Genomic DNA, 286639 nt, shown 5'->3' on the forward strand with positions numbered 1-286639 from the left:
GACCTGTAAGGCATAGTCTGGAACTGCTGCAGTCCAGCAGCAGCAGGAACTTTCTTCTTCAGCTCAGTAGAAAAGCCTTTCAGAGCATTTTATGATGAGCCCTTGTGGTTAACAATGTCTCTGTTCCTGAATGCTTACATTTTATGTGGAAGAAAGAACAAGGGAAGAATCATTTCAGGTTAATAGGGCTTTCCTAACTTCCTCTTCTTGGTCATCTCTTTTGCTCAAGACAGTTCTATTCTATTCTATTCTATTCTATTCTATCCTATCCTATCCTATCCTATCCTATCCTATCCTATCCTATCCTATCCTATCCTATCCTATCCTATTCTATCCTATTCTAATTAGGTCTCCTTAAAGCCATGTCTTCTGCAGACTGAATAGCCCCAACTCCCTTAGTCTGTCCTTGTATTATCTGGAGTATTCCCAGTCTTTGAGGTCTCCAGGGACCTTCACGTTCTGTCAGCTTTTTAGTAGCTGTCTGTGGCAATTTGGAGCCTTGATGGGGTGCTTGGTGCCATGGTTTAGTTGATTAGATGATGTTGGATGATGGGTTGGATGTGATGATCTTGAAGGTCTCTTCCAACCTGGTCTGGTCTATTCTATTCTATTCTATTCTATTCTATTCTATTCTATTCTATTCTATTCTATTCTATTCTATTCTATTCTTTTCCATTTCTATTTCCATACTATTCTATTCTATTCTATTCTATTCCATTTGCATTTCCATTTGCATTTCCATTTCCATTTCTATTTCCATTTCTATTCTATTCTATTCTATTCTATTCTATTCTATTCTATTCCATTTGCATTTCCATTTCTATTCTATTCTATTCTATTCTATTCTATTCTATTCTATTCTATTCTATTCTATTCTATTCTATTTGCATTTCCATTTGCATTTCCATTTCAATTTCCATTTCTATTCTATTCTATTCTATTCCATTTCCATTCCATTTCCATTCCATTTCCATTCCATTTCCATTCCCATTCCCATTTCCATTCTATTCTATTCTATTCTATTCTATTCTATTCTATTCTATTCTATTCTATTCCATTCCATTCCAATTTCCATTTCCATTCCATTCTATTCTATTCTTTCAAAGACAGACCCTGGAATGTCTAACTAGAGCTTCCAGCCTATGTTGCCTGAATTAAAAATGCCTTTTGAGAAACCATTGGAGTATCTTGTGCATCTGCAACCAAGCCATTCTGGGTTAGGTGATAAGCATCTACTGCTTTCATTTTCCATTCTGTGAACTTGTGAGTTTCCTGTGTGAGTGGAATGTGTGAACTTTGTGGTTGCTGTCTTTCATTACGTGTCCACACCACCTTCTTGGTGTTACAGGCTAAGAATGATTTATACACCACAAGCTAAGTTACTGTATCCTAGGGGATTTGCCAACCCCCACCATTTGGTCTGAAGTCCGTGAAGAGGAGAAGTGATCTTAATGCATGACCTAGAATGATTGCAATGTTGTACAGGTGTGTAGACGTGGGCAACATCATTCCCCACCGTTATGTGTTGCTAATAAAGTGTGCAACATACAACATGACTGAAGCCAAGATTACCATTTCCAACAGCTGCTGACACAGATGGCAGCCTAAAAACTGTTCTTTTTCCCCCTTAGAAGCTGCCATTTAATGTAGGAAAGTTTTGCATATGAGGGGGGGTAACCTCATTAATGTTAATAGATATGTGAAGGGTGAGTATTGGGAGGACAGAGCCAGGCTCTTATCAGTGACGTCCACAGATAGGACAAGGGGCAGTGGGTGCAAGTTGGAGCACAGGAGGTTCCACATGAACATAAAGAAAAACTTTTTCACTGTGAGGGTGACAGAACACAGAAATAGGCTGCCCAGACTAGTTGTGGACTCTCCTTCTCTGGAGACATTCAAAACCCAGCTGGATGCATTCCTGTGTAACCTATTCCTGGTGATCCTGCTCTGTCAGAGTAAGGGCAGCAAAGTTGGTGAGGAGTTTGTAGCACAAGCCCTATGAGGAGAGGCTGAGGGAACTGGGGTTGCTTGGGCTGGAGAAGAGGAGACTCAGGGGAAACCTTGCTGTCTACAACTACCTGAAGGGAGATTGTATCCAGGAGGGGGTTGGTCTCTTCTCCCAGGCAAGCAGCACCAGAACAAGAGGACACAGTCTCAAGCTGCACCAGGGGAGGTTTAGACTGGAGGTGAGGAAGAAATTCTTCATAGAGAAGTGATTGGCCATTGGAATGTGCTGCCTGGAGAGGTGGTGGAGTCACCATCATTGGAGGTGTTTAGAAGGAGACTTGATAGGGTGCTTGGTGCCATGGTTTAGTTGATTAGATGGTGTTGGATGATGGGTTGGACACGATGATCTTGAAGGTCTCTTCCAACCTGGTCTATTCTATTCTATTCTATTCTATTCCATTCTATTCTACTCTACTCTATTCTATTCTATTCAAGTAGATGACCTTTCGAGGTCCATTCCAACCCATAACATTCTGTTGTATACTGTGTCATTAACGAACATACATGCCTGTGTGTACCCAATGCATGTATGCAGAGTATATCAATGTATTCTACACAGGAAGCCTGACTTACAGAGAAAATTTCTCAGGGTGTGGAATTAAAGTATTAGCATCAGTGATTGAGTTGCACTGCTCTAGCACAGTGATTTCTCTTCTGTTGCTTTGGAAAGATACGTGAGGAAAAGAAAGTGCAGTAAATTGCTGAAGCAGAGCAGTCCAAAGGCAGCTCTTGAAGAATAGAATATAGGATAGGATAGGATAGGATAGGATAGGATAGGATAGGATAGGATAGGATAGGATAGGATAGGATAGGATAGGATAGGATAGGATAGGATAGGATAGACCAGGTTGGAAAAGACCTTCAAGATCATCAAGTCCAACCTCTCACCCAACACCATCTAATCAACTAAACCATGGCACCAGGTGTCTCATATAGTCTCTGAAAACACCTCCAGTAATGGTGACTCCACCACCTCCCCAGGCAGCACATTCCAATGGCAAATTACTCTTTCTGGGAAGAACTTCCTCCTCACCACCAGCCTAAACTTCCCCTGGCACAGCTTGAGACTGTGTCCTCTTGTTCTGGTGTTGCTTCCCTGGAAGAAGAGACCAACCCCGACCTGGCTACAACCTCCCTTCAGGGAGTTGTAGACAGCAAGAAGGTCTCCCCTGAGTCTCCTCTTCTCCAGGCTGAACAACCCCAGCTTCCTCAGCCTCTCCTCACAGGGCTGTGCTCAAGACCTCTCCCCAGCCTTGCTGCCCTTCTCTAAACACGTTCAAGGGTCTCAATATCCTTCTTAATTTGAGGGGCCCAGAGCTGGACACAGGACTCAGGTTGTGGCCTAACCAGTGCCGAGTACAGGGCAGAAGGACTTTGCTGCTCCTGCTGGCCACACTATTCCTGATTCAGGCCAGGATGCCACTGGCCTTCTTGGCCCCCGGGCACACTGCTGGCTCATGTTCAGCCTACTATCAACCAGTACCCCAGGTCCCCTTCTGCCTGGCTGCTCTCCAGTCACCCTGACCCCAGCCTGTAAATCAAACTGAAGTGATTGTAATATGTAGAGAAGAGGAAGGGCTATTTCACTGTCAGCAAAGGCTCAGGCCAAGTAGGACATGCTGACCTGAAGTGAGGGTAGAAGGAGAAAACTTGCAAATCAGTTTTGGGAAAAGTCTGATTTATAGGTTTTTCCTGCCACTGTGCTTTTTTATTTGCTTGTTTTCAATAATGAAAATCTTGGCCATTGGATTAGGCTGAGATCAGCTGGAACCCGGTTAAACAACCCTATCTAAAACAAACACTGCAATAATTTGTTGCAGTAGAATTAGTAAGCCTGGAGAAGAGCAGGCTCAGGGGAGACCTTATTGCTCCCTACAACTACCTGAAGGGAGGTTGTAGACAGGAGGGGGTTGGTCTCTTCTCCCAGGCAACCAGCAGCAGAACAAGAGGACACAGTCTCAAGCTGTGCCAGGGGAAGTTCAGGCTGGAGGTGAGGAGAAAGTTCATCACAGAAAGAGTAATTTGCCATTGGAATGTGCTGCCCAGGGAGGTGGTGGAGTCATCATCCCTGGAGGTGTTCAAAAAAGGATTGGACATGGTACTTGAAGCCATGGTTTAGTTAGTCATGAGGTGTTGGGTGATAGGTTGGACTCAGCATAGAATCATAGAATCAGTAAGGTCTGAGATCTGAGGTCTTTTCCAACCTTATTGATTCTATGATTCTAATGAATGCAAGAGGTGCTGGACTTGCTCAAGCAGAACCCAAAAGATATTGCTGACGTTCTTCATTCCTAAAGGCAAAGCAGCTGGCTGTTGTCCCCGCTAGACCATTGCAAAGCAAATAGCGTGTTAAGGATTCCCACAAAGGGCTGTCTTGGGGAAAGCTCCAAGGAAGCACATCCTCAAGCCTTTCTTTTATACCTTGCCTTTTTTTTTCTTTTTAATCTGCTTTACATATTTATTTTCCCCGTGCTCACGCTGCTGAATACATAACATTGTTGTTCTTGGTGGTTGAGCAAATCTCTCCTGCAGATTCGCATCAAGAGCCATTGCCGTATTACCAGGGCTGCATTCTTATCACAGTTTAACCTTGCATTCAATTACTAAACAAATCCCATCGCAGCACAATTTCCAGTCTAGGAAGAAGCCCCAAAGAAACAAGTTTTATTGTCTTTTTCACCAATCAAACGAGGTCCCTGTGGCCTTTTCAGGAAATTTTGCAGGGCTAATGTTTGCATGGCAATAATGCCATTCACTTATGACAGGCAACTTTCTCAGCCTGTGGTTTCCTGTTTCCCTTCTGCAAAGCTGAAGCACCTTTGTAAGATTAACCATTTCAGACTGCTGTGGCTTTTCAGAAAAGGCCATTAAGGTCACTGACCCAGCTACAAGAGAAGAGTGTACCCAAGCAGGGGACACTTGTAAGGTATTCAGGTTTCATGGAATCATAGAATCAATAAGGTTGGAAGAGACCTCAAAGATGAATAGAATAGAATAGAATAGAATAGAATAGAATAGAATAGAATAGAATAGAATAGAATAGAATAGAATAGAATAGAATAGAATAGAATAGAATAGAATAGAAACAGAATAGAATAGAATAGTAAAGGAATAGAATAGAATAGAATAGAATAGAATAGAATAGAATAGAATAGAAAGGAATAGAAAGGAATAGAATAGAATAGAAAGGAATAGAATAGAATAGAATAGAATAGAATAGAATAGAATAGAATAGAATAGAATAGAATAGAATAGAAATAGACCAGACTAGGTTGGAAGAGACCTTCAAGATCATCATGTCCAACCTATCATCCAACACCATCTAATCAACTAAACCATGGCACCTAGCACCCCATCCAGTCTCCTCCTAAACACCTCCAATGATGGTGACTCCACCACCTCCCTGGGCAGCACATTCCAACGGGCAATCACTCTCTCTGTGTAGAATTTCTTCCTAACCTCCAGCCTAAACCTCCCCTGGTGCAGCTTGAGACTGTGTCCTCTTGTTCTGGTCAACAAGTCCAACCTGTCACCCAAGACCTCATGACTACTAAACCATGTCACCAAGGGCCACATCCAATCCTCTCTTGAACACCTCCAGGGATGGGGACTCCACCACCTCCCTGGACAGCACATTCCAGCGGCTAACAACTCTCTGAAGAACTTTCTCCTCACCTCGAGCCTCAGGATATCTTCAGACGTTTGCAGACTGCTGTGAGGCAGAGGTAGTGGACATATTTCCTGCTCCACCAGCAACCAACCTGCCTTTCATGAGCAGTGCTGGTACAGAGACCTTCAGTCAGTGTGCACCACTTAGTGTCCACCTTTTGCTGGCCTGGATAACAGCACAGGTCCATATTTGTCATGCTACAACTGATTTGCATCTCTTTGGTGGAAAGAAAGAAGAAAATATAAACTGTCAAGCTTTTGCTCAGGTGCTATAAGACCTTTCCTTGGGTAATGCTTTCCAGCCCACTTTGGATAGCTTTGCTGAAGAGCAAATCACAGCTCCTCCCCTGGGGGGCTCTGAAACGATGTGAGTGGTGTCTCCTGTCCCTGATGTGTGGGCTACTGGGCCAGCTCCCTGCTGCCTGCCTGCAAGGACACCAAGGCATCTGGGAGCAGATTTTTGGTACAGCTGGACTGAGACTAGGGAAACCACCACACACCCAAGGCTGGAGGGATTAGGAGGCCAGGCCACAGAGGCAGGGCTGTCCAGGCAGGGTAGAGGCAATCTTTTGCTGCAGTGCTGCTGCCAATCTTGTGACCCCTCTGAGCTTGGTGCCTCACTAGTATGCCCTGGAAACACCAAGTGTAATTCCCATTCGTGGTGAGATGTATTTTAACATGGATCTGTTGACAGCTGAGTTGGAGCATGGCCTTACTAAGATTATAGAATCACAGAATCCTAGAATCAACAAGGTTGGAAAAGACCTCAAAGATCATCAAGTCCAACCTGTCACCACAGACCTCATGACTACTAAACCATAGCACCAAGTGCCCCATCCAATCCCTTCTTGAACACCTCCAGGGATGGTGACTCCACCACCTCCCTGGGCAGCACATTCCAACGGCTAACAACTCTCTTTGTAAAGAACCTTCTCCTCACCTCCAGCCTAAACTTGCCCTGGTGCAGATCTTACAAAAGGCTGGAGTCATGCTGGCAGAGAACCTACAAAGCAGCAAAACCACTGGCCCAAAGCAGCAGAGCAGGAATACAGACAGTACATGAGACCTCACAGGCACTCATCACACTAGTGGTCTATATTGCAGCAAAGGCAGCAGGTCCTTCCCCCTCCTGACCACAGCTCCCTGCCCTGAGGCTGGGTCAGGCTGGAGCTGCTTGCCAGTAAAGCCCTCTCTTGCTCACTCCTAGTACCTGTATCGAGCCAGCAAGAAGCCCTGCTTGGAAACAATGGGTGACAGAGGAAGCCTTTTTCCAAATAAATCCATAAATTGTCTCTGTGCATGTGGAATACCACAGGGCAGTTGGGGTTTGCTATGTGGCAGGGCTGAGTGCCTCACTGTGTGCAAGAAGGTGAAGGCTGGGAAAAGGGCTAGTGGGACTCCTTATAGAATAGAATAAACCAGGTTGGAGGAGACCTTCAAGATCATCACGTCCAACCTATCATCCAGCACCACCTAATCAACTAACCCATGGCACCAAGCACCCTATCAAGTCTCCTCCTAAACACCTCCAGTGATGGTGACTCCAGCACCTCCTCGGGCAGCCCATTCCAATGGGCAATCACTCTCTCTGTGTAGAACTTTCTCCTAATCTCCAGCCTAAACCTCCCCTGGCACAACTTGAGACTGTGTCCTCTTGTTCTGGCGCTGCTTGACTGGGAGAAGAGACCAACCCCCGCCTGTCTACAACCTCCCTTAAGACAGTTGTAGAGAGTAATAAGGTCACCCCTGAGTCTCCTCCAGGCTAAGCAACCCCAGCTCCCTCAGCCTCTCCTCACAGGGCTGTGTTCCAAGCCCCTCCCCAGCTTTGTTGCCCCTCTCTGGACATCTTCCAGCAACTCAACATCCTTCCTAAACTGAGGGGCCCAGAACTGGACACAGGACTCAAGGTGTGGCCTAACCAGTGCAGTGACTCCTTGCAGGGGGAACAGAGGTGACACTTTTGGAGAAGAAATCTTGGAAGAAGTGATGATGCTGATATCACCTTGCTGCCATGGTACAATTAAGAGCTAGTAATTTTCCTGCAGTTGGTTGTGTAATTGCACTGCAGGGCCTTTCAAATGCTGCATTTAAATTAGTCTGCAATTGGAAATAATGAAGGTTAAAACCCTCTTACATGATTTTATGATCAAATTAGCTCCTTTGACCCAGAAAGCAGCTGTGGTAGCAACAAACTCCACATTAGGAACAAGACTGTAGGTTCAAGGTGTTATTCAGAGCTGGCTTTAGGAAGGTACCTCTGTGCAAAGCTGCTGGATTGCAAAATCAAAACAGGTCTGGAGCAGAGGCTAGGCATCAGCCTGGGTGTGAGGGGAGGGGTAACACTGAGAGTGCAGAAGAAGAGCTGTGACTAAAGCAAAGAACAAGGCTCTACTGAAAGTGACAACAGCAAAATGAGGTGGTCCCACAAGGTGGAAGTCATTGGATACTGGGGGGATTAAGGGGGACATGCTGCATATCCCACTCTGCTCTTACTGGGGAGGACTTTGGCTAAACCAAGGCAGCATTCTTCTATTGTGACTCTTCATTTGTAGCTGGGAAGAGGGTTTTGCCTTAGCTGTAGGGACTTGAGGACTCTGTTTTTATTCCCTTATGCCATTGTTTCAAAGTTGCTGTGAGCTTCAGGAACTCAGATAAGTTTTCCATTGCCTGCCCATCCTAGAGCTGGCCTTGCATGTACCATTTGGCCTCTGGGAGTTCAGTTTTTCCCTTTTCAGCCAAAGTATCAAGGAGGAGGTTGTAATTTTTTTTTCTCTTTTGGTCCTGATCAGAAGAGGTTTGGATGCTGCAGAGGGCTGTTACAGACAGGGCTGTGGTGTCCCAACCTCATCATGCCTCTTAATTGTCTTGCCAGGGACAGTCCTTCCCTCTGGCATGGAGCATGTGCTGGCATGGTGGATGCAGAAGGCTTTGATCTGCAAGGCATGTGGCAACACTCTGGTCTTCACAATTCCAGGGTAGCTAGCTAAGAAGTGGGTGGGTGCAGGAAAGTGTGATCTGAGGGTTCCTAACTGCTCTAGTCAGCGGAGCAGTGAGTGAGTGAGACTGTGGCAGCCTCACCATGGTCGTGTGTTCCAACAGTGAACAAGGACACATTTGACTGCCAGCATCCTTGATTTTCTGCTGCACAATCCCAGTGCTCCAGCCTCTGTCACATGCAGCCTGCCTCTGGGCTGCTCACACATGGCTGTTACCACTTGCACAGTCCCGTTAGTCCTAAAATCCAGGCTTGAATGATTTTCAGGTTTTCTCTTGGGTCTGCTCCAGCAAACTTGCCGACTTTCTCAGCTTCTTTCTTCATGCTGCCTTGCCTGTGGCTCCCTTTGCTCCTCAAGAGCCATCACCTCCATCAGCTCTCATCTGGAGCTCTTTGCTCCCACATCTTGCTGATGCGCAGCCTTGTTTGCGCTCCAGGAGAGGAGGACTGCACTGCCCCTGAGATCTTGTTGCAAAAGTCAGCTAGGGGGTGCAGATCGCCTCTGGTAGAAATGGAACACATTTGCCCCCCCACTTGCAGTGTTTGCCTGATCATTAGGGAAATTCAGGACAGAACAGAGAGGGTGAAGACTTCTGAGCAGATTTAAACCCACTCTGATTTTTTCCTCCTCTCAGATTGCTTTGCCGTTTCCACACTGAGTCCCACATTCAGGCACAGGGGAGTTCCCTAGACCAAAATCTCCTGGGCTGCAAGCTGACACTGGGCGAGCTGTGCAAGCCAAAGCCCTTGGTGTGCTTTTGCTGATGAAAGAGCCTTTCTTTGGCCCCCCTTAAGCTCAGTCTCCTGACGGGCATACCATGCGGCTAGGATGCACCAGGGAACCGGCCCTCACGCAGGCTGTATGGTAGCAAAACACTCAAGAGAAAGGCTGCACTGTGACTAACCTCCCTCCCACTCCGGACGTGGGCACTCAGTGCTCTGACTACTACAGCAGGAAATACTCCGCTGGAGGACAAGCACCACCCTATGAGCCGTTCCTGGCAAAGGGAGGATGCAAAGAGACCGCAGCTGCTCATCTCAGGGTGGGACAGCCCCACGATTGAGGCGCTCTTCAGCCCACCGGACAGAAGACACAGAAGAGCCCTGCAGCCTTTCTTGGCAGCCCGCGCCTTCAAGCTGGGATCTCGCTGCCATCACAGTAACACTCAGTGATTAACAATCAGTTTTTCAGCTCCATTAGGAAGAATGGAACAGCCCAGCTGTCCTCCGTGAGGAGTGTGATCTTCAGGCGCCTCTCACGCAGCGCGGACCGAGACGCACAGCACGGCGGGCAGCTCCGGGGTAAAGGACTCTGCCTGCACCGCCTGGCTCCCGTGATCCGAGCCGCCCGGCAGGTGGCGCCTCCCGTCAAGTGTCTCCACCAGTCACGGCTCGTCCCGCCCCCCGAGCCCCGCCCTTCTTTGTTGCGGCCGCCAATAGGAAGACACCGAGGGCTGGCGGGCGGCCGGTAGCGTGGTAAGGCGGCGGCATGGAGCGCGGTGTGGGGCGCGCCCCCAGCACGGCTGGGGCCGGGTTGGGGTGCCGGAATCGAGCTAGCTGCAGTGTCGCCGGGCTGGCGGGCGTCCGCCGCTAGGAAGGGGTCGGTTCCGCACGCACGGAATACGTACACACACACACACACATATATATTGCATATCTATAGATGTATATATAGGGGGCCTGGGCGACGACGACGCTGCAGAGCACCTCCGGACAGCGGTCCCCGCGGAGCGCCCAGGTTCGGGCATGGCCGCGGGACCATGACGGGCGCGGCAGCGGGCGGCGGCGGCCCCGGGAGCACCCGCCGTGCGGCGGCCGGCAAGGCGGGAGGCCGGTCGCGGAGCGCCCGGCGGCGGGCGGCGGCGGCGGGAGCGGCGGCGGCTCGGAGGAGGAGGAGCAGCGGGATGGCGGGTCGCTGTTCCTGGTGAACAAGAGCGGCTTCCCCATGGACGGGCAGACCTGGGAGCGGATGTGGGGGCACGTGGAGCGGGTGCATCCCGACGGCGGTGCCGTGGCGGCGGCCATCCGGAGTGCAGCGCGCCTGGCCCGGGTAAGGCGAAGCCCTCGTCCCTTCTGTTTTTAAAAAAAGAGGGTGCTGCAAATCCTTAACTCGGGCACCCCGCTCCTGCCGAGCTGTGTGGGCGGCGAGGGCACGGGGAGGCACAAGGCTGGGCGGCGGGGGGGAGGGGGGGAGTGGGAATGTCACACCTCGCCCCGGAGGATGCTCCCGGCCCCTGCGAGGGGAATGCTGGAGCGTCTGGTGTTTGGAAATGGTTAAAACGGGGGCGTGTGCCGCGGGATGCTCAGGTGATGAAGTTGGTGTCTCGGGAAACAAATAGAAAGAAAATGATTGTGTTATTTTGGGGAGGAAAACACGGAAAACAAGAATTGAAAGAAGTCTTGAGGGACTGAAGTGCTTTGTGCAGTTTAAGGCGTATTTTGCTCAGCTCGCTGGAACACAAGCATTTCCTAAAACAGCCTTGCTCCTGAAATGTAATAAAGGATTTTAAACTCAGACATTTAATTTCTGGCACATGCAAAGATTCCAAATGCTTTTGTCTCGCTTATTTCTTCAGTACAAGGTCCAAACAGTTTTGCCTGACCCGAGTCCTTTTTCTTCCAGGCAGCAAATAAAATGTTATCTGCTGATTTCAAAGACTTCTCACCACTGTGCTGCATTACTGATCACAACATCTTTAATGCTGTTGGCTTTGGCAGATTTTGAGCTTCATTTGCTCCTCCCACCAAGCAGCATTAATCTGATCTGACCCCTGGATCCGGTGTTGCTTTGTACCCTCTGCTTGCTGGTGTGAGGTGGTTTGGCCGGCATTGTCACAGCCCAGGTTCAGTGATACGTATGCTTGTTCTTTATGTGGAGTAGAAAGGAAAAAATCTGTGTATGGGGAAGTTGGAAGTGTATTGAGTAGGGCTGGCTTTTGAAAGTGCTTGTCAAATAAGATGCAAGCTGAAAAGGCCTTTCATCTCTCTTGTGCAATGTTTAGTTCAGCATAAGTGCAAAAGGGGAACTCTATTTCTGTTCCCTTGTGCTGGCACCAGCCTTTGCTTTGGTAGGGGAGCAGATCCATATAAAGAGTAATCTGGTTGTGCAGGGTTTGTTTGTGGTTCGTCTCATACTTGCACAAGTGCTTGAGGTAGAGATGCAGGGGCTAAACTTCTTGTTTCAGCAGCATGAGCAGCTTACACTAAAGAGCCTGGGAATCTGCTCAGTGTTAAGAGATGGCAAATCACATGTTGCACTTGATTTCCTCCCGTTAATTCCTTTCTGCAAAGCACATAACTTTGACTAGTGATATCTGTAGTGACTGACAAAGCATCTGGTGAGAGACATGCCGCTGGCTCCAATGTTCTGGGTGTGCTGCTGTCCGCGGCTGCTTCCTCAGTGCAGTGCTTAGCGTGGCATGTGCTGAAGCTGGCTAGGAGGGAAAATACTTTGAAGTCTGCTTGGCTGTATCATTTAATACTAGTTGCTGGTCACTGGAGCATGCTGTAAGAGTTGTACTGTGTTCCTCTAGCTCTGTCCAGCTGCAAACTTCCTGTCAAAGTGATTAACTTCAAGGGCAGAAGGGTCTGGTGTTACCAGTGACTAATTAGCTCTTGCTGGCTAGGCCTGGGACTTCTGGGGTCAGAGGGTGGTTTGAGGATCACCTAGTCTTTATTGAGGCCAGTGCAGCTCAGGTGAGCAAATGAAAAGTCGGGAGCAAGTTTGTTTGATAAATTTGTGATGGTAGTTTCTGAGCCAGAGTAGAACTGTGGGTGGAGGGTTGCTTGTTAAATGATGGTATAGCTTTTTTAATCAGCTTGTGCTGCTGCACCCTGCAAAACACAAGGTAGTGCTGATCAGGAGTGATGAGAGAAACTCATGCCTGTAAGAAGATGGTTTATAATCGGCTTCCATTGGTAGCTGGTGGAGGCTGGGTGAGTGGTGTGTGCAACTGCTCCATTTTTGCATCTGATCTGTTCTTAATCCCTAATGACGGGTGGGAGCTCTCATCCCTTCCCCAAGAAGCTCCACTTGATTGCTCTAATCATCTTGGTATTAGTCTCAGTGATCATAAATTGCAGGGTGGTAAGTAGCTTCTGTGTTGGCAAAGTTGTCTTCACTGGAATGGAAGCAAACTACAGGGCTGCAGGGCTGCATCTCTCCCAGGAGGAAGAGTCCCCATGAAAATCCACCTTGTCTGCAAGGGGGGTAATTTCATAACCTAAGGGGTCCTTTGGTTGCAGCCCCTACCTCTGACTTTTGGGTTGAGCTCTGGTAGGGGTGCAGGCTCCAGGTTTGGAAAGTCTGTGCAATCCTTATGTGAAGATGCTTGGGAATTAAACCTCTCACCAGCTTTGAAGGCCCTAGTCTGCCAGCTTCATCTGTCTGAAGTAGCAGCATATTTACAGGGCGAGCTAGCAGAAAATTACTTTCTGGTCATCAGATGAGACACAGAGGCATTAGACAAGATGAATTTCACACATGTTGTCTGTGGTGACCTGAGACTATAGTGTTGCCAGCCACAGAATAACTATGTCCAGGTCTTCCCCAGGGTTTTGCACTGTGGGGGCTCTGCCATCTCTGAAGCTATCACTGCTTGGAGATACTAATACACAATCAAGGCCCACTTTAGGAATTCATGGTCTGTAGTGCTGTGCTTGCATTTCCTCTTGGCAGCTCTGGCATCTCACTACAACTGCTCACCGTCTTCTGGCTGCTGCCCTGGGCTATGCACCAATTGCTGGAGGGCTGCAGCCTCAACAGCAACTTCACACTTTCCTTCGTTTGTGACATGGTGCAGCCCTGATTTCTGCTCTCTGCTGGCTGGGTGCCCAGAATCGATGCCCCTGCAGTGAAGGCAGGATTTGGGGGGGGCGGGGGGGAGAAGGGTTGTATTTGGAGGGAGTGGGAGTAGTGGGTGTCTGTTTGCTGGCTGGTGGCATGGTGCCATGTACTGTTCCCCTGGCACTGTAAGGAGCAGAGTAGTATGCTGTGCTGTGTGGGGGAAGATGATGGCTGCTTCTCCCTCATTGCCTGACATTTGGAGGGGCTTGGGAGGCCTGCCAAGGTAACTTACAGACAAGTGCTGGGATATGTCAGCCATTGGGAAAACTCTGGTTCTCTTTACCTGAGCATGCCCTGGTGGCTGATGGAGATGGGGATGCACGTTGTCTGGAGGTCCAAACTCAGCCCCCATGGCTGCTGTGATTGCAAGGGCTGTGTCCTTCCACACTGATGCAGTCCCTATGGGATGCTGTCGTGTCCCACAGCTGGGTGTCAGCAGGGGCCTCCGTTTTGTAGAGGGCTGCAAAAAAGAGTGCTATCCCCTAACCACTGTACAGCAGCCAGACCTCTTGCTGGCTGGGACTCTCATTGCCTTGCTGTGTTGTGTAAGCACAGTGCATGCATCCAGAGCTTCTTTATCCTTGAAGAAAAGGAGTGTTTGTACTGGAACAGAAAAGATCACCCCTGGAGGGTTTTGACAGGCCTGCCTTGATTCCCTCTTTCAGCTGCTTGTTGCTCCTAAGACTCAAGCCCTGGCTGGTGCCTGCCTTAGCGCCAGGAGGGACAGGTGGATAATTTGCCCAGACCGAAGGGGCTAAGGGTGGAAGGAACTTGGGAAGCCAAAAAAATTGCCTCTAATTAAGAGCTTAGGTGTGGAAATTGTGATTAAGAAGTACTAATGAGTCTAGCTTGTAACTCCCACTTGTGAGGAGAGCAAGCCTGTGTGTGTGTGCGCAGGCGTGCCGGTTGTGGTGCGGGGGCCGGCGGCAGCGAGCTGGAGGCCTGGCCATCTGTTTGCTTGTCACTGAAAATACATTTCTGTGTGCCAGTCATGTAGGAGTCTCTGTTTTGGCTTTTTTTCCTTTTCTGAGGCATATTTACTATTTGGCTGTAGTAACTAGCTACATGCAGCAAACGCTGGGGCTTGGCTGTCTTACAGCAAACGCACAATCGCTGCGTTTAAGTGGAAGTGAGAACTGGGAAGGAAAGTCTTGTGTGGGTAGAGACGTCCCCATACTGCCTGAACTTGCTGGTCTTATCTGTAAATGCTGACATGAGGTCTATATAAACCAGGGATATCTCACTCTAAGATCTTCAAGCTATTGTGGCAGCCTTGTGGGCCTGCAGACGCCACGTGCTTTGCTTTGCTTGCTGTACCACGGCTGCCCAAGTTGCTGGCTCCTGAACTGCAGTCTGCATTTGTATTGAAATAAATTGTTCCCTCCACTAAAATTGTGGGAATTGGACTAGCTTTTTTTTTTTTTTTTTAGCCACATTGCCCCCTTTGACATCTTCTAACCACATGTTTTGTACTCTTGTACTTGAAATAAGGGGACCTGGGAGAAGGTTATGCCCTTTCCCTGTGTGATTACAGGCTCAAGAGCCACAGAGCTGTGAGGATTAAACATGGATTGAGGGCCCTGTTTCTTAAAGTGCTTAGGCACAAGCAGATGTCTTACGAGATTTTGGCAAAATCCCTTTACGTTGCTAGTCTATATCTTTAAGTGTCTTAAAAATCACTAAGTATTTGGGTCCCAGGTGGCCTTCAAGGTACTGTGCACTTCCTGCCCAGCAGCCAAGAAGGCCAATGGCATCCTGGCCTGCATCAGGAAGAGTGTGGCCAGCAGGCACAGGGAAGTCATTGTGCCCTGTGCTCAGCACTGGTTAGGCCACACCTTGAGTCCTGTGTCCAGTTCTGGGCCCCTCAGGTTAGGAAGGACATTGAGACACTTGAATGTGGCCAGGGAAGAGCAGCGAGGCTGGGGGGAGGCCTTGAGCACAGCCCTGTGAGGAGAGGCTGAGGGAGCTGGGGTTGCTTAGCCTGGAGAAGAGGAGGCTCAGGGGAGACCTTCTTGCTCTCTCCAACTTCCTGAAGGGAGGTTGTAGCCAGGTGGGGGTTGGTCTCTTCTCCCAGGCAACCAGCACCAGAACAAGAAGACACATTCTCAAGCTGTGCCAGGGGAGGTTTAGGCTGGAGGTGAGGAGAAAGTTCTTCACTGAGTGAGTCGTTCCTTGGAATGTGCTGCCCAGGGAGGTGGTGGAGTCCCCATCCCAGGAGGTGTTCAAGAGGGGATTGGTCTTGGCACTTGAAGCCATGGTTTAGTCATGAGGTCTGTGGTGACAGGTTAGACTCAATGATCTTTGAGGTCTTTTCCAACCTTGGTGATTCTGTGTGCATGTTTTACACAGCCTGGGATCCTTGCCTCCTTTTACCTTTCTTTTGTGATAGAGGCAAAAAACAAAACAAAAAGACTTGAAATGACTTCTCAGGGAGGAAGGACAGCAGAGGCAGTGCTGGGACTCCTCTTAGCCAATCTGCCCTGTGCTAGAGGGGGAAAATGGGAAGAGCTGACTTTCTGTGCTGAACTGCCTGCTCCCATAGGGTGGTGTTTGAACGCTGACTGCAGCAGCGACGAGCAGTCTGCCGCGATGGGGGACTGCCCTGGCCTCTCCACTCCAGCAGGGATGGCTCTGGCTCTGCTGCGTGGACAGCCGCTGTTGGCAGCGAGATGGCTTCCCCTGATGCTTAAGTTCACGCGGAGTTTAAGCCATCTGTGCTGCCACGTTGTGTTGCACTAAGCACATACTGCTGCCAAAGTAAATCACTTACCTGCTCAGCAGGGAGTTGGACCTGTCTAACCTCTCTTTCTTTTTCTTTGTGTCCAGCCCTCAGTGCCTCCAGTGCCGAACTACAAGCTCTCCATGTCAATCCCAGAATGGCTCCAAGCAATACAGAACTACATGAAGATGCTGCAGTATCCTTCTCCAGCACATGGTCACCAGAAAGAAGGCTGGCTTGTGGCTGGTGTGAATTAACAGGGACTTTGCTGAAACTAGTTGTGAGAGCTTGGGATCACTTGAGAGTGAAAGGATGCCTTTAACGATTTGTGATGGCACCTTCAGCACTGGGCTTGTCTCAGGAGTCTTCTGGGAGACATAATTAAATGATACTGAAGAATTTGACTGCGTTGGTGGGAGCAGAAATGCTTATTTTGAAGTTGGTTTATGAGGATATTGTGATAGATTGTGATGCCAGGAGAAATAATATGGTATCTTGTTAAGTGACTGAGGGGGTAGATGATGTTGTGGAAAAACCTTTTCTCCCTTTGCTTTAGCAAGGCCCTGTGGCCTCCCTGAGGACTGCCTACATGCTCAGCTTGCAGAGTGTGCTTCTCATTGGGGTGGGGGTTCACAAGCAGCAGTCCTGGCATTGCAGTGAGCAGGCTTGCCTGTGACAAGGGAACTGAGCAGAAGAATCCTCTCTTCTGGATGTCCCACCTTGCTTGGAGGGTCATCAGGGGTGTACACATCTATTCAGCCTTCCTAGGATTGCATCATGCCTAACACCTGACCATTTCCAGTGCTGACAGATGATGCTGGAGGAGACAATTGCTGACTCAGATACTGCTCTTCTTTCTATTTTCCTGTTTTCTAAGCTCTTCCTTTTTAGGTGTGTACTTGTATGTGTGTGTCTGTGTAGGGAGCAGTTGTGATGAGGAATGAATGTGAAGTTCTGGTAGGGATTAAGAAAGTATATGTGTGGCAGCTGGAAGAACATCCAAAAATAGCAGGTGTGGTTAGCCTGGTGGGGAGTTGTGGTTGGGATCAAAGTGGCAGCAGGGCTTGGAGCCACAGCAGCTGCTGTAGGGAGGGAGGCTGGGGCCAGCCAGCTCTGCAGGGGAATGGTGCATTTCTTCCTGTTGGCCCAAGGTGCTTACTGCTCACTGGGAGGAGGCCATGTCACACAGAGCTCCAAAAATTGTATTTCCCCTCCACCCCAGTGATTGTGAAATCCTGCACTCTGCTACATAGCAGGAGCAGGCTTTAGGCATGAGATTTGGACCTGTGTTCAGAAAAGCTTAAAAGTGGGATGGGCAACAGGATCTGGGTTTCCTCTGAGGGCTAGAATAGGCTGTATGCTTTGTTCAGAGCCTCATGAATTCGGTTTTGAAGGCAGGAGGGAAGCAAAGCCTTGTTTCTGGAGAGCTCTGAACTCTTTCTGAAGTTAGTTCAGAGCATCCTGATGTCAGCTGGAGTTTTTATTTAGATGGTGGTTATACACCCAGAAGCTGTGCTGTTTGTCTTGCAGGGTACTCTTTGCCTCCAAGGGGTCACTTGTTTCTGCCCTGGTGTTGCCATCTCAGTTTTGCTGGTGTGAGTGTTCTTCTGAACGTTGTGAAGTAGGCTGGGGAAACAGGTTCAACTGCAAAAAGAGTGTAGCCAAAGCAAGTGGATGGTGTGATTCTACAAGTTTAGGGGTTTGGTTTGGTTTTGTGGTGTGTTGTTTGTGGCATTTTGTTCTGTTTTTACTGGACAGGTTGGTTTCCTGATCTGATTTGCTGCATTATCACTTGAGCATCTAAGCTCAAGGGGCATGGAAGAGGCTGCTTTTGGTGCTGCTGCTGCTGCACGGTCGCTTGCACTTCTAGGCAAGTGGTGCTGAGGTTTGGTTGATGTGTGACTGCTGGCATCCTTTGTGATAAACTTTGCAGCTATGCTCATAGTGTTAGTTAAAGTTCTTTAAGTGTGCTTACCATTTCAGGTGCACTGTGATTTTGTTCTGTGGTTTGGTTTTAGTTAGTTTGTTTTGGTTTTCAGACAGTTGTTTGTATCTCCTAGGTGCAGATGGATGCACTTGCTGTGCTTTTGGTTTGCAGGTCATGTGTGAGCTCTGTGGCTGACTGGGGTAGAAACTTATAAAGGAGATAAGTTCTTTCAAGCCCTGAATGTTTATGGATGGGTTTTGGTAGACTGCAAAAGCTTTCTCTTGCCCACATGGGAGTTGTTGTTTTCAGAATTGTAATATAATAGAGAGTGAGCCTTGGAAGAGAATTCATAACCCTCCAGTGCCAAATACAAATGTTGGTTTAGACAATCTTTTCTTCTTAGCACTGTACCTACTGCCAGTTAATGTCATATGAAAAGAGAAGGGAAAAGATTGCTTTATTTCACGTGCCAGGTTTTCAGCTGTATGGAGAGTCAGTGGGTTTTACATCTTGGTTTATGTCCAACAGGAAATCAAAACTGAGACTCACTGTGTGAACACTGCTGTTTTATTGTTTGACTGTTCAAGTTACTTTCCTTTAATAGACAAAATTCAGATACAATCATACAGGAACACAGTTCTTTGAGATTAGAAAATCCAGGCCTCTAAGTGGGTAAGTGTCTCAGGAAGTGCTCTGGTGGACCTGCACCACGCTAGCTGATCACCTGGGGTGCTTAAGCATGGCTGCACCGTGGCATGGGTGGGTGGTCCTCTCTGTGTCATGGTACTTCTGGCAGGGGCAAAACTCTCTATCTTCTTGCCTTTGTGGGGAGGGTCCCAGCTTGCTGGCAGGTGGCAAATGGACCCATCAAGAACCAATGACTGAAAGGGCTGGTTTTGCTCAGCAGCTGCATGGGAGCTGCATGTCTGAAGGCCAAAGATGAATGAAGAGAGCTGGCAAAACTCCCAGTTCTTGCTTGTTGGTGCTGGGAGGGCTGCACTGTTTTTATGGCAGCTCTGTAGGTCCTGATATTCTGGCTGTGCTGTAATGCCCTTTGCTGATGGTAGGAGGAGATCACCTGTGCAAAACTCTTAAGGGAATTTTGACATCTCAGGCACAGTCCTCTCCCCTGGAGGATCACAACAGACAATTTAAGTTGTGGCCATGCTTCTGTTGCCATTCATTGGGGTTTTCCTTTCACAGGATGGATTCACATGCTGGTTTGTGATAAGCTGTGCAACACAAGTCTGAACATGTGCACAGGGAGCCTGGCAGCCAGGGTCCCTTGCATGTAAGAACTGCATCATACTTGGGACAGCTCTTTTGCAGGACTTGGTAAAGGAGCAGGTCAGGGTGGAAAGTGATGTTGACAACATGCTTTTATTTTAGGGTGAAATTTAGGTAAGGAGAATATAATTACTCCTGTAGACTGGCTGTCTACAGGAGTAATTAGTCCTCAGCTGCCTGTCATTAATCTAATGGTCTGTCACTCTGAATTCCAGTTTCCATCTCTGCTTCAGGTTTTCATCTTGTTGAGAGCAATCTTTCCCACTGCCTTTCCCTAGGTAGTGTTGTGCCTTGAATGATAGATGGGTTTGTAGAAGCTTAAACCAGTTTTCAGGCTGCTCACTCGTTTTGAAATTTGTCTCATTACTTTTTACCAAGGAAGTGGAGGATGAAAACGAGTTGTGCTCAGCCCTCACCACTTGAAAGGTCATCGACCTGCTGGGTTAGATGAAAGCCTGGCTTATAAGGACAGTACTCTGTCCTGGAAGGGAGCCAATACAGTGCTCACAGCTGGAGATGGCTTTGGATCCTCTCCTAAGTGGTGCCATTTCCTCTGTTTACCTTCCTTAGTGTTTGCTTGGGGATTTGTGTCTGACTTCTCTCCTTGTCCTGTTGCTGTTAGAACTTCTGTGAGTGACTTGACATTTAAGGAATTGAGGAACGTGCCTTGGGGCAGCTGCTGCCAGCTTGCTGGGGACAGTTGCCTGTGCCTGGTGTGTACTGGGCTTGCACAGTGTTAAGTCCTAAGACCTGTGCTGCTTTCCTCCTTGACCTGGTGGACAGGAGTGCTTGGAGTGTAGTGGAGCTGTTAGGAGTACAGTTGGCTACCCAGATCCTGTTGTACTGGAACAGGGCTTGAGAACCTGCTCTGTCTTGGATTCTTCAGCCTGGAGAAGGTGAATAACGTGCTGACTGTAACGTTGTGGTGTCCCTGAAGGCTTTCCTTTCCTCCATCTGGGGTGTGTGGCTATTTGTAACAGCTGAGGATATCTTCTCTTGCAGTTGTCCGTGGTGATTTGTTCTGCTGCTGCCAGGACAGTTTTCATCAGAACTCAAAAACCTGCCCAAACCTGCAAGTTTTTTCCTGGGAGATGTGTTCCACTTTGCAAGAAATCTGCCTCCAGCATGACAACAGCAGGCATCTTGCTCTGAGGTGACAAGTGCTGCTCTGAGCAAGGTTCTGTGGTGTGAAAGGTGTCGCTTGCTGCAAGACAAAGTGTGTATTTGTGGTGTTTGGGCAGGATGCTGAGCACCTCCAGTTGTCACTGGCTCTTGAAAGTTGAGGCTGTTCCCAGAGTTGTGATTCACTGCTATTAAGCATACTGCTTATTCCATAATTTGAGGGCTCAAAGCTAATGAAAGTATTGAGAGATCTTTGTCAGCCTCTCTAAGACAGCAGTGGCTGGACACAAAGAAGCTGAGCACTAGATGGAAATTGAATATTCATACATTCATGTGAAAGTGTCCTAAAGCAGCCTGGGCATATTAATGAGCCCTTCTATTAAGGGGGAAGGACTTGATCTAGAGATTTGCTGTCAGCATCAGTGTGATGCATGAGAAGATAAGAACATGTGGCTGAGCTTTGGAACAAGAGTGTAAATTATCTGTGGGAATTCATAACGTTAAGGGTTGCAGGCTTGCTGTAGTTCAGTATTTACAACATCTCCTGAGCAAAAGGCACTGCTAGTTACCAACTTAACTTCTAGACTGCCAGACACCCTGTGGATCTGTCTAGACTACAGATAACACTTTTGCAAATGTTAAGATTTCTGTTGGCACAATTGTGTGAGTCAGGGTGGCAGAGATGTGATCCTGCAAACTGTGTGTGGTGTTCCTGTTGTACTGGCAGACTGTCTGAAAATGTGTCTCTAACCTTGCCTGGCCTTGACATTGCTGTATTGGCATGAAATCTGTATTTACAGGTGTATCTGCACCCACTGTAGGAGTGCTTTGCTATTAGAGTATACAGGTATCCTGAGCCAGGGTGGTGTCCTTTGTGTAGCTTTGTGCTGTACCCTTTTCTACTGGGTAGGTGAAGGACACACTGTGGAGTTCTCCTCTACTGATCCATGATGGGTGTGTGAGTGTGATGGGAGTGTTTCAGACACTGATAGGGCAGGGTTTCCTTTTCCTGTACAGGATTATGCTGCAAAGCCTGCATTGTGGCTCTTCTTAATACAATTGTTCTGATAAAAACTGGCACCTTTACCTGAAATAGCTATTTCTGCCAAACTCCCAAGCTTTGATCGTGGAAGAGCTTTAGAAGAAAAGTGTATTAATGGATATAGAATCATAGAAACCATAAGGTTGGAAGAGATGTCAAAGATCATCAAGTCCAACCTGTCACCCAACACCTCATGACTAAACCATGGCACCAAGTGCCACATCCAATCCCCTCTTGAACAACTCCAGGGATGGTGACTCCACAACCTCCCTGGGCAGCACATTCCAATAGCTAACAACTCTCTCTGTGAAGAACTTTCTCCTCACCTCCAGCCTAAACTTCCCCTGGCACAGCTTGAGACTGTGTCCTCTTGTTCTGGTGCTGGTTGCCTGGGAGAAGAGACCAACTCCCTCCTGGCTACAACCTCCCTTCAGGTAGTTGTAGAGAGCAATGAGGTCTCCCCTGAGCTTCCTCTTCTCCAGGCTAAGCAACCCCAGCTCCCTCAGCCTCTCCTCACAGGGCTGTGCTCAAGGCCTCTCCCCAGCCTCATTGCCCTTCTCTGGACACGTTCAAGTGTCTCAATGTCCTTCTTAAATTGAGTGTCCCAGAACTGGACACAGGACTCAAGGTGTGGCCTAACCAGTGCTGAGCACAGGGCACAATGACTTCCCTGCTCCTGCTGGCCACACTATTCCTAATGCATGCCAGGATGCCACTGGCCTTCTTGGCCACCTGGGCACACTGCTGGCTCATGTTTAGGCAGCTGTCCACCAGTACCCCCAGGTCCCTTTCTGTTTGGCTTCTCTCCAGCCAGTCTGACCCCAGCCTGTAGCTCTGCATGGGGTTGTTGTGGCCAATGTGTAGAACCCAGCACTTAGATGTGTTCAATCTCCTGCCCTTGGACTCTGCCCATCTGTGCAGCCTGTCAAGGTCCCTCTGCAGAGCTCTCCTGCCCTCTAACAGATCAACTCCTGCCCCCAGCTTGGTGTCATCTGCAGACTTACTGATGATGGACTCAATGCCCTCATCCAAATCATCAGTAAAGATACTGAACAGGCTGGGGCCCAGCACTGATCCCTGGGGGACACCACTGGTGCCTGGCTGCCAGCTGGCTGTGGCACCATTCACCACCACTCTCTGGGCTCAGCCTCCAGCCAGTTCCTGACCCAGCTCAGAGTGCTGCTGTCCAAGCAGGGGCTGACAGCTTGGCCAGGTATCTGGTGATGCCTGTAACTGTGAGTTCAATATAATAAGCTTTTATGACTGACTTTGCCAGGAGAAATGAGCCCTTTGCAAGCTTCTGTTCTAGGATGTGGGCATGAGCTGCAATGAGGAACAAATACCTTTATCCTCCACAGATTATCTGGGAAGCCCCCAGGCAGATGTGGCAGATGGGTGTGGTGTTGTGCTGTTCCTTCCAGTTAAGTGCTCCCCATCAGTGGGACCTATGACTGAAGTAAGCACTGTTTGGGGAGGATCTGGAGTCTTTGACAAATTACAGCTCAGAGGCTGCTGTGTGAAGATGGAGAGAGACTCTGTGACTACAGATGTAATGGGCAAACAATTGCAATGAGAGAGGGTGATAGAAGCAGTCATGTGGGAGTGATGCAACGAAATAACAGTGAAGAGGTGGGGGGGAGACATGGAAAATAATACTGCTTCAACACACCATGTTATTAAGGAGCCCTGATGGGGCTGTAAAGAAAAATAGGCTCATACCATTTCCAGACAATAGACTGCAGAAGGCATGTGAACATCTGCTTCTTTCCTGCACAAAGGGAGAACACTAGAGATGTGGTGCTATGTTCAGCATATGATGGGCCATTGGAGCAAACTGTAGCTGCTCTGCTGTTTTACCTCCTCCTGCTCCTGTTGGTGCCTTTTGCTTCTCTCTTGGCTTTGTTGGGCAGAGTAAAGTTGCCAGGAGCCATAGAAAAACTCGGGAGAGGGAGGTTGTTATGTACCTCATGCAAGCACAGGGGAAGGAGGATTTTGTGGAGAATGTTCTGGAGGATCTCACTTTTTATTGAAGTCTGGAGGGGTCTTTCTGGGGAAGGTAATGGGCAACCTCTCCTCCTAAGTGTTTGCTCATCTCTGAAGTGATTTCAGCATTGGGGTGAGATGGTGAATGGCCACTTACTCTTTCTGGGAAGAACTTTCTCCTCACCTCAAGCCTAAACTTTGCCTGGTGCAGCTTGAGACTCTGTCCTCTTGTTCTGGTGCTGATTGCCTGGGAGAGGAGACCAACCCCCTGAGGTCTGTACTGTAAATGCAGAAAGACCCCAGACTATTTGCAGAGTATTCCCCAGGACTCTGGGCTGGATGTGCATGGGGTTGTGATCTGCCCTGGGAGTGCAAATGGATGCCCTTTCACTGAGCATTGGTGATACCTCCTGACTGATGTGCCTCTTGCACAGAACCTCAGCAATGTCACAACCTGGAGACTGTGGCCATGTCTGAGCTGCCAGGTCTGGGATGGCTGCTGAGCACCTGCTGCAGCTCCTGGACCCAGGTGCTTTGAGCAGGAGGTGGGACTGGAGGGCTTCTTAGGGTCCCTTCTGAGCCCATCTATCTGATAATAGATGTAAAGGGAAGAGAAGGCTGCTGCTAGCCTCAAGGGACAGTGGCAGTACCCCTGAACTAGTGGGCAGAGTGTTTTTAAGGAAGCAAAATGCCTTTCTGGATGGATTTAAATGTCTTGGTAACCATACAGTGTCCTGGAGAGCAGTGCTTCAGAACCAGTGTCTATGTGCCTTGTAAACTGAGTGCACATTAACTACAACTTAGTATTTAAGGAGTGTGAGTGCTGTGACAGGGAAGTTGGTAGCAATTTGACTGCTCATTTAGAGTAATTACTTTGAAGACTCCCCCCCTGACTGTGGAGCCATTCATGTTATCTCCATACTTACAACACTTTGAAGTCATGACAGCAGTGAGCCTGTAATAAAAGCATGTTAGGAGACCTGACTGCTGCACATGGTGACACAGGAGCTCCAGTGTGGTTACTGTGTTTGCCCACCAGCAGCAGGGTCAGGGTAGGTGTTGACCTGAGGAATTGATGCTGGCACTGTTCCTTGGATCATGTTAACCAGGCATACACCACATAGAATAGAATGAACCAGGTTGGAAAAGACCTTCGAGATTGAGTCCAACCTATCATCCAATCAACTAAACCATGGCACCAAGTGCCTCATCCAGTCTTTTTTTAAACACCTCCAGTGATGGTGACTCCACCACCTCCCTGGGCAGCACATTCCAATGGCCAATCTCTCTTTCTGTGAAGACTTTCTTCCTAACATCCAGCCTAAACCTCGCCTGGCACAGCTTGAGATTGTGTCCTCTTGTTCTGGTGCTGCTTGCCTGGGAGAAGAGACCAACCCCCACCTGGCTACAACCTCCCTCCAGGGAGTTGTAGACAGCAAGAAGGTCTCCCCTGAGCCTCCTCCTCTCCAGGCTAAGCAACCCCAGCTCCCTCAGCCTCTCCTCACAGGACTGTGTTCCAAACCCCTCCCCAGCTTTGTTGCCCTTCTCTGGACACCTTCCAGCAACTCAACATCTTTCCTAAACTGAGGGGCCCAGGACTGGACACAGGACTCAAGGTGTGGCCTAACCAGTGCTGAGTACAGGGCACAATGACTTAGAATACATAGAATACATAGAATAAACCAGGTTGGAAGAGACCTTCAAGATCATCGCGTCCAACCCATCACCAATCCAACTCCGCCCAAGCAACTAACCCACAGCACCAAGCACCCTGTCAAGTCTTCTCCTAAAAACCTCCAGTGATGGCGACTCCACCACCTCCCCAGGCAGCCCATTCCAATGGGCAATCACTCTTTCTGTATAGAACTTTTTTCTAACATCCAGCCTGAACCTCCCCTGGCGCAGCCTGAGACTGTGTCCTCTTGTTCTGGTACTGCTTGCCTGGGAGAAGAGACCAACATCCGTCTGTCTACAACCTCCCTTCAGATAGTTGTAGAGAGTAATAAGGTCACCCCTGAGTCTCCTCTTCTCCAGGCTAAGCAACCCCAGCTCCCTCAGCCTCTCCTCATAGGGCTTATGTTCCAAACCCCTCACCAACTTTGTTGCTCTTCTCTGGACTCGTTCCAGCAAGTCAACCTCCTTCCTAAACTGAGGGGCCCAGAACTGGACACAGTACTCGAGGTGCGGCCTAACCAGTGCAGTGTACAGGGGCAGAATGACCTCCCTGCTCCTGCTGGCCACACTGTTCCTGATGCAGGCCAGGATGCCATTGGCCCTCTTAGCTGCCTGGGCACACTGCAGGCTCATGTTCAGTCTACCGTCGACCAGCACCCCCAGGTCCCTCTCAGCCTGACTGCTCTCCAGCCACTCTGACCCCAGCCTGTAGCTCTGCATGGGGTTGTTGTGGCCAATGTGCAGAACCCGGCACTTGGATGTGTTCAATCTCATGCCGTTGGACTCTGCCCATCTGCCCAGCCTGTTGAGGTCCCTCTGCAGAGCCTCTCTACCCTCCAGCAGATCAACTCCTGCGCCCAGCTTGGTGTCGTCAGCAAATTTACTGATGATGGACTCGATGCCCTCGTCCAGATCATCAATAAAGATGTTAAAGAGCAAGGGGCCCAGCACTGATCCCTGGGGCACACCACTGGTGACTGGCTGCCAGCTGGATGTGGCACCATTCACCACCACTCTCTGGGCTCGGCCCTCCAGCCAGTTCCTAACCCATCGCAGTGTGCTCCCATCCAAGCCATGGGCTGACAGCTTGGCCAGGAGCTTGCTATGGGGAACGGTGTCAAAGGCCTTGCTGAGGTCCAGGTAGACTACATCCACAGGCCTCCCCACATCCACCAGGCAGTCACCTGGGCATAGAAGGAGATCAGGTTGGTCAGGCAGGACCTGCCCTTCCTAAACCCATGCTGGCTGGGCCTGATCCCTTGGCCATCCTCTAAGTGTTGTGTGATTGCACTCAGGATGACCTGCTCCATAATCTTTCCTGGTACTGAGGTACAGGGGCAGAATGACCTCCCTGCTCCTGCTGGCCATACTATTCCTGATGCAGGCCAGGATGCCATTGGCCTTCTTGGCCACCTGGGCACACTGCTGGCTCATGTTCAGCCTACTGTCAACCAGCACCCCCAGCTCCCTTTCTGCCTGGCTGCTCTCCAGCCACTCTGACCCCAGCCTGTAGCACTGCATGGGGTTGTAGAACCCAGCACTTGGATGTGTTTAATCTCCTGCCCTTGGACTCTGCCCATCTGTCCAGCCTGTCAAGGTCCCTCTGCAGAGCTGTCCTATCCTCTAACAGATCAACTCCTGCCCTGAGCTTCATGTCATCTGAAAATTTACTGATGATGGACTCAACCCCCTCGTCCAGATCATCAATAAAGACATTGAACAGGATGGTGCCCAGCACTGATCCCTGGCGGACACCACTAATGCCTGGCTGCCAGCTGGCTGTGGCACCATTCACCACCACTCTCTGGGCTCAGCCTCGAGCCAGTTCCTGACCCAGCTCAGAGAGCTGCTGTCCAGGCCAGGGGCTGACAGCTTGGCCAGGAGTGGGGGATGGTGTCAAAGGCCTTGCTGAAGTCCAGGCAGACTACATCCACAGCCTGCCCCACATCCACCAGGCAGTCACCTGGGCATAGAAGGAGATCAGGTTGGTCAGGCAGGACCTGCCCTTCCTGAATCCATGCTGGCTGGGCCTGATCCCTTGGCCATGCTGTAAGTGCTGTGTGATTGCACTCAAGATGCCCTGTTCCATAATCTTGCCTGGCACTGAGGTCAGGCTGACAGGCCTGGAATTCCCTGGTTCCTCCTTCCACATGAAATGGCTTGAAGCTAAACACCTTTAGATCTGATTTTTTTTCCTGCTTGTGATGCATGTTCCCCATCAGCTCTGCCTTTTTGGTTTTGGACTCCTGGAGTTAGGGGGTGGGAAGTTCAATCCATCACCTTGTACATGGGGATCTCCTGTGCATTGTCTTCATGTAATGCCTCTGAGGATGGAGACAGGGCCTTGCAGCAGCTCCTGCTGCCACCAGCACTGAGGAGCCTCTGTGGGGGGATAAAGGAGCCCCATTGTCCACCCTCATCAGTGCTGCTCCATGCTTCCAGCAGTGGGGTTTCTGTGGCTGATTGTGAGCGGGCAGGAGGCAGGCAGACTAATTTGTCTTCTGTACTGCAGGCAGAGTGTAAAGGGCAGTTGTTTACAAATGAAAAGATAATTTCTGACTTGGATAAATGGGACATGGAAGAGCTGTGACAGGCTGTAATAGCAGTGAAAGCTGGATGGCCATTTGCACTCAGTACAAGGTCTCAAATGCATGAGGAGGCTGAATTTGTGGGAAACCCAGATCCTTATGCTTTCAGATAGTGTTTTGTGGGTGTTTTTTTTCCCCTTCCCCATCATTTTCTCTAACAAAGAATCATAGAATCAATAAGGTTGGAAAAGACCTCAAAGATCATCAAGTCCAACCTGTCACCCAACACCTCATGACTACTAAACCATGGCACCAAGTGCTACGTCCAATCCCCTCTTGAATACCTCCAGGGATGGTGACTCCACCACCTCCCTGGGCAGCACATTCCAATGGCCAACAACTCTCTCTATGAAGAACTTTCTCCTCACCTCCAGCCTAAACCTCCCTTGGTGCAGCTTGAGACTGTGTCCTCTTGTTCTGGTGCTGCTTGCCTGGAAGAAGAGACCAACCCCCACCTGGCTACAACCTCCCTTCAGGGTGTTGGAGACAGTAAGAAGGTCTCCCCTGAGCCTCCTCTTCTCCAGGCTAAGCAACCCCAGCTCCCTCAGCCTCTCCTCACAGGGCTGTGCTCCAGACCCCTCCCCAGCTTTGTTGCCCTTCTCTGGACACCTTCCAGCATCTCAACATCTTTTCCTAAACTGAGGGGCCCAGAACTGGATACAGGACTCATGGTGTGGCCTTATCAGTCTGAGTTCTCATCGCAGTGTTATCCAAACTTTGTACTCCAAAGATGGGAGTCCAGTTTGTAACTAGACTTTAGGAGCTTTCAAGATCTTGGGTATGCAATTTCCTGCACTTCCCAGACCAATTAGGGAGCAGCAGAAAGAAGACAGCTCAGCTTGCACTGATGTGTCTGTGCAGGCAGAGCTTTCTGCAGAGCAGGCTTTGATTAAAAAAGGCATTGCATTATTTGTTTTCCCCCTATAGCTATAGGCTGATGGAGTCATTTGTAGCTTGCAGGGAGCTGTCATGTAACCATCCTCTCTCCTCTGGTTTTTGGTTGTGTTGTGTTGTTTTGGTTGTGGTTTTTTTTTTCCAGAGAAGAGCTGGGATTATTTTAAGAATAAGCTAAACTTGATCCTGCTGTGGGACTTGGCTTGACTGCCAGCTTTTGCATCTCAGCAGGACTTGGTGTTACAGTCTGAAGTGATGCTTCAGGGGCTGGAAGGCATAAGGATGCCAAACACCCTTGATTTATTTATTTACTAAGTTATTGTTCATTTATTTACCAATCCTCCTGCAGAAGTCAACAGAGCTGTGGCAAGTTCCTGAAGAGGAGAAGCAAGTTCACCAGTGCTTGCTGAAATAAGAACCTGAAATGCCTGGCTATCTGTGTACAAGAGACCACTTTGGTTCCTGTCAACTGCTCTAACTGAAAGGGCTGAAAACTTATTTTGTTTCTCTTCCAGGTTAATGGAGACAGCAAAAGAAATGACCAGAGAGTCCTTACCTATCAAATGCCTTGAAGCAGTTATCCTGGGGATGTATCCTTTCACATGCCTGTGACTCTTTCCACTTCAGTTCTGTTCAATATGTTGCCCTTCCTGGCTGCCATTTGAGATGGTCACAGCTCCTGGTGAGTGCCAGCAGATAGGGGAACTGCCATGGTGTTGAACACCAAGTTGCTGAGTTGCCTGGGCTCGTCAGTAGGAGCTTGGGTGCCTTGTGGCCAGTTCACAAGTGTCATGCTCTGGCTGTGCTGACTTTGCCTCCTGCCCTGATAATCTGCATAATATCAGGATCTGGCCAAAATTGCCCAGGTAAGTATCTGTCTACACAGTCCTTGTTTTCTGCATTAGTATTTCTCTAGCAGCTATTGTTACAGCTTGGTAACCTCTAAGGCATGCAGCTTCTGTCCTATATTTGTCTAATCTAATGTTTACATGGCAAGGTCATGTTGTTTTTTATCTCTGAGCTCACAGCTGTGCTTTGTGCAGAAACATGCATTTATAGTTCAATATTTAAGCTTTACCTTAACACAATGCTTTCTTCCCACTCAGTCTCAGAAAAAAACCCTCTAAGAATATATTTGTTTAGAGGCTGACTTGCTTCTTCACCCACTGATAAATCAACCTGCATCATCCTAAAACACTAGAACACGGCATGTCTGGCTTAGAGAAGTAATTGTATGTGGGCTATGCCTTGCCACAACTGATGAAGTTTGATTTAAACCAAACCCCAACCAAAAATAAATCCTGAAGCAAACCCTCTCATGGCATGTCTGTGCAGCAGTTTGCTTGCTGCTGCTGCCCCCTCTCGTGAGAGAAGGAGCTGGCAGAGCCTGGCAGGTAGTGCCTGGTGTAGCCTCCTGAGAGGAGTTGGCTATTGTGGGGTTAGATGGGGAGGTGGGCTGAGCCAAGCAGGTGGTGTGTGAGACTCCTTGCTGGATGAGGTCCCAGTCTGGGTGCTGCTGGTGGCTGCAATTGGCTCTCCATGCACCAGGGATGGGCTTCAGGTCCAAGTTTGAGAGGTGGCTCTGTATGTGATGAGTCTTCCTCAGCGTGTGCTGGCAGGGTCTACATGCAGCTAGAGGGGAGGATAGGGGTCTGGGGGTCTTGATGTCAGCAAAAGACTCAGACCAATGCCCTTCCAGAAACAAATTCTTTCAGTAGATCTGTTGTGCTTGCTCTAGTTTCAGGGTTGTGTCCCAAACTGTTTGAGGGTGAAAGGGGTGTGGAGAATAATCTTCAGGTGGAGTTGATGCTGCTCTGCAGTGTCAGTGTGGCTCCTAGTGCTGTATTTGTAGCACTGAACTGATGATTCTGTATACCACACGAGCAGAGGGGAAACACATTAGTAGTGAACAGATGACAATGATCACCTAAAAGTGTTCTTGTTGATGTGAAAGTTATGACTGCTTTATTTTCATTTGAAGAGAGGGTTTTTTTCTGCCTTTTTTGTTTGTTTGAGCAGGCAGAAGCAAAACAGTTGAAAGCAATGGTTTACAATATTTGGTGTCACCTGAAGTTTCTTTGGACTGTTAAGATTTGGATGGATCTTCCTGTCATTAGATGATACTTTAGGAATAAAAAAGTTAAGGGTTTTTTTCCCCTCCCTGGTTGAGATTACCTTGTGAGAAGGCTTAGGCAGGGGTGGCACCAGCCTGTCTTCTATGACTTCAGAGTATCACAGTATCACTAAGGTTGGAAGAGACCTCAAAGATCATTGAGTCCAACCTGTCACCACAGACCTCATGACTAAACCATGGCACCAAGTGCCACATCCAATCCCCTCTTAAACACCTCCAGGGATGGTGACTTCACCACCTCCCTGGGCAGCACATTCCAATGGCTAACAACTCTGTGAAGAACTTTCTCCTCACCTCAAGCCTAAACTTCCCCTGGCACAGCTTGAGACTGTGTCCTCTTGTTCTGGTACTGGTTGCTAGAGAGACCAACCCCTTCCTGGCTACAACCACCTTTCAGGTAGTTGTAGAGAGCAATGAGGTCTCCCCTGAGCCTCCTCTTCTTCAGGCTAAGCAACCCCAGCTCCCTCAGCCTCTCCTCACAGGGCTGTGCTCAAGGCCTCTCCCCAGCCTCGTTGCCCTTCTCTGGACATGTTCAAGAGTCTCAATGCCCTTCTGAAACTGAGTGTCCCAGAACTGGACACAGGACTCAAAGTGTGGCCTAACCAATGCAGAGTACAGGGGCGCAATGACTTCCTTGCTCCTGCTTCTTGCTGTCTTGGAAGTCTCCTGTGTGAGAACAGGGGCTGGCTGCTGGAGTGGTGGTCTGGTAGCAGATGTGTTAAAGTTTAAAAGATCCATGCAATATAAAACCTAAATATTTTGCTTGAGGTGTGGGTACAGAAAGAGTGTAGCAGTGGGGAATGTATGGGCCACCTGCAGGTTTGTGCTTTGGAAGTGGCTGTGACGAAGGCTGTGCCTGTGCAGAACCTCGTGATGCTCCTCCTGTGTGTGCACCGTGTGAGTCTCTGGGGAAAATCTCTTAACAGCATGTGTGGATGTTGCTGATTTATTTTCTCAACCATGAGATTTTGATCTTCAGCATTGCCCTCTGGATGCAGGCATGGTGAGGCCAGCAGCTGTGACTTGATTTCTAAGGTCAGGCAGTTACCAGATAAGAGATGCCCTTACCCTCTCTGGAGTGTCAAACCAATGTCTCCCAGTATCTTCACAAATGCCTAGGATGAGCGTCCCTCCATGTGTGTTAATCTCTGGTTCCCTTCTCTGTCTCTGGAAATAAAGTACTGGTTGTAATCTCTGTGCTGGCAGGCTTTGCTGTGTTGCTTGGATACCAAATAGAGCACAGCCCTCTACAGAGGACCCTTGGTGTGAGCCTTCATTCAAAGGCTGACTCGCACAGAGCAGCTTAGCGAGATGTCCTTTTAATTGAGCTGCTTGCTGACTCTGCCTTTTGCTGGATGACTTCTTACAAAATGCTTCTGTAAACCCTTTTGGTGCAGAATTCAGTTTTGTGTAATTGCCTTCAAACTGGAGCGTTTTTATAGGGCAGTGAGCTAGAATCCTGCGCTCTCTCGCCTGCATGCACTGAGGGAACTGCTGCTTGTGAGATGACTGAAAGCTCATACAGATCTTCTGAGAGTATTTTGCATTAATCTGCACAGCTCTTCTTCTCACAGCTCTTCTTCTTGTAGCTGTCTGAGATGAATTCACACCTCTCTGCTCACACAGTCTCCTCATCAGTGCCTTGCCAGAAGCGTTCTTCCTGCTGTCTTCCCCAGGGCATTTTCTCAGTTCAGTTGTAGATCAGCTGAGTAATGATGCACTCAGCCCATTTTTTTTTCTCAGCAAGGATCCAAAGGGCTTGTGCTCAGTGAAAGGAATGGGAAACCACAAAGTGCCAAGAAAATTTTATCCATGCTGTATTCCCTTTATTGAAATGGAGAGAGCAAAATATCAGATGGGGGAGAGGGATGCAGCACAGTGCATCCATCCTCAGGGTGTGTCACAGCCTGTCTGTGCTGGGTGAACATAACTCACTCCCATTGCCTTCAGCATGGCTCTCTCAGTTCATGCAAGGTAATGGTCAAACCCATGCAGTGTATTAGACCTCTCCCTGTCCAATGATATTAAATGAGGAAGAGTAGAGCAGAAGGTGCCTCAGGAGGTAGAATTTATTTAATAGCTTCTGCACTACACCTTCTGTGCATTCAATCAGTGACTGATGTTTATCACTGCTGCATACCCCAGCCTATCCTGCTCCTCCTGCCTAGTAGGCACATCCCTAGGCTGGAAGTGTTTTCAGTGAGGGACTGTCTTGCAGTCATTACAGGATATTGATGTCCCTGCAGTGCCCTTCTTTGTGTCCTACATGCTTGTCCACAGCTTGACCCACTTGCTAATGGAACTATTGGGCAAGGAGGGTCTTGCTGGTAGCTGGGAAGAAATGGGAGAGCACTTTTAATTGCTTCCATTGTCATAGTCTAGTCTAAAGATAGTCATCTGAGACTGCTGGCCTCTTTGGGAGGCTGAGCCAGCTGCTCAAGCCATTTCTTCATGGCTACTGGAGCTGTTGGGGACAATCTGGGCTCTCTCTGCAAATGACATCCAGATGTGAGCTCAGTAGCACTTTGCCTCACAGTAAACAATCCCAAACCTGGCATGTCAACTTGCCTGGAGCCTGTGGGAGATACTGTCTGACTCCAGGCTGTGGTTGGAAAGTTCTCCAAGTGTTTACTGCTGGCAGTCAGAGGCCCTCTGATGTTGTGAGCAGTTGCTTGGGTGCTGGGAAAAAGAGCTCTTCTGTTTCCACTGAAGCCTTATCTGATGGTTTTGAAGCATGCTGGCTCTTTTGTCTGAAACCTGGGTGTGCATTGGTTTGTTTTGAGCTGTTGTGGGCTCTGCAGGGCTTTTCACCTTTGGGCTTTGAGGAAGAGGGTCTCTCCACATCCCCTGCCCCTATGGGTCTCTGCAGGTCTGGGTCCCTATTGGTGCTGCAGTGTGGGGGCACAGTGCAGGGATGGCTCTTGCCTCCTCACCTGCAGCTGGCATACCCCTTGCAGAGTTGCTGTCAGCTTGGAAAAGGCAGCCTTTCCCCCCTTCCACCCAAGTTCCTGTTGAAGCTTGCTTATGTGCAAGTGGGTGAGGTCCTTGTAGTGTGTCCCCTCACCTCCTGTGCTGTGCTTCCCAGGGTGGTGGCAAGTTACCCAAGCTCACCTAGCCATAGGGAGCCTGCTGCTGTCCAGTGAGTGCTGTCAGCAGCTAAGACCTTCTTTCAGAGCTGTTTGAAGCCTAGAGTCACAGTGCTGACATCTGTAAATATCCTGCTCTGATATTGTATTAATAAGAAAGAAAGTAAAAAGGCAAGATAACATTTTTCTTCTACAAGCTGCTGCTGGCAAGGTGAAAGGGTTTCAAGTCTCTTTTTGTGGCTGGGAGCAGCTGTTCTGTGCTCTGCAGTGGGGATGCCTGTGTAGGGAAGGGTCTTTACTGAGGGGGAAGATGCCTGGGCTTCTGTGGGACATTTTTCTTATTAGAGTTCACCCAGGGGGTGGAGAGAAAACACCAATAACCAAAACCCAAGCCACAGAAGGGTGTTGGCTGAATGATTGATTGGATGAGTGTGTAGATTTAAAGGAAACCCATTCAGATGCTTCCTGCCCCAGAGTTTGAAAACTAAGGGTTTGACTGAGCTAACTAATTCTCCCTTTTTCTTTTGAACTGACTCCTTGTTTGCCCCATTGCACAGGAAAATCTGGGTAGTGGCCAGGGTGTAGGTTTTGTGTCCCAAATCTGCTTGCTTTGGGAATCTGGATGTCTCCTCAGCATCCATGTGTACCTGGGTGGTTGTCATGGGTTGAGCTGAGTCTGCTGCTGTTGTTCATACCATACTGCAGTCAAACCAGCTTCAAAAGAATGAAGGTACTGGCTGGAGCAAAGTAGTGTGGGGCTTGAAGTTGAGATTGTAACATGGGAGGCTTCCTGTTTCTGCTTCTGGGTTCCAGGCTGTTGGGGGTGGTGTTCTTTTCTGCTAGGATGGTGGCAGGACAAGGAGGGATGGGGGGAGTAGTTTTCTGGCTTAGGCTTTTGGCTTGCTTGCTGCTGCTTTGCACTGTGCTTTTCCTGCAAATAGGCTGAGGTAATTGTGCCTTTTGTACTATGCTTATCTGATTTTTCTCAGTAAACTCTGCTCTTATCTCACCTTTTGTGTGTGTCCAAATCCTGAGGTTTTTGTGTGTTACTCTCCCCTTCCTTCTGTGTTGGGAAAATAGACAGGTTAAGCTGCTGGTTCAGTCTGACCTCTTATGTTCTGACTTACACCATCACAGTGGTGAAGGCAATGGGACTATGGGAAGCACAACAATGAGCACTGCTCAGAGGGCAGTGGTGTTCGTGTTGATTTGCAGATCTGTAGGAGCTGTATGCTGACTTTGGAAATCTGGCCCTTTCTGCAGGCTGCTAGCAGTATCGGTGTGCTCAAGAGCCCCTACTTGCTAATAAAGCCATGCCCCAATGGCCTGTCACTCCTAAAATGTGTTGTGTGCTTTGGGCCCAGTGCTTCTCATGCTCCTTTGACCCAACCTTGTTTCTTTCAAAATCAGCCTTCTGTGGTAAGGGAGCAGAATTCATCCCTTGCCTGATACACACAGTGTGTGCTGCTGCTTTGCACTGTGCTTTTCCTGCAAATAGGCTGAGGTAATTGTGCCTTTTGTACTATGCTTATCTGATTTTTCTCAGTAAACTCAGTCGTGGACGGCTGGCATTGGTGTGTATGCTGGGTGGAAGAAACTGAGGTTGAGGGCCTTGAGGTTGAGGGTACGAGTCTGCAGAAGAGCTGAGTCATCATGGGCAGGGTTTGGGTATCTCTGAGGGACTGGGACAAGCGACCCTGGTGGAGATGCAAATATTGTGCATTTCCTGGGTGCTGGGGAAGAGGAGGGCTGTTTGTGCAAGAGGTGGCCTGCCAAGAGTTTGAGGTCCCTCTTGTGTGATCTCCGGGGAGATCACTGCCCTTCAGTGCTGGTTTTCTGCTGCTTTGATTTACGTGAGGACCCAGGATCGAGAGGCCACTGAGCTTTAGTTACAGCTGCTTTTGCCCTCTCCTTCTCTTTCCTGCTTCTCTATTGTGGCACATAATTTACTCCCTGACTCTTCATCCTGCAGTTACACTCCCAGCTCAAAAGTGTGATTACAGCTGCGGCATCGCTGTGTCGTTGCCTTTTGTTTGCCACAATACAGCTCTCCTCGGGTAGAGCAGAGTGGAAAGGAAATAATAATGATGCATGGATGGAGGGGAAGATCTGAGCTGCCTTTCCAGCCCCTTTGCTGTGTATTTCATCTCGGGTGGGGACTCTCATTAACTAGTCACTCAGCAGAAGCAACTTGTAGCTAAAAGGTTAATTTCCCCAGCGGTTGTTGCTGGGTTATTTGATGGTGGGTAATTTACGTCCTGAAAAGATTCTTTTACTCCTACCTAGTATTTAATGAGATTAAATTGCAACTTCTCTGAGACCTTGTGGTAGAAGTGTGTATGTGTGGCAGGTGGCCACCAAAGCTTTGTGTGAACTTAATAGAAAGGCACTCGGGGAGCAGAGAGGAAATCCTTTCATAATGAGGGGGAAAAATAGTGGTGATGTTTGAAAGCTTCCTATGTGTTAATAAAAGATACTGCTTTTTCACTTACCCTGAATGATAAATACAATGGGCTTCTGCCAGAATCCGTCTGTGGGACACAAATTATTGTAACATGGCTTTGATGTACACAGGAGCTTCCTTTTAAGGCCTAGAGCAAGGTGACCTTTTCAATGAGGTGACCCTGGGCTGCATTTTTCCCGTGGCTATAATGGTACTGGGCCCCATTCTGACCTTGCAGTGTGTTTGTAATCTGTGATTCTACCAGTGGTGTGGGCTTTTTCCTTGGAGATGCTAGTCCTAGTGCAACAGTAATCCAGCAAGACCATGGAAGGACGTAGAGCTATTTCTGTTCCATGTCAATGTAGCTGATTTGTCTTTGATGCTGGTGAGACCGCAAATGGATGGAGGTCCTCGACCGACTGGACAGATGGGCAGAGTCCAACAGGATGGCATTCAACAAGTCCAAGTGCCGGGTGCTGCACTTTGGCCACAACAACCCCATGCAGAACTACAGGCTGGGGTCAGAGTGGCTGGAGAGCTGCCAAACAGAGAGGGACCTGGGGGTGCTGATTGACAGCCACCTAAACATGAGCCAGCAGTGTGCCCAGGTGGCCAAGAAGGCCAATGGCATCCTGGCCTGTATCAAGAATAGTGTGGCCAGCAGGAGCAGGGAAGTCATTGTGCCCCTGTACTCTGCATTGGTTAGGCCACACTTTGAGTCCTGTGTCCAGTTCTGGGCCCCTCAGTTTAAGAAGGACATTGAGACACTTGAACGTGTCCAGAGAAGAGCAGTGAGGCTGGGGAGGGGTCTGGAGCACAGCCCTGTGAGGAAAGGCTGAGGGAGCTGGGATTGTTTAGCCTGGAGAAGAGGAGGCTCAGGGGAGACCTTGCTGTCTACAACTCCCTGAAGGGAGGTTGTAGCCAGGTGGGAGTTGTTCTCTTCTCCCAGGCAAGCAGCACCAGAACAAGAGGACACAGTCTCAAGCTGTGCCAGGGGAAGTTTAGGCTGGAGGTGAGGAGAAAGTTCTTCGCTGAGAGTCATTCGTCATTGGAATGTGCTGCCCAGGGAGGTGGTGGAGTCCCCATCCCTGGAGGTGTTCAAGAGGGTTTTGGATGTGGCACTTGGTGCCATGGTCTAATCATGAGGTCTGTGGTGACAGGTTGGACTTGATGATCTTTGAGGTCTCTTCCAACCTGGGTGATACTGTGATGCTGTGAGGTGAGTGCACAAGGCCTTGGCTGGTTGTGTTTGGGGTAAGGGAGGCTTGAACTTTGCTCGCTTGTCCAGACTTGCTGTCCTACAGACACTGAAGTGCACCAGGAGCTGGGCCCACGGTGTTGTCCGTTCCTATACCCTCTGGTATGTTTTTCTCCAGACTGCTAAAGCTGATGGCATTGAGCATTGAACACAAATGTGCTTTGACACTGAAGCAAAAGGCCTCCCTGTGGCTGTTTTGAAAGATTTTGCCAGCATGTTTTCATTGCCTTTTTTTAGAATGAAGTTTCCTTTTCATACAGAGGTCTAACTCCTTGCTTTTGACCTCAGATTCTGGGCAGTTGTCTTACTAGTTGGTTTCTGTGTTCACTTGAAGGGCAAAAGTGTGAATATGTGAAATTCAGCAAGTGTCAGGTGGGTGAAATGTGCTCTTGAGAAGATGCTTTAGAGACAATCTTGAGAGTTGCTGGATGCTTCTCCTGCTTCCCTATAGAGAGAGGAGGTGAAATGCAGGGTGTGGGCAGGGGTCAGCATCCTGAAGAGTTGTGCTGATGGTGAGGTGGGGTGTCAGGCTGGGCAGGACCAGAACTGAGTTGGAATCGTGGTTCACAGTAATTGGTACAAAGGCTTTTTGTGTTTTCAGTTTCCCAGTAGCTGCTGAACACCTGTGCTGTGCAGCCAGGGAAGGAGGCTGGCCACAGTAACATCCCAGGGCATCTCAGCTGTGCAGTGGCTCTGGTTTCACTGCTGTTGAAGACCTCCTTTTTGGGCATTGGGCAGAGGGAAGAGGGGATGCTGGAAATCCTTAGAGCAGGATTCCTGCAGCTGAAATGGTAGCTGACCCTGCTCCTCAGTTCTTCAGGCCGCCCTGATGCTATCCTGCCTCTCGGGCCAGTGTTTTTGTAGTGGCACCACGCTGACTGACTGCCTTGACCATGTCTGTCTCTGGGAGTGGCTCTGGGGTTACAGCAGGTGTCTCTGGCTGGAGCAACCCCAGGCTGCAGTGTGTGGCTGTGGCCATTTCTGGTCATCCTTCCTCCATTCCTGAGCTGTAGGTGGGGATCTCAGCTGTAGAGGGGAAGGACACCTGCTGTCCCAGGGGCCAGGTGTCAGCATGTGGAGCCAGGGTGGGTTTCAGCTGTTCGGGGATCAGCAGCAGGGATCAGCAGCAGGGAGCCATGTGCCACGTAGGCACTGACGCAAACCTGCCCGTGTGAGAGGATCTCAGTCTCTCCTCCCCCCGGCACAGGCCAGCAGCCTTCCGAGGAGATGACCCAGGCCCCATGCATAGTTCCCCTGTGAAATCATCTGCTGCGCTCTCGGGGGAGCTTGGCCCTGTCGCCTCTGCACGTGGTGCATTTGACATTGCCAGCCAGTGATTCAGGGAACATGTTTTGCTTTTCAAAATCGTTTGTCCCTGACTGTCTGTGTGCTTAGCTAATTAATTACCCGCCTGGGAGCTTGCCTTTGTTTGTCTCTGCAATGCATGACAAAGGTGACATGCACACACACTCTTGCAGGATGAACGGCCATGCTGAGGGCCGGTTTACAGATGGGAAGGCAGCTTGTCATCCTGAAGAGGTGACATTCAGATGTTGGGGTTTTTTTTCCTACTATTGGAAGATGTGGGAAAATGAGGATCAATAACCTGAGTCATACCAAGCTCCATCATGAAGTGGAGGAAAACACTGCTCCCTTTTAGACGCATGGGAGTTTGTTGTTGGGATTGAACGGGGGAGTTGCCACAGATCTGCTGAGGGTGGTTTCTCTTCTGGCATGCTGACACAAACACTGTTGTGCCTTTTTTCCCTTCACCCTGAAATGTGGTTAAGAGTCAGGCCCTTCCTTGTCTGAACTACTGCATTGTGTCCAGTTCTGGGCCCCTCAATTTAAGAAGGGTATTGAGGCACTTGAACGCATCCAGAGAAGGGCAGTGAGGCTGGGGAGGGGTCTGGAGCACAGCCCTGTGAGGAGAGGCTGAGGGAGCTGGGGTTGCTTAGCCTGCAGAAGAGGAGGCTCAGGGGAGACCTTCTTGCTCTCCACAATTCCCTGAAGGGAGGTTGTAGCCAGGTGGGGGTTGGTCTCTTCTCCCAGGCACCCAGCACCAGAACAAGAGGACACAGTCTCAAGCTGTGCCAGGGGAGGTTTAGGCTGGAGGTGAGGAGAAAGTTCTTCCCAGAAAGAGTAATTGGCCATTGGGAAGTGCTGCCCAGGGAGGTGGCGGAGTCCCCATCCCTGGAGGTGTTCAAAAGGGCGGATTGGATGTGGCACTTGAAGCCATGGTTTAGTTAGTCAGGAGGTGTTGGGTGACAGGTTGGACTTGATGATCCTTGAGGTCTTTTCCAACCTTATTGATTCTACGATTCTATCTTACTCCCCAAGCAGTGAAAAGGGCTTTGGCAGCCCATTTGTTTCTGGGGCACAGTGAGAACAAATGTCTGTTTGCCAAGGCAGCACTTGGCAGTTCAGAATCAAAAGAAACCCACCTGCTAAGGGATGTGCTGCAGGTGTGGCGGTGCCTGCTCCCTTCCCAGCCCCGTGCTGCCTTGACACAGTGCACGCCAGCTACTTGACGAACGGGCAGCCCTCCGTGGAGCGATTCCCCATCAGCTTTAAAACCCACTTCTCAGGGAACTACTTCCATCACGTGGTGCTCGGGATTTACTGCAACGGCCGCTATGGCTCGCTGGGCATGAGCAGGAGGTCGGACCTGATGGACAAGCCTCTGACTTACCGCACGCTGAGCGACCTCATCTTTGACTTTGAAGACTCCTATAAGAAGTACCTGCATTCGGTCAAGAAGGTGAAAATCGGCTTGTACGTCCCGCACGAGCCGCACAGCTTCCAGCCCATCGAGTGGAAGCAGCTGGTCCTCAATGTGTCCAAAATGATGCGCACGGAGGTCAGGAAGGAGCTGGAGAAGTTTGCCAGGGATATGAGGATGAAGGTAGGTCACAGGGTGTTGTGTAGGTGTCTGAGCAGAGCTTCCAGGACGAGAAGTGCGGCAGGCAAAGGCGTTTATCACGTTGTACAGCAGAGTTGCGCAGCCCGTCAGAAGGCACGTGTGGTGGTTTAGGCTGGGTGCTGCCGCACAAGCCACACCTGTGAGGTCCCAAAAAAGGGCCCAGCCCAGTGGGTGGTCACAGGAAGCCAGGTATTTCATCCCATAATGCCCTGCTCCCCTATAAAACTTCAGCAGGGGGTCCTCTCTTCCCTCACCGCTGCCTAGGTAATAGGGTGAGCAGCCTCTCTTGGGCCTGGCTAGGCCCAAGGCTGGGTTGCGGGGGGGTAGAAAGAGCCCTTGGGGGTTTGGGTGTACCCCCAGGTGGGGGTGGGATGTTCTTGGGTATGTTTTGGGATCTCTCTCTCTTTTGTCATGGTGCTTGTGGTTCCCTGTAAAACTTCCATTGTTTCTGCATTCAAGCTTTCCACCATGTTTGCAATCCGTTTGTCTGGGTCGTTTCTTTTGCCTGTGCTGGGAGAATTGCAGAGGCGACCTCATTGCCCTCTACAACTACCTGAAAAGTGGTTGTAGACAGGAGGGGGTTGGTCTCTTCTCCCAGGCAGCCAGCACCAGAACAAGGGGACACAGTCTCAAGTTGTGCCAGGGGAGGTTTAGACTCGAGGTGAGGAGAAAGTTCTTCACTGAGCGAGTCGTTCGTCATTGGAATGTGCTGCCCAGGGAGGTGGTGGAGTCACCGTCCCTGGAGGTGTTCAAGGGGAGATTGGACGTGGCACTTGCTGACATGATCTAGTTGTGAGGTCTGTTGGAACAGGTTGGACTTGATGATCCTTGGGGTCTCTTCCAACCTTAGTTACTGTGATACTGTGATACTGTAATTGGTCTCTCAACCTACCACAGCACGTGTGTCACATCTTCATTGGTTATTTTCTGTTGGCATGCATGTAAGTAAGGCATACAATAGGCTACAATAGCAAAACTCTTTTAACACATTCCACCAAATTCTGCCCAGTTTCTCTCCTTCAGTTAGAAGATGTTTATATTCTTTCCTGAGTCAAAGACTGAACGTAGCCTTCTCTAATTTGAGCAGAGGCAATGTGCTGCCCAGGCAGGTGGTGGAGACACCATCCCTGGAGGTGTTCAAAAAGGGACTGGATATGGCACTTGGTGTCATGGTTTAGTAGTCATGAGGTGTTGGGTGACAGGTTGGACTCGATCTTTGAGGTCTTTTCCAACCTTATTGATTCTATGATTCTATGAAATCTTCCCTATAGCCTTCCAAAGCTATCCAAAACCAGCCCTTCTCAGATGTTAGAATAGAATAGAATAGAATTAACCAGGTTGGAAGAGACCTTCAAGATCATCATGTCCAACCTATCATCCGACACCACCTAATCAGCTAAACCATACAACCAAGCATCCTGTCAAGCCTCGCCCTGAACACCCCCAGCGACGGCGACCCCACCACCTCCTCAGGCAGCCCATTCCAATGGGCAATCACTCTCTCTGGGTAAAACTTCCTCCTAACCTCCAGTCTAAACCTCCCCTGACGCAGCCTGAGACTGTGTCCTCTTGTTCTGGTACTGGTTGCCTGGGAGAAGAGACCAACCTCCGCCTCACTACAACCCCCCTTCAGGTAGTTGTAGAGAGCAATAAGGTCACCCCTGAGTCTCACAGGTGCATGTCCTTGGGCAGTGCCCCCAGAGGTAGGTGTGCCTACTCCTGTCCTGCAGAGGTTGGTCTTGCTCCATGTCAGCAGGTTGAACCTGGCCTGACATTAAGGTATCAAATGGGCTGGGAGTATGCATACGCCTGTCTCTGTGGTTCTCTTACAGGGCTTGGTGTGTTTTCAAGTCCTTAGTTTCCTTCAGCCTGGGAAACACTTGAACTCACCCCTGGCCATCAAGAACCTATTGCTTGGTTTTTTCTCACTGACTACAGAAGAAGGTCTCGTTCATGGTTGGGGCTGTTGCTGGTGGGGTAGGTGATATGGGTGCAGGTTGGGATCTCTGCTCTTTGCATGTGAGTTGCAAGAGGTGCCATGAGACAGCCATGTTGGTGGTTGCTTGAAGGACATGCCAGGGAGCTTGCCCTCTGTTACCTGCTGCTTACCACCTCAGGCTAAATCACAGAGTGGGTTATATGGGGTGAGTGAGGCAAGCAAGTCCCTGTCAGGCTGGTGTTTCCCAGCTGGCTGCTTGGACTGAAGAACCTGGAAGGAAACAGCAGTGAGACAGGGCAGCCTGCTAGGGGGCTGGAGGGTTTGGCTGCCACTGGGGCTGGGGGATGTCCCTGACCGTATTTCTGGGGCTGGCATGTGTGAGAAGCTTTTTGTGGTCATGGTGGCAAAGGATTTGGTGCTTTTCCAGCCTGCCACTGGCAGTGAGAGCAGAGCAGGTGTGTTGCTAAGTATGGGGCTAGCTCTTGTGGAGAGGCACGTGGCACTGTGTCCAAGTTATTCTGGGTTCCTGTCCCCTGCCCTGCTGAGGAATGGCTCCTACGTAGCAGCTGCATGCCCTTCTGGCTCAGGCACCTGCCTCCTCCCTCTGACCTTGGAATGAGTGTTGCCAGTGGCATCATAGTGCCTACATTCTGGTGCCACCTTTCCTGCCCTGTCATGGAGTTTTGAGGGCAAATTTGTATCACGTTGTCATAGGGAATAGTGTGGCCAGCAGGAGCAGGGAGGTCATTCTGCCCCTGTACTCAGCACTGGTTAGGCCACACCTTGAGTCCTGTGTCCAGTTCTGAGCCCCTCAGGTTAGGAAGGATGTTGGGTTGCTGGAAGGTGTCCAGAGAAGGGCAACAAAGCTGGGGAGGGGTCTGGAGCACAGCCCTGTGAGGAGAGGCTGAGGGAGCTGGGGTTGCTTAGCCTGCAGAAGAGGAGGCTCAGGGGAGACCTTATTGCTCTGAAGGGAGCTCCCTGAAGGGAGGTTGTAGCCAGGTGGGGGTTGGTCTCTTCTCCCAGGCAAGCAGCACCAGAACAAGAGAACACAGTCTCAAGCTGTGCCAGGGGAGGTTTAGGCTGGATGTTAGGAAGAAATTCTTCCCAGAAAGAGAGATTGGCCATGGGGATGTGCTGCCCAGGGAGGTGGTGGAGTCACCATCACTGGAGGTGTTTTAAGAAGAGCCTGGCACTTGGTGCCATGGTTTAGTTGATTAGATGGTGTTGGGTGATAGGTTGGACTTGATGATCTCCAAGGTCTTTTCCAACCTGGTTTGGTCTGGTCTATGCTATCCTATGCTATGCTATCCTATCCTATGCTATGCTATGCTATCCTATCCTATCCTATGCTGTCCTGTCCTATGCTGTCCTGTCCTGTCCTGTCCTGTCCTGTCCTGTCCTATCCTGTCCTATCCTATCCTATCCAGCAATTGCATTTGATTACAGATGTAATGAAACTTTCCCCCTTCTTTAATATCATTTTTAGTACCATCTAGAGAACAAACAATTGAAGCAGGCTCTAGTTGAAGTCCATATGAGTCGATGACTTTCTGAACTTGGGAGACCAACTCAATATGTGTGCCGAACTGTAGCATTGGGTCAGTGCTTGTAAGTGCTTCAAGGTTGGGACCCACAGCCCTGACCCCTTGAAGGCTGAAGGCCTTGTATCTGACTCCTCCCTTGAGTGAATTCAGAACTTGAGCCCCTTGGTGCAAAGAGCTTCCATTGTGAGTGGGCTACCTTTGGAGGGAGGTGGTCTTAAAAACAGACTGGATGTGAGTGTTGTGCTGATGGTCTTCTGAGGTTGGAGGGCCTTGGGGGATGCAGGCAAGCTGTAGACTTGTGAATCATTGCCTTTACTGAAGGCTTTTTCCTTCCCTCCCCCATCTCTTGCAGATTCTGAAACCCTCAAGTGCCCATTCTCCAATGAAAGAGAGGTCCCGGGGTAAGTCGCTGTCCCCTCGCCGCCGGCAAGCCAGCCCCCAGCGACGAGCGGGCAGGAGAGACAAGTCGTGAGTATTTCTGCTGCCACTGCTGATGGGTCAGAAGCTGGGGGAGATGATGTAGCATTTTGCTGCATGAAACTTACATGTGGGTGCTGGCATACATAGGAGAACGGCCCTGAGTGTCTTGGTTGCTCAAGAGCCTCCAGAAGCTGCTTCTGCTGGTGTCATAGATTCACAGATTGCATCGAGTTGGAAGGGACCCTCAAAGGCCATCTTGTCCAACTCCCCTGCAGTGAGCAGGGACACCTCCCAACTAGATCAGGCTGTCCAGGGCCACACTGAGTCTGCTCTTGAACATCTCCAGGGATGGGGCCTCAACCAGATCCCTTGCCAACCTGTTCCAGTATTTTATCACTTTCATTGTAAAGAACTTCTTGCTTATGTCCAACCTAAATCTACCTTGCTCCAGTTGAAAACCATTGTCCCTTCTCCTGTCACTGTAACCCCTTCTAAACAGTTCCTCCCCAGCCCTCTGGCATGTCCCCTTCAGATATTGAAAGCTCTCCCCAGATCCTTCTCTTCTCCAGGCTGAACAGTCTTAGTTCTTTCAGTCTGATAATGTCCAAGCATTACTGTGCTTACTGCTGCCTGATGGCCTCTGTGTGGTGCCCTTGGAAGCCCCAATGGCCTGCGCTTGGTTCAGCCCTGTGGGGTGTTGGATGGTAGTGGAAGGGTGGATTTCACCTTTTATGCCTTTATACAATCTGCTTTCTGGAGAAATTAACCTAGCCTGGCACACAGGGGACTTGTGCAGGAGGGAAAGCAGCTTGCTCACATTTAAGTGTGTTCAGACATAGGTATTAAAACCAGGATGTCACCTGCTGTTGGTGGGGGGACTGCCCTGCCGTCATGGTCACTGAGACAAAAGTGGGATTCTTTGTGATGAGCTCCACAGAGCTTTCTGATGGAGTCATTTTCACTGAGGACTGTCCCAACTTACAGGGATGGTGAAAAGTAAACCTTTTCTCTTCTTGCCAGAGTGGAAACATCATTTACATTGTGCTCTTCGAATTTAATCAGCTTGACAAAGCCCAGACCACATCCCTTGTGCATTGTACCTATTGGTTTTGCTGTAATTGCCCAGGGGAGGATGGTCTAACTCTATGCCATACCTCTAAATGGATACAACTGAGCTTCCCATTCACAGGCCTTTTACAGCCACTGGCCATTCAGACTCCTATTCCTTAGATGTGGAAGAGTTGAGGTTTAGCTCTGCTGCTTCGTGCCAGGAAGCTGACAACTGTGAAAGCCTATACGTGACCCAGATTAGTCACATATTAATGGTCATTGCTTTTAAATAGGCTCCCAGGCTGGCTCAGCACTTACTTAATTATTTTAACACAGCTAACAAAGACCTTACACTAACCTCCTAAAGATAACTTCAGAATACTTTAGCAGCAGAGGGTTTCACAGCAGGCCTTTATTTTGACGTGGAAGTTCGCACTCAGTCCGTGATGCTGGACTTGGGCCTTCATCACTGAGTGCTCCTTGCTTAGTGCATGGATAATTATAGCTGTAATGGCCTCAGCTGCTCCAGGCTGACTTCCTCCATGGCAGTTTTGGTTTTCTAGGACAGAAAGACAAGGAAAGTACTGGCTGCCTTGCAGTGGCTTCAGCACCTGTGACCTGCTTGGTGGTTCTGCTGTGGTGTTCTGTATCTAGAGAAGAGGAGGCTCAGGGGAGACCTCATTGCTCTCTACAACTACCTGAAGGGAGGTTGTAGCCAGGCAGGGGCTGGTCTCTTCTCCTAGGCAACCAGCACCAGAACAAGAGGACACAGTCTCAGGCTGCACCAGAGGAGGTTCAGAATGGATGCTAGGAAGAAGTTCTACACAGAGAGAGTGATTGCCCATTGGAATGGGCTGCCTGGGGAGGTGGTGGAGTCACCATCACTGGAGGTGTTCAGGAGGAGACTTGATGGGGTGCTTGGTGCCATGGTTTAGTTAATTAGGTGGTGTTGGATGATGGGTTGGATGCAATGATTCTTGAAGGTCTCTTCCAACCTGTTCTGTTCTGTTCTGTTCTGTTCTATTCTATTCTATTCTGTTCTGTTCTGTTCTGTTCTGTTCTGTTCTGTTCTACATTATATGTTATTCTAAAATAAACCCTGGGTCACATTGATACAACATACAGGACCAAGCTATAGCATGATGTGGAGAGTGGGAGACAGCAGACTTGACACCTTTACCACTGCTCTGGGGGAGGGCATTAAAGCATCTTGGAGCAGGTTGAAGCTCTTGCAGCATATGCTTTGTGTCTGCGTGACAGCCTTGTGGGTCCTGCACAGCCCCCTCTGAAGTCTGGTCAGTATGCTTGGAAGGAAAAGGGAAGACAAGGAGCTTTTGGCAGGCCCAGAGCCCTTGAGCAGACCCATGAGGCTGCTGTCTGTTAGAAAAGGAATGCTAGGGAGAAGAAATGAGCATACTGATTTGTGTTGTTAAAATAATGCTTCTGAGCAGTGGCACTGGTGGCTTGAAGGCTGACTGTGCTTTGTGCCCCAGTGGGAGTACTGCCACAGAGGAGAGTGCTGCCATAGGGAGTTCCCTTCTGGTGATAGAACCCTTTCACTTCCAAAATTGAGACCTGCAACAGGAGGCCTCCAAGTATCTGAAGGGGGAATAGCATTCCTTCATCAGGGATGAGCTGAATGAACCCTACCAGCAGGGTAGGGTTCATGAGCCTGCAGTGTGCCCAGGCCAAGAGGAGGGTCAGTGGCATCCTGGCCTGCATCAGGAAGTGTGGCCAGCAGGAGCAGGGAGGTCATTCTGCCCCTGTACACTCCACTGGTTAGGCCACACCTCGAGTCCTGTGTCCAGTTCTGGGCCCCTCAGTTTAGGAAGGAGGTTGACTTGCTGGAGCGTGTCCAGAGAAGGGCATCAAAGTTGGTGAGGGGCTTGGAGCACAGCCCTGTGAGGAGAGGCTGAGGGAGCTGGGGTTGCTTAGCCTGGAGAAGAGGAGACTCAGGGATGACCTTATTGCTGTCTATAACTACCTGAAGGGGGGTTGTAGTCAGGCAGGGGTTGGTCTCTTCTCCCAGGCAAGCAGCACCAGAACAAGAGGACACAGTCTCAGGCTGCACCAGGGGAGGTTTAGGCTGGAGGTTAGGAGGAAGTTTTACACAGAGAGAGTGATTGCCCACTGGAATGTGCTGCCTGGGGAGGTGGTGGGGTTGCCATCGCTGGGGGTGTTCAGGAGGAGACTTGATAGGGTGCTTGGTGCCATGGTTTAGTTAATTAGGTGGTGTAGGATGATAGGTTGGACACAATCTTGAAGGTCTCTTCCAACCTGGTTTATTCTCTTCTATTCTGCAGTGCAAGGCAAGAAATACAAGGGGGAAAACTGAGTTATTTTCTTCAGCACCTTGATGAATCTCTGAGATCCTCGTTGCAGTGGAGAGGCCTTTGCTTTAGGCACAGAAGAGGAAAGGCTTTCAGGCTTGCTAGCCTTTAGGCTGAAATCCCAGCTACAGAATGACTGTGCTTACCAACATTGTCTTTCCTTTCTTTGTGGATCTCTTACTCAGTGCTGTAACTACAGCTTTGAGAGTTTGCACAGGAGGGGGTGAGAAGTGTTTTGCTTTAGCATGAGCTGGCAGGGGCTGAAGGACACTTCCATTTGAGAGGTTCTACCTGCTGATGACAAGCTGTTATTACAGCCTGGTCTCTGTCATCAATAAAATTATACAGGCCCTCTGTGAGAAACCTCCCAGTGACAAATGTGTGACCTGGCATGGTGAACAGGAATGTCTCTGGACTGTTTCTGGAGGACTGTCCTGGTTTAACAGTACAGGGACAAAGTCTGAAGTGGTACTTAAAGACAAGTAGATTTTACAACCTCAACTTTCTAACTCATCCTGGTTCCTTGCTAGTCAGGTGAATGCTGGTGGTGGCCACTAGCAAGCCCACATAACATTTTAGCCTGGAAATAAGAGATTCAAGGCAAATAAGGTACGTGGCAGGAGGGTGGTGTGTAGTCAAATTGCCATTCATTAAACTGGGCAATTGCCAACAGAACAGAACACAGAACTAACCAGGTTGGAAAAGACCTTTGAGATCGAGTCCAACCTATCACCTAACACCATCTAATCAACTAAACCATGGCACCAAGTGCCTCATCCAGGCTCTTCTTAAACACAACGGTCTGTGTGCTCTTAGCCCACAGCTGGGGGCATCCTGCTAAGGGTGCCCAACAGACAGAATGAATAAAAAGGATATAGGTGGTGTGAATCAGTAAGTCTGAAGCTTCATTGTGTCCGCTTGTCTGTCCTCTGAAGTCCGGAAGCAGGAGGATGCAGTAAATGGCAAGCCTCCTTGCTGGGACAGGCAATGCATGTTTCACCCTCTACAGAAGTGCTTGACAGGCTTTGGGAGAGTTGATGACAGTTTGCAAGGGAGTGTCATGTGTCATCCTGAAGCAATCCATGCTCCTATATGTCATATTTATTTCCTTTTCATTTCACACTGAGGCTTAACACATGCATGCTCTGAGTGTCACTGCAACACTGGCCTTGTGTGCTTCTGGTCTCATTTAGCTACTGAAGGGAAAATTCTGTTCCTCCATTATATCAGGACATACCTAGGACCTTGGACCTTGGCAGGCTGGAGAGGTGGGCACAAGCCAACCTCATGAGGTTCAACAAGCCCAAGGGCAGGGTCCTGCAGCTGGGTCGAGGCAATCCCAGGCACAAATCCAGGCTGGGCAGGGACTGGCTGGAAGGCAGCCCAGAGGAGAGACACTTGGGGGTGCTGGTGGATGAGAAGCTCAACAGGAGCTCTCAGTGTGCACTTGCAGCCCAGAAAGCCAATCAGATCCTGGGCTGCAGCAAGAGAAGTGTGGCCAGCGGGGCAAGGGAGGTGATTCTCCCCCTCTCCTCAGCTCTGCTGAGACCCCACCTGCAGTACTGCCTCCAGGTCTGGAGCCCCTATTACAAGAGGGATCTGGAGGTGCTGGAAGGTGTCCAGAGAAGGGCCAGGAGGATGAGCAGAGGGCTGGAGCACCTCTCCTGTGAGGACAGACTGAAAGAGTTGGGGCTGTTCAGTCTGGAGAAGAGAAGGCTCTGAGGTGACCTAATTGTGGCCTTCCAGTATCTGAAGGGGGCCTACAAGAAGGCTGGGGAGAGACTTCTCAGGCTCTCAGGTAGTGATAGGACTAGGGGGAATGCAATGAAGCTGGAGGTGGGGAGGAAGTTCTTCCCCATGAGAGTGGTGAAGCCCTGGACTGGGTTGTCCAGGGAGGTGGTTGAGGCCCCATCCCTGGAGGTGTTTAAGCCCAGGCTGGATGAGGCTCTGGCCAGGCTGATCTAGTGTGAGGTGTCCCTGCTTATGGCAGGGGGGTTGGAACTAGATGATCCTTGTGGTCCCTTCCAACCCTGACTGATACTATGATACAAGCAGGACTGTATTGGTGCTGTATATTATAATATGATGTACAAAATTGGGCAGATCCAATGCAGACAACTCCTAAATACTGTGTTCCCAGGAGCCATGCAGAGTTTATTCACCTGCTCATTATCGTGGCACGTTGTGCAGGAGCTGCGATCTGCTGGGCCGGTACAGCACAGGTCCCTTGCTTCAGAGGGAGTGTTTGATGTCAGGATCTGTGCCAGCCAAGGAGAACAGGAGCTGCCATAGCTCTGCTCCAGCAAATCTTTGTCTTTCCCTAAAACCTTAGGAAGGACAGTCAGTTGGTTGCTACAAGCTGGAGAAGTAGAAATAGGTGTTGTGTCGCCATGGGTGTGCAGTGACTCCCCACCTCTCTTGGATAATCAGAGATGGTAGATCTATCCAGGCATGCTTTAATTAAAGCTCCATTCTGGCCTTAATTAAAGGGAGGGAGAAAAGGGTGAGAAGGAAAGAGGATTCCTAAATCTGAGGGAGGGAGGACACTGGGAATTTCATGCAATGATGATTCCCCAACACCTATGCAAGCTCTGAGGGATGCAGCTTGTAGCTTGTCTTCTGGCAAGTCAAATCCAATCTGCTTTGAAGGAATCAAATGTTAAAATCCAAGTTCTCTCACAAAGATTTCTTCAGGTGTGATCACTTCCTGCAAGTAACAAGAGATGAGTGAAGATGCCTTCACTTCTGTGAAGTACTGACAAACTGAGACAAGCAGGAGGCACAGTGCAGGGCACTAATAAGGAGAGGGTGACGGGTTTGTTAATAGCAGTGCTTGGATAAATGGCCAAAAATGTGTTGTATTCAGTGTGTGACTAGGCAGAAGTGTTAGCCATAGCAGTGTCTCCAGCTCTCAAATGCTGTGCAAATTCAGAGATCCAGTGCTAGCAGCTCTGTAACTCTTAAAGAATAACAAAGAAACACACAGGTTGAATCAAACAGTTCAAAAATGCTTCTGAGGCTCTGCCCCCTGTGTGTGGCTGGATGCAAGTCATCTATCCCCACCTCTCATGACTGCAGCAGCATGGCTCGTGGGTTGGTGCATGCACCCAGCAGCTTGCCACAGGCAGGGCAGGGCTGTCTCTGGCCTGCTGCACGCTGCCTCTCCCATGGCTGTGCTAGAGCACAAGGAGGAGGCAAGTGCCATCAGCCTTCTGTGTGGAAACTCACTGGTCACATCTGGTGCATGAGTGAAGAGTAGCAAAAGAGCTGCAAAACGGGTGTCAGGAGTGGTAGGAAAGCAGTGGAGCTGCTTCACCTTGTACTCTGAGGGCTTTAGCTGTGTTTTTGCAGTGAAGCAGAGATGCTGGAGAGATTCCCAGGAAGAAAGGTGTATGTTAAATGTCTTTCTTTAGCAAAGCAAACATACTGCTTAGCATGAAAACAGCTAAGAGCTTGGAACAAACTCTTAGACTGGACACTTCCATAGACTGTAAAGCACCAGAACTGCTTTCAGTTTGACAGCTTTGTTGCAGGAGCTCTTCTGCTGCATGCTGACTAGGGAGAGACTGACTGCTCAGCCTCAGGGTTTCATTTGGTTCAGGTTGTGGATATTCTTAAACGACCTAGTAGCAAGTCTGGGTGTGGTGACTGAAGTGAATGGCACCTGGGTGGCAGGATCGGAATATAAGGTGCCTAGAGACTGAAGACTTCTATTTTCTATTTGGCATGCTCTAAACCTTTGCACAGACCTAGCTAGGAGGAGAGACCAGGTTTGGAGAAACAATGAGCTGTGCCATGTTAAATGCCATGCCTGTTTGCTCTCAGCTGTTTCCACTTTGGTCTAAAAGCTGGAGTCCTGCTCTGGAGTAGAGCAGGGGGGCATAGAGACCTCAAAGATCATCAAGTCCAACCTGTCACCACAGACCAAGTGCCACGTCCAATCCCCTCTTGAACACCTCCAGGGATGGCGATTCCACCACCTCCCTGGGCAGCACATTCCAATGGCCAACAACTCTCCCTGGGAAGAACTGTCTCCTCACCTCCAGCCTAAACTTACCCTGGCACAGCTTGAGACTGTGTCCTCTTGTTCTGGTGCTGGTGCTTGAGAGAAGAGACCAACCCCCACCTGGCTACAACCTCGCTTCAGGTAGTTGTAGATGGCAATAAGGTCTCCCCTGAGCCTCCTCTTCTCCAGTCTCAGCTACTCATTTAGGCCCTCTCTTAAGCTGAAGGCAGAGAGGTGCTCCCAGGTTCAGGTCACAGACTCTAGGATGGATGACTTCTTTTTCACTGGTGTTTGGCTTGAGAGGCAACCCACACAAGTAGCTCAGTCATGGAAGCTTGTGACAAATGCAGCAGGATTGTGCATTCAAAGAGGAAATTAGATCTAGGCAGTAACCCATTCCCAGTTTGACAATTGCACTCTCCACTCCTGCACGGCAGTGTGGGATTGCTGGTGAGCAGTGCCCTCTTCCCTCCTTTCCTTGCAGGCCTGCTGTGGTGGACAAGAAAGGAGACCTGGCTACGCTGAATGAGGTCGGATACCAGCTCCGCATCTAGCAAAGCCATAAGCCGGACAGAGGGCTTCCCTGGTGCTTCCCACTGCACTTTACCTGCACTCCCTTGGAAGGAAGAAAAGGAATGGGGCTATTTATTAACTTGTGGACTCTCAGAATGAAAGTTTTACATAGAAAATACAACAGGGGGGGAGGGCTTTGGGCTTTGGTGGCAGTATTTTTTCCCCCCAATGTATAGAAAAGGCATCAGGAAAGAGAAGTGGAAATTGTTTGCCAGGATACGAGATTTTCGTTTCTTTTCTTTCCCCCACCCCCCTCCACCAGGTAGCAGGTGACTTCAGTGGTGTGAGACTTGTCTTCAAAGATAGTTTCTCTGTACAGATGTTGAGTTTGGGCATTGTGCTGGGTGGTAGCATTGGGAAAGCTAAGAGCTCCTATTCTTCGTGCTAAGATGTGCTGGGCTGCGGCACAGTTACAACAGAAAACAAAACCACGTTCAAGTGTTAAGATTCAATTCAGCAATAAAACCAAGCAGTGCAGCAGTGGCACGACTCCTGAAGGACCCACATTACCTCACTGAACTTTCTAGATATGCAAACCTGTCAATACTGTTGTTTTGTAACTCATTTGTACTCTTCCCCAGCACTTCTGGTGGTGTTTAAACCAGCACCGGATGTTGTCCTGCCACCTGTATTACTTGTGCACGTTGCTGAAAGACGTTAACCAACGGCGACATGCAAAGGTGTTCCTAACCACTGGCATCTCATGAGGCTAAAGATGAGGTCTTCTCTCCTGAAAACCAATGAATAATGCATTTTTAACTTTCATAATTTTGTGTTTTTAGGACTTTGTTGCAAGCTTTTAGCCTTTCCAGACTACACTGTTGAAGCACAAAATGTGGAGATTGCTGTTTGGTAAGGGCCAAGCGTTCACCCTCCTTAGCCAGCTTTTCTTCTGTGTGTTCCTGGACTCATGGAGAGAGGGGCAAAAAAAGAAGTCAGTTTCTTTCAGTATTTGTGTGTGACTTTGAGCCTTGTCTTTGAAAGGCTGGGCAGTCTCAGATGGTGATGCCTTGACATCTTATATTAAGAGCAGACATCACAGATGGTGAGCCTTCCACCGTGCTTTGTGGGGAGTTGTCCTCCGTGCGTCGTAGCAACAACGGCTTGGTCAGACCCGAATGAGGAAGCTTGTATTGGGAAAAACCTCAGCAATAAGTTGAATTGTATGTCTGAAATAGCTGAAAAATTAAGCTTCTTTGCTTCCTCCCTACTCAGTCCTTTTGGTCCAAGACTTAGCTAAGGAGCTGTGGTGGACAGCAGCATTTTCAAGCGATGGGGTAAGACTTCCTTTGGGGTCCACCATTTGCATTAAGCATTCGAGTGCTGCATTCCTGAAAGGATTTCATTAGGTGCCTAAAGAACTGGATTCTTGTACAAGTCCAGCCTCTACCCTTTGCTCTGTGCTTATAGATGATACTGCCATGGGCCTTGTGTACCTCCCCTCCTGGGCAATTGCTTTTTTTGGGATCTTGATGAAGATAGGACATTGTCACACATGGATGATAATGCTTACTCAGACTGAATGACTTAAGTTCCTAGAACACTTGTACCAGCCAGCAACTGAATGGATACAGAAGGAGATGATTACTTGTACACAGACCTCAGTGCTCAAAAAAAGTCAGTGAATCTCAGCTACCTAGGACAGGAAGACACAACTGAGACCAAGCAAACTTCTACAGTGAAAGGCTTTCTACCAACTGACACTTCAGAAGACGACTTCTAGGAAGAAGATGACACTAGGAAGACGACTTCAAATGTATTATGATGCTCCATACAAGATTGCCTTATCAGTTAGAGGGAGGCCTTTCCCATTCCTGTTTCTGCAAACTCTTCCACTCTTGTGTTTGCAGTAGGGTTGGTTTGGTTAAGGAGTGAAACTGAAGAGAGGGAAATACTCTTTTGGTAGAAATTCTTGTCGGATGTGACATCAGCTGCAGAGTTTGTCTGAAACGTTATGCTGCTCGGTGTCCTGTGACCTAAACAGGTTTTTGATGTGTATCATGTAGCTTTCTGATGGGTAAAACGATGTCAAAACCTCGACCTGGACCAGCTGTATCCTGTAGCACAAGGCTATCATGTCTCACAAGTTTTTTCTTCTATGAAACCATGGTTTACTTCAGCTCAATCATGGTGGATGGTGGTACCTAGTTTTGACTATTGTCCAGCACAACTTGAGTTGTTTTAACCTCTAACTTATACTGGAACCTTTCAATGCTGTAGAGGTATGTGATGAACTGCTTTTGGTTCTTGTTCTGAAATTCAGCTGAATGAATTGAGCTGAAACCTTGCTTATGATGGCATTTGTCTTAAGTGTGGTTCTAGTGACTGGTCTAACTTACTGCAAAGTGGTCAAATAGTGTAGGAATTCTGCATGACTTCCTGGTTTGGTTTTTGGTTTTGAATCACCTGTATGTTTACACACAGCATGGAACTTCAATAAAGTATCATGGTAGTCTTTTTTTATTATTATTAATTGCCTTAGGGTTGGGTTTATTTCTTTTGGTACTGTCTAGGTTTCTATTCCAGAAGGAGATGCAAGTAATTTCCAAAGTCAAGACAGGACAAATGGGAATGAACTTAAGGTAGATATTCATTTCTTTTATGATTCAATACCTATTTCCCCACTGAACATAAAGCCCCTTGGAGACAGCAGTGTGCCCAAGTGGCCAAGAAGGCCAGTGGCATCCTGGCCTGTATCAAGAATAGTGTGGCCAGCAGGAGCAGGGAAGTCATTGTGCCCCTGTACTCTGCATTGGTTAGGCCACACCTTGAGTCCTGTGTCCAGTTCTGGGCCGCTCAGTTTAAGAAGGACATTGAGACACTTGAACGTGTCCAGAGAAAGGCAACAAGGCTGGGGAGAGGCCTTGAGCACAGCCCTGTGAGGAGAGGCTGAGGGAGCTGGGGTTGCTTAGCCTGGAGGAGAGGAGGCTCAGGGGTGACCTCATTGCTATAACTACCTGAAGGGAGGTTGTAGCCAGGTGCGGGTTGGTCTCTTCTCTCAAGCAACCAGCACCAGAACAAGAGGACACAGTCTCAAGCTGTGCCAGGGGAGGTTTAGGCTGGAGGTGAGGAGAAAGTTCTTCACCGAGAGAGTTGTTAGCCATTGGAATGTGCTGCCCAGGGAGGTGGTGGAGTCCCCATCCCTGGAGGTGCTCAAGAGGGGATTGGATGTGGCACTTGGTGCCATGGTTTAGTCATGAGGTCTGTGGTGACAGGTTGGACTTGATGATCTTTGAGGTCTCTTCCAACCTTGGTGATACTGTGTTAAACCTCCTCTCTAGCTAGCAATGGCTTACACAAGGAAAACCTTAAGTCTCTAAGCTCTGAAAGTTCACTGTTATGGAACAACCCACACTGAAACCCTGAAAACTGATGCTCAAGCTAAGGCTAATTCTAAGTAGCCAAAGCTCTCTATTGCACACCTTCCCTTGTTCAGCAGCCAGGAATGCTGTAGTTAGGATCTGCAATGTAGACAACACAATGGAGTCCTCCAGCAAACCTCCCTGCTCTTAGCACTGCTACAGCTAAATACTGGTTTTAGCTGCAACTGCCATCTACCAGAAATGTGTTGTGACCAGTGAAGTCTGTGTGTAGGCAGCAGCTCCAGTTTTGAGTATGTCTGACGTAAGAGTATCTGAATAGGACCCAGTATTGAACACCTGAAGGGAGGCTGTAGCCAGGTGGGGCTTGGTCTCTTCTTGTTCTGTTGGTGACCACCAACAGAACAAGAGGACACAGTCTCAAGCTGTGCCTGGGGAGGTTTAGGCTGGATGTTAGGAAGAAATTCTTCCCAGAAAGAGAGATTGGCCATTGGAATGTGCTGCCCAGGGAGGTGGTGGAGTCACCATCACTTAGTGCCATGGTTTAGTTGATTAGATGGTGTTGGGTGATAGGCTGAAGATGTCGAAGGTCTTTTCCAACCTGTTAATTCTATTCTATCCTTTCTCTCACCTGAGCTCATCTATAGCATTAACTTGGCTGTTAACAAGTAGAGGAAAGCTCCTCAGTCACAATTACTTGTAAGAAAACCAGCTCTCATCCAAGCAATTTAAGCTGTGACTCCTTGGGCAGGTAATCTTATTTTGTAATGTAATACTGAAGTACTTCAGTCAACTGCTTTTGTCCTTGCCACCACTGTACTCCCTGCATTATTCTCAAAGTAACTGTGCAGTTGGGAAAAGGAAACCCAGATGAAGATACCAAATGTGAGGCTGGAGAAGAGCAAACAGGTGTTTCTGGGGGACAAAATGCATCTGAATGTGATTTTGAGAACAGGGGTGCAGGTTTTCCAGCACTGCACTGAAAGCCAATTCTCTTAAGAGTTGCTTTTGAGGCAGTTTTACATACATATTCATGTGGAGTTTGACCAAGTCACAAGACTTGTTCCCAGCCCCCCTCTCTCCCTGGAAGTTTCCTAATCAGGCAGTGTTGTTTATTTATTTATTTAGTAAATCATGTTTTGCATAGAATGGTTATAGGTGCATTACAGTATCACCAAGGTTGGAAGAGACCTCAAAGATAGGCCAACCTGTCACCACAGACCTCATGACTAAACCATGGCACCAAGTGCCACATTCACTCCCCTCTTGAACACCTCCAGGGATGGTGACTCCACCACCTCCCTGGGCAGCACATTCCAATGGCTAACAGCTCTCTCTGGGAAGAACTTTCTCTGCACCTCCAGCCTAAACTTCCCCTGGCACAGCTTGAGACTGTGTCCCCTTGTTCTGGTGCTGGTTGCCTGGGAGAAGAGACCAACCCTTTCCTGGCTACAACCACCTTTCAGGTAGTTGTAGAGGGCAATGAGGTCTCCCCTGAGCCTTCTCTTCTCCAGGCTAAACAACCCCAGCTCCCTCAGCCTCTCCTCACAGGGCTGTGCTCCAGACCCCTCCCCAGCTTTGTTGCCCTTCTCTGGACACCTTCCAGCTACTCAACATCTTTCCTAAAGTGAGGGACCCAGAACTGGACCCAATAACCCAGCACAATACTATACACCAATAAATACTACCTATACTTAAGCTTTTAGAAGTTAATGAAGTAATGTTCATAATTTAACTATTTGCCTTGCTGTAAAACTGTCTTCTATTGGAAGTCCAATCTTGCAGCCTCTGCCCTGACCACGCTTCAGGTAACTGAGGAAATTCCTTTGCAGAAGTGTTTAGTTTGAAGTGTCTACAGAGCAACTTTGCAGAAAAACACAGAAGCAGCATGGCAAGCAAGCAAACCCATTCCCCTTTACTTAAAAGAAGCACACAGCTCTCAGAGAATAATCATTTTACTGTGATTTACAATAAAAACCATTTCCAGCATCACTGTGAAAAATAATGCCAGCTTGAGCCTGGCACGGATGTTTCCCATTATCAAAGAGAAAGCTAAGGTAAAATCTTTCAACACAAAAGACTCCATACAGTAATTTCAGTGTGGTTTCTCTTTTGTTTTCATTCTAAAAAGTCTCTGTAAAAAGTCTGCTTCCCATGACACTATGAAATGATCCTGCATGCAAACTTACTGAAACCGGACCTGCAGTGCTTGAATAAACCTTTAACAATAAAAATTACAGAGAGGGAAGGTGAAAGTAACTTTACCTACACAAAAAAGTCCTTTGGCTATTACCTTTCAATAAGCCTGAACTCTGCTAGCAAGGGCAAGTGGTCAGAAGAGTTGTTTTCGTTGGGAAGACCGTTAACAGTCCAAAGCTCTTTCTCTGTTAGAAGAGCCAACCTGCCAAGAAGTTGCAGACCTCCAGGAAAAGAATCCTCTGCTCCTGAGGATTAAAAAAACAAAGGGAGGGGGGGAAAGAAAATGATCCATCAGTATGAGCTAAAAATCACATATTAGAATGGAATGGAATGGAATGGAATAGAATAGAATAGAATAGAAATGAATGGAATTAGAATAGAATTAGAATATAATAGAATTAGAAATAGAATAGAATAGAAATAGAATAGAACAGAATAAAATAGAATAGAAATAGAATAGAATTAGAAATAGAATAGAATAGAATAGAATGGAATTAGAATAGAATTAGAATAGAAATAGAATAGAATAAGAATAGAATAGAATAGAGAATAGAATAGACCAGGTTAGAAGAGACCTTCAAGATCATTGTATCCAACCCATCATCCAACACCACCTAATCAACTAAACCATGCAACCAAGCACCCTATCAAGTCTCCTCCTAAACACCTCCAGTGATGGTGACTCCACCACCTCCCCAGGCTTTAGTACTTATGAAGGAGGAAAAGAGTGACAGAAGTAATAATCTGAAGTCATTATTGCTCCATGCAAAACCACCAGTAAGGTAGTTCAGAACTTCCTCTTGTTTACAGTTACTCTCACTGTAGAACTTAATCCACAAAGCAGCAATTTGTTGCTGCAGAGAGCTTGGCCTGCATGCAGTGATTAGTGTCAGCCCAGAGCACTCCAGCAAAACTGAGCCTCCAGGAACAGAACAGAACAGAACAGAACAGAATAGAATAGAATAGAATAGAATAGAATAGAATAGAATACATTGGAAAAGACCACACCAGGTTGGGAAAAAACTTTGAGATCATCAAGTCCAACCTATCACCCAACACCATCTAATCAACTAAACCATGGCACCAAGCACCCCATCCAGTCTCTTCTTAAACACCTCCAGTGATGGTGACTCCACCACCTCCCTGGGCAGCACATTCCAATGGCCAAGCTCTGTGAAGAATTTCTTCCTAACATCCAGCCTAAACCTCCCCTGGCACAGCTTGAGAGTGAAAATAATACTGAATACCAAGCCAAATATGTGGCTAAGCATGACATGGGCTAAAGCATGAAAACCTTCCAAAACCTCTCTTTAAATAGGTAAAAGATTGTAAGCTTAGACTACATTTTATACTTATTTGTTCAGAGTTTGATAACTCTCAATGCAGAGGCTCAGGCCACCAGAAAACTGAAAATCCAGACTATGACTTAGTTTCTAAGGACTAAGGAGCAAAAGTGACACCAGTTTAAGCTACTTGGAGAACTGAAGTTTGGATCCGTTCTGTACTGACTATAGGGTGAAGAATCTATTTGAGAAACAAGGGCAGAAAAAAACCCCATGCTCTAGCTCTGCTGGGGTAACCATGGTGCAACAAGATATAAACAGGTGAGTTGAGATTAAAGTTTGCACAGGGATGCATTCTGAAATCAGAACTCATTTAAATACTTCTCACAGCCTATGTTTGCAGCCAAAGCTTTTTATTTCTGTGGTGTGAGGCTTTGTAAGGGCAGGTCCTGCCTCACCAGCCTGATCTCCTTCTATGCTCAGGTGACTGCCTGGTGGATGTGGGGAGGCCTGTGGATGTGGTCTGCATGGACTTCAGCAAGGCCTTTGACACCGTCCCCCACAGCAAACTCCTGGGCAAACTGTCAGCCCCTGGCTTGGCCAGCAGCACTCTGAGCTGGGTTAGGAACGGGCTGGAGGCTGAGCCCAGAGAGTGGTGGTGAATGGTGCCACAGCCAGCTGGCAGCCAGGCACCAGTGGTGTCCCCCAGGGATCAGTGCTGGGCCCCATGCTCTTAAACATCTTTATTGATGACCTGGATGAGGGCATTGAGTCCATCATCAGTAAATTTGCAGATGACACCAAGCTGGGGGCAGGAGTTGATCTGCTGGAGGGTAGAGAGGCTCTGCAGAGGGACCTCGACAGGCTGGACAGATGGGCAGAGTCCAAGGGCATGAGATTGAACACATCCAAGTGCCAGGTTCTGCACATTGGCCACAACAACCCCATGCAGAGCTACAGGCTGGGGTCAGAGTGGCTGGAGAGCAGTCAGGCAGAGAGGGACCTGGGGGTGCTGGTTGATAGTAGGCTGAACATGAGCCTGCAGTGTGCCCAGGCAGCCAGAAGGGCCAATGGCATCCTGGCCTGCATCAGGAACAGTGTGGCCAGCAGGAGCAGGGAGGTCATTCTGCCCTGTACTCAGCACTGGTTAGGCCACACCTTGAGTCCTGTGTCCAGTTCTAGGCCCCTCAGTTTAGAAAAGATGTTGAGTTGCTGGAAGGTGTCCAGAGAAGGGCAACAAAGCTGGGGAGGGGTCTGGAGCACAGCCCTGTGAGGAGAGGCCGAGGGAGCTGGGGTTGCTTAGCCTGGAGAAGAGGAGGCTCAGGGGAGACCTTCTTGCTGTCTCCAACTCCCCAGAGGGAGGTTGTAGCCAGGTGGGGGTTGGTCTCTTCTCCCAGGCAACCAGCACCAGAACAAGAGGACAGAGTCTCAAGCTATGCCAGGGGAGGTTTAGGCTGGAGGTTAGGAAGAAGTTCTACACAGAGAGAGTGATTGCCCATTGGAGTGTGCCCTGGGAGGTGGTGGAGTCCCCATCCCTGGAGTTGTTCAGGAGGAGACTTGATAGGGTGCTTGGTGCCATGGTTTAGTTGATTAGGTGGTGTTGGATGATAGGTTGGACACGATGGTCTTGAAGGTCTCTTCCAACCTGTTCTATTCTATTCTACTCTATTCTATTCTACTCTATTCTAGTTTTGGTAGCTTACAGTAAGAGCATTTACTGTGTGTATTATGACAACTGAGACTCTTAAGCATTGACTCCAGGACTCTGAACATTCTGGTCTCAGAGCATGAGGGATGGAGATTTTTTCCCCCCCTTTCAAATTCTGGAAACAATGTTCATATATGAAAATCAGTTGACATCTACAACAAGGAGCACTCACTCCTTGTTGTGAGTGCTGCAGAGCCGTTTATCTGAGAGCACTGCACTGCACAGTGACCGCTGGGGATGGCATAAACCCGAACGCCACACAAAGCGTGCTGCTCAGAGCACAAGCGCAGGAAGGGCAGCACTCTGTCACCCAGCAAGAAATGTGCCCTCGGAAGGACCGTGTCTTTCTTGCACCATCTAGTGAGCGTTAGCGGCAACTGCAGGCAAGACAGTGACAACTGGGCATGTGCGAGGGCCTGCGCTTAGCCGTCATAGAATAGCTCAGGTTGGAAGGCACCTTAGACATCACCTACTCCAACCTCCCTGCCATGGGCAGGGATGCCTCTCCAATAGGCTTGGCTGCTCAAGGCCTCATCCAGCCTGGCCTTCAACACCCCCAGGGAGAAGGCATCCCTGAGCAACTTACATCAGTTTCATCACCCTTGTACTGAAGAACCTCCTAACATCCAGTCTAAACCTACTCTCCCTCAGCTTAAAACCATTCCCTGTGCTAGACACCCTTAAGAAAAGTCCCCCTCCAGCCTTCCTGTAGGATTCCTTCAGGTATTGGAAGGCAGCACTAAGGTCCCACTGGAGACTTCTCTTCTCTAGACTGAAAAACCACAGCTCCCTCAACCCATCCTCGTATCAGAGGTGTTCCAGCCCTTGGATCATGTTTGTGGCCCTGCTCTGGACTTGCTCCAGCAGCTCTGTGTCCTTCCCATGATGGAGACTCCAGAACTGGATGCAGTACTGAAGGGCCACAGAGATCATTTACTTGATAGACATTGCATCAAGACAATATGAAAAGTAACCTCCTTCTGTTCCTCCTAAGGAACAGTTAATTTAGCAGTTAAAATGTGCATTGTAAATGGCTGCTGACCATTTTGTTGGTTAGATGATTGGAAATACTTCCTTGGGTATGTCCAGCCCCTAAGGTCCTGCCTGCGTCACTGGTGGCAGCGCTTCTCAGGTGCTGCTGACACTGCTGCTTTCCTACAGCCTCAGCTCTTCTCCATGCTGAGATGGCAACTACAGGAATGCTCACTTAGGTGAGATAGTTTGCCCTGAGTGACACTACAGATCCAGCTGTGGTAAGTTCAGGAGCAGGGAAGTCATTCTGCCCCAGTACTCAGCACTGGTTAGGCCACACCGTGAGTCCTGTGTCCAGTTCTGGGCCCCTCAGTTTAAGAAGGACATTGAGACACTTGAATGTGTCCAGAGAAAGGCAACAAGGCTGGGGAGAGGCCTTGAGCACAGCCCTGTGAGGAGAGGCTGAGGGAACTGGGGTTGCTTAGTCTGGAGGAGGCTCAGGGCAGACCTTATTGCTCTCTCCAACTCCCTGAAGGGAGGCTGTAGCCAGGTGGGGGTTGGTCTCTTCTCCCAGGCAAGCAGCACCAGAACAAGAGGACACAGTCTCAAGCTGTGCCAGGGGAAGTTTAGGCTGGAGGTGAGGAGAAAGTTCTTCCCAGCAAGAGAGATTGGCCATTGGAATGTGCTGCCCAGGGAGGTGGTGGAGTCACCATCCCTGGAGGTGTTCAAGAGGGGACTGGACGTGGCACTTGAAGCCATGGTTTAGTTAGTCAGGAGGTGTTGGGTGACAGGTTGGACTTGATGATCTCTGAGGTCTTTTCCAGCCTTATTGATTCTATGATTCTACGCCGCCAAGGCCCACCAGATTTCTCAGGTAAGAGCTGACATTCAAAGCACTGGCGCAGACTTCTGAGGTACTTCACATGGATTAAATTATCACTACCTTTCCTTTAGAACAGCATCTGAATGTTCCCCTTTGGCATCTGTAAAAAAATGATGAAAGAGTTGGTTTCTTTACCTGGCTGGGCATCAGTGCCATCACTTGCTGCAGAATAGAAAATATAATCCACGGTGACAGCGCTTCGGGAATGACAAGTTGTGACTTCTGGTACCCCACTCTCAGGAAAATAATGGGAATAGACTGAAGACAGTTTAAAATGGTGCTGCAGCTTTGAAGGTGACCTAAACATCAATCAAAGAAACAAATTTTATTTTCTTTCCTAGGGAAAAAATAAATATAAAAGCAATGCAGGATTCTGTGGTTCTGGTCACAAACAAAACACACTGTCTGGACACACAAAGTAGTGTGGCCAGCAGGAGCAGGGAAGTCATTCTGCCCTGTGCTCAGCACTGGTTAGGCCACACCTTGAGTCCTGTGTCCAGTTCTGGGGCCCTCAGTTTAGAAAAGATGTTGAGTTGCTGGAAGGTGTCCTCCCTTCAGGTACTTGGGGAGAGCAAGAAGGTCTCCCCTGGGCCTTCTCTTCTCCAGGCTAAGCAACCCCAGCTCCCTCAGCCTCTCCTCACAGGGCTGTGCTCCAGACCCCTCCCCAGCTTTGTTGCCCTTCTCTGGACACCTTCCAGAAACTCAACATCTTTTCTAAACTGAGGGGCCCAGAACTGGACACAGGACTCAAGGTGTGGCCTAACCAGTGCTGAGTACAGGGCAGAATGACCTCCCTGCTCCTGCTGGCCACACTCTTCCTGATGCAGGCCAGGATGCCATTGGCATTCTTGGCCACCTGGGCACACTGCAGGCTCATGTTCAGCCTACTATCAACCAGTACCCCCAGCTCCCTTTCTACCTGGCTGCTCTCCAGCCACTCTGACCCCAGCCTGTAGCACTGCATGGGGTTGCTGTGGCCATTGTGTAGAACCTGGCACTTGGATGTGTTAACTCTCATGCCCTTGGCCTCTGCCCATCTGCCCAGCCTGGCAAGGTCCCTCTGCAGAGCTCTCCTACCCTCTAACAGATCAACTCCTGCCCCCAGCTTGGTGTCATCTGCAAATTTACTGATGATGGACTCAATCCCCTCATCCAGATCAGCAGTAAAGATATTGAACAGGATGGGGCCCAGCACTGAGCCCTGCAAGTTCCTGCAAGAGCACACACTCACTCACCATTCTCAGGTCTAGTCTTTAGCTGTCCTATCAGCCTTTTCATGTTTAAATGGACAATGATGTTTCTTGCCAGATGGGCAGATTGTGTTGGGTGAGCATCTGGACACAAGTCCAGAATCAGATACAAGTTTGGCCTAAAAACAAAACAAATCCCCAAAACTAGGAACCAGCCAAGGGCTTCCATTTTTGCTCCCCAAAACCTACTTCTCAGATGCTGTTACAATCTCCTGAGTGCTGTCCTGTTTTGCTGCTTCCAATTTTTCTCCTGCAAAATAAAAGCACATTCAATTTACATTTAAGAGTAGGATGTACTGAAGAACCACAGAAAATAAAAACTACCAGAGAATTATCTTTAAACACACTTGTTTCTTGCAAACAGGGTGGTAGTTTTAGGCTATGCCTTTAAAATTTAGCTGCAGATTTGGAGCAGAAAAGTAGAAAGATATCAATAAATCACTGTTTGGGTGTAAAAAGGAAAACAAAAGATTATTCTAAACCAACTCATTGGATAAATGTCTGGGGTAAGAGAAGCTGTATCATAACAATTCACATTTCACTTCCATTCCCATTCCTTTTTTCTTCTTCTCTGATCTTGGCTGTTTTGCTTTGCTGGGAAGAAGATAACTGGGGAGAAGATGCTGCTTCTGGCTGGCTTTGAGATAAGACTAACACTGCTTTCTCTCAGCTTCTCTCTCTCTCTTGGTACAGGGGTGGTCTGGGAGGTTTAGGGGAGGGGTTAGTGGAGCAGCTTCCCTGGTCTCTTTTTGACCAGGAGGCTTTCTGTGTTGTTTGCTAATTGTAAATATCTATATAACATTGTAAATATTCTCCACTTTGCACACTTCCATTGCATTCCATTGTAGGGTGTAGTCTCTGCTTGTAAATACAGCTTCATTTGCTTCTAACTGAGTTAGCCTGGCTGTAAAGCTAACGCTGGGGGGAAGCTTCAAACCCACTGCAAACTGGCAACACACAATTCACAAAGCTGGGCTAAATTCTTCTGAATCTAGGTCCCATTCATTTAAATTGGGTAGGCTTTTTTTCCCCCCTGTCCCTGACAAAAAAGGTAGATGAAAGAAATCACTTGCTTTTCCCACTTGTTCCATAAAGTGCCTGCACTGTAACACACACACCGAAGCAGAATGCAGCCTCATGCTATAGACACACATTGCTTGCCTCCATCTCTCTTCTCCCAGTCACAGTTCAACTGGCTCCCATGATGTAAACACAGCAGCTGAAGTGTTGCACATCAGCTCTTGAAATGGCAGTTCCTAACTGTTACCTTCTAAAGATTCCAACTTGCAAATGCTTATATGAACAAATCCCTGAGCCTGACAAGAAGTTTTGTAGGCTCAAGACTCACTGTTTAGCCCCTCCCCAGAACAGGACATCTGTTCTTCAGTGATATCTGAATGATACTTTCAAAGGATCCCAAAAATCACCCACCCAGAAACTGACCTGCATCTTCTTGTTGCTGCTGTTTTATTTCATACACACAGTTTTGTGAAATACCCAGTTTTTTGGGCCAAATTGGAATAGATAAGATTCTTTGTCCTCTCGGGAACTGTTCTTGTCCAGAGACCTAAGAAAGAACACATGAGCTTCTTTTAGAATCATAGAATCAATTAGCTTGGAGAAGACCTCACAGAATCACAGAATCACAGAATTAACCAGGTTGGAAAAGACCCTCAAGATCATCAAGTCCAACCTATCACCCTACACCATCTAATCAACTAAACCATGGCACCAAGTGCCTCATCCAGTCTTCTTTTAAATACTTCCAGTGACTCCACCTCCCTAGGCAGCACGTTCCAAACAAACCACTCTCTCTGTGAAGAATTTCATCCCAACATCCAGCCTAAACTGAAAAATTGTTTTAGAATCATAGAATTGTTGGGGTTGGAGGGAACCTCAAGGATCATCCAGTTCCAACCATCCTGCCATGGGCAGGGACACCTCACACTACATCTGGCTGCCCAGAGCCACATTCAGCCTGGCCTTAAGAACTCCTGGGGATGAGGCTTCTACCACCTCCCTGGGCAAACCCTTCCAGTGTCTCACCACCCTCATGGGGAGGAATTTCTTCCTAACATCCAACCTGAATCTACCCATTTCTATTTTTTTCCATTCCCCCTAGTCCTATCATTCCCTGACACCCTAAAGTCCCTCACCTGCCACATTTCTGCCCTTTTCCCCTCAAATCCCAGAGCACCTGGGCTGTGTTTGAGTCTCCTCCCACCCCAGGTGTGGCCACTTGGCCCTCCCCACCCACTCCCCTTTTTAATCCCCCCCAGGAAGAGCTGCAGCCCCAAGCTGAGCCCATCTGGGCTGAGGATCCTCCTCTCACACTGGTGAGTGCCCATGGTGCACACTGGGTGTTGGTGGTGGTGACAACAAAGGCTGGGGGGCCTGGTGGCCCCCCGGTTGTTAGGGCCATGATTGATGACTCCTCCAGTATCACCCATGGGGGCTGGCTGGGCTTCCTCACTGGGGCTGAGCTCCTTTGGGTGGTATCTTGGCTGGTGAGGGTTCTGCCCCTGGTTCTGGGATGGGTGCAGGAATGGTGGTGGTGGAGCAGCAGCTGTTTAACCATAAGATATTATGCTAACTACAGAATACAGAAATAACCAGTTTGGAAAAGACCTTTGAGATCACCAAGTCCAACCTACCACCCAACACCCAAACTATCACCCAATCAGCAAAACCATGGCACCAAGTATCACAGTATATCACAGAGTATCACCTCACAGTATATCACCTCAGAGATCATCAAGTCCAACCTGTCACCCAACACCACATGACTAACTAAACCATGGCTTCAAGTGCCAGATCCAATCCCATCTTGAATACCTCCAGGGATGGTGACTCCACCATCTCCCTGGGCAGCACATTCCAATGGCCAACTACTCTTTCTCAGAAGAACTCTCTCCTCCTTGAGCCTAAACCTCCCCTGGTGCAGCTTGAGACTGTGTCCTCTTGTTCTGGTGCTGGTTGCCTGGGAGAAGAGACCAAACCCCACCTGGCTACAACCTCCTTTCAGGTAGTTGTAGACAGCAATGAGGTCTCCCCTGAGCCTCCTCTTCTCCAGGCTAATCAACCCCAGCTCCCTCAGCCTCTCCTCACAGGGCTGTGCTCAAGGCCTCTCCCCAGCCTCATTGCCCTTCTCTGGCCATGTTCAAGTATCTCAATGAATTTCTTGAGTTGAGGGGCAGATTTCAGACAGAAGTCTGATTTACAAAAAGAACTCAAAACCTCAAACAACCAAAAGCTGAAATGAGTGGACATTTTTGGGTCAAGGTTTAAGTCTCAACCCCTTCAATATTTTATAAGGTTGATGTCAATCCTCTGTAAAAATAATGGCACCCCTATGTACACCTCCTTACCAAGTTTTTTGTGGCTACCCAATCCTTTAAGATAGTTCTTGGGACACTAAGGTGAGAGACTACTCAGACCATTTGTAGCTACATAACAGGGCTGAGTACATACAGCTCCCTAGCAGACATCTGATCTCCATGATGCTTGCTTGCTCTTCTGGGACTACATCAGGCCATTCTGGGGCTTGAAACAACTAACCACAAGCAGCAAACACCAGTGGGGTTATTTTTTTATGTTTTCTCCTTCTATACACTCCAGTTGCATTCTATTAAATAGCATCTGACACATCCAAAGGCTACATACAAGAGTTTGCAACAAAAATCATCTCACCTGCATCTAACTCAATTTTCACTTTTCCAGTTATTCTGGCCACTGTAATTCAAAGAGTATCTAAAATAAGAGTCATCCTTTCATGGAGCACACAGTAGGTATTTGATTAGTTATTTTATCCTACTTAAAGACCAGGACACTTAAACATAGTGACACAATCATCCTGTGGATAATGACATTGATGGGGGGGACAGAGAGTCTGCTCAGCAAGTTTGCTGAGGATACCAAACTGGGAGGCTTGGCTGATAGGCCTGAAGGCTGTGCAGCCATTCAGCAAGACCTGGACAGACTGAGAGCTGGGCAAGAGGAACCTAATGAGGTTCAACAAGGGTAAGTGCATCTGAGAAGGAATAATAAACTGCACCAGTACTAGAGAGCAGCCTCATGGAGAAGGACCTGGTGGATAACAAGTTATTCATGGGACAGCAATGTGTCCTTGTGGTCAAGGAGGCCAGTGGGATCCTGGGGTGCATTAGGAGTGTGTCCAGCAGATTGAGGAAAGTTCTCCTTCCCCTCCACTCTGCCCTGGTGAGACCTCACCTGGAATACTGTGTCCAGTTTTGGGCTCCCCAGTTCAGGAGGGACAAGGATCTGCTAGAGAGTGTCCAACAGAGGGCTATGAGAATGATTAAGGGACTGGAGCATGTGCCCTATGAGGAGAGGCTGAGAGCCCTGGGGCTATTTAGTCTGGAGAAGAGAAGACTGAGAGGGGATTTAATAAATGTTTATCAATATCTGAGGGCTGGGGGTCAGGAGAGAAGGGACAAGCTCTTCTTAATTGCATCCTGTGATAGGACAAGGGGTAATGGATATGAACTACAGTGCAGGAGGCTCCACCTCAACATGAGGAGGAACTTCTTTACTGTGAGGGTCACAGAGCACTGGAACAGGCTCCCCAGAGAGGTTGTGGAGTCTCCTTCTCTGGAGACTTTCAAGACCCAACTGGATGCATTGCTGTGTGACCTGCACTAGATTCTATGGTCCTGCTCTGGCAGGGGGGGTGGCCTCGATGATCTCCAGAGGTCCCTTCCAACCCCTGTGAATACTGTGAACTGCATGTCAAGAACAATGAATGTGTTGGCAAGTTTTTAATTTCAGAATGCTAGAAGCAGATACAATATCCTGTAAGGCACAGCCAATATACCCAAGCTTATTTCAGTAACTCCACAGTAACTTCTCTGCAGACTGCTTAAAAGGCACTAACACTGGTACTGCAAGGCAAAGACTCACAGGCTACGGCAGGCTAGCAGCACTCAACTATTATCTCAAATCAGCATTAACATTTTTGTTAAGACACCAAAAGCAGAGCCTACCTTTCCTATAGCCAGTCCTTCATAATTTAACTTTCCTTCCTTTATAAATCTGTACAATGGAGAGCCAGGAACAGAATTGAAGTCGCCACAGATGATAATTGGACAGAAGGTGCCATCCTCCTGAGGGGCAACACTAGCAATCTCTGCCAGGAGCATTGCAAGCTGGGTCAGTTTGATGTCCCCTCGCCTTGGGTTGTACAGGAGATGTGTATTTGCTACACAGATTGCAGCATTAGCCTTACAGTGAAGTCTAGGCTGGAGAAGCAGCACCAGTCCAACGTTGTCCCTGTCCAAGAGCGGAATATCGTGGCGAAAAAACTCCACAGGGTTTGCTGAAATCAGGCTGAACTTGGCAGTTTTGAAGCAAATAGCACAGCCATCAGGTTTCCTCCCTGTCCTCATTTTATACTCACAGTGGTACCCTGCAAGAGAGGCAATTCAAAACATGAAATAACATTGTACAAACAGAGATCACTGAAAAAATTACAATCAAAACAAAGGAAGTTAGAAGCCCCTCACACTCCTTTTCTGAAGGAGACTTCACATGGAGATGGGAAACTTCTGCCTTCAGTTCAGTCTACACATTGGCCACAACAACCCCATGCAGTGCTACAGGCTGGGGTCAGACTGGCTGGAGAGCAGCCAGGCAGAGAGGGACCTGGGGGTGCTGGTTGATAGTAGGCTGAACATGAGCCTGCAGTGTGCCCAGGTGGCCAAGAAGGCCAATGGCATCCTGGCCTGGAGCAGGAACAATGTGGCCAGCAGGAGCAGGGAGGTGATTTTGCCCTGTACTCAGCACTGGTTAGGCCACACCTTGAGTCCCGTGTCCAGTTCTAGGCTCCCCAGTTTAGGAAAGATGTTGAGTTGCTGGAAGGTGTCCAGAGAAGGGCAACAAAGCTGGGGAGGGGTCTGGAGCACAGCCCTGTGAGGAGAGGTTGAGGGAGCTGGGGTTGCTTAGCCTGGAGAAGAGGAGGCTCAGAGGAGACCTTCTTGCTCTCTCCAGCTCCCTGAAGGGAGGTTGTAGCCAGGTGGGGGTTGGTCTCTTCTCCCAGGCAAGCAGCACCAGAACAAGAGGACACAGTCTCAAGCTGCACCAGGGGAGGTTTAGGCTGGAGGTTAGGAGGAAGTTCTTCATAGAAAGGGTGATTGTCCATTGGGGGGTGCTGCCCAGGGAAGTGGTGGAGTCACCATCACTGGAGGTGTTTAGAAAGAGACTGGATGAGGCACTTGGTGCCATGGTTCAGTTGATTAGATGGTGTTGGGTGATGGGTTGGACTTGATGATCTCAAAGGTCTCTTCCAACCTGGTTAATTCTATTCTATTCCATTCTACTACAGAAAACCTGGTATAATACCTTTTGTGATGTGTAAACAGCTACATACTTTAAGATTCCAATCATGGTCTTCTCCTACAATGTGGAAAAAAACCCAAAACAAATCAAAATACTACAAAACCCCTCACAAGTCACCTAAAAGTGGACTTGCATATTGAAGTTTATTCTGGATGTTACCCCAGTGCTTTAGGAATAATACCTGTGAAACACTCCAGTCAAAAGCAAGAGTGGCTCTAAGTCACAGTACCAATGTCTAAACTGATCTCTAGAATAAAGATTTCAAACATATTTACACAATTATGTAGTTCTCCAAGCTTTCAACAGGGAAAGAGACACACATCAAATGACAGCACTGCAGTTCAGGCAAATCTGGGAGCAGATGTTGATCAGTTAGAGGACAGAAGGGCTCTGCAGAGGGACCTCAACCAACTGGACAGATGTGCAGAGTCCAAGGGCATGGCATTCAACAAATCCAAGTGCTGGGTGCTGCACTTTGGCCACAAGAACCCCATGCAGAGCTACAGGCTGGGGTCAGAGTGGCTGGAGAGCTGCCAAACAGAGAGGGACCTGAGGGTGCTGATTGACAGCTGCCTAAACATGAGCCAGCAGTGTGCCCAGGTGGCCAAGAAGGCCAATGGCATCCTGGCCTGTATCAAGAATAGTGTGGCCAGCAGGAGCAGGGAAGTCATTCTGCCCCTGTACTCAGCATTAGTTAGGCCACACCTTGAGTCCTGTGTCCAGTTCTGGGCCCCTCAGTTTAAGAAGGACCTCGAGACACTTGAAGGTGTCCAGAGAAGGGCAGTGAGGCTGGGGAGAGGCCTTGAGCACAGCCCTGTGAGGAGAGGCTGAGGGAGCTGGGGTTGCTTAGCCTGGAGAAGAGGAGGCTCAGGGGAGACCTTATTGCTGTCTCCAACTCCCTGAAGGAAGGTTGTAGCCAGGTGGGGGTTGGTCTCTTCTCCCAGGCAACCAGCACCAGAACAAGAGGACACAGTCTCAAGCTGTACCAGGGGAGGTTTAGGCTGGAGGTGAGGAGAAAGTTCTTCACTGAGAGAGTGATTGGCCATTGGAATGTGCTGCCCAGGGAGGGGGTGGAGTCACTATCCCTGGAGGTGTTCAAGAGGGGACTGGACGTGGCACTTGGTGCCATGGTTTATTCATGAGGTCTGTGGTGACAGGTTGGACTCGGTGATCTTTGAGGTCTCTTCCAACCTTGGTGATTCTGTGATACTGTGAAGTCCACCTGAGAATAGCAATTTGCCAAGATCTTAATTTTATGTAGAGGTGAAAGGTAGATTTTAACAAGACCTTAACTACATAAGAAAAACTAATGATCTTGAAAGAATATCTAGGTTTTGCCATTGAAAAATGCTTCTCTGCACAATCCATGCCATGTGAATTCATGAAGTACAACCCCCTGAAGTGGAGCAAGACAATCTGCCTGATGGAACAGGGGATTCCTGCTCCTCTCTTCCAGCTCCAGGCTCTTTACTCCTGCCACTTGTTGTGGCACTCACCTTTAACTCAGTAAGCAAACAAAGAAACTAATCCAGGACAACAAAATTAGTTTGGATAGTATTCTGCTGGACTGGTGGATTTCACCAGGGCAAAGGAGCCAGAGAGGGGAACAGGAAGAGTTACAGCAAGCTCCAGATCCTTGTGTATAGCAGCAGGAAAATCAGTTGCCCTCACAAGCCTGGCTTTACAGCATCATTTTGCATTTCAAGAGGATTTAAAAAGGAGTACTGTGGAGTACTGTTTCTTTACAAACAAACAGTTCTGGGAGTTAGACCACCTTCAACTAACCAAAAACTAAAAGAAGGTGTCAGTCCAGTGCTGCTCCTTGAACTGACTTCTCCTGGCACCAGACAAGTAAGAGGAAGGAAGAGACTGGATGGGGTGCTTGGTGCCATGGTTTAGCTGATTAGTGTTGGATGATGGGTTGGACTCAATGATCTCAGAGGTCTCTTCCAACCTGGTTAATTCTACTCTAAGTACCAGTGCCAGGAACAGAGGGGGGGCTTAGGGTTGGATGGAGATGCAAGGCATAAAAGATTTAAATCAGTTTAAACTGCCATGGAATCACACCCCCAGCAGTATGCTCCTTCCATAATTCACACAGGAGAGTGATAAAATGCTGCTATTTAGACTGACTAACAGCACTAGCATAAAAACCAATGAATATAAACTGAGTAGAGATAAAATTTAGTGTTGATATTTGGAAGATTTCAAGTGAGGAAAAAAACATTCTACCCAAGAGGAATATTGGTAGAAAACACTAAGGTAGTTTCAAGAGAGCACTTAAGATTATAAAAGGGGGTGTGCAACACTGTTGCATGTAATGGCAGGAGACTTGATTCTTTAGGAGAGGGTTTTTCTGGGGAAGCAGGTGCTGGGGTGAGTAGAAAACAACATAAGGATCATCAGAGTTTCATCATACCCAGGGATTCCAAACTTGACTTGATCTCTGCTCTGTAGTGGTCTTCTTGGACTTCTTGTAAACAGAGTACCTAAGGTGAAAGTTTACAGTTAAAAGCCAGTTGTGAATACATCAGAATATCACCCTACCTTACCTCCATTTGCAGCCTGTGCAGGTATAAATAAACTCAAAATTCTGTGGCTTTCTGTTGCTATAATCCAATAAAAGAATTCACTGCCCTATGGGCAATGTTCCTGAAGACTGAAGGAGGCCCCAATTCCTACCACCTTTTCTCAGACAGATATGTATTTTCAGATGTAAAATTAAATGTAACCACAATAATGCCCTGCTAATTTAGTCTCATCAGTTCAGGGAGGGGTAGCTGCCAGAGCAGTGAGATAAAGAGGCCAAGTAACTACAGAGTGGACGACATGTGTCTGTGTTGTAACAACCTGGACCAAAGCTCACTCTCAAAATACTCCATTAAGAGTTCTGAGCATCCTGGAGCCTTTGCCGTGCACACTGCAGCAGCACACAGATTTGCAGCCACCTCGGGGCTCTGATGAAGGATTGAGCTCCTGAAGGGTAATGACAGCACTGCTTGCAGAACTGCAGCAACAGACTCACTTCCCCAGCTGACACCACCTCATTCAAGGGCTCAAAGGAGACCCAAATCTCTGAACTCTCTCTTTCACTTTAAGGTTACAGTTCAAAACAATTAATCAGTTAAAAGTCTGCATCCTTCAGCAAGGAATTCCCCTGCAGAAAGGGCACCTGCACCTATAGGGGTGTGTGCCTGCCATGATCAATACATGCAATACAAGGCATCACCTCTGTACCCTGGTGCTTTGTGGTGCGGCTCTGCAGAGTTTGGTAAGTACCCCAATGCAACCTGTTCTTTGCTAGAGGCTGGCTTTGGCTCCAACACTTCCACCTTGGCACACTGTCTGTTACCACTAATAGCACCAGGCATATCCTCACCAGAGCTCCTCTGCCCAACGCTCCCCCTGGAAAGCCCATTAATGTATCTCAATGTAAAGATACATATGCAGTATGTGTACATTTATGAGGGAAGAAATGAACTACTTGAAAAGCACTTTAATCTTCATCTTCCTGGCCACATACTAACAAAACTGCATTTCTCAAATGTGGCTTCCCCCATACAACTCCTGTGATTTTGCACTGCTTTGTGACACAAACAGGCTGGACTCAATCACAGCATTTTTACTGGCCTGAACAACACAACACCTGAATCAAAAAGCTTACCAATTTGACTTCCTGATTAAGTGATATGAGCACTCAAAACCAAACAAAAACCCTCACAGCCAACCCAGAAATGGTAAGGCATTTTTTCAGACCCTAATATAAGCAGAAGTTCAGTTGTATCAGCAAGTTTGTTCACGAGTCAGATGGTGGAGAGTATCAGGCAAAGAGAGAAATGAACACTTGAGAGGAATGCTTTTGGATCAGTCTCACATAAACGCTACTGACAACTGCATCTTTCAGCCTTGAGCATTTATCCCCAGATCCTAAACTGCACAGTCTCAGAAACAGAGACTATTCTGGAGAAGGGAGCCTTGATTTCCTACTGTAAGCATTAGCTCCTGTTACAAACACACCACCAGACTAGGTGCACCTTGGGTCTGTGCAACTATAGCCACTCCCATGGTCAATGTTTTTTACAGCACTTGACTCAGTGTGCTCTAGGCACAGACTGAGAAAGATTTATGTCTTGGAATCATAAAAAAAAAGTTCAGTGCATCAGTAGAACATCAAAATCATGTCAAAAAGACCATTCCAGGAGGCTATGGACAAAGAAGGCAAATATGAGTGATACATAGCGTAGAGTTTGCCTTTGCTACAAGTTCAGATTGCACAGAATGTACCAATTGCATAAGCTTAAACTGAAAGTACTGCTAGGCATGACATAACTAAAAGCTCAGCTGGATTCACTAGACAGCCAACCCACCAAAACAAAGAACAGCACAAACTTGCTGCTCCAGTTCATCAGTTCTTAAGAAGTATCTACATGCTGATTTTCTACTCACATCTGCATCCAGCTGTTTGATTTCTTGCAGAATGTTGGGAAATCTGTAAGTCCACATGAGCAGTGGCTGCCTGCAGTGTTTGTACAGGTGGGAGTTATCTTCTAGCAAATTCTGTGAGAGGATATTGTAAGACATGACTGTAAAATCAAATTTTGCTTCACTTTCTGTATTGCTCTGGTCACTTTCTTTGTTTTGAAACTCCTTGATTTTCATTGTTCTATTGTGCTGACAGAAGTATTCCCAGTGTCTTTTGATGGATCCTGTTAAAAGCAGACGAAGCAGAAAAAGGTATGTAACATCATTCAGTTGGAAGAGACCTCTAAGATCATCCAATCCAGTCCAATCCTCGACCCAGCACTAACTCATGTCCCTAAGTGCCAGGTCTGCTTGCTACAGAAACATCTCCAGGGACAGTGACTCCACCACTGCTCTGAGCAGACCATTCCAACGTTTGATAACTCTTTCAGTGAAGAAGTACTTCCTAACACCCAGCCCAAATGTCCCCTGGTACATAATGAAACCATTTCCTCTAGTCCGGTCCCTTAGAATAGAATAGAATTGACCAGGTTGGAAGAGACCATTGAGATCATCAAGTCCAACCTGTCACCCAACACCAACTTATCAACTAAACCACGGCACCAAGTGCCTCATCCAGTCTCCTCTTAAACACCTCCAGTGATGGTGACTCCACCACCTCCCTGGGCAGCACATTCCAATGGCAAATATCTCTTTCTGGGAAGAACTTTTTCCTAACATCCAGCCTAAACCTCCCCTGGCACAGCTTGAGACTGTGTCCTCTTGTTCTGGTGCTGGTTGCCTGGGAGAAGAGACCAACCCCCACCTGGCTACAACCTCCCTTCAGGTAGTTGTAGAGAGCAAGAAGGTCTCCTCTGAGCCTCCTCTTCTCCAGGCTAAGCAACCCCAGCTCCCTCAGCCTCTCCTCACAGGGCTGTGCTCCAGACCCCTCCCCAGCTTTGTTGCCCTTCTCTGGACACCTTCCAGCAACTCAACATCTTTCCTAAACTGGGGAGCCCAGAACTGGACACAGGACTCAAAGTGTGGCCTAACCAGTGCTGAGTACAGGGGCAGAATGACTTCCCTGCTCCTGCTGGCCACACTGTTCCTACTCCAGGCCAGGATGCCATTGGCCTTCTTGGCCACCTGGGCACACTGCTGGCTCATGTTCAGCCTACTATCAAGCAGTACCCCCAGGCCCCTTTCTGCCTGACCTTGACACCAAGGAGAAGAGCCTGGTCCCCTCCTTGTTCCAACCTCCCTTCCCATAGTTGTAGAGAGCAATGAGGTCTCCCCTCAGCCTCCTCTCCTCTAGACTGAACAACCCCAGCACCCTCAGACGCTCTTTGTACACCATGCATTTCAGGCCCTTCACAAGCCTCCTTACCCTTCTCCAGCACCTCAATGTCATTCTTGTAGTGAGGGGCCCAGAACTGAACACAATACTTGATGTGTGTCCTCACCAGTGCTGAGTACAGGGGGGCAATCATCTCCCTGTTCCAGCTGGCCACAATGTTTCAAATACAAGCCAGGAGGCCAATGGCTTTCTTGGCCACCTGGGCACACTGCTGACTCACTGTCAACCAATAGCCCCAAGTCCCTCTCCGAGTCACAGCTCTCCAACCACACATCCCCATGTCTGTAGCTTACCATGGGGTTGTTCTGACCCAGGTGGAGGACCTGGCTCTTAGCCTTGCTGAACTTCATATAATTAGCCTTGGCCCATCTAGCTAACCTGTCCAGATCATGTTCTAAAGCTTCCCTAGCCTCTAGAAGATTGACACAGCCACCCATCTTGGTGTAATCTGCAGGCTTACTGAGGGTGCACTCAATCTCCACATCCAGATCATTGATAAAGACATTAAAGATGACAGGCCCCAAAACTGAACCCCAGGGGACACCACTAGTGACTGGGTACCGGCCAGATTTAGCTCCATTCACCATCACTCTTTGGGCCCAGCCGTCCAGCCATGTTTATAATCCAATGCAGAGAGCACTTATCCAAGCCTTGTGCCATGGGTTTCTGAAGAATGCTGTGGGATAGAGTGTCAAAGCTTTACTAAAGTCCAGGTAGACAATGTCCACAGGCCTTCTCTCACCCACTCAGTGGGTCACCTATTGTAGAAGGAGATCATATGCCACATGACCTCTTACTGCTCTTATATATCATTCTCCTAACAACTAGTTGCCTTTCAAAGTACTTAAGCAAGTCTCAAAGTTTAGCAGTGACTTAGCCACTCTGTTCAAGATGAACTTTTAATTCTGTTTATAACTGGTGCTTCCATACAAAACAAAAACCCCAAGCACAAAAGCATTTATTGCCCTGGATTTCAAACTGCTTTGAAATTAGGAAACTGGCATTTTCTAAGGAGACTGTTGCAGTCAGACTACACCACACTGATCCCTGTAGACAGCCTGTCAAACAGGTAAACCAAATCCAGTCTGCTGACATAGTCTTATGCTGCCTTCTGCTACTACTTCCTCAGTGGAGATGAGGTATGTCAGCCTGGGATACACCCTTTAGGGCAGCATATGGACATCTTGTTGATTTCTCTATCCATGACTAATGAAGGGTTAGGAATCAAAGTGTTCACACAATGCCAACCACACTCTCAGATGAAGGTGTGTCAAGGGTGGTTCAAAGAGGGCTCAGCAACAAAAGCACAAAGCAAACTCTGTTACTTCAGTTCCTGAAGTTCCTAAGCTTTATGGATATTTGTGACCAAAAATCCCTTTGGGTTGTTGTTGCCCTTTTCAGTTGTATTACAACTTTATTTTGTTAAAGAAGAGATTTATACAATAGGGCCTTAATTTTGACTGTGCCCTCTACTTCACAGTAGACAAAACCTGTTAATATCCACATAACTCATGAAAATCTGTTACAGTTAGGTAGACATCTCTGTACCTCTTAATTGTGTTTATCTGAATAAGGGCATTTGCTGTTTGCTCTGCCAGTCGTGGTCTGACACAAAACTTCCTAACATGTCAGTGGCTTGAATACAGCATCACAGTATCACAGTATCACTAAGGTTGGAAGAGACCTCAAAGATCACCAAGTCCAACTTGTCACCACAGACCTCATGACTAAACCATGGCACCAAGTGCCACATCCAATCCCCTCTTGAACACCTCCAGGGATGGTGACTCCACTACCTCCCTGGGCAGCACATTCCAATGACGAATGACTCTCAGTGAAGAACTTTCTCCTCACCTCCAGCCTAAACTTCCCCTGGCACAGCTTGAGACTGTGTCCCCTTGTTCTTGTGTTGGTTGCTAGAGAGAAGAGACCAACCCCTTCCTGGCTACAACCACCTTTCAGGTAGTTGTAGAGAGTAATGAGGTCACCCCTGAGCCTCCTCTTCTCCAGGCTAAACAACCCCAGCTCCCTCAGCCTCTCCTCACAGGGCTGTGCTCAAGGCCTCTCCCCAGCCTTGTTGCCCTTCTCTGGACACCTTCAAGTGTCTCAATGTCTTTCCTAAACTGAGAGGCCCAGAACTGGACACAGGACTCAAAGTGTGGCCTAACCAATGCAGAGTACAGGGGCACAATGACTTCCCTGCTCCTGCTGGCCACTCTATTCCTAATACAGGCCAGGATGCCATTGGCCCTCTTGGCCACCTGGGCACACTGCTGGCTCATGTTTAGGCAGCTGTCGATCAGCACCCCCAGGCCCCTCTCTGTTTGGCAGCTCTCAGCCACTCTGACCCCAGCCTGTAGCTCTGCATGGGGTTGCCATGGCCAAAGTGCAGCACCCAGCACTTGGACTTGTTGAATGCCATGCCCTTGGACTCTGCCCATCTGTCCAGTCGGTTGAGGTCCCTCTGCAGAGCCCTTTCACCCTCTAACTGACCAACATCTGCTCCTAACTTGGTGTCATCTGCAAATTTACTGATGACTGACTGAATCCCCTCATCCAGATCATCAATGAAGATATTAAAGAGGATGGGGCCCAGCACTGATCCCTGGGGGACGCCACTGGTGCCTGGCCGCCAGCTGGATGTGGCACCATTCACCACCACTCTCTGGGCTCGGCCTCCAGCAAGTTCCTAACCCAGCAGAGAGTGTTGTGGTCCAAGCCACGAGCTGACAGCTTAGCCAGCAGTTTGCTGTGGGGGACGGTGTCAAAGGCCTTGCTAAGGTCCAGGTAGACCACATCCACAGGCCTCCCCACATCCACCAGGCAGTCACCTGATCATAGAAGGAGATCAGGCTGGAGAGGCAGGACCTGCCCTTCCTAAATCCATGCTGGCTGGAAAATACAGTTTTAAAAACAACAATGCACCACCACACCTGAAGAAAACACCATTACATCTCAGTCCATTAATTTATAGTTATCTAGGTCATAGATAACTCAAGTGGCTCAGAAAGAAGCCAGTTCAGTTCCAGCAGGGCTTAAGAGCTCAGGTACAGTCCAAGGAATGAAGCTATACAATTGCCAGGCTAGCTCAGCCCTACAGCAAGCTAGCAAAATCTTTACACTTTAAAACAGACAGACACCTAGAAAGTTGTCTGAACCAAGGTCAGAACTCCCCAGATGGGCAATCACTTGTATAACTGACCAAATCCAGTGAAACTAGTTCAGGCAGGCTGTTTGACAGCACAAAATACAAGTTTACAGGCTAAACAGCATCACAAAGCTGTAACATTTTGAAGACAAGATGTTTTCTTGAGAGAAGTGTCAAGAAACACAGTAACTCAAAAGGTGCAGGCAATATTGCTCATAACCTGTTAGATGTGTTCAGAGTTAAAAATAAAACAGAAAGGAGCAAAGAGCATCTTTTACCTTTCTTGCTGCTATGTTTTCCCTCATTCTGTGCTACAGAATGACACGATGTCTCCTTCTGATCAGGGAAGTTTATTTCTTCTTCCGGAGCTGAAGTATCACACTGGCCAACGAGTCTTCTCTTCTTTATCAACGGTTCTTCTCTCTCAGATTTCATACTGGGGTTAGGTAGGTGGAAGCAGGAACTTTGCATGAAGTTATCAAGCTGCCAATTAGAGTTCTGAAATTGCCTCCAAGGTCCAAAAAATGGAGGGAGTCTCCAGTTTGCTGAGAAATCAACTGGAACAGGCAGTGGAAATGAGGCCCAGGGATAGTGTCCAGCCCATCTCGTACAGCTGGCGACTGGGCTGTTCAAGGTGAGTATCTGAGAACCATTCCAATGGGCAATCCAGTCTCTGCCCAGCCTCTGCACTTGACGGGGCAGCATGGAGTGTCTACCAGAGAAAGCACAGGTTTCATTGATTACAATCACATCTGCCTAGAGAAAGCTGTAGGAGCACACCACCCTGCTCATGACAAGATAGAATCATAGAATCAATAAGGTTGGAAAAGACCTCAAAGATCATCGAATCAAAGCAGTCAAGACCTCATGACTAACTAAACCATGGCACCAAGTGCCACATCCAGTCCCTTTTTGAACACCTCCAGGGACGGTGACTCCACCACCTCCCTGGGCAGCACATTGCCTTTGCTCGAATTAGAGAAGGCTATGTTTAGTCTTTGACTCAGGAAAGAATATAAACATCTTGTAACTGAAGGAGAGAAACTGGGCAGAATTTGGTGGGATGTGTTAAAAGAGTTTTGTTATTTAAGCCTATTGTATGCCTTAATTACATGCATAGTCAAAGGTTTTTAGATACATCCAAGATATTTAAACCTTTATCAAAATGATGTGCAAAGTGGAACTTCAAAAAGCAATCTTATATGTTTCCCCCCCCTTCAGGTTTACAAATGCCATTTAATCTCCAAATTCCATTCATTTGAGTAACTGTTCAGAGTTTATTTTTCTGCCTTCTTGAATTCAACCATCAGCTTTTTCAAGTCCTTTGCCAAATGACCTTACAAAAGGTTGTGTTTGTATGCTGCATTAACCTTACCATAAGGCTATCTGAAAAGAATCACAAACCCACTTTCCATTTAGTTGTCAGAAATATGTTTAAAAAGCCACTGACTTCCGTGACTTGGCTCAAACCACAATGCCAACAAGACTGGGAAAGAGGTACTAACTCTCAAGGTATCTCTGGCACTGGTTTATAGACCAAATTTGTATTTTTGCTGCTTTTCCAAGTATAAACCCCACAGATTAGTAGTAACTACAGCCATAAAAATAAGGTGTTTTTTCTTTTACGCAGAGCTAAAAACGTGTCTCAATAAAAGCACAGGAGAGAAAGATGAGTGACATCAGTCTCTCTCAGCTTCCTCATTGTTTAGATAAGAAAGTGTATTCTGAGCTTACTAGCAAAAGATAGCAAAGCTCAGTATGTCTGAAGTTGAACTAAAGCAAAAGCCTCCTATCTGCCACTCGGCCTAGAGAATGAGCCCTAAATGAACTTTCACCACAACGGGTTTGTCCGGGAAGAGCATTTTCGAGCGCAGCGCACCACATACAGTAGCAAAGCACATCCCGGGGCATCGCGGCACTAACGATGCTCAGAGGAAGCGGCTCCACTCCTTCACGAAAATAAACCTACCTCCTTCTACCGAAAAGCGCAGAGAAAGCCTCCCTTCTTAACGCCTGATTCCCCACAGCCACCGACACCCGCCAAAGGAAAGTCCAACACCCGCGCTCGCCGCCGTTTTGTTTACCACGGCCCTGCTCTGCCTAATGGCGGGTGTTTAAAACCAGGGACTCGTCAGTCACCCCCAGGCCTCTCCGCCCCGCTGCGCCGAGCCTCTGTTCCGCGGCCAGGCCGCTCGCCGGCCTCCCCCGACACCCACTCGGGACATGGGGATGTTGTTGAGCGCGCAGCTCCAACGTCGCCGAGGCCACGCCAGCCGCGCAAAGCCCCGCACAGGCTGCCTTGGCGCCGGGCACGGAAGGGAGGAGGGCCGGCCGCCGCCTAACAGCCTCCGGCCGCTGCCCCGCGGCCCTGCGCACCGCGCCGCCCAGGGGGCTGCCGAGCCCGGCCGAATCCCAGCGCGCCCCAGAACCCCGCGCTCTCGTTTACCTCCCAGCGGGCCCGGGTGCGGGCCCGGCCCAGGGGAGCCCCGCTATCGGCTCCGCGAAACCGCGGCGGCCCCAGAAGGGGTCATCCCAGGGCAGCGCCAGCTCCCCCCGCCGCCGCCGCCTTGCTGCCGGCCCTGCGCGTCAGCCGCACGGGCGGTGACAGCGCTGCACCCCGCCGAGGCTCGCTCCTGGGACTTGTAGTCCAAGGGCTGGCGCCGCGCGCCGGAGCCATGTTTGATCCGGGAAGGAGACGCCGAACCCAGGCCACCATCTTGGGGCAGGGCGGGTTAGCGGGCGCGGAGCCCTCCGGGCAGCAGGTAGCCTGTGGGGATGCCCTGGCACTCAGGAAGGAGCAGTCCCGCGGCAACACTGGTTCCGGAGCGCAGCAAAAGCGGGTTGTAGGTTGCTTGATTTCAGACTTTACACTCTTTTAAATGAATGTAAGGCTCTCCTAATGCAGTAGTTTCCATATGCAGTCTTACCCAGGGATTACTGTGTCAAAAGGTCTCAAGGGAGACCTGCAGTGTGCTTCAAGGTGCAGTTCAGGGCACACTGAGGAGACCTGGCCTGAGGGGCGAGTGGGAGACCCACCCTGAAAGTCCCATGGATGGATTCACGGCTGCTTACCAGACACATAAACAATCTTCTCTTTCTGTTGATGTTGCTTGAATAGTAAGTTGCAATGCTTTCCTGAGGTCTTCTGAGGACAGACGCTGGCTCTGTTTACTGTAAGGAAACATAGTATAAAGCATGTGAAGTACAATTGTGCTTAATAGTGCAGGAACTGTAGTCACGTTAAATACTGTTTCTCTATATTCCTTTTAGTTGTGCCAGAACAAGAGGACACAGTCTCAAGCTGTGCCAGGGGAAGTTTAGGCTGGAGGTGAAGAGAAAGCTCTTCCCAGAGAGAGTTGTTAGCCATTGGAATGTGCTGCCCAGGGAGGTGGTGGAGTCCCCATCACTGGAGGTGTTCAAGAGGGGATTGGACGTGGCACTTGGTGCCATGGTTTAGTTAGTCCTGAGGTGTTGGGTGACAGGCTGGACTTGATGATCTTTGAGGTCTTTTTCAACCTTGTTGATTCTTCTATGATAAAAGTGACTATAAAGAAGAACAAATTTAAAGTTTTCCCAGGAGTGGTAGGGAGAACTGGAACTGGAATACTGTTAACTGTGTTAGTCAGCCAACATGGCAAATCTGCTTTGGGTGTTCCAGCTCTGAGACACAAGTTACTCACTGGCAAAAGATATAAATATCCATCCATTTTGATTTTTTTTTTTTTCACAGTGTAATAGAAGAACAAAGCTACTAGCTCCAGAATGGAATGGAATGGAATGGAATGGAATAGAATAGAATAGAATAGAATTAACCAGGTTGGAAGAGACCTTTGAGATCATCTAGTCTAACCTATCGCCCAACACCATCTAATCAACTAAACCATGGCACCAAGTGCCTCATCCAGTCTCTACCTAAACACCTCCAGGGATGGTGACTCCACCACCTCCCTGGGCAGCACATTCCAATGGCCAGTCTCTCTTTCTGTAAAGAATTTCCTCCTCATCTCCAGCCTAAACTTCCCCTGGTGCAGCTTGAGACTGTGTCCTCTTGTTCAGGTGCTGGTTACCTGGGAGAAGAGACCAACCCCTACCTGGCTACAACCTCCCTTCAGGTAGTTGTAGACAGTAATAATATATGTGAGCAGCAAAAGATCTCTCAACTACATTTTTCCATACCTATGTTACTTGGGTAATTTGTTCTTTTCTGTGTTTTTGGAGTATTCTTATGTACTAAGTATATTTCTAAGATAGAAAAGAGTAACTCGTGGCTGTAGTAACAACAACTGCTGTTATTTTTAGGAACAGAGGGAATATTTCCAATGGAATGCAGATATTTTCTGTATTTTGATCTACAAAGGTTTTTATATAGCAGTAATCATGGTGGTGATGCTGGGAAAATATAAGACCTAATGAAAAGCAAGATATAATTTGTGTAACAGATATAATAGAAGATAAGGAAAAGACTAACCTATTAATGTGATGCAATTTTTTTCTCATCTCAGTGTTGCTATTACTTCTTGCTTTGTCCTAAGAAAGTCTTAATAAGGCTTCATTGGGTTTTATTTCTTTTTCTCTTTTAATTCTCATCTAATTGTTAGTTTATCTGGGTTGGCTATATCACATGAAGAGACAGTCTTCAAAACAGATATCTCAAAATTCTGGTTTCCAACTAGATGCCAAATTCTTTTATGAGTCATCTGAGCTTTCCAAACTCCCTAATGAATGCAGGCTACTGACTCACTGAGGGATGTTTTGATTGATTATACAGCACATAAGAACACCCACAGTGGTTCAGATCAATGGTCCACTGAGCTCAGTTTCCTGCTTACAAAAAGCAGTTAGCAGCAGATGCATAGAGATGTGCAGGGGTTGGGCAAGCTTAAAATGAACACTCTCCCTGCCTCTAGCTGTTTTCAGCTCACTAGACTTCCTAAGCCTGATGCATTTGTCACTTTAGTTACTCCTGGTGACTTTCTACCCCAAGTACTTGAATTTGCAGTTCCTGAACTAGCAACATCCTTTGACAAGAGTCCTGCAGGTCTAATACTTGTTTTGTGATGAATGATTTAATTATTTTTATGACCACATTCTTACTAGCTTCATTGGCCTCTGGTTCTTGAATTAACAGAGACTGAACATTGTCAGCCATTTCTCCATGACACTCACAATTTCTTGGACCACCATCATGTCCCTTCCTGTTATTCCCTTTTCCATGCTGCAAAATCACAGACTTCTTCATTGTTCTGCCTGACAAACTTATTTCATCTGTCTGATCTTTTTATTGTCCTTGGTTCAGGGAGTTACACACTTGCTATACACTCTTCTCTGTCTTGTTCTACTGTTTCTTCTCTTTTCCTCCTCCCACCAAATTGCTATTTTTCTGAGTTAGATTGCACTTCCCCCCCCACCCCCCAATATGTATTAGTTGGCTATTGAAATTCAAATGAGATCTATTACACATGTCATCAAGAAATAGTCAATGATGGCTTCAGTCCCACTGATTTCTGTTCATACCATTCAAACCTCAAAACTACTACTTCTTATGAGACATTACAATTAAGTGCTGCTTCATCAGCAAATTTATACCAGAACTGTTTGTCTAATCATGTTACTACACAGAAGAGAGATATAAGCTGCATCATGTAGCAAATAATTAGTATTTGATACATGCTGCAAAATGCTTCTTTACTTGAGCAGGTGTAATTTTCAACCACCTGTTTGATGCCAATACATCTGAGTATCTGCAAGCTTCCCCTATCTAAAGATGAGAATAAAGAAGTATCCTTGAGATCATTCTTTCCAACCTCTTCATCTCAGATCTGAACAAACCTCAGTTTCCCTCATTTGTACATGAAAATTACTCCAAACAGAAGATCTTCCAGTTAAATTTCAATGGTATCATCATTTGTTTAAGAAAGCAGTTGCTATCTGGTCTCTCTTCTCTTCCCTCTTCCCTTTAATGGAGTTTGATGTGTTTCATTTAGCTTTGGGGATTAGAAACCTATTTTGAAAGAATGACCAAGGCCAAATTATCTCTGAGGTGCTCCTTTTGATCCTTATTTCTGTGAAGTTAGGTGTACCAACACCTTGTCAAAAGATGTAAAAGATACTCTTCCTCTCACAGGTGAGAATGACAAGTGAGCTTCTAAGAATTGGTGTCCTCTTTCTTCTCCATTCCTTAAGAAAATGATTGCCTTGCAAAATAGACTAGACCTATCAAGGAATTCTTAGAGATAGAAAGGATAACGAATCTTTCTAGTAACTTGATACCTGAGAATGTCAAAGCAATAAACAAACAAAAATATTGAGAGGCAGGATGCTATAAAACTCACATTTGGACTGTTTCTTTCCTATGACATGTTAGCAATAGTCACTGTGTTCTTCACAAAGCAACTTTTCTTTTGGATAGCACTCTTCAAGGAAGCAGCTGCACCTGGATACTGGAACTCTCTGTGTGGAGCTCCTATGACCAGGCTAGGCTCTCCAGGATCGTCAAATGACCTTTGGTATGTATGTTGGAATTCCCATTATAATGAGATACAAATTGAGTGAGGGCAGCATCCAAATTGAAAGTAACAGTAACCAGCACCAGAACAAGGGGACACAGTCTCAAGCTGCACCAGGGGAAGTTTAGGCTGGATGTGAGGAGAAAGTTCTTCACTGAGAGAGTTGTTAGCCGTTGGAATGTGCTGCCCAGGGAGGTGGTGGAGTCCCCATCCCTGGAGGTGTTCAAGAGGGGATTGGATGTGGCACTTGGTGCCATGGTTTAGTGGTCATGAGGTCTGTGGTGACAGGTTGGACTTGATGATCTTTGAGGTCTCTTCCAACCTTAGTAATACTGTGATACTGTAATCTTGCAATCACTTGGCATAAGGACAAGGTGAAACTTCCATCACTACTGCCTGAAGCAGCTTAGGAGGACTCAATGGTGAGCTTGTGCTCAGATCAGTAAAAGCAAATCTGATCTGGAGCTCAGAAAATTAGTGTGATTATAGGAGATAGCCTTTCATTTGCATAGCAATAATTGGAAATGTTGTAAAAAATAGAATAGAATTAGCCAGGTTGGAAAAGACCTTTGAGATCATCTAGTCCAACCTATCATCCAACACTCCTATCACCCAACACCATCTAATCAACTAAACCATGGCACCAAGCGCCCCATCCAGTCTCTTCCTAAACACCTCCACTGATGGTGACCTCGTCATGAAAAGCTAATTTAACATCTGCTATTAAATTAATGAAAACACAGTGATTAAACAAAAAGTCTCAACAGTTTTATGTAATCTGAAGTGTGATCTCTATTTGTGTAGATCTACATTGGTATAGATCCCACTACAGCCAGGTAAGTGAGGGTACTCTTACGAATCCATGAAAGGTGACTATCTTATGGTGCAAGGTTGAGCTCCTTTGAACTGAAGCAATGCCCCATAAATTTTGGCCTTTCCTCACACAAGTGTTTTGCAGACCTGTCTGCATGTCAGAGCCCATCTGCAGGGTGTAAATCCAGGTACAGTTTAAAGAATCTGGAGAACATACAAAACACAAACCATGGTGATTCAGTAAACTTTCTCTTAGAGTTTATCTTTAAAATCTGAGTGATTTCTCCTTACAGGCCTTTAGATTTGAGGCAGCATGCCTTATATAGTCCACGGCAAACCCTGGAAGCAGTGTGCCGGCCCTGTCAGTGGAACGGCTTATTAGATTTGTAGATGCCATAGGGTGCCTGCATTTGAAAGGGCTTTGTGGTCACTGCCGAGTGTCAGTTCCTCACAGCCGTACCCAGAAGAATGCCTTGGACAGGCCTGGGCTGCCGCAGGGATGTGTCTGGATAATTGGACCATGACACCTTGGCCTCATCCACGCCACGCGGACTTTTAGACTCCAGAAAAAGCGGCCACTTCCTGCCTGTTAGGAGCTGGCGGCAGCTGGAAGCTGTGTGGTAGGGAGAGGGCTCGGCCGTGCAGCACCATACCAGCTGCGGCACCGCCTGATGACTGAGCCTCAACCCAACTGCTAAACCCACCGAAAGCACACCCACATCGCCACCCGCGCAGCTCCCCGCGGCGCGGCGGCGCGAGGCGGGGCGGGCTCGCCCCCGCCCAGGCCCGCGGCACCACCCGGGCGGGGCGGGGCGGGGCGGGGCGTTCCTGGGCGCCGCTTCCGCCTCGGTCGGGGCCCGGCGCGGCGGTTGCGGCGTTGGCTGCGTTGCAGTGGGGCGCAGCATGCTGAGCCCGCGGGAGCGTGGCGGGGAGCTGGCCCGCTTCTACACGGTGACGGAGCCGCGGCGGCACCCCCGCGGGCACACCGTCTACAAGGTCACGGCGCGGGTGAGTCAGCGCCCGGCCGGGTCCCGGCCTCGGCCCCGGCAACGGCAACCTCCATTCTGGCTGCCCGGGGTGCTGCGGCCACCGCCCTGCCCTTTGCCTCCTTAGTACCCCAGACCCGGGCTGCCTGTTACTTGGTCTTTAAAGCTGCCGGTGTGTGCAGAATAGAGCCTAGGGCTGGGCTGCCGATGGGTGTCCCTGGCGTGCTCTGCGTGGATCAGGCCGGTCGCGACGTAGAAACCCTTTTCAGGGACACGGGTGGGAGGGAGAGAAGGCTTGAACACTGGCGTTTCCTGAGCCGAGCCTCTGTCGCCTCCTGCCAGCTTACAGCTTTCCATCAGGTTGTGCTTGCCTGAAACGCGCTTTGCAGAGAACTGTCTTTTTCTTTCATGTTCGATGCAGGGTGGAGTAGAATAGCTTAAAAACAAACAACTCTTTTTTCCCCCTTTTCTCCTCCAAATCTCACGGGTAGGTTACAGCCGACTTGCTGTCTTTCCCTCCTGCCCCACAGTGCAGTCATCTCTGGAGAAAAATGAGGGATCGGGGGTATAGCACGCCTATGCTGGAAGTGCAGAGCTGTTTGATGGCCCTTTCCTTAAGGGCTATATGTGCCTAGGGCTCACCCCCATTTGGGCAGAAGAGTCTAGGTGAATAAGGCAGGCCTAGTAGGAGAAGCAGGAAAGCTGAAGCAGGTATTGGGAGAGCTGGCTTGGGGCTCGTTTTGCTGCAAGCTCCTTGTGCTCCTCTAGGGACATTTCTTGCTTTCTCTTCTCCTCTGATTTCCTATTTAAGCCCGAAAGAGCGTAAAGAAATACGTGGAGATAGGTGCAAAAGGAGTGGGAGTTCAGGTCGCTGGGAAGTTTTGAGAACAGCAGGTGGTATAGAGGTACAGAGTTTAAATGGCCAGTGATCTTGTAATTGCTGTGGCTGTAGACATTCTGCCTGTGAGAGTAATACATGTTTGTATGCATCCTTCCTTTAATTCAAAGAATGTGTCTGTTTATTGTAGTCCAGCTGTGATCACTTCATGTGACTTGTGATGTTAAAGAAAAGTTAAGTCCTTTTTTTGGCAAATATATTTGTACAAGTATGGGACATGTTTAAAAGGCTCTTTTTAGTCCAATAAAGTGTAGAGTGTGTGTGTGTGTTAAGAATAAATAAGAAAAAAAAAAGTAAGTTGTTTTTCCCTATGATATATGCAAAACCTTTCTTGAGGTAGAGGCAAGGAGGAAAACAGTGGCTTCACATTTTTCTGCAGTAGCTTATGGTGGGCTCCATCTGTGTATGGGTCTTTTTAAAGTTAGTGCAATAGGAAGTAATAGGAATGAGCCAAGGATTCTGCTTACTGTTCTCATTGGCTAAGGCCAGTTAAAATACTCTGTGATACTTTGGTTCATGCAGAATTGTTCAAAAGCAAGTTGTTGCTAACCAGTGAGGAACATCACTTTTCCTCCACGTTCATAACTCGTTGGTACTCTGATGCTTTTCCAATCGAGGCAGTGTGTTGGCTGCATATGATTTAGCACAGAGCAAGGAAGAGATCAGTCTGTCCATATTAAAGTGAGATAACCAGAGATTCTTCAGTGCCTTTTGCTATCTAAAATCCTCAAAGTGAAGAAACAGTTGTGCAGCAAAAGATGCTTTGGATTCACAAATGTAGAAATAACTTTTGTTTCAGTGGGGCTGTAGCTGGTAATCTGTTGCTTAGCACTTGGAGTGAAGATTGGAGGAGTTAGATGCTGAATAAAATGATTTAAAAATAGTCTGATGTACATATCTGTTACCCTCCCTTTTTCTCTCCTCCTATTCCTCCCTCCTGTTCCCGCAGTGATCTGGCTCCGTGGTTGATATCACAGCACTACAGCTGTGTTTGCTGATCTGATGCTCAGCAACTTTAGGAGGCTGCCAGGGAAAAAGTGAGGTGGATCTTCCCATTGTGTTGAATACCTTTCTGGCTGAGATCTAGGGTGCTCAACACAAGCCAATGAAGACTTTTGATTCCTTTCAGTGGTGAATGAATGAATCCTTTGTGAAACCTAGTTAAGGGAGCTTTCTGTTCCCGTATAATGACAGGTTAATAATCGTGGACGAGAAAGCACTTGTTCAGTATGTCCTAAACACCTCACCCAAAGGCACAACTACCCTTGCAGTCTCTTCTGAGTGCTAAGGTAGGCTATCCTTATTACAGCTTTTTCTTGAAGGTTTTGTTTGTGGAGCTGAGAATAGATTCTTTTCTTCTCAACTGTGAAATAACGTTAAGTGCAGACAAGAGTAAATGAGCATTTGCTTTTTTATGGCCATTTTCAAAGTTTTAGGGACAGAAAGATATCATCAAGGAGTGTTCTTTGATGATATCTGAAAATATAGACCACTAGTGAAAGTTCAGAGGGTTTAGAAGATTACAGTTATTAACGATAATGAAACTTCTACTGACTTACATTGGATATCTGCAGATCAGATAAGGAGCAGCATCATCTGAAATACTTCATTCAATGGTGAGGATCCTTGCAGTAGCTCTGTTTTCAGAGCCTAATGCAGTTATCATGCATTGCTTAGCTCATTGGTGGGTGTCCTAATGATAATTTAAAAAATAGGTTAAAATTGCTTGCAGTGCAGATTTGCAGAAGGAGCTGACTGCATTGTTCCTTGTGGGAGGATTGAAAAAGTACACTGAAAATTTAGGAGGTTGGATTATTATTGCCAAGTCTCTAGGTTGATTGTAGGTTGGGTTGAAGGGACAGACCTCTTCTGAGGTTGACCTTCAGAAGAGGATCTGAAGAACAAAGCAGGACAACACATAAATTATCGTGTACTGACTTGAAGTTGGCAAGACTGGTAGATACAGAACAGTAGAACAAGTGTGAAACAGGGCCTCTGGGTTTTAGTCCAGATTCATACTATCTGGCTGGGTAATTACTCATCTCTCTGGGTCTCCTTCTGCCCATCTGGTAACTTACCTATCTGCCAAAACTCTTGCAAGGCTGTAACTAAAGGTGAACTGCAAAGCAAAGCAATGCCCTTTGGTGTTGTTCTGTGATGCGTAGCCATGCCTATGATATCTTCTTCCCCCAGCTCTATAGGCTCCTTACATCAAGTATTCCAGCTATTAGAAAAGAAGGTTAGAAATATTTCACCAATTGCATATACGAACTGCCTGGTAGTGAATGAAGGAGCACCAGCTGCCAAGGTTAAAATTTGGTAAAGGTGCCAAATTCCTCAAGAGTTAGCTTACTAAAGAGTGAGGAAAAGTTGAGGAAGGTTTTGTCAATGTAGACTACGCTGGAAGAAGAGGACTTTGATGTGCAAGGTGAGAGAAAGCACTTAGACTTGTGAAGGGAAATGTTTTAGGTCTCTTGTGAGATTGCTAGACAAGGTAACACGTCTCTATTCTGTCTTGTCTCCTCCAAAATGTGTGAAAGATTATAGTGGCTGGGCTGATATTGTGAAATCTGGGAGGCGCTGGCAAAGATTCTTGAAACATGAAAAGGAGGAAGAGAGCTAGCTTGTGGGGAGTGTGAGGGATATGTTATTGTTGCTTCACAAGAGGCAGGCATAAATTCAGTGACTTGCAGCTTAGAGCTATGTCTTTGTGGTACTTGGGCTACAGTGAGATGGTGTTACGGTCTCTAGGGTGCAAGCAGGGTGGACTCCTTGGGCTTGCCTCTATACATCACCTATGCACATCATTCATTATTCTGGCGTGTGCCCGTGTGTGGACAGGCTCAGTTTGGATTGAGGATACCCTATTTTGCTTTAGCTAACAATAGGCTAATTATTTTGTTCAACAGCCTTATCTGAGTTATAATGAAGGGTACACTGACTTGCACAAGATAATTGCAGTTGTGGGTTAAAGATGTCTTTATTTGATTTGTTTGTTTGTGTGGATATGCTCTTACTGCTGTTTATAAGCCTGACGAAGAACTTGGATTACAAAGCCTTTTGCAATCAATATTTACTTAAAGAAGGAAAAAAAAAAAAATCCTAATAAAATACAGCCTTCCTTATGGTGTATAGCCAAGCCCTGTTTCCACTGCTGTTTTTCCTCTGGACAGAGTAATTTATAATTAATTAGGCAAAGAGTGTTTAAGGAGAAGCAAATACACAAAGACGTGTGTGCGCATTGATGGCTGTCGGTAAAGTGGAAATATTGTCTTAGTAAATGCAAAGCCTCACATTCACAGTGAGGTGGTGTGCAACTTACATTAAGCTAGATAACCTTAATTAGCTCTGTTTATTTGGAGTAATGTGGCCTTAACATGAATTAGTAGGAAAAGAGTGGAAAGATGAAGGGGGAAGGGCTCTGCGAGGCTTTGTTTTGTGAGTGAGATGCCTTCTGTGCCATTTTGCCTGGAATGTACATCTTTATTTCTAATCACAGAGACTGCTGCTAAAATACCTCACTGTGTGGTATTTGGATATTGGACTTCTCTAAAACTAAATGAAAATATTTCTGGGTGCAGAGGAACGTGCAACTGTTTGTGTTTTCCAGATTTTTCTTCTTGGCAACAAATGGTTTCCAGGCTGAAGATCCAAACACTTACTTTTTGTTTTTGTTTTGCTTTTCAGATTGTATCAAGAAAAAATCCGGAGGATGTCCAGGAGGTAACAGTTTAAACTTGTGCAAATGTCCTTGTGTATCACACTATGACTTTTGAAGCATCTTTAATGTAATTATTAAGCAATTTCTGTGTGTTTCGTGGTTGTAATTGTATGCTTCCCTTTGTCTTTAGCTTTCATAGTTGAAAACAGTAGCTAGCCTAACATGTTGCAATTCTGCCCTCAGTGATGAATGGTGACTTGAAACAAAGTCTAAGGGAGTAAAGTCTCTTTTGATGACAAAACTGCTTTGATAACTTTGCAAGCTCTTTTCTCTAGCTGGAATGGGCAAATTGGGGGTTACTTAACTCCTACTGGTAAAATTAGAGATCACTCCGCAATCCAAGTCTTAGGTCTCAGCTGTAGGTACTCTCTTCCTCTTTAACCAATACTTCACTGAAAAGCCTACATCATTACTATCTATTAGTGAGGAGAAAAAATGGAGGAGTGTAGTGGTTGAGATTGGACTGCAGATCAGATATTATGCCTTTCTCTCTGAGGCTCCTTAAGTATTTTCCCTTAAGTATTTAACTACTTTGATAAAACTTTTAGAGTTGCTTACTCTTTGCCCCTTCCAAAAAGGGCCTGATTAAGAGTCTGCTCTATTCTTGTGCCTCTTTAATGCCTCAAAACCCCTGTCAGGAACCACTGTATGGAGTCAGAAAAGATACATCACATGTGCATGGGCTGTGGGTTGGTTTGCAGACTTGTGGTTTTTTTTTTACCCCCACATAAACCCAAACTTTTTTCCCCTCTCAATTTCTTCAGAGCTAATGACTTGACAGTGATAGCATTATACTATGTACTTGCAAAATCTTCCTTTAAAAGCACAACCTTGTGGCTTTTGAAACGTTATGTAACGTATGCGTGTGTTCAATTTCTGGTGCAGTCTCTTACTACAGTTGAGGAGAACCTGGATAGTTGATGAAAGAAGAGCCCATAAATGAATTCATTGCATCTCTGTGTGATCAAACATGAGTTACTGATTAGTGGCTTGGCAGAGGTGAGAGTTGGCTAATACACCTAACACTCCTTTGTTGTATCCTTCTTTGGTATCTTGAGAATCAGACAAACATGAGCATTCATGCTTTTTGCATTATTTTTTTTCTCTCTCTGTAAGACTAAAATAATTTATCAGTATCAGAGATGAGCTTGGGTCTAGTTTTAGATCACATTATGGTAGTTTGTAGCTTGATGTTCACCTTTTCCAGGGAGGCTTCTGAACTGAACCTATTCATGAGCACATTCTGCCATTACCTTAAACTTCATTTATGGGAAAACCACTTCATAGCAGCTGTTGATGAGCCATTCATCAGAAAAATGTATTGTAAGTGTCTTTCAGTTAGACTATTGCATGAATATATGTTAAGTCAGCCTGTGGCTTGGACAGCAGCATTCTGCGCTGGGTTAGGAAGTGGCTGGAGGGCTGTGCCCAGAGAGTGGTGGTAAATGGTGCCACATCCAGCTGGCAGCCAGGCACTGGTGGTGTCCCCCAGGGATCAGTGCTGGGCCCCATCCTGTTCAATATCTTCACTGACAATCTGGATGAGGGCATTGAGTCAGTCATCAGTAAATTTGCGGATGACACCAAGTTGGGAGCAGGAGTTGATCTGCAGAAGGGCTCTGCAGATGTGCAGAGTCCAACTTGATGGCATTCAACAAGTCCAAGTGCCAGGTGCTGCGCTTTGGCCACAACAACCCCATGCAGTGCTACAGGCTGGGATCAGAGTGGCTGGAGAGCAGCCAGGCAGAAAGGGACCTGGGGGTGCTGATTGACAGCTGGCTAAACATGAGCCAGCAGTGTGCCCAGGTGGCCAAGAAGGCCAGTGGCATCTTGGCCTGCATCAGGAATAGTATGGCCAGCAGGAGCAGGGAAGTCATTGTGCCCCTGTACTCAGCACTGGTCAGGCCACACCTTGAGTCCTGTGTCCAGTTCTGGGCCCCTCACTTTAAGAAGGACATTGAGACTCTTGAACATGTCCAGAGAAGGGCAACGAGGCTGGTGAGAGGCCTTGAGCACAGCCCTATGAGGAGAGGCTGAGGGAGCTGGGATTATTTAGCCAGGAAAAGAGGAGGCTCAGGGGAGATCTTATTGTTGTCTCAAACTACCTGAAAGGAGGTTGTAGCCAGGTGGGGGTTGGTCTCTTCTCCCAGGCAATCAGCACCAGAACAAGGGGACACAGTCTCAAGCTACACCAGGGGAAGTTTAGGCTGAAGGTGAGGAAAAAGTTCTTCACTGAGAGAGTTGTTCACCATTGGAATGTGCTGTCCAAGGAGGTGGTGGAGTCGCCATCCCTGGAGGTGTTCAGGAGGGAATTGGACATGGCACTTGGTGCCATGGTCTAGTAGGCATGAGGTGTTGGGTGACAGGTTGGACTTGATGATCTTTGAGGTCTTTTCCAACCTTATTGATTCTATGATTCTATTCTATGATTTGAAGTATTTTTTAAGCAATAGCAAACCCATAATTTTTTAGGCATTGCTTTGGTTGTTGCTTTGATCTGTGGCTGTAGGTTGGCTGTGCAGGAGTCCACAAACTCCAGTGTGTAAGACCACAAATTTGCAATGAACTTATTGATGATTGCCCTTTTATACTCTTTATTATATCAATGTAATTATTTTGCATGTGATAGCTTGTTAGAATCATAGAATGGCTTAGGTTGGAAAGGGCTTTAGAGATCACCTACTTCAGCTTTCCTGCCATGGGCAGGGACACCTCTCAACTAGACTTGGTTGCTCAAGGCCTTGTCCAGCCTGGCCTTTAACACCCCCAGGGAGGAGGTGTGGTGTGATTCTCTTATAAGTAGGCATCTGAAGGTGCTCAGTTATTAAAAGGACTATCCTAGGTGGTAGTTGCTATAAGGGTAGATTGTCATCAGAAAACCACATACTTTGGGAGCTTTTCTATTATACTACCTTTCTATGACAGAACAAGGCTTAGGGACAGTCTCTGAAAGAAGAAGAATATACTTCCAACCAATTCCCAATGAAAATAAACTTACCTCAGTTTCCTAGGATGCTCAATTAGAAATTCACATAACTACTCTGTTGCTATATGAGCTGTCTTGTGCAACCCCGTTCCTTCACCCATTTAGGAACACTCAGCTGTGCCTGCCTTCTCATTCAGAAGTCCCTTTTAATGCTACTGCTGTGATGTTAGTACATACATATGTATGTGTAGTGTGACCTCAACTCTACTTGTCAGTTTTCCTGTCACCTCTTTTAACTGCCCTTTGGAATACAGGTCTTTAATACAGTATCTCTCCCCCCACAGTTGATTACAAATCAAGATAACCTCAACTGCTATTACAGAGACAGGAAGGAAGATAAACTTGTTAGGGTTTTATTCTCAAAATGATGAAAGTAGTTAATGTGAGATTGTGTCTGGGGGAGTTAGAATAGAATAGAATTAACCAGGTTGGATGAGACCTTTGAGATCGAGTCCAACCTATTACCCAACACCATTTAATCAACTAAACCATGGCACCAAGTGCCCCATCAAGTCTTCCTAAACACATCCAGTGATGGTGACTCCACCACCTCCCTGGGCAGCCCATTCCGATGGCCAATCACTCTTTCTATGAAGAACTTCTTCCCAACATCCAGCCTAAACCTCCCCTGGCACAGCTTGAGACTGTGTCCTCTTGTTCTGGTGCTGCTTGCCTGGGAGAAGAGACCAACCCCCACCTGGCAACATCCTCCTTTCACGTAGTTATAGACAGCAATAAGGTCTCCCTTGAGCCTCCTCTTCTCTGGGCTAAGCAACCCCAGCTCCCTCAGCCTCTCCTCATAGGGCTTGTGCTCCAACCCCTTCCCCAGCTTCGCTGAGATACAGACAGGCTAGTGGATGCAGTTTTAATTTCCATGCTTCTGGGGACTGATAGAGACAACATGGTGTGTGAGGCAACTGGAGCTGCTCTTGCCTTGTGGGGTTTTCCCCCTCATTCATTTGTGGAGGAGAAAGGATTGTTCACTGTGGAACAGATGAGTTGCATGAGTTAATAAGGATCTGCTGGCTCTAGCCATGACAAGCACCTTATTGCCTTACAAGCCTAACATATGTTTTACGCTGTCCTTGCTGTGCTTCGCTGGGCCTCGAAGTACATGTCCTCCCGCCAAATCTGCTTTCTGACGGGTATGTTAGAGTGGAAACTTCATTAACTTTGCTCAGCCACATGCATGCAAAGGCATGATCTCTATCAGCTTCTGAAAGGTTTTAGGATGACTTTGGCTGCTTTTGCTGTGCAAGCTGCTTATGGATATATTTCCCCCCCCTACCTCTTGGCCGTTGCACAAGTGAAAAATTGATAGTTTTGTTTTTAGTGGAGTGGAATTTCATGCTCTGTCAGCTTCCCACAATGTCTGACAAGACAGTAACTTATGTTTTGAGACATCACCATCTTTATCAATTTTATGTTCTATATACACACTGCTCAAGAAATGCTAATCATCTAATTTCTGGATATTGGATTAGATGGCAGTACACCATTGAAAAATTGCTTTTTGTAGCAAAATAGAATAGAATAGAATAAACCAGGTTGGAAGAGACCTTCAAGATCATCATGTCCAACCTATCATCCAACACCACCTAATCAACTAAACCATGGAACCAAGCATCCTGTCAAGCCTCGCCCTGAACACCCCCAGCGATGGCGACCCCACCGCCTCCTCGGGCAGCCCATTCCAGTGGGCAATCACTCTCTCTGTGTAAAACTTCCTCCTAACCTCCAGCATAAACCTCCCCTGATGCAGCCTGAGACTAGCTGGCCTGCCTGAGAGCTTGACATTTTTCTTCCCTTGTCTGTTGAACTCCAGCAAATACTAGTTGTAATGGAGTCTTGGAAATGTGAGCACTGTAGTAGTTGGGGCTGAATCTGCTAGTTTCAGTATAGCTGAGTTTATAGAGTGTTGCCATATTAAAGCTTTTCATATCATAGAATCAATAAAGTTGGAAAAGACCTCAGAGATCATCAAGTCTAACCCATCACCCAACACCTCATGACTAACTAAACCATGGCTTCAAGTGCCACGTCCAATCCCCCCTCGAACACCTCCAGGGACGGTGACTCCACCACCTCCCTGGGCAGCACATTCCAATGGCCAATTACTCTTTCTGTGAGGAACTTTCTCCTCACCTCCAGCCTAAACTTCCCCTGGTGCAGCTTGAGACTGTGTCCTCTTGTTCTGGTGCTGGTTGCCTGGGAGAAGAGACCAACTCCCACCTGGCTACAACCTCCCTTCAGGTAGTTGTAGAGAGCCATAAGGTTTCCCCTGAACCTCCTATGGGCCAGTTACCTGATACTTGCATTGTTCTATAGGCAGGCCTTGCACCTGCTGAAATTTAGAAGGGCTCTGACCTTAGTGTTTAGGACAAAAACCCAAAACAAACCGAACAAAAATCCCCCCCCAGACTCTGAGTAAACAACAACAGCAAAACCCCCCACCCTAGAATTGAAGCTTTTATTCATTTCTAAATCTGGTTTACTTGAACAGAGTAGTGTTTTGTAGTTACAGTTGCTCATGAGAAGGCAGCCTGTTACAACAGTCAGAAATATTTGGGATCCTTTATACTGTGGTTAGTTGTCTTAAGCTAAATGAGACATTTGGCTGATGGAGCAGTAACCTGTTCTACTTTTGTAGTACTGTTGTACTTTTGTAACCTGTTCTACTTTAATCCCTTTACATTAGTGTTGAGGGCTTAGAGGGTCTGACCCCAAATGAGGCCAAGATATAAAATGTTCATGTTAATTTTTTTCATCCTGAGAGCAAGCCTATTAGGAATGAAGTGTAAATTTTGTTGCTTATTTCTTTTTCCCTGCCCTCATTTTCCTGTTGGGTTATTCTCCTTCCTTCAATGGAAAGAATAAAAAGAATGGACTGGAAGAAGGATAAGGCAGATACCTGGCTGAGACATGGCAACTGCTTTCTGGAAACAATTGGCTAGGAAAAGCTTGTTTAATGAGTCAATGCTGTCTTTGCATTGCTGAAGTGGGAGATTTTTGTCTTGATTATAAAAGGAACATAATTATTGATCAGGGTTATTAGTAATAGACCATTTTGATTGGGGCTTGCATTGTGCATACATTATGAGTTGGTTTATAGTGCTGAGTGCGTAATGAGTTGTCTTTAAGAATCACATAGTTGTTTTGATTTCTCTTCCCTGATTTTCTGTTCTGCTGTTGTCTCTTCTCCATACCTGCAGCTGTGCCGAGCACAGCATGCTATTAAGCACTGGATAGTGCAACACTGCTATTCAGCATTTCTTCCTCTTACTGGTTCCCTGTGTGGCTAAGGATCTCAGCGTGACTGAAACTGTTTTGCCTTTGCGCTGTTTTCCTTCTTTCAGCTTTTACTTTCTTTTTTTTCTATGCGCTGTAGTCGTCGTTAGCCAACATGGAAGCTGGGGACAGATAATGATTGTGGGGTTTTTTTCATGGTTGTTAGAGTTGGCAGTTCAGATTGTGCTTTTTTGTTAAATGTATGTGCTGAAGGTAGTGGTCTGATTTGCTTGAGAAAATGTGCTTGTGGTGTGATGCAGCATGAACAATGAACCTCACTAATACTTCTCTCCCCTCTTTCTGCTTCAGATAGTCGTTTGGAAGAGGTACAGTGACTTTAAGAAACTGCACAAAGACCTCTGGCAAATTCATAAAAACCTATGCAGACATACAGAACTCTTTCCACCTTTTGCCAAAGCCATAGTATTTGGTAAGCATAATTTGTTTCTGACTTGCTGAAATTGTTTGATAACTCAGCCCTAGATAAATATGTCATGTCTTGTAGCTACTCTTCTCCCTTTGCTTTTGGTTTGTTGTGTCTTACTTGTAGGTGTGCTGCTATCACAGTTTGGTGCTTCTGTTTATTTGTGACAGGGTATTTATGTCCTTGCTTCCATGTTAGCTATGTGCCCCAAGAAATATTTGAGCCACTCTGTTCTGTATCTTTACAACATACATTCCCTGTTTTCAGGTGTGTGAAGTCTTCGTTAGCTTTGTGAAGAGCACTTGAACACTGAACAAAGATTTTCATATATGAGCTGTCGGATTTTTAGTGATGAGTTATAATAAAATATCAATTTCTGCTTTTAGGAACTTGATTGTAATTATCAGTTTTATCCAGGTAGGCTTTTGAGATCAGTTTTACGTGCTGGTGGACAGCTGACTGAACATGAGCCAGCAGTGTGCTCAGGCCAATAGCATCCTGGCCTGTATCAAAAACAGTGTGTCCACCCGAAGAAGGGAAGTGATAATGCTCTTGTACTCAGCCCTGGTGAGCCCATAGCTTCAGTACTGTGTTCAGTTCTGGATGCTACAGTATAAGAAAGGCACTGAGGTCCTGGAGCATGCCTAGAGAAGAGCAACAAGGCTGGTGAGGGGTTTGGAGGGCATGTCGTATGAGAAGCGGCTGAGGGAACTGGGATTGTTTAGTCTGGAGAAGAGAAGGCTAGGAGGAGATCTTATTGCCCTCTACAACTACCTGAAAGGGGGTTCTGCAGTCCCTACATAGTGAGTCTGGTGTTGGATTTTTCTCCCAAGTAACTAGCGATAGAATGAGAGGAAATTGGCGTAAGTTGTGTGAGGGAAGTTTAGATCGGATACTAGGAAAAATTTCTTTACTGTGAGACGTTGGAACAGGCTGCCCAGGGAGGTGGTGGAGTCACCATCCCTGGAGGTGTTTAGGAAGCATGTGGATGTGGGGCTTTAAGATGTAGTTTAGTGGTTGTGGTAGTTGGGTTATGATCTTAAAGGTCTTTTCAACCTGAATGATTCCATGATTCTGTTTTACCCAAACAACCTGTAAGGGGATTGTGACTCTGCATGAGAAATCCATGGCAAAAAGTAACTTGCTCTTGAAAGTCAAAGGTCTTAGTTCTGGCATAGGTGTCATCATGGATGAGCTATGGATGGACTTTCAGTGAAGGGATATGACTCTGTAGGGAGCTCTATCTACTCCACGCTGTTAGCGTTGTGTTGTGTTTGATGGTGTGCTTGGTTGGTTTTTGGTAACACACACTGTGTTCAGTACAAAATGGTGCTGCTTTTCTGCTGTGCATATACCAGAAGATATCTAGTGGGTCTTAAAGCATTTTCCAGTATTTTTTTAGTGTGTCCAGCATGGGTGGCATGTCTTAGGTGTAGATTTTCATTGTTTATATAGCACATTACTTTTTTCAATGTTGTTTTTTTTAACATGTCCAGAATGTTTGGCCCTTTTTTGGCTTGCATCTCTACCATGTGCTTTGTGACTGTGCTGATTGGCAGCCGCCTAAACATGAGCCAGCAGTGTGCCCAGGTGGCCAAGAGGGCCAATGGCATCCTGGCCTGCATTAGGAATAGTGTAGCCAGCAGGAGCAGGGAAGTCATTGTGCCCCTGTACTCTGCATTGGTTAGGCCACATCTTGAATCCTGTGTCCAGTTCTGGGTCCCTCAGTTTAAGAAGGACATCGAGACACTTGAACGTGTCCAGAGAAGGGCAACAAGGCTGGGGAGAGGTCTTGAGCACAGCCCTGTGAGGAGAGGCTGAGGGAGCTGGGGTTGCTTAGCCTGGAGAAGAGGAGGCTCAGGGGTGACCTCATTGCCCTCTACAACTGCCTGAAAGGCGGTTGTAGCCAGGAAGGGGTTGGTCTCTTCTCCCAGGCAACCAGCACCAGAACAAGAGGACACAGTCTCAAGCTGCGCCAGGGGAGGTTTAGACTCGAGGTGAGGAGAAAGTTCAGTTCGTCATTGGAATGTGCTGCCCAGGGAGGTGGTGGAGTCACCGTCCCTGGAGGTGTTCAAGAGGGGATTGGATGTGGCACTTGGTGCCATGGTCTAGTCGTGAGGTCTGTGGTGACAGGTTGGACTCGATGATCCTCGAGGTCTCTTCCAACTTTGGTGATACTGTGATACTGTTCCTGAGGCATTGCTAACTGTGTGGAATGGGTTCAGTGCTGCTTTTTCCCGGATTGTTTTTTTTTGGGTGTCAGATGTTGGGCATTTTTTGGGCACAAATCTACCATATGCTCTTTTTTTTTTTTAGGTATGCTTTTTTTTGGCACGTGTTTTGCTTTCTGAGGTGTATGGGAAGGACGTTTCAGTTTACGGAGTGTTCTGGGGAATCGCTAAGGCAGTTACTTGGAGTTCACAAGTTGTTTTTGTAGTTGTGTTTTATTACTATTTTTAATTCCCCCCACAAGCATTCAGCCTGTGTTTATGTTTTTGTATAGGGACATTACATGCTATTTAGTGTTCAGCACGTTTGGTGTTATTTTTGGCATGCACTTACTGTGTATTCTCATTTTTTTGTCAAGGTTTCTGGTGTGGATTTAGGGCATTTTCGTGTATGGTGTTGGGGTGTTGCCACAGCATTATTTCTGTCCAGGATTTTTTTTGGGGGGTGTGTGATTGTTTGTTTGTTTACAACAACCCCATGCAGTGCTGCAGGCTGGGGTCAGAGTGGCTGGAGAGTGGCCAGGCAGAAAGAGACCTGGGGGCAGTGGTTGATAGTAGGCTGAACATGAGCCAGCAGTGTGCCCAGGTGGCCAAGAAGGCCAATGGCATCCTGGCCTGCATCAAGAATAGTGTGGCCAGCAGGAGCAGGGAAGTCATTGTGCCCTGTACTCAGCACTGGTTAGGCCACACCTTGAGTCCTGTGTCCAGTTCTGGGCACCTCAGTTTAAGAAGGACATTGAGACTCTTGAATGTGTCAAGAGAAGGGCAACAAGGCTGGGGAGGGATCTGGAGCACAGCTCTGTGAGGAGAGGCTGAGGGAGCTGGGGTTGCTTAGCCTGGAGAAGTGGAGGCTCAGGGGAGACCTTCTTGGTCTCTTCTCCCAGGCAAGCAGAACCAGAACAAGAGGACACAGTCTCAGGCTGCGCCAGGGGAGGTTCAGGCTGGATGTTAGAAAAAAGTTCTATACAGAAAGAGTGATTGCACATTGGAATGGGCTGCCTGGGGAGGTGGTGGAGTCGCCATCACTGGAGGTTTTTAGGAGAAGACTTGACGGGGTGCTTGGTGCTGTGGGTTAGTTGCTTGGGCGGTGTTGGATTGGTTGATGGGTTGGACGCGATGATCTTGAAGGTCTCTTCCAACCTGGTTTATTCTATGTATTCTATTCTATGTATTCTTGCTGTCTACAGCTCCCTGGAGGGAGGTTGTAGCCAGGTGGGGGCTGGTCTCTTCTCCCAGGCAACCAGCACCAGAACAAGAGGACACAGTCTCAAGCTGTGGCAGGGGAGGTTTAGGCTGGATGTTAGGAAGAAAGTCTTCACAGAAAGAGAGATTGGCCATTGGAATGTGATGCCCAGGGAGGTAGTGGAGTCACCATCACTGGAGGTGTTTAGGAAGAGACTGGATGAGGCACTTGGTGCCATGGTTTCATTGATTAGATGGTGTTGGATGATAGGTTTGACTCAACGATCTCGAAGGTCTTTTCCAACCTGGTTTATACTGTTCTATTCTATTCTTGTTTATTTATTGCTTTGGTTTTTGTCATTTTTTTCTTTGTGTGCATATACCTCATGATTTTCAGTGGGTTTTTAGGAGGTTAAGGTTTTTTGTGCCTAGTATTTTTCGGGGACTTTTGGCATGCATCTACTGCATGCAATTATTGGGCATTTTAATGTATTTTTAAGCTTCTAAAGTGCTCTTTTCTGATGCAGTTTTTGGCAGGCTTTTCAGTTTCTGAGGTGTTCTTGGGCTGGCTTTTCAGTATCTTAAGGTTTTTTTCTGGGTTAAGTGCATGTTTTTCCTATGTGTTGCACATCAGCATTGTCCAATGGTGGTTGTTATGTTGTTACTCTCCTTCTCCTCCTCCTCCTCTCCTTCTCCTCCTCCTCCTCCTCTCCTTCTCCTCCTCCTCCTCTCCTTCTCCTCCTCCTCCTCTCCTTCTCCTCCTCCTCCTCTCCTTCTCCTCCTCCTCCTCTCCTTCTCCTCCTCCTCCTCCTCTCCTTCTCCTCCTCCTCCTCTCCTTCTCCTCCTCCTCCTCTCCTTCTCCTCCTCCTCCTCTCCTTCTCCTCCTCCTCCTCTCCTTCTCCTCCTCCTCCTCTCCTTCTCCTCCTCCTCCTCTCCTTCTCCTCCTCCTCCTCTCCTTCTCCTCCTCCTCCTCTCCTTCTCCTCCTCCTCCTCTCCTTCTCCTCCTCCTCCTCTCCTTCTCCTCCTCCTCCTCTCCTTCTCCTCCTCCTCCTCTCCTTCTCCTCCTCCTCCTCTCCTTCTCCTCCTCCTCCTCTCCTTCTCCTCCTCCTCCTCTCCTTCTCCTCCTCCTCCTCTCCTTCTCCTCCTCCTCCTCTCCTTCTCCTCCTCCTCCTCTCCTTCTCCTCCTCCTCCTCTCCTTCTCCTCCTCCTCCTCTCCTTCTCCTCCTCCTCCTCTCCTTCTCCTCCTCTTCTCCTTCTCCTTCTCCTCCTCTTCTCCTTCTCCTTCTCCTCCTCCTCTCCTTCTCCTCCTCCTCCTCTCCTTCTCCTCCTCCTCCTCTCCTTCTCCTCCTCCTCCTCTCCTCCTCCTCCTCCTCCCCTCCTCCTCCTCCTCCTCCCCTCCTCCTCCTCCCCTCCTCCTCCTCCCCTCCTCCTCCTCCTCCTCCCCTCCTCCTCCTCCTCCTCCTCCCCTCCTCCTCCTCCTCCCCTCCTCCTCCTCCTCCTCCCCTCCTCCTCCTCCTCCTCCCCTCCTCCTCCTCCTCCTCCTCTTCTCCCTCTCCTCCTCCTTTCTGTTATTTTTCACCCCGCACCACGCTTGTTTTAGCATATCTTATCATCCAGTATGTTTTTTGTCATGCGTTGACATGGAAAAAAGTGACCCCCCCCACCATTTCTTAGCAGTTTTCTACATGTTTAGGATAAGCATTCTTTATGATGATGACAGATGTTCTCCTGTAATTTTAGTTAGAAGCTATGCTTAGCTATTCATAGGGCAGGAAAGGGGGATAAAAAAGAAAATTGGAGTGGAAGAGAATATGAGCTTTTAATATCTTAACTAATGCTTAATTGCCAGAAATGCGAGTCAGTTGTTTTTACACTAGCTGCATAAGCCAGGAAAGAAATAAGTGAACTATCTGTGGAAAGACATCCTCCTTCTATTGTGTTTGGTGAACAAAAGTGAGTTCAGTGTATGTGGTAAGAGAAGGAAATCTACAGAAATATTCAGCCTGGATATTTTAACAGAACCTCTTTGAAATTAAAACTAAACCAACAAGAAAACCCATTGCATTTGAATCAGATTGCCTCTTCTTTCCTCTATTCCTTCTGTGGCTCAATGTAAAAATGAGTTCAAAATTATTGGCACAGAGCTGAAAGGAACAGAGATTTCTGACTCTTCTTCCATTTAAGGATTGTTTTTCTACATAAAGCATAACATTTTAGAATAGAATAGAATAGAATAAGCCAGGTTGGAAGAGACCTTCGAGATCATCGCATCCAACCCATCATCCAACACCACCTAATGAACTAAACCATGGCACCAAGCACCCTATCAACTCTCCTCCCAAACACCTCCAGTGATGGTGACTCCACCACCTCCCTGGGCAGCACATTCTAATGGCCAATCTCTCTTTCTGGGAAGAGCTTATTCCTAACATCCAGCCTAAACCTCCCCTGGCACAGCTTGAGACTGTGTCCTCTTGTTCTGGTGCTGGGTGCCTGGGAGAAGAGACCAGCTCCTGCCTGTCTACAACCTCCCTTCAGGGGAGACAGCAATAAGGTCTCCTCTGAGCCTCCTCTTCTCCAGGCTAAACAACCCCAGCTCCCTCAGCCTCTCTTCATAGGGCTTTTTTACATACACATACACTCTCTACATAGGACTTTTTTTACTACACAATGCTGTGTGTTTAAATAATTTACTTTTAGATTAATCCTAGTATGTTTTTCTTTTTGTACTGGAGGAAAAATGTAATCCTAGTACCTTTCAAGTTTTTGAGAAACTTGTGTGGAGTCTCACTCAGTTAGAGGTGAGCTGCAAGGTCTATCTCTATGAAGTTCTTTTGTTTTCAGGCTGCTTTAATAGAGCATTTCTGCAATGTTTCTTCCCTGTGGTGATGTTCCACTTGTGGCAATTTTTAAAGTAGTTGCTCATTCAGTTTGCCAGTAGTTGCTGGCAGCTTGATGATTTCTATTTTTGTAAATATATAAATGTATGCTTTAAATAATGTATGTGTGTGGTTTTACAGAGAGCACTTTTAAAAACAGAGCATTGATGGTTCTGACAGTTGAACTTGTAGTAGGAGTATTGAACCAGAGCAGAATCTCAAATCAAGTTCAGCATTCAGAGTTTCAGGAGATGGAGAAGAGGAGGCTCAGGGGAGATCTTATTGCTGTCTACAACTACCTGAAGGAAGGTTGTAGCCAGATGGGGGTTGGTCTTTTCTCCCAGGCAACCAGCACCAGAACAAGAGGACACAGTCTCAAGCTGCACCAGGGGAAGTTTAGGCTGGAGGTGAGGAGAAAGTTCTTCCCAGAGAGAGTTGTTAGCCATTGGGATGTGCTGCCCAGGGAGGTGGTGGAGTCCCCATCCCTTGGGATGTTTAAGAGGAGACTGGATGAGGCACTTGGTGCCATGGTTTATTTGATTAGATGGTGTTGGGTAATAGGTTGGACTTGATGATCTTTGAGGTCTTTTCTGACCTGGTTAATTCTGTCTGCTGATATCCATTTCTTGTATTTATTCAGTATTTTCAGTCTACCTTTTTTGTTAGACACTATTAAGTATTCTTGTATGTTGGCTATAGATGGCATTTTACCAAGATACTGATAGATACATGCTCAGCACTTCTTTTACCAACCATAGAAATGGACTCTAGTATAGAAGCATACTCTTCCCTGCAACAGAAACAACCTCCCCACAGATATTGATAACTTGCTAGCAATAAGTCAGAAAGGTGATTCACACTGTAAAGTTCAGATAAGGATGATTTTTGGATTTGAAAATACCAAATGAATAGCGTATGGAAGAGCTGAGTGTCATGTGCATTTGGAGGTCTTATGAGAAACTGTTAGAACACAAACCTTGCTAGGTCATTCATGCAGATCTGCCCAACAAAATGAATTGAGCATTCTCTTTGTAGGAATTTACATTTGTTTTTCATTCATATAAAAAATTTTGAATGGCTTATTGCTGAAGGAATAGCAGGACTGTGCTAATGCCCTTTGTAGGCTAGGATTGTAACTGACACTTCATAGAATACATAGAATAAACCAGGTTGGAAGAGACCTTCAAGATCATCGCGTCCAACCCATCAACCAATCCAACACCGCCCAAACAACTAACCCACGGCACCAAGCACCCCATCAAGTCTTCTCCTGAAAACCTCTGGAGGGACATGATCCCTGTAATGATGTTTTCATGTGTCTAAGATATCTAAGTAATTCTGGACCCAATGTTGATTTAGAATAGAATAGAATTAACCAGGTTGGAAAAGAATTTTGAGATCATCAAGTCCAACCTATCACCCAACACCATCTAATCAACTAAACCATGGCACCAAGCACCCCATCCAGTCTCATCTTAAACACATCCAGTGATGGTGACTCCACCACCTCCCTGGGCAGTACATTCCAATGGCTAACAACTCTCTTTCTGTGAAGAACTTCTTCCTAGCATCCAGCCTAAACCTCCCCTGGCACAGCTTGAGACTGTGTCCTCTTGTTCTGGTGCTGCTTGCATGGGAGAAGAGACCAACCCCCCCTGACTACAACTAACCTTCAGGGAGTTGTAGAGAGCAATAAGGTCTCCCCTGAGCCTCCTTCTCCAGGCTGAGCAACCCCAGCTCCCTCAGCCTCTCCTCATAGGGTTTGTGCTCCAGACCCCTCCTCAGCTGTGTTGCCCTCTTCTGGACACCTTCCAGCAACTCAGCATCTCTCCTAAACTGAGGGGTCCAGAACTGGACACAGGTCTCAAGGTGTGGCCTAACCAGTGCTGAGCATGGGGGCAGAATGACTTCCCTGCTCCTGCTGGCCACTCTATTCCTGATGCAGGCCAGGATGCCACTGGCCTTCTTGGCCACCTGGATACACTGCTGGCTCATGTTCAGGAGGACTTTCTAATAGAAATGTCTGAATAGTCAGAGGTATCCTCTGAACATCTGAATGACAAGGATGAAGATGAAACTGTTGGGCAGTACAGTGTTGCTTGAAGCTATGAAAGAAAGGGAGAGGAAGAGAAGAGTTAGGCAGAGAATGAAACTGTCAGCAGGGTGCCAGATGGGCAGAATTATGTTCTTCCTTCCCCCAAAGTTCTTTAAGTAGCTGTCCTGACAGTGTATCACGATGCTGATGAGCTGCAAAACGTGACGGTGACTCATGTTTCAGCAGCTCTGTCCAGACTTTTTTTTTATTAATTTTTTTTAGCTCAACTTCCTAAATAACCCCCAAGGCTTATGTAATTGTTCTGACAGGAATTCAAACTTCTTACTCATGTGGTTAGTATCAGCTAAATTCGGGAGGGAAGGCAGTTGCAAATGTAATTGTTCCTGCAAAGTCTGCGAAGCGACAGCTGAGTAAGATGGGTGTGTGTGCTGTGGTGCCACCACGGGCTTGGCTCACACCCAGGAGTCTGCAGCTGCCTGGACAGTCAGTGAACACTGGTCAGCATGATGGTGCTGGTCCTGGTCCAGTCTGGAACAACAGAATAGAATAAACCAGGTTGGAAGAGACCTTCGAGATCATCGCATCCACCTTATTGTCCAACACCACCTAATCAACGAAACCATGGCACCAAGCACCCCATCCAGTCTCCTCCTAAACACCTCCAATGATGGTGAATCCACTACCTCCCCAGGCAGCACATTCCAATGGGCAATCACCCTCTCTGTGTAGAATTTCCTCCTCACATCCAGTCTGAACCTCCCCTGGTGCAGCTTGAGACTGTGTCCTCTTGTTCTGGTGCTGGTTGCCTGAGAGAAGAGTCCAACCTCCGCCTGTCTACAACCTCCCTTCAGGTAGTTGTAGAGAGCAATAAGGTCTCCCCTGAGCCTCCTCTTCTCCAGGCTAAGCAACCCCAGCTCCCTCAGCCTCTCCTCACAGGGCTTGTGTTCCAAACCCCTCCCCAGCTTTGTTGCCCTTCTCTGGACACTTTCCAGCAACTCAACATCTTTCCTAACCTGAGGAGCCCAGAACTGGACACAGGACTCAAGGTGTGGCCTAACCAGTGCTGAGTACAGGGCAGAATGACTTCCCTGCTCCTGCTGGCCACACTGTTCCTGATGCAGGCCAGGATGCCATTGGCCTTCTTGGCCACCTGGGCACACTGCAGGCTCATGTTCAGCCTACTATCAACCAGCACCCCCAGGTCCCTCTCTACCTGGCTGCTCTCCAGCCACTCTGACCCCAGCCTGTAGCACTGCGTGGGGTTCTGTGGCCAATGTGCAGAACCCGGCACTTTGATGTGTTAAATCTCCTACTGTTGGACTCTGCCCATCTGTCCAGCCTGTCAAGGTCCCTCTGCAAAGCTTCTCTACCCTCCAGCAGATCAACACCTGCCCCCAGCTCGGTGTCATCTGCAAATTTACTGATGATGGAATCAATGCCCTCATCTGTCTGGTGCACAGTGGAAGTCCTGACAAGTTGTGGATGAGGAAAATTAAGTTTAATTTGGTTTGATGAAGTAGAGCACGTAAAGATCCCCGAGGAACAAGCTATAATACTGTATGGAATTACATTCTTGCAAAGGTTTACCTGTTTCTGGCCTTGTTAGGTGTTTACTTCTTTGCAATGGTTTTCTGTTGTTGTGTTGGTGTTATTTTATAGGCCAATTAACTGGCCCGTGCTGCTGTGCTTGAGGGAAGTTGTTTTTCCCCCATCGTGTTCTGTTTTGTGTGGATTGAATAAAAGCCCTAATGCACCCCCAGTGTTGCTCTGAAGATGTAAGAAGTTTGATGATCAGTTTAATAGAGCCTGATTCAAGTCTTACCACCCAACGTGGCAGCATTGCAATTACCTTCTTTCTGCTTGCTTGTTGCTTGCTCTTTTGTATGGCTGCTAAATCTTGTGTAGCTGAAAGGGAAGGGTGAACAAATCACGGCAATGCTCCGGCTGAAAATTAGCCCAGCGATGTCTTTGCTTTCCTTTTAGTGGGCAAATCCACAAAAGCTTTGTTTGTGATCTTGTGAGTATGTGAGTGTCTTTCTAGTTTTATTTTCTTTTTTTTTCTGGTACCACATGGGCAGGAGCTATTTACTTGAAGAATTTCAGGATAGAATCCGGCTTTGATACTTTCTTATGGGATTATTTTTTTGCTTAGGCCTGGTATAAATGAATTTTGCTTCTGTGTTCGGTGTTTCTTTTGTCCTCTTCAAAGGTTAATGCCACAGAGCTGTCACAGGTGGTTCTTATTTTTCTGGTCATGCTGTTATAGCAATACTGTTTCTTGAACTTATCTTCCCAGTCCTCTGTAGAGCTGTTCCAGTATCTGTTCTATTCCGCTCCAATTATTACTGTTAACCTCTACCCTCTTCCTTTTGTAAACTTGGGACTATTTCAACAACAAAGTGATATTGATACAAAAAGCTAAAATAAGTTGTGTGCAATTGTGAAGAATGTGAATTTAAGGTAGCAATCCAAGGGTTTTCTCTGGAGAAGCAGATCTCTTCAAGTGAACTGTTGGATTGTTTTTTTAACTCTGTTTTTTTCCCCCTCTAATTGGAACGTCTTGGGTGCTGGGTAGGGGAGAAGAGAAGAATCACAGAGTTTGGTAAATAAGCTGCTTCCCAGCTCTGCTTGCCTCTTGAATCCAGGAGATGAGACTCTGTCTGCATGGAGCTACTTCAGAGAAAAGTTTCAGTGCCTGGTAGCAGGGCTTCACCATCTCCCCTCTATCTTGTCTCTTCCACACATGGCACCTTGGAATTGATGATCTGTTTGGGGGCTTTTAGCAATTCTTTGCTTACTCTCCGCTCACGTTGTGCGCCGTTCTTGAGAATACGTGAAGATTGCTCAGCTCCTTACAGGATTTGGGCCGTAATCAAGGCTGACACTGACTGGCATATTGTCAAATTGTGCATGTATCATTTGTTGTTAGACAACACTGGACATCCGTTAGTGTCTCTTGGCTAATCAAGAGTGTTGCCTCACATATTCTTACGATGAGGGGGTGAAGGATTCTTATTGCAGCTGCCAGCTTTCATCATCCGAGCGGCTTGCGGAAGACGGGACTCTAGGGACAAATGAGTTTGAAGATCTGCTATGTCCTCCTGAAGCGTTGGATTGACTTTCATAGACTCAGGGCATTGTCTCCAGAAGGTTGCTTTTGTCTTGTTGTTTTGTGTGTGGGTTTTTTTTGGTGGGGTTTGTTTGTTTGATGACAGTTGTTACTGCAAAATAAATGTGTGGTTGCTGCTCCAGCTATTCAATCTCTGTGTCTGTTCCAGGGCGGTTTGATGAAACGGTGATTGAAGAAAGGAGGCAATGTGCTGAAGATCTCTTGCAGTTTTCTGCCAATATCCCTGCTCTCTATAACAGCAAACAACTTGAAGAGTTTTTTAAGGTTTGTTAGCATTTGCAGAAATATTTGCTTCTTACCTGTATGAGTCAAATGTAGTGCTGATTCTGCTTGGCTTTATGGAGCGACAGTGAGCTCCTCTGACATGCTTTGTGAAGTGACTGGGACTTCTCCATTCTCCCTAGAAATGTGGCTTTTAAAAGCCCCACACCTCTGCCAAGTGGAAAGTTTTACAGGAACTTCAGGGGAAGGCTTTTGGAAGTTTTGGTTATTGAATGATGAAAAAAACCCAACCCCTGTGATGTTAAATCCAGGTGAAAATAAGAAAAATATTGTCCCCCCCTGTGGTATTTTATGTGGACATTTATAGTTTCAAACAAAAGGAAGGGTGACTGGCTAGGCTGTTTTCTTATGGCCTGTTTTGGAGTGAGGTCTGTTGCTACAAATTTTGCCTTTAACTAGTGAGTTGTGCTGCTTGTATGATGGTGTGAAAACCACTCTCCAAACCAGATTTTAGGGCAATACATGGACCCTGACTTCCTCTTTGGTTCCTCTAAAAGCAGCCAATTTTCAACAGTTCCTTCAAACCTCTTTATTTTCAGTAGCTTAGTCCAACATTATGCAATCATGTAGGCATAAAAATTTACATGTGGACATGATGGTAACTCTCAGGACTTAAGGAAATGCAGAGCACAGTTACAGTGAAGCTTGAGAGTCTTCACTCGTTTTCATCATGCAGCTATTGCAGAATTCTTGTTAAATATTTAAAACAATTGACTTTTAAGCTTTGGTGGCAACAGTGAGGGGGAGATGGAGTATTTTAATTTTCAGTTTATTTGCATTTACACTTTTTCAGTTCTTCAGGAATACCTCTGTGGTTTGGGTTATTTCTTCAGAGCTCCCTTCTATGCTTAGCAAAAGTGTTAGTTTTAGCTTCCCAACGGGCACCGTCTGGTTTTGCAAGGGGAAGGAATAAAACTAGAAAGACATTCATTTTTGTAGGGGAAAGTAAATAAAATTAGAAAGACATTAATTTTTGTAGGAGCAAGTATATCTACCTACAAGAGGAGCTATGCAAATGTCATGATTTAGGCTTATTTGTTAGCTGATGTTGTGTCATGTGTTCCTGTCAGATTGCCTTAGGTTTTGATCAGACTCTAGCTGTGCTCTTAGGTAGTTGTGTTCCTTTTCACATTTTTGTGCAAATAGCCATGGAGAAAGAGAGACTTGGACAATGAAGCCTTAGAAACAGCTGGAGGGAGTGTTGGGTGTACCTATGGAATATAGCCTCTGGGAAAAGCAAGGCTGGGCGGTGTGAAAATGCAGTGGACTATTTCAAGGCAGATTAGCAATGCCCATTTGCAACACTGCTGTGAAGATGGTGCAGTCTTCATTAACTGGTGTGGGAAGTGTACACCTGATGTAAAGCAGAACTTAAAAAAAACCCCGAACATTTGGGTGGTTTCTAGTGCAATTAATTGTTCCTGTTGTTACTTCATTTACCTTTGATTCCCTTCAGGCTTTGGAGGGAATAATGTTCCCCTTGTATGCTGGGATGGCCTTGTCTGCTCTGTTTGTCTGGTCTTGACTGTGACTGAACTCAAGATAGCAGGTTATAGGTGGGACATTAGTTTGATGACAAACACTCCTGAGTGAGGGACCTGCTGAGCTTGGGAACACCACTGAAGGGTACAAATTGCATGTACTGCAAGAGAGCAGGAGTGATGCTGTTCTCTCCTTGTTTAACTCAAGGGTTTGCAGACAGATGTGCTGCAGCCTGTGTGGTTCAGGACTCTGAGGCTGCAGTAGGCTGCCTGTTTAGACACCTAGGCAGTCTGTGGCAACCAGACTTGGCCTAATCAAAATTCATGTTTAATTTTGCAAGCTAAAACAGTTCAATTAAGTGCCTTAATGCTAAAGTAATGTAGCACTCACTGGTATAGGAGGTTTTGATTTTGACTGTCACTTCTATATACTGAGACTTTCCATGGAGCAGAGCAGCTGAATAATTCCTTTTCTCCTTTCTTTGCAGGGTGGGGAGGTGCATGATGGGTCTGAACTGATCGGTCCTGTTGAGCCTCTGTCTGACTCTCTGACTGACAACCTGTCTGACTGCAGCTCTGAAGGTTTGCTTTCTTTGCTCATGTAATCTTCTAGTGTCACCTGCTTTGAAGCAACAAGTAAATGGCATGTGCCATATTTGTAGGAGCATTGTCATCCAGTTGCCATTTGCTTGGTGTTACAGAAATGCAGGAGCTGGGACTAACAAAAAGAAGTTGAGCTCAGCAGAGCAATGTCCACGCTGCTGGAGATTTACTTGTAACAAAGTTTTCTGGGAATTTGTCTAGTCCATTCTAGAAGCCCTTGTGCTCTGTTGCTCAAAAAGAGCTGCTCTTAGTTGCTGTCTCAAGCACAAGCCCTATGAGGAGAGGTTGAGGGAGCTGGGGTTGTTTAGCCTGAAGAAGAGGCGGCTCGGGGGAGACCTTACTGCTGTCTACACCTACCCAAAGGGAGTTTGTAGCCAGGTAGGGGTTGGTCTCTTCCCCCAGGCAACCAGCACCAGAACAAGAGGACACAGTCTCAAGCTGCACCAGGGGAAGTTTAGGCTCGAGGTGAGGAGAAAGTTCTTCCCAGAAAGAGAGATTGGCCATTGGAATGTGCTGCCCAGGGAGGTGGTGGAGTCACCGTCCCTGGAGGTATTCAGGGGGGATTGGATGTGGCACTTGAAGCCATGGTTTAGTTCGTCATGAGGTGTTGGGTGACAGGTTGGACTTGATCTCTGAGGTCTTTTCCAACCTTATTGATTCTATGAACTCCCTGGTTTAAAAGATACATAGTCCTGCTTGCTTCCAAAAGGCTGGGCAAACAGTGTAGTAATGTTCACTATTCATCATGACCCCAAGTCTCAAGATGTTAAGATGCACAGAGAACTTAAAAACTATTTTGAGGTTGATCTACAAATACAAAGATGACAGCATTAAACACAAAAAAAAGTCTAAGATTTGAGCTGCCCTGTTCATTTCAGAGGGTTGTCATTCAGCTGTTCATGCTCTGGGTGTCATCATGCTTGGTAAAATCCAGAGAGAGTTGGTATTGCATTTTAAAAGTTTGTCTTCTGGATCAAGCATTTGGTAGTGGTGAATGTTAAAGCCTGCTGCAGGGCTGGAGTTGAAAGCCAGTTGTTTAATTCTCTTGAGAAAAAAAATGCTGAAATGAACTCCCTATTCTTGGAAGTTTTAGTGGTTGTGTGTTAGAGCCAGCGTGTGCTCTGGTTCAACTGGAAGCCCCTTCCTTTAACTTGCTGAAGATTTGTGGTTGTGCTGTGCCAGTGGAGGCTGTGTCCTTTTTTCTATGGTTACATCTTCTTGCCAGAGTGTAAAGATGTCCATGCTGGCTTGGTTACCATGTGTTCATTAATTGTAGTGGCCCTTCACTTGCACAAAGTAGTAGTACACATATAAGGTAGGGTCTGTCAGCCCGAATCAATACCGTGCTGTGACTTCTGGCATGCCTGCCTCTGCAGCCTGAGCTGGCTTAAGCACCATTCCATCTACCATGCAACCTTGTAGGTATTTATGTATTTCTGAGTTATGCTTGGGTCCTTGTGACTTTCCAGAGTTTATTTTCCAATCCCTAGAATTTTCCTGTGGAACTGTTTTACGCTCCTGTATAAATTGTACACAGTGTTGCACAAAGATGTGTTAAGCTTATTTGGGAGTGCTTGTTTTATTTTCTTAGCTATGTAGTTTACTCTGGTCTTCTGCCCCTGTACTGGGTTAGGCCACACCTCGAGTACTGTGTCCAGTTCTGGGCTCCTGAGTTTAGGAAGGATGTTGACTTGCTGGAGTGTGTCCAGAGAAGGGCAACAAAGTTGGTGAGGGGCTTGGAACACAAGCCCTATGAGGAGAGACTGAGGGAGCTGGGGTTGCTTAGCCTGGAGAAGAGGAGACTCAGGGGTGACCTTATTGCTGTCTACAACTACCTGAACGGGGGTTGTAGACCGGCAGAGGTTGATCTCTTCTCCCAGGCAACCAGCACCAGAACAAGAGGACACAGTCTCAAGCTGTGCCAGGGGAGGTTTAGGCTGGAGGTTAGGAGGAAGTTTTACACAGAGAGAGTGATTGCCCATTGGAATGTGCTGCCCGAGGAGGTGGTGGAGTCACCATCACTGGAGGTGTTCAGGAGGAGACTTGATAGGGTGCTTGGTTGCATGGTTTAGTTGGTTGGGTGGTGTTGGATGATAGGTTGGATGCGATGATCTTGAAGGTCTCTTCCAACCTGGTCTGGTCTGGTCTGGTCTATTCTATTCTTTCTGGAATAGAACTTGCTTTGGTAAAACTCTTCATGAGTAACAAGAGCTGCTTGTGTTTTCTAGTAGCGAGTGCCTGGCTGGTGTATTTTTTCGCTTGGGGCTGTCCGACTTGCCACTGGGATCTCTCTGTGTCAACAACTTTGTGGTTAGTTGTAGAATGCATTCCACATGGGCACTGAATTCTGCATTTTAGTTTGTAGTATCTTCTATGTTAACAAACTAGTGCCTCCACAGTATTTTTTGTTTGTGCTGTGAAAGGAGAGGTATAGAGCTTTTTAATTACAGAGGGGAGTTATGACAAATACTGGTAACTAATTTGAAAAGGGCCCTGTTTCTGTGAAATTCAACATTCCAGACCCTGACAATGCAGTCACTTTATACTGTGCCTTGTAAAAGAAAACAAAGTGCTTCTCTAATGCTTAATGTGAATGTCTCTCCTCTTTATTCACATAAAGGCCTCATTTTGAGGAAGAAGAAAACCACTTCCTTTATGTGAGATGAAATAGCGAAAAGCAAAAAAAGAATAGAAAGATTCTTTGATACCCTTCTTCTGTATTGGCTGGAGTACTTCTAGGAAATACTTGTAACAACTCTGAAGTGCAAGATTTCCAGATGCTGAATGTGACTTCTGGGGAGTTACATTTTCTGACCCCGCTAAGTGTCTTCCAGCTCTTACCGTCTTATGTTTGAAACCAGATTTTGGGCCCGGTGGTACTAGGAACAGGAAACATCTGTCTTTAAGGCCTCTAGATGGCACTGGCAGTACTCGACTCTGAATTATCTCCCTGCCTCTCCTCAGGGCATCCTGCCTGCGTCTAATTTGTCCCAGTCTTGATTGCGGTGGTTAACGGTGGTTAGCTCACCCTGTTAGTTTTTGTGTGCATTCAAGGGCTTCCACGTGAGCACCGTTCCTTCAAGCTGTTGTAGAAACAAGTATCAAACCCATTCCTTACTAGCTGCTGGTGTTTGATTATGAGGGTGTGTTGTGTTTTCTCACTTTTTATCTGTTCTTTTCAGACAAAGTTCATTTTGCAGAAGCTGTGCACGTTAGTGGTAGAAGAGGCAAACTGGTGGCATTCGAAATGTGTTTGTACCAAAATAAGCAGTAAATATCTTGCTTGTAAAAGCAGTTTGGCAGTCATGCTTTCACAGAACAGAATAGAATTAGCCAGGTTGGAAGAGACCTTTGAGATCATCACATCCAACCTATCACCCAGCACCATATAATCAACTAAACCATGGCACCAAGTGCCCCATCCAGTCTCTTCCTAAACACCTCCAGTGATGGTGACTCCACCACCTCCCTGGGCAGCACATTCCAATGGCCAATCTCTCTTTCTGGGAAGAACTTCTTTGTAACATCCAGCCTAAACTTCCCCTGGTGCAGCTTGAGTCTGTGTCCTCTGGTTCTGTTGGTGGTTGCTTTTCCAGAGGCCAGGTTGCCCAGGCTTTCCAGCAAGTTTTAGAAATGTCACTTAGTCCTCATATACCAAATGAAATCACACTAGGCAGAGAAAAGTACAGGAATTTATATTTCATTTCAGCATCATTATACTCATCTAGTATTCCTGACAAACAGTCACTCTGTCTTCCTCTCTGGGAATGGGATAATGTTCAAATGTCCAACTCTCTCTCCAAAAGTCTTTCTGTACCAATTGCTAAATTCTGTAGAGAAATGTACTGGGAAGCTCATGTTTGGTTAATTTTTTATTCCCTCCCCCCCTCCCCCTTTTGTTCTACCATGTTCACATTATCTTACCAGCAATAAGCTTCAGGGTCTACCCGTTAGGCTGACTGGAATTCCAATGACTGTGGCTGTGTTTTGCCAGATCTGGGCTCTAAATCTCACCCGAAGGAGAGTTTATTAGCTCAGGCTCTGGGCTGTCCTAGCTATTTTCATAAAGCTTCTGGTCCAGGTTGGTTGCAGGAGGAGAGCAAATGTGGTTTTGTTTGTACTGTAAGGAGGGGAACTTGCATTTGTCTGAAATCTGCTGTGTGGATGTACTCTTACTCGTCTAGTCTGGATGGCCTGCACCCCCTTAGCTCAAGTGGTCTCCTGTCGCTAGGTAGCCTCATCCCTTGCTTTTCAAAGAGTGGCTAGTAATTTCTCCTTCATGTCTTTTCCCTTTCACTCACATTGAAGGGACTTCTTGCATTTAAAGAAGCAGTATTTCTACAGTACTTTCTTACTCCTCCTCCATAAACTGTAAACTCCATCCAAACACAGTTGCAAAATCAAAGGTAAACCTTGAGCTAGTTGCCTTTGATTCAGCTCCTTGCTACTGCTACTTACTGTTTGAAGTCAGAACATTTTACCTGGTAATATGGATAAACTCTTCACTCTGTTGATGCCACAGAAGAAAACAGACACAAGGGTTTACCTCAGGATTTACTTTCTCTGTGTGCAAACAACTGAATGTCTTGACCTTGTTGCCTGTTTTATTGCCTCAGTGGGTACATGTGCCAAGGTGATAAAACAAACTGCTACTTGATATCCAGGTGGCACTGCCAAATTCGTGGCTTGCTCCATATGTCTCATGCAGGGTACTGTTCTGGAATGACATTTTTGAGACTGAAAGCTGGCTTCTTTTTACTTAGTTATTTATTTTCTTGGTGTGTGGGTCCCAGCTTTGAACGAACCCCCGTTTTAAGTCTCGCTTACCCGTAAATCCTTGGAGCAGCGAGGGACAGGGATTGAAGTGCTGCAGCTATTGTTATTAGGGGAGTTGGAATGCTGAGGTTTGATTTAGCCACCCCAAAGCCAGCACTCATGTTTTGTTTTTTAACCTCAGAGGCACTGAAAAATGGCAAATCTAATACCACTGTCACAATTGGAAGGGTGAGTCAGGAAATGGATGTTTTTTGATAGCCAGTTAAGAGCAGTTTCATATTATATACTCTTACCTGTAGTAGGGGTCATGCACTTCCTTTTTTTATGGCAACTGAACATCTAATCTTGTATAAAAGGATATCAGAAACATTTTTGTCATTCTTGTCCTTTTCAGTTCGAAAGGATTTAAGTGGGCTTGATGATGTGACACTTACGAGCCAGTCGGAATGCGGAGGTGAGATTCAGAAGTTGCTTCCATTACACTTGTGGAATTTTAATTATCAGAAACTCATCATTGTGAGTCAGTGCTTTTTTGTGGATGAAAATCCTGACAGAATGAAAATGCTGCATGTGTGAAATATCCTTGCCATTTATTCCCAAATGACTCTGCTAAGTTACTGTGGTGCAGTTAGTGAGGGCCGCCTTGCAGTAAATAAACATACTTCTAGGTTATGGCAAATGTGAAATAAACTGTGCTAGCTGAAATTTCAGTGAAAGAAGTGCAAGGTAATTCATTTTGCCATGTTTTAGCAGTGAAAGGAGGCTGTACATGGTATATGTGAGTTAGAGTGCTGCATGATTCATAAGCTGCAGAGGGACCTTGACAGGCTGGACAGATGGGCAGAATCCAATGGCATGAGATTTAACACATCCAAGTGCCGGGTTCTGCACATTAGCCACAGCAACCCCATGCAGAGCTACAGGCTGGGGACAGAGTGGTTGGAGAGCGGCCAGGCAGAGAGGGACCTGGGGATACTGGTCAATGGTAGACTGAACATGAGCCTGCATTGTGCCCAGGCAGCCAAGAGGGCCAATGGCATCCTGGCCTGCATCATAAACGGTGTGGCCAGCAGGAGCAGGGAAGTCATTGTGCCCTGTGCTCAGCACTGGTTAGGCCACACCTTGAGTCCTGTGTCCAGTTCTGGGCCCCTCAGTTTAGGAAAGATGTTGAGTTGCTGGAAGGTGTCCAGAGAAGGGCAACAAAGCTGAGGAGGCGTTTGGAGCACAGCCCTGTGAGGAGAGGCTGAGGGAGCTGGGGTTGCTTAGCCAGGAGAGGAGGAGACTCAGGGGTGACCTTATTGCTCTCTACAACTACCTGAAGGGAGGTTGTAGACAGGAGGATGTTGGTCTCTTCTCCTAGGCAGCCAGTACCAGAACAAGAGAACACAGTCTCAGGCTGTGCCAGGGGAGGTTTAGGTTGGATGTTAGGAAGAAGTTCTATACAGAGAGAGTGATTGCCCATTGGAATGGGCTGCCCAGGGAGGTGGTGGAGTTGCCATCATTGGAGGCGTTCAGGAGGAGACTTGATAGGGTGCTTGGTGCCGTGGTTTAGTTGTTTAGGTGGGCTGGATTGGTTGGTGGGTTGGATGCGATGATCTTGAAGGTCTCTTCCAACCTGGTTTATGCTATTCTAACTCTGAGTTAATTCAAACCCCTTGTGTACTGCTTTGGGGACACTTCATGTTACTGATTTTAACCTGTGTGTTGGTATTTCTTGCAACAGTAATTTGGTTCCTGCTGGTTGACTTTTCTTATAGCCTTCATACAGAAAGGGTTAGCTTTATAATTTCCTGGAGCCTAAAGATGAACAGACTTTGAAAGTTTAAGCTGAGTTGGTATCTTCATCCCCAGTGTTAAAATGAAGGCCAGTGGCTCTGCAGAGTTTGTAGCTGATGTTAAAAAATACGTTTCTGTAGGTACCAAAAAATACTTTGTAAGACAGCTTTGCATGCAGGGAATTTCTGTGCACAGAGTCTCAGAAAGCTGTGGAAGTGAGAAGGAAGTTAAAATCTTTGGGAAGGGGTCAAGAACTTTGGAGATTCCTAAGGTATGTGAGAAATCTAGAGTAAAAGATATCTTTCTGACTCTGCTTTCAGGCTTCTCCAGTGACAGTGACCTGATCTCTCTGACAGTTGATGTAGACTCTCTTGCCGAGTTAGATGATGGAATGGCATCCAACCAAAGTTCTCCCAGTAAAGCTGTTGGTCTTTGCCTTACTTCTGAACCTGCGGTACCAAGCACACTGACACCTGAGCAAGAGTGGATCAAACCTGAAGGAGAGAGGGAGAGCCATGGTTTGTTTACTGGAAGCTTAAAACTCAAGACTGGCAAACAAGATTATTTGGAGAAGGCAGGCGAGTTGATAAAGCTGGCCTTAAAGAAGGAAGAGGAAGAAGATTATGAGGCTGCCCTCAGCTTTTATGGAAAGGGGGTTGATCTGCTTCTGGAAGGTGTTCAAGGTATGGATCTTCCCATTATGTTTTGCCTTACCTGTAGTGATGTGTACTTGTTTATGGTGTTTCCTTAGTTAACACAAGCTCACTGGATTGCAAAGAGGTGATAGGAAATGCAGAGTGAGCTGTGACTGGCTTTCATGTGCTTGACAGCTGCTGTTGGTATGAGAGGGAGAAATCTTTAAGACTGAGTGATCATTTAAGGTCTCATCTTCCAAGTGCCAAGTATCTCCTCTTTTAAAATTGCAGCACAACCTTAGACTCACAGGTAAGTAGCAAAGTGCTTCACTTTTGCCTCTTTCCTTTTTATTACTTAGTCATTAATTAATATGTGGCACTTGCAGCACTGTTGAAACATTATTTAATTTACATGGTTAAGTGAGGATTAATTATCCCCATTTTACGCATGGGGAGAGGCAGACTCAGGTTAACTTCCCAATCACAACAGGATTAGAACTCTTCTTGGCTCTCAGCCTCTTGCTTCTTCCACTGAATTGTTCTCCTTTCCTAGCTAAAAGATGGCACTGCTAGGAGAGAACAGGATTTTGTTTGTTTATCTTCTTTTCAAAACACTTTGGTGTATTAATATATTAATATCAGGGGGGGTGGAACTAGATGATCCTTGTGGTCCCTTCCAACCCTGACTGATACTATGATACTATATGTCTGCAAAAGCTGTTGCTAACTGCCCAGGTGTAACTACATCCAAGTTTCTGTGAAGTCTCCTTGCACCTTGTCAGTCAGGGAGGAGTTTTCCCCCCTTCCATCTCTAGCCCTTGAGAATCTAGAGTGATAACCTCGTGTGTTTGCTTTTTGTCCAACAGTGGCTTAAAACTATAAAGCACAGGAAAAGGTTGTTTTTCTTTCCTGAAGTAAATTCAGGGTTTTGTGTATTATGCTGCTGTCCCACCCAGATCAAATGAGTAAGATTAAAATTGTGGCTTTGTTTGATGATATACAGCATGGATACGTTATGCTGCCCTGAATAAATGCTAGTGTACCACAGCACACATAATCAGAAGCCTGTGCTGGAACTCAGTGTGATGCACAGCAGTGTTCCACACCCTCTGAACAGTTCCAGGAATGAAAGTTACCTGCTGAGCTGCTCTAACAGAGCCTGGAAAAGAACAGTGGAATAGGTTGCTGATGAAAGCTAGAGGTGTGGGCCAGGATACGTGCATAGCCTTTGCTTGAAATGTCTTACACTTTTTGCCACGAGTAAATCCACCCCTTTCTTTCCAAGCTTCAGTGGTCAGTAGGATTACAGCTGTGCTGCTTGTTTGTGGCTTTTCAATAGCATCCTATCTTTCCTTGCCTATGTTGTCAAAAGATTTCTCATTCCTGGTGTTGAATGTGCTGGCAGGTTTTCTATTGGAGAGCCTAGCTGTTCCTTCTTTGCTAATACACCCCTTCGTAGACCTGTGTGCCATTCAGTTATGGTCTTTTGAAGCACATCCTGTTCTGTCATAACTGCTTCTCCCTTTTTACCATGAGGCAAGGCTACTATGATGCAGTTTTAAACTGATATTTCAAGTTTCAGCTTTAAAAAGCTCTGTCTTTTTGAAGCTGTTTCAAACTATTTAAGGCCTGAGCACATCAGTTGAGCTGTTGTTAACTATGCATGCATACTTGAGTTGTGTCAAGGGTTGAACACATTGGCTTTGAGCCCATGGTAATCTTTATGATAATATGTTTACCTTGAAGTTGTGAAAGGCTTTACTTGTGTGTCTCGTAGGTGACTCATTCACTTGTTAAACTGGAGTAGGTTGAAGCTTTACTTATATTTGCTGGCATTTCCTCCAGGGACTTTTCTTCTCAGCTTTTAACTAGCTACTCATCCTGCTATCTCAGGTGACTGCTATTCCTTTTCTCTTGCCACTGGTATCCATGCTTTTCAGGCTAGGAAAAATATTCAAGGAGTCTTATAAAACAGTGTGGTATTTGGCCCTGTTTTCCCTGATGCCACTCAGTACAGTGGAGGTTCTCCTTTTCTAGCTAAAAGGATGCAGACAAATGTGTATCCCTGCACTGCTGGAAGAGAACAGGATTTGAATTTTTTTGCTTGTTTATATTCTTTACAAAACCCTTTGGTGTATTAATATATGTCTGTTGTTAACAGGAAAAATATTCAAGGAGTCTTAGAAAAAAGGGGCAGAAGGGCTCTGCAGAGGGACCTCGACCGACTGGACAGATGGGCAGAGGCCAATGGGATGGCATTCAACAAGTCCAAGTGCCAGGTGCTGCACTTTGGCCATGGCAACCCCATGCAGAGCTACAGGCTGGGGTCAGAGTGGCTGAGAGCAGCCAGGCAGAAAGGGACCTGGGGGTGCTGATTGACAGCTGCCTAAACATGAGCCAGCAGTTTGCCCAGGTGGCCAAGAAGGCCAATGGCATCTTGGCCTGCATCAGGAATAGTGTGGCCAGCAGGCGCAGGGAAGTCATTGTGCCCTGTACTCTGCATTGGTTAGGCCACACCTTGAGTCCTGTGTCCAGTTCTGGGCCCCTCAATTTAAGAAGGACATTGAGACACTTAAACGTGTCCAGAGAAGGGCAACAAGGCTGGGGAGAGGCCTTGAGCACAGCCCTGTGAGGAGAGGCTGAGGGAGCTGGGGTTGCTTAGCCTGGAGAAGAGGAGGCTCAGGGGAGACCTCCTTGCTGTCTACAACTCCCTGAAGGGAGGTTGTAACCAGGAGGGGGGTGGTCTCTTCTCCCAGACAACCAGCACCAGAACAAGAGGACACAGTCTCAAGCTGCACCAGGGCAGGTTTAGGCTTGAGGTGAGGAGTAAGTTCTTCACAGAGAGAGTTGTTAGCCATTGGAATGCTCTGCCCAGGGAGGTGGTGGAGTCCCCATCCCTGGAGGTGTTCAAGAGGGTTTTGGATGTGGCACTTGGTGCCATGGTTTAGTCATGAGGTCTGTGGTGACAGGTTGGACTTGATGATCTTTGAGGTCTCTTCCAACCTTGGTGATTCTGTGAAAACAGTGTGGTATTCTGCCATGTTTTCCCGATGCCACTCACTACAGTGGAGGTTGGTAATAAATTTATAGTGAATGGTACCTCTGAGTGCAGGCATTCCTGGTGGAGGAGGAGAGCTAGCACCAGCAACTTCCTTTGCAGTCCCTAGCATTACATCTGTATAGCACAGGAGAGGGAATAATGGGAATGAGTTGCTTTAACTGGCATCTTATTCCTTGAGAACATAAATGTACACAGGCTGGGTCCTAGTGGTCAGCTCTTCTTTATCCTTTCTCTTTTTACCCTGAATGGCTCTGAAGATGGAAAGCAAATGAATATTCAAGCCCAGCTGTGCTCTTACACTGGATTTGGGTAGATCTAGCTCACTGCATTTGCTCTTCTTTTCAGACCTTCTGCAAGGTGACAGTGAGACTCTGATACTCTCTTTATAATGACAGGGCTGATTCAAATGCTTCCTAAATATATATGCCTTCTCAGGGTCTATAAGGAGAGTTAAAAAAACCCCACCAAAACCCAACAAACCAACAAACCCCCATGTGTATCACACTTTTAAAACTAGTTACATTGCAAATGTGGTCTATTTAGCATTGATATGTGAATATTTGCTGTATATTGCAATGAAAAAATGCCCCTAATCAGTTCAGCTATTCAAATAACCTCTGCTTTCACATGCAGAAGAATCTGCTTCTTTCAAAGTTAAGGGTGGTGCAATTGTTACAAAATAGCTCTGGTTTTAGAATAGAATAGAATTAACCAAGTTGGAAAAGACCTCAGAGATCAAGTCCAAGCTATCACCCAACACCATCTAATCAACTAAACCATGGCACCAAGTGCCTCATCCAGGCTCTTCCTAAACACCTCCAGTGATGGTGACTCCACCACCTCCCTGGGCAGCACATTCCAATGGCAAATCTCTCTTTCTATGAAGAATTTCTTCCTAACATCCAGCCTAAACCTCCCCTGGCACAGCTTGAGACTCTGTCCTCTTGTTCTGGTGCTGGCTGCCCGGGAGAAGAGACCAACCCCCACCTGGCTACAACCTCCCTTCAGGGAGTTGTAGACAGCAAGAAGGTCTCCCCTGAGCCTCCTCTTCTCCAGGCTAAGCAACCCCAGCTCCCTCAGCCTCTCCTCACAGGGCTGTGCTCCAAACCCCTCCCCAGCTTTGTTGCCCTTCTCTGGACGCCTTCCAGCAACTCAACATCTTTCCTAACCTGAGGGGCCCAGAACTGAACACAGGATTCAAGGTATGGCCTAACCAGTGCTGAGTACAGGGCAGAATGACCTCTCTGCTCCATTTTCTGCCATTGATTATTCTCAGCCTATTTTATCTAAAGAATGGAAGTGAAGCAGGGTGTTCACTTATACTTACACACATATAAAGTGGCATTGCCTTTCAGTGCACAGCCGTTGCAGACGCTGTGACCCCTAGAACCGACTGGGAGAGGCTTTTGCATGTGCAATGGTAATACACGTTTTTGCCACGGGGTGGCACCAAGGAAATAGAAATTGACAGCTGAAAATTGTACTCGGGAAGTGTGACCAATGTGCTGGGGGGGGAAGCAGAACCATCAGCTAGCCTCTGTGTTTGAAACTCCTCTCAAAATGACCTGGGAAAGGTGATGCCTCTGACTTGTATCTGGAAGATAACGGTGTCTCTATTGCCAGCCACTCCTTTAGGCTTGATATAAGATCTACTTACTACTTAAGGCTGCCTCATCAAAATTGTGTATGAATAAGCTTATTACTGCAAGTTTGTAGACTTCTGTCATTAATTTGAAGTCACTGGCTTCCATAAAGGCAGGCAAAGCATCTGTTACACTTCTGAGGACTTTTCAGCTCTGACCTGATGCCACTAATACTGGATGAGGCAGGTGTTGCATATACTTAGAGCAAAGAAATGTCCAGCCTGACTTTCATCTGTGTATAGTGGTGTTACTTATGCTATGCAAGGTGCATATGTATTTTCCTCTGCTAGTCTCTTGCAGAGTTCTAGTGCTAAGTCTTCTCATATCCTATTGAAAGTCTTGCCAGAAGGCCTAAGAGCGTGTCACTTGGGCAGTGACTGCCAACTGTGCTCCAAAAGGATGTTGTTTACCTTAGGTTCTGGGCATCTGCTCTTTATAGATCTTGGGTCTGTTTGTGCTCTGCACATGCATTTAATCTTAAATCTCTGTGGCAGTGGGAAGGACAATAAATACTTGGACTGGCAGTAGAGCCTTTGGATGGCCAGTGGACTACCTGTACCTATTGTATCTCCCTATTTCACTTGTTCCAGAGCTTTCTTGCATGTGGTGAGAGGGAATAGCTGCCATAATTTCCTTTTTCCTCTGAATATGTACTGATTTTGTTGCCCCCCTTGTGTTTTCTGGGTGGTGTTGTGTGCAGGATTTTGGAGCTTTTGGAAGGCAGGTCTGTAGCAGTTGTATAGGATGGTTAATCAATCCTCCAGCAGCTTAAAGATTTACATTCTGGAAGGTTTAAGCATATTGAGTATGGTAACTGACAGAAACTTTGGCTCACAGTCATAGTTAGTTGGTGAGGGGTTTGGAGCACAGCCCTATGAGGAGAGGCTGAGGGAACTGGAGTTGTTTAGCCTGGAGAAGAGGAGGCTCGGGGGAGACCTTCTTGCTGTCTACAACTCCCTGAAGGGAGGTTGTAGCCAGGTGGGGGTTGGTCTCTTCTCCCAGGCAAGCAGCACCAGAACAAGAGGACACAGTCTCAGGCTGCACCAGGGGAGGTTTAGGCTGGATGTTAGGAATAAGTTCTTCCCAGAGAGAGAGACTGGCCATTGGAATGTGCTGCCCAGGGAGGTGGTGGATTCACCATCAGTGGAGGTGTTTAGGAAGAGACTGGATGGGGTGCTTGGTACCGTGGTTTAGTTGATTAGATGGTGTTGGGTGATAGGTTGGACTCGATGATCTCAAAAGTCTTTTCCAACCTGGTCTGGTCTGGTCTGGTCTGGTCTATTCTATTCTATTCTATTCTATTCCTATCAGAGCACTTGGAAGTCAATGCATTGCTTCAGCCCAGCGAAGGAAAAATTGCACTTATCAATAGCAAGCCACCAACTTCTAGGCTGGAAGTTCACTGTGTTTTATGTGAAGCAGTGCTTTCCCTGACTTGGGCACAGGACAGAGTTTATATTAGGAAAAAGTGTATCAGAATGGTGAAATCATGGAGGTTTGTTTTTTTTGTCATAAAGGAGGGAGCTTGTTTGTATTAACTGCTCCACTTTTTCAAACTCAAACTGTTCTCAAGGCATATCCGTTACAGATCTGAGCAGTCAGAGCTGTGTGATAAACACAGTTAGCACCATTGCTTGTTGCTGGGTTTCAGTAACTTCAAGTACATGATGAAACAGGAAGGCTTGACAAATGTGGTGAGCCTAATTCATGTAGAAAAGTACAGGATCTGTTCCATGCAGATTAGAAAACAAATATGTTCATTGCTGGTCTGCTACACACAAGGCTCCATGTTACACGTTAACATCTTGAAGGGACATGATCCATTTACTCTGTCAGGTTTGGGGTGTTTATTTTCCCATGTGTAGCAGCTGTGGCTGGGCACAATGAATATTTATTTGGTTTAGGGGACTGCTTTGACTCAGCAGCGTGCACCTTGTCGCACGAAGCACGATGCTTCTTAAAGTCACGGCACCCACAAGCTGTTTTCCAGGGATCTGTGCTTTGTTTAGTATCCACAACTTCTAGATAAGCCTGCTGGTGTCTTTGAAAGCAGGCTGTGAATGTCAGGTTTGCACTGCTCTCTGCTATTTGAGTGTTTGTCCAATAAACAGAGCTGGGAGGAAGGAAAAATTACGCAAATGACTGGAACCTTGCTAAAACGCCTTTGACTTTTGACCCAGCAATGCATATACAATGAAATGCTGGGAATACTTTGGACAACTAGATGATATTTGTGGAAATACTGAAAACAAACCAACTTGTGTCTAATTGCTGGGATAATGATGGGCTATGATTTGAAGTTGTGATGGAGCCAGGGATGCAAACAGGAGTGTGCATGAGGGAATGCCAAGAAGACAGTACCTTAGGAAAAGGGGAACAGCCATGGTTGTTCCACTAGCTCCTTTCTGGCTTCCAGAGTGAAAAGCACCATTTTTTGTGTTTTGAATGGCACTTGTGAAGACAACTTATGTTGCAACACAGTGGCTATTTTAAACTCCTTTCACTTAAATCTTCTGAATAGTCCTCACAGTATCACAGTATCACCAAGGTTGGAAGAGACCTCAAAGATAATTGAGTCCAACCTGTCACCACAGACCTCATGACTAAACCATGGCACCAAGTGCCATGTCCAATCCCCTCTTGAGCACCTCCAGGGATGGTGACTCCACCACCTCCCTGGGCAGCACATTCCAGTGGCCAATTACTCTCTCTGTGAAGAGCTTTCTCCTCACCTTGATCCTAAACCTGCCTTGGTGCAGCTTGAGACTGTGTCCCCTTGTTCTGGTGCTGGTTGCCTGGGAGAAGAGACCAACCCCTTCCTGGCTACAACCACCTTTCGGGTAGTTGTAGAGAGCAATGAGGTCACCCCTGATCCTCCTCCAGGCTAAGCAACCCCAGCTCCCTCAGCCTCTCCTCACAGGGCTGTGCTCAAGGCCTCTCCTCAGCCTTGTTGCCTTTCTCTGGACACGTTTGAGTGTCTCAATGTCCTTCTTAAACTGAGGAGCCCAGAACTGGACACAGGACTCAAGATGCAGCCTAACCAATGCAGAGTACAGGGGCACAATGACTTCCCTGCTCCTGCTGGCCACACTATTCCTAATGCAGGCCAGGATGCCATTGGCCCTCTTGGCCACCTGGGCACACTGCTGGCTCATGTTTAGGCAGCTGTCAATCAGCACCCCCAGGTCCCTCTCTGTTTAGCAGCTCTCCAGCCACTCCGACCCCAGCCTGTAGCTCTGCATGGGGTTGTTGTGGCCAAAGTGCAGCACCCAGCACTTGGACTTGCTGAATGCCATCCCATTGGATCCCTCATTGACAATAACAATCTCTTAGGCAGTTTCTGAGCTCCACAGCAGCTGTGCCTGATTGGAGCAACACTGTGTGTTCGGAAATGCATCAGGGTGTGAGCTGCTGTCTGCAGGGAAACCCTTAGAGTTGTGTTGGGCCTCACAGGGGAGGTCAATGACAGATGACTGATGAAAGTGTAATCCTTTCTGACCTGATCTCAAACCTCTGATGGTATATCATCACTCACCTTATCTGCTGTGTAGCTTTATGCTTCTGCTGAGGCTGGAACCACTCAAGACAAAAGCTACCTGACTTGGTTTAGAATAGAACAGAATTAACCAGGTTGGACAAGACCTTTGAGATCATCAAGTCCAACCTATCACCCAACACCATCTAGTCAACTAAACCATGGCACCAAGTACCCCATCCAGTCTCTTCCTAAACACCTCCAGTGATGGTGACTCCACCACCTCCCTGGGTGGAGGTGCCATTCCAATGGCAAATCACTCTTTCAGTGAAGAACTTCTTCCTAGCATCCAGCCTAAACCTCCCCTGGTGCAGCTTGAGACTGTGTCCTCTTGTTCTGTTTCTGGTTGCCTGGGAGAAGAGACCAACCCCCACCTGGCTACAACCTCCCTTCAGGTAGTTGTAGACAGCAGTAAGGTCTCCTCTGAGCCTCCTTTCTTCCAAAGGAGCCAAAAACTCTCTCTGTTTCCTATCTCTGTGAGGATGTTCTAGGACTGTTTTGGGTTGGTCTTTCTAAGCAACCACTCAAAGTACTCCCTCTCCCCTAGTTTTTTTATACCACCTTGACATCACAAGTGCTGTTTTAGAAGGTCAGATGTTTGTGAAAGGGCTTGGTGTTGACAAGCAGCTAGATTAAGAAGGGATCTTAGAAATACTGTGGGCTGCTTAAAAACAAATAATCTAATCCCACTGTGCTGCCAGTGATGCTGGAACCCATGGTGATATGGGCTGTGAGCTCTTCATAACTGAAACGTCCTGACTTTCAAGCCTGTTGCAGACCACGTAGAGCTTCTGAGTAGATTAGTGCTATAGGATCCATCACTGTGCAGTAGATGCTGGATGGATTGCCCTGAGTGATGTCATTCCATATGCAGAAGTACTGGATTTAGACACTTCATCATGGCAAAGCAGTAAAATACAGCATCTGCCAGTAAAATATGGTGAAGCTGGTTAATATATCGATAGAGCCCGATTCAGCTATGTGAAAGGAACACTCAAGGCAAAGTTCTACTTAAACTGCAAGACTTTTCTGCACTAGGAGGTTGAGAAGATCTGAAGTTTAGTAGCTGCTGCACAGATTAAAGCCTTACAATCCATGTAGATGTGCATTGTGGCAATCCCTGTAAGTCAGTGTTAGGATGTGTTGCAGACAGAATATGTTTGCTTAGCATGTGGCTGTTAAGGAATAGATAAGGTGAAGTGGGCCTTAAAAAAAAAATTCTATTCTTTCTTCCCACTTCTTGGTGTTGAACTGACCTTTCCAAGATTTTTGAGTCTGTCTTCATAACAGCTTCTTTCCAGGTTGCTGCTTGTGCTCAGCCTTTTTGACAGACCTCTTTCCCTGTCTGCACAGCCTTTTATCTCAGCTGTTGTTAGCCAGCACTTACCTGCAGTGAAGTGCATTAATCCTTTTTTTTGAGTGTTGCTATGTGGGGTTTCTACCTCCCATCAGAAGGCCTAGTAGGGTTGCCACACTTCTTCCAGCATACAGTGTAGACAGACCAGACTGATCTAGGTTACAGGGCAGCTTCTGTCCTTGGGTGGGAAAAGGGAAGTCTCTGGGTGCAGAATGAAATGCCTCAGGCAGTGTAGGTGAGTTGAGGGAAATCACTAGCTGGAATAGAACTACTGCACAGATACGTTTAAGGGCATGATGCTGCATGGTAACCAGGGCTCCTGTTTCCCCCCTTGCAGCAATTCTTGCATATACAGCTTTTCTCTTTTAACATCCTCCTGTTCTCTTTTCCTGTTCTCTTTCCCTCTTTTCCCTTCTGGTATCTTAAAATATCCTCTATAGCTTCAGAGCTGCCTAGAAGGGCTAGTGTAGGTTTGATCTCTACAGGGCCTGACACTGGCTCTTCTGTTTTAGACATTTTAGTGGTTGCTCATGGAAAGATACAATTTCCCATAGTAATATAGAAAAGCACATACAAATGATATTTGACACATAGATATGAGTACTATTTGACCATGAGGATTAATGTATCTTGTAATTAGTTTTTCATGAGTCTTTTCTTCTTTCTCTCTTCCCCCCACCCTTGCTTTATTTTTCTGTGATACTTTGTGCCTCAAACTGCAGCAACTTTTTCTTTCTTGAAGGGATAGGTGTCTATGTCTTGGTTCCTTTTGGTCTGAAACAAGGAATATTTGGGGTTGGTCTCTTTTCCCAGGCACCCAGCACCAGAACAAGAGGATGCAGTCTCAAGCTGCACCAGAGGAGGTTTAGGCTGGATGTTACGAATAAGTTCTTCCCAGAAAGAGAGATTGGCCATGGGAATGTGCTGCCCAGGGAGGTGGTGGAGTCACCATCACTGGAGGTGTTTAGGAAGAGCCTGGATGAGGCACTTGGTGCCATGGTTTAGTTGATTAGATGGTGTTGGGTGATAGGTTGGATTTGATGATCTCGAGGGTCTTTTCCAACCTGGTTAATTCTATTCTAATTGTAATTCTAATTTGGACTTGTCCTTTTAGTAAAGATGGAAAGGGGCAGAGAACTTGGAAGATCTCCTGCTTTTCTGTGGTGGTGGCCTGCATAACCTCTTTCCTTGCTGCGACTCTCTTCCTCTTCCTGTGACGCTTGTGTTGCAGAATCTGCTGTCGCTGTCACCATTTTGTTTCCTCATCTGTGCTAGGGTCTCTGCTTGTGCTTTTGTCTTGCAGTGCTCATAGGGTTGGGGTTTTTCCTCCCTCCTCTTATTCTTAGGTATTTTTATAGGAAAGTTTTCAAGAATATTTCTCAAATTGTGAAGTCTTACTTTGGTAAAATACTTTGCAGTTGAAGACTACAAGTTTTAGCAGATGGATGAGAAGTTATCACAGAATCAATGAGATTGGAAAAGACCTCAAAGATCATCAAGTTCAACCTGTCACCCAAGACCTCATGATTACTAAGCCATGGCACCAAGTGCCATATCCAATCCCTTTTTGAACACCTCCAGGGATGGTGACTCCACCACCTCCCTGGGCAGCACATTCCAATGGACAATCACTCTTTCTGGAAAGGGCTTTCTACTCAGCTCGAGCCTAAACTTCTGGCACAGCTTGAGACTGTGTCCTCTTGCCCTGGTGCTGGTTGTCTGGGAGAAGAGACCAACCCCCACCTGGCTACAACCTCCCTTCAAGTAGTTGTAGAGAGCAATAAGGTCTCCCCTGAGCCTCCTCTTCTCCAGGCTAAACAACCCCAGCTCCCTCAGCCTCTCCTCACAAGGCTGTGTTCAAGGCCTCTCCCCAGCCTTGTTGCCCTTCTCTGGATGTGCTCAAGTGTCTCGATGTCCTTCTTAAACTGAGGGGCCCAGAACTGGACACAGGACTCAAGGTGTGGCCTAACCAGTGCTGAGTACAGGGGCAGAATGACTTCCCTGCTCCTGCTGGCCACACTATTCCTAATGCAGGCCAGGATGCCATTGGCATTTCCTCCCTGAAATAGTGAGTGCTACATGACCATTTTGTTTTCTCTGGGTAGTCACATTAGAGTTTCTCTATAAACAGATGTTTATTGATTAGTGTTTCTGTAAAAGTTACGTTTCTTATGGTTTTGACTGTTACTGACTCCTTTACTGGTCAATCAAGGACTGTTTAAACACTCACATACATTTAAGCAGATAGAATAGAATATAGTAGAATAGAATAAACCAGCTTGGAGGAGACCTTCCAGATCATTGCGGCCAACCTATCAACTAATCCAACCCACCTAAACAACTAAACCATGGCACCAAGCACCCTATCAAGTCTCTTCCTGAACACCTCCAGTGATGGTGACTCCACCACATCCCCAGGCAGCCCATTCCAATGGGCAATCACTCTGTCTGTGTAGAACTTCCTAACATCCAGCCTAAACCTCCCCTGGCACAGCCTGAGACTGTGTTCTCTTTTCTGGTTGCCTGGGAGAAGAGAGCAACCTCTGCCTGTCTACAACCTCCTTTCAGGTAGTTGTAGAAGAGCAATAAGGTCACCCCTGAGTCTCCTCCTCTCCAGGCTAAGCAACCCCAGCTCCCTCAGCTTCTCCTCATAGGGCTTGTGATCAGACACAATTCACCCATGCCATTCTTCTGTGTAATCTTCTATGTAACCTTGGTACATATTGCAATTTCTCAGATTTTATACAAGGTGCAGAATTTGTAACTTCACAAGAAGTGCAGATCTCTAAGTACCTCAGGCAACCTGCAATGAAGGGGATTGGATGTGGCACTTGGTGCCATGGTCTAGTCATGAGGTCTGTGGTGACAGGTTGGACTGGATGATCTTTGAGGTCTCTTCCAACCTTAGTGATACTGTGATGTATGAAACATAAAATCAGTAAGGTTGAAAAAGACCTCAAAGATCATCAAGTCCAACCTGTCACCCAAGACCTCATATTATGTGGAGAACCAGAGTATGTATATAATAGTTATGAGTACCCTAGAAAGTTGCAAGCATTTGAAAGTTGAAGCATTTGTGCTTCAGCATAGTATCAGTCAGGGTTGGAAGGGACCACAAGGATCATCTAGTCCCAACCCCCCTGCCATGGGCAGGGACACCCCACACTAGATCAGCCTGGCCAGAGCCTCATCCAGCCTGGGCTTAAACACCTCCAGGGACGGGGCCTCAACCACCTCCCTGGACAACCCAGTCCAGGGCTTCACCACTCTCATGGGGAAGAACTTCCTCCTCACCTCCAGCCTGAATCTCCCCACCTCCAGCTTCATTCCATTCCCCCTAGTCCTGTCACTACCTGAGATCCTGACAAGTCCCTCCCCAGCCTTCTTGTAGGCCCCCTTCAGATACTGGAAGGCCACAATGAGGTCACCTCAGAGCCTTCTCTTCTCCAGACTGAACAGCCCCAACTCCTTCAGTCTGTCCTCATAGGAGAGGTGCTCCAGCCCTCTGCTCATCCTCCTGGCCCTTCTCTGGACACCTTCCAGCCTGAGGTTTAACCTTTATGTGGCTTTTTCTTCCTTGGTTTTTAGAATACAGTACTGTCCTGAAGCTTGAAAAAGCAAGAAGGAATGGTTCTGATAAACGTGGTGCACGATTGTTGACTCTCAATATTAAGCAAAAAGGGTGGACAAAAAGATCACTTAGAGCTCTCTTACCATAGTTGGTCTGTCTTTGATCTTATTTTTTAATATTTACAGGTCTTTTTCCACCATCTCCAAAGAACTCTTCATTTTAATGTAATATAGTATGTAGTATACTAGAGATGATGAGCTAGCAGGCTTATTTCACAATGCCAAGCTGCTACCTGCTGTTAAAATCTCTAGCATCTTCCCTTGATGCTGAAGTGTCCATCTACCCCAGCACCTGCCAGGTTTCACTTAAGTAATTGACAATTAAAGATTACCCACTCTTCTGTGAAAGTTGGTGGAGACTTGTTCCAAAATCAGAAGCTCTTCCCTTTCCTGAAATAAAATTTTTTTGGGGGCTATAAAACTCTGTCCAAAGTGGTCACAAACCTGTGCTGGATTATGAATTGCATTGTCACTTACGGTGTGCCTGAGCTTTTGTTTGGCTAATATGGACAAAGGAGTCCGCTTCACATGATGTAAGAAGTGTTTGCCCTAAGAAGAACAGAGGTCCTCTTGAACCAATTAGGCAAAAATAACAGCTGGGCTACCCACTAATAAGGAAGGTGCTGCTAAACCTCTTTTCATTGTGAGAAGAAATAAATCTTTTAAGGCTTACTCCCTTGCATTTTTATAGAGAGCAATTCTTTGAAAGATCCAGCAATCCAGCTGGGTGATATGTGCAGGAAGACTGTGAAGAAGATAAAGAAACTTGTAAAAATAAAAAATGGTATTATAGCTGTTAGATTTGGCAATTATAAATGTTTCATTGAAGATTTCACTATTTAGAGAAAGTTTTACTGTTTAAATTGTTAAGAACATGGAGTTTGGGGTTAGCACAAGGCAGTCTCCCACAAGTTCCTTGTAGCTTGTTCTATATGAGCACATTACATCCTGAAGCAAATCTCTTCTGATATCTTCTTTAAATAAAAGTAGCCCACATGTATTTTTAGCAAGTCTGAAAGAAAAGCAGGAAGATTCAGAATATGGAGGTTACAGAGGGTTGGGGCAGCTAATGCTAACTTTTTACCCTTACCTTTGCTGTGGAAATATCCCCAGCCCGGTCAAGCAGCTAGTTGGGTAGGCAATGCACCAATGTAATCCTGACAGATTGGCTTTTCCTGAGGAATCCCTTTAATGCCTGGTAGGGCATGATTTGAGGGTGGTCAGACACAAAGGGAGCAAGAAATGTTTTGAATTGCTAGGTGGGTGCTGGAGGCTGTGATTTACTGGCTGTGCTGGTGCTCTAGACTGTGATTTACTGACTGTGCTATATACGTGTTAGCGGCGAATGATGCCCACAGCTGTCTTTGTTACCAGTCAGTAAGATGCACATCTTCCATAGATCTCTTCATCCTGAATCTGGGGAGAAGGACCAGAGCCAGCTCCTGACAACTTTTATGCATCTGAGGCGTGTTGTGTTAGTAGTACCTCAGGTTATTTGGGAGAAGAGGACAGATTTATTTTTCTTCTCATCACAGAATCACCAAGGTTGGAAGAGACCTCGAGGATCATCAAGTCCAACCTGTCACCACAGACCTCATGACTAGACCATGCACCAAGTGCCACATCCAGTCTCCCCTTGAACACCTCCAGGGACGGTGACTCCGCCACCTCCCTGGGCAGCTACTGCCCAGATTTTTTAGATTTGAGTTGCTGTAACTCCCTTTTAATAGCTTTTTTGCTATGAATTCCTCAACAGAAGTAATTTGCTTGTGTGGTAGGATGACAGAAGATTTGATGCCTGAATGAGCAGTTAAGTGAGCTGAACATTTAACACTCCAACACTTATGTAGCTCAGAGGTATGTGCGCTTGTGTGGTGCTTTGTGGTGTGAGTAGAAGACTTCTGAATAGAAGATAAACAGAAATATTGCTGGTTTCTCAGCTCTTACTGCTGTTTACCTACTCTGTGGAATTGCTGCTGCTTTGTATTTTTCATTCAAGTCAGTGGACTATGGGGAAGTCACAGACAGAATAGAAGAGAATAAACCAGGTTGGAAGAGACCTTTGAGATCAGCAAGTCCAACCTATCATCTAACACCATCCAATCAACTAGCCATGGCACCAAGCACCCCATTAAGTCTCCTCCTGAACACCTCCAATGATGGTGACTCCACCACCTCCAATGATGGGCTGCCTGGGGGGGTGGTGGAGGTGTTCAGGAGGAGACTGGATGGGGTGCTTGGTGCCATGGTTTAGTTGATTAGGTGGTGTTGGGTGATAGGTTGGATGTGATGATCTTGAAGGTCTCTTCCAACCTGGTCTGGTCTATTCTATTCTATTCTATTCTATTCTATTCTATTCTATTCTATTCTCCAGTGATGGTGACTCCACCACCTCCTGGGCAGCACATTCCAATGGGCAATCACTCTCTCTGTGTAGAATTTCTTCCTAACCTCCAGCCTAAACTTCCCCTGGTGCAGCTTGAGACTGTGTCCTCTTGTTCTGGTGCTGGCTGCCTGGGAGAAGAGACCAGCCCCCACCTGGCTACAACCTCCCTTCAGGTATTTGTAGACAGCAATAAGATATCCTCTGAGTCTCCTTTCTTCCAAAGGAGCCAAAAAGTACCTCTGTTTCCTGCTATTGGACTGTGAGGATGTTCTAGGACTGTTTTGGGTTGGTCTTTCTAAGCAGCCATAGAAAGTACTCCCTCTTTCCCAGTTTTTTTATACCACCTTGAAATCACAAGTGCTGTTTCAGTAGATTAGATGTTTGTGAAAGGGCTTGTTGAGAAGCAGCTAGAGAGACCAACCCCCTCCTGTCTACAGCCTCCCTTCAGGTAGTTGTAGAGAGCAAGAAGGTCTCCCCTGAGCCTCCTCTTCTCCAGGCTAAGCAACCCCAGCTCTCCCAGTCTCTCCCCACAGGGCTTGTATTCCAAAGCCCTCACCAACTTTGTTGCCCTTCTCTGGACACCTTCCAGCAAGTCAACACGGTCATTCTGATATTTGTGGTTCTCCTTTGTGAAATCCTCAAGATCATTTGAATGTTGCTAGGACTCTCTGGCTTTGTAAATATATTGGAGCTGAGCTGTCCTTAGAAATAAAAATTAGGGAACAAATTTGAAATCCTTGGCTGCTGTCCTAATGCCCTGGCTACTGTTCCTTGGGTCAGCGGGTGGCCTGGTCAGCCTCTCCAAAGCCAATTTTTCGTGTTAAGATATCTTTATTTCTTTGAAATAGGCAAAGCCTCTGGAAAAATGAGGGAGCAGCCTGCTTGTGCTTGTGTAGATGAAGGCTTATATGTGCAACAAAGTAGCTGTGGAGTTTTTATATTCTGTTTGCAGTAATAGTAAACAGAGCATCTAAAATAACCACTTGCACATTGCAACAAACACATCATCATTTGCTTAAAAAGAGTTATAATTACAGTTGACGAAGCATGGACACCATAAAAAATGCATTAGTTTGGCTTGACACATTAATTACCTGTTTTTGCAGATGTTTTTATATATTGTTGTGTGAACAGTTTACAAAATAATTACAGGAAAGTCATATGGAAAATAAACTAAGTGGGTGGTTTCTCGCCGTAATATTTTCATTCATGTGGATCTGTGAGGCACAGCTGCTCTGCAGCAAATGCAGAGGGAGAGGGATGGGGAATCTTGAGGGTTTTTTTTTTATTCTAAGGTCTCTATGATGACACCAAGCTGTGTGGTGCAGCAGACAGGCTGGAGGGAAGGGATGCCATCCAGAGGGACCTTGACAGGCTGGAGAGGTGGGCACAAGCCAACCTCATGAGGTTCAACAAGACCAAGGGCAGGGTCCTGCAGCTGGGTCGAGGCAATGCCAGGCACAAATCCAGGCTGGGCAGGGACTGGCTGGAAAGCAGCCCTGAGGAGAGAGACTTGGGGGTGCTGGGGCAGGAGAAGCTCAACAGGAGCTCTCAGTGTGCACTTGCAGCCCAGAAAGCCAATCAGATCCTGGGCTGCAGCAAGAGAAGTGTGGCCAGCAGGTCAAGGGAGGTGATTCTCCCTCTCTCCTCAGCTCTGCTGAGACCCCACCTGCAGTACTGCCTCCAGTTCTGGAGCCCCTATTACAAGAGGGATCTGGAGGTGCTGGAAGGTGTCCAGAGCAGGGCTATGAGGATGATCAGAGGGCTGGAGCACCTCTCCTATGAGGACAGACTGAAGGAGTTGGGGCTGTTCAGTCTGGAGAAGAGAAGGCTCCGAGGTGACCTAATTGTGGCCTTCCAGTATCTGAAGGGGGCTACAAGAAGGCTGAGGAGGGACTTGTCAGGCTCTCAGGTAGTGATAGGACTAGGGGGAATGGAATGAAGCTGGAGGTGGGGAGATTCAGGCTGGAGGTGAGGAGGAAGTTCTTCCCCATGAGAGTGGTGAAGCCCTGGACTGGGTTGTCCAAGGAGGTGGTTGAGGCCCCATCCCTGGAGGTGTTTAGGCCCAGGCTGGCCAGCGTGGTCTAGTGTGAGGTGTCCCTGCCCATGGCAGGGGGGTTGGAACTAGATGATCCTTGTGGTCCCTTCCAACCCTGACTGATACTATGATCAGCCTTGCTACACTTTTATATCTTCCTTTAGCAGTGGAGTTTTTAAACGTGTAAAATGACATTACTGATTTAATCCCAGTGATCAGGAAGGGGGGGGATGGAGGGGGGGAGAAGCTTTGATCCTGATCAGATGAGATGTAAATCTTCTAGTATCTAGGAAAATAAATGGAAAAAAAATAAATCAATATGATTTTAAGCAGGATGATCTTTTATGAGCAGTTGCAAAGATTCATCCAAAGCTTTGACACAGTTTAAGCATTTCCTGTTTGCTGCCATTTGAAGGAAAATGCATTCCAAGTTTAGATTATAATTAAAGAGAGATACCTCTTTAGAGATCACAGAATGGAAATAGGAGCTCAATATGCTCACACAAGGTTTAAATCAAAAGTTCTTAACTAGGAGTAAATTAGTTAGTTCTCATTGAGCATAAACATTGAACATCTCCAGAGAAGGGCAGTGAGGCTGTGGAGAGGCCTCAAGCACAGCCCTGTGAGGAGAGGCTGAGGGAGCTGGGGCTGCTTAGCATGGAGAAGAGGAGGCTCAGGGGAGACCTTCTTGCTGTCTACAACTCCCTGAAGGGTGGTTGTGGCCCGGAGGGGGTTGGTCTCTTCTCCCAGGCAGCCAGCACCAGAACAAGAGGACACAGTCTCAAGCTGTGCCAGGGGAGGTTTAGGCTGGAGGTGAGGAGAAAGTTCTTCACTGAGAGAGTAATTGGCCATTGGAATGTGCTGCCCAGAGAGGTGGTGGAGTTGCTCTCCCTGGAGGTGTTCAAAAAAGGATTGGACGTGGTACTAGGTGCCATGGTTTAGTTAGTCATGAGGTCTTGGGTGATAGGTTGGACTTAATGATCTCTGAGGTCTCTTCCAACCTTACTGATTCTATGAATATATTTATTTATTTAATATCCTGTATTTCTTTACAGATTTCTGTGAGATATTGGCTGTTTAGGTGGGAATTTGTATTGCAATGTAACTTTGTACATTTTCATGGTTAAACTAGTGTTAAAAATAAAAAGCAGAAGTGCCAAAATCTTGCTTCTTGTGGCAGTTCAGGCTGGGTGCCTCCTGTTGCTGCTGCACAAGCTACACCTCCTGTGTCCAGAGGGTCCAGCCCAGGAGGTGGACACAGGAAACAGCCTGTTCATACCCATAATATCCTGTGCCCTATAAATCCATCTGCAAAGTCTCTATCTTCCTCTTCCTTCCCTCTCTGCTCCCATGGGAGATGCTCCCTATCAGGTAATGGTGGGGGAGTGTCTCTAGGCCTCTTAGTCCTGGCTGTGCCTAATGCCAGGAGGAGAAGGCCGGGAAGTCAGTCTCAGACCTGGCCAGCTGAGACTAGCCTAGCAGTAGTGGGAAGAAAGAGCCCTGGGGGGGTTGAGTATACCCTCAGGTGGGGAGAAAGGAAGTGTTGGAGGCTTCCAGTGAGCTGTAAGGGACTCTGTATGCTTTGGGACTCTCTTGTCACTATGCTTTGTAGCTTCTGTAAAACACTTCCTGCTTTTCCATTTAAACTTTCCATCACTTCTGCAATCCACTTGTGTGATGAGTGTCATTCTTCTGCCCTTCTCCGGGGGCAAGGAGAGGATCTGCCTGGCCTCAAACCAGGCCACTTCTATCAACCTGACTCTCAAACATCCACCTGTTAAGGTATTCAGAGACTGAACTGTTAATGATCTCAATCACAAACAAGATGCAAGAAGTTGTTTGTGAATCCACTCCCTCTTTTATGGCTGAAGATTCAACCAAGTGAGCAGTTTGCAAATGTTATTTAACAAATTACTCAGGAAGGAAAAGTAGAAGGAAGACAGAAATTAATGTCTTGTGAAAGTAGGGAGAACAAAGACAGCTCTGAGGGGACATCCTAGTTTGTTTGCATTAATTACTGTAAAATTACTGAGGCATTGAAAAAAAGGCAATAAACAGCCAAACTAAATGCACATAACTCACAATTAAGCAGTAAGCTTGACTTCTGTTGTAGCCTTAGACACTACCTTAGCGGTTTTGTAGCAGTCTGCTTGAAGGAAACTGGGTAAAGAGTTTGTTGTGGCTGTGCAAATGATTTGTTTTCCCTGAGTATCAAAGAGAATGTGGGCAATCCCCATTGCATCACTACAAGAAAGCTTTGTGGTGCTGGAAGCTGAAGGGTAGTGATGAGAGCAGGAGTGTTAGTCATGTTTTAAGAAACTGCCACACACACTAGTGAAACACTGTGGATCTATTCTCTTCTGATAAATCCAAATCAAACAATTGAGTCTTTCTGGTTTTTTTTTTTGTACTAAAGGGAAATAAGAGTGGCAGCCTTTTCCAGGGGAATTTCACCAGGAGAGTCCCACCAAGTGGAGGCTTGTATTAGAGATGCTGAACCTGGCACAAATCCCCTTTGTCTTTAGAGTGAGAGAAACTGGCACATAGCCATGATATTGGATGTGGGAAATGCACTCCACTTCTGACAGTCCAGCTCCTTTCTAAACCAAGTGTAGTCAAATTTTCTTTGCAGATCAGGACTCTGTGTCTCTGTCCAAGGAAGTAACAATCACTTTTCTTTCCTACTTGTGAGGTGCATAGTAAGATTTACAACAGATCACTTCCAGCAGAACTTGAAGCAGATTGTAAGTTTCTTCTACCTGTTCTTGGAATCTGTGTCACAGTGTTGTGTGTTAAGGTAGTTTGTAGTGGTAGGAAGTCTCTTAGGGAAGTGATAGAGGTATGTGCAAGCACTGACTCTAGTAGCATTGCCGAACTGTCTCCACTCCACCTTGGAGATGGGATTCACTCTCAGTGTGACTGCAGTGTATCTAAACCCAAGTGAACATGGTCACAGTTTGGCCTGTAACTAGTTACTGATTGAGAAAGGTGGAGTTATTAGATATTTATGCTTATATGGAGCAACTTCTAGCCATTGATGTAGTGCAGGCTAGGTTGGGACAATAATCAGGGTCTGTACCCACTTGTTGACTAAGAGATGCAGATTTAACCCCATGAGTTGTTGGTTCCTCTTTCCTGGCCATTATTTTCATAGCAATTGCGCTCTCTGGGAGTTGCACAAATGCCTCCAAAATGGTTAGAGACAGTAAAACAAACCCCCTCTTAGTATTTTGAAGAGAGAGAACATTCAGTACAGTCCAGCTCTCTGCAATTACTCTGTTGACCACAGGGGCTTTGTAGATCATAAATTGAAAACTTCTGCCTTTGGTCATGCACTGTAGTCTTTAGCAGTCCCTTGAATTTGTTTCAGGGGGTTGTATTCCTCGTGCTTACGTGTGAGTCTTGTGTTGGTGTTGGATTGTATATGGTGTGTGAAGAGAATAGCAGAAAATTCACTTCACTTCAGACTAAAATTAGCTTCATGTATTTCATAAAAACAGTCTTTGAAAGTTATCCTTATGCTGAATGAAAACTGAATGTTTTTTAAGACATTAGCCTAATGATTAGGTCGCATCTGGAGATGCTGTTTCCAGTTCAAGATTGAGAACTGCTGGAGAAAGTCCAGTGGAGGGCTACAAAGATGATTAGGAGACTGGAGCATCTCTCTTACGAAGAGAGGCTGAGACCTGGGGCTGTTTAGCTGGGAGAAGACTGAGAGGGCATCTTATCAATGCTTAGCAGTATCTAATGGGTAGGTATCAAGAGGATGGGGCCAGACTCTTTTTACTGGTGCCCAGTAACAGAACAAGGGGCAATGGACACAGACTAAAACAGAACAAGTTCCACCATAGGGTAAAACTTCTTCACTTTGAGGGTGCCAGAGCACTGGAACAGACTGCCCAGAGAGGTTGTGGAGGCTTCTGCTCTGGAGATTTTTCAAAAATCTCATGGATATGATCCAGTGCAACTGCTCTAGGTAACCCTGCTTTAACAGGTGTCATAGTTTGGGCTGGGTGCCCTCTGCTACAGGGGTGTTTCCTGTGTCCAGAAGTCCATCCCAGTGGGTGGACTCAGGAAGTTAGGTATTTCTACCATAATCCCTTGCACCACTATAAATTTTGCGGTGGGGTCTGGCACTTCCTCTTTCCTTCCCTCTCCGAGACTTGGTAACTGGGGGAGAGATCTCCCGGCCATGGGCCTGATTGGGCCCAAGGCCACAGGGGGATGGGCAGTCTCAGGCCTGGCCAGCTGAGACTAGCCCAGCAGAGGGAGGGGGAAGAAGGAGCCCTGGGGGTTTTGGATGCACCCTCAGGTGGGGATGGGATCTTTCTTTGTCACTGCGCTTTGGGTTTTCTGTAACATTCACTGCTTTCTATTTAAACTTTCATCACTTTTGCAATCCGTTTGTCTGAGTCGTTATTTCTGCCTGTGGTGGGGAGGGGACCTGCCCCAACCCATTACAACAGGGTGGTTGGACTAGATGATCTCTAGAGATCCCTTCCAATCTCCAACATTTTGTGATTAGATTTTTTTTTTGGTGAAAATGACCAGTAGTAGACCATGCTAACAAAGAGCCTGTGCTGCCTTCACACTCTGGTGATTGTTTATAGCAAGAGCAGCAATTCATCTTCTCTTGCATGGGGTGGGGGGAAAGCAGCAGCTTTAGGAACCTACATGAACTTTCTGAAGAACCTCATACTTAGCCTTTCATTGTTCTCTGCATTTCTAGGAAGTGTTTTGGGAAATCTTGTGGTAGTGTGAAGGTTTAATCCTGAACAATCAGACAATCTGCTCCTTCTCCTTTGTTAAGGAACTGGTGTTAAAACTAGCCAAAGCTGGGTGACTGAACGATCAGAGTGATTCCTCCTACCCTGAGCTGAAGGAGAGAGATGGCTGCTATGGGTTCTATCAGGGGACACTAGTGGTGTCCCTCAGGGATCAGTGCTGGGCCCCAGCCTGTTCAATATCTTTATTCATGATCTGGACGAGGAGATTGAGTCCATCATCAGTAAATTTGCAGATGACACCGAGCTGGGGGCAGGAGTTGATCTGTTAGAGGGCAGGAGAGCTCTCCAGAGGGACCTTGACAGGCTGGACAGATGGGCAGAGGCCAAGGGCATGAGATTGAACACATCTAAGTGCCAGGTTCTACATGTTGGCCACAACAACCCCAGCAGGGCTACAGGCTGGGGTCAGAGTGCCTGGAGAGCAGCCAGGCAGAGAGGGGTTGGTTAGCCTGGAGAAGAGGAGGCTCAGGGGTGACCTTATAGCTCTCTCCAACTCCCTGAAGGGAGGTTTTAGCCAGGTGGGGGTTGGTCTCTTCTCCCAGGCACCCAGCACCAGAACAAGAGGACACAGTCTCAAACTGTGCCAGGGGAGATTTAGGCTGGATGTTACAAAGAAGTTCTTACCAGTAAGAGTGATTGTCCATTGGAATGTGCTGCCCAGGGATGTGGTAGAGTCACCATCACTGAAAGTGTTTAGGAGGAGACTGGATGGGGTACTTGGTGCCGTGGTTTAGTTGATTAGATGGTGTTGGGTGATAAGTTGGACTTGATGATCTCAAAGGTATTTTCCAACCTGGTCTGGTCCTGTCCTGTCTTATTCTGTTCTGTTCTATTCTGTTCTATTCTATTCTAAAATTTGTGCAACTTTCTTGTGTATGTGCCTCTGTATGAACATGGTTGTCCACAACCATCCTGACAGAGGCAGAAGGATATTGCCTTGACAGCCACTTACATAACCCCAGAAAACATGAACAGCTCAAGCCTCTTTTGAACTGTTGCTGATCAGGGAAAGCCCCACTGTTTGCATCTTGCTGATGGCTAGCCCTGAGCTCCATGGTCTAGCTCACAGGCATTCTTATCTGACTTGCCCACTTCTATGGCATGAAGTTTGGTGTATCTTATCCACAGAGAACAATGAGCATACTAATGCAGAAAATAGTGAGGAACAGAGCTTCATCAGAAGGTAAGGCACCCAAATACAGGGCTCAGCCAGGCAAGCCATAGTGACCAGGGGCCTGCATGAGCACAAATGGCCCATGCAATTCCCACCTCTTGATTTTTTTATGCTTGACCTCTTCTCTGTCTTGACCCCTCCCTTTCCTTATCTTTAGTATCTCATAATGTCTTTCACATTGGCAGCATCCCCTCCATGGAAACCCTCAGTGTGTATTGCATGCAGCATTTACACAGTAAGTTCTCCCTCAGGTGTTCCATAAGAAGTTTGCTCTTTTTTATGAGTCTCATTCTTGATAACTCACAATCATTTTTTGTCTTCTTTTTTGTTTCTTTAATCAGTTACCAGCTTTCTGGTTAAACTTCTTCAAGATTACCTTCAGAGGTTCCTTTCATAGCCCATTGATCAGTGCCTTATGAGTTGTAGTCTTCATTGTTGTCTTTGTTATCTGCTGTTGGGTTTTGCGTATTTGTGTGTTTAATTTATTACCTCTCCTGTTCCTTTCCTTCTCTTTCATGTTCCTTTCATTATCTTTCATGTTGAGTAACTGTTAGGCAGATATCCTTGCAGTTCCTTGCCCTTTTGGAACATCAGTTTGTGAGAGGTGCTGGCTTGCACCTGTCAGTGCCGAAGCTTGACGCAGCCCAGGCTGTGTTTCTGCAAGTTTTGGATGGCCTCTTGTAGGGCTTGAAGAGACTGTCAGGGCCAAGTGAAGTCTCTGCTGTGTTCGGACATCTCCTGAGACATTCTCTCTTAACTAGTTTTTATCATAGTAATCTTAATTCTCTGCTGTATCAGTTGTGGCTCATAGTCTTTTTGCTTGGCAGTTGACTGGTTGGGTGTTGTCATCATAGATTGAGTCTGTTGTAACAATGCTGTGAATGCTTAAACATGACCTAAGTTCTAGAGTGAATGCAGAACTGATGTGGTTATTGTGGCATTCTCACCTTCTGCAAGAGTGTGGGTAAATTAGATGTAACACAGTGGTAGTCCAGCTATCTGGGAAGTGAAGTGGTTGGAGCAAGTGCTGCTTCCTTTATTCTTGTGTGACCCCAAACCAACAGGCAAGGAGCAGGTAGCTGTGAACAAGAGTTCTTGGCATGTTTCATGTTATCTTCTGGCTATGGATAGCACTGCTGTCTTCCCTTTATACTTAAGAAAGCCTGTTTTATCAATGTGAGGAATCAATCTAGTTTCTTCATTGTTTTGTTGTAAATGTCTTATTGTGTCTTCCATTGTTGAGGGAAGTGTCATATTTTGTGTGAGTACAACATTTGGATCAGTGATTTGTTTTGGTTAATAATTGTGGAATGATTAAGTTCATAGAATCAATAAGGTTGGAAAAGACCTCAAAGATCATCAAGTCCAACCTATCACCCAACACCTCATGACTAACTGAACCATGGCTTCAAGTGCCACATCCAATCCCTTTTGGAACAGCACCAGGGATGGTGACTCCACCACCTCCCTGGGCAGCACATTCCAATGGCCAATTAGTCATTCTGGGAAGAACTTTCTCCTCATCTCAAGCCTGAACTTCCCCTGGCACAGTTTGAGACTGTGTCCTCTTGTTCTGGTGCTGGTTGCCTGGAAGCAGAGACCAACCCCCACCTGGCTACAACCTCCTTTCAGGTAGTTATAGAGAGCATGTAAGGTCTCCCCTGAGCCTCCTCTTCTCCAGGCTAAACAACCCCAGCCCCCTCAGCCTCTCCTCCTAGGGCTTGTGCTCCAGACCTCTGCCCAGCCTTGTTCTTAGTGTTACCATAGGAACATATATCAGATTATAGAAAAATGAGGTAAGACTTTGTATTGTTATTTTTGTAGAACTCTGAGATCACAGTTCTTGCATTTTATAGGCTGCATATCTGTAAGTTTGGTTATGAATAACCCAAAGGAAATGAAAAAAGGTAGAATCAGAGCAGTCATGAGCTTTGATTACTTAGTACCACACTTTCTTCTTTCCCATTGAGGTGAATCGAGTCCAACTCGCCGAGAAGCTGTAAAGAGGAAGACTGAAGAATATCTTATGCGTGCTGAGAAGATTTCCAGTCTCTACCACAAATCTTCTGAAGATGCATCTGTTTCTGTGGTAGGCTTTAATTTTTTTCCTGAACCAGAATTGAGTATAGTTATATTGTCCTGTCTTTTAGCAAAGCACATTTGAGGTAGCTGTTCCAAAACTGTCCTAAAATTTCTCTTGGAAGAGTCTGAGGAGTTTTTTGATATTGTATTTCTCTGTATCCATTCTTTCCTGATCCTTCTTGGTTGCAGTTCACAGCATTATGAAGACTGCTTGATCTAATGCAGGCCTCTGTTTTTTTCACATGCATTCCTTCTGCACAGTTTGTGATGGAATATGTGTTTAGTCATTCTAAAGTATTTAAAGGTTAAGCACAAAACCTTACCAGAATGTGAGATTTAGTCCTGGGGTCTGTGGTGACAGGTTGGACTTGATGATCTTTGAGGTCTCTTCCAACCTTGGGGATTCTGTGTGATTCTGTGATTTCTTGTGACTTCTGCATGAGAATATTGCTTGATCTTACAAGGAGTGAGAAGGCTGTTGGTTTCTTTAGCCTAGCACAGTTTAGGAAGGATGTTGACTTGCTGGAACGAGTCCAGAGAAGGGCAACAAAGTTGGGGAGGGATTTGGAACACAGCCCTATGAGGAGAGACTGAGGGAGCTGGGCTTGCTTAGCCTGGAGAGGAGGAGACTCAGGGGTGACCTTATTGCTCTCTACAACTTCCTGAAGGGAGGTTGTAGACAAGCAGATGTTGGTCTCTTCTCCCAGGCAGCCAGTACCAGAACAAGAGGACACAGTCTCAGGCTGCACCAGGGGAGGTTTAGGTTGGATGTTAGGAAGAAGTTCTATACAGAAAGAGTGATTGCCCATTGGAATGGGCTGCCTGGGGAGGTGGTGGAGTCACCATCATTGGAGGTGTTCAGGAGGAGACTTGATGGGGTGCTTGGTGCCGTGGGTTAGTTGTTTAGGTGGGTTGGATTGGTTGAGGGGTTGGACACGATGATCTTGAAGGTATCTTCCAACCTGGGTTTTTGATGAGGAGGATGATGATGATGATGATGATGATGATGTATCAGTCAAGCATGTGGCAGGGGAATGAGATGAATTTCACACAAAAGTAGTACTTACTCGATCAAGGGTTCTTCTTGATCCCTTCAAATGTCTGTCTTGGGCAAGCTTGAGTGATCAGCTTCCTCTTGATTTTGGAGGAGTTTCTGTAGAAACTTTCACATTCTTAAGCAGCAGCACCCTTATCTGTACTTGTACAGAAGGCAAACAAAGTTTGTTCCAAGATATCTTCAGTAAATTTCAACTTTGCCCTTCCCCAAAGAGTTCCTTTGGGGCTCACCTCTTCTTTATAGACTTTTACTGCCGTTGTTCTAAACTCTGTGTGATTGTCAATGGCCAGCCCACTGCGGTAAACACAAGAGTTACCAACTTCTTGTCTCTCTACTTTTATATCAAGTGAGGGCAAAAGGGGCAGAAGATTATTGCTTCTTATTTTGCACAGATCCACTCCTTTTTGAAGGGTAAGCTTTTGTGTGTTGAGAGCCCAAAAGTGCAATTTTGAAGATGTTCCAAATGAAATGTATTTTGTGAAACTTGGAGCCTTGCTGCTGCTGTCAATTGTACTTTGAACAATTTAGTATTTTGGACTGATATGAACTCCTACCAGGTAGTCTTTCTTTAGGTCAAACAACCCTGAAAGTGGAGGAGAATCTGTGTTGAATGAAAACCTCGGTGTGTTTGGAAAACCACAGAACAAGAAAAGAAACAAACCACCAACAGCCCTACTTTGGCCCTTTTACAAGTTTAAAAACTCATTGTGGTTGGGAAGAAATAGGTTGCATTTTTGTGGGGGAACTTGAGAGGTGAAGTATTTCCTCTTTTATGCTGTACTGAATAAGGCACATGCCTTCTTTCCAGATCCATAGGCAAGCAGGATTAATTGGGATAAGACAAGGGGAAAACCAGTCATCTAAAAATGGTGAGAAGAGAAAACCATTCTCCTTCTGTGCTGAAAAGTTAGGGCAAAGTTGACTTTGCACAAGTGGAATGTTGCACATGGCCTATTTTCACAAAGCAAGCTGAATTTCCGTGAGCTGGCTTTGTTTTGCCGAAGTCTCTCTGTGTATTTCTGTATATATCTCTGTGTAGTTCTGGGCCCCTCAGTTTAGGAAGGAGGTTGACTTGCTGGAACGAGTCCAGAGAAGAGCAACAAAGTTGGTGAGGGGTTTGGAACACAAGCCCTACGAGGAGAGGCTGAGGGAGCTGGGGTTGCTTAGCCTGGAGAAGAGGAGACTCAGGGGTGACCTTATTACTCTCTACAACTACCTGAAGGGAGGTTGTAGACAGACGGATGTTGGTCTCTTCTCCCAGGCAAGCAGTACCAGAACAAGAGGACACAGTCTCAGGCTGCGCCAGGGGAGGTTCAGGCAGGATGTTAGAAAAAAGTTCTATACAGAAAGAGTGATTGCACATTGGAATGGGCTGCCTGGGGAGGTGGTGGAGTCGCCATCACTGGAGGTTTTTAGGAGAAGACTTGATGGGGTGCTTGGTGCCGTGGGTTAGTTGTTTGGGCGGTGTTGGATTGGTTGATGGGTTGGACGCGATGATCTTGAAGGTCTCTTCCAACCTGGTCTGGTCTGGTCTGGTCTATTCTATTCTATTCTATTCTATTCTATTCTATTCTATTCTATTCTATTCTATTCTAATAGCCTTTATTTGCTGCTGTCCAGAAAGCATTGAAATGTGCTAGCATCAAGGGCAGGTGGTGCTTATGGGTCATGATGGTTGTGATGAAGAGCAGCTTGTCTCCTACTTGATGGCTGAAAGCTGAATGGGAGAAGGACTTACCTCACAAAGTTATTGTAAGGGTAGTGATAGGATCCACTGAAAAATTGGTATGCTCTGTGCTTGGGCTTGGTGTCTTAAGGGAATGTGACATTGCATGTTGGCTGCTGAGCAGACCTTAGTTGTTGCTCTGTCCTCTTTACTTGCCAAGACAGCTTATATTGAAGTTAGCATGAATTATTCCACCCCACACAAACAGTGATAAGTGCACTGAAGTAACCTGCATCTATAAACTGTGATTTCTGGGAGATACAAGTGGAAACATGCAGATACTTTATGTCCTTCTCCTAAGGAAATGAAGTGCAGAGTGTACCAGGTTAGGCTGTATGCCTCCTTGTGCTGTCCCTTTGCCCCAGCTTGATATTTCTCTAACTGCTATTTGCATGCCATTGGTCCTGATGGGGTGAGGCTAGTCTGTTACCACTAGCCCCTCCTGCTGCTGTAGCTCATGCTGATGCTTGAACAGGGTATATATGTTTAAAGGATGCTGTGCAATACCTTTTTTTGCTCACATGCATCTGTAAAGAGTTCTCCCATTAACTCTTCTGTGCTGGAGGGACACTGAAGTCTTTGAGAAGAACCACTGCACACATGGAAGGCCTTCTCTAAAAGCATGACCAGGTGCTGCTACACCTGGTAGCCCAGCACAGTTTGCACCATACAGCTGAAACTGGGTTGCAAGAAAATGATGAATGAATACTTTACCCTAGCAATACCTGTGCCTGTATTACAGACTGTGGTTTTGCTGTGGAAAGCATGGTTCAGTGCAGGGAACTTCCTGGTCAGTAAGGGTGTTGAGGTTGCTTGCACCTTGGAGAAAGGGATCTAACTAATAAGCAAGCATGAGTGCTTAAGGCAGCATGTTCTTATTCATGACCTGATGTTACGAGGCAGAAGTCTTTTGTCACACATGTCTTTGTGTTCCACATTGTGCCCTCACAAGGAACCACCACAGTGATCATCAAAACTAGACTCATCTGTCCTTCTTGAATGTTTACTGCTTTTTTGTCCACCAGGCCAGAGAAATGTCCAGAAAGGCAAGAGAGAAGCTCAGAAGTGCAGGTTCAATATTGTCCTGCACCCACTCAGCCTCTCATATATCCAAAAGCCCTGTGCTGCCAGCTATGCTGAGCCATGTGCAGTGGTCTCAAGCCTCCAACCAAACCCCAGGCCACCTCTTTGCCATCTGACACCATGTGAAGGTGAGGCATGGTGGCATTCTTTTCTGGGGGCCTGGGGCAGAAAGGAGTGAGACAGACCCTTGCCTTTTCTGAGGCCACGTTTCCCCAGAGAGAAAGGCCTGGCATTTCAGAGCTGAGAAGGAAAAATCATCTTTGATGCCCTGGAAACCAAACAAAGGACAATAGCAGAAGAAAAGAAAATTGTTAATTTTCTTGCCTGAGCAAAAAGCCAACAGTGTAGCCCTCAAGGATAGCATACTTAGCAACCACCTTGCTGCTAGCAAGTCTGAGTGGTGAAGAGAGGAGTATAAGTGGAGGCATTTGGAGAACCCTTGGCACTGTTAAAAAAAGGTTAGGGATAGAGGGCTTCAGGGTGGATAGAAGATTTCTTAAAGCTGAATAGAGGCACAGGGAACTGATGCTACTGTGACCGACCATGAACTGGGAACTCAATTGGCAGGGTCTTGTAAACAGAGAGAGAAGTGTTGCTGTCACTGTAGGAGATGCGGAGACCGCTTCGGGAGGCTGTAAACAGGCACGTAGACATTCTGGAAATACAAGCTGCAGCAAACGCTGTTTTTCCCTTCCTCCTCAGGCACAGCATGGCAGTCTCAAGGGACTTCTCGATGACAAACTCTCAAGAATGCTGTGTAACAGCAGCAGGCCATTTGGCAGGTTCTTAAGCTGTAATTTCTCTTCTGCTCCTTTATAAGTAGCACCTCTGGAGAGCCACCTCCAAGCCTGAGTGGAAGCTGCAGCAGCAGCCTGTCAATCATGCTGGGCTGACCATCAGAAAGCTGCAGTCTTCTGTAGCTGTCAGCTGTAATGCTGAGCACAGCTACATGTACAGACTGTGGATCTATTTTAACTTTGTTGGTATTTTCATAGAATCAATAAGGTTGGAAATGACCTCAAAGATCATCAAGTCCAACCTGTCATCCAAGACCTCATGACTAACAAACCATGGCAACAAGTGCCATGTCCAATCCCCTCTTGAACACCTCCAGTGATGGTGACTCCACCACCTCCCTGGGCAGCACATTCCAGTGGCTAGCAACTCTTTCTGGGAAGAGCTTTCTCCTCGCCTCCAGCCTAAACTTCCCCTGGCACAGTTTGAGACTGTGTCCTCTTGTTCTGGTGCTGGTTGCCTGCTTTTCTGTTTTGCACTTTGAAATGATTTCTGATTCTACTTGCACTTTTTTTTGTATGTTCAGAATTGTGTCTTTTAGCACTATTGTAAAAACTGCTGCCTTTTAAAATGGCAATTATTTGTTTTGTTTTGAAAGCAATTTAGTAGCAAGAGGCACATGCAAGCCTGATGCCCAAACAGGGAGAGCAGTCCTTTGTTCTTTGTGATTTTCATAAGGTATTTTACTTCCTAAAATTCTTAGGAAATGAGTGGAAGTTACATGGAATGCCTAGAAAGTGCACTACTCTAGTTCTGTGAGATGTTAATTTGACATAGAATAAGAAATTTGCTCTCAAGGCTTTGAAGATCACATCCAAGATGTGTCCCAGCATCAGGAAAGATACAGTCCCCAACTGGTGATCATCAGGAGCCTTCTGAAGTAGACCACAGCTCTGTCTGGTTCAGAGGCATGCAGAGATGCAATGTGTTTTTCTCTTGGTGCATTGTGAGGAGGGAACCAGGGGTTTCTGCCTGACTAGGGGAACTGGAAGACCTTTCACATCCATGGTGTGGAGCTTCACACCCCAGGCCAGCAGTATCTGCTACAAAATAAGACATCTTGCTGCAACTGAGTGTCTGGCCATCCTACAGCTGATAGGTACTGAAGTCATCAGATACAGACCTCTGGATGGTGAGGAGGGATCACATTTTGATGTGCAGCTCTGCACTGGTGTTAATGAGACTGCTCTTCATTACTCTTGGTCAAAGGTAGCAGCATCAGCTGTAAAATAATTTCCATCAAATGGTGTTTGAGTGACTGGGCTATGGGTAGTGCTCTTGCCTTAAATGGGGTTGTGTGATGAGGGCATTGAGTCGATCATCAGTAAATTTGCAGATGACACCAAGCTGGGGGCAGGAGTTGATCTGCTGGAGGGGAGAGAGGCTTTGCAGAGGGACCTCGACAGGCTGGGCAGATGGGCAGAGTCCAAGGGCAGGAGATTGAACACATCCAAGTGCTGGGTTCTGCACACTGGCCACAGCAACCCCATGCAGTGCTACAGGCTGGGGTCAGAGTGGCTGGAGAGCAGCCAGGCAGAGAGGGACCTAGGAGTGCTGGTCGATGGTAGGCTGAACATGAGCCTGCAGTGTGCCCAGGCAGCCAGGAGGGCCAATGGTATCCTGGTCTGTATCAGGAACGGTGTGGCCAGCAGGAGCAAGGAGGTCATTCTGCCCCTGTGCTCAGCACTGGTTAGGCCACACCTTGAGTCCTGTGTCCAGTTCTGGGCCCCTCAGTTTAGGAAGGAGGTTGACTTGCTGGAGTGTGTCCAGAGAAGGGCGACAAAGTTGATGAGGGGCTTGGAACACAGCCCTATGAGGAGAGACTGAGGGAGCTGGGGTTGCTTAGCCTGGAGAAGAGGAGACTCAGGGGTGACCTTATTACTCTCTACAACTACCTTAAGGGAGGTTGTAGACAGGCAGAGGTTGGTCTCTTCTCCCAGGCAACCAGCACCAGAACAAGAGGACACGGTCTCATGCTGCTCCAGGGGAGGTTTAGGCTGGAGGTTAGGAGGAAGTTCTGCACAGAGAGAGTGATTGGCCATTGGAATGTGCTGCCTGGGGAGGTGGTGGAGTCACCATCACTGGAGGTGTTCAGGAGGAGACTTGATAGGGTGCTTGGTTGCATGGTTTAGTTGATTAGGCGGTGTTGGGTGATAGGTTGGACATGATGCTCTTGAAGGTCTCTTCCAACCTGGTCTGGTCTATCCTATTCCATCCTATTCCATCCTATTCCATCCTATTCCATCCTATTCCATCCTATTCCATCCTATTCCATCCTATTCCATCCTATTCCATCCTATTCCATCCTATTCCATCCTATTCCATCCTATTCCATCCTATTCTATCCTATTCTCTGTTTGGCTGGAGTTCTACTTCTCTTTCTCCCCCTGCTCTTCTAACCACTGGCAGTGCTTCCAAAGCTGAGGCAAGAGTTCTTGCCATATCTCTTTGTATAGCTTGCAAAACTAGAATCTTCTGAAGGCAAGTGATGGTCACAAGCTGCCGAGTCTTTACTGAGGCCAGTATCATGATCAGTATCATCTTTTTATACTTAGAACATGATAGCCAAAAGGTAGGGGTGGGAAGGGAGCTGGTAAGTCAGGTAACTCCAGCTGTGCAAAACAAGAGTGTAATCTGGGAATGGTTTTGAAACATATAGATCCTAGCCACAGGAGAGAAGATCTTGGGATACCTGGGTAGTGTGCTGTTTGGACAGTCAGAGAGAGCCTGCTACTTCCTTTAGAATATAAATGCCTTATTTCTAAAGGCAAATGGAGCTTTTGCATTTTTATTACCCTCCTTCCTGTATTTGTTTTTATTTTTTTCTCTCCTCTATTTTTAATGAGAGCTCTGCTTTCTAGTTATTTTTTCTTACTGCTAGCTAGATGCTGAGCCTGGATTTTTACTCTATCCAGAGGAGCAGGCAGATTCATAGAATGCTTAATTGCTGTAGTTCTGGGAATTGGGTATTTAGAGTTTGCTTCACAACAGAATGTGATGCTTACCCATCATTGAGCTCTACTATTAGCCTTTGCAGCAGTGAAACCCAAGTACTATAAAGAGTCAAAACTAACCTGAAACCAATAAAAATGGAGAAGCTACTGGGAGCTGTGAAAATGTGGGTATGGTTGTAAATTGTTTTGAGGTATGAAGTGACTGTAAAGTGCGTACATGAAATCCAATGTGTGTACACAGCATTACTGACTGTGCCCTGCTTAGAATAGAATAGACCAGGTTGGAAGAAACCTTCAAGATCATCCTGTCCAACCCATCATCCAACACCATCTAATCAACTAAACCATGCAACCAAGCACCCCATCAAGTCTCCTCCTAAATACCTCCAATGATGGTGACTCCACCACCTCCCTGGGCAGCACATTCCAATGGCCAATCACTCTCTCTATGAAGAATTTCTTCCTAACCTCCAGCCTAAACCTCCCCTGGCGCAGCTTGAGGCTGTGTCCTCTTAGTGTTGCTTTAGAGAAGGACCCAAAGATATGTGCTGGGTTTTTGGGCTCTTCAGATGTGATGGGTGCAGAAATCTGATTCTCTAGCATTATTAGCTATTAAGTTCTGTAGAGATGTATGAACTTAATTCATGGCTGAAATATTTATGCAGAAGAGAGAGTTTTAAAAGCCTGATTATCCCGAAAATGGTTATAAAGCATGCAGATAGAAGCAGAAATCTTTTACAATAGTCTAGAGGATTTGGAAAAACTCTTTCATTAAATGTGTTCCTTATAATACTTTTGAAATCTTAGAGTGAATAAGCTGTGTTAGCACAACTCTGTTTCAAAGCAAATACCTCATTATTGCAGAAACACTGCCCACTCTCAAAACACAACCTAACAAAAGAGCTCCTCTGACCTTCCAATAGCTTGCTGGAGTGGGGACTCTAAAGTTGGTTTAGAGAAAAAAAAATAATGTAGAGGGTTTTTTTTTTCTTCTTCATGCTACAACCTTTGGTAATTTTGTAGAATCTGGGGTGTTTCTCTTAGCCACTGTTTGTACTTTTGCTTGGCAGTGTCTGCTTCACAAAACTCTTAAACATCAGGCCCAGTAGGACAACGCAAAGGAAAGGAGCACTGTTCTCCATGCTTTTTGACCATGTGTACTCTGCATTGGTTAGGCCACACCTTGAGCACTGTGTCCAGTTCTGGGCCCCTCAGTTTAGGAAGGACATTGAGACACTTGAACGTGTTCAGAGAAGGGCAACAAGGCTGGTGAGAGGCCTTGAGCACAGCCCTGTGAGGAGAGGCTGAGGGAGCTGGGGTTGTTTAGCCTAGAGAAGAGGAGGCTCAGGGGTGACCTCATTGCTGTCTACACCTCCCTGAAAGGTGGTTGTGGCCAGGAAGGGGTTGGTCTCTTCTCCCAGGCAAGCAACACCAGAACAAGAGGACACAGTCTCAAGCTGTGCCAGGGGAAGTTTAGGCTGGAGGTGAGGAGAAAGTTCTTCACTGAGAGAGTCATTTGTCATTGGAGTGTGCTGCCCAGGGAGGTGGTGGAGTCACCATCCCTGGAGGTGTTCAAGAGGGGATTGGACGTGGCACTTGGTGCCATGGTTTAGTCATGAGGTGTTGGGTGACAGGTAGGACTTGATGATCTTTGAGGTCTCTTCCAACCTGGGTGATACTGTGATACTGTGATTTTGGGGAAAGAATTTAGAAGGTGAGAAGGTGGTTGACTGGCAGCATGAAGGGGAACCAATGTTTGCGAAGGCTTCATGGAGGTGTTCTGGCCTTTGGCAATAGCACTCTAAGGATGCTGAAGGGAAAACATGAGTGAAAGGAACACAGGAAATTAACCTAGTTCAGAATCTTCAGTTTTTCTGGAAGTTTCTGATGGTAAGGGAAGATGTCTTAATGGGCTGCCTGGGGAGGTGGTGGAGTCGCCATCACTGGAGGTTTTCAGGAGGAGACTTGATGGGGTGCTTGGTGCCGTGGGTTAGTTGTTTGGGTGGTGTTGGATTGGTTGATGGGTTGGACGCAGTGATCTTGAAGGTCTCTTCCAACCTGGTTTATTCAATGTATTCAATGTATTCAATGTCTTGATTTTGCCTGTTACTGAAACATTTAATCCACATCATAATTGCTTCCCAGCAGTTTTCCTTTGTGATGTGTTTGTTAAATATTTGTCAGAAGGCTGACAAGTTAGATAAATGGCTTTTTCCTCTTAGAAGCCTAAAAACCAATGAGTTTCACCTTCCTCTACCTTTGTGCAACAGAAGTGTATTGGGGGAGGCCAGGCTATGCTTAAAAAGAGTTTGGTGTTCAACAGCTCTGCAAATAAATCTACCTTCTTTGTGAAGAGGAGATCCAGGTCTGTGGTTCTCGTGGAAGCTGCACGTTGAATCTGTGGAGAAAGATCTAATGAATTCTCTCAGCTGGCAACTGGAAATGCTCTGAAAATGTTTGTTAATGTGCCAGATGTGTATCTGGTGCTTAAGAGGTTGATTTTGGTCCCAGAAGACTTCCACTTGAAACGTTGTTCCCCTCCTCTGACACCTGAGCTTTGAGTTTGCCCTGGGAAACGACAAAAGATAGCATGGAGAAAAACCTCTGCATATCAACTACTTGAATAGTTAGTGTTAATTTCTGGATTAATGGTACATAACTGCAACCTTTTTCTAAGGCAGTTTCAGGAATCATTCTGTTTGTGTACCTTTTTAGAAGGATTTCTTAAAACAAGAGGGCAAGGGAGCCTGGTTTATAGTCCTGTATTTTATGTTCTTCAGACTTACAAAGCTTCTTTTATGCTTTCTCCTCCTTAGTGATGTCTGAATTATTTTATGTCCAGAATACCTGCAAGGCTTTGATAGATTATTGTGATGGTCTGAGAACTGAGTAATTGATTACCAGCTTCCATTAAGCCTAGAATGTATGAATATTCAATGTTTTTTTTCCTTTTTAAGGTTTTTGTTACCAATTTTCTCTTGATTTTTATTTACTTGCAAGTTTTTTTTTTGTGGTGGTGTTGTGTTGGGGTTTTTTTTGTTTATTCCCCCCCCCCCAACTAAGGACAAACAGAAAACTTCTCCTTTCATCTTCACTCTCTCTGATTTATGATAAATTTAGTTTCCTTCAGCCTGGCATTTGCTTCAGCAGGCAGTCTTCCTTCAAGTACCACCCTGATTGATGTATAATCTTTGATATCTTCCATTAGCCTCCAGGATCACTAAGTTCAAGGCCCTCTTGGAACCTAAGGAGCCCTGCCGAGGAACTGAAGGCCTTCAGAGTCCTTGGGGTGATTGACAAGGTAATTCTTCAGTGTCTCTTCAAGAGTTCAGTCATAAATCGACTGCATGCTGACATTTTGTCTTTGAAGCTGTGGATCTTAAGGATATGAAACAAAAGGGGAAAATGACTCAGATACATCTGCACTTTAAAATAACAAAAGTAGAAGAAAAAAGGCTTTTATCTAAGCAATTCATGTAAGGTCATGCAAAATATATTTGAGCTAAAGGAGAAGGTACATGTTTGGTAGCATTCAATAGAATAAGGCCTGTTTTTTCAGAAACAAAGTCACAGTCACAATACTGGGGTAAAGGATGAGTTGAATAATCTGGGGGATGTTTGAAATACAGAAGGGTAGAAATTCCGACCGTCGAGCTGTCACTTGAAATGGGGGCTGGGGAGGCGCACGACTGTTCGCCTTCCCTGAGAGTGTGGAAATGACTTTCCCCACCAAGGCAGAGATTCAGTAATGAAGCCAAGCTTTTCTTTTTTTTTTTTTTTTTTTAAATTTATTTATTTTTTTTAAATTAGTGCAAACAATATCTTCCAAAATCCCAGGGTGACACTCCTCTGTAAACAGTCGAGAACCATACGGGTTTTTTTGCAAGCGTCGTTAAGAGCCTGGAAGAATTGCTGCAGTGTTTTGATAATGCTGATTAGTTATCACCTTACCAAATACTTTTAGGATGATGTATTATTCAGCAGTGTGGCAGTGGCTAATGCAGACAGTAAAGGCTCATTTCCTTTTTGCTGTGCCAGTTCCCTTGTGCCTTTTGATAGTTCTTTATGTAGTTCCTGGGTTGTGCATGGTGTACTGATGCGTGGACAATTTATGCATTTCTAACATGCATCAGAAAACCTGTAGCTAGTCTCTTAGGCTCTGTATGTCTCTGTTTCCTTTACCTGCTGTACTGAACCTATCTATGGGGAATGATTTTTGGTTTTCTTTGCCTGTTTTGTTGTAATTATGTGCATAAGTTGATAACTTCTCCTTGGAGGGCTATATACATTAGGTTTTATGGTTGGTTTTATAGCATACTAGGTTTTCTCAGCTCTGACTTCGTATTCATTGTATCTTCTTCCCTCAGTTGCAAGTACAGAATTTAGAATAGAATAGGGTAGAATAGAATTAACCATGTTGGAAGAGACCTCTGAGATCATCAAGTCCAACCTATCACCCAACACCATCTAGTCAACTAAACCATGGCACCAAGCACCCCATCCAGTCTCTTCCTAAACACCTCCAGTGATGGTGACTCCACCACCTCCCTGGGCAGCCCAGCTTGTGTTCCATGCTGTATGTGTGTCAGAGAGATAAGCTGGAAAGATCACCTACCTGTTGGATTCATAGGCACTAACTAAATTAGTATCCACTAACTAAATTAGTATCCACCAAATGAAGACAGTAGGCATGGACTTGTGCTTGTAGCCAGGAAGGGGTTGGTCTCTTCTCTCTAGCAACCAGCACCAGAACAAGAGGACACAGTCTCAAGCTGCACCAGGGGAAGTTTAGGCTGGAGGTGAGGAGAAAGTTCTTCATGGAGAGAGTCATTTGTCATTGGAATGTGCTGCCCAGGGAGGTGGTGGAGTCCCCATCCCTGGAGGTGTTCAAGAGGGGTTTGGATGTGGCACTTGGTGCCATGGTTTAGTCATGAGGTCTGTGGTGACAGGTTGGACTCGATGTTCTTTGAGGTCTCTTCCAACCTTGGTGATACTGTGACTTTGTGAATTAGTCTGACAGTGTGAAGCTACAGAAGTGTTGCATATGAACCAAGAACAGACTTTTTTAATATTTGGGGTTTTTTTTTAGTACAAGATTAATTAATGATGACTGGAGAAGATGTTTGGTGAGAATGAAGCACTCTTGGTGTTGTCAGATCTCCTAGATCTCTCTGGGCACAGCTCTGCTAAACATCCCAGGGGAGAGATGAATGCGTCCCGGTCTTTCAGGTAGAGCTGAGAAGAATCAGAGCTCTGGTGATGACAATAATATAGGGTCTTAGTGTTGGAGATGTGTACCAGGAGTAACAGCCCTGTGTATACAGCTGGTGTACTCATGTGTAAACAGTGTCTTAGGGGTTAGAGTTAATGTTTAATTATTGTATGAAAAAGTGAGCTATATTATTCCAGGTGTCTTTGAATTCTACATATCTGCTTCTAGATCTTCCTTATTATGTACTTAATCTTATTCTGAGTGTGCTGTCTGTTTTCGTGTAGTTTTAAGTCTTCATAAAGTTGTAAGGCAAATGAAAAGCTGCTCTAAGCCCAGTGTTCAGAGCTCAATGCATGTGAGTGTGAAGTGTGCACACACATCTCTGTGTTGGAGACTGTGCCTCTGCTTTTGGGTTGGAGCACCATCTCGCTTCCTTCCTCACCATCACTGTTCTTTGCCACCTTCTCTGCTTGCAGATGCTCCAGGGAGGTTGTGGAGTATCCTCTGGAAATGGTCAAATGCCAGGTGGATGACATAGAGTGTGTGTTCTTGAAAATGGATTCTGATGTTCAGGTCCAGTGTGGAAGATGGCATGCTTTGGGCACAAGTCTGTAACACACTGAGCATCACCCAGAGTTTTGCCTGAAAATAGTCTTCTCCTATTCTAACCCTGAGGTAGCTGCTTTGGTTTCAGCAGAAAATGGATGTATAAATAGCAGTGTGTCACTACTATTGTTTTATTGCTGTCTGGCCTAATCATCTAGAAGACTGGTTTAAACACACTGACTTAAAAATGGTGGTGATTGGTTTGCAGCCTTGTTCTCCCACTGCTGTGTGAAGCCCAGAGTGGTGTCTGCTGACTGCAGTGCTGCCTCGAGAAAACCAGCTGTTAACCTGCACTCCATCAAATGCTGAAAGGTTCAGTGCTTTCCCTTCGAGTAATGTCAGTCTTTGTTCTTCTTTTGAAGCCCCTTGAAGTGTTTTGAATTGGCTTCATTTTCACAGGCAGAATGCTTGTTGCTACCTGAAACTCTGGGTTTTTCAAACTATTTTAGCTGAGGCAGTAAATGATTAGACATTTAATTTTAGTCTCATTTATTCCCAGTGTGCCATCTTTCCCTCTGTCTACCTTTCCATCTTCCTTGTCACCTGAATAATTTTTGCTGTGTTGACCCTCTTCTGCTGAATATGAGAGATCTTAGCATTATTAGACTCATTAAAATACTGTGGAAAGTCACAGAATGACCATATCTCTGCCTTGCCTCGCATCCTTCTGCTTCTGCTCTCCTTCAAAGGCTGTGGAATAAATCCACCTATTTTAATAGGCCCTAAAGTACCTACACTTTGCTTGAGGAATCCAGGTTTCTTCAGTTCTACTGCTGCATCTGTGTTTGCTCACTTCATGGTGCCAAAGGTTAACTAGGTGGTGTCTGGAGGTATTGTTTGTGTTTATTGTGGGAAGAGTCTGAGTAGATTTTTTTTGTCATTACTATTTCTAATTACAAAAGTTGCTTTTGTCCTGCAAATGTTATGGACTGTGAGGTGCTACTAATTGGGCAGCAAATCTCTTCTTAGTATAACCAGACTGGAAACAAGCTAATGTTATATTGGAATGTTATATTAGAATAGAATAGAATAAAATTAACCAGGTTGGAAGAGACCTTTGAGATCGAGTCCAACCTATCATCCAACACCACCTAATCAACTAAACCATGGCACCAAGCACCCCATCCAGTCTCTTCCTAAACACCTCCAGTGATGGTGACTCCACCACCTCCCTGGGCAGCACATTCCAATGGCCAATACCTCTTTCTGGGAAAAACTTCTTCCTAACATCCAGCCTAAACCTCCCCTGGCACAGCTTGAGACTGTACTGTTATCACCAACCAAGAATTATCAGTTGTTTCATCAGTTCATGTATCTTAAATCACAAACATTTCTTACAGAGTAGCAAAGAGTTTTGCTTTTGAAATTTGCCTAATTAAAAATTAAGGTTGCATATTCTGTGCTGAGTCTCTGCCCCAGGCAAATCTTTGCTTTGTAGCTACCACTGGCCCCTGAAGAAACAACTTTGTTATGGTGCTGCTGAATACCTTCATAATGCCGTTTTGAACCACATTTCTTCTTATTTAAAGCCCTCTGTTGTTGTTCATTCAATTTAAAGTTTCATCTTGAAAGCAGAGTGCAATAAGTAATAACTGTGCCTCTGTAACCAATGACTGTCTTTTATGTCTCTTCTGCCCCTTCCCCTAGTTCCCATCAAGCCATATTGTCTATGTTGGCGCTGGTGTGGCTGTGATCAGTCCTTCCGCAGATGTCTGTAAGTTTGAGCTTGTTGTTCGATGCGCTGTTTGTTAAGCTTTATTGTACAAGCTGAAACCTTATGAAAATCAAACCCTCTCATCAGGGCCTTACTGAAATTATTTGGGAGTTTCTGAAGAAGGTCCTGGAATTAAATAACTTATTTGTTGAGGAGTTGAAAGCAAGTCTGTTAATGCTGAGTATAGGTTATTTTGTGTGGCTGTCGTGCTGTCGTGAGAAGTCATCACCCTAACGCTAATATAGTTTGATGAACTGACCATAGAAAGATGCAAAAGAACCACATCAGTGTTATTCATTATTTAGAAAGTGTGATTTCTGCTTGTCTGCTTGATGAGTGGAAGTGCCAAAAAGCAGAGGTATAGAAAATATATATCTAAGGTTTGCATGGAAACCCTGTAGACCCACAGTTAGATTCAAAGAGGTTATGATTAGCTGTGTCCTCTTCTTCTGGTGCTGGTTGTCTCTTCTCCCAGGCAACCAGCACCAGAACAAGAAGACACAGTCTCAGGCTGTGCCAAGGGATGTTTAGGCTGGAGGTGAGGAGGAAGTTCTTCCCAGAAATTGGCCATTGGAATGTGCTGCCCAGGGAGGTGGTGGAGTCACCATTCCTTGAGGTATTCAAGAAGGGATTGGACATGGCACTTGAAGCCATGGTTTAATTAGTCATGAGGTGTGGGGTGATAGGGGTTTTTTTCAACCTTACTGATTCTATGATTCTATGATGATTTTAATCAGAAGATAGGAGAAATGGGCTCCTTTTATGTCAGTGGGTGTGCTGTGTGACTATTTGTTATAAACTTAAATGTCTGGCATTTTAATTTTGAGATGAAGTTAAAGATAGTTGCAGTTGTGAAATTTGAACCACAGCAGGTGTTTTCTGTCACCTGGCTCTCAGGTGCACACTGCCAAACATTTTTAGATCATCTTATGGATTTGAATGAGTGACTGTGTACACATAAGAGGTGTGGGAGAAAAAGGGCTGTAATAAACAGCATGATTGTGTACAGACATTCATTCTTGTTTCATTATCATAGTATCAGACAGGATTGGAAGAGACCACAAGGATCATCCAGTTCCAACCCCCCTGCCATGGGCAGGGACACCTCACACTAGACCATGCTGGCCAGAGCCTCATCCAGCCTGGTCTTAAACACCTTCAGGGACGGGGCCTCAACCACCTCCCTGGACAACCCAGTCCAGGGCTTCACCACTCTCATGGGGAAGAACTTCCTCCTCACCTCCAGTCTGAATCTCCCCACCTCCAGCTTCATTCCATTCCCCTGAGTCCTATCACTACCTGAGAGCCTGACAAGTCCCTCCCCAGCCTTCTTGTAGGCCCCCTTCAGATACTGGAAAGCCACAATGAGGTCACCTCGGACCCTTCTCTTCTCCAGACTGAACAGCCCCAACTCTTTCAGTCTGTCCTCATAGGAGAGGTGCTCCAGCCCTCTGATTATCCTTGTGGCCCTTCTCTGGACACCTTCCAGCACCTCCATATCCCTCTTGTTGCGATGCTTAAGAGAAGCTGGTTGGAAACACATCATAATGAATTCAACCAGCTAACAAATTTTCTTTATCCAAACATGGCATAATGGAAAATAGCAGTGGCAAAAATGGTTAACAATCTGAAACCAAGTAATAATAGTAACTGTTAATACAAATAAAGAAACTTCTGAGAGCTTGTTTCATGTTTTGAGAACCTTTTAGTTTCTTAATTGAGTTGCCAAGTCCTACAAAATCAAATCAGCTATAGAGTAGAAATCAAAACTGATTTCTTGGCTCATTACTTTCCTTTCCCTACCTCCACAGGATTATTCCTACGCTACAGTCAGGTTTCAAACCACGAGTACAAAGCTTGCTTTACTTCAAAATCAGATCTCTCTCCCAGATAGAAATAGTCCTGTCCCTTTCCCCCTGCCCTCAAACACCTGCCTCTTGTTTTCCAAGTGGCATTTTCTGAGTGCTATGTTGTTATAGCACTTAGTTTCTTAGTCTCTTAGTTTCACCTGACATAAACCAGTCCTAAGACTGGGTAAAGCAGTGCAGGTTCTGCCTTTCCTGTTATAAAACATAAATTAATCCATTAAGTTCTCCAGTGCAGCCTGATCTGTATGTTTCCTATGGGCTCCAGAGAGAGATTATTTATGGAGGTATTTTTCTTTTAAACTAAAATAATTTCAGTTTGTCTTCCTAAATAACTTACTATGCAATTGGTGCCAGGCAATTACTTTGTGATGCTGAGTGGCATTTTGTATTGTAAACTGTATTCTCTAGTAAAACCTGCCAGATATTAGAAATATTAGCATAGGAAATATATTGCACTGTTTGTCAGTTGTTGGCCAGTTTTTAGTTTGGTCTAAGAAGGTGGACTTTGGTACCAGCCAAAAAAGTCAAATTGGAATGTATGCTGTTTTCTTAGCACTTGCATTATTGAAAGCTTTGCCATTTGTCTTTTAAGTACACTGTTGTTACAAGTCCCAGAATATAGGAGTTGTAAATTCCTTAAGTATAATGATTTGAAAGGAGGAATAGTTGCAAACTGAAGAGAATTCATATTACACAGGTACAAGGATAAGCAACAGTAGCATTTTTGATGTACATACTAGCTAAATGTAATCTCTTTTTATAACAACAGAGGGAGATGAGTGAAAGTCTTCCTGCTGTAATCTGAAAAGTGACAAGAATAAATCTATGTTAAGTAGATCTTTTAATCCTGCTAGCCTTGACAGCCAGCACAGCTGAAGAGAGTGGAGGAAATTGCATGTCTGTTTCTGTCTCATCACCACAACGGTGCCTTGAGTGTGGCACCCAGCTGTGTGCCAGCCTCTGCTAAGGCTCTCTTGCAGCCCCAAGTACCTCCAGCCAAGTATTAGGCTGGAGGTTAGGAAGAAATTCTACACAGAGAGACTGATTGTCCATTGGAAAGGGGCTGCCCAAGGAGGTGGTGGAGTCACTATGATTGGAGGTATTTAGGAGGAGGCTTAATAGGGTGCTTGGTTGCATGGTCTAGTTGATTAGGTGGTGTTGGATAATAGGTTGGACACGATGATCTTAAAGGTCTCTTCCTATCCTATCCTGTGCTGTCCTGTGCTGTCCTGTCCTGTCCTGTTCTGTTCTGTTCTGTTCTGTTCTGTTCTGTTCTGTTCTGTTCTGTTCTGTTCTGTTCTGTTCTATTCTATTCTATTCTATTCTATTCTATTCTATTCTATTCTATTCTATTCTATTCTATTCTATTCTATTCTATTCTATTCTATTCTATTCATGCAAGGATCAGGTGACCACCTTGACTCATTCCTATTGGAATGAGATGTTTCCAGCCGGTGAGGTGAATGCAAGGAGAAGAATCCTAGGCAATGATCTGATACATCTTTGAGCTTGCATAATGTTTCCTATGGAATCTATCCTATGATAAATGAGCATTTGTGTAGGAGATAAGGACCAGAATAAATAGATGGCTCACTTGTAGTAGTATTACATTATGTGTTTTCAGTGTAGAATGGCAATAGAGTAAAAAAAAAGGAGCTGATTTTAAAGTAATCTTTTTGCACTGGTGTGTCTTTAAAACGTTTGTGGTATCTGGTCCAGCAGCTAGAGATCCTATTCTGTATTCTTTGATCATGCACAAGCTATTTTTCAGCTCATGTTAATGATCTTGAAAGCCACATTTTTGTAATCAAATGTATTTTGAGGAGCTTGGTTTGATCTGTGTTAAGACCTACTTAAGTAAAGACAAAGCACAGGTATGTTCTGTGCCACATCCTAAGAGTGTGGAGACTGTGGAAAAAATTAACAGTATTAGATGTTGGGTGAAGCAAAAAGGAGGGGAAGAAAACCCAGAGAATAAGGGTAACTAGGGAAGCAAATGTCTGCAGTGTCATAGAGGACTGCATTTATGTTAAAGCCACCGGCAGGAGAGCAGCGTGTTTAGAGCAGTCCTTAGTTCTTCCAGTGTTGTCCCCTGCAACCTTGGTTGGGTGGTGAGAAGGGTGACTGATGGTTCACCATGTTCTTTTTCCTGGTGACTTGCCTGTTGCCTGCCTCTGGGTTTGTGATTCCCCTTATGCTGACTTCTGCAGTATTCCTTCAGTCTCTTATCTCAGGGCTTTGATGCATATGTTCTGAAGGTGGCCACCGTGACTTTGGGTGGCAGCAGATGGTAAACCTTCAGGCAGCCACCGGCTATACTGGTGTTAAGTTGGAAACTTAACGTTTGATGAAGAATCAGTAGTGCATATGAAAGGACTTTTATGGCAGAAATATCTTTTAATTAAAATAAATTAGCATACTGAAACATTTGCTAATTTCTCTGCATTTGAAGGATCCCAGAATTAACTGCTTTCTTAAAGCTAGACTCTGCTTATTTACCAGACAGGTTTTATTTTATTTTGGTCCAATTAATTGTACCTCCTATATTGAATTGAGTTTAATTTATTTTCCACTAAGCTGTTGGATGCACTGTAAATCAAATCTAAGAAGCTAATTTTTTTAAGTAGCTGCTGTCAGCATCAGAATTAACCCTTGACTTAGAGGGAAAAAAGTAAATAAATTACAAGTAGAAACTCCCAGGCAACCAGCACCAGAACAAGAGGACACAGTCTCGAGCTGCACCAGGGGAGGTTCAGACTGGATGTTAGGAAGAAATTCTTCATAGGGAGAGCGATTGGCCATTGGAATGTGCTGCCCAGGGAGGTGGTGGAGTCACCATCATTGGAGGTGTTCAGGAGGAGACTTGATGGGGTGCTTGGTTTAGCTGATTAGATGGTGTTGGATGATGGGTTGGACACGATGATCTTGAAGGTCTCTTCCAACCTGGTTTATTCCATTCCATTCCATTCCATTCCATTCCATTCCATTCCATTCCATTCCATTCCATTCCATTCCATTCCATTCCATTCCATTCCATTCCATTCCATTCTCTCCTCTTTGGCATCATGGAGTAGTGCTGCTGAGATGCTGCCCTGCAGTGCAGCTGTGTTCATTTGTTTTTTGGGATGTGCCCGAGAGCTCAAGTGCTCGTACAAAATAGGGTTGCCTGTGCTGCTGAAGCCACATATTTACATTATAGATTTGTTTGTAGCAATTGCTATTTGCCTATCAGTGGATTTGGCCACACTGAAGTGGTCACCAGTGCAGAAAAATAGGGAAAGAACAAGTAAGCAACAATGCCTTAAAAGCCAGCATGATGTGTGGACCTTGACTCTGCTCATACATTAGTATTACAAATAGGATTTTGCCTTGTCTCCTTTTGTGTCACAGTCTAGTTGCTCAGTGCCCAGGAATGCCCTGCTGTGCATTCTTCTTCCTCCCCTCTGAGACAGGATGCTGAATGTTACAGCTGACAGCTTATTGTTAGGAGGTATTAAATATTACAAGTTACACAGTAGTCATCAGCAGTGAAACGGGTTCCGTCAGCCTGGCTGAACTACGGCAGCCTAGCCTAATGTGAGTGTCTCTGTTGATCTGCTTTGGAGAAGAGCAGTGTTATGCCATAGGGAATGCCACGTGGAATGGTGGTGTGGCCCGTTGTGCCATTAAGCTGGAGACTTTTCCTTTTGCATTTTAAAAATAAGTCTTAGGAAAAGAATTACCAAAGCAATCCCTTTTGCAATGGGAAAGAAGTGTGAAGGAGTGCAGACAGGAAAGGCTTGTATAGCACCATTCTCTAGAAATTGCCTGTTAAGCATGAGGTGAGGAGAATAAGTTGGCATTTGGGTTGATGGCAGGCTTACTGTTATGGCCTTGCGCAGCAGCCTGGTTAACATATCCCAGAGCTGCTCACCTTTTTCTGCTCTGGATAAAAAGTCAAGCAAACATACTTGTGACCATCTCTTTCCTGGTCTTACCCCTCCCTCAAATGTCGGCTTTCTGATAGTGATTTATTAATTGATGCAGTCCTTTAATTATTTGGGTGAATCTGGTTAAACCACCCCTTTTGATATGCATGCAGGCTGCCTCCCTTAAAGCAAGTTTTAGGCTTGATGGGCCTGATTAAAATCTGCAGTCTGCCAGGGCCAGGTGGAGCATCACCAGGTGAATTGCCAAAGTTACTTTTATGGCTGTTCCTGGGCTTCTTGGAGTCCCTTTTGAGGTAAACAGCCTTGCAGAAAGATTGGCACTGAATCAGCAAAGAAATGTTGTTTTTTTTTCCCATGAATTGATGTGGAGCTGTAGACAAACAGCACTGGGGGAAGGTATGATGCTGGATGAGAAGGAAAAAGGAGCAAGCTGGTTTACTAAGACTGGTTAGCTTACCTAGGCAGTGAACCTCAAAGGCACACAAATATTGTTCGTGGTTATCACAGTTACAAAATTGTAGCTGCTACTTTCATTTTGGTGTTGTAATACAGCAGCAGATGAAGCTAGCCCTAAAGGGACCTGTTGTCTGCTTTATTCACGTTAGTGGTGCTCGATCTATACGTTGTCTTACAGGGCCAGGGCTCAGCAGTCTGTTCTGTTGCACCATATGCTAATCCAGTGCTGATAAGCAAGTGTGAAAAATGAAAGGGAGGAATGCATTAATTGTATTTGTGCAATAACGTATGCTATCAAAGGTAATTATTTCATGACAGTTTTAGTTATAGCAGTTGTTTTATCATGGAATAAAAGATGGCTTTAGGAGCCTTTTATTGGAAAGACAATTGTATCAAATTAGCACCAAATTAGGTTTTTGTCTTTATAAAGGTGAGCAGACCCATGAGCAGTTTTTAAATTGGTGCCTTCCACTCTACAAATGAACGAATCCTGTTTGAGGGTTAAAGAAGCTATTATTCTGTCCTTTATGCTGACAGCTTCATTACTGATTGGCCTACTGTTGGTATTAAAAAAAACCCACAGTGTTTGGCTCCTTATGATCTTTGTGCATGCAACTCTAATATTAATACAGACCACGAAACTATTCATTAAGAAATGACTTTAAATGAGGTTGGTGCTTGTAAATCTGGAGAGATACAGATGTTAAATGCTGCTGTTCCTTTTCGCCTACAGCCGTATGGCTAATAATTTCCAAGTGGCTAAAGCTCTTGTTAGCAAGAGTGCTGGGGTGTTAAGAATGGCCCTATAAATAACTTTAAGAACTGAAGTTGAAGGTGCTTCTTTTAAAGACTGTTGTTAACTAAACATTATTGCCAAACAGATGGAAAGCGTTCACCAGCCTGATGTTTTTAAGTCTAATTATATTATCGCCAGTCCTGTACGGCTCAGTTGAAGAGGTGTATCCAGAGGCCAATTTATAATCATTTAGCCAACACCTGTTTGGTAGATATTGACAGTCAAAGGGCACATTTAGGAAAAAAAAAAATCACATATGTTCTCATATTTATTGCCTCAATGTGAACAGTGTCTGTTTACAAACTTGAGAGAAGGAGAGTGGCTGTAAACACGCGATTGTTTCTGAACCCGTTTGTATCATCTTTTGGCACATCTCGCGAAGTGGCTTTTGTTTTCCTCTGGTTGTTTTAATGTTCTTTATTGTTTGGTGATTTTTTTAAAAAAAGAATTTATTTTACTTTTACACCTTTTGCTTAAGCAGGGATAACAAAACCAGCTTTAAATTTTATTGTTTATTCAGCTGGTTTCTGCTGTTGGTGGAATAGAATAGAATAAACCAGGTTGGAAGAGACCTTCAAGATCAAGTCCAACCTACCATCCAACACCACCTAATCAACTAAACCATGAAACCAAGCACCCTATCAAGTCTCCTCCTAAACACCTCCAATGATGGTGAATCCACCACCTCCCTGGGCAGCACATTCCAACAACTAACAACTCTCTCTGTGAAGAACTTTCTCCTCACCTCCAGCCTAAACTTCCCCTGGTGCAGCTTGAGACTGTGTCCTCTTGTTCTGGTGCTGGTTGCCTGGGAGAAGAGACCAGCCCCTGCCTTGTCTACAGCCTCCCTTCAGGTAGTTGTAGACAGCAATAAGGTCTCCCCTGAGCCTCCTCCACTCCAGGCTAATCAACCCCAGCTCCCTCAGCCTCTCCTCACAGGACTTGTGTTCCAAACCCCTCACAACTTTGTTGGGAGGCCCCAGGTAAGAGGCTTGAGCGTTGGTTTGGCAAACTCAGCAGCCTTTCCCTACTACCATGTCCTTGAAATGAAAACTGTCTGTCATTCCTCTGTCAAAAAATCTCAGTAACACCAAGTTTTCTTGACTGCTTGCTTGTTTGTTTGTTTATTTATTTAACTGAAAGAGTACAGAACACCTTCTAAAATTGGGTGCAACCCCAGCAAAAGAAGAGGCCTTTGTGGTGGCAAGGCATCTGTCACTTTTATTTCTTTTGTGAAATTTGATAGAGAAGAATGATTAGAAAAGGATCCAATTCTTCTTCACTCGCTTGAGAAGATTTGAGTTGTAATGGAAGAGACAAAGGACAGGGTTTTGAATGGGGTGACCCCAAAGAGCAAAGGTTGCTTTGCTGCAGCTGCTTCTTGCGGGGAAGCCAGCACAGCCCTGAGATCCTCCCTCCCTGGCTCAGCTGCCCCTGGTCTTTTTGCCTGTCTCTACCTCACCTTGCTGTGGCATTGCACAGGATGGCTGTTTCTGCAGATCCCTTCGTGTAGGGGGAAGTCAGAAGGTCAACCTGGTAGATTGTACCCTTTCAGAGACAGCAGCATGACTGCATCACTGCCCCATACAGCAGGGAGATAAGGGAGACTTTGTGCTGTGTTCTTCTGTCACCCGATGAATACAACACCCTGTTTCTCCTGGCACATCATTCCTCTACAGGAAGTCTTTCCTGATGCAAGCTGACTTGGTCTTCACTGCATCTTGTTGATTGGCTTGGAGGTGCTGCATCAGGTCTTTTGAACTCAAAGTTTGGTAGTGCCAGTAGCTGGTGTTGATGTTGGAGCCTACATATTTTGTTATGACTGTGTGTGACTATTTATACTGGAAGTTTACAATGTCTATTGTACATAAACAGTCCGTGCAGAACTGTGTTCTTGTTGCTAGAGGAGAGTTGGTGTTGGGCTTCTGCTGCTCATGTGGCTGTCTTACACCTGGTGCTTTTCAAGTACACTTGTGCTCTTGGAGTTTGAAAACAATTAATTCCTGATCAACCTGGTGTGAAGACAGAGATGCAGAGGATTCCAACCTCCTAACAAAGCAGTTTCCTAAGTAGATATGCACATACATATTTTTGTTTGTTTTCAACACAGTAACAAACAGGACTTGCAGGTAGTCATTATTTAGTACTTCTCTTACTGCTGTGTTGTGTTTAAAATGCTTTCAGTAGAGGTGCTGCAAAACAAAAATGGCAGGGGAGGAAGGATATGGCAGTTGCTAAGCAGTTGCTAAAACTATTTTTTCTTAATTATTTTTTTAGTTTAGCTTGATGGAAAACAGGGCTCTGGCCACTTGGAAAAACAAAACAAAACCCAACAACAACAAAGCACAAAACAACCCAAACTCACAAAAAAAGGCCTCTCTGGTAACCCACTGGCAGGCAATACATCTGATGTATAGGAAGCCTGGTGGCAAAAAGTGTTGCAATGGTAAGGTAGGTTATCATAGTATCAGTCAGGGACCACAAGGATCATCTAGTTCCAACCCCCCTGCCATGGGCAGGGACACTCACACTAGATCAGCCTGGCCAGAGCCTCAGTGAAGGTACAATGAAGATTTAATGTAGTAGTGTAGGAAGGTCACTTTTGCATTTCTATAAATCAGATTCTGCTAGATTGATGCTGTAATTATAAAGTACTAGTTAGTTCTGTGACCAAGTTAAATTAGCTAACTGGGAATCAGGTGACATTCTGGTAGTGCTCTAGATCTATACCAGAACAAGAGGACACAGTCTCAAGCAGCACCAGGGGAGGTTTAGGCTGGAGGTGAGGAAGAAGTTCTTCCCAGAAAGAGAGATTGGCCATTGGAATGTGCTGCCCAGGGAGGTGGTGGAGTCACCATCACTGGAGGTGTTTAAGAAGAGACTGGATAGGGTACTTGGTGCCATGGTTTAATTGATTAGATGGTGTTGGGTGATGATGACCTCGAAGGTCTTTTCCAACCTGGTTAATTCTATTCTACTCTATTTCCTCAATCATTATTTCTTTCCTGAAAAAAGACAGGTTGTCTTAAAGGTACAGGGCTTTATTATTTTTTTTCCCCAATCATGACTGTGAGAATATTGAACATTAAAGAGCTGTGTTGTGTTAGCTCACTGATGTGAATCTTCAATATCTCTCTGAATACTTTTTGCTAGGTTTTGCTTATAATGGACACTCGGACACAGCAGACTTTCATACTGAAGGTGAGTAAACTCTCTTATTACTTCTCTGAACAGTGTGGCCTCCTAAATTACACCATCACACAAGGATCAATTTGTTTCTAATGTATGGAATTGTCACTGCAATATATATATTATGTTAGAAGAAATATCTTTATTATGTGCATTGGAATCCTTTGTGCTGGCATTCAGTTGCTTTCCTTTCTTTTCTCTGTAATATCTCTAGGGCTCAGATGTGCTGGTTTACTCACTTGAGTTGCTGCTGGTTATTATTTACCCTAGCAGGCTTTAGGTAAAAAATACCACAGTTTGCATGTGCTGCTTAAAATGTCTATAAAGCCCTGGTGGCTCAGGACATGTGCAGGCTGCTGCTGGAGGTGAAAAATTTCCTCAGCCAAGAACATCCATAATACTTTGTGCTTGGTCTTCCTTTAACTGAAGAGTATAATATTGGCCAAAGTGGATTCTGGATAAAATCTGGATGGCTGGTCTTACTCAAAATTGCCTTTGTATGTTTTACATCAATAGACTGTGAAAACTGAGTTTAATGTTGCTAACTGATGGAATTAAGGAATAGTTAAATGGTCAGAATAAAATTTTTCACATTACTCTTTTGTGTTTCAGAAAGTGCTCAGATCAAGATCCCAATTTGCTCGAAGCATCTGTTCTGCTGAGAATTAGTTTAGTATGAGTATTGTTACTGTGGCCATTATTTCAGGCTCCCCTTGACATGTACTCTGCTGCTGATGGGAGGGAGGGCTGAAAACCTGTCCCCCAAACACGGAGCTCTAATTAGTTAACATTTTGTACCTTCGCTTCAGCTCTGCCTTACAACCCTGCCTTAACTTTGTGCACCTGGCTTTTGAAATTGCTTGTCTTAACTATCTGCAGTGTACAGAAAGCCTGTTTGTTCCTCAAAAAGGATTATTTGTGAATATTGTGTAGTAGAACCCCATTTTATCTACTGGCAGATAAGGTAACATTGAATTTCCCATTTCAATGCTTATGTTTATCAATATTGTAATAGGTCACACTATTGACTGTTGTTTTTTTCCCCCTTTCTGTCTTCCCTCCCTTTCTCCCTCCCACGTCAATTTTTTCACTTCTGGCAACTTCATCTCCATGCCACCTCCTAAAAATCATTACCTCTCAAGGAGACTAATCCTTCCCTTTCCTTTTTGTTGTGATGGCTGTCGTCTTCAGTGAAGTACAGTGGCAGTGTGAGGATTACCTGCGAGGCTAAGGCATTCTTTTGTCTTCAGAAGGGGAAGGTTTTTAGTAGTGCCTTTTGGTCACACACAAAAATAAAATTTTAAAGAAAGGTCACAGGGAAATAACTGAGTGTCATCCTGATGACTTAGTTCGGGAGAGATTCTAATAAAAACATTGACCCATGTAATTGATTTTAATGGCAGCTTTGTGCCATCTTCTGTTCTCTGGAAATGCGCCAGATGCCATCAGCACAGCCTCGGGGGACCGAGGGGCATAGAGCAGCAGATGAGTGGTTTCTCTGAAGCCCAGAGTAACTCGGATAGATTAGTTTGGTTGATAAACACAGAGCACAGCAGGCTCCAAAGGCAACTGAGGGTACAACTGACCTTTTTGTTCTCTGTCAGGGTCTAAGGAAAAGTAGTGAGTACAGCAGGAGCAGAACGACCATCATCCCCCGCTGTGTGCCCAACATGGTGTGTCTGCACAAGTACATCATCTCCGAGGAGTCTGTCTTCCTTGTGTTACAGCACGCAGAAGGTTTGTCGCTCGTTTGAGTATAATGTTGGAAAGAGTCAAAGGTTTAAGTTTGGATTAATGGTACGTTTCACTGGCAAATTAATTTCTTGCACCTCCAATGAAAAGATTTCCAGTGTTCTTAAGAGATGTCATGTGAGACACCTCACTCCTGTCCTCTGTCCTTCCCCCTTTTCTGCGACTCATTCTGCGGTGGATCCGATTCCCGTTTCAAATGGCCTCAAATCATGATGGGTTACTTGAATTGTAGCAATATTGAAAGCTTCCAACTGTTTGTTTTCTACAGAAGAGTGAGTGCTTTGGCTGCAACAACTGTCAGCAGTGTTTACAGTTGTGTCTTGGAGATAAAGTCTTCGGCTACTTTTGTTAACTTTGACTAGTAAATCATTTTAGCATCTTATTGTTAAAATGGCAAGTATTTACACAGGAGCTTAATAACCCTCTGCTATGCACATGAACATTTGCCTATTGGCTAATATTGCAAAGTTATTCTGACCTGGATTTTTTAAGAAAATAGCTAGTGGCATCACACAGGAGTTCAAAGCAGAACCACAGAGTTGTGCCTTCAGACTATTTATAAAATTCCTGTTAAATGTACAGGGAACAGGTGGCACAAAATAATTACATTTTGGGGTTTTTTTTCATCTAACACCTGGGTTTAAATATCCCCTAAATGTAATTACCCATATTTGTTTAGAATGAGTGCAGAATATAAATTTGGGGTTGCTAATAGTGTTCTCTCTTTAGGAAATGTTAATAATTCAGTCAGAATGGCTGATGTGAAGGAACTGAGCTAACTGATAGAGAAGATAATTTTATTACATTGAATATTCTTTTAGTTTTTTTTCCTGATAACTTAGATTTGTGGCTTCTTTTTCCAGAGTAACTTGTCACATGAGGCCAGTTAAAGTTAACTTTACAGCATGAATGTTTCTGCTATGTGTGACTTAATTTTGCTGTGAGCGGTGATGCATGAAGAAAGGCCTCGCATTACACTACTGCCTGATGGTGATCCTGAGGGTTTAGTCCTGCTCTTTACAGGAGCAGGAGCTCTTTACACACCTCCTGCTTTTCTTGAGGTGTGTGTAATTCAGCAGGATAACTTAGAGACTCCCATAAACTGCTATCTCCACATACACTACTACATTCTAGTACATTTTATTTGGAGAAAAACCTTAAAAAACCCCAACTAACCAAACCCCCTAACAAGCAAAAAAAACCCCAACCCTTTGTCAAGAGGCCAACCCTTTGTCAAGAGCCATCCAGAGGGACCTTGGCAGGCTGGAGAGGTGGGCACAAGCCAACCTCATGAGGTTCAACAAGACCAAGGGCAGGGTCCTGCAGCTGGGTCGAGGCAATCCCAGGCTCAAATCCAGGCTGGGCAGGGACTGGCTGGAAAGCAGCCCTGAGGAGAGAGACTTGGGGGTGCTGGTGGATAAGAAGCTCAACAGGAGCTCTCAGTGTGCACTTGCAGCCCAGAAAGCCAATCAGATCCTGGGCTGCAGCAAGAGAAGTGTGGCCAGCAGGGCAAGGGAGGTGATTCTCCTCCTCTCCTCAGCTCTGGTGAGACCCCACCTGCAGTACTGCCTCCAGGTCTGGAGCCCCTATTACAAGAGGGATCTGGAGGTGCTGGAAGGTGTCCAGAGAAGGGCTACGAGGGTGATCAGAGGGCTGGAGCACCTCTCCTATGAGGACAGACTGAAGGAGTTGGGGCTGTTCAGTCTGGAGAAGAGAAGGCTCCGAGGTGACCTGATTGTGGCCTTCCATTATCTGAAGGGGGCTACAAGAAGGCTGGGGAGAGACTTCTCAGGCTCTCAGGTAGTGATAGGACTATGGGGAATGGAATGAGGCTGGAGTTGGGGAGATTGAGGCTGGGGGTGAGGAGGAAGTTCTTCCCCGTGAGAGTGGTGAAGCCCTGGACTGGGTTGTCCAGGGAGGTGGTTGAGGCCCCATCCCTGGAGGTGTTTAGGCCCAGACTGGATGAGGCTCTGGCCAGCGTGGTCTAGTGTAAGGTGTCCCTGCCCATGGCTTGGGGGTTGGAACTAGATGATCCTTGTGGTCCCTTCCAACCCTGTCTGATACTATGATACTAAGAACCATCTGCCCTCATCGTGCCTGAAGTATGAGAGACAGGATAAAATAATATTTTAACAAACCTGTAGTTGTGCAATTTCTGAAGACCTATAGTTTTTCTCTTTGCTGCTGGAAGAACATTCTTTCTCAAGACAGACAGAAAAGTGGGTACAGGAGTAGTGGAATTTAGGGGGAGAGTAGTTGTTCAGATAGGGAGAACAAAGAATTCAAGGAAGGCTTAATTTGACCAGGTGACAAAGATAATCTTCTTGAACTGAAAATTGTGGGAAGATGAGATGCAGCCCTCAACATCAGCACTGTCACAGTGAACGCCGTCCACTTCCCCAAACTCAGAGAGATGGTGTATGTGACATATTATCTGGATAACAACCAAACCAATCCCTACCTGAAGTGGGGAAAGACAGGAAGCCCTGACTTTCCTTCCCCAGAACAGTTCCAGCAAATAAGGGATGCTGAGGGCCCAATGACAAGAGGCCCTTTCCCATTTCCTTGTGGTGGAGGCTCTGACCCTGAAAGCGTGCTCGAGGTAATTAAGACAACCTTACAACAACAGATAATTTTGTTGTGACAACAGTGAGGAAAAATAGAGACATGACATGATCAAAACTATTTCATTTTGGTACAGAAACCTCAGCTTAATATTTGACAGAGATGGGGTGTTGTCCTTAAAAAGAAATTACTTTCTTCCTGGTTTTCTTTCACGTGGTCACCAATCCAGTGAAATGTTCTTGGCCTGAATGTCTTGCTCTTACCAGTATTGACTGTGACATATTTTGAGTTCTATGGGGGAAAGATCTTTAATTTACTAAGTGCCTTCTAAATCAGCTTTGTGCAACACACAGCTTTGTGTGGCACCCCAAGCCATTTGTTTGGTAAGGCAATAGCCAAGGTGATGTCTGTCAAACATCCTCACTATGGCCAGCCAGGCAGCAAACACATACTTGGAAGCATCTGCAGCTTGCTTAACCTTTCTTCCAGCTGTGGGTCAAAGTCATGCAAATAGGAAACATGAGGGGGAGATGGGTTATCTTGAAGTGAAATTGGGAAACAAGGTGCTGGTGACATGAGTGCTTTCTATGGGGAGAGCTCTAAACAGGAATGGGTGTGGAGCATGTGGGATGAACTGGGGAATGTTAGAGAGGATGGATGACTGGCAGGCTGTGCTGGGGAGGAAAGGGAGACCTGCAGCAACCAGAAGGGATTTTGACATGGGTGAGGGCTGGTGTGATACATGGGTTCATCTGACTTGACACTCACAGACCTAAGCTATAAACTGCATAGGGTTTTTCCTTATTTTCTGATAAAGCAGTAAGTAGTGTGGAAATACATTCACCTCTTATCTTTCTTTGCAAACCATTCAAAAATGATGTGCTATATGGTCTTTTCCCTGATTACCATGGAATCATCAAGGTTAATTTCTTTAAGGATAGTCATTTGCTTTCAAGACCTTACTCTCTGGGCTCAGAGCAGGCAAAGGGAGAGGAGAGGGAGTGACATATTTTATTCCAAGAAGGGATAGCTGGGGTATAAAGTGATCAGGAAGTTGCCCAAGAATGCATATAAAAAGTATATTGCAGGTAAAGGGTCTGATCCCAAATCTCTAACTGGGGCAATCATTTTGTGTTTCTTCTAGAACTATGTGTAGCCTGTGCACCTCACCCTGTTCCAGGAGGCTGATGCTGCAAAGTGATTCAGGAGAAAGGCTTCATTTTCTAGCTCTGCGTGAATTGAAATAGGGTTAAAGTTATGCTGTACAACATGTGAGGACTGATGTGACTATTTGCTCACTCTAGTGATGATGGTCTTGATCACATCACTCTTATGTTAGTAGCACCCACTCTTTATATTACAAGGACAATAATATCAGGAATCCCTATAGATAAAGCTGTCTTAGAATTTTGTCCACCTCAGGCTAAATATAAATAGAGAAGATGCTTGTAGTTAATTTTGGGAAAGGATGTGTAATAGTCCCTGAAATGTTATTGTGTGACTTTATGAATGCTCTTAACATTCACACTCCAAGTAGTTCTAGTTCAATAAGACACAAGACTCTACCAGTCAAATTTGTAAGTGATGGTGATTTATTATGTTAGGTATTTTAGCTACACCAAGACTCTTGCTCAGCTTGAAGATTCTTTTCTTTTGGCAAATCATGATGCCATATTGGTGGTAACCAGCATGGCTTCACCAAGGGCAAATCATGCCTGAAGAATTTGGTGGCTTTCTATGATCGAGTGGGTAAGGGAAGAGCAACTGATGGCATCCACCTTGACTTGTGTAAGGCATTTGACGTTGTCCTGCGTGACATCCTGGTCATCAAATTGGAAAAGCATGGACTTGAGGGGTGAACCACTCATTGGATAAAGGATTGGCTGGATGGCTGCACTCAAGAGAGTTGCAGTCAACAGCTCAGTGTCCAAATGGAGACCGGTGATAAGTGATGTCCCTCAGGGGTTGGTACTGGGTCCAGTGGTGTTTAACATCTTTGTGAGTGATACAGACAGTGGCATTGAGTGCAGCCTCAGCAGGCTTGTGGATGGCACCAAGCTGTGTGGTCTGGTTGACACACTGGAGGGAGGGGATGCCATCCAGAGGGTCTTGGACAGGGGCTTGAGAGGTGGGCCCAAGCCAGCCTCATGAAGTTCAACAAAGCTAAGTGCAAGGTCCTGCATCTGGGCTGGGGTTATCCCAAGCACAAATAATGGCTGGATAAGGAGTGACTTGAGAGCAGTCTTGAGGACCAGGACTTGGGGGTGTCAGCTGATGAAAAATTCAACATGAGCCAGCAGTGTGTGCTTGCAGCCCAGAAGGCCAGCCATGTCCTGGGCTGTATCAGAAGAAATGTGACCAGCAGGATGAGGGAGTCAATTCTTCCCCTCTACATGAGGAGAAACTTCTTTACGGTGAGGGTGATGGAGCACTGAAACAGGCTGCCCAGGGAGGTTGTGGAGTCTCCTTCTCTGGAGACTTTCAAAACCCATCTAGATGCATTCCTGTGTGGACTACCCTAAGTGATCCTGCTTTTGGCAGAGGAGTTGGACTCAATCTCTTGAGGTCCTTTCCAACCTTTAATGTACTATGATACTGTGATACTCTACTCTCATGGGAATAAACATGGAGCGCTGTGTCCAGTTCTTGTGCCTGCAGCATAAGAAGGACATTGAACTACTGGAGTGGGTCCAGAGGAGGGCCACAAAGATGATCAGATGACTAGAGCTCCTCTCCTATGGGGACAGGCTGAAAGTAAAGAAGGGTCTGGGGAGATGTTAATGGCAGCCTTCCAGTACATGAAGGAGGCCTACAAGAAAGCTGGGAAGGGACGTTTTAGAAGGGCTCGTTGTGATAGGATGAGAGGGAATGGATCAAAGCTTGAGGAGGCCAGATTTAGACTAGATATTAAAAAGACATTATTTACAGTAAGGGTGGTGAAATATTGGAACAGATTGCCCAGGGAGGTCATGGATGCCCCCTTCCTAGAGGTATTCAAGGCTAAGCTGAATGAGGCCTTGAGCAACCTGGTCCCGTGGAGGATGTCCCTGCCCATGGCAGCAGAGGTTGGAACTAGATGATCTTTAAGGTCCCTTCCAACCCAAACTATTCCATGATTACATGCTCAGAACTGGAGAGCAAGGTATTGGGGTCTTTTACAGGCTTTTCTCATGGCCACAGCTGGAGATTTCAAAGGTGTCTCAAAAGCACAAAAGTCCATAAAGTTATCTTGTAGCTTTGTTGGAAAGCACTTGGCAAATTGTAGTGTGGTAGAGAGCCAATCTGATATTAATAAGGCCTCACTTCTTGGTGCTACTAACTCCAGAAGTTTTAGAAACAGATGCTTCAAAAATAGGCTGGGGGGCTTCCATGGGACATCAAAGTTTAAGTGGCTGTTAGAAGCTGTCAAATCTCTTTAAGCATAAACAAGCTGGAGTTCCTATCAATCTGGAGAGCACTCAAGAAACTTCATGCTGAAGAGGCTTGCTGCATTCAGGAATTGATAGACAGTACCATTGCAGTGTTCTGACTTCCAAAGCTGGGGATTTGTCCCTGGGGAAGGAGATGGTGCTAGCTGGAAATGTTTGGCAGTAATTGGTCAGAGTATGGTGATAGGGTCCTTGGCAAGTGACTTTTTCAGGAGGCTGCATTGAAATAATAGTTTTTTTGCTCAAAGTACATCAGGAAGTGGGAGTTTTGCCAAAACCAGCAAAGTTTTTTAGCAGAGGTTCACCAGCAGCAGTGCAAACAGCCATGTATGTATAAGTCTTTGGTGTTTGTAACTACTGCCACGTTGGAGATTAGCTTCCAGTACATGTAGTGTGCCCAGGTGGCCAAGAAGGCCAATGGCATCCTGGCCTGCATCAAGAACAGTGTGGCCAGCAGCAGCAGGGAAGTCATTGTGCCCCTGTACTCAGCACTGGTTAGGCCACACCTTGAGTCCTGTGTCCAGTTCTGGGCCCCTCAATTTAAGAAGGACATTGAGACACTTGAATGTGTCCAGAGAAGGGCAACGAGGCTGGGGAGAGGTCTCGAGCACAAGCCCTATGATGAGAGGCTGAGGGAGCTGGGGTTGTTTAGCCTGGAGAAGAGGAGGCTCAGGGGAGACCTTCTTGCTCTCTACAAGTACCTGAAGGGAGGTTGTAGCCAGGTGGGGCTTGGTCTCTTCTCCCAGGCAGCCAGCACCAGAACAAGAGGACACAGTCTCAAGCTGCGCCAGGGGAAGTTTAGGCTGGAGGTGAGAAGAAAGTTCTTCCCAGAAAGAGAGATTGGCCATTGGAATGTGCTGCCCAGGGAGGTGGTGGAGTCACTTTCTCCGGAGGTGTTGAAGAGGGGATTGGATGTGGGACTTGAAGCCATGGTTTAGTAGTCATGAGGTGTTGGGTGACAGGTTGGACTGGATGATCTTTGAGGTCTTTTCCAACCTTACTGATTCTATGATTCTGTGTGTATGCTTCCACTGTGGCTGCCATTGGGCTCCTGTGAAACACCGTATCATGACAGTGCCTGCACGTCTGATAGCCTTTCAGCCTAGAAACTATACAAGTATAATTTTATATAGTCATTATATATTAATATGATGACATTTACCAGTAGACATGCCTTTACTAAAAATGAGGACAGTAATTTGAGGCCATACCTAGAGTGTCCAGTTCTGGGCTCCTCAGTTAAAGACAGACAGGAAACTACTGGAGAGACTCCAATGAAACGCTGCAAAGATGATTAGGGGACAGGAGCATCTGTCTTACAAGGAAAGGCTGAGAGACCTGGGCTGTTTATCCTGGAGTATAGAGGGCTATGTGGGGTTCTTACCAGTGGGTAAAAAAGTGGGTATCAGGGGGATGGGGCTGGACTCTTTTCAGTGATGCCCAGTGATTGGACAAGGGGAAATGAACACAAACTGGAGCATGAGAAGTTCCACTTAGTCATAAGGAAAAACATTTTTACTTTGAGGGCGATGGACCACTGGACCAAGCTGGCCAGAGAAGTTGTGGAGTCTCCTCTGGTGGCTTTCAACCCAAACCTGCCTGGACACATTCCTGTGCAATCTGATCTAGGTGAACCTGCTTTAGTAGGAGCATTGGACTAGATGATCTCCAGAAGTCTCTTCCAACCCCTGCTGTTCTGCGATTCTAAGGTTGTTCTTTTTCCAGCAGGGAAGAAAATTAATTCACACAGGGCGCATGACTTATGATTAGTACTCCTGGCCATAAAAAAATTCTTATGCAGTGATGCAGAGTTGGGCCTGGTTTTGGAGAATAATTTCAACAGATGTCTTTCAGTACTCTGTTTTTCTTCCCTATCCGATCACAATTATTTGGAAGCCTGGACCGTCCACTTAAACTTTGTGTGGGATTTCCTAAATACAGGGGTTACTGCCACACCTTGAGTCCTGTGTCCAGTTCTGGGCCCCTCAGTTTAGGAAGGACATTGAGACACTTGAATGTGTCCAGAGATGGGCATCAAGGCTGGGGAGAGGCCGTGAGCACAGCCCTGTGAGGAGAGGCTGAGGGAGCTGGGGTTGTTTAGCCTGGAGAAGAGGAGGCTCAGGGGAGACCTCATTGCTCTCTACAATTACCTGAAAGGTGGTTGTAGCTAGGAAGGGGTTGGTCTCTTCTCTCTAGCAACCAGCAGCAGAACAAGAGGACACAGTCTCAAGCTGCACCAGTGGAAGTTTAGGCTGGAGGTGAGGAGAAAGTTGTTCACCGAGAGAGTCATTCGTCATTGGAATGTGCTGCCCAGGGGGGTGGTGGAGTCACTGTCCCTGGAGGTGTTCAAGGGGGGATTGGACGTGGCACTTGGTGCCATGGTTTAGTCATGAGGTCTGTGGTGACAGGTTGGACTTGGTGATCTTTGAGGTCTCTTCCAACTTTGGTGATACTGTGATACTGCATACTTAGCTAAATCCCAATTCTGCAGGGTGTACAGGGTAATTTAAGTGTATTGTCCTTTAGAGTAAACTCTTGGACCAAGCTACCAAAAGCCATACATTTATTTTGGAATATATCTCCTTAGTTTTTCAGGATGTAAGTGTCTGAGCACTGGGAGAAGTAAAATCCAACAGGTCATGAATTTTTCTTGTCAGCAAAAATAGAAACAAATTTAGGAGTCTAAATTGGATTATCTCTTAGGTTTTCTTTTATCCTATGATGAGTACTCTATAGTGTTTGTGACTTCTTGTCTTTGCTAATCCCCTGTCAAATGCTATTAATGCCAAAAAGTGTTCAGAAATCTTTGAAATAACATGAAGATCTTATGAAACTGAGAAGATTCCTATCCAGCTTCATCACTTGGTCACTTTCTACTGAAATTTCCTGTTGATTATTTTGGGCACTAACTTTTTAGAGCCTGCCTCTAGACGCAGAGGTACGACCTCTGGAATCCTGGAAATGTGGTTAAGCAAGGCAATTTGAATAAGTAATTTTAGGTTGGATAACTGCAGAAAAATGTAGAGCTTGGGGATTTTCATGTGCTAATAAAACCAGAAAGAGTGAGCTAGGCTGGGGCATAGAATCACTTCATGGCAGAAGAAAATAATCTTTAAAATTAGGTATGTTGACACTGAAATTGTACTAAACACTAACAAACTTTAGCTTCAAGCAGTAGCTTCTATAGTTACTCAGTGTGTTAGACTGTTCAACAATGACTGAAGCTTACTTGTTTGGATTGATTTCTGTAATTTTAGTTTTTATAGATTCCTGATACTATATTAGCATGGCTTGCTAATGGGTTTTCTTGATCTTACACAACACATGGGGAGAGGGGGAAAGATTATTAGTATGTCATTTATAAAGGCATAATTACATACCCAGATACAAATATCACTCTTGTTTGACCCTGGATTGGACATTTTCAGAAAGGAATAAAATTGTTGTTTTTCACCATAAAACACAATTATTGAATAGCATTTATTTATGTATTTCTACTTGACCAGGAGGCCAGCCTCAAAATATTTGTGTGTAAACATATTTGGACATAATAAATATCTTCCCCACCCCATATGTGCTTGCATTTAACTCTAAATTGGAGCTGCAGTAAGTGGTCATTTCCACTACGGTTTCTAAGTCCTAGTGATTATTAATGAGCAACTTCCTTTTTCCTTCTTTTTTTAAAGCAGTAAAGAAAATACATTTACAAATGGGAAATGAATAGTTGCTGCAGTTCTGTTTTCACAGGTGGGTAGTGGTGAATTCTTGCACACTGTAAGGATAAAGAGATTTTTCTGATGTGGCTTGCAAATTATAGGTTTGCTGATGTAATTTGAAATGGAACATTTTCAAAACCATAGCCAAAGCCCTTGACTCTTCCAATGATTTTTGTATTTATTTATTTTTTTTCCCCCCCCCTGCATGGTTTTAAAAGATTGATCTCAACACATCTGTTTTCCTTCCTTAATCCTTCTTGGGGTTCCTAATTTCTTAAGCTACGCTAAGACTTTAAGTAGAGGCCAAATCTAGTCAAGGCTGTATGGAATTTTGCGTGAAGTGAGGCGGAAGGAGCAGAAGACAGGAATTACCCTAGGGGCAGCCTGGCAGCCAGTCAGTAGTGGTGTCCTGCAGGGATCAGTGCTGGGCCCCATCCTGTTCAATATCTTTATTGATGATCTGGACAAAGGGATTGAGTCCATCATCAGTAAATTTGCAGATGACACCAAGCTGGGGGCAGGAGTTGATCTGTTAAAGGGTGGGAGAGGTCTGCAGAGGGACCCTGACAGGCTGGACAGAAGGGCAGAGTCCAAGGGCATGAGATTTAGCACATCCAAGTGCCAGGTTCTACGTATTGGCCACAACAACCCCATGCAGCTCTACAGGCTGGGGTCAGAGTAGCTGGAGAGTGGCCAGGCAGAAAGGGACCTAGGGGTACTGGTTGACAGTAGACTGAACATAAGCCAGCAGTGTGCCCAGGTGGCCAAGAAGGCCAATGGCATCCTAGCCAGTATCAGGAACAGTGTGGCCAGCAGGAGCAGGGAGGTGATTCTGCCCCTGTGCTCAGCACTGGTTAGGCCATACCTTGAGTCCTGTGACCAGTTCTGGGCTCCTCTATTTAAGAAGGACATTGAGACACTTGAACGTGTACAGAGAAGGGCAACGAGGCTGGGGAGGGGTCTGGAGCACAGCCCTGTGAGGAGAGGCTGAGGGAGCTGGGATTGTTTAGCCTGGAGAAGAGGAGGCTCAGGGGAGACCTTACTGCTCTCTACAACTCCCTGAAGGGAGGTTGTAGCCAGGTGGGGGTTGGTCTCTTCTCCCAGGCAACCAGCAGCAGAACAAGAGGACACAGTCTCAAGCTGCACCAGGGGAAGTTTATGCTGGAGGTGAGGAGAAAGTTCTTCCCAGAAAGAGAGATTGGCCATTGGAATGTGCTGCCCAGGGAGGTGGTAGAATCACCATCCCTGGAGGTGTTCCAAAAGGGACTGGACGTGGCACTTGAAGCCATGGTTTGGTTAGTCACAAGGTGTTTGGTGACAGGTCGGACTTGATGATCTTTGAGGTCTTTTCCAATCTTATTGAATCTATGATTCTTGATCTATTTCGTGCCAATTACATATTGTAATCTGTAAGCCTCTTTTGTTTTTACATGTGCAGTACTTGGAAATGTAGAGAGTTTTAATTTGTACTTTCCCAATTTCACTATTACTTTTGGAGCTGACTTTCTTAGAGTCTTTGATGTGAAGTCGCATTTGCCAGTGTAACTTATGGTGTTGATAAATTCTAGTGTAACGCATCAAGGTGTGAAAAAGCCTGAGTTCTGAAGTTAGAGGGAGGAATACATCCATACTTAATTAACAAAACCCCACTTCTTCAAAGAGAAACACAGATCCTTAAAATGTCCTGCTAATATGAGATAATTCCCTTCTCCTTCCCAAACTTGCTAATTAGTAGTTTTCAGCCTGTCTCCCCTCATATTGCTCATGAGCTTGTGATAGGGAAATAGTCAGTACAGGCAGAACTGGTGATGGACACTAAAACATTTGATCTTCCCTAGTTTTTGCTTTCTTTTGAGACGGCAGATGGAGAATAGTCACCATCATGCAACTTGAGACAGACTCTGAAATGAGACTTTACTGAAGATTTTTTTTCTAATAATAAAAAAAAGAAGTGTAATCTCAGATGCAGCTCTTTAAATATTTATGTATTAATACAGATCTGCTTGAAAAACAAGTTGCAGTCCCTGTAATTATTTCCTCCTGTGGTAGCAGATCCAACTTGCTCTATGGGTATAACAGGGCAGTGTGTTCTGACAATGAGGGTATTTGCCTATTTCATAATGAAACTGATTCTATTTTGAGTGAAATGAAGATGTTCTCCCCTCCCCCCCTTCTTTTCTTGCAGGAGGAAAATTGTGGTCTTGCCTCAGTAAGTTCTTAAACAGAAGTCCTGAAGAGAGCTTTGAAATTCCTGAACCCGGGACGTCTGGTTCAACTAAAATATACCTGGAGCAGCCAACACCAATTCCTAAAGAAATTGGTAGCAGCACTGATTCCAAAGAAAGCTATGGGGGGAGCTCGCTAAAGGTGGTCCCACTAAAGAGCAGCCTAACGCCAAGCTCTCAGGATGACAGCAGCAACCAGGAAGACGGCCAAGAGGGTTCAAAGTGGATGGACTCAGGATCCAGCTCAGAAGAAGAATGCACTACTAGTTATTTGACGTTATGCAATGAGTACGGGCAAGAAAAAATTGATTCTGGTTCCCTAAATGAGGAACCAGTGGTTAAACTGGAGAGTGAAGGTCTGAATACCAAAGAGAGGAGTTGCTTGCAGAAATGCAGGGTTGTTGGCAGCGATAACTTCACGTCACAGATTGCATCTCAGGAACAAAGGCTTTTCATTGACGACGACGAGTCAGGAATGGCTAGCCCTACTAGGATATTGGACTCATTGACTAAATCAAAGAGCAGCCCCATGGAACTCTTCAGGATAGACAGCAAAGATAGCACAAGTGAGCTCTTGGGGCTTGATTTTGGAGAAAAATTATACAATCTGAAATCAGAACCTTTGAAGCCATTGTTTTCTGTCTTGGATCATGACAGGAGTTTGGATGCCCTAGAGAACAAAACGGGTGTCAAAGCTCATGACACCATCAGCAGAGGTTCAAATGACTCTGTGCCAGTTATCTCCTTTAAGGATGCTGCTTTTGATGATGTAAATAGCACTGATGAAGGCAGGCCTGATCTCTTAATAAACTTACCCGGGGTGTCTGATGAAACAGAAGAGGCAGCAGCATTGAGGCCAAACAAGTTTACAAAAACTAGTGGGGACGCTTTGGAAGTAAAGTTGTTAGAAACACCTGATGTCTTACAGCTAAATAATTCTGCAGAGCCTTGTAAATCGTTTCATCAAGAGCCAAATCTTGTGGCGCCAGAGTTGGGTGATCCTTCCCCCTGGGAAGCGAATGGACAAAACAGTGTCACTCAGGGAGCTCTTGGGACACTCTTTGTTTCTGACCAAGAGGTAGGTAGTTCAGAAGATGGGGCTCTGTTTCAAGGCCTTGGAGCCTGCTCCTTAAACACGGAGAGCAAAGAAGAAAGTTTGTTTGTCTCCGACTCGCTCTCAGGTGCTCAAGATGCTAGCTTGGATGGAGATCCGTTAGGAAACGAAGCAGTGTTGCTGTTTTCCGATCAAACCGAAGACTCTGGGAAAGAGGAAATGGACTCGGCTTTGTTACCAGCAACTGAAAGTAAAAAGGCAGCACCAAAGAGGGAAGACAACGTAGCAGTAGCAGGGGAGAAGGAAATACATCAAATTTTTCAGGACCTCGACAAAAGATTAGCCATAACCTCCAGGTTTTATATTCCAGAGAATTGCATTCAAAGATGGGCAGCTGAAATGGTTGTAGCCCTTGATGCTTTACATAGAGAAGGAATTGTGTGCCGTGATTTGAACCCAAACAACATCTTATTGAATGATAGAGGTCAGGAACTTTTGCAAATGCATTTCTTTTTATTCGCTGTTGCTTCCAATTAACTGAGTAGGCGTTTTATCTTGTAATTAGTATCTTCATTTCCTGTCTAGAGCTTCATTATCAGTGCAGCAAATTCACCCCCAGTAATAGCTTCTAGTACTTAATGATGCCATTATTCTTAATGATACTGTTTTTAGCTACAAAAGGAGTAATTACAGTTCACTTCTGCAGAAAATGGAAGGGAAAAATGTTTTGATTTCTCCTGTCGTTTTGTTTTTAGGACACATTCAGCTAACGTATTTTAGCAGGTGGAGGGAGGTTGAAGATTCCTGTGACAACGATGCCATGGAGAGAATGTACTGTGCCCCAGGTTAGAGCAATCACCTACAATGTTTCACTTGGAAGGTAGACTAGGAGCTTTCATTTTCTCACGGAGCCTCTGTAGCACAGAACTTGAGATCATGCAGTATCTGAGTTTTCTTTGCGCTTTCTGGAGCATCTTAAAAAGCTGGAGGGCTCATAACTGCTTTGTTGTTGAACTGTGATAATGCTTGTTAGATCACTTCCATGAAGTGTAATTGTATTGAATGTCTTGTTCAAGCAAATTTGAGGAACGTTTCGTTTCCTTGCAGTTATTTGCTGTGTGTGAGTAGATCTTGATAAACTGGCAGGAGCAACTAAGGGAAAGGGCGGACTGAGAAGATCACACCGAGAGCCTTAAAAGTGCAAAAATTTATATAAGCAAAGAACATAGAGGGGGGAAAAAAAACCCCATAGCATTTTGAAAAACACATCCCTAATAGGCTCAGAGGTACCTCTGACATTTTTGATGAGCTACAGTGGGCTTTGAAATAGTTTAGACAGCTCTTTTCTTAGAACTGCTTTCATCAATCATGAGGGTAATAAAATCAATCTCCTGGGTTTTTGTAGCAAGGATGGCACTTGAAAACCCAGCCCTCCCTCTTTTCCTTTTTTCCAATTTATTTTCTGCTAATATAGTGGTCAAATGGTAGTGACAGCCAAAAATCAAGTGTTTTACTTAGAATTTAATATTTTAACAATTTCATAGCTGGCTTTAAACCCTCTGCCCTTAGAGCTGAAATGACCACTGGGAGGTTATTCAGATTTTCAGTTTCTTTTCTATCCTGAATTTGAAATGCTGACATACTTTTTCTGCTCAGTGCGTGGTCTGGCCAGGCATTGCAGCTTGGCATGCAGGTGTAGTCCTCAAGCTCAGAGTCTGCAAATGTGCTCAGTAAAATTAAGAGTAATAGTTACTAGCAATGGAAGTTCTGAACTTGGTTTGGCATCCGCTGTTTACCCTGTGACTTAGTCCTGCGACTGAAGTACTGCAAGGAGCTGCTCTCTGTTAATGAAGGTGGTGGGATCTCAACAGAAATCTGAATGCCATCCTCTCCAGATAAAAAGTAACCAAAATATTTTCTATCCAGACACAAGTTAAAAGGGCAAGGATTACAGAAAATAATTCTTTTTACCTACAAATCCAGCACCTTTTCTTTTAAGCCTTACTCCACTTCAAGAAAAAGAAAATCAGTGAATCCCAGCAGTTCCTCAGGTTGTGAAATAGAATTGTGTCCGGGTTGCCAGCGTGTCTGATGTCCTGTTAGAAAGAGGCCTCCTGCCTCCCTAATCCAGCCTCCTACAAAGCATTCCCTAGTTGAGCAGTAGCAAAGATGGAAGCGTGCGGCCTTTCCCCACCTTGTCATCATTAATGAGCTGTGAATGTCAAAGCTTACTTTTTCTGTATTTTAATGAGGATCCAAAGAGAGGCTTTTTTAGCCCCCTAAGCCCCAACCAGCCAACTCCTGCAGTAATTAAGTGTTTAGGGAGCAGTTGAAATAATATTTAGAAGTCCCCAAATGCAAGGATAAAGTTTTCTGCACCATCATTATTTCCACCTCACAGCACAGGTGTGGTTTCCATCGGGCTTTTCTTGGTTAAATTGCCTTCTCCTCTCCACCCTCTGTGCCCTAACCCAAGCTGCAGTTTGCTTTGTGTGTCTGTGACTGGTGATCTACAAGATGAAGATTTGCAAATGCAAATGTTAAATGTATGCAGGATGGCTGAATGGATGGCTTTATGATTCTTACCTTTTGTCTTTCTTTCATCTTAATGTTTTATCTGTAAAGTGTACTCTTATTTAAGTGTAGCTATTTCATGCCAATTTTTTGCATAGAAGAGTAACACCTGGTATAACTTAGCAGTACAAAATGTATGTTGGAGCCCAACTGCCATTCTGTTCTGAGCAATGATTTAATACCTGTGTTTTCAATACTGGAGTATAGCTGAAGCCAAAGAAGCTTTCTTAGGGCTGCTGCTTCTTGTAAATTTTGCTCTAAAACTTTCAATCAGTGTTAAAAAATCCAGTCATGCTAGTGGGCTTACTTTAGACTTCAAAACCCCCCTTTTTTGGATGATAAGATGATGAGAGGTCTCAAGCACAAGCCCTATGAGGAGAGACTAAGGGAGGTGGGGTTGTTTAGCCTGGAGAAGAGGAGGCTCAGGGGAGACCTTACTGCTCTCTGCAACTACCTGCAGGGAGGTTGTAGCCAGGTGGGGGTTGGTCTCTTCTCCCAGGCAACCAGCACCAGAACAAGAGGACACAGTCTCAAGCTGTGTCACGGGTATTTTAGGCTGGAGGTGAGGAGAAAGTTCTTCCCAGAAAGAGTAATCGGCCATTGGAATGTGCTGCTCAGGGAGGTGGTGGAGTCACTGTCCCTGGAGGGGTTCTAAAAGGGATTGCATGTGGCACTCAAAGCCATGGTTTAGTTGTCATGAGGTGTTGGGTGATGGGTTGATGATCTCTGATGTCTTTTCCAACTGTATTGATTCTATGATTCTAGGATGATTTTCCACGTTGAGTTTACCACGTCGCTGGTACCCATGCCTTTATCAAGATAACTAACATACCTCCATAAACTGCTTCCTTGAGTAAAGATTTTGTAATTATCTTTGTGCTCAAGTTCAGTGCACAAAGAGGAGGTTTTAATGTTTGGGGGTTTAAAATTATTTTTGTTTTTAAAAAAAACTGATTGTAAATGTATCTCTCAGCTTTATTTTTTCTGCTGGAGGAAGGATTGAAGGTTTGTTGAGGTGAACAAGTGATCTTCACAAAATTTAATCGGGTCTTATGATTTCTTATCATAACAGGACACAGTGACTAAAAGTTATTCAAAGTGAGTCTTTATCTCATTTTGAATTTCCCCAGTATTTCCAATATTGTGTGCTGTGTTGCCCTATCTCTGGATACTCCGTCTTCCCTCTCCTTTTCTCTCCTAACTGAAGGATACAGAGAAGCTTGGCTTGTGAAATTTTGTCTCTGTGTTGTTTAGCTTGGTGTGTGTTTTCAGAGCTCAGGGTAGAATAGGAGTTTTGTAGGATAACTTTTTATATGATAACTATGAGATGTAGGTAATGTGATTTTGATGTTATTTAAATACACTGTTTAGAAGTATGCACGAAAGGGAGGATGTCTATCAAAACACTGTCTTCAAAGGTCTGGTGCTGGAGACTGAGAACAGATGATGATTCCTGGGATGTGGTTCTTTTTGTGCATTGTATTATTGAAGAGCAAATTTTGGAGTCAGAAAAGGGAAAGGATGAATGTGGAATTTAAAGCAGCATATAATCAATTTAATATAGGTAGAAAATTGTGCTGCAGAATTATATGAAACATGTAAAAATGTATTTGAAGCAATTTTGTCTTGTTAATTAATTACATTTCAAGTGTTACTTTAGACAGAGACAGGGTCTAAAGTGTTGAGCACTGAAGTGCCTAAGGACATACTAAAAGATTTGTTACTTTATTGGCTGAAGGAAAACACGGAGTGTGTTCTACAGTTTATATATCAAATCTATTTCCTGGAGAGGCTAGGAATAACACTGTATTAATGGAGAAGCTTTTCAGACTCAGGGGAGAATAGAGTTGCAACTATACAGAGTTTGCTTGCAGGATCTAGGCTTTTGTATTTGAAACTTTCAGTACTTCAGGCTGCAATATGTATTAAAGCAAAGCACAGTAGTAGTGGTATGGAAACAGTCACCTGGTCCTTGCCATGGTGAATAGCAAAGACTTGCTCAGCTCTTGTTACCCTGTGAAAAGTGGAGCGGCAATGCAACTGCGTACGCAGGAAAGAGATGATGCAGTGTGCATAAAAAATGCTAGAACAAATGCAAACATTATAAATGGAGACTTGTCAAAGAGATGAGAGAAGAGATAGTTTTAAAAGCTCCATTCGTTCCCTGCTCGTAGTATGATTAATTTTGTATGAAATAGCAGTTGTCATTTTACATCGTGCATAAATTAAAAGCCGGGCTGAATGTGTTGCGAGGAGTGGCACTTTTCCACTGTTGACGGCAGGTGGCATTGTACCATTAATGGTTTTTGCTGTTGCGCTTAGCCGGCTCTAATTTGCCAAACTTCACATGAGGACCGGAGCCGGAAGATGGGCTTTATCTGTAAGGATTTGCATCGCAAGAATTGGGCTCGCACGCTCAGAGTCGTGGTGTTTTATAGTGCTGTTGAATCTCTTGGTAGAGCTGGATAACTCTTTACTGCTGCATGGTTCCCCTAAAAAAAGAAGAAGGAAAAAGAGAAAGTTCCTGCTGACCCAAGTACTGCAACAACAAAGCTATCTGCAGACGCTTAAAAGTAGCGCCTGTGCTATACTTTTGATTAATGGCCAAGCTAAATCTTTGCTGTTCACCTATGATAAGTCAAATGTTGTTTCTCTGATCCACAAGGGAAATGATGGATTATAAATCATCTCCTATAAACTCAACCTCACTTAAAGTAAAACTGGGGGGGGGGGGGGAATTTGGCCAACAATAACCAATTTGCCTTTAAAGAAGAAGTTCAACACTTGTCACTGAGAATTTCTGCTGTGTTAATATGGTTAAAGTGAGGTTTGTGGTTTGTTTATTTATTAATTATTCCCCCCCCCCCCGTTTCTAGTAGTTTTGTTTTCTGACTGTTTTAAAGTAAGCTAAGCAGCTGATGTCTGAAAACAAAATTATTAGCAGATCAGATGGCAATGATTCACTTCTGTTTAAACAGCCCTTTGCTCTCCGTGCCCCGTGAGAACTCTTATCACTGATTTGTCAAAACCCCCCACAAAAAAACCTAACAAAAATCCCTCCCTTTATCCACCTGCCTGGTGGCCGATAGTATCAGCAATGTATCTCTCTATCTCTCCGTTAATGTGCCTTGGTATTCTGAAGGGGGGGAAAATTCCAGTAACAGATTCAATTTACACAGACAGAAACTTGAGCAAATGCCAGCCTAGCAGGGGGGCCATTATTCTGCTCTATAAATAAGTTTAAAAAAAGAAACAAACACACACACAAACCTGTGAATCAACATGTTTTGGTCTAATTGAGGGAGAAGCAAGAGAGATGAATTTTGAAATGCAAATGATCACCTTCTGTTATTTAAGTATCAGTTTGGTCGACTTTGTGATCTTAAATATAAAGACGTGTTACATTTTAAATGGAGTAATAATTATATTCCAGTCTCAGTAGCCCAGCTTTTAAAAATCAAATTGCTAAGTTGTTTCACAAAGCTCCTTCATAGCGTGCTTAATACCTGTGAGAGAGGCAAAATCGTTTGCAGCCACAGCCTAGTCAAGACTGTCTTCAACTAAACCAGATTAAGCTGAGGATTTACTCCTAAAGAGAAATCTTTTAGGTACTTTTTCAATCTAACCTGTGAAGTGTCATGTTGTTGAAGCAGCTTGCTGGTTTAATATCTTGTGTAAACAATGATGTGTGAACGAGATGTTTTATTTACACTCTCTGAGTTCTTGTTCCAGCAGCAGGGATGCGTTCTGTTGTATCCCTGTGGTGTGTTTGGAGGATAAGATTTCAGAACTGGGCTGCCTTTGGAGTCTTTCTTGTCCAAACAGTGATTTTTTTGCTAGACTGAATTTACTAATAGCTGGACATTTGCTTGTGGAGACTGTAAAGCCAAAGAGAGCTCAGCTTCATAGAATATGTAAGTAGGAAACTGACCATCACTAATGTATCGTGTTATTCCAATACTTTCTTAAGCTGTGTGTGGTAATCAAGGTTTATTCACAGCAGCTAGCCTTCACAGAAGCCCACATATAAATACATGATACATTTGGGTTTTATCTAACCTGCTACTAATTGTACACAATGCAAAACCTAAGCAAAAAGGAGTTCTGGGGAGTGGATGATTTTTGTCCCCCCCCCCAAAAAGACCGAAATGTTTCAGTCTGCAACCTGATTTTTATACTCCCCAATGAAGATGTCACTTTATGATCTTGAACAATTGTATATGCAGATGCAGAGTGCAGCTGATAACCTAAAACATATGGCATGAAAATAAAAATTGCTAGGTTGCTATTATTAGCCTGTGCTATAATTTTTATTTACTGAATAAGGCAAAAAAAATGGTTTGCCTCTGTTTACCAAATACATATTTGATGCTGGAAAACCTGCATATTACTCGTGTGTGTTTTTCACTAGGAGTTTGCAGGCACTCATTAAATCTGCTGTTCTGTGTTATAGTGATTTAATTGGAGTACTTTGTTTAAGAAGCAAAATAAATGTAGTAGATTAGAGGGCTGTTGACCCTGAGAGGTGTTGCAGGGTGGACTGGTTTTAGTGTAAGACTGGACTAGATTTTTATCTCTGTCTCTGCCCACACAAAGCTTTTTGTGTGGCATTGTTTCAGGATAATCCTAAAAAGGAAAGGAAAAAACAGGGCAGGTGAAAGGAGGTTTGGGCAGCAAAGAGAGAAGGGTGGGCTAGCTTGATTTGACAAGCCCAAGCAATAGGAAACAGGACTAAACATGACCATGAAAAATATATGGCTAGAGTGAATAACTAGGAAAGGTCTGGAGCCACAAAAGGTGCTAATTATTGTGAAGCTGAGAGTAACAGCTTTACAACATCCTTTGGTAGTGGTACAGCTCTCCAAAGACTTCTGGTCCTGCAGGAAACAGTGACAACTGATGCTCCCAAAATATCACAATGACATGAACCTGGAGTAGGTAGTTGAAAGCACAAGTCTGGGGAGAGAATCAAGTATTTTCTGAAAATAATCTCATGTGGTTTGGCACTCAGGCTAGATGGTTCAGGTAAAGCACACGTTCTTGTGGGCTTTTTGATACGCGCCGTAACTAAAGTAAGCAGTAAAATGTACCCAAGCTGTTGATTTGTAACGAAAAATAATCCAGTGGTTTTTATCTGCCTGGCATAAAAGGCAATTAATAACTCTGGAAGAAACTGTGATTTATCCATGTGGTGTGGCTGGGTTTGGTTTGTATTTTCTTTTTCTGCTTGTAGAAAAAACTATTACAGATGGAACTAGCTGCGAGGTCAGTCGACGTTTGCTTTGGTTTGGTAACGGAGCTGTAAAGTTTCTTTGTCTCTTTTGTCACCTGATTATTTGAAAGGAAGTTTTAATTCCATCTCGGGCTGCTAAGAGGAAGAAAGAGAACACTTCTCTATATCAATTCTTTTTTTTTTCCCTTTAGTGACACAAGGTAATTTCTTCTAAAGAGGAGCATAGATGCTGCTACCTTTTGCAATACTCTTTCAGATGAAAATTCCTATTTTCATAATCCATTTGATCTTCGCAGATGTTCATTGGACTTGCCTCACTACCTTATTGTTTAAAGACCATGATACATTTTTTTTTATACTTAACTAGAGATGGCTCAATATTATATCTTTTAAATTGCTGAAGCATTTTAGGCAAAGCATTATGGCCAGCTTGCTTGTGTGATAGGTTATTTAGTGACTGTATCTTGCGATATCTTGGCTGACTGAATCTGCCTGGAGTAAATTAGCTTAGACGCATTTTACTTGGTTCTCTGCAAATGCTTCTTTACATATATATATAGATATTAAAAGATGATAAAATAGTGAGCTTTTAAAATTAAATGAGTGCAAAGTAAATAGAATTTCTGAAGCGACTCTAATGGGTTTTTGTGCAATACTGTTTATCTTAATGGCCACAGAAGGGGGAAACATTGTGTCTGATGTTTTCAGGATGTTGGACAAGTCCATTTCCTTCTGAACACACATTTCCTTCAGACACCTGATAGTAGTTTAGGTTGGTCTCTTTTTTTTCTCTTATTAGTGCAGAAATGATACTTGAACTTGATGCTGTTTCTATTTGAAGCACGGGCTTTAGGGAAGGCGCCTCCTCGGGTTTTGAAATTCTTACCAATCCACCAAGAGTCAGATGATTCCTTTCTGAATTTCAGGAAAAGCACCTCAGTGCAAAGCTTTCCTGACTCTGAGGTGTTTGGAGAAGCAGGATTTCTACCTAGAGCCTATTTTCTTGTGAGCTGAATTCAGATGTTTGTGGTGTTGGGTTTTTTTTCTCATGTTAATTTTATTTTACAAAGTTCTTGACCGAGCTTTTGTTCTTGGTGACTTGGAGGCCATCTGGACTGAGTTGCACAGTGATTGTCTAAGCCCACCTTTAAGTCTTGTCTTTTTTGGTTGTTTTTTTCTGTATTAAGTAGTGATTTTGTGTGCTGGTCAGGAGGCCCTAATTGTCATCCCTGAAGGAAACTATTTGGGAGAAAATGTTTGAGGCCTGGTAGCAAAAGCCTTTGAAATCCTCCAGCGTGAAGAGTATATTTCAAGTTAAGCAGCTGTGGAAAGAATGAGAACATAAACCTTGGTGTTACAGTTAAAAACTTTGTAGAGGATGTGTGTTCAGGAGAGGTGAAGTTCTGCTTTTTCACTGCAGAACTGGTACTTCTGCTTGAAAATGCAAAGTGATGTCAGCTACACACCCTTATCAGGAAGTAAGATATTATTGTGTTTATTGTAAATATTGAGATAAAGAAATGGCCTTTCAGTTGAGACCAGCTGCTCTGCAAGGAGGATAGGGCTGGGTAGTGAAGGTGTTTACCTGTACCATCTGTCTCTAGCTGAACCTGATAACACTCTACAAATTTCCTTCCCTTCAGTTACCTCAACAGCTGATGCTGAAATTGATTCTGTGCAGGAATTTAGCATCGCTATTGATGTGTGCTGCTTGGTGCTAGATGTCCTAAGGGCATGTATCCAGAAAGCTCTCCCTTTTAATGAAGTTCCAGGAAAGTTGGAAGAGCTACTGATTATTATTATTTTTAATCTTTTTTCACCCTACTTTTATTTCTCCCATTCCAAAGGACTTTGTGTTTGAGAACAATCAGATTTAGAATAGAATAGAATAGAATAGAATAGAATAGAATAGAATAGAATAGAATAGAATAGAATAGAATAGACCAGGTTGGAAGAGACCTTAAAGATCATCGCGTCCAACCTATTATCCAACACCACCTAATCAACTAAACCATGACACCAAGCACCCTATCAAGTCTCCTCCTAAACACCTCCAGTGATGGTGACTCCACCACCTCCTCGGGCAGCATATTCCAATGCGCAATCACTCTCTGTGTAGAATTTCTTCCTAACATCCAGTCTGAGCCTCCCCTGGCACAGCTTGAGACTGCATCCTCTTGTTCTGGTACTGGTTGCCTGGGAGAAGAGACCAGCCCCTACCTATCTACAACCTCCCTTCAGGTAGTTGTAGAGAGCAAGAAGGTCTCCCCTGAGCCTCCTCTTCTCCAGGCTAAGCAACCCCAGCACCCTCACCCTCTCTTCCACAGGGCTGTGCTCCAGACCCCTCCCCAGCTTTGTTGCCCTTCTCTGGGCACTTTCCTGCAAAATTTGTGCTGCTAGTCCTAGAAACAACCACCACGTACGTGTGTGCACATGTTTATACAAAATATGAATAAAGCCCTTGATTTCAAGGTTTGTGAAGTAAAGCACTGGCACAAATATCCCCATGTTATTCACTTAAGCTCGTGGGTCGCTACCATTTATTGTCTAAATCACTGATGAATTGAGATGAAAATGTTTTCTTAGTGAAGGCGGATGCTGCAGTTCAGATTTATGGCCATATTAAAGCTTTTTAAAAAGCATATGTTCTGTGTGGTGTATTACATTAGCTACCTGCTCTGTATCACTGGAAAGCACTTCATAAGCTATAGTTTCTACCTTTTCCCACGATGTGTAGTCAAGATAAAATGCAGTGGTGTTGACGTGATATCCTGCAGTTATTATGAGCAGTGTATTGCATCAGGAGAAATGTGACCTATTTGAAGTGAGGGAATGTAAACAACATATGTTTATTTCTGCTATTCACAGTGATTTTATTTAGAATAGAATAGAATAGAATAGACCAGGTTGGAAGAGACCCTCAAGATCATCGTGTCCAACCCATCAACCCCAATCCAGCCCACCTAAACAACTAACCCATGGCACCAAGCACCCCATCAAGTCTCCTCCTGAACACCTCCAATGATGGTGACTCCACCACCTCCACGGGCAGCCCATTCCAATGGCCAATCTCTCTTTTTGTGAAGAACTTCTTCCTAACCTCCAGCCTAAACCTCCCCTGGTGCAGCCTGAGACTGTGTCCTCTTGTTCTGGTGCTGGCTGCCTGGGAGAAGAGACCAACCTCTGCCTGTCTACAACCTCCCTTGAGGCAGTTGTAGAGAGCAATAAGGTCACCCCTGAGTCTCCTCCTCTCCAGGCTAAGCAGCCCCAGCTCCCTCAGCCTCTCCTCATAGGGCTTGTGTTCCAAACCCCTCCCCAGCTTCGTTGCCCTTCTCTGGACTTGTTCCAGCAAGTCAACATCCTTCCTAAATGGAGGGGCCCAGAACTGGACACAGCACTCAAGGTGTGGCCTAACCAGTGCAGTGTACAGGGGCAGAATGGCCTCCCTGCTCCTGCTGGCCACACTGGGACTGTTTGTTCTTCTTTTTTTTTTTTTACAACTTCTTTTTTTTTTTTTTAAAGCAAGCATTTGTTTTAATCTGAAGTAAGGAAACTTTGAGTTGAAGGGCAAGCAGCAGAAAAGCAGACATTGGGTAATAGGAGAAAAGTTGCTAAAATGTAGTTTTTGTACAGAAGAATGCTCAGACGTTCCCCTCAGCTGAGTTTCCCATTTTCCATTCTCTGTTGGTTCAGGTAACTTGTCATGCAGTTTCTGCTGTGTGCATGAGAACCCAGCCAGAGCCTTTCAGCACAGGGCAAAATTTGTATTCTTGACTGTTCTCAGTTTATCCTGCTTGTGTCATTTTGGTTATGGTCAAAAGTAAATGGAAGAGTTCACAGTGCTGCTGTCTTAAGAGATCTGCAGTGACATTTGTTTTGACTTGGCATATATTGAATGTGTTCTTAAACTTGAAAATATGAGCTTGGATTTCGAGGAGTAGACTTTGCTTTTGGACTGTTGCTCTGTGTCGATTTCTTTCATCAGTGAAGTAGGGTAGGTTACATCAGCTCTGGTAATGAAGGGGGTGTGATTCCGTGAAACAATGCAGTGTAACTTTGATGCTTCAGATCAGCATATACTGGATTTGATACTGGATCAGCATCTGTGATTGCCAACATAGAAGGAAATAATAGCAAATCTCAGAAATTAATTTATGGTAATATTTCTTTCCCCTCTTCTCAGAATTGTTTTCTTTTCATCCTAAGAATACTTTTTGTAACTTTTTTTTATGTATATACTGGACTGTAACTAAAGAAGCCTATGTCTACTGAATATCTTTGGGGAATAGAATGGAATAGAATTAACCAGGTTGGAAAAGACCTTCGAGATCATCGAGTCCAACCTATCACCCAGCACCATCTAATCAACTAAACCACGGCACCAAGTGCCTCATCCAGTCTCTTCTTAAACCCTTCCAGGGATGGTGACTTCAACACCTCCCTGGGCAGCACATTCCAATGGCCAATCTCTCTTTCTGGGAAGAACTTCTTCCTCACATCCAGCCTAAACCTCCCCTGGCACAGCATGAGACTGTGTCCTCTTATTCTGGTGCTGGTTTCCTGGGAGAAGAGACCAGCCCCCGACTGACTACAACCTCCTTTCAGGTAGTTGTAGAGAGCAATAAGGTCTCCCTTAAGGCTCCTCTTCTCCAGGCTAAACAACCCCAGCTCCCTCAGCCTCTCCTCACAGGGCTGTGCTCCAGACCCCTCCCCAGCTTTGTTGCCCTTCTCTGGACACCTTCCAGCAACTCAACATCTTTCCTAAGCTGAGGGAGACGAATGGTTTGTCTCAGTTTGTGGTGTTATTCTAAAATTTAAGATGTCTCAACATGGGGAAGTTAATGGTCATGTAGGAAGTGATGCTGTAGCAGTACTACTGTCCTTATTCTGGAATAAGTATGGAATTTAATTTAAAAATAAAAATCTTCACTTATATGGAAGAAAGCTCTCTTGGTCCAGAATAGAATAGAATAGAATAAACCAGGTTGGAAGAGACCTTCAAGGTCATCGTGTCCAACCTATCATCCAACACCACCTAATCAACTAACCCATGGCACCAAGCACCCCATCAAGTCTCCTCCTGAACACCTCCAGTGATGGTGACTCCACCACCTCCCCAGGCAGCCCATTGCAATGGCCAGTTACTCTTTCTGTGTAGAACTTCCTCCTAACCTCTAGCCTAAACCTCCCCTGGCACAGCCTGAGACTGTGTCCTCTTGTTCTGGTGCTGGTTACCTGGGAGAAGAGACCAACCTCTGCTTGTCTACAGCCTCCCTTAAGGTAGTTGTAGAGAGCAATAAGGTCACCCCTGAGTCTCCTCCTCTCCAGGCTAATATTTACAGGAGAGAAAACTCTGCTCTAAGGGAACCTAAACTATTTTGGCTTGCATTTCACTTTCCATTCATGCTATCTTGTTTTTTGAATGTACATTATTGGCACATGCAGTGCTAGGAAATCACCATCAGCCTAGCAATGCGTTTCCATTCAGCAGATTTCACCGAGAGGTGCTGTGAAAGCCTTTCACCAGCTGGTTCACGTGGTTCACGTGTTCCTGAGGATAGCTTGGTTTTGTTTGTTAGAATTCTTTGAAGAGCAGTTACTGAGAAGGTCTGCTTTTCTGAAAGGATGGAAAATTAAGTTGCAAGACCAGATTTGCCCAAATTCTCTCAATTGACTAGAATTTTAACTTCATCTGGATGCTTGCCTTGAAACATTAGGAATGGATGTAATTACGCTGATGCAGTTCCTCATGTGGCTGCCATTATGGCTTTGTAAAAGTTTCTCTGTGCTGATACAAGTATTAATCTGTAAGGAATGGAATAAATTCTAATGTGTGGCACCCTTACAGTGATGTATTTGGCCTTCAAACACCATTAACTGGAATAAACTTTTTATTGTGAGGGATGTCTTAACTCCAGAAACAATGTCTGGGCCATCCTTCCTTGTTACTCTTGCCACAGCAACCTCAGCTTAGTCCTACAAGGTACTTGGGTATCATCCCTATTGTGTGGCAGCTGACTGAGGGGGCAGCCCCCTGCACATTCCTGTGCTCAGTGTGTCTGTGTGCCTCTCTGCCTCTAGGGAGATCTGGGGCTACCACTTTCCTTTCCTTGACCCCAGAGTGTGACTCATCTGTAGTTCTCCTTGGCCATGCTCATATTAAGCTTCCTAAAATGATGAGCAAGACTTTTCCAACGTGCCACAATGCTTTTCACAGCAACAACTATGTGACTGTATGCTAATTGTTCTCCTCTCCTGGGAGGCTGGTGTGGCTTTTGCCACCAAAGCTATTTTAGTGCAACTTCTGCATATTTTTTTTTTTGACAATCAAAATGAAGATTTAATCTTCATTGCAATCTGTTTTTCTGCCTGGTTTAGAGCAGGCAGGGTGGTGTGTTTTTATTGAACCATTTCTGTAGTTTAAATCCTGAGTCAGTGAAGGCCACGTTTTCTGCATGCACCATGCTATTGGATACATGAATGTGTATGGCAGGGAACTCCATAAAATCCCATCTCACCTCCCCACTGTCTCTTGTGCATGGACAGCAACTAGAGAGTGTTGAGTGCTGAGTGGAGGGTGAGGACCTTCAGGTTGTACACAACAACTCCCATTAGCCTGGAGAAGAGGAGGCTCAGGGCAGACCTTATTGCTGTCTGCAACTACCTTAAGGGAGGTTGTAGCCAGGTAGGGGTTGGTCTCTTCTCCCAGGCAACCAGCACCAGAACAAGAGGACACAGTCTCAAGCTGTGCCAGGGGAGGTTTAGGCTGGATGTTAGGAAGAAGTTCTTCATCAAAGAGTTATTGGCCATTGGAATGTGCTGCCCAGGGAGGTGGTGGAGTCACCATTGCTGGAGGTATCACAGTATCACAGTAACTAAGGTTGGAAGAGACCCCAAGGATCATCAAGTCCAACCTGTTCCAACAGACCTCACAACTAGACCATGGCACCAAGTGCCACGTCCAATCTCCCCTTGAACACCTCCAGGGACGGCGACTCCACCACCTCCCTGGGCAGCCCAAGGTGTTTAGGAAGAGACTGGATGGGGTGCTTGGTGCCATGGTTTAGTTGATTAGATGGTGTTGGGTGATAGGTTGGACTTGGTGATTTCAAAGGTCTCTTCCAACCTGGTCTGGTCTGGTCTATTCCACTCCACTCCACTCCACTCCACTCCACTCCACTCCACTCCACTCCACTCCACTCCACTCCACTCCACTCCACTCCACTCCACTCCACTCCACTCCACTCCACTCCACTCCACTCCACTCCACTCCACTCCACTCCACTCCACTCCACTCCACTCCACTCCACTCCACTCCACTCCACTCCACTCCACTCCACTCCACTCCACTCCACTCCACTCCACTCCACTCCACTCCACTCCACTCCACTCCACTCCACTCCACTCCACTCCACTCCACTCCACTCCACTCCACTCCACTCCACTCCACTCCACTCCACTCCACTCCACTCCACTCCACTCCACTCCACTCCACTCCACTCCACTCCACTCCACTCCACTCCACTCCACTCCACTCCACTCCACTCCACTCCACTCCACTCCACTCCACTCCATCTTTTGCACCTCAGTACAGTTTGGGTTGACCTGTAGCAGTACACAGTTGCTGGCTGTGGTTATGCTATGTGGAGTAGATTTAGCATCTCTGTTATCCAACAGATGAGAGGTCATTGTGAAAAGTCTCCCATCCCAGCAAAGGCTGTGGGTTAGCCATGAGATAAATCCTGTGGTAAGCTGTTACAACATCCCTTGTGCTGCTTTGATAGATAATTCAGGATACTCAAGCTGCCAGGGGAGGTTTAGGCTGGATGTTAGGAAGAAATTCCTCACAGAAAGAGAAATTGGCCATTGGAATCTGCTGCGCAGGGAAGTGGTGGAGTCACCATCCCTGGAGGTGTTTAAGAAGAGATTGGATGGGGTGGTTGGTGCCATGGTTTAGTTGATTAGATGGTGCTGGGTGATAGGTTGGGCTTGATGATCTCAAAGGTCTTTTCCAACCTGGTTTATTCTAGTCTAGTCTAGTCTAGTCTAGTCTGTCCAGCTCTTCTGACCAAGGGAAATTCTCTAAATATAGAATCATGGAATTGTTTTGGTTTGAAAAGACCTCTGAGATCATCGAGTCCAACCATTGACCTAACACCACCATGGCCATTAAACCATGTCCCAAAGAGCCATCTCCACATGTTTTTTGAACACTTCTAGGGATGGTTAGTACACCACCAAACTGGGCATCCCATTCTGACACTTGATCATGCTTTCAGTAAAGAATTTTTCCCTAAAAAGTACAGCTGGTTACAGAGCTTGGCTGTGAAAAACTAGAAGTGTTTCCTTATATTCTTCTGTGCATTTAATGGTGGGAGATGGGAAGTTCATATCGGTCTGAGAGTCTGTTTCTGGGATGGCTGATTTAGTGCATTAGAATAATCAGATCAACAGTTCTCTTTAAGCAGTCAGGCAGGTCATTGTTAATTCCATTAAGACAAACATAGAATCATAGAATCAATAAGGTTGGAAAAGACCTCAGAGATCAGCAAGTCCAACATGCCACCCAAGACCTCATGACTACTAAATCATGGCACCAAGTGCCCCGTCCAATCCCTTGTTGAACACCTCCAGGGACAGTGACTCCACCACCTCCCTGGGCAGCACATTCCAATGGCAAATTACTCTTTCTGTGAAGAAATTTCTCCTCACCTCCAGCCTACACTTCCCCTGGCACAGTCTGAGACTGCATCCTCTTGTCCTGTTAGTGGTTGCCTGGGAGAAGAGACCAACCCCCACCTGGCTACAACCTCCCTTCAGCTAAAGGCAGCATTACAAACCTCTTGGCAATCTTGATGATGTATTTGAGCTTTTTTCTCTCAATCAATATTTAGTTCCAGTTTGCACTTCCTAACACAACCAGGGGCTCTATTTATTTTGTTTCAATATGTTTTGCTTTACTGTCTGCTCCTGTCCAGTTTTAGTCCAGTGTAGAGGAACCCTAGCTGCAATGCCCACAAGTCTTGAAAGTGCCTATGTATGCATGGGAAAGGCAAATTATGCATGGAACGTGTAGTGTCGCTGTGTTTGAACAATGCAATCTGTAGGTGGCTAAAGGGCTAACTAAATTGCAGGCATAATGAAAGCTCTGTGGTATTTAGTATATGTTCTGTCAGCATTAAACAGTTCACCTTGTAAATATATGTTAATTTTGAAGGTGTAGCTGACCTTTTTAATATTAATTGAAATGTCTCATGTTTAGAGGTTGGCGCTATCCTAGAAGAGACAGAAGCCTGTGACTGGTGGAGCCTGGGTGCCATTCTTTATGAACTCCTCACTGGGAAGGTAGGGCTGGGGGCAAGTTACTTGATAAAACTGACCTCTTGGCCAGTAGTTTCTTACAAGTGGTGTGCCCAGTTGTGATTTCCTTGCTTGGCTCTCTCAGGTGTGCTTTGCCAATTGGAGTACCCTCAATTTGCTTGGTCTGCTGCTCAGTCTTTGGCAGAAGAACTTGACTGAAAATGTAGAATCATAGAATAGAATCATGGAATGGTCTGGCTTGGAAGGGACCTCTGAAGGTCATCCAGTCCAAGCCCCTCTGCAGCAAGCAGGGGCATCCTCAACTAGATCAGGCTGCCCAGAGCCCTGTCGAGCCTCACCTTGAATATTTCCAAGGATGGGTCCCCAGCCACCTCCCTGGGCAACCTGTTCCAGTGTTCCAACACCCTCATAGTTCCTAATGTCCAATCTGAATCTACTCTTTAATTTGAAGCCATCGTCCCTTGTCCTGTAACTACAGGCCTCTGTAAACAGTCAGTCTCCATCCTTCCTGTAGGCCCCTTTCAGGTACTAGAAGGCTGCTATTAGGTCTCCCTGGAGCCTCCTCTTTTCCAGGCTGAGCAACCCCAACTCCACCAGCATGTCCTTAAAGCAGAGCTGCTCCAATCCCCTGATCATTTTTGTGGCCCTCCTCTGGACCCTCTCCATCAGGTCCATCTCCTTCCTATATTGAGGGCTCCAGACCTGAATGCAGTACTCCGGGTGAGGTCTCAGGAGAATAAAATGGCAGAATCACCTCTCTGAACATGCTGGCAACACATCTTTTGATGCAGCCCAGTCACTCATCTTGTCTTCATGTACAGTGGGAGGGACTTTGTCTCCCTGGTCTCCAACTTGTGGTCTGACAACATGAGAGCCATGAGGAGAGGGGTTGTGAGTGAAGACCAAGGCAAAAAGTTGTTGAGAATCTCTGCATTCTCCTTGTCTGTTGGTACTAGTTCCCCACTGTTGCTCATCAAGGGGGTGCACTTTTTTTAGCCTTCCTTTTCTGGTTAATGTACCTGTAGAAGCCTTTTCTTGTTTTCCTTTACATCTCTGCCAAGTTCAATGTCAGCTGTGCCTTGGTCTTCCTGACCTTCACAGTATCACAGTATAACCAAGGCTGGAAGAGACCCCAAGGATCATCAAGTCCAACCTGTTCCAACAGACCTCACAACTAGACCATGGCACCAAGTGCCACGTCCAATCTCCCCTTGAACACCTCCAGGGACGGCGACTCCACCACCTCCCTGGGCAGCCCATTCCAATGACGAACGACTCGCTCAGTGAAGAACTTCCTCCTCACCTCGAGTCTAAATCTCCCCTGGCACAGCTTGAGACTGTGTCCCCTTGTTCTGGTGCTGGTTGCCTGGGAGAAGAGACCAACCCCCTCCTGTCTACAACCACCTTTCAGGTAGTTATAGAGGGCAATGAGGTCACTTCTGATCCTTCTCTTCTCCAGGCTAAACAATCCCAGCTCCCTCAGCCTCTCCTCATAGGGCTGTGCTCAAGGCCTCTCACCAGCCTTGTTGCCCTTCTCTGGACACGTTCAAGTGACTCGATGTCCTTCTTAAACTGAGGGCCCCAGAACTGGACACAGGACTCAAGGTGTGGCCTAACCAATGCAGAGTACAGGGGCACAATGACCTCCCTGCTCCTGCTGGCCACACTATTCCTAATACAGGCCAGGATGCCATTGGCCCTCTTGGCCACCTGGGCACACTGCTGGCTCATGTTTAGGCGGGTGTCAATCAGCACCCCCAGGTCCCTCTCTGTTTGGCAGCTCTCCAGCCACTCTGGCCCCAGCCTGTAGCTCTGCATGGGGTTGCCGTGGCCAAAGTGCAGCACCTGGCACTTGGACTTGTTAAATGCCATCCCATTGGACTCTGCCCATCTGTCCAGTCGGTCAAGGTCCCTCTGCAGAGCCTTTCTACCCTCTAACTGACTAACATCTGTTCCCAGCTTGGTGTCATCTGCAAACTTGCTGATGACTGACTCAACCCTCTCATCCAGATCATCAATGAAGATGTTAAAGAGGATGGGGCCCAGCACTGATCCCTGGGGGACACCACTGGTGACTGGCTGCCAGCTGGCTGTGGCACCATTCACCACCACTCTCTGGGCTCAGCCCTCCAGCCAGTTCCTAACCCAGCACAGAGTGTTGTGGTCCAAACCACGAGCTGACAGCTTAGCCAGCAGTTTGCTGTGGGGGACGGTGTCAAAGGCCTTGCTGAAGTCCAGGTAGACTACATCCACAGGCCTCCCCACGTCCACCAGACGGGTCACCTGATCATAGAAGGAGATCAGGTTGGAGAGGCAGGACCTGCCCTTCCTAAATCCATGTTGGCTGGACCTGAGCCCTTGGCCATCCTTCAGGCAGTTATTGCCTCCAGGATAATCTGCTCCATCACTTTCCCTGGCACTGAGGTCAGGCTGCCAGGCCTGGAGTTTCCAGGTTCCTCCATCCGTCCCTTCTTGTGGATGGGGACCACACTGGCCAGTTTCCAGTCATCTGGGACCTCTCCAGTGAGCCAGGACTGGAGGAAAATGATGGAGAGCGGCTTGGCAGCTCATCTGCCAGCTCTCTCAGCACCCTAGGATGGATCCCATCCGGTCCCATGGATTTGTGGGTGTCCAAGTGGCTCAGCAGGTCCCTACACAGCCAGGCAATGTCCCTATACTCTTCCCATGATGCCTGTCCCCTCTTCCACTGCCTGTGTAGTCCCATCTTGCCTTTCAGTTTGACCAGCAGGTCTTGACTCAGTCATGGTGGTCTCTTGCCTTCCTTGCCCAGTTTCTGACACCTGGGTACTTGTGCTCTATGGAATGCATCCTTAAAGATCTGCCAGCTCTGTTCCTCTCCCTTGTCTCTGAGGGCTGTTTCCCATGGGATCCTATCTACTAACTCCTTGAAGAGCTGGAAATTTGCTTTCCTAAAATGTAGAGTCCTGACCGCTTCTCATGGGCTTCATACCCCTTAGGACAGTGAACTGCACTGGGGCATCATCACTGCAGCCCAGGCTGCCTTCAACTTTGACATCCCTGATGACTTCACTTGCATTTGTGACCATCAGGTGCAGTAGCATATCCCTTCAGGTTGGGCTGTTAATTTCTTGTCTTAAGAAGCTGTCGTCTAGGCACTCTAGGAGGCTTCTGGATTGCCTGCAGCCAGCCCTGTTGCTTTTCCAACAGATGTCAGGGTGGTTAAAATGCCCCAGAGGGATGAGAGCCTGTGATCACAATGCCTCCTCAAGTTGGAGTAGGTTCATTGATAGGCTCTGCTTTGTCAGGCAGCCTGTAGTAGACTCCAGCCACAGGGCTCCCCTTGTTGTCCCAATCCCTAGTACCTACCCATAAGCTTTTGACCTGCTCGTGGCTATTCTGTAGCAACAACTCTTCACTCTCTATCCACTCATTCACATAGAGGGCAACACCGCCACCCCTTCTTCCTCTCATGTCCCTTCTGAACAGCATGTAGCCATCAATAGCTACACTCCAGCCACAGGATTCATCCCACCAAGTTTCCATAATTGCCATTATGTTGTAGCTTTCCTGTAGCAGGGCAGCTTTCAACTTCTCCTCTTTGTTGCCTATGCTGCATGCATTGGTGTTAGTGGCACTTCAACCGGGCTGCCAGCCATGTCACCTTCTTAGAGGGGCACCCCATTGTTCCCCCAAGGTGTTTCAGGGGAATTACCCTCCTGTCTCCTATTACCTCAGAGGCCCCTGGCTCAGCTCTGTAAGACCTTGCCTTTGCTGCAGTGTTCACAGCATGCTTCAGGGCAACGGGTTGAAGGCCCTTGCTATCACCCCATCCTTCCAGCCCTGGTGTGTTTCCTACCACATGTCACAGACAATTTTGATACTGTCACCATCTTCCACCTCAAGTGAAACTGCAGACTGAAGGCTGTATAAGCAAATGACCATGCTACTCTCTCTTAACCACAGTGAAATCAAAGTTCTCTCACATTCCTTCTGTAAATTTACAAATCCTGCCCTGGCAGTTTCAGTGCTGTTTCCTGGAATAATGTAGCAGCCATAAGTTCCTGTTACACCCTAATTTCATACTTTGAAACTTGAGTGCTTAGACAAATGAACTTCATCTTTAGTTGACAGTTCTGCATGAAGAAAGCAACGTCCACCAAATTCCCACACTTTACAAGTTTGGGCAATATAGTACAACCATGAAGCCATAAATGTGCTAAAATTCTATCTGCAGGGGGACATCAGTGCCTGTAGGTACTCCTCCTAAAAGCTGTGCTTGAGACTAGGCAGCATTGACATTTTTTAGCTGTGTGTGTTCATTTGCATGTATCCTAGGAGGTACTCCAACACTACAATGTATTTATTGTTGAATTAATAAATGTGTCTACTTGCTTTGATTTTCTTTCTTCTCCAGACTCTGGCTGAGTGCCATCCATCAGGAATAAACACTCACACTTCTTTGAGTATACCAGACCACGTATCAAAGGAGGCCAGATCACTGATTCAGCAGGTAATTGAGGGGAAATTTTCACAGAATCACAGTATCACCAAGGCTGGAAGAGACCTCAAAGATCATTGAGTCCAACCTATCACCACAGACCTCATGACTAAACCATGGCACCAAGTGCCACATCCAATCCCCTCTTGAACACCTCCAGGGATGGTGACTCCATCACCTCCCTGGGCAGCACATTCCAATGGCTAACAACTCTCTCTGGGAAGAACTTTCTCCTCACCTTGAGCCTAAACTTCCCCTGGTGCAGCTTGAGACTGTGTCCTCTTGTTCTGCTGCTGGTTACCTGGGAGAAGAGACCAACCCCCACCTGGCTACAACCTCCATCCAGGGAGTTGTAGACAGCAAGAAGGTCTCCTCTTCTCCAGGCTAAGCAACCCCAGCTCCCTCAGCCTCTCCTCACAGGGCTGTGCTCCAAACCCCTCCCCAGCCTTGTTGCCCTTCTCTGGACAGGTTCAAGAGTCTCAATGTCCTTCTTAAACTGAGGTGCCCAGAACTGGACACAGGACTCAAGGTGTGGCCTAACCAGTGCTGAGCACAGGGCACAATGACTTCCCTGCTGCTGGTGGCCACACTATTCTTGATGCAGGCCAGGATGCCACTGGCCTTCTTGGCCACCTGGGCACACTGCTGGCTCATGTTCAGCCAGCTGTCAATCAGTGCCCTCAGGTCCCTTTCTGTTTGGCGGCTCTCCAGTCACTCTGACCCAACACGTAGACTGAACAAATACTTCTCTACCTAAGTTGTCCTGGTGAAGTAAGCCTAAAACCAGAAGGCTACTGATAGGAATGTTGGTGGGGTTTTGTGTCAGCATTGATGGATTTTAATTGTCTAGTTATTTTGTTGTGTCCAGTTATTTTCCTGTGCCTGTGTTCCCAGGCAGCCAGCACCAGAACAAGAAGGCACAGTCTCAAGCTGTGCCAGGGGAAGTTTAGGCTGGAGGTGAGGAGAAAGTTCTTCCCAGAAAGAGCAAATGGCCACTGGAATGTGCTGGCCAGGGAGGTGGTGGAGTCACCATCCCGGGAGGTGTTCAAGAGGGGATTGTATGTGGCACTTGGAGCCATGGTTTAGTTAGTCATGAGGTGTTGGGTGACAGGTTGGACTTGATGATCTTTGAGATCTTTTCCAACCTTGTTGATTCTATGAACCATTGACTTCTGGTGACAGGTGTCTCTGTAGAAAACCAGAGTGCTTTGCTGTTCCTTCAAAGAACAAGTCTTTTGAATGCTAAGTGCTTTGGAAACAACTGCTGGTGATGCATGACCACATTAGGAATTCTGCCCTGAATGTTCATGGAAATGTTTTTACTGAGTTGAATTAAACTAAAAAATGTTGATGCCAGACCAGGAACATAGGCCTAAGTACTAGGAACCCTGTAACACACTGATCAGAAGCTATGACCTTGCTGTGGTTGAAAATCTGTAGCTGTCCTCCTGGAAACCTTCTGAATGCCATTTGTTAGGAAAAGTACTTTAAATTTTGAATACAATGAGTTTTGTGATAAGAAGATAACTGTTAGGCTGGACAAAAGGGAGAGCAGCGTTTCCTAAGGAATGGGAATAGTGTTGACTACCTGTTTTAGTTTACTCTTATCTTTAGGTGGTCCAGACTGAGAAAATAAACTTGTAGTACAGGGTCTTGAATTTCCAGTAATGCCATTTTCCTTCTACTTAAATTTGACTAGGGAATGGAGCTGAATCTGACCTACTCCACTTAAGTATAATAAGTGATATATGTGAATGGCTTTGAAGTGTATCTTGCCTGTTGATACACATAAGTAATGACATCACTTTAGAAGTAGATTTTCAGCAAGCAGAGTGAAAAAAAATAGTTCTTGAAGAAAACAAAGGAAAGAGATGTTGAAAATTCCATTAGTCAAAAACCCTGGCAGTGGATTGATTTCTGTCCCCATTACCATGAAATGGTTAATGGAAATGGAACAAGGCATTTGGACCTTCTATTTCACTTAGGTGACATGAAGTCCCTAAAGGTGAAAGCATGTGTCGATGTGTGTTCTGGCAAAGGAAGAAAGGAAACTGAGAACAGAAAGATCTCATTTTTGTAGAGTCTGCATTTATGTTGTTAGATGGTAGCAAGTTGTTCCCCCCACCCACAGGTACTGCTGGACTCAAATAGCTAAGGGAAAAGCAAAACCACGCTTGCTGAAAGGAATTCCACTCGTTAGGACTAGAAGGGAAGACAAATGAATTTGTCCAGGCCACTTCTCCCTGCCAGTGTTGGATTGTTCTTCACTGCAGACTAATGTATTGCCTGTTTACAAATACGCCAAATTAAAGTGGCAAATATATCTCTGACACTCACAGATTTATTACAAGGCTATATCTGTTCAGACAACAGTAACCTCAGTGTCTGTTAGGTTAAGCCCCTTCTAGTGTAGTGTGGTGACTTATCTGGTGGAGCTTCAGCTATATGAGCTAGTAAATCACATTTTTGTTGTGTGACTATCCAAGGAAGCTGCCATTCATTGTTGAGGAAGCCTTGTCAGGAAAAGGAAGAAAGCTTTCTTGGCATGGATAGCAATTTGTCATTGTGACTTTCCTTCCCCCCACTGCCAAGGGTAAACAGGTCAAAGCATCACAGAATAACTCTCTGGGATCAATGTTCAGCTATACAGAAATTTGTGTCAGACGTTGTCTCCTGCTGTGGCTTCTCGTGCAGGTGACTTCCTCGTAAACACCTCCTTCATTTAGCCAGCTTCTAAGAAAACAGAGATGAGTTTATTTCTGGTGAAAGATGAAGTTGTTATTTTTATGTTGGTTTGGTATTTTGCACCTGGTATTTTTTTCAGACACATCCAGGCTCTGCTACCAACAAAATAAGCAATGTGACTTTTCACTGGGTATCTATCACAGCTTTCTGTTGCATCTGCTTTCTAAGATTAAAATTCTTCTGGACTCCAGAAAGCAAATGCCCATGCTTCATTTTCCCATGCTGGTTCTGGCTGTATTTTCAGCAGAAGGGTGAGAGCTTCTGGCTGTATCTGTTTCTGCTGGCTTATGCAAGCCAGCAGCACAGCACTGTTCACTGTCACTGACCTACCTTTACTATGTGACATTATGACTGCAAATAGCAGAGCCACCTTAAAAGTGTGTAAATTCCTGTGGTTATGGATGTAGGCTCACTTAGATGTTGAGTGCATTAAGATATGAATACACATTGTTCCAAGTGACAGCTGGGAGAAGTTACCCTATTAGCTGTTGTCAGAAAAAGCAAGAAAGAAGTCATGCCTTTGTACTGGCTGTAATTGAATAGAGTATAAACAGTTCTCTGAACCGGCAAAATATTTTTGTGTGTCTTTATTAGTCTCTTTGGAGTGTTACCTTTGCATTCCCTTTTATATGGATTGGTGTCTTTAAACAGATGTAAATAGTGTGATTTCCTTTTCACACGAATCCAGCATATGATGTACAACTAAAAGGCAAGTGAAGTGCTGAATTTTAGGAAGTTTCCATGATGCTGTTGCGCTGTTTTCTCTCTTTCACCGGGGTTTGGGTTTTTCAGTTTGTCTATTTACAGGGCTGTTCAAAACTCTTCTGATTTATTTTCCTTCTCAGTTTTACTCCACTGGTGGGACTCCTCAAAACTCTTTTCTTTTTAGGAAACAGAGAACTGGCTGTAATATTCTGATATTTTAGCACCAACTCGCAAGTGATGGAATGGAAAGTTACAGACCGCTGTTGCCGATGTAGCCATAGCAGTGGTGTGAGCAAAGGTTAATACCAAGCAAATGCAGTGTCCAGAGTTCTGCCAATGCAGGTTCCTTTTTCAAAATGAGAGGTTACACTCTAAATGAAGTCCCAGTGTGCAGTGCTTCAGGGAATTGCATGCTGTGATCAGTAGTCTCTGAAGACTAACACTGAGACTCAAGGAAAGGAGAGTCGTCTTCCAGTTATTGAATTTTAGGAATTTCAAGTGTGCTTTCGCACTCTTGAAAGTAATTCATAGAGCTGAGAAAACAGTAGGATGTCCCTTACCTTAGACCTTTGGGGAACTTTTAAGTAGTTGTTTTTGTTCTTACTCACTTAATCCTTTTTTTTTTTCTCTTTTTCTTTCTTTTTTTTCCTCCCTTTTCTTTTTATATCAAGCTTTTGCAGTTTAATCCTGCCGAGCGTCTTGGTGCTGGTGTCGCCGGTGTCGAAGACATCAAATCTCATCCATTTTTTGCCCACATAGAATGGGCAGATCTGCTGAGATGAGATGTGTGCCCTCTGAACAAACTCAGGTCAAGTGGACAAGTTTCTCTGGCACAGAAGCACCCTGACTTGCTTCTTTCGGACACACCGTTCGGATGTGATGACTGAAGGACGCTGGAGCAATTGGGCCGAAAGCGAAGGCTTTTAACAGGAGTCACTGGTTGTACAGGGTGATAGCTTATGTTGATGACAACTGGTTGCTACAGTGTGCAAGTCTTTTCACCAAATGGTGGCTTGTGATGAAACTCCTGGGCAGCATGTTTAGTGCTGCCAGCGTGTTGGCTGAGTAGAAACAAGAACGTTCTCCTGGTGCTTTGTCTGATGGTGGAACTGTCTGTAGGCTGTGCCAGTTGAAAGTGTCTTTTATAGTGTCAATAGACCATTTCCCTGTTCTAAGTACAGCTCGGGGGGTGAAGCGGGGGGGGGGGGGGGGGGGGGGGGGGGGGGGGGGGGGGCCCAAGGAGCAAATAATTTATTAATGGTATATGCTGAATAAAATACTAAAATGCTTTATGCAAAAGTTGACACATTAAAAATAATATATCCATTAAAAATTAAGAAAGCTGTTGCATAATACTGTGGTATGTGCCTTGAAAATGGCATATCATTTCCCACCGTGGAAAGAGCATATAAAAGGCAAGTAACGCTGTCAAATGTTGTACTTTGTGGGCTGGCAATGCCTGTTTAAAACCTTTGACTCCACGGTATTTGATGAGCTACATGTTAAATTCACTACAGAAAGGAAAAATCTTCTTTTCCTCAGATGGATGAACACTGCTTTAGCACTCTAATAAAGGAGGAAGAAAACAGAATGTTCAATAAATGTACAGATTAAAAAAAGGAAAAACTCTTCTCTCATCACCACAGCCACCACTTTATCACTTAATGAACTTTACTTCCTCTAAGTGTCCTATTTGTAGCTGCTACTTCAGGGAAAAAAAGCCCTTTTTGCTCGTGCTCATGTGCTTGAGGAAGCTTCTGAAGTCTCCTGTTTGTTTGTTAATAGTCTTAATAAATCAAAGAAAGCCTTCACCCTCTCTACTGCTTGAACAGGAAGAAGCCTGGGTATTGCTCATGCCAAATGACTAAGTGGCATCTCTGAGCAAACCCTAGTGGGTTAGACTTGGGTGTGAGCCAATTAGCTGACCTGTTTGTTTGTTAGAAAGGTCTGGAGAATGGGAGAAGAATATTAAGACATGCAGAATATTCTGCTGTGCGCTGCTGTTGCTGTTAGGCAGCCACGCTCGTATGGGTTCCTGAGGTACAAATCCTGTACACTGTGAGGCTTGTACAGTTTATAGATCTGTGAGGTTTTTCCTCAATGTTCCCTTTGCTCTTCTTTTTTTTTTCCTTTCTTCTTTTTTTTCCTTTCTTTTTCTTCTTTTTTTTCTCCTTTCTTTATTTTTTCTTTTTTTTTTCTTTTTTTTTCTTTTTTCTTTCCTTTTTTCTTTCTTTTTTCCTTTTTTCCCTTTTTTCTTTCTTCCTTCTTTTTTCCTTCTTTTTTCTTTTCTTCTTTCTTTTTCTTTTTACTTTCTTTTTTCTTTCTTTTTTATGTTTTCTTTCTTTTTTCTTTCTTTTTTATGTTTTCTTTCTTTTTTCCTTCTTTTTTCCTTCTTTTTTCCTTCTTTTTTCCTTCTTTTTTCCTTCTTTTTTCCTTCTTTTTTCCTTCTTTTTTCCTTCTTTTTTCCTTCTTTTTTACTTCTTTTTTACTTATTTTTTCCTTCTGTTTTCCTTCTTTTTTCCTTCTTTTTTCCTTCTTTTTTCCTTCTTTTTTCCTTCTTTTTTCCTTCTTTTTTCCTTCTTTTTTCCTTCTTTTTTCCTTCTTTTTTCCTTCTTTTTTCCTTCTTTTTTCCTTCTTTTTTCCTTCTTTTTTCCTTCTTTTTTCCTTCTTTTTTCCTTCTTTCTTCTTTTTTCCTTCTTTTTTCCTTCTTTTTTCCTTCTTTTTTCCTTCTTTTTTCCTTCTTTTTTCCTTCTTTTTTCCTTCTTTCCTTCTTTCTTTCTTTCTTTCTTTCTTTCTTTCTTCTTTCTTCTTTCTTTCTTCTTTCTTTCTTTCTTTTTTCTTTCTTTCTTCTTTCTTCTTTCTTTCTTCTTTCTTTCTTTCTTCTTTCTTTCTTTCTTCCTTCTTTCTTTCTTTCTTCTTTCTTTCTTTCTTCTTTCTTTCTTCTTTTTTTTTTCTTTCTTTTCCCTTTTTTTTTTTCCTTTTTTTTTTTCCTTTCTTTTTTCTATTTCCCCCCCCTTTTTTCTTCTTTCCCTTCCTTGTTCTTCTTTTCCCCAGCTTTATCCGGAGAACAAAGGGCAAATTCTCTGGGGAAAGTGAGGTGACAGCAATGATCACTGAATTTACAACTCAAAAAAAAAAAAAAGCAGCATCCCTCCATTTGTATTTTAGCAGTGTATTTTATGGGCACTCCCAAAAGCGCATCTGCACAGTCTCCATCTGTTAGACACTAGGTCTGTGTGTTCAAATAAAGTGGAAAAGGAAAATGCTTCACTTAAACAAAGGAAATCTGGAAACTTTTTTTTTCCCCCTTTTAAAATTATTCCACTCCCCTCTTTTTTTTTTTTTTTTGTTTCTTCCCTTTCTTGTGATCACCAGGCCAGCAGAGGGGCTGTAACAACACTGCAGGTTGTAACCAGGTCACTAGTATCGCTGCCTACAGAGTGCTGTCCAAGATTACATCACTCGCAGACACTGTGTTTCAACCTACCACCCTCTGGCTTCATAACAGGAACTCCCTCAGGTGAGCCACAGGAACAACTTCCTGCGCCGAGAGGGTCGGAAATCTCTAATGCAGAGACCAAGCTGATCCAGAGCTTCCTTCCAGCACTGCCCGGGCTAGAGGGCTCATTGCTCAAGGGAAGCCTCCCTTCCCTCGGCCACCTGACTCCATCCCTGGGGCTCTCTAGCCTGGCACCAGATAATGTCATTGCCTGTGTTGATCTGTCCCATTGCATTTGCCTGGCGACAGCAGTTAAAAAGATACTTTCCACGTTACTTGAAAATGCTCTCTTGTTCAGGTTGTGTCTGCATGCCAGTTGCAAATAAGGCAGGATAAGATAGCATGGAGCTAGTTTCAGCAGCAGAAGGAAAACACTGTTTGAGCAGAAATGAGATGACTGGTTACTCTCACTGCAAAGCATTTGGTTTACCTAACAACACAAAAATAATTCCTTCTCAAGTGTGTTGGCCGTGAGGAAATACAGGTCATGGAGACTAGAAGGAATGGGCCACTTGGCAAGGTGCCTTGCCAAAAATGAGCCTTGGAGATACTACAGCTTTTCACAACCTTACCACTGACTCAGATAATGGTTTAGCTAATGTCTGGAGCTAATTGCACACAAAAAATCCTGCTGGTTTGTTTGTTTGGTTGTTTGTTTTCCCTTTAACATGCATTATGTTATATTGGTGTTTACCTGTATTCCTTTAATAAACAAAACCTTTCCAGCCTAGTTTAGACCTTTGGTTTCTGAACTTTTCATTTAATTCTTGAAGACAATCCAGTACTTTCTTTGTCTTTTATGACTTGAAGTGTTGTAGATGTCTTCTTTTTTCATGCCTCTTACGAAGCCCTGTGATGTGCATCTCTCTTTTGCTGGCTGTTGAGTAGTGCAAAGTCCATTCCACGCTTCCTTCTGTTACGCCTAATGGCTGACAGCAAAACAAATCCATGCCATTTTGCTCACAGGAATTAGTGAGAGTCTATGTAAAACACAGTAAAATCAACCTGCAGATTTTCCTACTTTCCTGTGGGTGCTTAGGTAAGGCAGATAACACACAGAGGACATCTTGAAGTGGTGATTCATCGCACCTTGTTGAATCACTCTGTAATGTTTTTGTGTCCTACTAAGTAAAACTGGGAGACAAACTGCTTGAAGGCTTACGCTGGGTAGAATTGCTGTGAGGTGAGCCAGGGCCCCTGCCCCGACCTACAAAAGGAACTGCATCTCATGAAATACAAGGGGCATAACTTTGTTTGCTTTTAATGGCTGTATTCACAGCTTCTGTTCTTGTAGCACAGCTCCTATATCTCCTGTGAAAATCACCTCTCAGACAGCAGTCACTGTCACGCTGACTCCCTGCACACCTTTGGGATGCTGAGTTGGCAGGGTTACCTGCGCTGGAACATCCACTCGACTCCTCTCCCCAGTGCTAAACCTGTTCCTTGGTGCGTCCCTGCAGCGAAGGGCACTGGGATGAAGAAGGCTGGGGAGGTCAACCTTCTCTAAATGAAGCACTCAGCATAACAAGGTACAGGGAAGTGCAAAGTAAACCACTACGGGATTTTTTTTTTTTTGGAGTGTGGTGTCATTTGTTTTCTCAAGGACACCGAGTAGGAAGCTGGAGAAACAGAAACTTCCTCTCTGGTGAGATTTATGATAGGGAGTTTAGCAATAAAATGAAAAAGTACATTTGTTGATTTCTTCAGGTTTGTGCTCTCTGCATTGGCTTTGCTGTCAACTGAACTCTCTGGTTCTTGGCTGTGGCTTGACTCTGTGCTCTGTGTGAGGGGGACTTTACCTGGGCTCCAGCCCATGAGGCAAGCCAGCCTGCAGCCCAGGTCTGTACGTGGCTAAGCACCCCGAAGTCCTTTTCCAGTCAACACTATCTGTGGCTGAAGAGCACCTCCTACAGCTGGCCCTCAGGTTTGTGTCTCCTGAGCTTCTTGCAGCTTTCAAATCAGAGCCCTGCAGGGCTCTTTTCAGGGTCTAAGAAGTTGTGTGGACAACGTTTTTTTGGCTTTCTGCAGCAGTTGTCTGTCCAGTGCTGCCCCTTCCCTCATCTCACGCCTCAGGACTGCTTGTCCTTGCTGCATGGCTTCATTGGGGTACAGTTGGATATGCCACTGGAGAGGCCCTTCATGTGACCAGTGCCTCTTGTTTCTCTCTGGTGGAGTGGACCTCGTGTGGGCTCTTGCTCTGCAGTGGTACGTGGCACCATGTATGTAAATGGTGGTTGTTTAGTCCATTACCCACCAAAAAACGGCAGGCTGGGGTGTAGCCAGGACCAGCCTGGGCCTGGGGCTTTGGCCACCCTGAGTGACTGAGGAGTTTATGTATGATCTCACCTCTTGGGTTGGATTCCACAAGGGTGCTGCAGGAGGGCACGTGTCTTGGCAGGGTCACAAGTCTGGGACACAGCTCCTGCTTACATGGATGTGTGTGGAGGCAGGATGGCAAGGGTGAGGAACTTTGCCAAACAGTGGTAGGGATGTGGGTGCCTGCAGGCGGGGCATAGGGTGTCTGTGAGGGGCTCAGGCAGCCCCCAGGACAGGGTGCATTGTGTGGCTCCAGCTGCAGCTTGCGAAGATGTGGCAGAGCCAACTCCCAGAGGGGGAACAGGACTTGCTTAAAAGGTGCCGAGCAGCTGCTGCTGGCAGGAGCGGTTTAAACTGGCAGCACGCAGCCATCTCCTGTGCTGCAGGGCCAGTGGAAAGCTGGTTGCTGCCTGAGCCATCTGCAGGAGCAGAGCTTGGGGAGTCCTGGCTCAAAGGTGAGTTGTCCTCAAGAAAATCCCATCTTCTGCATGGCATAGCAGTGGAAGTGGTCCCACCTCCTACTAGTGCCATACAGTGAAATCTCCTGTCCCCCCGCTGCCAGGCATAGGAGGCTAATCAAGGCACAGCAGAGAGGATGCACCAGACGCCTGACAATGGGTGACAGTTTACTATGCTGCCCCAACAGGACCTCACTGCCTCTTGGCAGACCAGAGGCTCCCCTTCTCCCAAAGGCAACCTGATCTCCATCTTCCTGGCCCAGGGATCCATCAGGAAGGATTAGAACTGCTGCTGGAGGGTTGCAGTTGCACCATGACGGGATGGAATGCTGAGGAAGAATGCAGTGCTGGGCAGCGGGGAACTGGCAGCCTCTTGGGAAGGCTGCCGGCAGTTGCCTTGATGCTTTGCTGCTGAGATCCTAAGGTTGGCAAGTTTGGGAAGAGTCCTGGGTGCAATGAGCTAGATAAGCCAATTGGCAAGTGGTGGAGCTGTGTAAAGATGGGCCAGCTAGGGAAAGAGCAGATGTTGTAGGGGGTCATCTGTCCTCCTCAGTAAAACTCTGCTAACCTCATTTTACTTTGCCTTGGAGTTGTTTTGCCTTGATACAACCTTACCTCTACTAGTGTCCTCTGTTCTATCCTTCAGACCCCATCATGTATTTTCTTCCCTCTTTTGTGACTTAGCTTCTGAAGTGTTGCCCCAAAAAGCTGGGATGTGGAGTGGATTATTTGATGCAGCTGCTATCCCCACATACTGATGAAAACAAGGAGAGAGGATTAGTCCCACAAAATGAAAGCACAGGGGTTGTAAAAGTGTTAGGAAATTGCTTACCCCAGCAGCCTGTGTAACGAGAGTTTTATGGTACCTCGTGCAGTGGTGGGATAACGATGAAGGAGCCTCCATGAGAGGGGCTGTGATTTAGAGCACAGGCTGGCTAGCTATGCTCCACTTGCGCTCTCACTTGTGCACTGTGGTCTGATATTTGCCAGCTCATAATCATCCTTTACGAACCAGGCATGGAGAAGAGCTACTTGAGCAGTGTGGATGAAAAGCCAAGTAGCATATATCCTTTATCTATATTTTTAATTTATTATACAGCACACACACACACACCCCCTCCCATCCTTCCTCATTGCTCTGCCACCTTGGGCTCATTCTTTCCCAGCTTCATGCCTGCCTTTGACCTCAGAGGGTCTCTGGACTCTCATGGTGTCCTGCTGGGCCCAGCAAAGCTGAGAACCAATAAGGTGAAGTGAGAGGTGAGCTCCCATGAGAAGGACCTTGACTGGTCCAGCTCCTTGCAGGCACCTCAGCAGGTTGCCTGTAATACTGCAGAGAGTCCTGAGCTAACCGGCTTTCTAGGGTAAAGTAAATACACAGTATGAAGTCCCAGCCCCATTAACATCACTGGGAGTTTTCCCATTGACTTTGCTGGGGTCAGGAGTTTACCCTTCAATTACAGAGAGAAGCCAATTTCATGAGAACAGATATACAGAGCTTATTTGCTTTCCTACTTTAAGCATACCCATGTAGTTTCAGCCTCGGTGTTAGAGAAATAAGCTGCCTTTGTATTTATTTATTTATTTGCTCTTCTGGTGGGTGCAGTTAGCATAGCCATCCAGGCACTACTGTTCCTGGCTGGGGCAAGGTCTGCAAGTCTTCTCCCCCAGCCTTTGCGGCGCTGCTAATTGACTGTGTGAACCTCCCCGTGAAACAGGGAGGACATTTTACTAAGTGGCAGAGATGGGATGAGTTAGTTAGCGCCTGCCCTGCGTTTTAAGGCTGAGGAGTCTTTGATGAGCAGCGCTGCACATGCCCTATTAGGGTGACGGCACCACAGAGGTCTGAGAAAGGCAGGCATCTGGTTTCCTCATTATTTCTTTTCATAAATAATCCCTTGTCCTTGCACCTTGGACTCTGACAGCATTTAGAACATGTCGGGTGTGTGGGGTTTTTCTCCACACCCCACACCCCCCACCCCCCCGCCGGTCTGAGACTTATTCATTTGGAGAGCAGTTAAACAATAGGTTTTTGTCTAAATCTTTACCAGTGAAATTGTCAGGAGAGATTTCCGCCCCCTCTCCCATCTATCCTCCTTTTGTCTCCTTCAGTCGTCGGGGTCAGGATCCGCCGCCAAATGGAGAGCGCGGTTGCTTTTCCAGGCCCCAGATGCCAATATGTGGCAGCATCTGGCTGGTTGGCAGGCGCCGGGGCAGTGGTGCTGGCTGCGCCGCAGCCTGTCATGCGGCGATGGCGCTTGATGGGCACCCTGCTTCTTTGAGAGTACGGTCCCGACCGAGGAAACGGGTAACAATTAAATCTGCTGAAGGAGCTGCAGTATTTAGTAGGGTGGCTGCCCTCAGAAGCTGCGCCGACTCCCAGCCCTGGGGGGTTTGTTTTGTCCTCTTCGGCAGCATCTTGCGGAAGCTCACCTTCTTGCGCTGTGAGCGTTTCGGGTGCCTTAAGGCATGGAGCTCCTTGAAAGAGAAATACAAATCACTAAAAATGTAGAGATAAAACCCTCTCCTTAGAGGCCATGTGTTTGGCATGGGAAACACATGATAACAGCTTGCTTTAGAAAGGTGACATTTCCACTGAAGGCTGAATAATAAAAAATGCATTCTAAAAGCCCAGCTTTTCTCTCTCTTCTGATATATTAGACTTTTGTAACCGAGACAGCTTCTGGGACTAGGGAATCTACTGCATCCTTGAAATATGTGCATGGGACTCTCCCTGGCCCTAATGGGTGTTGCGTGTGGATCTGGCTACGTTAATGTTGCAAGCTCTATGAAAAGGGATTGTCGGCAGCCCTTCACGCGCTGTGCGAATCAAAGCTGTCTTTCCCTAACTTTGCTTTAGCTCAGGCTTGCCCCCGTAGACAGACTTGCTGAGGATTAAGTCAGTTTTAATATTAAGATGGATAGAAAAGATTCTAACGTGTGGTTGGTTTTGGTGCTGTTGGGTTGGGGTTTTTTGTTGAGGTTCCCCCCCCCTACCCCCCTCTTTTAATTCAGAGCTTGCTGGTGAAGGACTCTGGAGGGATGAGGAAGGAGGAGACAGCCAGGCAGCTTAAAGAGGCCTCTGAGGGTCGTGTTGAGTCTGTGCTATTATGTTCCAGCGAGGAGAATGGCTTTATTGACAGACAGCTGTTTGACTCCTGCAGCCGTACAGTATTTGCTGCAGATCCACATAAACACTGAGCCCATGTTGACAAATTCCTCACCAGCAAAAGACAGTTAAACCTGCTTGTTTAATCATTTGTGTGCTCTTACCTCTGCAGCTCTGAAAAGAATGAGCCACTGTTTTACAGCACCATGCAGGAGAAACCTGTAAATGCTCAGGGCTGTTTCACATGAGGTTTTTCAGGGTGTCATTTTTATTCACACTCTGTTAGAAATATAGTACTCTGTTTTTATTATGGTTCAAGGATTTTTCTTCCTTTTTTTTTTAACACCCCCCTCCCCCCCCTTCTACAAATGTTTGTTTTGCAAATGAAAAAAATCTGGCAAGCTGGCTTTATAATATAGGTAGCAGCCCTCTTGGCAGAACTTAGGTCCTGTCTGCCGCCGTTGGTACAACCCCCTTTAGAGTCCCACGCCTTGGCTGCGCAGCACGTGCGTGGAGGCACGTGAGGATGTGTGCTTTGTTTGGGCTTTTCTGGCACAGGGGTATGGAACCTGTCTCCTCCTGTCTGTAGCTTGTGGGGTGGCTTTTTGACCTGTCTTCCATTTCACAACAACACCCACCTTCATACCCGCATACTATCTTGTCACATTGTTGGTCTCCTCTCTGGAAATACAGTATCTAAATTTAAGGCTGTGTTTCCGTTTTGGAAATTTCGAGTTGACCTTTGTCACTTGAACAGGGAGAGAATGGTGTCAGTCAGGGCTCCTGCACACAGCCAGTGGAGGAAAAAAGAAGAACATCTTTTGAGACTTGTTTCAGACCCCTTTTACAGTGAGGTGTCTCTCTCTTTTAAAAATGCTTCTGGGTGCCCAGGTGGCAAAGAAGGCCAATGGCATCCTGGCCTGCATCAGGAATAGTGTGGCCAACAGGAGCAGGGAGGTCATTGTGCCCCTGTACACTGCACTGGTTATGCCACACCTTGAGTACTGTGTCCAGTTCTGGGCCCCTCAGTTTAAGAAGGACATTGAGACACTTGAACATGTCCAGAGAAGGGCAAAAAGGCTGGGGAGAGGTCTTGAGCACAGCCCTGTGAGGAGAGGCTGAGGGAGCTGGGGTTGCATAGCCTGGAGAAAAGGAGGCTCAGGGGTGACCTTATTGCTCTCTACAACTACCTGAAGGGAGGCTGTAGCCAGTTGGGGGTTGGTCTCTTCTCCGAGGCAAGCAGCACCAGAACAAGAGGACACAGTCTCAAGCTGTGCCAGGGGAGGTTTAGGCTCAAAGTGAGGAGAAAGTTCTTCCCAGAGAGAGTTGTTGGCCATTGGAATGTGCTGCCCAGGGAGGTGGTGGAGTCCCCATCCCTGGAGGTATTCAAGAGGGGATTGGATGCGGCACTTGGTGCCATGGTTTCGTTAGTCATGAGGTGCTGGGTGACAGGTTGGACTTGATGATCTTTGAGATCCTTTCCAACCTTATTGATCCTATGATTCCAACCAAAAGGCTGAGTATTGAGGGGTGAGGAAAAGAGAAGACCTCACTAAAATGGGAATTCATTGTTCAGTCAGACAAAAACTTGAAACTGAAATGTCAAACCAGTACTTGACACTTCCAAAGAATGTTTATCACTGTGGTGATAGGCACCCATATATCAAAATATGTAAGATATAAAACAGCACATAATAAATATATTTATATAAGCTGAATATAGATACTAAGATCAGTCACAGTCTGTTTATGTGGCAGTGAAGGAGGTGGACATTTCTTACAGGATCATGTGTAAGGCCTATCACCATAGTGTCATTGCAGTGAGATCTTCTCTTGTTCTCACCCCTCAGCACTCAGCCTTTTGCCAAAAGCTTCAAGCTGTCTGTCCTGTGGCTGTGAGTACCAATGGGGTTGAACCTGGTGGTGCTGCTGGTTTCTGAGACTTTATCATTTTCCTGCTAGGTGCAGGGAAAGCAAACATTATGTGACAAATTTAGTTTTTAAGTAGTGGTGTCACTGCAAGATGTTAGTTTATGATGAAGATTTACAGTTGCACGGTACACACTTGTGAAAAATCTTGTATATCCCATGAAAGGACACTTAGCCTGGTCAGCTGTCTCTCATGAGGCTGCAGAGATCATCATGCAGAAGAAACCAAGTTTCCATTGTTTTCAGAGCATACAGATACTTTTGGGCATTGATTTAACTAAAAAAAAACCCAGTGTAAGAACATAACCTTATGAGTATGGCATAGCTTTGCCTATGGACCAGGCCAGGCAGTCTCAGTTGAAGCCTTAAAAGCTTGGACAGCTCCTGTATTGCTACTAAGGGAATCACCTTCTCACAGAATCACCAAGGTTGGAAGAGACCTCAAAGATCATCAAGTCCAACCTGTCACCACAGACCTCATGACTAAACCATGGCACCAAGTGCCACATCCGATCCCCTCTTGAACACCTCCAGGGATGAGGACTCCACCACCTCCCTAGGCAGCACATTCCAAGGGCTAACAACTCACTCAGTGAAGAACTTTCTCCTCACCTCCAGCCTAAACTTCCCCTGGCACAGCTTGAGACTGTGTCCTCTTGTTCTGGTGCTGGTTGCCTGGGAGAACAAACCAACCCCCTCCTGGCTACAACCACCCTTCAGGTAGTTGTAGAGAGCAAGAAGGTGTCCCCTGAGCCTCCTCTTTTCCAGGCTAAGCAACCCCAGCTCCCTCAGCCTCTCCTCACAGGGCTGTGCTCGGGTCCTCTCCCCAGCCTTGTTGCCCTTCTCTGGACACATTCAAGTGTCTCAATGTCCTTCTTAAACTGTGGGGCCCAGAACTGGAAACAGGACTCAAGGTGTGGCCTAAGCAGTGCTGAGCACAGGGGCACAATGACTTCCCTGCTTCTGCTGGCCACACTATCCTTGGTGCAGGCCAGGATGCCGTTGGCCTACTTGGCCACCTGGGCACACTGCTGGCTCTTGTTCAGCTGGCTGTCAATCAGCACCCCCAGGTCCTTTTCTGTTTGGCAGCTCTCCAGCCACTCCGACCCCAGCCTGTAGCTCTGCGTGGGATTATTGTGGCCAAAGTACAGCACCTGGCACTTGGATTTGTTCTTCCCCTCTCTGTACCTATGCTTCTTGGGGCTTTTCCAGTTATTAACCATGTAATTTATAGAATGCTGTTTTTATTGCTCACGTGACTGCAGTCTTGACTCTTGGTTATTTTTCAGTCTTCTTCCAAGGGACTTGGTTTTGACTTGCCTCCTAGCCACTAAAAGGGTGGTTTGCTGCAGACATTTTGGCTTTCATTCCATTCAAGCACTTTAAAAGCCTATTCCCTTCTTTTTAGTCCATCCCCAAGCCTGAGAGTTGTGCAAGTTTATGTGGCTAATGAAAATATTTTCAGAGAAATGTGAAATGTCAATAAAACCCCCGAAAAACCCCACATGCTGAATGTGATTTAGGAGGTTTGGAAGTAATAGAAAATCCTTTGACACAGGGTATAAGCCAAACTTCAGCTAGACATCTTTTTAAACAAAAAGATTTTCCTTCCCTCCTGTGTCTTTCACCATTATAAGAGGAATAACAACCTGGCTTTACACATCATTAATAAAGTGGTTCGGTTTGCCATGTAAGTTTTAAGTGCATGACAGCCACAAAGACCAACAGACAAGTTAGGCTTTTTTTTTTGGGGTGGGGGTGAGGGGGCTGTATAAAGGTAACTGCAGACATCTGTCATATTCAGTTAAATTTGGAGGCCACCTTCAGAGCAGAAGGTTCCAGAAAATGGCTGAAAGCAGATCAGATTTCTTCTGGTTCTGCTTTTCAATCCTGCTGTTGGTGATGTGGTTGTTGTCTCCATTATTGTTTTAAACAGGATTTTTGGTTAAGGGCTAAGTTCTTTTTTGGTATAAAAATCAAGCAAGAATGATTGTAGTAGATCTGGTATGGTCTCAGTCCCAACCAAGCATGAGAAGGAGAAGGACACCATGTTCTGGGGCCCTCAATTTAAGAGGGACATTGAGACTCTTGAAGGTGTCCAGGGAAGGGCAATGAGGCTGGGGAGAGGCCTTGAGCACAGCCCTGTGAGGAGAGGCTGAAGGAGCTGGGGTTGCTTAGCCTGGAGAAGAGGAGGCTCAGGGGAGACCTTCTTGCTCTCTACAGCTACCTGAAGGGAGGTTATAGACAGGTGGGGGTTGGTTTCTTCTCCCAGGCAAGCAGCACCAGAACAAGAGGACACAGTCTCAAGCTGCACCAGGGGAAGATTAGGCTGGAGGTGAGGAGAAAGTTCTTCCCAGAGAGAGTTGTTAGCCCTTGGAATGTGCTGCCCAGGGAGGTGGTGGAGTCACCATCCCTGGAGGTGTTCAAGAGAGGATAGGACATGGCACTTGAAGCCATGGTTTAGTAGTCATGAGGTGTTGGGTGACAGGTTGGACATGATGATCTCTGAGATCTTTTTCAACCTTATTGATTCTATGATTCTATGTCCCAAGGCTGGTGGATGAGGTGAAGAATCCTGTCTTGTGCTTAGACACATACCGTTATTTTGTCTTTATATTGTGGTCTTGTACAACTCACGTGCAAGCCTGAAGGAAGGAATGTCCTCACAGTTCAAATGGCCTCACATCAGAAGGCCTGAAAAAAAAAAGCTGAATAGAATAGAATAGAATAGAATAAACCAGGTTGGAAGAGACCTTTGAGATCACCGTGTCCAACCTATCATCCAACACCACCCAATCAACTAAACCATGGAACCAAGCATCCTGTCAAGCCTTGCCCTGAACACCCCCAGCGACAGCGACCCTACCACCTCCTCAGGCAGCCCATTCCAGTGGGCAATCACTCTCTCTGTGTAAAACTTCCTCCTAACCTCCAGCCTAAACCTCCCCTGATGCAGCCTGAGACTGTGCCCTCTTGTTCTGGTGCTGGTTGCCTGGGAGAAGAGACCAACCTCCGCCTCACTGCAACCCCCCTTCAGGTAGTTGTAGAGAGCAATAAGGTCACCCCTGAGTCTCCTCCTCTCCAGACTAAGCAACCCCAGCTCCCTCAGTCTCCACAACCTTTGGTACAATTGATCATGCTGGGAATGGGCACTTCAGTCTCTCCTTTGGGTGCTTGATATTTGCCAGATGCTTCCCAGCACAGTGCCACTCTCATTCTAATAAGGAAAGTGTAGATGATTTATATTTGCCTCAATTTTCTTAGTTGTTTTCATTGCTCCTGAACAATGGAAAACCTGTGCTGTCCAGGTGCCTCTGTGGTAGGAGTCTCAGAGGACGACGTAGAGCCGATCTCCTCTGAGCAGTGGGTGACCACAAGCACCCTGGGTAGGTCACTGAGATTGCTGCCATCTCTGCTGTCAGGAAGCTGAGGTGTTTTTCAGCACAGGACATGACGGGGCTCTTGTGCAGTCATTGAGGAGCAGGCCTTTTCCTTCGACGTGTGCAGCTCGTTTGTTACGAAACAAGCCGTGTTCCTGCTGTGCCTTTCTGTGCGCAGCGCTTATTTATTACAGCCCCTAATCAGGGCTGGGTCAAATCCATCTCAGGAAAACACAAATGTGCTACAATGGGTATTTTAGCAATTAAAATTGCGACTCCTTCTCTGAAGTCCTAATTAAACAGTGTTAAATGTCAGAGTGCTGTGAGAAATGTCCATTATCCACAAAAATCAAACCAGGTATAAACCGCTAAAGGAATTTTGCCTGCGGCGGTCGAATTTCAGCGCAAACACAAAGGGTCAACTTGTGACACTTGGCTCCTGTACTCTGCTGCTAAGCATCCTGGCATATTTGCTTTGCTCTCCCTGTCTTTTTCCTCCTCTGTTCCCTTCTCCATATATCAGTGTCAGGGAGTTCAGACATCACAAGGGCCGATGGGGTTTTTATTATTATTGTAGTGCCTAATGTGGAATTTTGCATGAGCAACACTCCTTCCTGTCGGGGCTTGGAAACTCTTTCGTGTTACGTCCGTTCTGCCTCTGAAGTAATCACTCAACTGTTTCTAGTAATAAAATACTCCTCTCTAGATCCATCAGACGTGTTAGAAAGATTAGTGCAAGATCTGAAGGCCCTCTCCAGCTAAGTTCAACAAAACTTCCATGGGCTTTAATGTTCTGGTTTGATTTCGCTGTGGTTATCACCAGAGGACGCAGTATAGGAAAAGGCACCCAGATACTGGGGTTGATTAGCCTGGAGAAGAGGAGGCTCAGGGGAGACCATCTTGCTCTCTACAACTACCTGAAGGGAGATTGTAGACAGGCAGGGGCTGGTCTCTTCTCCCAGGCAACCAGCACCAGAACAAGAGGACACAGTCTCAAGCTGTGCCAGGGGAAGTTCAGACTGGATGTTAGGAAGAAATTCTACAGAGAGAGAGAGTGATTGGCCATTGGAATGTGCTGCCCAGGGAGGTAGTGGAGTCACCATCATTGAAGGAGTTTAGGAGGAGACTTGATAGGGTCCCTGATTGCATGGTTTAATTGATTAGGTGGTGTTGGATGATAGGTTGGACAAGATGTTCTTGAGGGTCTCTTCCAACCTGGTTTATTCTATTCTGGTTTATTCTGGTTTATACTCCCTGATAGATGCAAGCATACCCCTCTGTGGAGAGGCTGTGTGCTGTCTGGGTGACACAGCTCACACCAGTGACCTGCCAAGGCACAGGGAGATGATGAACAGGAGTCCCTGTGTATTTACACTCTTCTTTTGTAGGCCTAATTTTTATTAACCACAACAACAACAACCAACCAAACAAAAAAACCCTGAAGACTTGTTAGGGTACTGGGAGTGGGACCTGCCTCTGCTGTTGGCTGAAGTGGCAGTGCAGTTCTTGTTCCTCCACAGCGATGGAACTAAGGAAAGTCTTCTCAGTGAGACAGCTTAACAAGTCTTACTTAGCACCCAAGAGGGAGACTGGGGATTTGGCACCCAAGACTGAGGGAGGGAAGGTTTTCCTAAGTATTTAAACATACACCTGACTAGCAACGGGAGAATTTATTTCTTTTTACTTCCTGCTCAAGGAGTATCATGGAATCATAGAATCAATAAGGTTGGAAAAGATCTCAAAGTTCATCAAGTCCAACCTGTCACCCAACACCTCATGACTACTAAACTGTGGCACCAAGTGCCACGTCCAGTCCCCTCTTGAACACCTCCAGGGATGGTGACTCCACCTCCCTGGGCAGCACATTCCAATGGCCAACAACTCTCTCTGTGAAGAACTTTTTCCTCACCTCGAGTCTAAACTTCCCCTAGCACAGCTTGAGACTGTGTCCCCTTGTTCTGGTGCTGCTTGCCTGGGAGAAGAGACCAACCCCCTCCTGGCTACAACCTCCTTTCAGGGAGTTGTAGAGAGCAATAAGGTCTCCCCTGAGCCTCCTCTTCAACTAGTAATACTAGTTGAAACAATAATGAGAAGAACCCCAAAGAAGCAAGAAGTGACAGCCGTAGGGAATCACAGAATCTCCAAGGTTGGAAGAGACCTCAAACATCATCAAGTCCAACTGCTCTTGTTGCCAGTTGCACTGGCCAGAAGTGCAGTACAACCTGAATTTATTTTCAGTGGTTGCTTTGACCTGACTTTGGAAAGCAGGGAGTGTGTTGTGTGGAAAATACCAAGTCCTCTGGCTGTCACAGGGCACCAGCTCCTTCATGAGGTACAGTGCTAGGGATGAAACTGCTTGCTCCTTGGCCTTTTTGTGGTCTGTCTTCAGCCAGATGGAGGCTATTACTTCAGTCTGGAGTTTGGGGGGGTGTCCTTCCTTGTGTTGAAATCTCTGCTCCCAAAGCAGGGCTCATGCATGGGGGACTGCCCATGGCATGGCCATCTGCCTGCCCTACTCACTGCCTTTCTCCCTGCTCCTGTCTCCCGTGACTTTGGCTCTGAAAAAGAAGTTTACTTCGGTTTGACAATATTTTTGTGCACTACCTTTTCTTTTTGGGGTGGTTGTGGTTTTTTTTTTTTTGACTTTTTTTTTTTTTGACAGCCATGACAGCCTCTCCTCATTATTATGGAAAATATAGGGTTGGTGGTAATTACTATCTGAGTATGAATGGGAGCAGAAGTGGGCATAGCCTGCGCTGGCCTTTCTTTGACAAGGTATAACTTTCTTCTGAATTTCTGTGTTAATGAATGCTTATTTGAAAACCACTTTAATTGGCAGTAAACACCTCAACTTTTTGTACTCATTAAAATGCACCCATTGATGTGTGATGGATTTTTTAAAGCTTAATTAACTTTCTTCCTGTATATATAACCTATAATAATGGCAAATACTGGAAACTGCCTTTCCCCCCCCTCCCCACCTCTGCTTTTGGTCCTCCCCCTAATGCTCCCATCACTTGAAGAAAGCTGCAAAAATCTCTCTTGACTTGGCCAGGGTGGGGAAGTGTTCTGGGAAAGGCAATTCAGGCCCTCTCAGAGCCCCCGTGGAGCCTGGGACAGTGGGTTGGGGGGCTATGTGCAACTCCTCTGCCTGCCCAATATCCTGTCCCACAGCTGTGGTTGCAGCCTGAGATGCCCACCTTGCTCTTGCCCTACTCCCTCATGGGCAGAAATTGGAGTCTTGCAGCTTGACTGTGTGTTGTTGGTTCTTCACTGCATGTCATTGATAGCCTTTTTCTAATGTTTATAAATTGAAAGTGCTGCTTGAAAGTTTTTTTTTTCAAGTAAGCTTGCAGGCCTGCAACAGGTTCAGGTGCATGTGTGTAAGTACCAATTCAAAGGAACTAAGGAGCCTCTACAAGTGCTTTTCCCTTTCTCCAATTTTTAGACTGTACCTATAGAGTAGAGTAGAGTAGAGTAGAGTAGAGTAGAGTAGAGTAGAGTAGAGTAGAATAGAATGGAATAGAATGGAATAGAATGGAAAAGAATAGAATTAACCAGTTTGGAAAAGACCTTTGGGATCATCAAGTCCAACCTATCACCCAACACCATCTAATCAACTAAACCATGGCACTAAGTGCCATCATTTGAGTCCATCATCAGTAAATTTGCAGATGACACCAAGCTGGGGGCAAGAATTGGTCTGTTAGAGGGTTGGAGAGCTCTGCAGAGAGACCTTGACAAGGCTGGACAGATGGGCAGAGTCCAAGGGCGGGAGATTGAACACATCCAAGTGCTGGGTTCTACTTATTGGCCACAACAACCCCATGCAGTGCTACAGGCTGGGGTCAGAGTGGCTGGAGAGCTGCCAAACAGAAAAGGACCTGGGAGTGCTGATTGACAGCCAGCTGAACATGAGCCAGCAGTGTGCCCAGGTAGATAAGAAGGCCAATGCCATCCTGGCCTGTATCAGGAACAGTGTGGGCAGCAGGAGCAGGGAGGTCGTTGTGCCCTGTACTCAGCACTGGTTAGGCCACACCTTGAGTCCTGTGTCCAGTTCTGGGCCCCTCAGTTTAGGAAAGATGTTGAGTTGCTGGAAGGTGTCCAGAGAAGGGCAACAAAGCTGGGGAGGGGTCTGGAACACAGCCCTGTGGGGAGAGGCTGAGGGAGCTGGGGTTGCTTAGCCTGGAGAAGAGGAGACTCAGGGGTGACCTTCTTGCTCTCTACAACTCCCTGAAGGGAGGTTGTAGCCAGGTGGGGGTTGGTCTCTTCTCCCAGGAGAAGGTGTTACAAAGAAGTTCTCCACAGCAAGAGAGATTGGCCATTGGAATGTGCTGCCCAGGGAGGTGGTGGCATCACCATCACTGGAGGTGTTTAGGAAGAGACTGGATGGGGTTCTTGGTGCCATGGTTTAGTCGATTAGATGGTGTTGGGTGATAGGTTGGATTCAAAGGTCTTTTTCACCTCCAGTGACGGTGACTCCACCACCTCCCTGGGCAGCCATGGAACAGGATTTAGCGTAAAAGGTTTTCACATGATGAAGAGAACAACGATTCCAAGCTTTATTCTTAGAGTGTTTTTGGACTATGAAATTAGACTCTGGAATCCCTTTTGAATGGGGGATGTGATGTTTTTTTGCAACTGTGACCCTTTGTAGACAATGGAAATTACCAGCACGCAGAGTGTATTATAGCAATTCATGCAAAATACACAATTTGCTTGGTTCAGTTATTACACACAGATCGCTTCTCAGCTTTCCTTTTGCAATTTCTGCAGCATTCTTGTTTAAGGTGGGTAAATGGGAGCTTTTAAAGTGAGGACTCTGGTTTGTGAAAGCACCTCTACTGAGTTCAGTATAGATGTACGAAGCAATGATTTCATTTCCAAAAGTGTTTCATTAAAAATATATATTTAAAAAAATATCAAAAATCTACCTTCAACAAAATGTAAACTTGCTTAGAATACCTTGTAAAGGACCCCTTACTCTGTCCTTTCTCTGACCCAGCTGATAACTGTACAGTTCCTTTCTCTTTGAGTCTCAAGGAATGATGAGGCTGACCATCTAAATTCTCCACTGCAATAATAATAGAATCAATAAGGCTGGAAAAGACCTCAGAGATCATCAAGTCCAACCTATCACCCAACAACTCATGACTGACTAAACCATGGCTTCAAGTGCCACGTCCAATCCTCTCTTGAACACCTCCAGGGATGGTGACTCCACCACCTCCCTGGGCAGCACACTCCAATGGCCAATCTCTCTGTGAAGAACTTTCTCCTCACCTCAAGCCTAAACTTCCCCTGGTGCAGCTTGAGACTCTGTCCTCTTGTCTGGTGCTGGTTGCCTGGGAGAAGAGACCAACCCCCACCTGTCTACAACCTCCCTTCAGGTAGTTTTAGAGAGCAATAAGGTCTCCCCTGAGCCTCCTCTTCCCCAGGCTAAACAAGCCCAGCCTCTCCTCATAGGGCTGTGCTCGAGACTTCTCCCCAGCCTTGTTGCCTTTCTTTGGTCATGTTCAATTGTCTCAATATCCTTCTTAAACTGAGGGGCCCAGAATACATATGCAGAGATATTTCCTCCCCCTTTGTAAACTCTTGTGTGCTGGAGCTAGCATCAATATTTTGTGGCCTCAGCATCTTGTCAGCTTTACAGGAATCTGCCACTCTGTGGTGATGGACACAGATCCTTATAGCCACAGCTTATTGCTCAGTAAAACACCTGCTTTTTGGAAGCGTAGAAACAAGTATACTATTCCTCTGGGGATAACCAATCTTGTTCACCAACTTATGGGCACTTTTCCTATACCCCCCTGTCAGGCAATTTATTCCTGTCACTCTCACTCCAGCTTACCTGAATTTGCTCCTTCCAGCCGGCAGGAATCCAGCCTGTGGCTGTGCGCACTACAGACTTGCTGCGTTTCTGCTGCTGATTTGTTCTCCTGTGCAGGTTGAGGACAGAACAGGCTAGACATGCATTGATTAAGAACTTGATTTCTCTCACCTGCCTCAAGGTAACTTAATTAGAGTGGCAATATTTAATTATTATTTCAAACCAATCATTAATCTGGCTGAATGCGGATGGCATCCACTGTCTGCACAGCAATGCTAACTTTCTTCCTGGGCTGATTTCAACACTGTCATTAAAAGAGAACGCTGCTGCCTGTTAATTTGACCATGTCCATAAATAAAAATGTCCATAACAAGTGTATGAGGCTAATTAGGACTTTATGGCTGTGTTGTTCTGGTTGATAGCTGTGCTGCCGGCTTGTTGGGCCTTTATGTTTCGGTGATGTACACCTCATTGATGCATAACATGCAACACCTGTTGATGCCTTAAATGTTTAGTCCTGGCAATTGGCCCTCACATAATTTCTGGGTACAAGAGCTCTGCATGGCAGACTTCAGGTCTCATAATTAGGCTTCCTCAGTTTAGAAAACTCTTTTCCTAAGGGAATACTTTAAAGCTTCTGTAGGCCTACTGACGCTCTCTGAAGTTTGTGAAAAAGCCCAGCATTATTTTCTGTTGCAAAGAGGCAAGTTTATAGCCATGGGCTGGTTTGGTCCTTGCCTGTGAGGCAGGGCCAACCCCTGCAATAAGATGCTGAACCAGCATCAGAACAAGAGGATGTAGTCTCAAGCTGCACCAGGGGAGGTTTAGGCTGGAGGTGAGGAGAAAGTTCTTCACTGAGAGAGTCATTAGCCATTGGAATGTGCTGCCCAGGGAGGTGGTGGAGTCACCATCCCTGGAGGTGTTCAAGAGGGGATTGGAGGTGGCACTTGGTGCCATGGTTTAGTCATGAGGTCTGTGGTGACAGGTTGGACTTGATGATCTTTGAGGTCTCTTCCAAGCTTGGTGATTCTGTGATTCTGTGGAGGCTCCAGTTACAGCTGCTCTTCTTCTTCCAGCATGTCCCAGCAAACACACAGCACTGGTACTGCTGCTGCTGCTTCCTTAGCCTGAGGTGTCTTTCAGAAACATAAGTGTTCTTATGAACACTTAAGTGTATTCACTGATTCACTGAATTGAGCATCTATTCTTCAATCTTGTTCAGCTCCCCTCCTGCCTGAGAATCACATCTGTGAAAGAGAGAGCCATGAAATAACTTTATTGTAGGTGGAGTTTTCTACAAAGTCTAATTATCTTCAGACTTTGAAATGTAGAAGATTATACTCATCTTACCTTTGTTTAGTTGAACAGCTTTAACTAGATCTGCTGGAAATGTTGTTCTAATTTATTTGGTTTAAAATACTTGCTTATTGTTTTTAAAATCCTGTTAATGTCTTGGTTTTAATAGGATTTTGTGACTCTGTGTTGCCCAATCCCATCTGACATTGTGCTTAACTAGAAATGATGTCTTTGCCTAGAGCACTGGCTGCCAGGCTAAGCTCTGTGGAAGTTTGTGTGCGAGAACCATTCCCTGCTAATGATGGGGGCAGGGTCACCTCCCTGTAAGGCTAAGTGGGGCTAGGGAGGGTTGGAGCCACACACCTTGAGGGTTCAGTGTTGGCTAAGTACATCAGGAGTGAACAAGTTCCTCTGCTTCCTGTTCTAAGAACATATTAATTCTGTTATTCTAGGTTTAAAAACTATTAATCATAGTTTAACAGGACAAAGGTGTTGCTCATCAGAAAGAAAAAAAGCAGGCAACCCAGTGTTGTATCAGAGTCAATAAATCAACACAAAAAATAATCCCAGCAGTTTACTCTCCCCACCTTAATCTTGTCATTCTGTAACTACTCAAAACTTCATCTTTTCAGAAGAGAGCATAGTTGCCAAATGAAAGTAAGCTGCTGCAGAAGACTCCTCCACTATATTTCCATTTGATGGAAGAGCAGAAACGTGTGAGAGAGTAAAGACTGAAGCAGGGAGGAGGGAGAAGGATGCTAATAATTGATTTCAGTGAAAGGTGGATGTATTTCAAAAGTGAATTCACAGAATCACAGAATCACCGAGGTTGGAAGAGACCTCAAAGATCATCGAGTCCAACCTGCCACCACAGACCTCATGACTAAACCATGGCACTGAGTGCCACGTCCAATCTCTTTTTAAACACCTCCAGAGATGGTGACTCCACCACCTCCCTGGGCAGCATATTCCAATGGCCAATCTCTCTTGCTGGGAAGAACTTCTTCCTAACATCCAGCCTAAACCTCCCCTGGTGCAGCTGTGTCCTCTTGTTCTGGTGCTGGTTGCCATTGCTGGGGGTGTTCAGGACGAGACTCGACAGGATGCTTGGTTGCATGGTTTAGTTGATTAGGTGGTGTTGGGTGATAGGTTGGACACGATGATCTTGAAGGTCTCTTCCAACCTGGTTAATTCTATTCTATTCTATTCTATTCTATTCTATTCTATTCTATTCTATTCTAAACCCCCACCTGGCTACAACCTCCCTTCAGGTAGCTGTAGACAGCAAGGTAGTCTCCCCTGAGCCTCCTCTTCCCCAGGCTAAACAACCCCAGCTCCCTCAGCCTCTCCTCACAGGGCTGTGGTCCAAACCCATATCATTCTCTCTGCAAACTGACTTACTGAGGATATGGTGATAAGAATTGCTTTATTGAACTGGTCAACTGATCAGGACCCTACCTTGGAAATATCAGGGTCATCCATGTCCCTTTATTTATTTGGTTTTCTTTCTGCTAAAGAAAGCTGGTAAGAATTTTGGGGTTTGAAAACTTAGAGATAATGGTTTCCAGATTCTTCAAATAATCTCCTTAAAAAAAACCCACCCCAAACCCTTTCCCCTATGCTAGGAGAAAACCTAGAAAGAAAACTAAAGGAGTGAAAGTTGAAAGCAAAAAATAATTGAGGTGTTTTTGTTTTTTTTTTTTAACCAAGTAACTTTCACCAAAATAATAAATTTCCATTAAAAGAATATTTTTTTATTTACCAGGCCATTTGGGTGCAATTATTGTTTTTATTTTCCAGTGGCAAATTATTTACTGTTTTCTTTTCTCCTCATTGTGTGGCCCCAAGCCTCACTAAATGTGCTCTATTCAAACCCTGCTCTGAAGACAGAAATATTAATTTCCACATGGGCTTTTCTATAGAACTCATCACTATGGTAACTGAATGTTTCATAAACATTAATGAACTTATTTTCACTGCACTGCAGCGAGGCATTGGGTGGTAGTATTATCCCCATTTCATGATGAAGAACTGAGGCAGAAAGAGATTAAGTACAAAAGTGTTCAATAATTTCAGGTTCCCAATCCGAGATGCACGGTCTGATTTTTCAGAGGACTTAGCTTGTCATCTGTTCAAAGTGTAGCTCCCATTGCCTTCAGTTGCAGCTGTGAGTTCAGATTTCTTTGTGCTTTCTTTGCTGGGATAGAGACTGCTTTAATCCTGTTCACACACGGCCTTTTACATTTCTTTCCCACCAGATAATCAGAAGGAACTGAAATGTGTTGGGTGCTGGCCGCATAGCCCTGAAACACATTAACTGCAATGACAACAGTTTACATAGTTTTATCCAAACAGCAGTTTGCAGCTTTGGTGTTATAACTAAAAGAAGAAATGACCTCCTAACTTCTCAAGTGTTAGAAAAGTATCTGCTCTGGGAAAAGTTTATTTTCAGTCTTCATGAATAGGAGCAAAACTCCTGGGAGCCACTTGTTTTGGCTGTAACCTGGAGGCTGCTGATAGAGCTACTAACAGTTAAATTGGTGTTTGGGGTAGTGGATCTTTATCCCTAGTCACTCACTTTAAAAATGAATCTTGCTCTTCCAGACAGCCGGGGTATCAAACTAAGTGTATTAGATTTTGTTCTATGGGATTTTCAAGCAGGTTAATCAAGTATCTTGTTTCAAACACACCTGGGCTTGGGCTAAGTTCAGATTCACAGTCATTAATCTGCAGACATCCACCTACATCGGAGGGCATCTATGAAGATTGCTTTCTGTCTTCAGGCAGAGGGGCTTAGGATATCTTGGAGAGGCAGGCATTAATTTGCATTAGAATATGTCACTTGGAGTCATGGCTCCCCTTATTTAGAATAATTTTTCAGGCTCCTGTCCCATTCTTCCCTCAGACCTACAAGTTGGAAAAGTTTACAAATGCAAAGTTTACTCTCAGTTCTCTCCCCAGAGATTTGCTTCTGGGGCAACTCCGATGTTTTTCCAAAGCAGTGGTTTAGAAAGCGAGCACTGACCCCATCTTAACCACAGAGGTGCGAACAGGCTGCCGCAATATTGTGCTGTTGAATTTTCCTTCCAGCGCTGAATGAAAGAGAGCTTGCCCTTTTCCTCAAATCTCTCCCTGATCAAGAGATGAGTGAGCCTGTAACTGCAATATCCAGTAGCTTCACCAAGTAGAGAATGTGATGTATGTGTAATAACACTCAATTTTGCACACTTCACATCCATTAGTAGCAATTACCTTACCTGAGGTGTTTTGAGTTAGTTTTAGCACTGCATTCTTGCAGTTGGTAGATAATGAGCATAATAATGTATACAGCATTTTCAAGTCTCTGGTTTTAGCTACAATAATGCCATTAGGATTCTATTTAGCAAATGTGTGCTTCACACAAAAAGTTAAGACTTTTTTTTGTTCATGTTTCCCCCGACCTACTTTTTTCCCTATTGCACCTCACGTCCGATTCTACGCAGCAGTGGCTTTCCTGAAAGAGCAGGAAAATGCTTCAGCCACCACACTTGTGAAAAGACAGCGAGGCCTGATACATTGGGCACAAGACAAGGACCCACAGGAGCATGGAGTTGTTTTAGCTGCAGCCTGCTGGGCTATACTGGGCAAGCTGTGTGTTTGCACTTTGCTCTGTCCTGTTTGCCTAAGGGATGAGGATGCTGACACCCTTGCAGCACATGGCAACAGCTGTCCTGCTTGCAGCAGGATGGGCTGTGAGACTGCTGAAGCTGCTGGTGGACTGCCTTGTGGTAAGTGGTTCAGGTGGGCTGTGTGACAGCAAGGAAGGAAGGAAGGTGTTGCAGGACCTTTCACTCAGTCATCTGTGCTGTGAGTCTTTGGGCACTGCAGACGTGTTGTGTCTCCGCTGCCATGCTGATCTTTTTTTCCTCTTCAGAAAAAGTATTTATAGCCCATATCAGGAGCTAGAGCTGAGGGGATCCCAGCCTGGGCCTGAACAATAATAATGGGTGGGTGGTAAAGCAATGGTGACTGCAGAGCTTGCTGCCCCATGCCTGCTTGTTTCAGGATGTCAATGACAGATAGCTCTGGTTTGGGTGGGATAGCCCTGCCCTCCCTCTTGGCTGAAGAGCCACCCCATTACACCATTACGTCTCTTCATCAGGTAGGTCCTGCTGTCCCTATAGCAATGATACTATTGCAGGAAAGCTTTGAGTTGGGTGAACCAGTACCCCACAAGGTTTATTTTCCCTCTTCCCAAGACGTCTGTTACTTTGTAAAGTTGAAAAGGAGTTAGTGAATGGGAAAAAAGAGGAATTCTGATTTCTTGCTGTTATTTGAAACAAAGGATATTGCAAAGCTAACTCCCTCAGCTTTCTAAGAAACAAGGCTTCTTTGGGTTTATCTTTCCAAATAATTCCTTATCAGAGAATGAGAGAAGGGCTAAGGAGATATAATTGATGTCTTTGTAGATATCACTGGTAAGTCTCTAGCACAGATCACTGGGTCATCAAAAATAGCTCTAATATGTTAATGGTCCTTTCATATTAAATTGACTAAACTCCAGAGGCAGCCACACAGAATGTTTTGAGGAGTTGACTTGTATTTGCAGATGATGTGTTTGAAGACACACAGAGTAAGAGCCTGGAGAGCCTTCTATGTCCTAAAAGGGAAGATGTGAAGATATCTTTGGTAGATGTGCAGCTTTCCTCCAGCTCTTTTGCATCTAGAGGCTCTTCTGACAAAAGCAAACTGATTCTCTGGCATTGAACTGATCTTTCCCACTTTTTAGTAGCTTTGGTACACTGACTGCATGCCCATCCAATGCCACCTCCTGCCCTGTGAGCACACATTCACGACGCTGTGTATCCCATACTTGATGGAGAATGGGTGAAGGGCTGTCTTGGTAATGCTCAGCAGTGAGAACTACACTGAATTTTAGCACCTCATGGGCAAGGACAAAACGATGGTAAAGCACCTCGGCTGCATGAAGACAACAAAGTGCTTCTGGCTTTGGGGGTAGGCAGGATGGAGGGGAGCTGGAACCTCTTCCCCCTCCTCTGCTGATGCCCCTTCTCCTTGCCTGCAGTGCTGCCACGCAGCCAGTCGGGCCGTGACTGCCTGTTCCTGGGACTGAGGTGTTTGCTCACCACCTCCTGGCCCCTACAGCAGCGAGAGTGATTGTCACCTCCATCCGTTTGCTGCCCTGAATGTCTGCTTAACTTGACAGCAGCGCCCAAAAGCTGACCCCATCTGCAGCCTGTAAACCGAAGGGGAGCTGGGGAAGGCAGATATCACCTCTCAGTCACAGCATGCCCAGGCTGCTCTGGGGGCAGCACAGCAAAGTGCTGGCCCTGATCTTCTTGCATTGCCATCACCTACCCTGAAATTAGTAACAGCATGTCCAAGGTTAGTGGCAAATTCGGATACCCAAGATACAGAGGAGGAAGGTGAATAAAGGACAGTGGTTGTGTACACTATAAGCAATTGCCTTAGACAATGCGTGACCTCTGAATTAAAAAGACCAGGATTAGCAAAGAGCTTTTTCCATTATTGGGCCCATTTACAAAAAGCTTTAGTCCTAATTGCATGGTACCATAGAGCTTTAACTCGAGCACATATTGGTTTTGTAACCTGATCCCCACATAAATCATAGTCGGTGAGAGCAGAACAATTAGTGCTTTAATCTACTGGAACTACACAGTATCTTTAAATCTGAATCTTCCTGATCATTATGGTATTACAAGAGTCAATTAATTTATATTTCACGCAAAATGTAATTAAATCCCACGATAACCTGACTGTGAAATGAAGTGAGGGGGGTGGGAGAGTGGGGTGGGGATGAAGAGCAAGGGGGGGAAAGGCTTTTCCTTGCGGAGCTGCTGTTGAACGTCCTGGCGTGCCGTTAACAGGGGCAAACTGCCTCCTCTTCAGCTTTGCAAAGTACTGGAGTCTTGGGGCGAATGTATAGCGTTTCCTAATTTGGTACAGAGCATCTGTGCACTCCCCCAAAAAGTTTGCCAGCACAGCCTGCAAGGAGAAAGTACTGTGTTTGCTAGCCCATTGAAGTGCTTGGAAAAGGGGAAGGCCCTGATGTCGCAGAGAGCCCGATGCCTGTAGTTGGTCACCTAAGGGAATCCACTTATGACTCTATTACCCAGTAAATTAGCAGAGTGGTTCAGTCAGGTATATTTATCATGAGAAGAACTGAAGATAATTAATACACTGCATTGAATGCAAATTGCACCCACAGCACTTATCTCATTTTCAATTAGCACAAATGTTACAGCACTGCAGGCTTGTTATGGTTTTTACCATGGGCTGGGTAATTAATTTCTGTGAGCTACATATCAGACACCTGATAATGCCGTTTATTAATAAATGTCACCCCAGGTATCCGTTAGGAGTGGTAAATAAATTAAATGTTCAGTTGTCTGCCCTGTGCAAATCTATTCTTACACCTCATTGCATCTTTTCACTTGTTTGTTTATCAAGGAGAATGACTATGGAGATTACAATGGCAAACAAAGGAATATGAGGAACAGTAATCTGTACCCAAAAGCAGTGTTTCTCTCAGAGACGGCCCCGCTGCCGATGGTGGGAGCTGAGCTGCGGCTCTGCGTCTCCCTCCTGCCCAGGCGCTGCTGCGGCGTGCTGAGGTAGCCCTCCCACCAAGGCCGCCCAGCACTCACTAGAAGGGAAAAGCTGAAGTGGCCCCCAAATCCTCCACTGTCAGGAATCTGCCAGTCACTCACCAGTACATAGAATGGAATAGGATAGGATAGGATAGGATAGGATAGGATAGGATAGGATAGGATAGGATAGGATAGGATAGGATAGGGTAGAATAGGGTAGAATAGAATAGAATAGAATAGAGTAGAGTAGAGTAGAGTAGACTAGACTAGACTAGACTAGAGTAGAGTAGAATAGAATAGAATAGAACAGAATGAACCAGGTTGGAAGAGACCTTTGAGATCACCAAGTCCAACCTATCTTCCAACACCATCTAATCAACTAAACCATGGCACCAAGCACCCCGTCCAGTCTCTTCTTAAATGCCTCCAGGGATGGTGACTCCACAACCTCCCTGGGCAGCACATTCCAATGGCCAGTCTCTCTTTTTTAAAAGAATTTCTTCCTAACATCCATCCTAAACCTCCCCTGGCACAGCTTGAGACTGTGTCCTCTTGTTCTGGTGCTGCTTGCCTGGGAGAAGAGACCAACTCTCACCAGGCTACAACCTTCCTTCAGGTAGCTGTAGACAGCAAGAAGGTCTCCTCTGAGCATCCTCTTCTCCAGGCTAAGCAGCCCCAGCTCCCTCAGTTTCTCCTCATAGGGCTGTGCTCCAGAACCCTCCCCAGCTTTGTTGCCCTTCTCTGGGCATGTTCTAGCAACTCAACATCTTTCCTAAACTGAGGAATCCAGAACTGGACACATATATTTCTGTCCATAACTCTGTCCCTCAGAGTGTTTCAACTGCCCCCAGCCAGAGTCTGTGTTTAAAGCTGTAATGGCTGATACCCACACAGCTGCCTGTGGCATTTCTGCTTATCAGCAGTGGAGGTAGTTTCAGCTCGGTGGCTTTCCCTTTCCTCCCAAAACTTAAGGAGAGAAGAGTGGCTTGTCTCTGCCCCATGGGGCCCAGGGCCTCTGACAGGGCTGAGGGATGGTTCAGTTATCTCACGGGGCCGGGGACAACAGCACCTGCACCAGGCATCTGTAGAGGCCTCTCTTTGCCTTGGGAGCAAAATGGTAATAATTACAGTGAGAATGAAGCAGCCACATGTTCTTTGATCTGCTCCAGGATTTGGGGAAAAAAAGAGGAGTAAGAGGTATCATGATTTTGACACATTCAGGGAGGATAAGGACCTGATCTGGGAAGTTCAGGAAATGCCATTCCTCCCAGACCTTGTGTTTTCTTCCTTTCAGTAGGTAGATCATATATGGCAAACTCCTGCTTTCAAAAGTTTCAATATGAGTCTTGTCATGTTTGCAAGGAAAGATCCTGTGGGTATTGTTTTATTTTCCCTTCTCATTTGATTTTGAAATTTTAGTGAATCACACTAACAAAAATAGTTGAAAATGTTGCAGCCGACCTGAACTTGAAAATACCTCTTCACCAAAAGCTTAGCAAGGCTGTTAGGGCTGGAAAAGGTGCATGGTTGAACACAACCTGTTGTGAGTTTAGGCTTCTTTTTAGGCTGACTTCTTTTTACTGGGCCTGTTTTCACAGCAGAGACCTGTGTGGTGGGGACTTTGGTGGTCCCTCTTCCCCAAGGAACATTACAAGCAAGTAGCTGCAGTTGCTTTAAGCAAGCTTTGCTTAATATGTCTTAGACCACAAATTAACACAACCTCCACTGTGTGGAGACAATTCAACTGATAGAAAGATGCTTTAAGCTAGTGACATCTAGCTGAAGATGTCCCCATTTACTGCAGGAAGGTTGGACTAGATAACCTTTGACAGTCCCTTTTAACTCAAAACATTCTGTGATTCTATGATTTATGGTAGGAATGTGCTGCCCAGGGAGGTGGTGGAGTCACCATCACTGGAGGTGTTTAGGAAAAGACTTGATGGGGTGCTGGATGCCATGGTTTAGTTGATTAGATGGTGTTGGGTGATAGGTTGGACTTGATGATCTCAAAGGTCTCTTCCAACCTGGTTAATTCAATTCAATTCAATTCAATTCAATTCAATTCAATTCTATTCTATTCTATTCTATTCTATTCTATTCTATTCTATTCTATTCTATTCTATTCTATTCTATTCTATTCTATTCCTGCAAGTACAGAATCAAGGCAAGTAAAGCTGTACTGTATAAACACTTTAAGTCAGGTGTGCATCAGTTGTACTATTTTGAATACACTGAAAAATAAATACCTTTAACCAGCTGCTATAGTGGTAGAAATCTGAGTATGGAACACACCTCGATCCTTCTTGAAGATAAAGAGTACTTAGAGCACAGAAACTAGGTGCAATACAACACTCAGTTCCCCAGATATAGGCATACAGAGGAAGAGCTGCATTGTGAGCAACTTGTAAGTTAGCTACGGGGAAGGAAGCCTCTGACAAGTGACTCTTGCCACAATAATTTAATCAGTGTGAATTTTAGCAAGCTCTGCTCTTAAGCAAAGTGCTTTCAACCCTTATGCAGATCTTCATTATATTTCCTAGTTTTCATATGGTAAATAATTTCCATCTGTTTCCTGGTAGCATGACCTACCATCTTAGCATTGTCTACTGTAATCTTTTCAGATTGTAGGACTTGGAGCTAGCTCACTATGTGATGATGGGATTTATAATAATGCTTTAAAAGTACTGCAGCACTTGAAAAATCAATTAAAAAAAGTCTTATTTGGATTAGGGCTCTTACTGCAGAGAAGAACATCTGATTTTAAAGGCCAAGTGACCTGCCAGCTTCCTTTAAAACCATGTTTACTATGCCAAGACAACTGTATAAACTCCCAGTGGAAACAATTATAGTAATATTCATGCTGAGGAGATGACCAGGTATAGAATGAATGCAAATTCCTTATTTGAACAAGGCAAATATACTCAATAAACATAGAGGTGGTGAATACACTTCAGTATCTGAGAAAGACTGATCTAATTTCTTTCCAGTGAGATCCAGGCTAACTCCCAGGCATGGAAGGTCTGACAGGGGCTGCTGGCCCAAGTGTGTGCCCTGCATTATGGCTTCACCTGAGTAACCACCTTGCCCCAGGGGGCAGAGTGCAGTGAGTGCCAGGATCATGCCAAGCCAACCATACTATGGTAACCATGCTTTGGCTTTGCTGATGGAACTGGTGCTACCTGTAGGGTGAGGGTCTGGCATGGGGAATAGGCATTGAGAAAAAAGTCCTCCAGAAAGGGACCCTTCATCATTTCTCAGAGCTTTCTGGTAGGATCATGCACCAAAACACGGAGTTTTTTACTGGGAGAGGGGACTACAAAAGGGTTGCTGGTGGTTGAGATCAGTTGTGAGCTGGTGGGTAATGGGCTCCTGTGTCTCATCCCCATAACAGCCTATGATGACACCCTATGATGAGCCTTGTTACCCAGGTGTCAGTCATGCATCAATTCCCTCTCCCACCTTCCTGGCAAGGGAGAAGTGGTTGCAGTGAAGCATCTTGGTTTTGAGTTTTTGATATTATTATTCATGCAAGTCAGAGATACATACCTTGTGATGGAGGGGAAGTTCAGTGACATTCTGTATTCCCTGAAGATGTTCCATCCACAGGCTGAGGGCTCTGGACAGATGTGTGTGGTTCTTTCTGCAGAGGGCTCATAGGGCTAGTGGAGTGAATGTGTCAAATGTTTCCTTCACTGCAACTTTGTATAAAGTATTAGATGTGATGAGGATGATAAGAATGAAGACCAATTAGGAATTCCATGGGAAGCTGGTGCCAGGCCCAATGCCAGGTTTGATATGCCTTTGTCACTGAAGAGATGCATTGCAGCAGTAAATGAAGTTTTCTAAGCATGAATGCTGTGTGCTTACTTCAAATTACTACAGTCCATCTGAGAAGTGAGATGGCCATGAATAGCATAGGCAAGGTCATCACCTGCCAGGGTGACAGAGAGCCTCCTAGCCAATGGAAGAGAAGTGTTACTTGCAGAGGCTACTAAGGGGAAAGTTGGCATCAGCAGCAAATTGAAGGGAACTTCATAGAAAGAGAGATTGGCCATTGGAATGTGCTGCCCAGGGAGGTGGTGGAGTCACCATCACTGCAGGTGTTTAGGAGGAGACTGGATGGGGTGCTTGGTGCCATGGTTTAGTTGATCAGATGGTGTTGGGTGATAGGTTGGACTTGATGATCTCAAAGGTCTCTTCCAACCTGTTCAATTCAATTCAATTCAATTCAATTCAATTCAATTCAATTCAATTCAATTCAATTCAATTAAATTCAATTCAGTTAAACTCAATTCAATTCAACTCAACTCAACTCAATTCAATTCAATTCAATTCAATTAAACTCAATTCAATTCAACTCAACTCAACTCAATTCAATTCAATTCAATTCAATTCAATTCAATTCAATTCAGTTCAGTTCAATTCAATTCAGTTCAATTCAACTCTCTATTCTATTCTATTCTATTCCATTCCATTCCATTCCATTCCATTCCATTCCATTCCATTCCATTCCATTCTATTCCTAAATTATTAAACAAACATACCAGTTGTGCAAATGCACCTTCATGCCAGGCATAGTACACTCAAATGACAAGCTCTTAAAGATACTTTCCTGACTTCCATCCATCTTACCTCTGTTTTGCTTGGATTTAATAGGTTATTTTTCTTCCACTGCCAAGTTGGTGAGAGCAGTGTGTGTACACACACAGAAATTTAGGTATAAGAGTGTTTCACCTGCCTATTTGTGGCAATTTAGTCCATGCCATCTCTGACTCAGTGGGTCTGTGTAGATACAAGGAAGCACCGCAAAGAATACAGATCAGAAGTCCACAGGGAAGAGGAGTGTCATGCTGAAAATAACACTTTTTCACAGGTCACAGGGTGTGTCCCAACAGGAATGACTCAAAATGATTTTAGAGCATTACCCTGGACTTGTGCCACCCATCAGACAAGACAGCAATATCTCATGGTTAATACTGAAGTCAAGGAGGATGAGAATGGATGTCTGCACTCTCCCCACTGACAGGAGGGAATCATCCATCAGTGTCAATAGCTCCAGCTCCACATCCTGGCCTGAATCCAGACTGAAGCAGATCTAAAAGATTTTCTAGCAGGTTTCATCCAAGCTGCTCTTTGGCTCACAGCTATAGGAGCTTTCTTGGGAACTGAGCACCCTATTGGATGTTAGTTAGGAAGAACTCATGTTTGCGGAGCAGATTTCCTTGAGGCTGGGTGACAGTCAAATCCCAACATGTTGGTAACTCTCAGCTGGTGTCCCCCAGCTCTGGAGCAATACTGGACAGATGGTAGCATGAGGAAGCCAAACAGTGTCACCAGGTTAAATCCAGGACAGGGAATGCTGAAACAGAGTGAATTCTGAGGTGCAGCCGCTGCAGCCAGAAGCCCTGTCCTCTTGACACATTGCTAGATGCCTATTCCTCTGATCACTTGGATGAAAACACTTTCTAGGATTTAAAAATGAAGATATATTAGGCCAAATGTAAAATAATGCTCCTGCTTTCTCACAGGGTAAGGAGGAGGGACTAGGAACCATTAACTTACAAGGGAGTGACAGGTCCCTCCTGTTAATTGAGTTGTGGGAAGGCACTATGGGAAGGGATGGCCCTAGGGTGGTGGGGTGGTGCTGGTAACTGTGTGGACACCTTGTCCTCAGGCCAGTTCTGCAGGGCAGAGGTGACAAGTGCTGGTATGCATCACATCACCAATGCCAGTAGGACCCACTTGTCCATTGCACTATGCCCAAACTTGCAGCACACTCAGATGACTCTGGCTGCACTTGGCTGCTGCAGAGGCTGGCTGAGCACAAAGTTGTTGTGCCCCAGTGTGGATCAGTGTGCACTGAAGTGAATTACAGAAGAGAAAGTCTATTAGCTGCCTCAGTTGAACTCCCTATGACTATTTATATCCATGTGTGAGATTTCTTTTGACTACTTGGTTACTTCTGGGTGTCAGTATAGAATAGAATACAATAGAATTAACCAGGTTGGAAAAGACCTTTGAGATCATCAAGTCCAACCTATCACCCAACACCATCTGATCAACTAAACCATGGCACCAAGCACCCCATCCATTCTCTTCCTAAACACCTGCAGTGATGGTGACTCCCTGGGCAGCCCATTCCAATGGCCAATCTCTCTTTCTATGAAGAACTTCTTCCTAACCTCCAGCCTAAACTTCCCCTGGTGCAGCTTGAGACTGTGTCCTCTTGTTCTGGTGCTGGTTGCCTGGGAGAAGAGGCCAAGCCCCTCCTGGCTACAGCCTCCCTTCAGGTAGTTGTAGACAGCAAGAAGGTCTCCCCTGAGCCTCCTCTTCTCCAGGCTAAGCAACCCCAGCTCCCTCAACCTCTCCTCACAGGGCTGTGCTCCAGACCCCTCCCCAGCTTTGTTGCCCTTCTCTGGACTCGTTCCAGCAAGTCAACATCTTTCCTAAGCTGAGGGTCCCAGAACTGGACACACTAATGGAGGTGCATGGGTGATGGGTAGTATTTACTGCTAGGCTGGGGCCAAATGCTCTTGGCACAGAAGGAAATTAAATAAGAGTACCTTGAATATGCACCAGCTTTTTCCTTTCTGCATTGTGGATTTATGCCAAAACTTTTAAGTGTTTATGTTCCAATAGTTCTTCTGTAGCTATGTTAACTACCTATGTATGTTCTTCCACGTCTGGATTTGCATTTAGCTATGTTTCAAGATGATTAGAGGATACCAAGCAAGTGATTGCACTTACAGCCAATCCTGTGCCATTAGCAGTGAAAAACAGCACACATCGTTTCCAATCTTGTTTGGTCTGGCAAGGGTACAATGGTAAAAAAAAAAAACAGCTCAATCAATTGCTTGAGTATACTTCCCCCCCTCAGTTTTGATTAATATCTGTACACTGACTGCCCTGTTCCTATTGCCATTAGAGAAAGCCTAGTAAGTTGTCACTACTTTTCCAGCAGGAGCAGGGAGGTCATTCTTCCCCTGTGCTCAGCGCTGGTTAGGCCACACCTTGAGTCCTGTGTCCAGTTCTGGGCCCCTCAGTTTAGGAAAGATGTTGACTTGCTGGAGCAAGTCCAGAGAAGGGTGACAAAGCTGGGGAGGGGTCTGGAGCACAGCCCTGTGAGGAGAGGCTGAGGGAGCTGGGATTGCTTAGCCTGGAGAAGAGGACACTCAGGGGAGATATTATTGCTGTCTACAACTACCTGAAGGAAGGTTGTAGCCAGGAGGGGCTTGGCCTCTTCTCCCAGGCAACCAGCACCAGAACAAGAGGACACAGTCTCAAGCTGCACCAGGGGAGGTTTAGGCTGGATGTTAGGAAGAAGTTCTTCATAGAAAGAGAGATTGGCCATTGGAATGTGCTGCCCAGGAAGGTGCTGAAGTCACCATCCCTGGAGGTGTTTAGGAAGAGACTGGATGGGGCACTTGGTGCCATGGTTTAGTTGATTAGATGGTGTTGGAAGATAGGTTGGACTTGATGATCTCAAAGGTCTTTTCCAACCTTATTAATTCTATTCTATTCTTATGTCCCAAGAAGTAGGTCTCATAACCAAAAGTCCACCAAATTTTCATGTTTAGAGGAAGTCAGTCAGAGCTGGTGATCCTCACATTTGGCTCCCTGAAGAGTTATTGACAAACTTCTGAGAGCCATTCAACTTTCCAAATTACAACACTCACTGTGGTTATTTTTAGCTATCAGAGAAAAATTGTTTGCCCCACTAAAATGGGTCAGAGTTCATAATAAGCACATGTGTAATGAAGGTAAACTAATATTAACAGGCAGAGCAGTGGGCCAAATGTTTAACTTGAAACTCTGTTCTTGGTTAAATCAAGCAGTTTTCTGTCAAACAAACAGTCAAGAATTTGTGCTGCTTTTACTGAATTGTTAGATCTTGCTGTCATGAAAGCCAGTGGGAAAACATGAGACTCTTGAATGTGTCCAGAGAAGGGCAATGAGGCTGGTAGGAGACCTCGAGCATAAGCCTTACAAGGAGAGGCTGAGGGAGCTGGGATTGTTTAGCCTGGAGAAGAGGAGGCTCAGGGGAGACCTTCTTGCTCTCTACAACTACCTGAAGGGAGGTTGTAGCCAGGAGGGGCTTGGTCTCTTCTCCCAGGCAACCAGCACCAGCACAAGAGGACACAGTCTCAGGCTGCGCCAGGGGAGGTTTAGGCTGGAGGTGAGGAGAAAGTTCATCACAGAGAGAATTGTTGGCCATTGGAATGTGCTGCCCTGGGAGGTGGTGGAGTCACCATCCCTGGAGGTGTTCAAGAGGGGGTTGGATGTGGCACTTGGTGCCATGGTTTAGTAGTCATGAGGTGCTGGGTGACAGGTTGGACTTGATGATCTTTGAGGTCTTTTCCAACCTTATTGATTCTATGATTCTATGGGGGGCAGGATCTGGCCCATTGTAACTGATCCTGTGAATCAGGTGGTCTGCACATCCACGTACTGTAGTGGTCTTATTGCTAATGAGTCTATGGTATAGGAAAATTACCTTGACCCTGCTGTACATGCACTTCTCTGCTATCATTAACATCGTTAAGGTCCTTGCAATCCTGCTCAGTGGTGTAGATCTCATGCTTCACTCCTCATTTGTTATCTAAGGACTTCTTTTTTGGCGGTAATCTTTGCTCTTCCAAGGAAGCAAAGGTTGTTGTGAGTGAAGAGAAGGATGGGAGTGGGGAGGATTTTAATCAGCAAGTGATCTGAGAATAAAGAAAGGTTACCTGTTTGTTTGTCAACAGGATGAAGTAAATAAGAGTTAAAAAAATCTGAGACACCAGTCAAAGGCAATCAAATATGTATTTAATTAAAGCAAACATAAAAATTAAAGTTACATGTTGAATCAATAAACAGCACTTTTTTCTACATGCATTTTGAACAAGACAGATCAGAATCTTGCATGATGAAGACATAATGTGTCATAATAATTAGGAACACAGACAAAAGAACAGCTAATCAACATGCAAATTTATGCAGTTCTGGCGATTCAGATGAGGCAGATTTCTACCTCTTTTTTTGCTTGATTCATCTTCATTGCTAATCATCTGAAGGCTGCCAAATGTTCACTGACACTAATGTATTATAGGTCAAGAGAGGCAGGTCTTCACCTATTACCCCCACAAACAATATGCTTTCCTTCCCTGTTTCCTCTTCAGGATTTTCAGCAATTACTGCCAGATGCAATCACACTCCTTGAATAGGAGCAACTGGGGCTTGTTTGTGGCTTGGATTCATTAGAATCAGGAGGATGAAGAAAGGAATAAATTACTTAATTGCACAAAAAAGTTCCAGCCAAAGTGATGGTGAGAGAAGCTGATTGTGTAGTTGCGTATTAGGCCACTCTTGGAATGGAGGATCTTAGAATAGCTGGTAGTTTGGCCTTCCTGATTCAGACAGATTTGGGTGTCCTCCAAAACAGATGGCTCCACACACCATCTATTCTTCTCTTTGTCAGGTTTTACCATTTATTTGATCTTGTTCATTTATGATGCTAGTTGTATTAGATGTAACACAAATATGCATTCAGATCATATCCATTTAGTCTTGCGTCCCAACTTTTATTCTTTTAGCCTTGTTTGATGAGATGATCAAGTTGAACAAAGCCCTTGTTGTCCTATTCCTGAACAACATCCATACATAAACCACCAAAAAAAAAAAAACCCAACCACGACTGAAGCCTTGCACAGGCAAATAATCCTCCTGTGCCACAGGTTTTCAAAGTTGATTTCTCCCTGCTTCACCAGGCAGCCCCCCACTCCGGCAAGTGACATCGAGACGCAACAAATAGTTAAGTTTTATTTGATCCCCGAGAAACAAACATTTGCCTGTGCCCAGGCAAAACTGTCTGTCTCCCACCCTTCTGCTGAGACCCCTGTTCAGATATTCTCTTCAGGTTTCAGGCCATGTGTTATGCTCGTGGGTGGTCTTAAGATCTTAAAGAAAAGCTTTGCTCTGTGAAGTCATGCAGCACTGTATGTAATTAAGTGGCTTTTTTTCCTCCCCCCCCAAACTCCTGCATGCCTCCTAATTTCGCTGTTGCAAATTGATTAGCACTTTGTGGAAGAGCTGCCTTTCAGGTAATGGTTAACATTAACTTTTTAAACATGAGATGTGTGCTTAGGGATTCACTTTCCAGGTGTCCTGCTGAGCACAATGCTGTTCCCCAGTACTGCTTACTCATTTGGGCTGGGGCAGGGTCACGCATCATTTCTGATTCTGGGCTGAAGTGCGTGTTGCTGTGTGTGTATTTACAGGAGAGCCTTGGCAGCTGGTACAGGTCTTTCAGCTGGGGGAGTTGGGGTATTCCTTGCTTGCCTGATTATTGTGGGGATCTGTGGTCAGAGAGGGGCAGGTCTTTATGTAACATGATGTGGTCCTGGATTACAATGAACTTTAAGGGTCTGTTTTCATTTCTCTTTTGGCCCAGCATCTGTTGCAGCCTGACAGATGCTCAGGAATGCTGCTTTACTCTGCAACCATGCTTAGGTCTTTAATGTACAGCATGGGCTTTGGGGGTACCTTTAAAGCCAACACTGGAGTTTGTAAAAGGTGCTAACATTTGTTCAAAGTAAAATAAAACACCCATCAGTAGAGCAGTGCAGTTGCAACACTGAATGGAGAGTTCAAACTCACAGTTTCCAAGGAGATACTCTGGAGACCTACTTCTTGCCAAGGCAGGTGTCTAACAATGATCTGCATTGCCCCTTGTGGGCAGCCACCCCACGAAGCCTGAGATACGTCCTGTAGTTTGTTTAGAGGCCATGTGTTTGATACAGTTTCATGATGATTGTGTGGCTTTCAGACAGCAACTTTATTTTGGGGACTGAAGCTAATGGAACTTTTTGGCCAGAAGCCCTGTCGTGCAACCTCTGGTGGCTGTCTTGTTCTCTGTGTTCTCTCCTCAGACTGTCCATGATACCCATGACCCACTTTGGCCTTAGTCCCAAGGTTTCTCTGCTCTTCTGTTTGGGGAGCAGTGGAGCTTACTTGATGGCTGCCCTTAATCTGGGCGGGAGGGCAAAATTTGGCACTGGGAGCATCTCCTGCTTCCTGTCAGTGAAGAGAGAGAAGGGCTGGGCATGCTCCATGCCCTGCTTTTATTTCTGTGAGCAAGTGTGATTTTTTCATGTTGGGGGGCTTCCTAGAGCACCAGTGAATGCATTTTATTGCAAGTCTTGGAGACATAATTTTACTACCGTGTCACTAGAGGGAGATTTTTAAAGGCACAAATGCATTTAAGTGCTTATGTATCTTCTGAAAGTCAACAGCATCTAAATGGCCTTTATGTCTGAAGGAAATATCCACCGTGAAATGGGGAGAGCCTGTATATGTACTGCAAGTGACAGAGGAAGCTAGGGATAAGGCTGCAGTAATCTGTTTGGGTTTTTTTGCACTCAGATCCTTCAGTTCTCTCAGGCTGGGGTTTGGTTTGTTTTGTTGCAAAGCATTTTGACACCTTATCTCCTCAGTTGAAATCCTTCTAGATTGTTTTGTGATAAGAAGACCAAGAAAAATCTACACAAGGAACTTCTCTTTGTACAGACGATACCAGGCTGTTTTTCTGTCTAGAGCTGTAGAGATTCAAGAGCTGATGATGCCTTACAAAGGCTCCCTCTATCTGAGGGTCCCCTCAGAAAGGCGGGGGAAGCTTTGCTTTGACAGGCTTTAAAGTCTGTGCAATCGCTTGCAGAATGGCTTCTGCTTTCACAGCTCCTCATGTTGCACCATGCCCTGATTTCTACACTTGTGTTTGTCACTGAAACATTGCCCAAGCAGCTTGGCTGAACAGGGCTCAGTGTGAGGGGTGATCACTTTGAGTATTTTCTGATTCTGTTGTGAAACTTGCTATCCCAATGCACAGAATATTATTGATGGTATCTGAGAGAATGACTAATCTGCCACAAGGATGATCAGAGGGCTGGAGCACCTCTCCTATGAGGACAGACTGAAAGAGTTGGGGATGTTCAGTCTGGAGAAAAGAAGGCTCTGAGGCGACCTTATTGTGGCCTTCCAGTATCTGAAGGGGGCTACAAGAAGGCTGGGGAGGGATTTCTTAGGCTATCAGGTAGTGATAGGAGTAGGGGGAATGGAATGAAGCTGGAGGTGGGGAGATTCAGGCTGGAGGTGAGGAGGAAGTTCTTCCCCATGAGAGTGGTGAAGCCCTGGAATGAGTTGTCCAGGGAGGTGGTTGAGGCCCCATCCCTGGAGGTGTTTAAGCCCAGACTGGATGAGGCTCTGGCCAGCCTGATCTAGTGTGAGGTGTCCCTGCCCATGGCAGGGTGGTTGAAACTAGATGATCCTTGTGGTTCCTTCCAACCCTGACTGATTCTATGATTCTATGATAAAAACATGAATGCAGGTGAAGGATGTGAATTAGTACTTGTTTGCCTGGAAATACAGAACTACTGATAAAGCTTTGCAAATAAAAGGATATATATGGTGGAAAGTCTATGGACTCAGTTGGAGCAAAAAGTCCTTTGCAACAGCCGTGTTTGCAAACCATCCTTTAACCAGGTCTAAGCACCTACAATGGGCACTTGTGACCATAACCATCTGTGTTTTCTGTTAGCAGTGTTCTTTAACTGCTGGTGTTTCCTGTCAGAGTAAGGCACAGATTTGGAAAAGGGAGGCAGTCATTCTGTGTCATTCATAGAACTAGCATGTCTATGGATAGATCACCATACTTCATGTGTGTGCAAAAGGGAGGTTAAAAAGGTTGCTGTCCTTTTGTGTCAGGAGGGGCATACGTCACCTTGCCGGTCTCTGAAGGCTCTTGAGGAACTTCTGCTGATTGGTGAACTCATTCGTCCTGACAGTCTATTACCTCCTTTGTTTTGACATATTTTCACTCCCCTCTTAATGTTTCCTGTTTTCCTGAATCTTCCCCTTCTGCTGTATTTTCCTGTGTGTGTTTTTTTTGCCTCCCAGATGTATGGCTGGCTATTTCAATAATTCTTTGCTTACTGCAGAAGGCAGAACAAAAAGAGAAATGCCAGTGGAAAAAACCCCCACGTTGGGATGAGGCTGTGTTTTCCAGGTGCTTCTCACACGTCGGCTGGAACACATTCGGCTGATAACGTTAGACATCCACCTAACATAGCGAAGTACAAAGTGCTTAATTAGTGACTGCAGTCAATATGTGAGTTGCTATCTGTTATTTGAGAAAAAGCAAGGGGCTCTTTTAAAATGGCAGTAATTTGCTAGCAACAGCGATGGAGTTGATACTGGCTGGGTGCTTTGAGCTGTTGAGCACCGATTTGTTTGATATAAGTTGTTCAGCACTGTGGTCTTTGGTGGAAAAACATGATGTACTTATTAAATGGCCAAAGGAGGTGCAGGGCAGGATATTTGAGGATGCATGCAGTAGCTCTGATTTTAACTTCCTGATATGAGATACTTCTGAAAGTCAGGCTGTTTATTTAGAATCATAGAATCAATAAGGTTGGAAAAGACCTCAAAGATCATCAAGTCCAACCTGTCACCCAACACCTCATAACTGCTAGACCATGGCATGAAGTGCCACGTCCAATCCCCTCTTGAACACCTATCTCCTCTTGAACAGACATTCAGATGCCCGCCAGCACATTCCTACACTTGCATTGCAAAGCTCAGCCATGCCAGCTCTTTTCTTAACAAAGTAATTCTGTCTATATCCATACAGAGTTACCAGGATTAGGGTTTGGTTGTTTGTATTTTTTTCACATGGCGTAGTTGATATGTAACATACCCTAACCATTGAACCAATCCATAAATCCAGTTCTGGGCTCCTCAGTTTAGGAAAGATGTTGAAATTGCTGGAAGGTGTCCAGAGAAGGGTAACAAAGCTGGGGAGAGGTTTGGAGCAAAGCCGTGTGAGGAGAGGCTGAGGGAGCTGGGGTTGCTTAGCCTGGAGAAGAGGACGCTCAGGGGAGACCTTCTTGCTGTCTACAACTCCCTGAAGGGAGGTTGTAGGCAGGTGGGGGTTGGTCTCTTCTCCCAGGCAACCAGCACCAAAACAAGAGTACACAGTCTCAAGCTGCACCAGGGGAAGTTTAGGCTGGATATTAGGAAGAAGTTCTTCATAGAAAGAGTTATTTGCCATTGGAATGTGCTGCCCAGGGAGGTGGTGGAGTCACCATCACTGGAGGAGTTTAGGAAGAGACTGGATGGGGTGCTTGGGTGCATGATTTAGTTGATCAGATGGTGTTGGATGATAGGCTGGACTCAATGATCTCAAAGGTCTCTTCCAACCTGGTTTATTCTGTTCTGTTCTATTCTATTCTATTCTATTTGTAATACAAAAGGAATAAGCCTTAAAGCTGCAAAAATGTCTCTTCTAACCTGGTCTATTCTATTCTATTCTATTCTATTCTATTCTATTCTATTCTAGATACAAAACAAATAAGCCTCAAAGCTGCAGAAACGTTTCTTCTAACCTGGTTAATTCGATTCAATTCAATTCAATTCAATTCAATTCAATTCAATTCCATTCCATTCCATTCTATTCTATTCTATTCTATTCTATTCTATTCTATTCTATTCTATTCTATTCTATTCTATTCTATTCTAAATACCACCTGACACTGTGAAGTGATTGGGTGCAGTCACTGATTCCTTTACCAGATGGGCTTGTTGGCAGATGAGTTAGGAAGTCCAGGAGTTTGGACTCCTGATAGCAGCAAAGTCTTCTTTCTTTAAACGTGTAACAGATTCTCTCTGCCCTTTCAAACACAGCGGTACCTGGTATTCCTTTAAGACCCACATGGACAGCTTTTGTTAAATGGAGTGGTAATGAGGCTTAGTAAGATTTCCTTTTTTGTTAAGGAAAGATCATCTGGTACTTGCTTTTGGAACTGGTTGTTCATGAAGGTTTCTAATTCAGGATCTTAATTTTTGTAAAGCGTGAATTACAAGAAGTCAGAAGATTGATGCGAAGAGCAGTTAATAATGCACATTCACAAAGAAGTGGTGTAACTACATTAATTAGGCAAGTCTTGCGTAAAGATGCAATGTAATTATATATTTGAGACAGTTAATTAGGGAGCTACTTGGAAATTTCAGTGAATATTAAGGTAATTATACATAAATACTATAACCATTAAGACTGCACCCATAATGAAAGCAATAACTAATTACATAAATAACAGCATACTTATGTTTTTACATTACCAATACCTAACAATACTTCCTCTCTTTCCCTGCTCTCTTTGCAATGCAAATGACAAAACTTCAAATTTTAATTCACATATTCTTGCCAGTTGTTGAGGAAACAATGAACTTCCCTCTCGTTCTCTTTCGCTAGAGGAGAAACTGGACAACTGGAGTTATGCACACCTAGCAGGAGCACAGTCAAGCTTACTGCAGATGTCTGCAAGCCTCATGCGGAGTTCTTGGTGGTTGCCTTGGATTTCACACAAGCCTAGGTCTGGCAAGCTTAATAAAGAAATTGTATCACTGGTCAAATAATGATTTAGACTGTTTAGGAAGCTTTGGGTGAATCATAACTGAGGATTAGATGAATGGCTCTCCTGGGCACTGGGTCCTGCATTTCATTGTGTTGGGCCTGGTCCTTGTTAAAACATTTATTACCCTTTCTTTCTGTCAGGGTTGAGGATATCTGTCTGCTATCACCTTCATGTTCTTCTAAAACTAGCAACTTCCAATGACAAGTGAGTGTGACATTATTTAATGTACTATGCACATTGCTGTTGCTTTCTCATGCTACCTCAACAAGACTGAAACTCAGGCTATCTAATCCCACGAGAACTTCTAACATAAGAACTTTGTAGGACAGACAGCCCTACTGACTCAGCTGAAATAAAGAACTGTTGCTCCCAAACGTACTGGATCACAGAATCACTGAATCACCAAGGTTGGAAGAGACCATAATTTCTAGCAACTCTCATCTAAGGATCTGAAAGTGTCTCAGAAGTTCTAATAGGTAAGGTCTCAAAACGAGTCCATGATTTTGTAAGCTGTCATGATGGAGACTTTACATTTGGGGAAACTGAGGCAGAAAGAACTCAAGTGACTTGTCCAATGTCATAAAGAACATCCAGAGTCCCACCATAAATCTGTGTTCTCTGTTTTAGTCAAGAAGTCATCCTCTCTCCTACAAGAGGGACGTGGCACATGGGTTTGGGTCTAGTGACGATACTCTCTTCTTTTTTTGCTAATCTCTGAATAATTAAATTGACCTAATGAGAGAGTGGAGTTCATGAAGGAATGTAATTTTCAGCTGATTGTCCATGTTATTATGTTTCCATCAGACATTATGACTAGCTGTCTGAAAGGGCCCATAGCAGCATGGGCTCTGTGCACATTTGTAATATTGAAGTCACCGTCCTACAGAACAAGGTCATAATTAGAGCTGGGCTGGCAACTGGGAATTCTGCAGGCTTGCACATCCTGCCATGCTGAAGGAACAATGAAGGCAATTCTTCCTTTGCTAAGTCCCATTTCCATTAAGGTATTTACACTAATTTATAGATGCTGAGACAATGCTCAGGATGATTTAAGACAATACAGCAAATTTTGCTATACTCTCATTGCAGTATCCAGGGCAAGTGGCGATATACTACTGAACTGTATTTTCTTAGCTCAATAACAGCAACCAGTGAGGCTTTCTGCCATAACCTTTAAAACCTGTCAAAGGTTGGTGTGATAATGTTTTGATTCTAGGTAGATGATTCATCATTTTGAGATAGCTAATTCTTTGCATCTCTATGAATGATCTCAGTGTTACAAGTTTGCACTGTGGCTCATGTTCCAAGGCAGACCAGGTCTGTCTATTTTTCTGCTGAAGTAATTCCACTATTTAAGCTCTTCATCTCTAGCAGAGTGGGACTGAGGGAGCTGAACTTTGCTATTGTAATACAAGGACACTGAACTTTGCATAGAACTGCTGGAAGAAAGATTAATTAGCAGAGGCTGTAGTAGTATATAAGCTACCAAAGATAAATTGTGTCAAATTGCTGGGATATCTTCCTCTGAATCTGTGAACAACAGAAATATAGTGCCTTTAATTCACAAAAGATTTCTGTAAATGCTGAAAGCAGTGGGATGTGAAAGAAAATAATTTGGACTGGAAAATACAGGGCACAAGAAATGTAAAGAAATTACTATAAGGAGGATTGCTGAGAAGTTAGTTGAAAGACCTGTCAAGGGACAGGAGTAGCAGCTAGCGGACTTTATTAATGATGAGGCTTGTGGCCTGTCTGAATGTTTTTATTTGTGACCACAGCAGAAAAAGGATGCAAATAAAAAGTCTGCAAGAGACAGAAAGCTGAGAGTCCTTGACGGTTCAGAGAAAGGCTGACCCTGACAACATGAGAAATAGAAAACAGATAAAATTAAGTATTAATAAACCACAAGGTCATGCAGATGTGGTTTGTCTTTTTTTTTTCCCCTTCTTCTTGGTTTTTTTTTCCCCCTCTAAGCTTATCATCTGGAAGTAACAGCGAAGTATTTTGCTGAATCTCACAATGACTGATAAATACAGAAGCTGTGTGGTAGCAGGAAAGGGAACTATTCCCTCAGATGTTCCCCTGGGTGTTGCATCAAGGGAAGCATTATCCAGAAAACATATGGGATTCCTTACTATTTTTGTATGAGATACTGGGGAGATCCAGAAAAACTACAGAGTCCAGGAAAAGGGCTGTTAAATTGAGATAGGCAATAGAGAAAGAAAGGCTATGTCTTTAGTTTAACAAAAATAAAACTGAGTAGGAACATGTTGCTCCCTATAAATACATCATCGGGGTAAGTGGTGAGAGAGAACTGATTACATTTGGGGTGTAATGATTGCCATAGGGATAATTAATAGGAGCTGACTGAACTCTTTGGAAAGGGATGAAGTTTTTTTTTAATATCATGAAGTTTTGGAGCAGCTTTCTGGCAAGAGTCACAGGGGGAAGAAAACTACCTGGTTTCAAGAAAAAAACTTGGGAAATTTATCAATGAGATTGTGATGTTGTGATATCAATGAGATATTATGTGTCAGACATAGCAGGGAATGACCTGGGAAGACTCTTCCAATCCTATTTCCTATGTAAAACTATTCAATAGAGCCCTTGGTCTCCAGAGTATATTTCTGTAAAAAGACTTCAATAGCAAGCCAGGGAAAATGGCCTTTCCTTTGGATTCTTTGTTTGCCCTTTTCTATACAGGAGACATAGATCCGATCAAAGTGACAATGAATCTTGTGGTAGGTTGGATGCAGATCTCTATTATCTGTATGACAATACCTCTCAGAGGTCCTGCTCATTACTGGGGCCCAGCTACTTTCCATGACTTGACTTTTATGATCTCAGTTCATCTCTTAGCTAAATCCATCTGAAGCTGTGTTTCCTTGATAGCCCCTTTAATATTTTTCAGGTTTCTTACAGTTCATGTATTCTTGTAATCTTTTGAGGTCCTTCACAGCAAGCCAAGCAATCTTCTGCCTTTCACGGTGCCATCAGCTAGCCAAAGCCATGAGTAGATCACTAATTCTCTGAGATAAGATCAGTAGCAAATCACCCCACACTCTCCTGACAACTTAGTCTAGTTGTAGCAGCTGGAAGAATTGTTAAAAATGGGTGATGACTGACAAAATTCTTTGGTGTGAAAGGAGGTTTGCCAGAAACATGGTATTCATACATACTGCTCATTGATTGACAGCCCCAAGAAGTCAGAGGTTACCCATGGAATACAGCTGTGATGGCCTAGGATGAAATGTTCCTTCTGACCCTTCTGTAAACTAGTGATATACAGCCCTGGCTAACATATCATTAACTTGCAACACCACGATGATGGGATTAAGACCCAGAGGGCTTTATCTCTACCTTATTAATGGCAATTAAAAGCTGCATGACAGTTTTCAAACTTGTTGATGTGAAGAAAGTTAGTACCTCTTTTATAGCAACACAGTAAACAATTGTCTGATTGCTTTGCTTCTCGTAATCTGCCCATGCAGCTGTATATTATCATTGTTTTGCTGCAAATACAGCTTTTCAATTTATCAACAAAAGAGCAGGTAAGGCTCTATGTAAATAATAATGAAGGACACTTCCAGGTTGGATTTTTTCCCATTTTGATTGCTGAGGGTGAAAGATGCAGAGGATTTAAAAAAACAAAAGGACAGTACCTTTCAGAGGTGTTTTTCAAAGCCTAATGGTCCCCCTCAAAAGTTTTAAGCCCAATTTTAGCTACTGCAGGCTTTGCCTGGCTAATTCATAGGGCAAATATTAAAAATTCTCCTCACCCCTCTTTATATGGAGGCATATATTTATTCCTTCTTGTGTGTTAGTCATTGGTGGAGTTGTACCAGTTTCACTGCCAGCAGTTTCATAGCACTTGTTCTTCTGCATATTCAAGGAAATCTGACTACTGACAGAGCAACACTGGGTGCTGTGAACTAGAACTAACTCTTTTACACGCTGCTGAAGTCTCAATCCACATTGCAAAGAAATGCTCAAGCCTAAATGTGTGTGTTGTTTGGAAAGGCCCCTGTCCCTCAAACACTTAGTCACTGTTCTTGTGATCCTACATATCCTGTTTTTATTTAACTGCATTGATTGTGGAATCTCACTTCTTGGGTGATGTTCCTGAACTATCTTCCTCACTCTGTTTTTGGTATCCAAATATGCCATGGGTGTTGTTTCAAGAGAGCTCACTGTTGTGATGTTGAGGGATCTTGTATCCTGTGACTCCTTCTTCATTCTTTTGGGTTTGTGCTCCCAAGAGCTGATCTCAGCTCTGCAGAGCAAAAGTAATCTGTGCAGCCCCAAAAGAGACTTGTCCTCACTTGCTCCCCACTGAGCAAGAGAAATGGCACCAGGCCCACCTTGCTCTCTATTAAGATTTGCTGAGTCTTTGCTTCAGGTTTATAGAGCCTGGAGAACTTTTATGTATCTGGTTTTGCTCTGCTGCCTTCTGACTAGAGAAAAGGAGTCTTAGCTTTCACCATTTCTCTTATTTCAAAGGTGCTGGTGGCAGTGGCAGCTTGTAGTGGCCTATGCTTGGCTATGCCTCTCTGCCTGTGCAGAGCTGGCTTCAGGACTCCTGCTGGGTACTTTCTCCTCCCAGCTCCCCAGAAGCTTGTTCTATGCCTCTCTGCCTGTGCAGAGCTAGCTTCAGGACTCCTGCTGGGTACTTTCCCCTCCCAGCTCCCCAGAAGCTGTGGGACTGGAAGATGACGCCTGTCATTTTAGCCTCTTGCCACTCCAAGGCAGTGATTGCCTTCTGCTTGTAGTTCATACAGCCCCAAGCACATTGTCAGCGTTACACATTAATTAATAATAGTGGCTTATATTGCTAATCACTTAATTATAAATTATGTGTGCTGGTTATGCCTGCCACCACATATTACTTTGTACTTACACAGATACACACTCAGTGTATCTGAGCTTCTGCAAATCAGCTTGTAGTTGTTCAATGATACAAAGGCTATGCCAGCACATAAATCCCGTGTAAACTGCTAATCATTTTTAAATGAAGACAAAGCAATCTGAGTTTTAAATCCATAATGCAAGAGAATTACAGTGCATGTGCCTGAAATTTAGGAGGAGGGCTTGCTTTGCAGGCGGTTCAATTGTAAGCAAAATCGTGACGTTATGCGCATTACATGGGGTTTTACTGAACTCTCGCTCACTGGCAGATTTGCATAAATGAATGTATTGTAGTTTTGTTGGTTGGTTGGTTGTTTTTTTTTTATAACTGTGAAAGCTTTAATTACCTAAACTCTAATTAGGCTTGCATTTTTCAGAAAACACAAGATATTAGGCTTATTTTGCGGTTGGCTCAACTTTAATGTTTTCACACATTTGTAACTCATATGCAACAATATACTATGAAAACACAGGGAAAACAGAGATGAAGGCATCCCTGGAATTTCTGGAGCTGATTGGTTGTTTCTCCTCCTGATGCATTTCAGCCTCAGTGCGCTGAAATGTTCTTGAATGCTGTCCTAGGGAGAAGAAGAGGCTCAGGGGAGACCTCATTGCTCTCTACAATTACCTGAAGGGAGGTTGTAGCCAGGTGGGGGTTGGTCTCTTCTCCCAGGCAACCAGCACCGGAACAAGAGGACACAGTCTCAAGCTGTGCCAGGGGAAGTTTAGGCTGGAGGTGAGGAGAAAGTTCTTCACAGAGAGAGCTGTTGGCCATTGGAATGTGCTTCCCAGGGAGGTGGTGGAGTCACCATCCCTGGAGGTGTTCAAGAGAGGATTGGACGTGGCACATGGTGCCATGGTCTAGAAGTCATGAGGTGTTGGGTGACAGGTTGGACTTGATGATCTTTGAGGTCTTATCCAACCTTATTCATTCAATGCTTCTATGAGACTTGATGGGGTGCTTGGTGCCATGGGTTAGTTGTTTGGGTGGTGTTGAATTGGTTGATGGGTTGGACGCGATGATCTTGAAGGTCTCTTCCAACCTGGTTTATTCTATGTATATTCTATGTATATTCTATGAGTATCACAGCTGATGCGAATTTACCACAGGCAAATTTGGTAGTGTTGCACCAAGGATGAATCTAAACAAGTCTATTTTAATGATTGCTGGGAATTAAAGTGTTGTGCAAGAAGGAATTACGGTGGTACTGGTTTATAGTAGAACTTGTTTGGAGTTTTTAGAAACCTTGCAGAGCTCTACAGATACTTTTTTTTTTTGGTACACATTACTGTCTGGCTACTTGGCCTGCTGGGACTGCAACAAAGATTTTGGCACACAACACAGGTTTTGAAAAGACTCTCGCAATAGGACTCTCATTCGGCACCTAGTGGGTCACCATGGTGCCTTTCAGAAAGCGGGGAAAAGAAACGAGGTAAATAAAGCTGCCATTAGTACTCCCTGCTTTGCCTATTCTATCAAGGAAAAAAAAGTGCTAATGTATCTTGTGTTAATTCTGCTGAATTAACCAGGTTGGAAAAGACTTTCGAGATCATCAAGTCCAACCTATCCCCCAACACCATCTAATCAACTAAACCATGGCACCAAGTGCCCCATCCAGTCTCTTCCTAAACACCTCCAGGGATGGTGACTCCACCACCTCTTTGGGCAGCCCATTCCAATGGCCAGTCTCTCTTTCTGTAAAGGATTGATTCCTAACATCCAGCCTAAACCTCCCTTGGTGCAGCTTGAGACTGTGTCCTCTTGTTCTGGTGCTGCTTGCCTGGGAGAAGAGACCAACCCCCACCTGGCTACAACCTCCCTTCAGGGAGTTGTAGACAGCAAGAAGGTCTCCCCTGAGCTTCCTCTTCTCCAGGCTAAGCAACCCCAGCTCCCTCAGCCTCTCCTCACAGGGCTGTGCTCCAAACCCCTCCCCAGCTTTGTTGCCCTTCTCTGGACACATTCCTGCATCTCAACATCTTTCTTAAACTGAGGGGCTCAGAACTGGACACAGGACTCAAGGTGTGGCCTAACCAGTGCTGAGTACAGGGGCAGAATGACTTCCCTGCTCCTGATTGCTCATTGGAATGTGCTGCCTGGGTTGGTGGTGGAGTCACCATCCCTGGAGGTGTTCAGGATGAGACTTGATAGGGTGCTTGGTGCCATGGTTTAGTTGATTAGGTGGTGTTGGATGATGGGTTGGACACGATGATCTTGAAGGTCTCTTCCAACCTGGTCTATTCTATTCTATTCTATTCTATTCTATTCTATTCTATTCTATTCTATTCTATTCTATTCTATTCGCCCAGGGAGGTGGTGGAGTCGCCGTCCCTGGAGGTGTTCAAGGGGAGATTGGACGTCCCACTTGGTGCCATGGTCTAGTTGTGAGGTCTGTTGGGACAGGTTGGACTTGATGACCCTTGGGGTCTCTTCCAACCTTAGTGATACTGTGATAGAATATCACAGTATACTGTGATATTCTATTCTATTCTATTCTATTCTATTCTATTCTATTCTATTCTATTCTATTCTATTCTATTCTATTCTATTCTATTCTATTCTATTCTATTTTGCTAGGAGGAATGAAAGATAAGCAAAGGAGCATCGTATGTGTTTCTGTGTTTTCTCCTCCCTTACTGTTTTTAACCTTTGCATAACTTGCAGCAGAAAGATTTGAGGATTTCTGAAAATGAAGTGCTCAAAGTAAGAAATGTAAACAATTCCTATAGGTTACATTTCTTGTTCTCTCCTTGAACTTCACAATGCTGACTGTGCTTTTTGCTTAATTAATCATAGTGCCAAGGGAGGCATTCTCCTTTTTGGTGCAAGACTGGGAGGACTATATTGCAATTTGTGGTATGTTACTGTATCTATGCTAAGTAACACCAACTGGAGTGATGGACAGATGGATAATTTAAAGTGCCTTTCTGTGTTTCTTACACATTGCCATAATATTGTCTTGAAGTTGTTATTTTGACCCAATGCATGTATCTGAGATTGCAAGATATCACTCAAGCCTCTGTACCAGGGCAGACCTCTGAGCAGATTCAAGTAATGTCAGCCCTGCTAAGAGCAAACAGTCTTTAGACAGGCTCTAAATCCATCTGTGTCCTGCTCCCAGCCACCTGCATCATAGCTCTGGATATTCTGCAGGCTCTGTTATGTGTGCCTACCAGGTGGCTGAAGTGCCTGATGTAGAACCACATCTGTCCATGCTTGAGCTCTGAAAAGTCTGACCTTCAAATGGTGTAGATACAGCTATTGGAAAAGATGATTTTGGGTGGTATGAAGTACATAGCTATATTAGTCTCTTGTTATGTCATGAGGGCCATCTTCTTCTAAACTCCTCCTAAGGGACTGTGAATGTAGAATCATAGAATCAGTAAGGGTTGGAAGGGACCACAAGGATCATCCAGTTCCAACTGCCCTGCCATGGGCAGGGATACCTCACACTAGATCAGGCTGGCCAGAGCCTCATCCAGCCTGGTCTTAAACACCTCCAGGGATGGGGCCTCAACCACCTCCCTGGACAACTCATTCCAGGGCTTCACCACTCCCATGGGGAAGAACTTCCTCCTCATGTCCAGTCTGAATCTCCCCACCTCCAGCTTCATTCCATTCCCCCTAGTCCTATCACTACCTGAGATCCTGACAAGTCCCTCCCCAGCCTTCTTGTAGCCCCCTTCAGATACTGGAAGGCCACAATGAGGTCACCTCGAAGCCTTCTCTTCTCCAGACTGAACAGCCCCAACTCCTTCAGTCTGTCCTCACAGGAGAGGTGCTCCAGCCCTCTGATCATCCTCGTGGCCCTGCTCTGGACATCTTCCTGCTCCTCCAGACCCCTCTTGTAAGAGGGGCTCCAGAACTGGAGGTAGTACTGCAGGTGGGGTCTCATCAGAGCTGAGTAGAGGGGGAGAATCACCTCCCTTGACCTGCTGGCCACACTACTCTTGGTGCAGCCCAGGCTCTGATTGGCTTTCTGGGCTGCAAGTGCACACTGAGAGCTCCTGTTGAGCTTCTCATCCACCAGCACCCCCAAGTCCATTTGCACCTAATTGCTATGAACATGGGCAGGGCTACTTGTTCTCTTCCACAAGGGGAAACACATCAGCAAACTCACATGAGGTGTGGTAAATAGCTGTCTGTCTTTGGGCTTCTAAGTCCCTCTCAGAAAATGAGAATTTTTGTGAGCTGTCCTCCTGGAATAAAGTTCTAAACAGCACAGATAAACCTGGCAGAAGGGAATCAGGCCTTGTTGTATATTATTTGACATTGATGCTTCACATGTTGCTGTTTTCCAACATTTTCAGGCAGACAAAAGTGAATGGGGAAAGCTTTGGGATGCACCAGATATGTACATTTTGAAGAATTAGAAGCAATATTGACATTTCATCCTCAAGTGAAAGTTTTGTTCTCTTAAAACCAGAAATGAATGCCAAATGACGCCGTCAGTTTGAAATCTGGTCAAGTAACAAGTTAATTAAAGCAGGTTCAGTCCCTAGACAGGCTTCTTAGGCCTCCCAGGAACTATTGGGTATTATGGTTGTCAGAGCCTCCCACCTTTAAGCATTTTTCTTTTCCTTGTGTGGAAAAACACTCAGAAAAATGTAGTTATGTAGTAAGAAAGGATTAAGTGGAACAGAAAGAAGTTCATCAAATGCAGAAAGTGGACATTTGTTTAGAGAAAAAGTTAGCCACTCCCCACTTCTATGAGCAAAATTCTATTTGCAGCTGTGTGTACAAGAAAAAGCAATAAGCTCCAAGAAGGAAAAATTAATCCAGTATTGAAGTCCCAGCTGTGACACTGGGACATTTGGGTTCAGATCCCTCACAACTAAGGAACATTCTCTGTACTAGTTTGGAAAGGTCTTTGGCCCTCACTGCACAGATACAACACCACCGAGTACCACAACACCGAAGGTCACAACACCTCCCTAATGCAGTGGCCAAGTGCCCAAAAGTGAAAATAGCAGCCTAGGTACACAGATTTGTTATCAATTCCACACAGAGTTCAGAAGCCAGCCAGCAAGAGACCAAAGTGCTTCCCTCCAGGCATAGTCTTTAAACAGCACTGTTTGATACCTCTCTGCACCTGGGCTTTGCCAGCCTCAAAGTCTCTCCTGAAGCTCGGTGTCTGACTTTTAAGAACCAACAGAGAGACTGCGGTACTTTATCTGATACTTTACTGGTTAGCACATCCATCTAAGACATCTGAATTCACTTCCCCTTTCTCCTGCCTTAATTCCCATATCTCTTTGCTGGCAGAATTAGGTCCTGCACATCAAGCTATCAGCTAGTCTAGGGCAGGATGACAGGAGAAGAAACTCTTCATGCTTCTTGAAACAATTAATCTTGTAAAATTCAGGATTAGTGAGAACAGAAAAAGGATGTAAGAGTTGCCTGTCTCTGTAGCACACCCATTTGGGAGGGGAAGGTTGTGTGGCAAAAGACTGCGAAGTAATTGAAATCAAGTGCTGCCATTCCTTGCTGCCACTCCTGCTAGATGTACCTTCTGCATGTCATAGAATCATAGAATACATAAGGTAGGAAAAGACCTCAGAGATCATCAAGTCCAACCTATCACCCCAAACCAAGTGCCATGTCCAATCCCTTTTTGAACACCACCAGGGACGGTGACTCCACCACCTCCCTGGGCAGCACATTCCAATGGACAATCACTCTCTGTGAAGAACTTTCTCCTCACCTCCAGCCTAAACTTCCCCTGGCACAGCTTGAGACTGTGTCCTCTTGTTCTGGTGCTGGTTGCCTGGGAGAAGAGACCAACCCCCACCTGTCTACAACCTCCCTTCAGGTAATTGTAGAGAACAAAAAGGAGTCCCCTGAGCCTCCTCTTCTCCAGGCTAAACAACCCCAGCTCCCTCAGCCTCTCCTCATAGGGATGTGCTCCAGACCTCTCCCCAGCCTTGTTGCCCTCCTCTGGACGTGTTCAATGATATATAGGAAATGGAGAGCAGCTGTGATTTTGTACGGAGGAGTCCCTTCCAGTAGACATGTTCCAAATGTAACTAGAAGACCAGACTGTTCTTCTGAGAGTGATGGAGGTGTGTGGGTGCCTCCTGGGGCACAAATACTTGATCACCACTGAGTGAGCAAGCCTTTTCAAGACAGCATTTTCTAGGCATGCATAGAATCAAAATTGTTGAAACTAGGGAAAATGTGATGCAATTGATTGATGTGCCAAAAGACTCCTGGTGTTCTGAGGATTATATCTTTTCCATGCAGGCTGCATATAGCTGCCCAAACCCTGCTATGGGTCTGGTCCAGAATCTCTGTGTATTGGAGTTTTCCATCAGTAAAATGCAGATAGTGTCCTTATCTCCCCAAGGAGTTCAGTTGTGCCCCATTATCAGATAAATATCTCACAGGAAAAGAACAAAGAAAAGTTAACAGTGTCCCTCTCAGTCCACAAGCTGGCAAGTAAACACCGCTACAACTTAATGTGGGTTATTTTGAAGGGCAGAGTGGCAAAAGGCCAGCATTTCAAAACTGCAGGTAATTTGTGGCTCTGAGTGGTCCTGAAAAGCCATCAAGAGCTACTGATTCCCAAGCTTTCTGAGACCGGACCCAGAAGCTGCACCTGAGTCCCCTAAAAATGGAAGCATCTGAGATCAGTGTGAGAAAAATTTTGGCGGAGTCCTCTATGTCACAGAGCAGGCTTGTGCTGAAGCCAGGGCCCAGCATCCTTTCTCCAAGTTCTCATAACAATAAGAACAACCTCCTCAGCAATTGCCTTACAAAAGGTTTGAACATCAGGTTACCCAGAGACATGAGCAGATAGTAGAGCAGTGATGTACAAATGAAAGTCCTACACTTTGACCTCCAACCACATGAAGCCCCATTACAATAAATATCCAACAACACATCCCTTTCCACACCACATGGATGCTGCCTTAGGTACAAAGGTACTAAAATGACTGTTCCATGTAATAAAACATAGTGGGAGAAATTATGAAGTATAAAGTGAGGTTATTGCCTTCACTGCTAATTAAAGTTTACTGTATCTTCTTGCAGCTTTGTTTAATGGTCTCCTGCATATCATGGGGTGTTTCTTTAAAGAATTAAAAGGAAGCTCTCTTTAAGGTCACTCACTTGACCCCAATTCATTGTGTTGTGAATGCAGTATTGTAGTAGCACATATTGTGTGGGGTACAACACCATGTGCTGCTCCAAGACTCCCGTGGTAGCTAAGCACAAAGGGCTGTGTTAACGATGGTGTGTCAGCCTTAGCTTTGAATTTCCTTGCTTGAGTGCTAGTTTTCATTACTGACATATAATACATAGTGTTAACCCTTTCAGCACTGGGCTGTGCACCACAGACATACCACTGCTTGTGCTTGGACATGGGCATTTCTCAAGTGCCAATGATATGAGGTACAATTATTATTTTACTACTTAATGCCACCAATTAGGGCAAGCATTGTCAACCAGCACACAATGATCTCAGCACCACAGTGTGATATACCTATTACAGTGAGCATCATAGCCTGATACTTATGCCATAAAAGGAATAAAAAGCTTTCAGGCTTCCCACCCCCCCCCTTTTTTTTCCCCTTTCTGATTTGGCCAAGAATTCTGTGTTCTGAGGGTTTCACTATCTTTCTGTCTTCATTTCCTCCTTTGATAAACACTGCAAAGTGATTTGAATATTACTAGTACTTCATAGAACATGTTCCCTCCTGCAAAAAAACAATATAAAATGTCTGAATAGTAACTCATGTGCCACTGTCCTGTGATGCCTAATCCTTTCTTGTTATCAGTTTTCTCCTGTGAGCCGTTCCCAGTCTGCTAGCTGAGTCTATGTCCATGTTTACACCATGTATCTCAGGCTGCAGCTGCTGTGGACCCTCTTGTTTGGTGGAACTCTGTTACTTTGATATCTTGGCTCTTTATCTGGCTCGGGTTGCTTCCTCCTCAATGCATGTTCCACTCATGAGGCGAGTGATCCAAAGCTCATTGAAGTAAATGGAAAAATTGCTGTTGATTAAATTATTTCACATCTGCACTCTCTGGCTCTACCAGCTTCTTCCATTGTCCACACATCCTGATTCACAAATGTTTCAAATGACAGCTTTAGGAACATGAAAGCCTTTGGGGCAATGGCCTAAAGAGACAGCAGAGGGTAAAATTTGTGAGCATTGTAGTGCTATAGCTGTAGTACTTCCATTAATCAGTACTGAGCATCTAATTGAAAAGCCTGCCTCAGTCAGGCAGGGGAAGCTTGTATTTCACGCACTTAGACACACGAGCAGCCCCCAGCTCACAGTGTAGTTCATCAGGAGGGTTATTTCCTTCTAAATGCAAACTGAGCATTGATTATGTTTTGCTGGAGGATTTGGTTTACTTTGCTGTTTCCATTCCCATTTCTCCTTCGTGTGAATGGGAGGCAGCAATAGCAATAACTGTTCAAGAATCTGATTAAGGGCCTTACAGAGGGGGAATATCTGTTACGTTCCTGATCTCAGGGGGGGCGTTGAACTGTAGGAGTGTGGAGAAGCGGTGCTGAAGCACCCCTCCGAGCTCCTACAGGGATCATCACTGCTGGGGCTGAGCAGTGGTAGTTTTAGGCTATGCCTTTTAAATTTTTTTTCACAGATCTTGAAAAGAAAGTAGCAAAATGTAAATAAACCAGTATTGGGTGTAAAAAGGAAAATAAGGATAGTTCAAAAATCCAGCTGGAGAGATATCTACCATAAGATTTAGTTTGCAAAACAATCTCTCTTTCTTCTTCATTCCTTGGGCTGGGAGATACTAACTGGCTTCTGCTTGACCTTGGCTGCATTGTTTTGGCTAAGTTCTAACTTCTCTGCTCCTTTCTCTTGTCCTTTTTATGTACAGGGGGGTATGGGAAGGCAGGGAGGAAGAATCTATTAGCTTCCCCTGGTCTTTGACCAGGGAGGTCATTGTGCTGTTTATTAATTGAAAATACCTGTAACTATTGTGAGTGCTCTATCTTTTGTTTTGTTATCTTTTATTGCATTTCATTGTAGATGGTAGTTTGCTTGTAAATACAGCTTTCATTTGCTTCCAGCCGAGCTGGTCTGGCAAATTTAATGTTTGGGGGCAGATTTTCAACCCACCACAAACTGAAGGAGTGTGGAGAAGTGATGCTGAAGCACCCCTCTGAACTCCTAAAGTGATGATCACTGCCGGGGTTCAGCAGCCCTGATGCTAGTGGATGTGTCTAAACTGTGAGACTCAGGGGCTGTCCAGTTGCATCCTGACAGCAAGTCTGGATGAAACCTTCATTGCCCCCTCATCCCCACATCCTGACATTCACTGGGGAAAAATCTGGGAGCACAGGGAGGGAAGAAGCCAGATATTATACATAACCTGCTCTCAATATCAGAGATTCACGACAATAAGATGTACCCACCCTTCATTTTCCTGTTGCCCCCAGTTGTGTCTTGAAGCTCCCAGGGAGCTGGGGTTGTTTAGCCTGGAGAAGAGGAGGCTCAGGGGAGACCTTCTTGCTGTCTACAACTCCCTGAAGGGAGGTTGTAGCCAGGTGGGGGTTGGTCTCTTCTCCCAGGCAACCAGCACCAGAACAAGAGGACACAGTCTCAAGCTGTGCCAGGGGAGGTTTAGGCTGGAGGTGAGGAGAAAGTTTTTCCCAGAAAGAGTAATTGGCCATTGGAATGTGCTGCCCAGGGAGGTGGTGGAGTCACCATCCCTGGAGGTGTTCAAGAGGGGATTGGACGTGGCATTTGAAGCCATGGTTTAGTTAGTCGTTTGGTGTTGGGTGACAGGTTGGACTTGATGATCTCTGAAGTCTTTTCCAACCTTATTGATTCTATGATTCTATGAAGGTGACTTCTTGGGAGGCCCCTTTATAGGATGTCGTGCAATTTATATCTGGATTTCAATGGACTCCCCCAAAGAGTTAAAATGACAGTAGACTTCATTTTCAGATATCAGTAGTGGAAGTTTAAGTGGATTTTCAAAAAGAATGGGCTGTTTACCAACATCATAATTTTTGGAAGCAGTCAGCAAGCACAACTATGGCAACTGTGCACATGCATTTGGTAAAGGTCGCACGCCTTTTTGCACTCAACAACTCAAATACCATCTCCAAGATATTTTAATCTCTTCCTCTCTCTCCTTTGTTCCTTTGCCCATTGTCTCACCAAGCTGGACTATCATCCCAGGCACAAAGATTATGAAGCAATTACATACAGCCAAGCACAGATGTGGAGCATAGAAATTCAGCACTGTGAGCTCCCCTGTCCTTAGGAGGAAGTTTACATTTAGAAGCTGTTTAAATCATTTAGGAATCTGTTGGAATTTGTCATTTTCCATTAAGACCTGGATTCAGCTTTAGCAATGGTTTCTATGTATGAGTTAATGTAACTTTCCAGAACAAGAAGACACAGACTCAAGCCGTGCCAGGGGAAGCTTAGGCTTGATGTGAGGAGAAACTTCTTCACAGAGAGAGTAATTGGCCCTTGGAATGTGCTGCCCAGGGAAATGTTCAAAAAAGGTTTGGACATGGCACTTGGTTTAGTTAGTCAGGAGGTGATGGGTGACAGGTTGGATTTGATGATCTCTGAGGTATTTTCCAACCTTCTTGATTCTATGATTCTATGATTTTATATCAAACCTTTCTGTTCATAGAATCATAGAATCAAGAAGGTTGGAAAATACCTCAAGGATCATCAAGTCCAACCTGTCACCCAACACCTCATGACTACTAGAGCATGGCACCAAGTGCCACGTCCAATCCCCTCTTGAACACCTCCAGGGATGGTGACTCCACCATCTCCCCAGGCAGCATATTCCAATGGCTAACAACTCACTCAGTGAAGAACTTTCTCCTCACCTTCAGCCTAAATTTCCCCTGGTGCAGCTTGAGACTGTGTCCTCTTGCTCTGGTGCTGCTTGCCTGGGAGAAGAGACCAACCCCCTCCTGGCTACAACCACCCTTCAATTAGTTGTAGACAGCAATAAGGTCTCCCCTAAGATCTCCACTAAGGTTCATTAGTAAAAGAATAGTAATGTCATTACAGTTACAAATACAGTTACCAAGGATAACAGTTGATCACTATTGACTACTTGTCTTTGTTTTGTTCTTTATCCCAGTTTATTTCTGTTCTCTATCCTGTTGCAGCTGAGCTTTTTTTCCTTTTCTTTCCCCCTCAAGTTTTAAGGTACAGTGAACTGCTGTCAAGCTGGATAACTTGTTTACATAGAATACATAGAATACATTGAATACACCAGGTTGGAAGACACCTTCAAGATCATCGCATCCAACCCCTCAACCAATCCAACACCACCTAAACAACTAAACCACGGCACCAAGCACCCCATCAAATCTCCTCCTGAACACCTCCAGTGATGGTGACTCCACCACCTCCCCAGGCAGCCCATTCCAATGGGCAATCACTCTTTCTGTATAGAACTTTTCCCTAACATCTAGCCTGAACCTCCCCTGGCGCAGTTGAATACACCTGGCCTAAAAAGCTTAAATCCTGACTTTATTTCTTTTCCCTCTTGATTTTTTTGGGGTCAAGCAGAGGCATCTGTCAGTTCATTGTGCCCTCACTATTGAAAAGTGACTTGGATTTACCCTATTTCCAAATTTGTCTGCTGCCACTAAACACATATTGAAGGGAAAAGGAAGCAATTTTTGGCTAGCAGTTGGAAAGCTCCCTCCTGAAATGTTTAAAATAATCAAAGAAAAGAAGATGTCATATCCTGTGGTAGAGGGAGGAAAGGACTTGGCTTTCTTTGCCAGGACCTTGAAGTATTTATTTTCTACAGCAGTTGTCTGAGAGGGATTTTGTTGAGCATCTTTGGTCCTCACTTCTTAGGTGTGTGGCAGATCTAAGCTACGCCACTGATTGTTGAGATCAATGACTTCACTTGGGCAAACTGAGCGAAACACTTTGTTGTGTGAGTGATGATGGGAACAGTCCCTTTCCTTGAATTCCCCTGCATTGCCATTTCAAGACAGGTGAAAGCTTTAGCTTTAACTGAATGTCACATCAATTTTATTATGTCTGTAGGCATCTTTGTTTTTAAAATTCATGACAAGTTCCTTGCAATACATTTTTACTGCATTACAGCCACCTGTTCTACCTTGGTGGGTGGCTGTAAATCTGGGACTGTCCTTTTGTGTGCCTGTATGTGAATGATTGTCTCTTACACAGCTTGTTAGGAGCTTCCAAAAACATGTTCATAGCTTGGAACATCCTGTTGGGACACATGCATGCTTTGTGGGTCAACTTTCATTTTCCACTCCTGCAAAAGAGGTTCCCCTTCTTGTCCTTCCCATGGGGTGCCTTTTATGTAGGCACAAGATAGGTATTTTATCCATTCCTAGCCACAGTCAGTTCACTTTTACTGTGTGCTGCTATTGAAACCAGTTTGCTCGTAGATCAGCTTCAAAAAGATAATTCAGATTCATGAGAATCTTGACAAGCCTTTATTTGTCAATACCTGAGGACCTACCTAAGGAATGTCAGTCGCAGATACTGTGTTAGGAAAATATGGATGCACCTTCCCAGTATCTCTTTGGTGCTTCTGGATTGGATTTAGCCAGCCATGTTTAGCTTGAGCCCTCAGCTCCCATGGAGCCACAGGCAAGATGAATCAGGAAGCCATTTCTGCTTCCTGTGGTTCAGTGGTACAACTGGCCTGTGGAGTGAGGTGTTGAATGCAAATCCAGAATGATCAACTTTCAGTTATTGGCCCTGTCTCCAGGGTCAGGCTTGGATCCACCATCTCATCTCCATGTATCCAACTTTCCTATTGTTTAAAATGAAGCTAATAGCATTTGCTGTCTTCCTTTTTCCTCCTATCACTTTAGTTTCTACTCTTCCTAGTGATGTTCTCAAAAACCTTACAAAGCTGTTTGCCTTAACACTTTAGCTTTCTGATGCTTGTTAAGGTGTCAGGGACCTAGGAGATAAGTGCTTTTGTTTTACAGGATGAATTACAACTAAACTAACTCAATACATTATTAGAATCCTGGGCTGACTTCAGGTAGAGGTTTGCTGGGTTGCTTTGTTCATAGCCAATGGAAGATCCTGGGGGCAGAGTCTTCTCTCTCTCTATATATATATTTGCTTTTGAGAGCTCTAAACCAATATCATTATACAGAGGCTGTCCAGTTCCTTGTACAATGTTGTAGCCCAAATTTGTGGGCCACGTAGAAGGCTTGTGATGATAGAAAGTGGTCTCAAGAGTCAATGCTGCAGGCTAGTCTTTTATTAATCTCCTGCAAAATGAGGTTCCACAGCAACAAATCACCCAGCTCTGACACATTTAGTGCTCCTCTTCCCTAGTTCACATAAGGGGAAGAGCTCTGCGTCCCCATTTCTGAGAGAATGAGGTGCAGCATGCGCTGTGTCTAAGGAACAGTTTGAGTTTGCCAAGAGCACCAGATGAGACATTGATGAAATCCTGGGAGCGCCTGTGTACTTCTGGTGGTGTGGATTGTAAATCACAGTAAGGGATGTCAATGCTTTAATTATGTGTATGTGATGGTCTATGTGTTTGTGCTTGTGGGTTTTTTATAAGTGCAGTAAATGGAGAAGAGAATCTGGCCTGGCTCTGAGGCTGCTGCTGCTACTGGCAAGGCAGGAGCACATTTTGGCAAAGCAGTATATTTATTTATTTTAAACCTCCCTCCACAGCCCCTCCTGCTGTACCATATTTTTCTTTTTGTTTTTTTTTTTTTTAAGGATTTTTTTTTTTGGGGGGGGTGGGGGGTGTTCCTTACCTAAGGTGCTGCTGGGACTGGCCCTATGCTCCAGATTACTGAGCTCTTTCCCATTCATCTGGGGTGGTTCCCAACCTATGATTTAACAGCGGTGTGTGCGACGGAAAGAGAAAAACAATGTCTGATCTGCTAAAACGTACCTTAAGAGCAAACACATACACATTGATGAAGGTATCAGCTGGGTTCTGCCTACAGTTATGTCAAACAAAGTATGCTAGGAAGTGCCAACTTTCCTTTTGTGCTGTGACACCAAGTGCTGCCAAAAGATATTAAAAAGCTTGCGTGAACTAGGTGATGGCAGCTGTAACTATCTAAGTTATTGCCTGGCAGCTGTAATGCTTCTTCAGTGCTGCTGGCTGCTTTTTATATTTGGTTCCCCATTTGTTTGCCCTTATTCTAGCAACCGATACCACCAAAGCAGGCAATCAGTGTGTTACAGCACATGGCCACTTGCTACTGCAAAATAGGCAGCTTAGTAGTGGCAATTGAGAGACTCTCATGCAGCAGCTGATATAAGTCATATTTCTTTTGGAAGAGAACCAACCTAGTGGGTTTTTTTTTGTTATGTGTCAGTGTGAATCCAAGAAACCTTAGATGAGTTGATGGCAAAAGGCAAACACACACACATGCACGTACACACACATTCACATACACACACACACACACACACACAAAAATGCAGCTTTTCGTGTTCTTTCCGTGTTGGCTCTAAATGTGCTAGAACAATATAGCCAGCTCCCAGCCCCTGCCAATCCTACATCTGCTCTCTAAAACCTCCAGCAAATAAGAATTACTGTGGGGTTGTTTAACCAACGCTTACAATATACACACTTTTCATTTCCCCGTCACTTCTATCTCTACGCTGGTGGCAAAGGTTTGAGAGGTAACGGAGAATGATACCCACTGGGCACTTGCCTTTGCAGTGCTATGAGGTGGGCAGTAGCCACCTAGATCTCTCTGCTGGCAAGTTTTGGGGCAATATAGAATGTTTTCCATTGCCATGGGCTTTTGGGAAATTGTCTGCGCTGTGAGGGGTGGGCTTCTGCTGGGTTTAGGGTGTTTTTTTTTGTGAGGGGAAGGCTCTCTGTTTTGTGCTCTTCTTTTGAGATGCCTCTTTTCGGTCAGCTCTTAAATCATTCCTGCGGTTCTACAATGTAATATTTCTGGGGGATATGTTTCTTCTTTTCTCCTTTCCCTTCCTCATTTCTAACCCAGGCTAGATTTTAAAGTACTATAGCGGGGCAATGTTTTTGAAGTACGGTTTGCTACAGAACGATTTCTTCAGCATGGAAAATGGACCGAAGTAGAAGCTGTGTCTTGCAGTGGATAGGGCAGAAGATCTCAGCTGAGCTTATGTGGTTTTTTTTTCCCCTTCCTTCAACATTTAGGCTCAGCTGTTACAGAGATCTGAGACAATTGCATAGTGTCTCACAGTAATAAGACGCCATAATAATTCTTTCCACCAAAGAGTCCCAAAGCATTCATGAGTGTTTAATTACCTATTCCATTTCACAGATGAGGATGCTGAAATGTAGAACAGTTAAGTGATGTGACAAAGGACACCTAGGTATTTGATAATGCAACTTGAAAAAGAAGCAGCATGTTATTAATCCATTTCCCATCACAGTGACTGAACTGTGCTTACTTTCAATGTGACTACAGAAATTCATGTGGCTGCAGAGCCTTGACTCCAAACTTACTGCTTCACTGTTGAGGTTTTCTCCTGGCATTCTGTGAGTTTGAAAATCCCTAGCTCGCTCTGAAATCTCCTTTGTTTATATTTTCTTTTTCAAGAAGAGATTTACAGAAAGTGTTCTAAATGGTAGTGTGTTAGGAGGACTGGAGGCAAATTTTAATTCACTCACAGAAGGCTCACATCTGCCATTTCAGATTATATCAGCTCTATGGTGAGTACTCTTGGGCTAGGAAAGGCCTGTACTGGCCCTCAAAATTGTTGGTGAATTTCTCCCTGTAAGAAGAGGTTGCTGGAAGAATGTCATCCCTTCCTTCTGTTTCTGAAGTCATGCCTCTCTGCAGCAGTGAAGCACACTGGGCAAGAGGAGGGTGGGTTTTGAAAATTCAGATGAGTTATGCTAATTCAGTGTTCTCTTGGACTATGTGGAAACCTGCATAAGCAAAAGAATTTCCTGTGCAAGGCTGGCTTAACTTGAGGAGAGAAAGCACCTGTGGGGTCTGTGAAGCAGTCTGTGAAGCAGTCCTGCGTTGGTTCACTTAATACCTGTCAAATTCGAGAGGGTTCTAATTTCTGAAAAAAGCTGACCTGTTCTCTGATTGCCCTAGCACTGTTTTTTCCCCTCCCTATCTAGTTTTGTGGATAGAAAGCACTTCTCATAAGTCAGACGTGCTTATGGGCGATGATTCCCACACAATGACAGTGGGATGACCCCATGCCTTGCAGACTGCAGTAAGCATTGTTCTTTATACCCCACACATCAACAGGGCTGGGAGCACCTACCTATGGGGTTCCAAACCACTTCTGGTATGCTTTGTATGTTTGACTGTCTGCAGAATACTCTGTTCCTCTCATTATCACCCTCAACTTAAAGTCCTCTGGCTGCTGCTGCATATTTAGAGTTAGTCACCTACAATTGGTGGCCTGGTCATCAAATCTTGTCTGATGTGCTTTTAAAGTACTATCTTATCATCTTAAATTACTTACTTCGACACTAATAAAAGAAGGTGTTTGGTAGGGAACTATTACCTGGCTTAGTTTATTTCCCCCTTAGTTTCCCACCCCCCACTTAGCTGTTTTTAACCTATGCAGAACTGGTTACATGGAACCTCTTGTATCTTCTTTTTTTTCCTTCTTCTTTTCTCTGAAATAATACCATAAAAACAAATCCATAAGCGCTCTTGTCTAAGACACTCATCCCATTTTCAACCCCAATGCAATAATTCTTTCTTCTTTTTTTTTTTTTTCTCCTGGTGGTCGATTTGAGCTGTCCCTTCCCTCAAGAAACGCATGCATGCGTGCATATGTGTGTAATGGAAATGCTGACAGACCCTTAACTATAACAGCACGAAAGGCGCCACTAAAATAACAGTGGAACAGATGCTGTCACCACTGCCCCTGGTGGGGAAAGAAGATGAAACAGAAGGGCATTAGAGTTGGTAGATGGCAAATTAATCCTATTGTACTAGCAGCTGCAACCACTGAGATGCTAGCATTCATGCTTAGACACTTCCAGTACACCAAGCTCTAGTAGGGGTGGTTGGAAAGGATGAGGCAACGAAAGGTCGCTGGAACTGTTTTCATCTGAATAATAATAATAAAGAATGTTGGTGTAGGTTCTTTACTATGACTAGGCTCTTTTTACTGTGGGAACTCAATCAAGGATCTTTCTGGTATTTTGAGATTTAGCCTTTCTCAGCAGTATTATCCTAATGCAATTTATTTTTCCTTTTATTTTTCCACACCCCCCCCCGCCCCAAGCTTTTGATGCTGCAACTCTGATTTTGGAACGTGGCAATCAAAGATCAGAGCTCTTTCTTACACAGATCTCTTATTAGCAGGCCAAAGAATCACTGTTATATTTAAACAGTGAGTAAGAAAGTTATAATTGCCATTCCTGAGACAACATGGGGGATTTTCAGGGGGTGTTGTGGACACCGAAGCCCAGAAAGATCCTGTGACCTGAAATGGTTGGATTGAAACAGGAATCTTGTTTCCAGTGAAGGCCGAGAGGACGGTGTAAATCAGAATTTTAGGGGCTCAATTTATCTCCACAGGTTTTTTTTTCCCCCCCTGAAAACTTGTTGACGAGAGCTGTGCAAACAATAGCTTGTGTAAGCCAAAGCTGGCATCCAGTAATTCTTAATGTTTGAATGAAAGTGCTTTTTTTTCCCCCCGTCCTTTTTTTCCCCCCCTCCATAGTACATGTTGCCAAGAAAACAAGGAGTAGTTGCTTTAAGCATTTACAAATGGTAATGCACCAACAGCTGGTCTCAGTCCAACTGAGCTATTGTAGGGGTATTAAAAAGACAGGCCAGAGTTTGAGATCTACTGCCAACCTCCCTTGCAGAGTTAGGGAACATTTTACTTGGAAAAAAAAGGTCTTCTCTTCCTGCAGAGATCCACGGCTGTATTCTCCTGCAGAGCCTGAGCCCTGCCTGGCAGAGCAGGCAAAAATACATCGGCAGGCCAAATGCTTCATTGACATGAAAGTGTAGAATCCAATAGGTCTCCAGCTAGAATATTTATCTCAGTCTAATATAGTCTTCATCTGTTTTTCTCACATCCTGTTTGTTTGATGAGCAGTTGTTCCATGTGCCTATATTTTCATAACTTTTCTTGCTTTCCTGAAAGACTCTTTATATGTAAGTGAATATAATGGTAGCATTAATGAAATCCATTCTTCAGAGCTGAAGGATTGTTCTGAAGGGGCTTTCATCTGAGAGACTTCTATGCTTTCTGCAATAAATGCTCACCCTGCTTTCCCCATTAGCAGGAGCTGCAAAACATTTTGGGGGCTCCTAGGTTTGTAGGTAGCTGTATCACTAAATAACACTTATTTTCAAACATAATTACAGATGAACCATGTTGACAGCAAATGTCCTATAGAGAGCAATAAAAATTACTAATTTTCACTCTAAATGTGCAATACATTTTATATCTGCTACCTTTTCTGAATAGAAATGCAGCGTTGCAGTGCTTGGCTTCTCCCTGAAAGATAAATGAACCTATTTGTTGATGCGCTGCACTTGAGCTAGACGGTTATGGGAAATAAAGAGGGCCACATTAATTGGAAAACAAAATACCAAATCCCCTGCCCAGGGAAAGGGAAAGGGAAAGGGAAAGGGAAAAGAGGAAGGGAAAAGGGAAAGGGAAAGGTAAAGAGGGAAAAGGGGAAGGGAAAGGGAAAAGGGGAAGGGAAAAGGGAAAAGGGAAAGGAAAAGAGGGGAAGGGGAAGGGGAAGGGGAAGGGGAAGGGGAAGGGGAAGGGGAAGGGGAAGGGGAAGGGGAAGGGGAAGGGGAAGGGGAAGGGGAAGGGGAAGGGGAAGGGGAAGGGGAAGGGGAAGGGGAAGGGAAGATTGGGGAAGGGAAGATTGGGGAAGGTTTGGGAAGATTTGGAAAGGGAAGGTTTGGGAAGGTTTGGGAAGGGAATGTTTGGGAAGGGAAGGTTTGGGAAGGTTTGGGAAGGGAAGGGGAAAGAAGAAAGGGAAAGGGAAAAGGGAGGGGGAAAGGGGAAGGGGGAAGGGGGAGGGGGGAAGGAGGAATGGGGAAGGAGCAAGGGGGAAGGAGGAAGGGGGAAGGGAAGGTTTGGAAAGGTTTGGGAAGGGAAGGGAAGGTTTGGGAAGGTTTGGAAAGGGAAGGTTTGGGAAGGTTTGGGAAGGGAAGGTTTGGGAAGGTTTGGAAAGGTTTGGGAAGGGAAGGGGAAAGAAGAAAGGGAAAGGGAAAAGGGAGGGGGAAAGGGGAAGGGGGAAGGGAAGGTTTGGGAAAGGAAAGGAAAGGAAAGGAAAGGAAAGGAAAGGAAAGGAAAGGAAAGGAAAGGAAAGGAAAGGAAAGGAAAGGAAAGGAAAGGAAAGGAAAGGAAAGGAAAGGAAAGGAAAGGAAAGGAAAGGAAAGGAAAGGAAAGGAAAGGAAAGGAAAGGAAAGGAAAGGAAAGGAAAGGAAAGGAAAGGAAAGGAAAGGAAAGGAAAGGAAAGGAAAGGAAAGGAAAGATCACACAGGGAAATATGAAAAATATGAAATATATGAAATATATGAAATATATGAAAATCTTCTTGCTGGAGAGAATATTTTTAGGATTTTTCACTGATAGAGGCACAATGCCCACTTGTTTAGGATTGTGAGTGGGTGTGTGTCTTTATCTATCGATCTATTTATTTATTTATTTATTTCCAATCATATGGCTTGGTTCTGTTTTCCAGATCTTGCCTGAGATCTGCTATATGAAATGAAAATGTTTGTCTCCATTTCCTCGTTAATCATTGTAATAGAACCTGCTGCAGCTAAATGACAAAACAGATGCAACGATGAAAATTAAAAGTGATGGATACTTATCTTTGGCTATAAAAGCTGCTAACAGTTTAGAGAACTAGAGTGCCTTTTGGAGCTAGAATGTGGCAAAAGAGAGAAACAATCATGGGGCTAAATAGTTTGCTGTTTGTAAATCAGATTAACTATGGGGAGGCTGCATTGCTGTCCAGCACCTGTGTGATGTGGTTTGCCTTTTCTGTTGAGTAGGATCAAGTGGGGCTTCATTTCAATGTCTGATACACCTTGTTGAAACTGGATGTAACCCAATCCTAACAAAACTGCTGGAAATATCACTTTGCTTTTTGTATGGTGTTTTGAACTTAAAGATGGGCCTTTTTCTTTTTCTCTGCCACACACACTGGGATGGGTTGTGAGTTTTTATCTGGAAAATGGGTTCCTTTTCCCCAGTGAGAGCATACCTACCCTGATATGAAATGTGATTTTCATAGAATCATAGAATCAACAAAGTTGGAAAAGACCTCAAAGATCATCAAGTCCAACCTGCCACCCAACACCTCATGACTTCTAGACCATTGCACCAAGTGCCACGTCCAATCCCCTCTTGAACACCTCCAGGGACGGTGACTCCACCACCTCCCTGGGCAGCACATTCCAATGGCTAACAACTCTCTCTGGGAAGACCTTTCCCCTCACCTCCAGCCAAAACTTTCCCCTGGTGCAGCTTGAGACTGTGTCCTCTTGTTCTGGTGCTGGTTGCCTGGGAGAAGAGACCAACCCCCACCTGGCTACAACCACCCTTCAATTAGTTGTAGACAGCAATAAGGTCTCCCCATAGCCTTTAAATCTGACTTCTCTATATTTTCTTTGCCACAATGCCTTTCCCCCCCAGTACATTTTGAGGGAATGCTGACCCTGAAGGGTGCAAAACATACATGGGTCAAAATCTTACAGTGGAAATATTCATGGCAGCTCTTTTGGAGAACTCCATCCCTGCATGCAGTATAAAGTATTCTATCATTCATCTCTAGCTGGTCTTCTGCTGCAGCTGGAACTCTGTCACCTATTCTGTGCAGTGATGTGTCTGTCATTTGTTTAGTTGTAAGCTTCCAAAATGCTAATATACAGCTCTGAAATTGCCAACCAAAACTTTCAGGTGCTTGCAGTGGTTGTCCAGATGAAGGTACTGAAAAATCTATCCCTCAAAATCTGTATGGAAAATCTGAATATTCTTAGGTTGTTCCTTTATAGGTGTTTTAAAAATGCTCTCTTTATGCACAAAGAAGGTTTACATGTATTCCTATGCATTCTGTGCTCTGACATACAGATTAGAAGTAGAATAGAGTAGAATAGAATAGAGTAGAATAGAATAGAATAGAAATAACCAAGTTGGAAAAGACCTTTGAGATCATCAAGTCCAACCTATCACCAACACCATCTAATCAACTAAACCATGGCACCAAGTGCCTCATCTAGTCGCTTCTTAAACACCTGCAGCGATGGTGACTCCACCACCTCCCTGGGCAGCACATTCCAATGGGCAATCTCTCTTGCTGGGAAGAACTTCTTCCTAACATCCAGCCTAAACCTCCCCTGGTGCAACTTGAGACTGTGTCCTCTTGTTCTGGTGCTGGTTGCCTGGGAGAAGAGACCAACCCCCATCTGGCTACAACCTCCCTCCAGGGAGTTGTAGACAGCAGTAAGGTCTCCTCTGAGCCTCCTCTTCTCCAGGCTAAGCAACCTCAGCTCCCTCAGCCTCTCCTCATAGGGCTGTGCTCCAAACCCCTCCCCACCTTTGTTGCCCTTCTCTGGACATGTTCCAGCAACTCCACGTCTTTCCTAAACTGGGGAGCCCAGAACCGGACACAGGACTCAAGGTGTGGCCTAACCAGTGCTGAATAGAGGGCAGAATGACTTCCCTGCTCCTGCTGGTCACACCAATCCTGATACAAGCCAGGATGCCATTGGCCTTCTTGGCCACCTGGGCACACTGCTGGCTCATGTTCAGCCTACTGTCTACCAGTACCCCCAGCTCCCTCTCTGCCTGGCTGCTCTCCAACCACTCTGACCCCAGCCTGTAGCACTGCATGGGGTTTTTGTGGCCAATGTGTAGAACCCAGCACTTAGATGTGTTAAATCTCATGCTCTTGGACTCTCCCCATCTGTATTCAAGGTGCAGGTGCCTTGTGGATTTTCCCAGCAAGATGATAATTTTAATTACTTTTTTTTCCCTTCTGTTTTTCTCTCATCTTCTTTCCTAGCAGTTCCTAAAAGCCTGCCAGGGCATTTCTGACAGCAGTTGAACACTGAGGTGACCTTTTCTGATTATTCAAAGTGACTCCAAGATTTCTCTCCTGAGCAGTGCTGATTATTGTGTACCTATAGCTAGTGTTATTTCTCCCTACGTGTGTTAGCTGGCATTCACCACCACTGAGTTTCATTTTAGTTCTCGACATCCTTCTGTAAGTCTTCACAGTTAGCTTCAGCTTTGACCACTCCGAGCAATGATGTGTAATCAGCAAACTGCTTTCCCAGTTTGTTTATGAATATAGTGAACAACATGTTTGAAGCCTTTTTCCATTGGGAAAATCAACTGTACACTTTGTTTCCTGCTGCTAATTTCTTCTTATTCTGGGAATCCTTATCTTAATTGGAAGTAGAGACATTTGCACTGTATTGGACAGGCATTGTCCTAGGCCAAATGCTCATTGAATAGTTGAATAAATTTCTGAGATGGCTTCCTTTTGCTGAAACTGTTGGATTCTTCCCCAACAGATCACATTATGTGTATGCTATGTTTATTGTTTATTTTTGTTCCTGGAAATCTGTGTGCTGCAGAGGTGAGGTTTACTGGTCCATCAGTGATCAGTCTGTTGTAGTGTGATGGTTTAACCCACTGACATCAACAAAAGCCCGGCTGAGCGCAGTCGGAGAAGCGAATGGAGCTGTGTTTTACAAGCAATAATGAAATGCAATGAATATATCCAAAATATACAGTATTTACAATATTGTACAAGAATTTACACAAAGGAAACAACACAGAAATCCTCCTTGGGAGGAAGATTCCACCTCGCCTCCCCCCAGCTTCTCCTGTCCCTTTTTCCTCTGTTAATTAGAAGAAAAGAGAAGAGCAGAGATGTTAGGGGAATTTCAGTTAGCTCAAATCTTTGTTTAGAAGAACAAGAGGACCAGTCTTTGTTTACCAGAACAAGAGGACACAGTCTCAAGCTGCACCAGGGGAGGTGTTAGGCTGGATGTTAGGAAGAAAGTCTTCACAGAAAGAGTGGTTGGCCATTGGAATGTGCTGCCCAGGGGGGTGGTGTAGTCACCATCACTGGAGGTGTTGAAGAAGAGCCTGGATGAGGCACTTGGTGCCATGGTTTAGTTGATGAGATGGTGTTGGGTGATAGGTTGGACTTGATGATCTCAAAGGTCTTTTCCAACTTGGTTAGTTCTATCTAGGGTAGTCGAGGAATGCATTCAGGTGAGTTTTGAAAGTCTCCAGAGAAGGAGGCTCCACAACCCCTGGGCAGCCTGTTCCAGTGCTCCATCATCCTCACTGTAAAGAAGTTTATTGTCATGTCGAGGTGGAACCTTCTATGTTCAAGTTTGTATCCATTGTTCCTTATTGTTCCTTGTCTTATCATTGTGCACCAGACTGACCCCATCCACTTGACACCACACCTCAGATATTTATAGACATTGATCAGATCCCCTCTCAGTCTTCTCAAGACTGAGCAGCCTCAGGTCTCTCAGTCTCTCTTCACTGGGAAGATGCTCCAGTCCCCTAATCATCCTCACGGTTTCTGTTAGACTCTCTCTAGCAGATCCCTCTCTCTCCTGAACTGGGGAGCCCAAAACTGGACAGAATACTCCAGGTGCGGTTTCAAAGGGCAGAGAAGAGGGTTAGAAGGACCTCCCTAGACCTACTGGACACACTTTTTTTGGTGCACCCCAGGATACCCTCGGCCCTCTTAGCCACAAGGGCACATTGCTGTCCATTAAGAGAGCTTGCTTCGACTCACCTTTCATTTTCAGTTCAATAATTTTTCAGTGTCATTAATTACCTGATGTGAATTTGGCTGAGGTAGCTGCTACTGAGGGTCCTCTGAAGGCCTAGAAAACAAAAGGTGTTGTCCCCAGTAAAACAGGAATATTTTGGACTCCTTCTGGACATCTGTGCTTTAAGAGCAGTGATTACTGCAAACACTTTATTGTGCTCAGCAATGTCTCCTGTTAGCTTTTCTGTATTTCTGGGAGGATTTCATAACCTCACATGCTGCTTCTGCTTTTTTTGAAGTAATTACATGTATCATGAAGTTCTGTTTTGACTTCATCTTGGGCTGGAACATCCTCTCTTGCTTTTTGCTTACATTTTTATCACACTGCATATTGCTTTTTATTTTAATGCCCATGTCTCCACTCAGTGATGGAGTTTGTAGTTTAATCTTTTAGAGCTTAATTCTGGTGCTTCTCTAGGCTGTCTTTAATGAAGTAACTACTTCCTTGCTTGGAATGCAGCTCATTTAAATAAGCAAGACATCTGCACTGTTACCTGTTTTATATTTGTTTACATTGCACTAATGTAAGAAGGATCCCTTACCAAATGTGAAAAGCATCCAAGTGCTTCACTCTTGGACTGTATCTTAGCAAATTTAACATAAACTAATAAAAAGTAAATTTTAAAAACAAACTCTCAATTAGTTCTAAATTGGTTTCTATAGTTATTTTCACTCCTAAGCAAATGCTAGTGAGGTATAATAAGCTTTACACACTTTCCAGTATTACACTACTCTCCCAGTTGTTTCCTTTCTTTTCTGCTCTTTCCCTTCCCTCCACAGCTCAGTCTGTGCTGTCTGTATTACACACACCCACACAGACACACAGAATCAGCAAGGTTGGAAGAGATCTCAAAGATCATCAAGTCCAACCTGGTTTAGAATATGATAGAATGTAATGTAATGGAATGGAATGTAATGGAATGGAATGGAATGGAATGGAATGGAATAGAATAGAATAGAATAGAATAGAATAGAATAGACCGACAAAGTTGGTGAGGGGTTTGGAACACAAGCACTATGGGGAGAGGCTAAGGGAGCTGGGGTTTAGAGCTCTCAAAAGCAAATATAGAATAGAATAGAATAGAATAGAATAGAATAGAATAGAATAGAATAGAATAGAATAGGTTGGAAGAGACCTTCAAGATCATTGCATCCAACCCATCATCCAACACCATCTAATCAACTAAACCATGGCACCAAGCGCCCCATCCAGTCTCTTCCTAAACACCTCCAGGGATGGTGACTCCACCACCTCCCTGGGCAGCACATTCCAATGGGCAATCACTCTCTCTGTGTAGAACTTCCTCCTAACATCCAGTCTGAACCTCCTCTGGCAGAGCTTGAGACTTTGTCCTCTTGTTCTGGTGCTGGTTGCCTGGGAGAGGAGACCAGCCCCCACCTGTCTACAACCTCCCTTCAGGGAGTTGTAGAGAGCAATAAAGTCTCCCCTGAGCCTCCTCCTCTCCAGGCCAAGCAACCCCAGCTCCCTCAGCCTCTCCCCATAGTGCTTGTGTTCCAAACCCCTCACCAACTTTGTTGGGCTATTCTATTCTATTCTATTCTATTCTATTCTATTCTATTCTATTCTATTCTATTCTATTCTATTCTATTCTATTCTATTCTCTCTTGGGCCAGTCTCTGACTAGATAAAATCAGACAGTGGTCAACAAGCTTGCCTTTTGGGTTGTTCTTCTTCTCTGGTTTTGTTTTATTCTGCAAATTTTCAGCCTCAAATTAATCTTGCACATCTTGTAATATTACAGCCCATGGATCAACTCTTTATAACACCCCATGAGATAGTGTGTTGGCCAACACTGAGCCTTTTCGGATCAGAACTAAAGCCCCGTGTAAAGAAGTGAAATATTTCTGTTTCTTACCACTTCTTCACTAACCATTTGTTCTTTTTCTCAGTGCCAAAAAATGTTTTGACTGTTGAGTGAATAATTTTCCATGAGACTATTTTGTTGCATGCTCAAATGGCAGAAAGGAAATGCTTCCAGCCTTGGTCCAGTGATACACGTAGGAACGTAAGGCCTTAGCTGGTCAGAAAAGGACTTCCATGCCTGCAATGCCAAGTTTGAACTTTTTCAGGCTTCCATGAAACAAGTCCTGTTTTGCCTGAAATTCCTCTTTCTAATCTCAGTACTTTACACCTGACAAACGCTAGAGAATCAGATTTCCACTGTGGTTTAAGAATTTCTCTTCCAGTTACTCTGAGACTTATTTAAGAGTAGGCAAGTCTATCTGTCTTCACACAGACAGAGAAATGAGGAGGCATTGAAATTAAGTGATTTGCAAGGGAAAATTCAGGTGATAATATTCATAGTCATGGTTTCCTGGCTCTCAGTCCTGCAGTTGAATCCTTAACGCAGTTCTTCCGTCCTGTAGTTGTGCTGTCCTGGCTAAAAATGAGGCCAAACACTAAGTCTGAATTTCAGCATCCCCAGAAGTCAGGAAGCAGAATATAGATTCTCTCTTAAATAGAATAGAATAGAATAGAATAGAATAGAATAGAATAGAATAGAATAGAATAGAATAGAATAGAATCAGAATACAGGTTCTCGAGAAGAGAAGAGAAGAGAAGAGAAGAGAAGAGAAGAGAAGAGAAGAGAAGAGAAGAGAAGAGAAGAGAAGAGAAGAGAAGAGAAGAGAGAAGAGAAGAGAAGAGAAGAGAAGAGAAGAGAAGAGAAGAGAAGAGAAGAGAAGAGAGAAGAGAAGAGAAGAGAAGAGAAGAGAATTAACCACCTTTGGTGTAAAACAGAATGTGTTCAGAGTAGCTTGATTTTCTGTTTTCTCTACTATTTTTTACTTATACTGGGTTTTGTTTTTGTTCCTGATCAACATCTGAATGGTTTGATGACTGCAAGTCTGGGGAGACCTGGAAGAAATGCATAGTAGGTTTGTACCAACCAGTGACATAAGCAACTGCAATGAAAAAAATAATCTGATGACAACCCTTCAGCTGGGCAGCCTTGGAGGAAAAACAAATGAAATCACTTTGGCTAAAATGGATGTCTGCAGCTTCATTAAATCTCTCACCAAGAAACATACCCTTGCTTGATAGTTTTTACAAAGGCAGGAGCAGCCAGAATACCAGTAGAAAGCTCAGGACAGGCAGACACTTCGCTGGTGTTTCAGTGCAGAAGTCCTGCTTTCCTCCCTGTGCTGCGAGAATCAAGAGC

General features: G+C 45.5%; 3 protein-coding genes across 5 annotated transcripts; 2 read left to right on the plus strand and 1 right to left on the minus strand.

Moving 5' to 3' along the window:
• The first annotated feature begins 10206 nt into the window (after positions 1-10206).
• On the plus strand, positions 10207-52560 carry VASH2 (vasohibin 2). The gene is made up of 7 exons (XM_054167990.1): positions 10207-10721; positions 16344-16432; positions 18779-18835; positions 29269-29343; positions 40198-40579; positions 44433-44548; positions 52371-52560. The coding sequence occupies exons 1-7, from the start codon at positions 10617-10619 to the stop codon at positions 52438-52440; spliced, it is 894 nt and encodes a 297-aa protein (XP_054023965.1). The 5' UTR covers positions 10207-10616; the 3' UTR covers positions 52441-52560.
• A 5148-nt stretch (positions 52561-57708) lies between these two features.
• On the minus strand, positions 57709-81952 carry ANGEL2 (angel homolog 2). Its single transcript, XM_054169352.1, has 9 exons — positions 81841-81952; positions 79673-80106; positions 74875-75134; positions 72848-72917; positions 69078-69499; positions 65518-65641; positions 64264-64324; positions 62960-63123; positions 57709-58223 (listed from the first exon to the last, which is right to left on the minus strand). The coding sequence occupies exons 2-9, from the start codon at positions 80097-80099 to the stop codon at positions 58069-58071; spliced, it is 1683 nt and encodes a 560-aa protein (XP_054025327.1). The 5' UTR covers positions 80100-80106; positions 81841-81952; the 3' UTR covers positions 57709-58068.
• A 5611-nt stretch (positions 81953-87563) lies between these two features.
• RPS6KC1 (ribosomal protein S6 kinase C1) lies at positions 87564-211776 on the plus strand. Of its 3 annotated transcripts, XM_054169363.1 has the most exons (16): positions 87564-87721; positions 92285-92320; positions 98902-99022; positions 110640-110755; positions 112743-112836; positions 118028-118087; positions 119730-120092; positions 145626-145744; positions 156561-156653; positions 171087-171134; positions 172727-172859; positions 184769-186346; positions 186618-186707; positions 202932-203014; positions 207387-207482; positions 211592-211776. In XM_054169363.1, the coding sequence occupies exons 1-16, from the start codon at positions 87617-87619 to the stop codon at positions 211700-211702; spliced, it is 3246 nt and encodes a 1081-aa protein (XP_054025338.1). In that variant the 5' UTR covers positions 87564-87616; the 3' UTR covers positions 211703-211776. The 3 variants fall into 3 exon arrangements, with proteins under 3 accessions (XP_054025338.1, XP_009895809.2, XP_054025352.1); XM_009897507.2 differs by lacking the exons at positions 87564-87721; positions 92285-92320 and adding an exon at positions 93282-93317; XM_054169377.1 differs by lacking the exons at positions 87564-87721; positions 92285-92320; positions 98902-99022; ... (4 more) ...; positions 145626-145744; positions 156561-156653 and adding an exon at positions 159381-159482.
• The last annotated feature ends 74863 nt before the right edge of the window (positions 211777-286639 follow it).

The sequence above is a fragment of the Dryobates pubescens genome, chromosome 2, assembly GCF_014839835.1.
Source record: "Dryobates pubescens isolate bDryPub1 chromosome 2, bDryPub1.pri, whole genome shotgun sequence".
NCBI lineage: Eukaryota > Metazoa > Chordata > Aves > Piciformes > Picidae > Dryobates > Dryobates pubescens.

What these genes read in the sequence shown, in the direction of transcription:
- VASH2 (XM_054167990.1), top strand. Translation starts at nt 10,617, where the DNA reads ATGGACGGGCAGACCTGGGAGCGGATGTGGGGGCACGTGGAGCGGGTG. An exon ending in AAATCCAGGCCTCTAAGTGG is followed by an intron (nt 18,836 to 29,268) that starts GTAAGTGTCTCA and finishes TTTCTCTTCCAG; the next exon opens with GTTAATGGAGACAGCAAAAG. An exon ending in GCGGGCAGGAGAGACAAGTC is followed by an intron (nt 44,549 to 52,370) that starts GTGAGTATTTCT and finishes CTTTCCTTGCAG; the next exon opens with GCCTGCTGTGGTGGACAAGA.
- ANGEL2 (XM_054169352.1), bottom strand. Translation starts at nt 80,099, where the DNA reads ATGCTGCCCCGTCAAGTGCAGAGGCTGGGCAGAGACTGGATTGCCCAT. An exon ending in AAGGACTGGCTATAGGAAAG is followed by an intron (nt 65,642 to 69,077) that starts GTAGGCTCTGCT and finishes GTTCTTTCTTAG; the next exon opens with GTCTCTGGACAAGAACAGTT. An exon ending in ATTGTAACAGCATCTGAGAA is followed by an intron (nt 63,124 to 64,263) that starts GTAGGTTTTGGG and finishes ATTGATGTTTAG; the next exon opens with GTCACCTTCAAAGCTGCAGC.
- RPS6KC1 (XM_054169363.1), top strand. Translation starts at nt 87,617, where the DNA reads ATGCTGAGCCCGCGGGAGCGTGGCGGGGAGCTGGCCCGCTTCTACACG. An exon ending in TGCCAAAGCCATAGTATTTG is followed by an intron (nt 99,023 to 110,639) that starts GTAAGCATAATT and finishes TGTCTGTTCCAG; the next exon opens with GGCGGTTTGATGAAACGGTG. An exon ending in TGTGTTACAGCACGCAGAAG is followed by an intron (nt 172,860 to 184,768) that starts GTTTGTCGCTCG and finishes CTTTTCTTGCAG; the next exon opens with GAGGAAAATTGTGGTCTTGC.